We start from the raw sequence: 217,841 nt of genomic DNA on the forward strand, positions 1-217,841 counted from the left end.
ACAGGGATCCGTACTGGGACCCCTGCTGTTTGTGATATATATAAATGACTTGGATGAAAATGTAGATGAGTGGGTTAGTAAGTTTGCAGATAATACAAAGATCAGTGGAGTTGTGCATAGAGCAGAAGGTTGTCAAAGGATACAGCGGGATATAGATCAGTTACAGATATGGGCAGAGAAATGGCAGAGGGAGTTTAATCTGGGTAAGTGTGAGGTGCTACATTTTGGGAGATCAAATGTAAAGGAAAAGTATACAGTCGATGGCAGGACCCTGAAGTGCATTGATGTACTGAAGGATCTTGGGGTTCAAGTCTAAAACTTCCTGAAAGTGACCTCACAAGTGGATAGGGTGGTTAGTAAAGACGTATGACATGCTTGACTTTATTGACTGGAGAATTAAGTACAGGAGTTAAGATGCCATACTGCAATTTTACAAGAGTTTAGTTAGGCCACACTTAGAGTATTGCATTCAATTCTGATCACCTTCATTACAGGAATGATGTGGAGGTGCTGGAGAGAGGCAGAAGAGGTTTACCAGAATGCTGCCTGGATTAGAGGGTATAAGCAATAATGAGAGGCTACAGAAATTTTGGATTTTTTTTCCTCTGGAGCTGCAAAGGCTGAGGGGAGAGTTGATAGAAGTCTATAAAATTATGAAACGCATAGATAGAGTTGACGGTCAGCATATTTTTCCCAGAGTTGAAATATCTAAAACTAGGGGGCATACATTTAAGGTGAAAGGGGGGGACGTCCAAAGGAGATATGAGGGACCTGTTTTTTGTACAGAGATTATTAAGAATATGCTACCGGAGTGGTGATGGAGGCAGATACGATAAGGATATTTAAGGAACTTTTAGATAAGCACACAAATATGCAAGAAATGGAGGGATATGGGCCAAGGACAGGCTGAAAGTATTAGTTTAATTTGACATCATGTTCAGTACAACTTCAGGCTACATTGTTCTATGTTCTACATTCTCAAAGGCAACCAGGGACAAACAATACATGCTGCCTGGCCAGCAATGCCTATGTTCCACAAGTGAATAAAACAAAACAGATTGGATGTAAAAGAGCCTGGATCATGAAAACACCATCCTAAGTTTATTTATGATTAATCTGCTGTTTCTCTTTCCGTACTTGTTCTAACGAACACAGTATGTCTTGAGATTACACCATGGGATACTAACCTCCCAGGGCTCATTTCCTGATACATGCTCTGCTCTGCAAGCACCAACTCATAGAATCACAGACTCATATAGCACAGAAACAGACCTTTCAGACCAACTCATCTGTGAGTATTCAATGAATGCATTGGTCAGAACACTGAGTGTGGGAATTTGGATGAATGCTCCATACATTTCTGGTCACCCTGCTATAGGAGGGATGTTGTTAAGCTTGAGAGAATGCAGAAAAGATTCACAAGGTTTGCAGATGTTGGACAGTTTGAGTCCTAGGGAGAGGCTGAATAGGTTGAGGCTGAGGGATGACCTTATGGAGGTTCATAAAATCATGAGGGGCATGGATAGGGCGAAGAGCCAAGTCTTTTTCTTAGGGTGGGGGAGTCCAAATCCAGAGGGCATAGGTTTAAGGTGAGAGAGGAAAGATTTTAAAAGGATCTGAGGGGTAACTTTTTCTTGCAGAGGGTGGAGTGTGATGACCTGCCAGAGGAAGTGGTGGAGGCTGGTACAATTACAACATTTAAATGGCATCTGGATGGGTATATGAATAGGAAAGGTTTAGAGGGATATGGGCCGAATGCTGATAGATTAGGATATCTGGTCAGTGCGAATAAGTTGCACCAAAGGATTTGTTTCTGTGCTGTAGGATTCCAAGACTACGATTTGATGAATAAGAAAAGATGAGATCACCCGCTTCAACTTGCCTGCAGTATATTTGGGAAAATTGTGAGTTGAGCCATGGGTTTTTGGTTTCCTTTAAAATTAATTTTAATGGACACAAAATCACGGTTCAATTCACACCATTTTCTGGTATATGCTCCATACAAATGTTAAAGCAGAAAATTTCTCCTTGTTTGCATAGTTCCTGAGAAGTAGCTATTTAGAGAACATTTGTCTCCATTTTCATAGCTAACATTCTTTTCCCATTTTTATAAGGTTTGTGAAATTTTAAGGAAAACAAATGCAATACATTTTACCAATGAATCATATAATGACCTGCAAGAGAGTTTAAGCATTCTACGCTCACACACAAATGCTGCCTTGGTGAGTATATATAACCTTGCAATCGAGTCAGTGCAATTACTCAGGGATATGTAGCCTCTTGGCTCATTGCTGCAGTAACCATGGTAAAAACTTACACAAGAGATCACATTTCAAATTTGATTTGTGTATTGGAATTATTCACAGCACATAAAAGACTAGGCAATATAAAAGTGAATGACTGTGAAAAAAGTGGTTTAGGATCAAGTAAGATCATACTGATTCACACTGCCCACATTTTGAACTTTTCCTCAGATCCAGATAAATATTTCACCAGTGAATTCCTTTGGGTTCATCTGATTGGGTTTCTGTGGTTTTTCTCACATGCTGGTCTTTTCAAATCCTTCCAATGCCTTCATCCCTGTCTGATCTATTCCTTCCTCACACCCTTCCAATGTATCTGTTCTTCTCTCATTCTTCCCTGCAATTTTCTGTTTCTATACCTTTCTTTCTTTCAGTAGGACACTACTTACAATCTATCCCTTTGACCAAGCTTTTCATCATCCAAACAAATATGTCCTTCCATGGCTCAATGTCAAATTTTGTTTCATAGTGTTCCTGCATTCTAACATTAAATGCCCTATATATTTTCTTACGACCAGGTGAGGAGGGGCGAATCAGCTCTCCTTTTTCATCTATCCAGGTAGGCCACAAAGAAGGTTTAAATTATTTTTAGTATTACGCGATACTTCCCTGTACAATGTAATTAACTGTCTTTTACTGTAATAGTAAGAAGGCAATCACAAAGTTTAACTGAGTGAAATAAAGAGCAATTTTGTTAAATGCCAATCCCAAGAAAATTAATAAAGGTGCAACATCAAAACATTCATCCTCTTTGAAGTCACTTGGGCTCTGACATACAGACACAGAAACACACATACAAACACAAGCACACAAATATACACACATGCATAAACACACACACACAGATATACAAACATACATATACACACAGACATACAAAGACAGGTGCAAGAAGGTTAAAAGAGGTGGTTGTTGTAAGATCAACCCTCACCACTGTTCATCATGTTGTATGAGTTATCTGGTAGATTGCTGCCGCTGTACTGTTTCTTGGTAGGGGTCAACTTGGGACTGCTTGGTTGACTTGGTGGTCGACTGAGAAGAAGCTCTTATTTCAAATAAGACACTATTTATGCCATAATAATTACAATTTCAAGTTACATTATGACAATAGAGACTGTTCCAGAGACTATGAGGAAGACCTGGATGGTGGGTCAAACTCCTTCAAGATGCTAAGCTGTTCTCCCTACAACTCCAAATTACATGATCATAGTTAAGGCACTTTTCAATGTCAACTTTTTCAGACCCATACAAAACAGTAGTGATTAATATACAGAAGGTAAAGGAATATACAACTTAAAGTTGTTAGCATGTACTTGTGGCATGAGGTTTTATCATGAGATCACACTTGTTCAGTTGGTTATTTGGACCTTGATCAGCAGTCAATACTGCAGTAATCCTTTGAGTTTTCAGTGCTGTGATGTTACTTAAGTCAGTTTGTCATTGGGTACATTTTTGTCTTGAGAAACTGAGAGAGAATGTCCTTAATCTGTGATAAATGTTCCATCTTCGCTTCATCTCCTCTCTCTGCCAAAAATGGCTACTTGAAATACAAGCATGTTTCTATATTCAAAGATGATGTTTTCAGGCTTCTTAATTGTAGCTCAGCTTCCATTTATAACACGTGAGCATTCTGATATTGGAGTAAAACAAAATAGGAGATTTGGGCCTTTACCTCTCTCTAGGGAACCTTAGTGACCTTAGAGAAGATATTAATTTTCACTCATCTGTTTCTTGCTAAATCCATGATTTATTTCACGGTCAAGATGTGTGGTCAGGTAATTGCTGTGACCATCTTAAGTCAGTGTTTTTGATTTCTTTTTAAAAACCATTTCAATCCATGAAAATCCCAAATGATGGAACTTGAAAATTCCGTGCTCCATATCTTATATAAACTTTTAAAAAATATAACTTATTGCTGTTGTTGTTCTACTGGCCAAGTGGGAGAATCCCAATGGAAATTTGACCCCTAAATTAGACTTATCCAGGACTAATTGCATGAAAATGCATTCCCAGTACAAAGTCTAATTTACCAGGAACGGAAGGCAGAATTTTGCCTCCTCTAGCAAAGATAAGACTTTATCAAAGTATCAAAGCAGTGATTCAGGTATAGATGAACTTATGTATAAAGCACATTCTTTATGTTCACAAGTTCTTCTTGGCTCCATATGTGAGTGCTTTCATCGATTAATACCACTGCTATTCCTTTACAATGTTAATTATTATTAGATGCATCCCAATCAATGCAACAGGATAGTCGTATCAAAACAGAAGTAATAGACATTATAGTTAAGAAAAATTGAAAGAACTACAGATGCTATAAACCAGAAACAAAAACAGGAATTATTAGAAAAGATCAGCAGGTTTGGCAGCATCTGTGGAGAGAAATCAGAATTAATGTTTTGGGTTGAGTGACCCTTCCTCAGAACAAATAATTCCCAAAAGAAGCAATGGTGGCATGTGTAAAGACATTTCACACAGCAAGTGGTTAGATTCTAGGCAGCCCTGCCTGAGAGTCTGCTGAAGGTCAGTTCCATCAAGACATTCGATCGAGACATAATCATTATCTATAAAGGAAGAATGTGCAAGGCTAATGGGATGAGGTAAGGAAGTGGGAAAAGGCAAACTGGCCATTGGAGAGCCAGGGTAGACATGACCATTTGAATGGCCTCCTTCTGTGCTGTAATGATTCCGTGGTTCTGTTTAACTCCTTTCGTGGTCTTTCCCATCTATATTTCATTAATCTCCTCCAGCCCTGCAACATGTCCAGAAATCTTCATTCCTCTCACCTTGAGTTCTTCCATGCCTACTCACCTGAGTCTACCCGATCTCACTTTCGTCCACTTTTACGAACCCTGCCATAAGTCACCCAGAACCTACCCTCTTCACTTTCTCGCAAAATCCTCCGCCTCTGCTTCTTCTTCTCCACTAAGATCACTCCTAAAACCCAAGCTTTTCATCCCACTATCTGATATCTTCTTCTTTGATTCAGTATAACTTTCTGCCTGATTGCAGTTCTGAGAGACACCTTAGAATGATTCTCCAACTAAAAGTGTAATATAAATACTAGCTGTTGTTTAGTGGATTTAAAATTAATTGTCTTAAAATCAAACATTGTTGAACAAGAGGGAGCTCTTTTTTAGAAACATGTTTAATTATTAAATGATAGCATTGCAAAGCACAAGTTAACTTATGAGGTGAACAGTGGTCTCAATTTAAAAATGTCAAATAAATATAGATTGCTGCCTTTATCTGAGGTGGGAACTATAACAATGTACAGGAGACCTGAGCCTGTGAGGTATTATCTTGACTGCTTTTGAATGATATATAATACTCTGTAGGTCATATGGAACACATGAAAAATAGCAATTAGAATTCGAAGGCAATAGAGGCAATAAAGGCTCAGAGATGATGATGCCAGGGGAAAAACACTGCAACATGAAACTTGGCTAATAATTCAGAATCCCATGCTAATGTTCTGAGGGCTGGGTTCAAACCCTTATGGCACTTAATAAAACTTGAATTCAATAAAAGCCTGGAATTAAACCTAACGGTGACCATGTAACTGTTGTTGATTGCTCTAAAATCCTATCCAGCTCATTCATGTCCCTTAAGGAAAGAAATCTGCCTTCCTTGCTTGGTCTGGTCTATATGTGACCTCAAACCAACCACAATGTAGCTAACTCTTAACTGCCCAATAGTCAATTAAGGATGGACAATGTTTCCTAGCCTAGCCATCAATGCCAAAATCTCATGAATGAATAATTTTAAAAGGAGCAGTTTAACAAGAAAATACTTTCTAGGAAGTTCTACACAAAGATTCCAGAAGAAAAGTCAGAGCGGTCTCGAGGCCATTTGGAGTTGTGGTACTGCTCTAAACAGCAGAGAATTCAGCTGACAGGAATTAGCAATAGGCAGCAGAGGTCTGTGGCTTTTACAATCTTGCTTCAGTGATCACACAGGGAGATTAGTCTGTCAAAATACACCATGAAACATAAAAAAAACTCTGTAGCAGGTGGCTTACTTTGCAGTTTTTTTTAGGTACACCTGTTGTGATGAACAGGATATGTGTCACAAATCAAATGCTAAGAAAGACTTATTTTTAATAGCTTCCTGAGATGTGACTGGTCACCAAGTGTTTTGGTTGCTGCCAGCAACCTAGCCTGAAGCTGAACAAGACACATGTTGCTGCTTGTAAAAAGCTCACTTCAAAGAATCTATTCCTATATAAACACAGTTTGATAGCAAAGTAAGCAGAAATAATTTTGTGTAGACTGCTCTTTTTATCCTGAATGCTGTCAGAAGTAAAACATTTGGTAACTGCCCGTTGGTCTTGCACTGTGAGGGGCTTCAGTTTGTCAAGTCGACAAACTTGGTTGAGCTATGAGAGACACCACGGGGACAGGATTTGTCAGAACACATCCCTGTCACTGTCAGCAGCTCCGCAGCCATTTAAAGCTTCCTGGACCATTAATCAGATTGTGATGACCACCGCTGGGCATCCCCAGATTCAAAGTCATGAGTCAATGGCCAGTTAAGTGTCAATGTCACATGGTGGGGACAAGAAAAAAGGCCCTGTTTTATTTTTTGGAATGCTGGGGGAGGGTGCTTGGAGACTGGATCAAAAAGGTAAGGAAAGGAAAGAAGCTATTAAGACCCCTCCTGGACTAAGGTGGGAGGGGGGATGGCATGAGAAATAAGTCCATGATCAGGAAAGGGGTCCCTGAGGCATTGACCCTCAGATTTTCCCCATCTGAAACCTGAGCAGAGCAACCTTCCAGGCTTCCCTCCACTCTGTCCCTAACCTTTTCCACCATCCTCAAAAATGCCAGGCAGTAAGCAGTTTTTAAATAACCATTGTCCCTCAACTAGGGGGACAGCAGGTGGGCCACCCTAATCTTTACCTGCACACCCTCACCTCCCCTCACAGTGTAAAATTTCAGACAGGATGGGGACAGGTGCACAGGCCTGTAGGGAGGTGAGGAACTGTAAACCTCTGTCCTTACAGTACTCAGAGATAGAACTTTTGCCTCTAAGTCAGGAGGTTACAGATCCAAATCTGACTCAGCCTCCACATGTACCAGGACAGCACCTCAATGCATTAACAGAAACATAGAAAACTGAAGCAACAGTAGGCTATTTGGCTCTTCAAGTCTGCTGTACTATTCTTTCCGATCATGGCTGATCATCCAATTGCTTACCTAATTCCCGCTTTCTCCCTGTGCTGTTTGATTCCATCAGCCCTATATCTAACATCTTTTCAAAAGCATTCCATATTTTGTCTTCAATCACTTTCTGTGACAGAGAATTCTACAGGTTCACCACTCTCTGGCTGAAGAAATTTTGAACTGAAACGAGGAGATTCAGTCACCTGCTATCCTTAGACTGTGACCTCTGGTTATCGGGAACATCCTTCCTGCGTTTACTCAGTCTAGTCATGTTTGAATTTTATAGGTTTCAGTGAGATCCCCTCTCATTTTCCTAAAGTCCAGTGAATATTGTCCTATCCGAACCAGATTCTCATCCTATATCTGTTACGCCATACATTAAGGGTGACCCAAATGTGGGGCTATTCTTTATAAGGGTTGATGAACTAAAATCTTCATCAGTGCACATTAACAACATTCTCCCTGCATTCAGGCCAACATTTATCATACAGTCAACATCAGTAAAACTGATCACAATCTCATTGATATTGTATACAAAGCAGATGTCACATTTCACCACACTACAACATTTCCAAAGTATTTAATTGGCCCTGATATGCTTTGGAAAATACTTGAGGTTGTGAATAATGTAACTTAAATGCAATCTGTCTTTTGTTTCTTCATTAAAATCTGCCTTAAAATCTATCATTTACTCTATATTTAAAGACGGACCTAAGAAAATCATTCCTATGGAGTAAATTTAAGTCAGAATTTCTTTAGCATGTTGAAGCTTCATTGACCTTACTGACCTGGAACCCAGGGAAGGTTCTATTTGATTCAAAGATTGTGGATGTCACTCTTTTATTCAGAAAGGGAGGGAGAACAGAAATCAGGAATCTACAGACCAGTCAGTTGAACATCTGTCACATCATTTAAAAATGTAATAAACTATTATTACAGGAGGGCACTTGAAAACAGTCAAAGTAAGACAGGGTCGACATGGTTTTGTGAAAGGAAAATTATGTATAAAGAATTTATTGGAGGCCTTTCAAAAGTAACATGCAGCTATAGATAAAGGAGAACAGGTGAATATACTGTACTTTGATTTCCAGAATGCATTTGTAAGGTGCCTCATCAAAGTTTACCACAAAAAATAAAAGTTCATGCTTTGGTAACATATTACCATGAATAGAAGATTGGCTAGCTGGAAGAAACAGAGCAGACATCATTTTTTCTTTGGTTGGCATGATACAATGAATGATCTGCCACAGCAAACAGCCTCAATTTTTTATTATTTATATAAATGATTTGGATGAAGATATGAAAGCTTTGATTGCTAAATTTGCAGATGACAAAATGATAAGTAGGAAATGAATTGTGAACAAGTCATAAGGAGACTACAAAAAACACAGATTGATTAAGTAAGAGGGAAAATGTCTGGCAAAATATGGGAAAATGGGAAATTATCTATTTCAGCGGGAAGGAAAAAGGAAGCATGTTATCTAAATAATGAAAGTTGCAGATCTCTCAGAAGATCTGGATGCCCTGGTGCATGGATTGCAGAGGGTTAGTATGCAGTTACAGCAACTAATTAACGGAAAGCTAATTGAATGTTCTCACGCTGCAAAGAGTACAATATTTGTGAGGTTATAGGGCATTAGTGAGAGTGTATCTGGAGTACAGTATTGGTCATATAATTTAAGGAGATTGTAACTGAATTGGAAGCAGTAAAAAGAAGATATACTGGATTAATGGGCGGCACAGTGGTTCAGTGGTTAGCACTGCTGCCTCACAGCGCCAGAGACCCGGGTTCAATTCCTGCCTTGAGCAACTGTCTGTGTGGAGTTTGCACATTCTCCCCATGTCTGCGTTGGTTTCCTCCGGGTGCTCCGGTTTCCTCCCACAGTCCAAAGATGTGCAGGTTAGGTGAATTGGCCACGCTAAATTGCCCGTAGTGTTAGGTGAAGGGGTAAATGTAGGGGAGTGGGTCTGGGTGGGTTGTTCTTCGGAGGGTTGGTGTGGACTTATTGGGCCAAAAGGCCTGTTTCCACACTGTAAGTAATCTAATCTAATATTTGGAATGGAGAGTGGGTTGCTGGAAAAACGCAGCAGGTCAGGCAGTTTTCAAGGAGCAGGAGCATTGATGTTTCGGGCATAAGCCCTTCATCAGGGTTATGCCTGAAAAATTGATTGTCTACTCCTCAGATGCTGCCTGACCTGCTGTGCTTTTCCAGCAACACACTCTCGATTCTGGTCGCCAGCATCTGCAGTTCTCACTTTCTCCTAATATTTGGAATGGATGGATTATCTTATAAGGAAAGGAAAACAGGCTATATTTGTATCCATCGGTACTTAATTGAACACACCATTCTGAGGAGTTTGACAGAGTGGTTGTGGAAAGGCTATTTCCTTTTATGGGAGAATCTAGAACTAGCAGCCAAATATGGGGTTGCCCATTCAAGATAAAGATGAAGTAAAATTATTTCTTTCAGAGATCATGTCTTTAAAACTCTCTTCCTCAAAATGCAGAAGTAGATTAATTCTTGGTATTTAACATTATTGAGGTTATCAGGTGGCTAGGTTGGCTGGATAGCTCATTTGTGATACAGAGTAATGCCAACAGGACAGGTTCAATTCCCATAGCAGCAGAGGTCACCATGAAAGTCTTCCCTTCTCATCCTCACTCCTTGCTTGAAGCATGGTGACCCTTAAGTTAAATTCACCACCAGTTATTTCTCTCTAATGATATTTTAGCATTACCTTTTACTATATTTCCAATATTAAAGGTAAGTTCTCAGATTCACAGACTGTAGCTCTCTTTGTTAAGGAACTGTTTAACTCCTACCAGTACTGAGAGATATGTTTGCATTAAACAGAATTTTTTTTCCCAAGTAACTTCAAATGTATTTACTTTAGTTATCTACAGAAATTTAGAGAGCCCAGCTGTCCCAATATCTCTAGACCAACCCATTAGCAGAGATACAGAACAAACTAAGCTAGTATCTGAAATTTATGGTCTGTCATAGATGACAAGCTCTCCACATTTTCAAGAGTTCATCAAAGCAATGAAGATTAGATTAGATTAGATTCTCTACAGTGTGAAAACAGGCCCTTTGGCCCAACCTATCCACACCGACCCTCTGAGGAGTTACCCACTCACTCGTTTCCCTCTGACTAATGCACCTAACACTATGAGCAATTTAGCATGGCCAATCCATCTGACCTGCACATCTTTGGACTGTGGGAGGAAACCAGAGCACCCGGAGGAAATCCACGCAGACACAGGGAGAATGTATAAACTCCACACAGGCAGTCACCCGAGGCTGGAATTAAAGCTGGGACCCTGGTGCAGTGAGGCAGCAGTGCTAACCACTGAGCCACTATGGATCAAAGCATTGATGAGTAACACAACACAGTTCAATCCAAATCAGATCAATCTCTGTGCTAATATGAATATGCGGTGGACTTTTATCCATGGAATTCCATTTTCCAAACAGAAATCTCAAAAGGTTTCTTGCTAAATCTCATTGTTATGTGATTTAGCTCTTGGTTTCTATTTTATGCTCCATAGATATGGTGGCAACACTTATTGAGCAGTGTAGTTTTCAAAATTGATGTCTTCAAAAATGTTCATCAGTCATTGAGTTGAATTGTTATATTACATCAATTAGGAATAATTTGTAATCATACTGTACAAGGTTTAGGTTCCCTCAAAAGCAACAGTACATCTAACCTAAAGTAGCCATATTAATAACTAATTAACTTATTAAAAATTAACATCCATTAACTTTCCCTAACTTCCTCAATCACTATGCTTGTCTTTGTCCATAACACTAATCATGACCCATTTATAACCACATATCTTTTGTAAAGTCCACTCACGGGTATTCTAAATTTAATTGCCAACATTTTACCCAATATGTTTAAGGATTTCTTCAAACTGTGAACATGCAAAATATGATATTTTCAAATTCTTTGTTTACAGCGAAGATGCTGCAAGTTGAAAACACAGAACCACAGAAGGCCTTCACTCAAGAAACTGAAAGAATTGCTGTATCATTTAAAATTACTCTGGCAACAACTAACAAGGAGTGCAGAAGAGTAGACATCTCTTTAATAATATTACAGTCCAGTGTTGGAAAAATGTTTAAGAAGTGAATTCCCACTCCCCAGTCAAGACAGATTTCTCTGAACTTGTGAAAATAATCATTCCCCTGACCATAAACTCTTACGGAAGTTAAAATGGAGACAATTAGCCGGCAAAGAGCTGCATCAGATGCAAAGTTCAGGATTGAAACAAAGACAATAAACAATGGAAGACAGGATGGATAAAATCATTGACATGACTTGCCAGCTGGCAGGTTTCACTGTATTAAAGCAGGAAACTAATCAGCCTCAACTTTATTGGCTGAGAATGTACAGCCCTGTGAAAAGTGTAACATAAACCTCTTTTTTTTCTACCTTTTTCATCACATTGTTTCATTAATCACATTTTTGAGTCTCTTATTCCACAATGAAACCTAGTCATTTTACAGTTCACGATTACACATAAAGGTGAGTCTTTTCAAACTAGATAAACTTTATAAATGCTTAATAGGAGAACGTCTTATCAAGGCTGATTTCCTTCTGTCTTACGCCCAAGAATGCTTTCTTTCTGGATGTAGAGCAAAGATGAATGAGGAAGAGACTAAATTCAGTTATCTTTGCCCTTATGTGTTCCTGAATACTTCTGGGGTTTTGCAGGGATACAGCCTGTATACAGAGTCATAGAGTCATAGAGGTGTACAGCACAGAAACAGACCCGTTGGTCCAATTAGTCCATCCCAACCAGCTATCCCAACCAATCTAGATCCACTTGCCAGCATCTGGTCCATATCCCTCCAAACCCTTCCTATTCATATACCCATCCACATGCCATTTAAATGTTGTAATTGTACCAGCCTCCACCACTTCCACTGGCACTTATTCCATACACGTACCACCGTCTGCGTGAAAAAGTTGCCCTTTAGGTCTCTTTTATATCTTTCCTCTCTCACCCTATACCTATGCCTTCCAGTTCTAGATGCCAACCCAGGGGAAAGACTTTGTCTATTGGATCCATGCCCCTCATGATTTTATAAACATCTATAAGGTCACCCCTCAGCCTCCGACAGTCCAAGGAAAACAGCCTAAGCCTATTTAAACTTTCCCTATAGCTTAAATCCTCCAGCCCTGGCAACATCCTTCTGCAGAAAGCATGCACATTGAAATTATAGGCAAATCTAGAGGAAGCAGTATCCAGAAAACTTGCATTCTCATTTGCTCAGGACTCTGTTGCCACACCTTAGACAGAAGTTCCACAGCAACAAGTGAGCTGTACTGCCAAACTGACCTCACATTGGAGGAAATGACTGAGGCAGGTTATAAGAAGGTGTAAAGTACAAAAAAGCTGAGTAGATTATTCAGAGTCAACAGGATGTCAAGTACCATTGCTGGATGAAATGTGGTTGAGAAGCTTGGCAGCTAGTGAACGTCCTGTACTCTCCATAGTTAACACACACACCTTGGTGATGCAATTAGATTCCCTACAGTATGGAAACGGGCCCTTCGGCCAAACAAGTCCACACTGTCCCTCCGAAGAGTAACCCACCCAGACCCATACCCCTACCCTATATTTACCTCTGACTAATGCACCTAACACTATTAGCAATTTAGCATGGCCAATTCACCTGATCTGCACATCTTTGGATTGTGAGTGGAAACCAGAGCATCCGAAGGAAACCCACACAGATACGGGGAGAATGTGCAATCTCCACACAGACAATCGCCTAAGGTGGGACTCAAACCCTGGTCCCTGGCACCGTGAGGCAGCAGTGCTAACCACTGAGCCACCGTGCCATCCTATAGTGATATTACTCAGGAAATTTGCTGAATGAAAGAATGAGCACCAGGCTGATTCAGTGGATTTTGTTCTGTGGCAGGTTCGAAGACTAACATGGCATAGAAAGCTTCATGCCTTGTGATCTTAGTAACAGTGAAAACTGTTCCAGACTTTGACTTTGGAGTCACATGGCAGCAGCTGGCATAGCTGAGTCATGGCGCTGAATGTTTAATGACAGGGCTATCCAGAGGAAACTGCCAGAAAGTGACTTCCCAAAAGGAGATCAGGGTGGTCAAGACTTCAAAGAGACTTGGAACCCTACCCTCCCTGGCCGCCTTTAGCTGCAGCTGCACACAGCCTTGTGGCCCCTGGTTGCTTGATGTATTTTGTATTTTGTAGTTTGAACAAGTTGGAGAGTGAGTGCTTCTCTCTCTCTCTCTCTCTCTCTCTCCCCGCCATGGCATCCTGCTGATCCTATTTCTGAACTGGAAGGCCTCCAAAATAACATCAGCTTGGAGCCCAAGTGATATCCTTAATTGAACAGTGAGTCCGCTCTCTGATCACTGGTAAGTCATTTGGGGGAAAATTGCTTGTGCATAATAATTTCCCACATTGTGCAGATTTCTGATCTCCATTTGAATTTGATAATGGGATCCTGAATCCCCCAGTGAAATTCCTGCCCAGCTTGTCTTTCGACGAATTTGGATCCAAAGACTGACGTTATTGGACATACCCAGGTAGTACTTTATGCTGCTTACACAACTGAAGATTCATTAAATTTGTCATGGAACTTTTTCTGATCATTTCTTAATAAAATAGCAGGCCTGTTTTTGCCAGTTGCATGGTTTCAGTAAAATATCCCAACTCAGTCCTCTCAAAATTGGGACCACAGTGAATCAATAGTACAGCTAATATTAGAGAGTGTGTCGAATATGGTTAAATCTAATGCAATCACTGCAGTCTCCCAAGATCAAAGTTGAGTCCACACTTCATTGCAGAACAGCACAAAGACGTGCAGATGAATAAATACTTCCCCATGGAGAGAAATTATTGACAAGGTCCGTAGCATTCAGCTTTGCAGCTCAGAACAGAAAACACACGATTGATGTCATTGCATCTAACAGCATGAGTAGTCGCATCATAAACAAAAGCACTGCCAATTTCAGACAGAAAACCAATGTACAGTATAATCTGTACATCTAATACACGAAGGATCCTGGCTGGCTCTCATGTGTTACATGACAGAAATCTAAATAAGAGGCTAGGTGACAGCCACGACAGAAGATACAACTCAATTGGTTTGTTAGTTAAAATCCACCAAATTAGATTGCTCCCTGTTATTAAGTGACAGTTATCAAGTGTTATTGATTAAAGAAAGGTCAATGTATTTCTATGAAACAACAGTAGTTTTTATCAACTGAAGGCTAATGTTGCGCAGGTAGGATTGGTCTTGGCAAATGTTAACATACGGGTGATGGCAGCAATTGCAGCCCTGCTGTCACTCATTCCACAAAATCACATTTGCCAATTCAATTGTCTAATTCCTTCAGTGTATTAAACTGGCCTCCAGTCATGCTCAGGGTCAAATGATAAGGATCGTCATTCTTCCATTCAGCTTATGTCTATTTTCCAAACTTGATATTTGTTTGAACTATTTACAATGCGCATGTGGTACATTACAACCACATAAGGTGGAATGAATTGGTTCCCTTTCTCTCAGCCTCCTCATTTGGCTGCAATGGAGATTTATATTATTTAGCATGAGGTTATATATCTCTCTAATCAAAATGGAATTACCAATATTTATTGTATCACTAAGGAGCCAATTAAAGGATCTTCTTGAGTTAAATGCAATTTTATCATGTTATAGAGTCATTCAGTCATAGAAATGTACAACACTGAAACACCCTTCAGTCCAACTCACCCATGCTGACCAGATATCCTAAATTAATCTAGTCCAATTTGCCAGCGCTTGGTGCATATCCCTCTAACCCTTCCTATTCATATACCCATCCAGTTGCCTTTTTAATGTTGTAGTTGAGCCAGCCTCCACGATTTCCACTGACAGTTCATTCCAGACACACGCTACCCTTTACATAAAAAAGTTGCCCTTTAGACCCTTTTAACTTATTTCCCTCTCATCCTAAACCTATGCCCTCTAGTTCTGGGTTCCCCCACCCCAGGGAAAAGACCTTCACTATTCACCCTCTCCATGCCTCATGATTTTATAAACCTCTATAAAGTTAGCCCTCTGCCCCAGCCTGTTCAGCCTCTCCCTATAGCTCGAACCCCCCACCCTGGCAACATCCTTGTAAATCTTTTCTGAACTCTTTCAAGTTTCACAACATCCTTCCTACAGCAGGGAGACCAGAATTGCACAAAATATTCTAAAACTGGCCGAACCAATGTCCTGCACAGCCGCAACATCCATTTTATTTTTTATTCACTTACATCATTGTCCTGTTATTGAACACTCCAAAGAACAAAATCTTTTGCAAACAGATTTATTTACTATTTTTTGCTGTGGCAATGCTTTACATACACTGCCTTTAGCCCAAACCCACTTTTTCTCTGAATTTAACATACATTTCCAAAAGCATTCCAATAAGCCTTGTTTTCTTTTGTTCCTCACAGGCTCAGGGGTTTTATATTCCTTTGTTTCACAGATATTTGTAAAGGGCTAACTCTTTGACAAGTGTACAGATTTTCTCCGACTGGAGTCAGCAAATCTTTTAGCATCCCGCCACCAGATGGCAGTCTCAATTCTTCCTCTGACTGTGGCTCATCTAAAGGAATTTTAAAATTTGAGCACCTTCTTCCTTCCTTTCAGCCTTCAACTTCATGGCTTAAAAATTCAAACTTGACATCTTCTGATGACTGGCTCCTCAAATACTACTCATAGTCACTGAAACATCTCCTGATTCCCCAATGCTTGTCCACCATTTACAAGGCTCATGAGTGTGATGGAAAACGTGCACTTGCCTGGATGGGTACAACTCCAACAACGTGCAAAGGCTTAACATCATCCAGGCCAAAGCTGCCTGATTGACTGGCACCCCATCTACCATCTTAAATATTACTTCTTTCCATGTTAATGCACAGTAGCAGCAGTGTGTACAATCTACAAGATGCTCTGCACAAATTCACCAAGATTCCCTTGACACCACCTTCCAAACCCACTTCAAACTGTTATGAAGGTGTAGGTGTGTATTGTATCTTTAAGAGAGAGAGGAAGCTAACAAGGACTGACTGAAAGCACAGAGTGTGCTAAACAATTTAAAAATGTAACACTTGGTTAAAACAAATAGCTGGAGTTGCATTGCCATGGAACAAAAACGATTTCAAATTCGGCCAATCAGTTTAAATTATGCCCCAGATACTAAAATGCAATTGAATTTGAATTTTACAGTTTGGGATGACCTCAAACTAATGAAATGATCCAATGTTTTGGATATTAAACTGGTCATTTTGAACAGTTAGGAGGAGAACTGCAAAGAGCACCAACAAAACAGTTGCTAGTCGAACAGCTCTCTGAAACATACCTGTCCATAAGAAAAGTTGTGCAGCAGAAGACCGAAGAAAAGATGACCCAGGAAACTACAAAGGAAAATGTACAAAGAGAATCAACAAAGCTGACTGGATTTGAAACATGATTATTTTTGTCTAAATCGTAATTGGGTTTTTTTTTATCAGATCGGTATTGTAGAGTGGGAGGTAAAAGATAGGTTTAAGAGAAAGGAGTTGTACATACCTGGTGTTTTAATGTTCTCTGTTGGATTTAAAGGATAAAATTATGAATTATTATTTTAAATAGCGATGTCTGGGATAGTTCTTTGCCTCTTGAAATTTAACAGGTTATGGCATGAGGTGAGCTTTTCTGTGTGTTGGGTTTAAATTAGTAGACAGGTTTATACCTTGTCAAAACATAACACAGGTAAAAATAAGAGGCAAAGTCAAACATACAAAGTTAAAAAAGGAATAGTCTTCTGTGCAAAAGGAAATGAGAGTAATATAATAGTCTTTAGGGTGTCCTTGAAAGGTGAGACATAGGTTGTTTTATTAGTATCTTGAGTCATCAGCAGTGGTGTACATTTGACTCCAAAGGGATGTTTTACTTGATAGAGCAATGCTCATGGTGTCTTCTGGAACATAAGAAACCAGGCATGGATATTGTGGTAGCAAAGAATTGACAGACATTTAAAAATATTAATACAACAAATTACTATGTTGGCCTTTATTACAAGGAAATGGAGTATCAAACTAAAATGTCTTGCTAAAACTATGCAAAACACTAGTTAGACCACAGCTACAATGTTGTGAACAGTTTTGGTCCCCTTATCAAAGGAAAGATATCTAAGGAAAAGAAAGCTTTGAAGGCAGTCCAGAGAAGATTCAGCAGGTTGATCTGAGGTATGGAGGGAGCTTCGTAAGAAGAGAGGTTGGGTAAGTTGGGCCTGTACTCATTGAAATTTATAAAAATTAAAGGCATCTTTATTTAAACATACAAAATGCTTCAAAAGCTTGACACGATAGTTGTGGAGTGGTTGTTTGGGAGAGTCTAGGGCCAGAGAGCATAATTTTACCATAAGAGGTTACCCACTGAAAACAGATGAGGAGGAATTTCTCCTCTTAGTTGGTAGTGCATCTGTGAGATTCTTTAAAGCAAAGGGCTATTGAAGTTGGATTGTTAAGGCCATTCAAGGCAGAAATAGACAGATTTTTAAACAGTAAAGCAATCAAGGGAGATAGGAAAAATGGAGTTGTAGACTTTTAGACCAGCCATGACTTTTTCTTTAAATGACACAACAGTCTTGACGGGCTGAATGGCATACTCCTGCTCTTATATTCTATGTTTCTATCATTTATTGTCATTGGAAAAAGGAGGATGTTGTGTTCAGTGTTCCTCTAATTTTCTTTCTAGTTGTATGGGTTCTGAGGTTTGTGCATAGTAGTCATTTCTGGAATGGGAAGTCAATACTATGATCAGCGTGCCATCACTAATTGCCATGCACAGAACCTTGGATGCACAGCTTAGTAGCATAATGTTCTCATAGTCACAGAATCATAGACTCATACAGTGCAGAAAGGCACTTCAGCTCATCAGATCTGGACTGACATAACTACCACTAAAGGCGTACGAATCCCAATTTCCTGCACCTGTGCCATATCAATGAATGGTATGTTATTAGTGAGTTTTGAGAAGATTTGTAGCTCAGATTGAGGTTCTGGATGTAGGTTTGTTCACTGAGCTGGAAGGTTCATTTTCAGATGTTTCGTCACCCTACTAGATGAAGCTTCATCCAGAGGCTCACTGATGATGTTACCTAGTATGGTGACGAAACAACTGAAAACAAAACTTCCAGCTCAGCAAGCAAACCTACATCCAGAACGTTATTTTAAGTGCTCAGCTAAATAGGTTTTTAAAGGTTGCAAGGTTTCCAGCCTCCACTATCTTCCTTCTAGATGAGTGAAAAAGTTTTTTTCTCAAATGACTTCTGAATTTCCTGCCCCTTATCCCAAAACTATGCCCCCTCATGATTAACTTCTCAACCAAGGGGAACAGGTGCTCTCTATTCACCCTCCCCATACGCTTCATAATCTTATTCACCTTAATCATGCCCCCCCCTCAGTCTTTGCTGTTCTAAAGAAAACAATCCAAGTCTCTCCTTATAGCTCAGATTCTCCATCGCAGGCAACATCCTGGTGAACCTCCTCTGTACCCACTCAAATGCTATCACACACTTCATGTCGTGAAGTGACCAGAACTCCAGTACTCCAGCTGTGGCTCAACCAACACTCTATATGCCTTCCTTACTATCCTATGCAAGTGATCTGCTGACTTCAGGATCTGTGAATAACTACCCCAGGATCCCTCTGCTATGTTATCCAATTTCTTGCCATTCATTAAACACTCGCTCATCTTGTTGTTTCTTATAACCTGAGTAATATGGTAGTATACTCTTAAGAGACATGTTCATGATAACATCACTATATCACAGCATGAGACCCTGTGAGTATAATCTCGAACTCCATCTTACTTCAGATCATGATATTCTGTTGGAAGTGTAAGACCATAAGGGATAGGAGCTGAGAGTGTGTGACTGGAAAAGCAAAGCAAGTCAGGAAGCATCCGAGGAGCGGGAAAATCGACGTTTCAAGAAGGGCTCCGGCCCAAAACTTCAATTTTCCTGCTCCTCGGATGCTGCCTGACCTGCTGTGCTTTTCCAGCAGTGCACTTTCAGCTCTGATCTCCAGCATCTGCAGACCTCACTGTCTTCCATAAGAGATAGGAGCCTGCTCTGCCATTCAATATGATCATGGCTGATCGTCCAGAGAATATTTGAGTGAATATAGACCTCGAGTGAGTGCAGCTCTCTGCATTCATCTGTCCTGCTATCCCAAGAATCAGATTAGCCCATCAAATAAAATATGCACATATGCACAGGTTGTTAACTCGATAATTTCTACAAACAGGTAAAACAGAGTTTAGAAGAGTAACATTTCAAAACTTCAGTTCAATAATTTGGAGGTTTAATAACTCATCCTGATCTGTTGACTGTATACCCATTTGGAGAGGAGAGAGTGAGGTCTGCAGATCTGGAGATCAGAGCTGAAAATGTGTTGCTGAAAAAGCGCAGCAGGTCAGGCAGCATCCAAAGAGCAGGAGAATCGACGTTTCGGGAAGGGCTTATGCCCGAAACGTTGAATTTCCTGTTCCTTGGATGCTGCCTGACCTGCTGCGCTTTTCCAGCAACACATTTTTAGCTACCCATTTGGAGAGCTAATGTACTGCTCTCATTTGTGTATATTTGACAATTTGGTTATCTGCTGCCAGCTGCTGTCATTCAATGATCATCATGATCAGGGTGTTCGTCTTCATGACAGCTGTTATGCTGTATCTTGGCCGAAACTGGCCTTTCTGTGCCTTCACAATATAACATTATGATTGGCAATGACTTCATATAATCTGGATTGGTTGCATATTTTAGACACCTTTGCTGGTATACAAGTGTTTTTATATAGAAATAGAACAGAGAAAGGTGGATGCTGGAAATCCAAAATAAAACAGAAATTGCTAGACTCAGACAGTCTGGCAGCATCTGTGGCGAATGATCCTCCTCAACTCTCGTGATTTCTCATCTTAGGCAGTTGCCAATTACAACTAGTCACATTGATTCTGGCTAAAGTGTAACAGATCAACCTTAAAAATGTTTTGAATTTTGCAGTCAAGAACATCAATGCATAGATGAAGTGAAATTTCTTGGTCCTTATGTAAGTTGGACAATCTTATCAATATATCAGACATAATCATCTTGTTGACTGGCATTTTTTCACTGCAGTGTCACACCTTACAGATCACTGACTGATTCAGTTGTGTCACATATGGTCTATTCTGTCACAGTGAGTGTGGTTTGAACCTAATGAATATGTGACTATACTGCGATATATGCATAATAGATGTTTTGTCACTGCTGGACCACAGATATCAACCAGGTAGAAGATTTTGAGAAACCATTTAAGCCTGAGTACTGGTCTTGCAGTGGGATTCTGCCATTGCAAGGAATTGGTGATCTATTTAAAGTTACGAGAGGAACTCTCCTAGGATGTACCATGGAGTACCATTTGGTGAGGTACATGTCTTTCAGGATGCACAGTGCTTATTTGTTGACTCAAGCTGCCATGTAAATTTTAGCTTTTAGAGTGTGTCATCTTGACTTTTCAGAACATATTATATTAATGCTTGTGACAGCTTTTGATTCCCTTATACCAGTGGCACAATGTATGAGGATAATAATATAGCAAGCTTGGTCAACTTCTGAAATTTGCCTTTCAGTTGGTTGGCTCTGAGCTATATTGATGAGCTTGCATTTGTGCACCTTCTTAAAACTTTCCTTTGATTGCCAATGTTGTGGTGTTGGACCATCTTTTTGGTTACCTGTGTTCAGTCCTGGATCTGGCATATCCTTTGGAACCAGATATCCAGCACAAGCAATAGTGATGTCCCTTGGTGCCACTAGGTTTACTGATATCCATAAGCTATCATGGATAGGTGTGGCACTCTGCATTTGTTACAGATTTTAGTGATCTGGTATGCTTAGCAACGGACTATAGGATTGCAGCAATAATGGTGGATGCACCTCTAACATATAATTGTTGTTGGTCTGTCAGTATTGTTTAATACTTGTGTCAATCCTTGTTAAATGCATCAATGGTATGGCATTTTTCTTGCTCATAAGATTCTTCCCAGTTTTTAATTGGTGTGAAGATAATGATTAACACAATGAGCATCTCTGATACTTTCTAAACGCCACTCATGCACTTTTCTATGGTATCTTTCAACAAACTAGTCAATTTTGGGGTTTCTGTCTGCATGATTTGAATCAGAGTTTGTTAATCCTTAAGTGAATTATTTCCTGGAGCTGGTCTTCAAGAATGTTCCAGATCTTTTCTGCATCTTTGTGATCATCCACGGAAAGATTGAATGTGTTAATTCTGTGAAGTCAATCTTTGCCAATGGCAGGGAAGATGTTTTCAACTCTTTCATGGGATCAAATATTACTTGGTCTGTAAAATAAAGTTACATATGTTATTTGAACAGTTGTAAATCAGTACAGATATCATTGGAAACCCACCTCAAAATGAGGTTTCTGTTATCCATGATTCCATTTTAAAAACACTGAATAGTACCACTTTTCCTGACTTTGTGTCTGGGTAAATTTAAAACTAATCCTTCCTTCATAACAGAAGCTTTGCAACTGCAGTTATCAGAGACTGATAATTATGCATCAACTGCCAGGAAGCAGTGCATTCTAAATTTTCAGCTTCCTGCACTGCCCTGGATTTATTTTCAAATCTAAAGCAGCCTGTTTTTTTTTTAAATAATGCAATCTTAAACTACAATTTATCTTGAAAGAATTTACATTCTCATCAAAAAGAAATTAGTTCTAAATTCTTAAAAGTTAATATTCTATCTATAGATCTGTACAGCTGTCTGAAATCAATGCTTCTTAAAGGTGAGAAACTCTCTCTTTTTCAAATTCTCTTTTGTCCAAAGTTATTATCCATTTGGTCTTCAATTAGTTTTCTAAATATATGCCTTGAAGACATTGCAGAGTTATATAGATAAATACTGTTGTTATCATGGTGTGATTCTATCTCTGACACAGCAATTTACCTGATGCTATAATGCTTACATTTTCTGCCATGACATAAGAAATTGGGTGTGGATATTGTGGTATTGAATAATCTAAAATATGTTTATTATATCTAACAGTAATGTACGAATATTATATATTACATTTCTCAGGTGCACAGAGGGATGAGCTAATATCAATCCAGTCATTGCAAAAGGGGAGTATGCTTCCACTAGAGTTGTGCTTTAAATGATGGAGTACAAGATCTTCACACCCTGAGGTCACACACCATGACGCAGTGATGATATAACGAGCATCTTCCTCAACATTAGACTGATTTGAGACATAACACTAGCAGCAGCGAATATTTCAGATGTCTTTTGTGTACTCAGAGCGCACAGTATTCTATTTAATCAATTTTGTCACTGGGTATGATTTCTTCTTGAGAAGTCAGGAGACCATTCTCTCCAGGTGGTTCCAGTTCAGTAAAAATTCATCAGCCTGGCTCTGCCAAAAACAGTTCCATCAAATACAAACTTGTTTTGCATATTCCATCTGTGAAGTTATGTTTTGTTAGGTTTGCTAACTGGCAGCAAGGTTCCATTTCCTGTTGTGAAACTCCCATAACAGTGTAAACCAAAACAGGAATTCACTGGATTGACTAGTTTCAGGGCCTTTGCTAAAATGTTAAATTTAGTTCAGACTGTCTTTATTTATCTCATGTGGATTTCATGGCTCAGTCAATTTGTCAATCAAATGATTGCTGTGGCCATTTTAAATCAATGTTTTCCTTTCTAAAACTATGTCAGTCCATGAAAATCTCAGGTATTTTAATCAGATGAAGGACTTCTAAAATCAGTAGTGCACATTTAATCAGGTCTCACAGCGCTTGCTATTTTTACTTCACTTTGGATAATGTTTGGAGCTGTTTTTCTTCTGGACTTCACACTGTTCAAGCATTAATAAGAAAATGTTGCTCTTTGTCACTTCTATCCTTCGGAATCACAGTTGTAATGTTTGTATGTCAAGATCTAACTATCATTAACTTTGCTTGCCCCTTCGAAATAATTGTCTGAGTACTCATGTTGAGGCAGTTTTTTTAATGTAAATTATTCTAAACTTCTGGCTCTAGAACAGAAAGAGATAGTTATCTTACATTTTAAAAGTTATTGAGTACAGCAAAAACTTTACAGACACCAGATAACAGCACCATCTTAGGTACAAAGGTACATGCAGATACTTAAGATCATATCCTTAGGGGGAAAAGATTAGAAATGCAAAGAAAAAAATAGTCTGGCATTATAGGTCATGGGAATAAATGATAAAAAGAAAGTAGTAAGAAGTTCAGAATATCAGTCTTTCTGATCCAGTCCATGCCGGCATCTAGCCTCAAGGGAGACCTACACTGCCTGCACTGGACCCATCAATGTAGGAGTCACCCCACTTTAGGCACCATCTTTTCATTGCTGGGTGCACTTTGCTGGCATTGTTGAACACTCACTCACCCTGCAGCAAAGAGTTCCTGGCTCCGCGGCCAGGCCAGGCTACCGCTGGACCATGAGTCCCATTTTGGCTGCAGATGTCATCTTGCCAGTGCTGCTATCTTGACGAGTCAGCTACCACCAGTGTCACCATCCCCAATTGCCAGAGGAGCTTTGCTGCCATTGCCACCAGTTCCAAACACCAGGAGAATGACCTCACTCCTGCTGCCACCAGCCCTGTAAGGCAGGAGTCCGCACTTGCTCTGCTGCCACGGACCCCAACTTATATTGTCCTTCACTCGATGCCCTTGCGAAGGTGGTAGGCCCCTTTCTTGTACCACTGCAGTACCATCTGGTGCAGGTATACCCTCAGTGCAGTTAGGAAGAGAGTTTATATTTGTCAGTTTAAATTTGTCTTGCATCCTTAAGAAATTGTGGCACAAAATGTGGCAGCAAATGTGCACACAATGCAAAGCATTTAAATAAAATATCAGTCTGTTTTACTTTCCTTTTGCTAATGTTCCTAAATCAGACGGCAAGGTCCCAGAATTCCCACTGCTAATAGGGAAAGAAATTATCTATATGCAGTTCAAAGTTTAGTCAGCAAATCCAAATTCCCAGAAAGTGGTCTTGGGTCAGAAAATGGATGCCACATCATTGTAACCCTAACTGTGCCCTGCGTATCACTGAGTGAGGCTCATTGCTGGGATATGTAAATTAAATTTACCCTTCAGTCTTAAGCAGAGGCCTGAGTGCAGCCTACAAAGGCCATAAAAATGTAAGTCGCTAGTGCTTACATTATCCTGGAAATCAGGTCATTTGTAATAGAGGGTTATTAATTACTCATATATTGCACATAAGTTGTCATTATTACTCCTTCATTCTGAAGGCTAGGCTTGGGGCTGTTGCAATAGTACAGTCGATGCAATGGTACCTATAATTGCAGATGAATGTGCAAAAAAAAATTCCATTGCATGCATGCCAATTAATATTCCTTTATTGTACAAGCACAGACTCAAGTAGTAGAGAAATTGCTCTTAAAATGGGCAATAAAATTAGATAATTTACAGTAAGATGTGTTTTTCCTGTAATCAGCATTGTCATATTATCCTCAACTAGTAATGAATCAGACTAATAACTTTCATATATTCGGAATCCAGTCAGACCCTTATTTAACAATATGGTTGTGGGAGAGGAAGTATTTCCTCAGTACCCTACATTTTCCAAAATCAGAAACTCATTTGACGTAAAGCATGTTCCATCTTTAATACACAGAATGAACAGAAGAAATTTTACATCATGGAAATTCTCATGCTGGTGCCAAAGGCAAAACACATGATTCTGAATGGCCAGATCTTTAATGATTGTTTAAAAAACAGTGCTAAGAAACAGAACCCTAGCTATCAACATCACACCCTTGTCCAAAAAGATCATTTCAACCACTTTTAATAAAATAATTCAGGAAGTAATTGTTTTGCAAAATCTATCAATCGTATTTGAAAAATCAATGTATTATAACAATAGAAATTCTTTTTAACCATTTATATCTAAAATGCCTTGAGGGTGGTTTTGTTTAAGACCATAAGAAATAGGAATGGAAGTAAGGCCATTTGGCCCGTCGAGTCCACTCCGCCATTCAATCATGGCTGATGGGCATTTCAATGACACTTGCCCTCACTTGCTCCATATCGCATAATTCCTTGCGAGATTAAGAATTTATCAATCGCTGCCTTGAAGACATTTAAGGTCCCAACCTCCACTGAGCTCTGTGGCAATGAATTCCATAGGCCCACCACTCTCCGGCAGAAGAAATGTCTCCTCATTTCCGTTCTAAATTGACCCCCTCTAATTCTAAGGCTGTGCCTACGAGTCTTACTATCCCCACCTGATGGAAACAATTTTCCAGTGTCCACCCTTTCTAAGCCATGCATTATCTTGTAAGTTTCTATTAGATCTCTCCTCAGCCATCTAAACTCTAATGAATACAATCCCAGGATCCTCAGCTGTTTAAATTGCAGTTAGGTAAGCTGGCATTCCTTTTGCAATTCTTTTATTTAGATCAAGGAACTGCACTACAGAATTTAACTAATGTACATCTTACTACCTCTATGTATTAAGTATTGGCTTTTGAAGACTCAGACATGCAGTGGTCATAGACAGATTATCGTTTGCAACGTTTCCTTCATGACACCTAGGAAAAAATGTAGGTGGGTTGGGAATACAGAGCTGCACGCATTGATGCCTGGCAAGAGTGGGACTGGCAAAAATCCAAATCTACTTTTTTTTAATAAGTACAGCTCTTTTATATTGAACCTTTTTTTAATGCTGTTGAATTGCACTTCTTACAAGTGTCACTCCCTGTGGAGAGTGCTGAACACAACATCATCCTTTCTATCAGTCAGGCTGTTGACAGAACCCCCAATGTGACAAAGCTTTAAAATGTAAGGTTAACTCTTCCAATTGGCAATGTCTTGCCCTGTAATAAGGAAAGGGATGGTTTTATACTTCCAGAACGTTCTCAAAGGATGAATTCATTTCTTTGAGACAACATTATAATGTCAGACAACAAACATCTCTATCATTCTTTAGATTTTACAATCCAATCCACTTCTGATACAAAAAGGCATACCACATTCTATAGTTTCTTTATAGCCATTAATACCTACACAAAATAAAATCATGTCATAAGCAAAAGAAGCAGGGAGTAGATGATGAGAATTTTTCAGCAATCAGTTGCCATAGGATGTACTGCCTGAAAGTAAAGGATTCAATGGTGACTTTCAGGAGGGACCTGATTATACCTGAAAGGGAAATGTTATGGGAATCTGGAGAAACAGTATGGAGTGGGATGAATTAACTAGCTGTTTCTCGGAGGCAGGAGGAGCCAAATGGCCTCTTTCTGTGTAGTACGAGAGGTGGATTTCTCTGCGCTTGTTTGAACTCTGCTACACTGGTTTTACATTCATTACGAGGACAGACAGGATCTCAAATCTCCTGAAGGACTTTCTTCCAATTTAATTATCATTTGTCATTCAGTCCTCATTGTTTCAGCTACCAGAAGTACCTATCCAGAAGTAGACTTCTATCGTCATAAGGAAAATTGCTAAATTATGCACATTGAAATTAAATGGTGACTTGCATCTGAAGAAACCCCAATGCTCCACATGGTTTTAAAAATTAGAAAGCTTGTGATTTTAAATAAATCTGTTGGACCATAACCTGGTGTTGTGTGACTTTTGGCTTTGTCCACCCCAGTCCAACACCAGCATCTCCACATTATCTCTGTCCACAGTTGCTTCCCGACTCTCCACACATTCTATCAACCTCTGTGTGACAGCATACGTAAGCAGAACTAGTGATTAAATGTGACACTTAAAAGCTTTTGCATGTTGCTACCAGGAGTTATTATTAGTAAAAATGCTATTATCCTATGTGGTGAAATTATATAAATCTTTTAATGATAAATAAACTATGTAGTATTTAAACTATGTACCAGTCATATCTCCCTCAGTAAAGGCAGTGATTTGAGTTCATCACAATTTCCATTAAAATAAATAGATTAAGTCTCCTGAAGGTTTTTTTTTCCAATTGATTAAATAGTGAAAAGTACTAAAAATTGTAAATCAGAGACATAGGATCTCCTGTGGTGGCTTGCATGGTGAGGTAGAGACTTTGTTCAACTGTATGCTTTGAAAGATACCTGATCAAATAAGAATGCAAATAAACCTAACATGTAACTGATTTGATTTTGATTTTATTTCATGTGTATTTTGTAAGAATACAATAAAATACAGTGAAAAGCTTTCATTTGTCACCATATGGTGCTGTGTTGAATAATTTAAGAACAAGGAGAAAAAGAAGGATATAGCTTGAAGCGAGCTCATCAGTCCTGAGCTAGCTCATCACCATCGGCGACGTCTGCACTGAAATCTCTCCACCACCACTTTGTCATCATCTACACCACACCCAACCAACATCAAAGTCGCCAATCCTCAGGTACCATTTTTGCTGCTGGACTAATACTCCTCCACCACTACCAGCTGCCAGTGCTGACCCACCAATAGCAGGGTCACATTTCTCTCTGCAGGGCCAACCTCATCAATTTTGCCATGGTGCCCTTCTGCCACCACTTCACCGATCCTCAGGCGCCATCTTTTGCTGCCCGGCCTACTTCACCAATATTGTCTCTGCTGATGTGACAGCTGCCAATTTCAGGTCCCGTGCTATGGGAAAAGTAAGTAAAGGGTCACTCGAGGTCCATGCTGTGCCCACTATCCTCTGCACTGGGCCCACTTGAGACCTACAGTAGGCCTGCCCAAGGTCTGGGTCCCAGGCCTGCTCGAGGGCCACAATATGCCCGCCCGAGATCCAGGAACAGGGTCCAGTCAAGGTCCAGAGTAGACCTGCCTCACATCTGGGCACTAGGGCTACTTGAGGTCCACAGTAGGCCTGCCCAAGGTCTGTGCCCTGATCTCTCGCTGCTCATTCCCTCCAAGCTCAGGACATGGGAAGAGAAGGGAGGAATAAAAAGAAAATGAGAAAAGCGGTCAAAGTGGATGACCATGTTGGACTGGAAGTTCCAAGAAAGTTCCAAGAAAGACTGGAGGTTACAGAAAATATTTTTGACATAGGTACCAGTGGACTCCCATGACTGCCTCCCATAACTTCAGTGGAAACCATAGAGAAATTATCTGACTTTCTTAATGTAGCATCTACTGCTGTTCAACCATCCTAATCTTTTCACTTCCAGTAGCTCATAACAAATCCTTTGTGTAAATGATTATTTCTTCTGTTGATTTTTTAAAAAATTATATATCACTAAACCATGCCATCTAATTTGACTTTTCTTGAATTAATATTCTAAATCTACAGGGTCAGAATCATAAAATATACCTCAGTGCACTACTAGACCATACTTAGAATGCAATGAACAGTTTGGCTCCTTTATCTAAGGAATGGTAGACTGTCTTTAGAGACAGTGAAGATTCGCTGGATTAATCATGGATATGGAGGGTTTTCTTTAGAGGAGAGGTTGAGTAGATTGGGCTTGTACTCATTACCATTTAAAAGAATGGTAACATTGAAATATTGATTCCTAGGGGACGTGACAGGGCAAATGCAGACAGGTTGTTTATGCTTGTGGGAGAGTATAAGACCCAAGCGCATAATCTCAAAGAAATGGGTCACCAAGTTAAGACAGGAATGTGGGGAAATATTTTCTCTCAGAGGGTTTTGAATCTGTGGATTTCTTTACCCACAGAGAACTGTAGAGCTGAGCCGTTATATTCAAGACTGGAATAGACAAATATTTAATCATTAAGAGAATCAGGTGTTACGGGGAAAAGGGCAAGGAAGTGGAGTTGAGGAGTCGAGGTTTATCAGTTCAGCCATGATCTCATTGAACAGCAGAACAGGTTGATAGGCAGAATGGTCCACTTCTATTCCTACACCTTATGGTGTTAAGATCTGTAGGTCAAGTAAGTGACTTTGGTTCAGAAAATTGAAATTATTCCCTTTCAATATGAAATGCAAATACATAACTTTATTTCAAGTTTAGTTTGTATTTACTATACAAGAGGTTTGCAACATGTGAATGTTGAATAATAAGAGCATGCCATTTTTGTCAAGATGACATCAAATTACACAGCAACTTGGGCAACAACTTTCAGATCTTTGCAGTTACCTACTTACTTCTGCCATTTCTGTACAAGTAATGCTGAGTTCCATTAGACTTGCTGTTACTTTGACAGCAAAATCTGGCTGACCATTTGGAAACTTTGATTCTTAGATCTAAACATAAACTGCCAACTATAGAAGAAAATATAGACTGCCCTCTTCTGGATAAAGGAGGAACCATTGACAGAAAGGCAGACCTTGATGATGGTATATTCATTGAAAATACCACAAGAAGCAATCAATAAGAAAAGCCTGTTCAGCCCATTTACCTTTCTGACCTTGGGGTTGAAATAGAGCAAAAGGAAGCATCCAGCCATGCAATAACAGACATGGGAAGACTTGATGCTTCTACTGGGTGTCTGAAGTTAAGTGTCTTCCTTTCTCTAGCATTCACAACTTTTTCCTCAATGAGTGCAGTTATAAAAGAATAAGAAAACATATATATCAGTGCATCAAGTCTTTGCCAGTCTTCATCCTCCATTCAAGTTCACCCAAACCCCTTTTCATGCAAATCTATCATAGATTCATAGCGAAAACTTGAATGGTGTGAAGTCTACCTTGAAGGAATATAAAAGATATCGCAACAGCCCCTGAAATTGATTTAACTGACAAAATGGGATATGCTTGTGTTTTCTTGTGCTTCAATTCCTATGAGGATCTCAGTGTCTATCCTTCTCCATCCCCGGATCTGACTGGTCCTTTCATCTCAATTATTTATCCTCTGACCAGCAGAGGGCAGTCAATGTTTTCCCTCTGCAATCCACCAATGTCAGTCTCAACCTGACTTCATTCCCCAGCTGTATCTTGCATTCAATCACTCCTTAACTGGGTTGATTCATTTCAATTCACCAAATTGACAAGTAAGTTTGCTTGTTTCAAATTTATGAATTCCAATACCAATCCAATCACATTCGCGTCCCAATCAGGCGCATAGATGAATTGAAGCTTGCTAAATTGCTACAGCCATCAGTTTGTAATCAGAGGTGTCTAACTCAAGATGAGGGGTTGGAGATTGGTTTAACTACTTCACCCAGAAACTGGTGACTGCATTCTACAGATAGCCTGAGGAGATAGTGCAGGTAATTAAGTAATTAATGGGCATAATAAATAAAGTACAGAGTCAACCTGATGGACGACAATGGTCTTTCCTGACCCTATATATTGCATATAAATATTATTAATCAACCTGTCCAGACATGTTCAATACACCTCTGTAGCAGACGGAACTTGAACTCAGGCTTCCTAGCCCAATGTAATGCATATCCCTTTTATGGAATTCCCTACACATCAAACAACAATTTTAATTAAGAACTCGAGAAGCAGGAAGTTAAATCTTTAAGGTTTCTTTCCATATCTAGGTCAGTGCCAATATCAGTGAAGAACTTGTGCCACAACACTAAAAGCTGATTCTAGTCTGCAGCATAGAGTGGACTAATTGCATTATATTAAATTAGATATTAACTTATTGAACTCAGCACATTTTGACATAGACATGCTGGAAATGGCTAATTGCACTATCAAGAGTTAAATCCATGCTTTATCCATATTTTTAAAAGCCATTTATTATGTATTAGTTCAGAAACCTAACCAATAGACTAAGGTTGGAAAAGATACAGGACATGATAAAATAAATCAATAAGCAGCAATTAAATGGCAATCCTTATTCAGCGGATCCCATTCTTGCCTTTCAGTCAGAAGGTTGTAGGTTTAAGCCTTACTCTTGAGTCAAACATCTGAGCAGACACACCAGTGGGGGGAAGATGCCATCTCCCAGTTGGGAAAAAAAAACTCTTGACATTATTTTGAAGATGGGTGGGTTAAATTACTGCCTGATTTGAGAGGTCCTGTGTTTGCAAAAGGTACCTTTTAAATGCAGTAGTTTATTCCTCATTCCTAGGTATCAAAGGCTTTTAGATCACACGAACAAGATTTATAAAAAAATAACATAATGTGCCATCTGAATCCCTGGTCTTGACAGGAACGTAGTCCAATAAAAAGCAAAGAATTGCAGATGTTGGAAATTTGAAGCAAAATCAGAAATTGCTGGAGAAACTCAGTAGGTCGGGCAGCATATGTAGAAAAGAAGCAGAGTTGATGTTTCAAACTTGAAGAAGGGTCACCGAACATGAAATGTTGATTCTGTTTCTCGCTTCACAGATGCTGCCAGACCTGTTAAGTTTCTCCAACAATTTCTGTTTTAGTCCATGTATGTTTTGTATTAATATATATAAATACATTGGGAATGTAAGTATAATTTATACAAGACCAAACATTTATGCTGCATCCTCAAGGCTTGATGTTTTCATGAAGAAAGCAGAATATTCCTGTGAGTGGCACTTACTTCACTGAATTAATGTGAAATTCATTGCTTTTAACAACCCACTCACTTCCCCCTCAAGCTAACCCAGCCTGCCTCCCTCACACCAAGCCCTGTCTACTGGTTGGTGTCACTGTGTGAATTCCTGTGCCACTGCTAACAGGGGATGAAAATCAGTTGCTTTATTCCACAACGATGCAAAACACTAATTAGGCGTTGTGAGCTTTTGATGAAACATTTCCTGATAGGTTACAGTGTAATAATGTCAGCTATGTACCAGGCTGCCAGATGCAGAAGTGGATTGAATCTGTACCAGCAGTGGGTGTTTGCTACACACCCCCTCACATTGGCATAAGCCAGAAACTGTCAGTGAGTGGGCTTTAAGTGAAATTTGAATGAGCTGTGAAGATGATGAAATACAGAATCTGTACTGGCTTCAAAATGGACATTGTGGAAGGACATTCAAAAAGTTTAATCTATTGAGTTTCTTATGAGTTTCATTCTTTGAGGCTGTTTTCATAATCTCAAAGAAACCGTCCTAGATTTTTCACATTGACATGTTATGCCCTACTTTAGCTCTTAAATATAGAGCCTTGCTCTGAAATTCTATTTTTTAATCATTCACAGGATGAGGGCATCACTGCTTAGCATTCATTGTCCATCCCTAATTGCCCAGGGGGTAGTTAAGTGTCAGCCATTGTGGGTCTGGAGTCACATATCATCTTTTCTCCCACTTGGGCAGCCTACAGCCAGGAGGACTCAACATTGAGTTCTCCAATTTCAAGTAACCTCCTTCCCCATCCCCCGACTGCCTTCCCAGCCCCACCCCCTCCCTTCCACTGTTCCCTGCCACCAACCAGATTCATTCCTCCCATTGACTTTCCCCACTTCATCACCCTGCCCTGCTTCTCCCTTTATTTGCAGCTCTCCACATACCCCACCCCAATCCTGAAGAAGGGTTACATCCAAAACGTCAACATCTGCACCTCCCAATGGTGCCTGGCTTGCTGTGTTTTTACAGCCTCCTGCCAAACTATTTTGGATTCCAGCATCCGGAACTTCTTTATCTCAGACCAAGTAAGGATGACAGTTTCCTTCGCTAAAGGACATTAGTGAACCAGATGAGGTTTTCTGACAATCAACAATGTATTCATGCTTAATTCCAGATGTTTATTGAATTCAAATTCCACCATCTGCCATTGCAAAATTCAAATCCAGATGTCCAGAACATTACCTGGGTCTCTGTATTAACAGCCCAGCAATTAATACCACTAGGCCATCACCTCCCCATTGACAACGTGACTCTAAACATGCAGCTTGTAAAAAGCACACATATGAATTGATACATTACTTTGATACAGCAGTGTGAATGATGTTGAGATGATGGATGTGCTAGATCATACTCCCCAATAATTTCAAAAAGTCTAAGGATGGGATTGAGTGATGGAGTGGAATGGTAGGATGGAAAAAAAGTATGTTCGTTCTTGGCATCCAATAATGCAGCACTGAGAAAATTCACTCACTTAAAGTGATTGAGCAACAATGTTTGATTCTGCATGTAAGAACAGAAAACATAAAGCAAAGCTATAAAACTCTACTAGAAAACTGGCCTGGATAAGGTTATGGTCAAGCTGAAAGACAGAAAACCCAAGAACTTGTAAGTATAGTTATTAACCCCGTCCCTCATGTTTTGTTCATTCTTTCTTTGCCCAACTGCAGTTTCTGTTCATTCAAGTTCCTCCCAGCCACACTGATCGCCCTACACCACAGAAGTATTTGTTATTTTTCATCCCTCACTTTATCTGTTTAGTCACTCATAGTCAGAGTTCTGTGTGCACATTACCTGGTATCCAAGGCTAGAACATGAACAGAATACAACAGATATGAGTGAACGACTTTCAACTGATAAGTTTCCAATCAGTCCACAGATTTGTGACTGGGGAAGAAATATTTCACCCTGGAGATATTTGACAAGTAAATCAAGTCCCAGAGAGAGTAGTGTATTCAGAGATTAAGAATCAGTTAGTATGTTTGAAAGGAGATGATTGCTTATTGTTGGGAAGGGTGCTTTGCAGGTTAGACTACAGCTTTAAGAACAGAATGGTTTTCCTTAGGGATTGCAGTGAAGTTGCATTATCTAATGTAGGGAATCCAGTGGTGATGGCCATTAATGGGGTTGGGTTTGGAAAGGCTGTGCAGAAGCAGAAAAGAAGAAATCCATGACAGAATATTCAAAAGTAAATTTCAAATGAACAGACTTGACAGAACAAATTACGTTTTCTTTCTTTGGAACTCATATTGTGAGAGTACAAATTGATTTCCCACTTTTGGTTTGCACCAGGATTGACCAGATGAATTTTATTTACACAAATATTCTACAGGGATTTCAGTAAGGCTTTTGACAAAATCTCACATTGGAAACTGTTCAAGACCCTCCACCATTCTCGAGGCAAAGCATTGTTTCCTTAAATGTCCTCCAAATCTCCTTTCCCATACAGTAAATTGATGGTTTCTGGAAAATGACTCCTCTATCAAGGGGAAACGTTTATTCCTATTCATCCTATCTATGCCCCTCAAAATTTTGTAAACCTCAATTTGGTTCTCCCTCAATTTTCTCTACTCCAAGGAAAGTAACCCTCATCTATGTATTCTCTCTACAAAGCTAAAAATGCTGCAACCCAGGCAACATCCTGGTGAAGTGGAAGTAAGAACCCTTGTGATCCAGGTCAAATTGACAAACTGGATCCAAAATTAGCTTACTGGTCAGAGGCAGAGTGTGCTAGTTGAAGGCTGATTTTGTAACTGGAAGCTGATGGCGCACCGCAGAGTTCAGTGCTGGGGTGCCTTGCTGTTTCAGCGTTCATTAATGATTTGAACAGAAATATATCAGGTTTTATCCATAAGTTCGAAGAGGACACTAAAATTGGTAGTGTGGCAAATAGCAAAGAGGAAAGGTTTAGTCTACAGAAAGATATGAACAGGCTTGTCAGATGGGCTGAACAATGGCAGGATTTGAATTCTGGTTAGTATGAAGTGATACATTTTGGGGAACTAACAATGTAAGGGAGTACATGATGAATGATAGGACTCTGGGTAGTGCTGAGAATCAGTAAAACTTTGGCATAGATCCTTGAAGCCAACAGGACATGTGGATAGGGAGGTTGCCTTTATTCATCAAGGTATATAATACAAGAACTGGGAGGTTATGGTGGAGCTATATAGGACATTCATTAGGCCACAGCTGGAATACTGTGTGCAGTTCTGGTCACTGCACAATAGGAAGGATGTGATTGTTCTGCAGGAGGTGCAGAGTATATTCACCAAGATGTTACAAAAACAGAAATTGCTGCTAGACATCAGTAGAACTGACTGCATCTGTGAAGAGAAAGCAGAATTAATGTTGGACTCCAGTGAAGCTTCCTCAGAAGTGATTGTAGCTATGAAGAGATTGGCATATATGTTAAAGATGGGGTGGGGAGAGGAAGGAGAGGGGAGGAGTCAACAATAGGTGGCAATGGAGCCCAGAGAGAGAGAGAGAAAAAGTAGACCAAGGGAGAGAGAACAATGATTGGGTAGATAAAGGAATGGGTTAGCCTCAGAGAATCAAGAACTGCTAATGAGGATCATTATTAGCTGACAATGGGTTAGTTGTTGAAGCAGCCAATGTGCTGACAAGGCCTAGTGTATGAGATTAAGGTAAGGAGATGAGAGAAGGTGCTCCAGCCTTAAAATTAATGAACTTCATATTGATGCTTGAAGTTTGCAGGATCCCCAAGTGGAAAATGAGATATTGTTCTTCCAGCTTGCACTGAGCTTCACTGGAGCACTACAGCAAATGCAAGACAGAGATGCTAACCAGGGAACATAATGGTGCATTGAAGTGGCCAACAAATGGAAACTCAGGGTCATTTTTGCAAACAGAACAGAGGTGATCTGCGAAGCAGTGCAACAGCTATGTTTCGTCTCTCCAGTGTGGATCAGACCACGTTGTCAGAATCAAATACTATAGACTAGATTGAGTGAAGTGTAGATAAATTGCTGCTTCACCTGGAAGCTGTTTGGGACATTAGATAATGAGGATAGTGAGTAAATGGACAGATGGTACACCTTTTATGATTGCAAGGAGAGGTGTTGTGGGGGTTTGGGAAGGTGTAAGGAGTGAAGGAGGAGTGGACCAGGGTATCCGAGAAATAGCAGGTCCTACGGAAGGCTGACAAGGGAGAGAAGGAGAATATGCGTCTGGTAGTGGCGTCCTACTGGAGGGAGCGGAAACTGCAGTCAATGATCTGTTCAATGTGGATGCTGGTAGGGTAGTAAGTGAGGACCAGAGGGACTCTATTGCTGTTGTGAGAGGAAGAAGAATGGGTGAGGTCTGAAGTGTGGGAGGTGGCTTAGACCCTGTCAACTACAGCAGTGGGGAATCCTTGGTTGAGGAAGACATTGAACATTTCGGATGCCCACTTGTAAAAATTGGCATCATCAGAACAGATGCAATGGAGATGGAGAAACTCAGAGAATTTAGTCTTTACAGAAGCAAGGTGTTACGAGGTAAAGTCAAGTTAACTGTAGGTATCGGTGGATTTATAGCGAATATCAGTGGCCAGCCTAGCGCCCGAAATAGAAACAGATGTCGAGAAAGGAAAGTGAGGAGTTAGAGATGGACCAGGTGAACATTGAGAGCAGGGTGTGAATTAGAAGTGAAAGTGATTTTCAAATTCCAGAAAAGAAAGGGGAGTAGCACCAATTATGCCATCCACGTACCATAGAAAGAACCGTGGATGGGGGCCTCGGTTGGACTGGAACAAGGAATGTTTCACATACATTCCCAGAAGGGTTTACAGCTGCCCATTTACTTCCTCCTTCCTCACCATCCAGAGCCTCAGGTACATCTTTCAGGTGAAGCAGCATTTACTTGCACTTCATTCAATCTAGCCTAATGTATTCACTGCTCACAATGTGGTCTGTTCAACACTGGGAAGACGAAACAGAGACTGGGTGACTACTTTGCAGTTCTCCAAAATAATCCTGAGTTTCCTGTTGCCTGCCACTTCAGCTCACCAGTGTGCTCCCTGGCCAGGATCTCATCTTCCATTTGGAAATTCTGCAGCCTTCAGAACTCAATCTCAAGTTCAATAATTTTAAGGCCTGAATACCTTATCCAATATCCTTATCCCAAAACCCACATAAACCAGACTTTGCCCTCACATAAGCTACTGTCATAACCAATCCATTGTCAGTTGCTAATGGTCCCCACTTGTAACTCTTGATCTCCCAGGCTGACCATTGCCATTACCTTCCCAACTGTTGTTTTCTCTCTCTCTCTGGACTCCAACTTCATCTATCGCTTACTCCTATCCCCTCTCCCCACACCATCTTCAACATATATACCAATCTTTTCTGAACTAGAATGACTTATGAGGCCAGGACTCGAAACATTGACTCTGCTTTCTTTCCGCAGATGCTGCAAAACCTATTGTGATTTTCCTGCAATTGCTGTTTTTGTTTCTGATGTCTAGCATCTGAAGTTCTTTAGGATTTTTTCACCAGGATATTGCCTGGGCTGTTTTGTTTCAGCTATGATGAGAGACTCGAGAGTATGTTGCTGGAAAAGCACAGCAGGTCAGACAGCAACTGAGGAGCAGCAGTATTAATGTTTCAGGCCAGAGCCCTTCATCTAGAATGATGAGAGACTAGATAGGCTAGGGTTAATTTCCTTGGAACAGAAAAGGCTAATGGTATCCTGATTGAAATCTACAAAATTGAGAGGTATAGATAAAATCCATAGCAGTAAACTTTACCCTGTGGTAGAGGGCTTTATGACGAGGGGGAATAGATTTAAGGTAAGAGGCAGGAAGTTTAGAGGTGACTTAAGTAAAAATATTTTCACCCAGAAGGTGGTGGATACTTCACTTCCTGAATGGTTGGTATAGGCAAAGATCATCACAACATTTTAATAGTATTTCGATAAACATTTGAAATGCCATTGTATAAAAGGTTATGGATGACATGCTGGGAAATAGGATTATATTAGATAGGTGTTTGATGAGAGATTTGGATGAGAGATAGGCCAAAGGGTCTTTTTCCATGCGCTTGGACTCTAGTTAATTGGAAAATGGAAATCCCATTCAGTGGATAATCTTGATTCCTTATTTGATGTTACTCAGTGTGTTAAGGGCTTCTATGGGGGAGAATTTGTTAAGTGCATTTAAGAAAACTTTCTCAATCTATATGTACATAAGAAGGTAAGAGCTAGGAGAGGAGGAGGCCATCTGGTCCATCATGGCTGAGATGTTAGTGGGAGAGCACTTTGGGATCAGTGACTGTAATTCTATTAGTTTTAAAATATTTATAGCCTGGCCCATAGGATAATGTTCTAAACTGGGGTGACATTATAGAGGTTCATGAAATCAAGAGGGACATAGATAAGGTGAATAGCCAAGTTCTTTTCCCCAGGTAGGGGAGTCCAAAACTACAGGGCATAGATTTAAGGTGAGAGGGTCAAGGTTTAAAAGAGACCCGAGGGGCAACTTTTTCACACAGAGGTTGGTGTGAATATACAGCAAGCTGACAGAGAGAAAAAGAGAGAAGGAGGGAGAGAAGTGTTCAGTTCTTCCCAGCTTAGAAAAAGTCTGCCTGTTCTGCAATGAAATCTCATGTTCAACCTGAAGAAAACCAGTTTATCTATCTGCAACAGTTGTTGTAAGCTGTGACATTTAACTGATAAGTTAGAGACCTTTTCTTAAGTGAACCATCCACTTTGTATCTCTTGCCAACCAATGGAAGCTCCTGAAGAAAATGGCTACAAAGCAATGTGCTAGCCAGTAGAAGACTCAAAAGAGCCATCTCAGCCACAGAACTTGGAACAAAAGCTATTGAACTGTTTTTGTTCCAGTTCTTTTTCTCTGCCATAACCAATTTTCTTTGTCTGTCTGCATGTGTGTATGTAAGGGGGAGTTTACAAAATGATTAGAATTTTAATTAGAAATGGTACATGCCAACAGTTTATAACTGTTTATCTGCAGCTAAAATCTAATTATTTGTAATACAGTGGTTAGCGCTGCTGCCTCCCAGCGCCAGGGATAAGGGTTGGATTCCAGCCTTGGGTGATTGTCTGTGTGGAGTTTGCACTTTCTCCCTTAGTCTGCATAGTGCTCTGGTTTCCTCCCACGTCTGTTTCCGTGCTGTACATCTCTATGACTCTATGTGCAGGTTAGGTGAATTGGTCATGCTAAATTGCTCGTAGTGTTCAGGGATGTGTAGGTTATGTAGATTAGTAAGGGGTAAATATAGGGTGGGGGAATGGATCTGGGTGGGTTACTCTTCGGAGGATTGGTGTGGCCTTGTTGGGCTGAAGGGCCTGTTTCCACATTGTAGGGATGGTAATTCTAACTCAAAGTAAGTTTTGTTCAGTATAGAAACCTGGCATGTGCTTTCTATCAACCTGGGTCTGACAGTCAGATAAATCGGGGAACCCGGCATACTTTATAAAATCTTTAACTTTTGCGATGATAGTGGAAGTCATGGCAATCAATTTCCAGCTTAAAACTCCAGTGAGTCATAACAACAGCAATTTATCCCTTATTAGTTTGGTTTATCATTTATGGTGTATATTTACTATACCGAAATTGTGAGACATTTATTTGATTGTTATTATTCTTGATATGAATTTTAGTTAGGGGTTTTGTACTGATAGTAGCAAATGACTTATTATTAAGATGTTTTTTTACAAAGTAATGATAGAATCGTTGCCTTTTTTCACAGTGTGGAAATATCTCATCTATGCTCGATGTCCGTTCCATCACAGTACAGCTAAAAAAACAAACTTAAGCCAGCAGGACAATATCAAGCAATACTCTGAAAGGACACTGTTAATAAATAATAGTACAATTTGAATTACAATTTGAAAATTTCTGCCAAAAGAATAATTGATGTGTAGCACCGCCTACCACTAGGTCAACACCTTAACAAGATTAGAGTGGTGCTGGAAATGCACAGCAAGTCAGGCAGCATCCGAGGAGCAGGAAAATCGACGGTTCAGGCAGGAGTGTCCATTCCTGCCCGAAACATCGATTTTCCTGCTCCTCAGATGCTGCCTGACCTGCTGTGCATTTTCAGCACCACTCTAATCTTGACTCTAATCTCCAGCATCTACAGTCCTCACTTTTGCCAACACCTTAACAAACCCTTTATTCCAGGCTACCCTCTCCCTCCAAAGGTAGGAACCGTTAGACAGAAACATCAGTCTATTCAAATGAAAACATGTACACTAGTCGCCTTGTACCTGGGCAGGTGATGCCTGGTGGTATTATCGCTACACTATTAATCTGGAGACCTATATTATGTTCTGGGGACCCAGATTTAAATCCCTCCATAGCAATGATGGAATTTGAATTCATTAAAAAAAAATCTGAAGTCTAATGATGACTATGAAACTATTGTTGATCATCAGAAATAGCCCACCTAGCACTCCAGTGTTCTTTGGGGAAAGAAACTGCCATCCTTACCTGGTCTGACTTACATGTGACTCGAGACCCACAGCAATGGCTGATTCTTAACTGCCTCTGGACAAATAGGGATGGGCAATAAATGCTGGCCTGGATAGTGACACCCCAACATCATATGTCATGTGACTTTTTTTAAAAAATAAAACTGATCATTTAGAAATGTAGATCTAAAAGACACATCTGCAGGATTTACTAGTCATAAAAGGAACTTCAGTAAGTGATGGTTTTTCACATCAGTCCGAGTCAGTAATTTGGAGATGTTCCCTTAACAGTGCTTGGCAATATTTCAATTAGACAACTGGTTTGAAGCAGTTTGCTCCATGCAGAGCACTGCACTATAGTTTATAGGGGGAAAAGGAAAAAGGATAATATTGCTGTGTTTAAAGCCCAATAAAGTAATTTTTATTATTGGGTTACAAAAAAAAGCTATCTGAAATTCAAGCCAAGAATAATATGCACTGCAGGAATTGTTACGTTGTGTAATTATCACGCCAAATGCACAGTGATTTCTGCCTCCGGACTCTCAGCAATTCTCACTGTTACTTAGCTAGTACGCCCACAGGCTGATTACACCACACTTTATTTGAACAGCAGTGCAGACACGGTGATACCAAAGCATATGTACAACAACAATTACATTTTAGAAACCTCTGTTTTATTATATTTTTGAACTTGGGCTGTAAAAAAACACTCTGGGTGTAAAGATGATTAACCAGGCTTTCCTCCTTCCATGCAAAGGCTGATTGACGCCCTAAAAAGGTTCTTTAAAATTATTAAAGCTTTTGATAAACAGAGAGGATGGGTTAGATTTTCTTACACAGAGTCTGGGACCTCAACATCCGGAGAAAATGGGGATCCTAAATCCATGCTTGGTGACAGTGAGCTTGGCTCATCTTTGGGAAAACAGCCTCCTAATTGGCTGCCTCTGTGCCTACTAGCTTCCATAAGACCAACATCAACTCCATTGGGAGGGATCTGCACTGCCCAGGGAGATTGGAAATCACGGGAGGGATCACCTCACCATGGAAGTGTTATCCTACACAGAAGGTCTACACTAAGGACTTGAGGTTGATGGGGACATTAGGAGGGAGAGAAAATCTCTTGATGAGAATATGGGTGTGATTTTGGCCTTTCCTCCCAATGGCTACTACTAGAGATTAGAGTCTCCAGCTCTAAAGAACCCACAGCCTGGAAAGTGGTGGTCTCCATACACAGGAAAAAATTACTCCACTGGTGGGAAGGCCCAGCAGTATCATTAAATCATCCTCAAGTGGGACGCTAACCATTCTGCTTGGTTTTACTGTCTCTGAAGAAGAGACAGTGGACCCTGTCACCAACCTGATGTTGCTCAGTCGCAGCAATGTGTTGGGGAGCTCTGTTTATTCAGCTACTCCCATCCAGCCCAATTATGGAAACCTCTCGCTTCCAATCCCATCTCCACAGTGGCAGGAAAATCCAGCCCAGCATCTCCAGTTGATGGAGGAGAGCACAACCTGGTGGCCATCAGTATCCCGCCCAAGAAATCAACCAGAAAATTCAGAAGAACCTTCTTTACCAAGAGAGTGGTGAGAATACAGAACCTGCGAGCGTAGGAAGTAGTCGAGGCGCTGTATTTAAGTGAAAGTTAGATAAGCATGTGAGAGGAAAGGAAATAGAAATATAATGGTGAAAGGATTTAATGAAGGAAGAGATGAGGTTTCAGTGGAACATACACAAGGACATGGGCTGATTAGACTAAGTGACCTATTTCTGGGACCTATATTCTATGTAATTTCTTCAACAACCGTGACCCCAAGATATAAATTTCCTTAAAATATACCGTTTTGCAAAACTACATCACTTCTCATAAGTGAGTAAGAACAGTGAACAAAGTCCTGCAATCACATTTTTGCCAAGAATCAGACAATCAGAGGAAATGAATACCATAAGCAGGTATTTTCCGTTCCGTGAAATGGAAACATAGGATTGAAAACAGAAAACCAGTAATTGCACTTTTGTAACTCCTCAGCTTTAAGGACACTGGGTGGGCTCTAAGTGTCAATCATCTCCCGGGCCTTGGTTGTCACAGCAGCCGAAGGGATTGACATTTGGTTTGACCAAACAAAGGCTGACTCCAGCTTAGACCCCACGTACAATGGGCGTCATTGCACCAGTCAGCAGCGAGTGGGCGGGGAGCCTCGGCAGTGTCAAAAAAAAGACGGCAGGTGTATCTTTTTGAAGCTTCTTTTGAAAACAGAATGATTTTTTGGAACGGGCAAGTAGTTGTTCAGTCCAGTCGGTCTTTGCATTAAAGAATATTGCATGTGGCACTTGCCTTTGACTTATTAACAGTGCTGCAGATATAAAATCGAATTGGGGAGGACCAGTTTTCTTTTAATATTGCCAAAAAGGGAACATCAAATAAGATTGGAAGAAAATATTACAAGAATATATATGATATCCATGATCATCATGCCAGCCTCCAGGTCTGGAACGAGCTGCGATTACTGGATAGATGGATCCCACAGAGAGATAGCCTTTGAAGATTACTACACAGTGGCACAGGAATTAGGAAGGTACTGTATATTCCAGGCTATATTTTGTTATGGGTGGGGGTGTACCTGCAGGCAGTGGCATGTGATGACTGATTGCAGTCTGACCTGCTCTCGTCTTGCAGTCACAAAATGCGTAACAATTCATCGCTCTGCTTCTGTGTTAATTACAGTCATTAAAAACACTCTGTGAGATGTTATTTAAAATGCATCGTTTTATCGGGAGTTTAAAAAAACACAAAACTAATAGTCTTTTTACCCCTTAGTCTCCCATCTGCAGCGTTGCGAAAGAAACTTTATTCACACAAAAATAGATTGTAGGGTTTTACAAAAGATGAATTCAGTGTGAAAAGCAAATGTGCACTAGCAATGTTTTCTCGACTAAATAAGGTGATGGAAATCATTAATATAGCCAAGTTTACTTTTTTTAAAAAATTGTGCGCTCAGCTAAACCCATCAAGAGTTACTCGTTAGAAACAAGGTTCAAATGTCAGATATTTTTGACACATGGCCCTCAATCAAATCAATAGAGTTCCATACACAATGTGCAAACTGTAACAGTCTTTGCTAATTTTGATTCTAATTTCTAATATTCCTCCGTATGTTAGTTTCTTTGTATCTGGTACCTGTAGGTCCAGGGGACTGTGGGGGAAAGACCACTGGATCATCAGATTCTAGTCCATCTCTGTATGATATCTCTGCAGCTTGATGTTTCACTGCTTTCTGCTGAATGCTTTGAGTTGCTAATGTGTTTCTGTTTGCCAGTGCAGTTAAAGAAAAGGCTTTTTACAATGATTGCACTGTTATTCTTTTGGTGGCTCACAGTTGTTCAGAGGTTGGGGCTTTGGGAACCCCCTGGAGACTGTGTCAGGACTTAAACAGGAGGCTAGAAATTTTGCTTTTTTAAAAAATATGCTCATGAAATGGGACACCCCTGGCAAACCCCACATATTCACAGTGTAGGGGCATGGTGTTGGTCTTCCAAAATTTGTAGGGGATCCGTAGAAGTGTTTGATGTAATTGTAGGAGCTCTGGAGATACTGGTGTTCATGGGGAGCCACTGGAAATTTGGACCTATTTATAGGTATCAAAAATTCTTAGGATTTGAATGATGTTAGCAGAGGCAAGTTGGTCTTGGCAAGATGTCCCTGGAATATTTGAAGGGAATCTTAATGAGTGTGCCAATATTCGCAGGAACCCTGAGAATATATCAATATTTTTGGGGAACCCTGCAAGTGCAATGGTGTTTTCTGGGACCATGTTCTTTATTTGAAAGGAGGACTCAATGGTTGATCAGTATGACAGTAGTTTTAAGAGGTACCACCAAGAGAAAAGTTTAAAACCATTGCTTCATGTTGGCCAGTCTGTTTCAATGAGGAGAAAGTGAGGTCTGCAGATGCTGGAGATCAGAGCCGAAAATGTGTTGCTGGAAAAGCGCAGCAGGTCAGGCAGCATCCAAGGAACAGGAAATTCGACGTTTCGGGCATAAGCCCTTCATCAGGAAGGGCTTCATCCTGATGAAGGGCTTATGCCCGAAACGTCGAATTTCATGTTCGTTGGATGCTGCCTGACCTGCTGCGCTTTTCCAGCAACACATTTTCAGTCTATTTCAATGGTGTCTATATTCAAACCTTGTTGCTCCTGTTTTCTAGGCAAAAATTAGTCAAAGCTTTTTTCTCAGACCGTGATGGTCTCTGAAATTAGTGCAGTGCTTATTTTAATATTGAAAAGTTCCTGCATCTATTTAAGACCTGAACTCATTATTTGCAAGCTACAACTGTTTCTCTTGAGTTGCCCGGAAATTAGCTTCTGGAGGGACCACTCAGCAATAACTGAAAGTTATTAGCCCTAAAAAGGAAGTTGTGTATGGCAGTTCACCTGAATTTTGAAGTTGAAGCCTGAGCTTTGGGAGTGATAATGAATGTAGATTGCAGTGTTCTAACTTTCTAATTGAAATATATCAGTAAGCTACATCAAATTCCAGTTTTACTGCTTATAATGTTAACTAGATTCTTTTTCTCTAATGGAAAAGGAGGGCAAGAGTTCTGTCTGATCTCACTTGATGTACTTAACAGAATTTCCCACAGCTCAGAGATATGAGTAAGACCTTCACAGTAATCCAGTGATCCCTGGGTGGCTGTGTGTCTACATATCTGTTTACAATTTCAATGCTTAAGTTTTTTACAGACTTTTTTCTCACCCGGTGTTTAGAGACTTTTCTACTGCACTAAGATCAGATGATGCATTCATTGCCATTTTAAACCAAATGTCTCCTTTTACTGGAATCTGTGTGGTTCAAATAGATTTGATTTTATTTGAAGTTTCAAGAGACTGAATACAAAACATAATCAAATGTGAACTCTGTTGAGGGACTGTCCAACGCGAACAGATCAAGTGTGATGTCAATTGCTGCTCTATTTTCAAGACTCTTTAATAAAAATAGAGACTGTAATTATTGTATTTCTTTCTCTACACTGAAGAATGTTTGAAATGCGCTTTCTGTTAAAATAGTGAAAATAACATAATCTTCAATCATTTAAGTAATGGTCAGGTGCTGTGGTAATGTTGGAGTGAGACTGAGAGCAATGGGCCACAGTCATCTCTTTATTCATTGAGCTGATTTGTATGACCTTTCTCCAATTAATATGTTACCAATCAGGCAACATATATTGGGGGTAATTTTAATCAACCTGACCAAGTTCCAAAATGTTAGGTGGAACTTCAATAATGAGTAAAACTGAGTGCAATGTAAAATCAGAATTGGACCCAATTTCATCAATTTGTTGATGGGTGTGTTACCCAAAAGTGTTGCGATTATACTATTGGTGCGATGTCAATCTGACAGCAATTTAGGAATGGTTATCAGCAGAATGAGACTGAGTAGATGGAGAGTGGCTTACTGGTCATTGTACAGATTTTTAAAAAAAAGTTAGAGTGTTCATGATTAAATAATGCTTACCTGTAAAATGCAGCTGACTGGAGAAAAATAAACAGTAATGTAAAGCGAAAATAAAATTTTTGAAAAACCTACTTTCTCCTGAAGAAAGATCACTGGATGTGAAACATTATCTCTGATTTCTCTCCACAGATGCAACCAGACCTGCTGAGTTTCTCTAGCGATTCCTGTTTTTCATTGGTTCAGTATCACAAAGCTACTATATAGCCTGGTGGGGAGTGTAAATTTATCAGATCAATGCAGGCAGCATTGGGTTGAGATGTTTAGCTAGTTAATGATATTTAGTTCATGCTTTATTTCTGAGACAAAATGAGGACTGAAGATGCTGGAGAGTCAGAGTTGAAAATCGTGGCACTAGAGCAAGTACAGCAGGTCAGGCAGCATCCGAGGAGCAGGAGAGTTGACAGTTCAGGCATGTGCCCTTCATCAGGAATGTGGAGAAAGAAGGGAGCTGACAGATAAATAGAGGGGGGTGGGGGTGGCCCATTTCGCCAAGGGAAAAAGCGTCCTATTTCAAGGACTACAATTTCACCTTCCACATGATCAACAATGGCCTCCATCGCATCTCCTCCACATCCAGCACCTCTGTCCTTGAATCCTAACCCCCCTAAATGCAACAATGATAGAACTCTCCCAGTCCTCATATTCCACCCCACAAATTTCCAGGTACAACACATTATCCTCTGCCATTTTCGCCACCTACAGTCAGACCCCAGCACCAAAGATTTGTTTCCCTCCCTACCCCTATCTGCATTCCGCACAGATCATTCCCTCCACGACTCCCTTGTTAGGTCATCACTAACCTTCCCCTGCCACCACACGAGATGCAAAACCTGCACGCACACCTCCCCCCTCACATCCATCCAAGGCCCTAAAAGATCATTTCAAATCCAGCAGAGATTTTCCAGCACACCCTCCAACCTCATTTCCTGCATCCGCTTCTCTTAATGTGGTCTCTTCTACATTGGTGAGAATGAATGCCAACTCGTGGAGAGGTTCAGAGAACATTTCTGATCTGCATGTACCAACCCGCTCCACCAACCTGTGACAACCACTTCAACTCCTCCTCCCATTCCTCCAAGGACATGCAAATCCTGGGCCTCCTCCACAGCCAAATCAAAGCCACTCACCAAATGGAGGAAGAGCCTCATCATCTTCCTTGGGACCCTATAAACACATAGCATCAACATTGACTTTTCCAGTTTCCAAATCCCCCCACCCCCCACCTCATCCCAGATCCAACCCTCCAACTTGGTTCCGCCCTCTTGACCTGACTTACCCGTCCATCTTCCTTCTCACCTATCTGCTCCACCCTCCCCACAACCTATCACAATCACTTTCTACTTTTATCCCTCTATTGCCATCCCGCCCACCTTTCCCCAGCTCCATCTCTATCTCCACACCCCTATTTATTCCTCTGTCTCCTTCCCCCCCTCCACAATCCTGATGAAGGGCTTATGTCTGAAACATTGACCCTCCTGCTCCTTGGATGCTGCCTGACCTACTTTGCTTGTTCCAGCGCCATGCTTTCCAACAATGTTTTATTTCTTCACCTCTCATGAATTAGTTTTACTAGCAGTGATTTTTCTCATATTATGATCCTAGGTTCACTTCACAACCTATGCTGAGTCAATGAGTCTGAGTCAGGATGACAGAGAAAGGCACTTTCCTTAGAAGAATGGGATACATTAAAATAGGAAACCAACCATGATTCCAATTTTAGACATCCATTCAGTGACTCCCAGAATGAATGCATGTTTAAGAATATTGGGTGAGAACAAAGTTGGATGCACTTTTCAGTTGCAATAGTAAATTATGCTACAGCCACTCAATCTGTAAATCCCTTGGTGGAAAATTAGCAAGGCTTACAAATGCCCATTCCAGAGACAACTGCACCCCATTCTGAGAACCTGCAGAAAGGCAGCGAGAAAATCTGTTCAAACGAAGAAATCTGGCAACAATAGGGTATTTTTTTTAATGAAAAAGATTGAGAACAAGTAAATTACAATAGATTTATAGCAGGATTGTCCACCATAAGGCTTTCCATCTGGCCAACCTAACAGTGTTCAAAATACACCTAATTGGAAGTGACAGTCTCTGTAAGGAGCTGCTCCTGCACTCACAGCCTGGTTTTCCTGCATTTGCTGCTGATAATCTCACTCCTCTGCTAAGGTGATGGAAGAGGCTGTGAGGGGAGGTTTGGCTGCAAGAGTGGGATTGTCTGCCAGGAATGGACTGAAACTGATCAGTCATTGTTCTAACATATTCAGGATTATTCTGTCAATTTCCAAGTAGTAACATAGCATTGGATTGAAATGTCAAGTTTCAGGATAGCAGGATGTTGGTATATTAGTTTCTAAATTACTGCCATTTTGTTTTTGCAGTTATACCTTTAGTTATACCTTTCTTTGTAGTCAGAAAGTCCATGGGCTCTGATCCTGGAGTTGCTAGGTTGGAGTGCCATCTTTTGGAAGGTGCTTTGGAGTTGTCCTTCAATTTCCTGGTAGAAAATGCTCTGGCAGAAACACGGATGGTGCAGTCTTTCACTCTGCTTCATTCCTATTTGATGGCACTGACCATCAGTTTGGCCTGTCAGATAGAGATAAATGGTCCAAATCAGTTTTAAAGACTCACTGTGAGCAGCTCTTTTAATTGTTGGACTCAACAGGTGTGAATGGGGCAGAAATAAAAAGTATGGCCTTGCTGCTATGAGTGTTTCAAATCACTTTAAAAGTCCTTGAAGGATTAATGTATGTACGAAGTTAGGTTCAATTCTACAGTTAGATTAGTTCAACCTTTAGAAGACAGCAGGACAGAAAGTGAAAAACCATGAAAAATAAAGAATAGCATAAGAGACCATAAATATAGAAGCCAAATTATGCCACTTGGTCCATCGGGTCTGCTCCATTAGTCAATCCTGTTTCTCAACCACATTTTCCCGCCTTCTCCCTGTAACCCTTCATCCTCTTACTAATCAAGAATCTATCGATCTCTGACTTATATATACTCAATGACCTCTAATTTTAAAGAGTCCCCATGTTTTGGTCTCAGCCACAAAGGAAAATATTCTCTCATGTCCATCTTGTCAAGACTATTCAGGAATTTATAAACTTCAATCAAATCGTTCCTTACTGTTCTGAACTCTGGGGAAAACAAGCAAGTTTGTCCAATCCTTCCTCATAAATCAACTGGCTTGTTCCAGGGCCTATCTTGGAAGAGTTCCACATGGTGGCTCAGTGGTTAGCACTGGTGCCTCACAGTGCCAGGGACCTGCGTTCGAATCCAGTCTCTGGTGACTGTCTGTGTGGAGTTTGCACATTCTCCCCGTGTCTGTGGGGGTTTTGGCTGGGTGCTCTGGTTTCCCCCCCACAGTCCAAAGATGTGCAGGTCAGGTGAATTGGCCGTGCTAAATTGCCCGTAGTAATAGATGCACGAGTAGAGGAATGGGTCTGGGTGGGTTACTGTTCGGAGGGTCGTTGTGGACTTTTTGGGCTGAAGGGCCTGGTTCCACACTGTAGAGAATCTAATCACTCCCTGAGCTTACTGACCAACTGTGGCTTCCTGTTAAGGCACTCCAAAATTTCAAATTTCTCATCAACTAAACTAATAACTTTGTCTTCCCATTTGAGGCTTGTTCATGAAAGTTTTTTTTTAGTTGTATTGATGAAACAAACCAATTCTACTATTTATATTTCCAAAATTTGCTCACCAGCCCATAAGTGAGAAGAAGCATTAAGTGTGGATCTCTAACAAAAATGTGGACATCTCAAATTGATATGGTGTTCTTTGTATCCTTGGTACATGCTAAACAACCTTACAGCCAATGCATTACTTGTGAACTTTTGTCTTTTTTAAAAATTCTTTCAGGGGTTTTGATCATCATTGGCAAGGCCAGCATTTACTGTAACATCCCAAGTTGGACAAATGCAGTTGCCAACTTGTACACAGGAAGGTCTTATGAATAACATTAATGATGAGTTATTCCTTGTTTTTGACTCAGTTGGATTGGATTACAAAAAGGTAGATAGTGCAGCTTAGACTTGAATAGCCCCTGTAATGCAATAAAATATTCTAAGCTTCTCCACAGGAAGAGAGAAGAGAAGAAGTTGATGAAATGATTAAAAGCATTCACAAAGAAATAGGTTTTGAATCAGAATGTGAAAATGAAGAGACTGGTCAAGTTTTTTAAAAATTTATTTGTGGAATGTGGGCATCACTGGCTGGCCAGAATTTATTGCTTGTCCCTAGTTGCCCTTGAGAGGGTGGTGGTTAGCTATCTTGTTGAACCACTGCAACCCATCTGCTGTGGGTTGACCCACAATACCATTAGGGATGGAATTCCAGGATTTTGACCCAGCAACAGTAAAGGAATGGCAATATATTTCCAAGTCAGGATGGTGAGTGGCTTAGAGGGGAGCTTGCAGATGGTGGTGTTCCCATATGTCTGCTGACTTTGTCCTTCTAGATGGAAGTAATTGTGGGTTTGGAAGGTGCTGTCTGAGGATCTTTAGTGAATCTCTGCAGGACACCTTGGAGATTTTACACACTTTTGCTACGGAGTGTCGGTGGTGGAGGGAGTTGATGCTTGTGCATGACACCAATCAGGTGTCCTGGATGGCACCAAGCTTCATCCAGACAAGTGGGGAGTATTCTGTCATGCACCTAACTTGTGCCTTGTAGATGGCGGACAGGATTTGCTGAGTCAGGAGGTGTATTCCTTGCCACAGTATTCCCAGCCTCTGACCTGCTCTTGTAGCCACTGTGTTATGTGGTGAGTCCAGCTGAGTTCCTGATCAATGGTAACTCCCAGAATTCAGGGATGGTAACACTAGCAAAGTAGAAGAAGAATAGTTGAAAAGTAGATGGGAAAGAAAGGAAGATGGTTCAGGGGAGGGCAGTGTTTTAAAATTTATTTATTTATCTATGTTTCAAACAGTTATTGACTTTAGCTTAAAAATGTGTTGCTGGAAAAGCGCAGCAGGTCAGGCAGCATCAAAGGAACAGAAAAATCGACATTTTGGGCAAAGCCCTTCTTCAGGCTTATGCCCGAAACGTCGATTCTCCTGTTCCTTTGATGCTGCCTGACCTGCTGCGCTTTTCCAGCAACACATTTTTAAGCTCTGAGCTCCAGCATCTGCAGTCCTCACTTTCTCCATTTATTGACTTTAGTCAATTTACAAGTAATGTTATTTTGATTTAACTAATCTTATCATTTTCATAAATATTGAATATGATTATCAATAATGTGTCAGATAAAAATAACCTTTTGAAAAATGGTTGAATGAGGAAGCCTATATTCTGGCAACAGTCTATATGTAAATACTAATTTTAGCCTTGGGATTGGTCTCCTAGATCATTGGCACATGCTAATTCAGTATGTGGGTAAACCTGTTTAAAATGAATGAGTTCATGTCCATATTAACTCAACAGACAAAGAAATTTGATATTCAAGAAACAGTAAACTGCAAGACTGGACAGGGCAAAAAATCAAATGGGTGGGGTATCATGATGTTGGATTGTCCTTGCCTTTTGTATCCAATGTTGGATGGTCAGAAAAACCCATTCAGTTCATTCGGGAAGGAAACTGCCCTCCTGACCTGGTCTGGACTGTGTGTGACTTTGGACCCATATTAACATGGTTGATGCTTAATTGCCCTCTGGGAAATCTTGGAGAGATAATAAATGCTTGGCAATGAATACCAGTGAAGCCCGCACCCCGGAATGAATAAATAAAAAATAAGCATCTGACTTAGAAAACAGCATGAAATTTACTTGCTTCCAACGTCTGAAGCAGTAGGCAAGGGGTAATCTGGCATCCCAATCCTTGAATATGATTTCATGACCTGTCTAATCTTGCAGTATATGTTTCTTGAATATCAAATTCCTTTGTTCTGGTGCGTTAACATGGCCATGAACTCATTCATTTTAAACAGGTTTGCCCCTACACTGAATTAGCATGTGCTAACGATCCAGGAGTCTAATCCCAAGGCTAAAATTAGTATTCACATATACTCTGCTGTCAGAATGTAGGCTTCCTCATTCAACTTATTGTGTGAAAGCAATGTGAATAATAATATGGAGTGGCTGCCAACGCAAGCATGTGGTATAAAATCAGGAGAAGTAGGCATGAGCTGAAGACATTTTGTGTCCCTTTAAAGTGAAAATGCATTGTGCTGCTAGGAGTGGTTTGAACTTGACTTTTATTGCAGGAAAACATTCAAAAATGATAACAAATGACAGAGAATAGGTACAAAAGAATTTCTGAAGGACTTGACAGAGAGAAAGTAAGATGTGACTGATCCACAGGAGACCAGAAAGCCATCAGACAAACTGCTGAAGGAGCTGAGACCAAATAGTCTAGCTCAATGAACTTAGATGCAGAGCCATAAATTAGTTCAATGGGTTCATGAGTGGCCAAGATCAGTGACTGTATAGCCAATTGCCATATCTCACTATTAGCTTCAAACACTGTCCAAAGAACCCGCACTATCACTGACTTATTAACAAACTCTATAACTTGCGATTCATTCTGAAAATTCATAGCTCCACCTCACCCTCATGGACTTAAGTGTTGCAATCCTCACACCCATCTTTCAGGGCTTTTGCACATTGTCAGGTATTCATCCATGACTGGCACATTCCCTGAACCCCTCCTGAAGCACGTATGTCTCTCTTGCAGGACAAAGCAGCACATGTTTGGAGGCAGGAAGACTTAACTGGCAGGAAATGGGCATTTCCTTAATCCATGAAGGGAATGATGGTTACTATATTCCATCAGTCATTTCTGATTTACAAGATGCAGGTGGTGTGAAGATGCGCCTCCACTTCCCCACTAACTCCTTCCCCCAGTTCCATTATTCCAATCCTATCCTTCTATTTTTCTCCTTTCAGATACCCAAGAATATAATAAAAGCAGAAAGCATTGGAAAAACCCAGCAGATCTGGTAGTATCTGGGGAGAGAAATTTAGTTGACATTTCAAGGCCGATCTGACTCTCCTTTGGATTCCAAGAACTGCAGGTTGACCAGATAGTGATGGCAAAGACTAAAAATGAAAGAGCAGAAAAAGAGTGTGGAAGAAGAAATATTGAGATTCATTCTCACGCTCAAAGCCACCAGCTCAGATACTGACACGTTCTGTAAATTAGACGACACCCATTAGAAATAGGAACAAGAGTTGGTCATTTGACATACCAAGGCTGCTCTGACATTCAGTTTGATCATGGCTCATCCAACGCTTCTCATGTCCACTTTCCTGATCTTTCCCAAAAGCCTTGAATCCCCTACGATCAAGAATCTATTTATCTCAGCTTTGAATATACACAAGGACTCTGCCCCCACTGCTCTCTATGCAAAAGAATTCCGATGACTTGCCACCCTCCGAAAGAGGTAATTCCTTCCATTTCAGTTTAAATTGCCTGCTTTCTATTTTGTGATGATGCCCTCTGGTCCTAGACTGACCCATTAGGGAAAACACCCTCTTAGAATTTACTCTGTCAAGCGTCGAAAGAAACTTGTCTGTTTGTATAAGTTTCAACCTTTTTAATCAAGGGGCAGGATCTGAATGTGCTGAGACACCAGACATGTGTAGCCTAGAACCAGTGTGAGGAACAAGGATAACGTCAGTGACAGCTCACTGTACTGAGATTCTGAATACATTCTACAGCAAAGGCCTCAACTGAACATGGAAGGCGACAGAAAAAGGCTGATGAATATGTATGATGCACCACACTGTGAGGGAGCATGGAGGATTCCAGCTTCAGTTTGGGACAGGGCTAGGGGTCAATTCAGAACAGAAATGCGGAGACATTTCTTCAGCCAGAGAGTGGTGGGCCTATGGAATTCATTGCCGCAGAGTGCAGTGGAGACCGGGACGCTAAATGTCTTCAAGGCAGATATTGATAAATTTTTGATGTCACAAGGAATTAAGGACTACGGGGAGAATGCTGGTAAGTGGAGTTGAAATGCCCATCAGCCATGATTGAATGGCAGAGTGGACTCAGTGGGCCGAATAGCCTTACTTCCACTCCTATGTCTTATGGTCTTATAAGGCTCTACTCAGAGCTTGCACCTCATCTCTTTCAGGTTGGAAATGGTGACGTACAGCATGGAAACCCACCTTTCAGTCCAATTTGTCCATGCCAACCAGATATCCTAAATTAATCTAATCCCATTTGCCAGCATTTGGTACATATCCCTCTGAACCCTTCCTATTCATATACCCGTACAGGTGCCTTTTAAATGTTGTAACTGTACCAGCTGCCACCAGTTCCTCGGGCAGCTCATTTCATACATGAAGCACCCTCTGCGAGAAAACATTGCCCCTCAGGTCTGTTTTAAATCTTTCCTTTCTCACCTTAAACCTATGCCCTCTAGTTTTGGACTCCCCCACCCCAGGGAAAAGATCTTGACTCTTTACCCTATCCATGCCCCTCATAAAGTGGCCCCTCAAATCCAGGAAACAGCCCCAGCTTATTCAGCCTCTTCCTGGAGGACAAACCCCCCAAACCTGGCAACATCCACGTAAATCTTTTCTAACCCTTTCAAGTTTCTATTCTTCCTATAGCAGCAAAACCAGAATTGCACACAGTACTCCAAGCGTAGTAATATCCTGTACAGCCGCAATATGACCTACCAATTCCTATACACAATACACTGACCAATAAAGGCAAGCATACCATGTGCCTTCTTCACTATCCTATCTACCTGAGACTCTACTTTCAAGGAACTTTGAACCTGCATTCCAAGGTTTCTTTGTTCAGCAGCACTCTCCAGGATTTTGCCATTAAGTGTATAAGTCCTGCCCTGATTTGCCTTTCCAAAATGCAGTACCACATGATTGTCTAAATTGAATTCCATCTGCGGTTCCTCAGCCCATTGGCCCATCTGATCAAGATCTCATTGTACCCTGAGGTAACCTTCTTGACTGTCCACTGTACTGCCAATTTTGATATCATCTGCAAACTTACTAACCATACCTCCCATCCAAATCATTTGTATAAGTGTAGCACTGTGGCTCAGTGGCTAGCACTGCTGCCTCACAGCGCCAGGGACCCGGGTTCAATTCCAGCCTTGGGTGACTCTGTGGAGTTTGCACATTCTCCCCGTATCTACGTGGGCTTCCTCCAGATGTTCCAGTTTCCTTCCACGACCCAAAGCTGTGCAAGTTAGGTGACTGGGCAACATTAAATTGCCTGTAGTGTTCAGGGATGTGTAGGTTAGGTGCATTGTTCAGGAGTAAATATAGGATAATAGGGTAGAGGAATGGGTCTGGGTGGGTCACTCTTTGGAAGGTCACTGTGGACTTGTTGGGTCAAAGGGCCTATTTCCACACTGTAGGGATTCTATGAAAAACCGTGGACCCAACACCAATTCTTGTGGCACAGGCCTCCAGTCTAAAAAGAAACCCTTCCTCCACCACCATCCTCTGTCTTCTATCTTTGAGTCAGTTCTGTATCCAAATGGTTCAATTCCATGTTATCCAACCTTGCGAACCAGTCTGCCATGAGGAACCCTGTCAAACACCTTACTGATATCCATATAGATCTCGTCCACTACTCTGCCCTCGTCAATGCTCTTCGTTACTTCTTCAACAAACTCAATCAAGTTAGTGAGACACAATTTCCCACGCACAAGGTCATATTGGCTCTCGCCAATCAGTCCTTGTCTTTCCAAACACATGTAAACCCTGTCCCTCAGGATTCTGTCCAACATCTTGTCCATCACCAATGTCAGGCTCACAAGTCAATAGTTCCCTGGCTTTCCATTAGTATACTTACAAACCGATCCAAGACTGACCACACCCCAACCCATTCATCGTCGGTGTTATGGTTTCCATTGCAACACAGTGGGTCTTGCAGGGTGTCACAACAGTGCAGCACTGTGTTCACCAACACCTTTCTAGGACAGGGGAGTGGCAGTGGCTATATGGGCTCAAGCCTCTTGTCTTTTGCCAAGATGACGGTTTGCATCCTCTCACCACTGCCAGTGACTGTTACATGCCATCTGCCCTGATTGCTGTCCCCTTAACTAGATTGTACAGTCTGAAGCTTGACCTTTTATGGAGTTTGCTTTACTTGACATGCGTTCTACCCATCACTGCAGACTCCTGAAAAGCAGTTCAGGCTGAGGAAGTATTGCATAAACATCTAAAAGGTGTTGCCCATTACAATTCATATGGCAGCATGGCTTGTGTTATATGCACACTATACATAAACCTGACGTAAGCACCAGAGTCATGAGCCATGGTGTCAAAGGACAGCCTTTGCCCGACTTGGTTGAGGTATACTCTGAGTTGACATGCAGCACCTATCATTATATGCTGCAGTCCTTACAAAGCCATGTCTTTGTGCTAACTGCTTCTCTCTGTCAGGAATTTAATGGATTTGGCTGCCTTGAAATAAGAGCCTTGATAACCTCCCTTCTGCAACATCAAATGACAAACTGGGAGATGTTGTAAGCATTGTTTGCTCCAGCTGGAATAAACCAGATTTATGAAAGTTCATGGTGATGGAGCAGTGCAGTCTTCACCCAGCTCTGTGGTTGCTGTTGTAACTGCAGTGGCTCACCTATTTCAGTGCAGATATTATCAGTGAAGAAACAGATAATATGCCATGTTGAAGATCAGCAGTCCAGTTAAAACTCCCCTCTCATAACGTCTTGCAGCTGACTGTGTACTCAGCAGCAGGGAAGACTCCCTGTCAGTGCTGTTTAAAGGAAGCATCTACTATTTTCAAATTAGTTACTGGTTGATTGATACCTGCTGCAGCTGCAATTGTACAAGTAATTTTGCCAAATCTGGATTTGTTTAAAGTTGCTAAAATCTACAGACATGGTGTGGGAAGTGCTGAAAGATTTAGTGCTAACTTCAAGAGTTCTGCATAAGTACTCCTGGACATGGACACAGTAGTGTGCCTCCTTGGTGGCAGACACTGTTCTTTGCTGCAATGCTTCCTCAATATTCTGAACAGATATGTCCCATGTTGACACATGGTGTCCTTCTGCCCCTCTTAGCTCTTCCCCTTCCAGCAGCTTTCTCTATTCCATATTGCTTGTGCTTATTTTCCTTGTCATGCTGTTTCTGCAGTTCTTCCCTGTTTTAATTAATACCCTTTTTCTCATTCTTCCTGTCAGAGTAAACAATTTCACATGCTCCCACACTATATTCCATCTGCCAGATTTTTGCCCACTCACTCAATCTATCAATATCCATCTGCAACTCCTTATGCCTTCTTCACAATATACTTTCCACCTACCTTTGCGTTGGCTGTAAAATTTAATTACCATACAGTTGCTCCTCTCATTTAAGCCAGAAATGTAAATTGCAAAGAGTTGAGACCCAGCACAGAAACCTGCAGGACTCCACTCCTCACATCCTACCAATCAGACTAGGACCGGTTTGTGCCTTCTGCCTGTTTTCTGATAGTAGCCAATCCTCTATGGGTCCCCTTTATGGGGTGGCACAGTGGCTCAGTTGTTAGTACTGCTGCCTCACTGCGCCAGGGACCCTGGGTTCGATTCCACCCTTGGGTGACTGTGTGGAGTTTGCACATTTTCCATGTGTCTGTGTGGGTTTCCGCCAAGTGCTCTGGTTTCCTCTCTTGGTCCAAAGATGTCCAGGTTAGGTGGATTAGCAATGCTAAATTGTCCATAGTGCCCAGGGACATATAGGTTAGGTGGATTAACTGTGGGAAATGCAGGATTACAGGAAATAATATTAGGGGAGATGGATAGGGTGGGATGCTTTTGGGAGGGTCAATGCATATTCAATGGGCTGAATGGCCTGCTTCTACAGTGTAGGGCATTTATGATTCTATCAATACTCATATATACACCCCTCTACCATTAGCTTTTAGGTTCCAAAAAAAAACCCACAGGTTTAAGTGTAAAGAATTCTGACATAGTTGGATAGATTGTATGCATATATGATAATGTGAGATTAGCGAAACACTGTGGGGTCCAGAGCAAGGGAACATGGTTTCAAGATACAAGGTAGACCATTTAGGACTGAGTCAAGAGTGTGATGCTGTAAAAGTACAGCAGGTCAGGCAGCATCCGAGGAGCAGGAGAGTTGATATTTCGGGCAAAAGCCCTTCATCAGGATTGAGCTGAAGAGAAATTTCTTCATTCAGAAGATGGTGACACTGTGAAATTCTCTACTACACAAGGTGATGGTGAACAAGTAACTGAATATGGGAAAGAAAGTCGAAAAAATAGATACGTTTTTAGATGCTATTGGGCCTTTGCTAGAGAGCAGGTGTGTAGCTTTAAGATAGAGAATCAGCCTTGATTATAATGAATGCTTAGCTTGGGCCAAATGTCATAGCCTACTCCTATTTTCTGTGTTTGTATTAGGTTTGATTACAGATCACACATACTGTCTTGGAAGAAGAACAGCACTTGTAACAGCAAAGTAACAGGTGCTAAGGAACTGAATTTTGCAGCCATAAACTCAAGGCATCTGTCACTAAATGTGCCATTTTGACACAATTTTGAAAGTCAACATCAACTTTTTCTTGTTAACTAACTATTGGAAGGAAATTGCGCTTTGGAATAAAGGAATTGTTGGACATTACAAGGCAAAGGGCCATCTAGTCAGGACATCTAGCGTTGGCATGATACAAATATAATGGAGAGGTTGACTAATCTTAGCAGGCAATTTCTGTTATTGTCTGCAATGAACAAGAAAAAGCACAAAGTGGACAGGTTCTTTGCACCAGAGGTCCAAAATTATTTCATTCCCTTCCAAACACACTATTTGTAGTTTTAGTCTCATGTCCCAAGTTATTCATATATTACATCCCTAAAATGTAATTTGCTCAAATCCTTCCACCTTCAACCTGGGCAGACTGTTAATAAGTCTATTATTTCCAAGGATTAATTTGGAATTTACCCCTTTTTAAACAGAAGGTATGTCCTCTGGATCTAATGTTTTGGAATAGGTGAATTGACTTATCATTGTCCACATTATCTTGTCCCGTAGAATTCTATGTTTCATTATTTCCAATGGAGTCATTCCAGTTTATATTATTGTGCAAGTTCAAATAGTTGTACAAATAAGTCTTTTTTTTTGCAAATTAATGCAAACAATTACAAATTGACCTAACCAACCATTACTAAAGCTACAAAATGACAATCTTTCACTTACTGGGTTCAATTATTCCATTGCCTTGACTATATTCACTTACCTACACCTGAGAATACTGTTGATTGAATTTTTAGTGTGAATGATGTGATACACTGGCAGCAGTTAGCACCTCAGTTGTGGTTGCTGTGATGGTGGATGAGATCATTTTGTTTTACTTAGTAGTGAATCCGCTAATATGAAACTGCTTGCTCAGAGAGAACTCAGAGAAACTGCAATGGGATGATGGTGGTCAGGCAATGGACCTTTTTTTTGTAATAAGTAAAAAATTCAATGTTTGTGAATGAAACAATGCTTTCTTTTTTTTAAATGACATTAGAACTTCAAACGTACATTAACAAATATGTGGAGTGAGCAGATAGGTGAAGTTCAATGCAGAAAATTGTGAAATGATGCACGAAAAAGCATAAATATACAACATTTAAAAAGTGTGAATCTAAAGGGTGTGCAAAAACAGAGAATTCTGGGTGTATATATACACAAGTCATTAAGTGTGACAGGGAAGGTGTTAGTAAAGTGTACAGTTTTTTGTAGGTTTTGTTAATACAGTATAGGAGCAAACAGGGATTCCAGAAGATACTAGCTGAACCTCAGTTGCGCACAGTTCTGGGCACCTTCATTCAAAAGGACAGTACAGAAGAGATCTACAGGTATGAAGACAGATTGAGAGAATTAGGGATTGTTTCCTTGGAAGGGCAAAGGCAAAGAGGAAATTTGATTGAAGTTCACAAAATCATGTGAGATTGGGTTGGAGTAGATAGGGAGAAATTGTTCCCAGTTGTAAAAGGATGACGAATGAGAGAGCCCAGATTTAAAGTGACTTGCAAAAGAAATAAATGGGATGTAAGAGAAACCTTTCTCACACATGGAATGATTTTTGTCTGGAATGCACTGCTTAGAGTGTGGTGGCACATCAAGGTCAGTTGAGGCATTTAGAGAGCATTGCATGATGATTTCAATGGAAATAATGACCAAAGTTACAGGGAAACGACAGGAGAATGGCACTTAGTCTTAATGCTCATTGGGCAGCCACTGCAGATATGATGGGCTAAATAGTCTCCGTCTGTACCATAATGATTCTGTGATTCAACCAACTGTCAATCCAGAATTAACTCTAATACCAAAGTAAATTTGTACAATAAATTATCTCTCTCAGTAAGCTCCTGACAATTTTCTTTTCAAAGTTTTTTTTTAACCAAACCATTAGTCTTTCAGAAACAGTGGACTGTTTTCCGACATGTTTTGGAAATGACTGCAGCCCAGTTCCAACTAATCCTGACCTTGACTCTTCTACTAACAGAACACAAGTTAGACATTGTGACAGACACCGTTGTGACCTCACTAATTTTGTCCTTGGACTAGAACACACATTGCGCTTGGAAAATGGGTCACTTCATTAAATGACTATGAATGTCATTCTGTTGAGTTTGGATGTAGTATTTGGAGCAGAGGCTGAAAATTATCTTATTATAGTAAAACCAGATACAGTCATTAGTACAGAGCATAGGATCACTATCTCTGAGATATGTTTCAGTCAAAGTTATGGCATCAAGCCAATCATTTACAATGAGATTTAAAATCGAACGTCTGGATGAAAATACAGAAATGAGTGGTTGCTACTGATCCAAGGCAGGTTCCAGAGAGTAGTGATTGGTGGAATGTGTGGGATGAGGAAGTAAGTTTGTAAGATTAGCCCCCAGCAGAAGTGCTGTTGGAAAGGGTCAGTAATGACATCCAGAGGATGGGGTTATTGCTTTTAAGAAAGCAGTTCTGGGTTCCTCAATGGTGAGTTCCTTCAGTGAATGTCTCAGAAGTTGGTAGCCCTGGATTCAATCCAAAGGAACTATAAATTTAAGATACTGCTATGAAATTAGAGATTAGATTACTTACTTACAGTGTGGAAACAGGCCTTTCCGCCCAACAAGTCCACACTGACCCGCCGAAGCACAACCCACCCAGACCCATTCCCCTACATTTACTCCGTCACCTAATACTACAGGCAATTTAGATTAGATTCCCTACAGTGTGGAAACAGGCCCTTTGGCCCAACCAGTCCACACCGACCCTCCGAAGAGTAATCCACTCAGACCTGTTTCCCTCTGACTAATGCACCTAGCACTATGGGCAATTTAGAATGGCCAATTCAAGTGACCTGCACAACTTTGTGACTGTGGGAGGAAACCGAAACAGACACGAGGAGAATGTGCAAACTCCGCACAGACAGTTACACAAGGCTGGAATTGAACCTGGGGCCCTGGTGCTGTGAGGCGGCAGTGCTAACCACTATGCCATCGTGCCGCCCCAGCACTATGCCATCATGTCGCCCCATTTAGCACGGCCAATTCACCTAACCTGCACATTTTTGGACTGTAGGAGGAAACCGGAGCACCCAGAGGGTGTGGATGGTGGTGGACAATTACACAACAAATAGGAAGTGGAAGCTCCAAAAATGTAACCCTTGATAATGGGGGAGCCCAGTGCATCAGTGCAAAAGGCAAGACTGAAGTATTTTCATTCACCTTTGGCTAAAAGTGCCGAATGGATGATCTATCTTGGCCTCCTTCTGAGGTCCCAAGCATCACAGATGCTAGGCTTTAACCAATTTGATTCACTCCATGTCATGTCAAGAAAGAGTTGAAGGCACTAGATTCTACCAAGGGTAAGGGATCAGAAAAAAATAGGACAATTTTATTGAATCCATGTGTTCCAGAACTAGCCATGCCCTAGTCAAGCTGTTCCAGTACATTTATGTGATGATGTGAAGAATTGCCCTGGATGTCCTGTGTATGAAACATATGACAAATCCAACCCAGTCAATTGCTACCCTATCAGACTATTCTCCATAATCAGTAATGTAAATGAAGTGGTTATCAATAGTGCTATCAAATGGCATTTGCTCAACAGTAACCTGTTCATTGTTCTTCAGTTTGGTTCCATCAGGGCTACCCTGCTCCTGACGTCATTACAATCTTGGTTCAAACATGGACAACAAACCTGACCTTCAAGTTTCTGCCTTTACTATTAAGTCAACATTTGATACAGGAGAAAGTGAGGACTGCAGAATGGTAAGGGGTCCTGAAGAAGGGCTCATGCCCGAAACGCCGACTCTCCTGCTCCTTGGATGCTGCCTGACCTGCTCTTTTCCAGCAACACATTTTCAGCTCAACATTTGAGACAGTATAGCATCACGGAGCAAAAGCAAAACTAGAGTTGGGAAAGACTCTCCACTGGTTGGACTCATGCCTAGCACAAAGAAAGTCTATTGGGGTTGCCGGAGGTCAATCACCTTCATCCCAAAATATCACTGTGTAAGTTCTTCAGGGTACCAGGTGCATCTATCTTCAGCTGTTTCATCAATGACGCCCTCCACTCCTCATCATGAAGTCAGTGATGGGGAGAGGCTGAATAGGCTCAGGCTATTTTCCCATACCATCGGAGGCTGAGCAGTGACCTTACAGAGGTTTATAAAATCATGAGGAGCATTGATAGGATAAATAGACAAAGTATTTTCCCTGAGATGGGGGGAGTCCAGCAGAGGAGGGCATAGGTTTAGGGTTTAAGAGGAGAATGATTTAAAAGGGACCTAAGGGGCAATGTTTTCACCACAAAGGGTGATGCATGTATGGAAGTGGTGGAGGCTGGTACAACGACAACATTTAAAAGACATCTGGATGGGTACAGAGAGTTATGGGCCAAATGCTGGCAAATGGGACTAGATTGATGTAAGATATCCGCTCAGCAGGGAGTTGGACTGAAGGGTCTGTTTCCTTGCTGTATATCTCTATAACTCAGTGCAATCATCAGCAATAAGAGTCACAGTGTTCAGCATCAATTAAAATAGCACAGATAATGAAGCATTCCATGTCCATATTCAATAAAATCAAGGCAACATTGAATCTTGGCAAGTAACATTCATGCCACACAAATGCCACACAGTGCGATGGTCCAATGGCCATCGAAAACAGAAGCAAACCTCACCATCACCTCTTGAGGGTCTCTGGTATTACCATCACTGAATCCCTCGCTATCAATGCCCCAGAGCTTTCTATTGACCATAAACTGAACTGGACATAGAAATATTGTGGATGGCTAGGACTTCTGCAGTGAGTAACTCACCACTTGTCTCACAAAGCATGACCATCATCTATAAAGGACAAGAAAAATGATGGAGCACTCCCCACTTGCCGGTATAAGTGTAGCTCCAACAGCACTCAAGAAGCTTGATACCATCCAGAGAAAAGTAACCTTATATCACCCACAATATTCACTCCTTTGACCACCTACGCACAGTGGCAGCACTGTGTACCATCTACAAGATGCGCTTTAGTAACTCACCATCTTCTCCAAGGTAATTAGGGTTGGGAAATATATGCTGGCCTAGCCAGTGATGCACAAAGCCAATTATATTTTTCTTTCCAGGTGGGAAACTTAAAACAAAATTGTATTTAAGATGGTTATTTGGCGTGAGTCTTGTTATTTTACTTAAGGTCCATGGCACAATGTTTGAGTGCAGTTGGTCTGAGTCTGAATTGCAACCCAGGCTCCATGACACTTGTACAGCTCTGATGTCCAGAATCACAAGACTGACATGGAATGTTAACAGAATTACAAATCTGAAATCAAGCCAATTCCTGTGGGGAGTATTGTGCTTGTGAACAGTTCTGGCTTCTGATTTAAGATTCAACTCCCTAAACTCTCAGTGAATTGCACAGGCAGGACTTGACCATATCATTGGAATAAGTGACCGACTGATCTGGTTTGGGTTTCTAAGGAACCATCCAGCCATGTTGTAGGAATAGCTGCTAGTAAGTGTATATCTGGCTAGCAGCTGTTTGATTTTCTTTTATTTATTTTTTCCGGTGAGTTAAGTGGCTGGCCTTTAGTCAATACTTTACAATTGAGATTAGGAAGTCATTATGAAGCTGTGAACCACAACTATCAACCCTCTTTCTGTGGTGCAGTAAACTTTAAGAGTGTCTTTTTTTCTTAGTTTGTTCAGAATGATGCAGTGTGAGAATGTGATAGCTTTCTTCTGTAAGTTTTGCTCGAGTCGCTGTTTTCATTGCTGCCTGTCAGTTGCATCAAGATGTGTTATTAGTACACTGAGAAGGTCATTATGTTACCAAGCCTTCTGAGTACTAATCCCTGTGGCGAAATATGCTTTCCTTGACAGTTCTGTCTTCAGCGTTGGTGTTCAAATTGCATTTAGTGCATTGTGAAGATAAATTTAACCACTTCCCATTTCATTTCAGAATAAACCTGGTAAAAATATAATATAAATGCTTGTAAAAAATTCTCTTTTGAACTGATCATGTATTTGTTTGAAATACATACTGCTTCAAACAGCTGAGGTCGGCAGACCTGCTTGCACTGTAGGATTGCATCCCTTGGTGTTTATAATGTTTCTGATGATCTGGCAACGCCAGAAAACAGCTGAATTGTACAAGTAGAAGTTTTGTAGGCAGGAGTTGCTTACTGACTTAGGTCAGTTGTCAGAAATGGATTTGCAAAGTCATTGTGAAAACATCTACAAAACTGATTAAGTAGGAGATCAGATTCACTTAAGGTAACATTGCAGTTTCTAATCACCTTAAAGGGCTATTATGTTCTGCTGCTCCAGCTAACAGGACAAAGCCAATACCAAATAATAAGTAGACAATGACATGCATTTTTAAAAAAATCTTTGTTGGGATGTTTGTGTTGCTGACAGTTTGTTGCCTATGCCTAGTTGGGGTTGTAGCTGTTACCATCCTTTGTGATGAAGGAGATGATGAAAAATTAAATGAGGATGCACAAGTATAGAAGTTTAAGGAGTAAAAAGCATATTTGAAGGAAAGGAGTTTCAGTACCAGAGCACTGAACCTAAGACAAAATGAAATAGAGTTTCAAGGGTTTTTGCCTCCAGAATGAGGCATCACTAAAGTGTGGTTAGGTTGATTTTGTCCTGCACAGACATAATGGGCCAAAGGGCCTTTTTCTGTGCTGTGGATCTCTCTGACTCTTAAGTAGCAGAAAACTTTAGGGTCCCAAGTGTTTCAGATGCTTACTGTGTGTCTGTAAAGATCATAATCATATCTGACCCTTTTCACCACTAAAACTTTCCAATTGCCAGAATGAAAATTCAGCAGGTTAAATTAATAATTTCTACTTGCATTTGGGACATGACAAACACAATTTTTCCGAAATGTTATGATTCAATCCTTTCATTTCCATGGGTGTTTTAAGCAATAATTTTAGACAAGTGTTTATGCCTTTTGTTGCTATTGCCAAGATCTTGAGATCATTGCTAACAATCATAAAGAGGCCTACAGGCATTATTTTGTTTTATAAACCATAGCCTCTAACTCAGTCATAGAGATGTACAGCATGGAAACAGATGCCAATCAGATATCCTAACCTAATCTAGTTCCATTTTCCAGCACTTGGCCCATATCCCTCCAAACCCTTTCTATTCATATACCCATGCAGATGCCTTTTAAATGTTGCAATTGTACTAGCCTCCACCACTTCCTCTGGCAATTCATTCCAAACACATACCACCCTCTGCGTGAAAAAGTTGCCACTTAGGTCCTTTTTATATCTTTCCCCTCTCATCCTAACCCTATGCCCTCTCGATTTGGACTCCCCACCTCAGGGAAAAGACTTTGTTTATTTATCCTATCTATGCCCCTCATGATTTTATAAACCTCTATTAAGGTAACCCCTCAGCCTCTGATGCTCCAGGGAAAACAGTCTATCAGCAGGTGGCCTGTGACATCCAGCGAAGACTTTGCGTGTGAATGTGCAATATCTTGAATCAATCCACAGTTCCTTCCTTACAACCCATCTATGTTTATGATATTTGATTATGGATGGCTGATGTAAAACCTCGGTATTGCAAAGTTGGGCCACATCATAGAAATATGACGCAGGTTGCCCCTTCAAAATTCACAGCTGGTGTCAAAGCAAGACGAGAAGAGACATAGTGTGTTTTATGGTCCATCATTTAATGGAAGACTTTCCATTACAACTAGTGATTGTCTATGAATAATTTTCACCTGCTACATGACCATGACTCAACCACCTTTCAATTAGGATGATGAGCATCATCATTTCACTTTTCGAGGAAATGAAGCATTTCAGTTGTCTTCACTTACAAAACACAGGGAAGTAAAAATCAACTAGGAGAAAGTGAGGACTGCAGATGCTGGAGCTCAGAGTTGAAGAGTGTGATGCTGGAAAAGCACAGCAGATCAGGCAGCATCAGAGAAGCAGGAGAATCAATGTTTTGAGCATAAGCTCTTCATCAGGAAGATGAAAAGTGTATGCTCAAAACATCAACTCTTCTGTTCCTCAGATGCTTCCTGACTGGTTGTGCTTTTCCAACACACTCTTCGACAGATAGGTAACAGCCTAGTGATATTATTGCTGGAGTGCTCATCCAGAGACCCAGGTAGGTTCTGGGGTCTGGGTTCAAATCCTGCCATTGATAGATGGAACTTTAATTCAATAAAAATCTGGAATTATGAGTTGAATGATGACCACGAATTGATTGTTGGAAGGATTCACCTGGTTAATTAATCACAAGACACCAGATTATAGTCCAATGGGTTTACTTGAAACGGCAAACGTTCGGAGCCCCGCTCCTTCCTCAGGCAGCTAGTGAGAGACAATACATCAGACACAGGATTTATATATAAAAGATCAGAGGGTCATACAACTTATGCAAATGTATTAAACAAACCTAGATGGCCATTAAGTCTTTAATCAGTTAGAATGGAGGTGCAGGTTTCAATTGGTAAATCCCAGAATTCCTTTCAAGTCATTGCCCCAAGATAACTTACCAGTATAAAGGTGTTATCTCAGGTCAGACAATGCATTTTAGGTGTGAGGCTTTGTTTTGAGTCTGTTTGTGTCTGACATCAGATTAATTGTATTTCCAAAGTTGGAATTTGTAAAATGCCACATTGACTGTCTACAATGACCCTTGCAGTTTCAAATAAACCTGCTGGGACTATAAAGCGGTGTTGTGTGATTTTTGACTTTGTCCACCCCAGTCCAACACCAGCACCTCCACATCATGGTTCATTAGGGAAGGAAACTGCCATCCTTACTTGGTCTGGACTACATGTGACTCCAGACACACAGCAATGTGGGATGGGCAATTAATTCTGGCCTATTTAGTGATGCCCTCATCCTGTGAAAGAAGAAAAAATGATATGGCTTTAGCACAAGAAGTAATCCGATTGCTGGCCATTTTAGTTATTGAATTTCCAATACCAATAGTAGGAAGCTTCATAAACCAGTCTGTTTGATACCAGACATAGAAATTTTTTTAATCACACCAGCTCTGCATTCGTGAATTTAAAAAATCATGTTGATAATGATTCCTTAGTACAATAAGTTAAAATCATAGTAAAGCTATTTTTTTTCTTTTTGCTGACATACTAGCCATATTTATCTTTCCATGACCTCCAGCAGCCAGACAGTACCAATCTTGACATGAACCGAGGCATAAGCAAGATCATTCAGTACAGAAGACTCACAGGTGATTTTGATCCTATCCTCACCCAAAGTTCACACAAATGCAATTCAAGTAAAGAGTGGTGTCATTGGATAATCATGGGCAGCATACTGTCCTTCTTTCTCTACCTACCCAGAAAAGGTGAGGCTAAATGTGACATCTCTAGTATAATTTAGATCTACAGGATTTGGGAAGTTCCTATATAGTACATTAGATTAGATTAGACTTACAGTGTGGAAACAGGCCCTTCGGCCCAACAAGTCCACACCGATCCGCCGAAGCGCAACCCACCCATACCCCTACATTTACCCCTTACCTAACACTACGGGCAATTTAGCATGGCCAATTCACCTGACCCGCACATCTTTGGACTGTGGGAGGAAACCGGAGCACCCGGAGGAAACCCACGCAGACACGGGGAGAACGTGCAAACTCCACACAGTCAGTCGCCTGAGTCGGGAATTGAACCCGGGTCTCAGGCGCTGTGAGGCAGCAGTGCTAACCACTGTGCCACCGTGCCGCCCATTGTCAAGTTACATTGCAAAGATACACACTGAACTGTCAGGAAATCCTACCCAGGAAAATACCACACTTTAAAATCAAAGTGTGCCAGAACAGATTTTTAATCGCATTCAACCTGGATTGTTGGTCCCAAAGCCAACTTTGGAACAGTTCTCATTCAAACTAGCCAACGACTCCTCATCCCATAAATGATTTTTCTTTAAATTAAGGCATTTGGTATGGTTTCCTTTATTGGTCAGAGTATTGAGTACAGGAGTTGGGAGGTCATGTTGCAGCTGTACAGGACATTGGTTAGGCCACTGTTGGAATATTGCATGCAATTCTGATCTCCTTCCTTTCGGAAAGATGTTGTGAAACTTGAAAAGGTTCAGAAAAGATTTACAAGGATGTTGCCAAGGTTGGAGAATTTGAGCTATAGGGAGAGGCTGAACAGACTGGGGCTGTTTTCCCTGGAGCGTTAGAGGCCGAGGGGTGACCTTTTAGAGGTTTATAAAATTATGAGGGGCATGGATAGGGTAAATAGGCAAAGTCTTTTCCCTGGGGTTGGGGAGTCCCAAACTAGAGAGCATAGGTTTAGGGTGAGAGGGGAAAGATATAAAAGAGACCTACAGGGCAACTTTTTCACACAGAGAGTAGTACGTGCATGGAATGAGCAGCCAGAGGAAGTGGTGGAGGCTGGTACAATTGCAACATTTAAGAGGCATTTGGATGGGTATATGAATAGGAAGGGTTTGGAGGGATATGGGCCGGGTGCTGGCAGGTGGGACAAGATTGGGTTGGGATATATCTGGGGGTTGGCATGGACAGGTTGGACCGAAGGGTCTGTTTCCATGCTGAACATCTCTATGACTCTATACTGCAATTTTCTACAGTTTCTTTTGAGTGATCCTCTTAAACTTTTACAGTCCGGCTCTTTGTTCCCTTATTGTAATAATCACTATATGCATCAATGGAAATAAACATGACAAGGACCAAATGAACCTGGGTTTTTATAAGTGAACATTCATCAAGCTTCTGGTCTCTTATCAGTTGTTTAGTAGATGATTTGAATAGTGATAATTTCTAACCAGGCTTACTGTATTTATACAATAGAGGACTAATGATACATCACACAAACTAACATGGTGTTATAGAGCCAAACAACAGAGAAACAGACCCTTTGGTCCAACTTGTCCTTGCCAACCAAGTTCCTCAAGCTATACTTGTCCCACTTACCTACATTTGGCCCATATCCCTCTAAGCCTTTCCTATTCATATACCTGTCCAAATATAACTGTACCTGCATCTACCACTTCCTGTGGCAGTTCATTCCACACACAAACCATCCTCTGTGTGAAAAGGCCACCCCTCAGGTCCCTTTCAATCTTTCTCCTCTCACCTTAAAAATATGCCCCCTAGTTTTAAACTTCCCCACTCTGGGGAAAGACCTTTGCTATTCACCTTAGCTACCCCCTCATTATTTTATAAACCCCTGTAAGGTCACCCCTCAGCCTCCTACACTCCTCCAGTGAAAAATGTCCCAGTCTATCCAGTTTAACCTTAGAACTCAAATCCTCCAGCCCAGCAACATCCTGGGAAATCTTTTCTGAACCCCCTCAATTTAATAATATTGTTCCTGTGGGAGGGCGAACAGAACTGTACACAGTGCTCCAAAAATGGCCTCACCAACATCTTATACAACATGATGTCTCAGCTGCTATACTCAGTGGTCTGAGCAATGAAGGCAAGCAAGCTAAATGCCTTCTTAACCACTGTGTCTACTGAAGAGTCATAGAGATGTACAGTATGGAAACAGACCCTTCAATTCAACTCATCCATGTCAACCAGATATCCTAAATTAATCTAGTTTCATTTGCCAGCACTTAGCCCATATCCATCTAAACCCTTCCTATTCATGTACCTATCCAGATGTCTTTTAAATGTTGTAATTGTGATGCAAATTACAAAAAATTATGTACTGATCCCCTAAGTCTCTTTGTTCAATAACTCTACCAAAGGCCCTGCCATTATCTGTATATGTCCTGCCTTGTTTGTTTTACCAAAATGCAATACCTCACATTTATTCAAATTACACTCCATCTGCCAGTCCTCAGCCTATTGGCTCAATTGATCAAGATCCCTTTGTAATCTTAGAGTCAACAATGAAAAAGGTTATCTATCACCAATTTTGGCATCATCTGCAAACTTACAAAGCAAGCCTTATGTATTCACATCCAAATTGTTTAAATAAATTACAAACTAAAATAGACTAATCCCTGTGGAACACTACTGGTTGCAGGCCTTCAGGTCTGAAAAACAACCCTCCACCACCACTTTGTCTCCTACTGTTAAGCTAATTTTGTATCTAATTGACAAGTCTTCCCTGAATCCCATGTGATCTAACTTTGCTAATTAATCTACCATGTGGCACCTTGTCAAAGGCTTTACTAATGTCCATGTTGACTGCGCCCACTGCTCTGCTTTCATCAATCTTTTTGGTTATGTCTTCGAAAAACTCAATCACATTTGGGAGACACAATTTCCCAGACACAAGCCCATGCTGACAATCCCTAATCGGTCCTTGCTTCTCCAAATGCATGGAAATCCTTTCTCTCAGAATCCCCTCCAACAATTTACCTATCACTGATGTCAAACTCACAGGTCTATAATTCCCAGCCTTCTCCTTACAGCCTTCCTTATAATAAAGGCACAACATTAGCCACCCTTCAGTTGTCCGCATCTCATTCTTAGTTGTAGATGTGATTTGGAGATGCCGGTGTTGGACTGGGGTGTACACAGTTAAAAATCACACAACACCAGGTTATAGTCCAACAGGTTTAATTGGAAGCACACTAGCCTTCGGAGTGACGCTCCTTCATCAGGTGATTCATCAGACAATCACCTGATGAAGGAGCATCGTTCCGAAAGCTAGTGTGCTTTCAATTAAACCTGTTGGACTATAACCTGGTGTTGTGTGATTTTTAACTTGGTTGTAGATGATAACGATATCTCTGCTAGGGAACCCTCAATTTCTTCCCTAACTTCCTATAATGTCCTGGGATATACTTGATCAGGGTCCCAGAAATTTATCCACCTTATTATTTTTTTAAGACCTCCAGCACTTCCTCCTCTGAAATGTGGAATGCTTTCAAGAACTCAATATTTATTTTCCTGAGTTCCCTAGCCTCCATTTCTTTCTCCACAATAAAAATTGATGCAAAATATTTATTAAGTATCTCTTCCCAACTCCTGTGGTTCCACATAGCAACCTTTTTTGATACTTAAGGTGCCCTAATCTCTCTCTAGTTTTAGAAGAATGAGGGAAGATCAAATTGAGGCATTCAACTTGATAAAGGTTGTGGATAAAATAGACATAGAGTGGATCCTTCCTCTTGAGGGGCATTCTAGGACAAGAGGTCCTCTTATGGGGCATTCTAGGACAATTTTAAATAGAGTTGAGAAGAAATTACTTCTCCCAAAAAGGTTGTGAATTTGTGGAATTTGCTACCCCAGAGTGTGGTGGATGCCTGGGACAGTGCGTAAATTTAGAGGAGTTAGAAGTTTTTTAATTGGTGATGGGTTGAAGGGTTATGGGAAGAAGGCAGGAAAATGGGGATGAGGAGCATATCTGCCATGATCGAATGGCAGAGCAGACTCGATGGGCTGAATGGCCTAATTCTGCTCCAATGTCATATGAACTTATGAACTGGTTGCTCTTTTGATCTTAATGTACTTGTAGAATCTCTGAATTGTCCTTAACCTTATCTGCCAGAGCTATCTCATATCCCCTTTTTGCCCTTCTGATTTCCCTTTTAAGAATGCCTCTTATAGTCTTTAATAGATTCACTTGAGCCAGTGTGTAATTGAGTGTCACTGCCACAATATATTTGGTCAAAGTCCAACAACGAAACTCATTCACATGATTCGCCTGTAAATTTCAATGTTAACAGGGACTTGACTTTTGGTGTTTTTGGAAAAAGAGCAATGTATAATAGGTCACTATCTTTCTAGCCACGCCCAAGATGACTCCCAGATATGCTAAGTGGACAAGTGCTGAAATTGACACCCTGCAACATGTAAATCAATAATTAAGGTCAATTAGCCTTGATAGACTGGATAATACATTGTCAGTGCCGTCGTATCATTTATCGGTAGGTGGGTAGTAATGGGCAGGATGTTTTATGAGGCAGGCAGTCAAGGGGATCCTTATTTGGGAAGGGAACCTTCATCAGGAGCACCACTGCCTTGCTGACCAGTATCCCTGTCTCGTCTGTACACCTGCCCTCCAAAACCTGACCCCACACTTCACACCTCTCTTAAGGTGAGTGTTCAGGACTTCTGGCCATTATGCTACCTTCCAGGTTGAGTGGGAGATGGTGTGCCGAACAGTCTGAATAAAATCCACATGGCATTGAGGATTTTGGCACATGTTGAGTTTCTTGTACTGATTGACACCTATAGCTATTTCTTGCATTTTGTACAATCTTTTACCTCTACTCCCTCATAACTTCCCAAGCTGTATTAATCTGTTCTTTAATCATCCTAAACCCCTCACTTTCTCTACTAGCCTCCCACTTCTGCTCAAATCAAAACTCAGGCTGCTGCCACTGCACTCCTGTTCTTTCCTCTTCGCCCCCATCCCTCAAATTTTTTTGTCCAATCCTGACTCATATCTATTCTCTTCAGAGTTTCCTGTTGTCTTACAGTTCCTATTGTTTTTCACCAACTTCAACAAACATGTCAATGCAACCATCTCTTGTCTGTCGAATGGGAGGCACTTTTGCCACCGTGGATGCTTATTCTTTGCTTGTTCTTTGTTATTAAAATTTCATTAATGGGTTGCACTGCAAAATGGGACAGTTTTATTTTTAGACTATTAGAAAATGGGGCATTAGGACAATAAATAAATTACAAGTCTGCCACTTTTTCCAGGCTTACTATCGGAATTTGCTGCATGTTTCAATCACACATCCTGTCTTGGAGAAAGTTGCAAACATCCATATTTGGCACAACACGAAGGTATATGAAACACATACCTGGACAAACTAGGGATAAGTTACATCAGGTTAAAAAAAATGTTATAAAGCAGAGTGGTTCTGTAATTGAGTAGGGGGCAAATGAGAAATGAGCTGTACTTTCATTATCGCTGAAAATGTGTTGCTGGTCAAAGCACAGCAGGCCAGGCAGCATCTCAGGAATAGAGAATTCGACGTTTGGAGCATAAGCCCTTGATGAAGGGCTTATGCTCGAAACGTCGAATTCTCTATTCCTGAGACGCTGCCTGGCCTGCTGTGCTTTGACCAGCAACACATTTTCAGCTGTGATCTCCAGCATCTGCAGACCTCATTTTTTACTGTACTTTCATTATTGCTAGCTCTTCTGACTTTTGTGGACAAATACATATTTCCCATTTCCTTGTGTGATTTCTTTAATTAAGAAATCATGGTGAAGGGCAAGTCAGGATAGCATCAAGGTTGAAAGGGTAAATGACAATGAATTTAAATACCCACGAAGTGATGTTACTAACTGAGCAGAAAGACTGCAGAGCTCGATGGAAAATGCAATATACAAATTGTTTCTCTATAACGCAACATTTGTGTTCCTCTGCAACCCTGCGTTATAGAAAATTGCGCTTCGGAAAAACGCCATAGAAAATTCCTACACCTGTTCAGTACAAAGTTCACATTGTCTAAACAGCATCCACAGTTTATCAATCACGTTATTGCCAAATCTTGTTAACAAAACGTACGTTATACCAGAACAACCTGTACATGAATCTGGCACCATCTCATTAGATTTATTGTTGTTTTCAGTCCTTACTCTTCATTGAGATAATGACAAAAACACTGGTCTGTCCCATCTTCAATAATTGATATATAATTTGTATAATAGTGAAGTTTTGCTTTTACATTGCAGGACGAATGTGGTGTTACAACAGAAATACATGGATTCCAAGAGGGATTTGGAATTTGTTTTTCTGATTTAATGCTTCAAATTTTTCTGCACTGTTAAAACATTACTAACACGGTCATTTCATTATTTTCATCTTTTTTTTGAAGGGTGGGTGAGCTGCTACTTGTAAATAGAACATAGAACATAGAACAATACAGCACAGAACAGGCCCTTCGGCCCACGATGTTGTGCCGAACATCTATCCTAGATTAAGCACCCATCCATGTACCTATCCAATTGCCGCTTAAAGGTAGCCAATGATTCTGACTCTACCACTCCCACGGGCAGCGCATTCCATGCCCCCACCACTCTCTGGGTAAAGAACCCACCCCTGACATCTCCCCTATACCTTCCACCCTTCACCTTAAATTTATGTCCCCTTGTAACACTCTGTTGTACCCGGGGGAAAAGTTTCTGACTGTCTACTCTATCTATTCCTCTGATCATCTTATAAACCTCTATCAAGTCACCCCTCATCCTTCGCCGTTCCAACGAGAAAAGGCCGAGAACTCTCAGCCTATCCTCGTACGACCTATTCTCCATTCCAGGCAACATCCTGGTAAATCTTCTCTGCACCCTCTCCAAAGCTTCCACATCTTTCCTAAAGTGAGGCGACCAGAACTGCACACAGTACTCCAAATGTGGCCTAACCAAAGTCCTGTACAGCTACAACATCACTTCACGACTCTTGAATTCAATCCCTCTGCTAATGAACGCTAATACACCATAGGCCTTCTTACAAGCTCTATCCACCTGAATGGCAACTTTCAAAGATCTATGTACATAGACCCCAAGATCCCTCTGTTCCTCCACCTGACTAAGAACCCTACCGTTAACCCTGTATTCCGCATACTTATTTGTTCTTCCAAAATGGACAACCTCACACTTGGCAGGGTTGAACTCCATCTGCCACTCCTCAGCCCAGCTCTGCATCATATCTAAGTCCCTTTGCAGCTGGCAACAGCCCTCCTCAACTCCACAACTCCACCAATCTTCATATCATCTGCAAATTTACTGACCCACCCTTCGACTCCCTCATCCAAGTCATTAATAAAAATTACAAACAGCAGAGGACCCAGAACTGATCCCTGCGGAACTCCACTTGTAACTGGGCTCCAGGCTGAATATTTACCATCTACCACCACTCTCTGACTTCGACCGGTTAGCCAGTTTTCTATCCAATTGGCCAAATTTCCCTCTATCCCATGCCTCCTGACTTTCCGCATAAGCCTACCATGGGGAACCTTATCAAATGCCTTACTAAAATCCATGTACACTACATCCACTGCCCTACCCTCATCCACATGCTTGGTCACCTCCTCAAAGAATTCAATAAGACTTGTAAGGCAAGACCTACCCTTCACAAATCTGTGCTGGCTGTCCCTAATCAAGCAGTGTCTTTCCAGATACTCATAAATCCTATCCCTCAGTACCCTTTCCATTACTTTGCCTACCACAGAAGTAAGACTAACTGGCCTGTAATTCCCGGGGTTATCCCTATTCCCTTTTTTGAACAGGGGCACAACATTCGCTACTCTCCAGTCCCCTGGTACCACCCCCATTGACAGTGAAGACGAAAAGATCATTGCTAACGGTACTGCAATTTCCTCTCTTGCTTCCCACATAATCCTAGGATATATCCCGTCAGGCCCGGGGGACTTGTCTATCCTCAAGTTGTTCAAAATGTCCAACACATCTTCCTTCCTAACAAGTATCTCTTCTAGCTTACCAGTCCGTTTCACACTCTCCTCTTCAACAATACGGTCCCTCTCATTCGTAAATACTGAAGAAAAGTACTCATTCAAGACCTCTCCTATCTCTTCCGACTCAATACACAATCTCCCACTACTGTCCTTGATCGGACCTACCCTCGTTCTCGTCATTAAAGTATTGGCCCTCTCTGGGTGAACCCACATTATCAAAGACTCTGGTAGATATACAAAGGAAAATAGTGTTAAACTGCAGAAATGTTTTCATTAATATTCAGCAACACAAATTAACATGCTCCAAAGTTTAAAAAATAGGGGAAAAGCATCAAACCTTCTCAATATCTCATCCCTGCATTGAATGGGTATGCTTTGTCCTTTGTGGACATAAATTCAATTATCCTAATGATGCCTGAGATCCACTTGTAGATTCCAGAATAGAAATCTGTTGTTGACTGACTCTTAATGGGTTAGCCATTGTGCTAAAAGTTTCCATTAAGATCTTACAGGACACCGTCTAATTCAGTTAAACACGTCTAATCTTGCAAGATGATATAGATTGATTCCTGGTTTAGAAGTGAACATGGGGGTCCAGAGTGGAAACCTTGGACAAAACACGACCCGTTAGTCCCTTTTAATCTGCTATTGAGAGCCTTTGTTGGGATCTGAATAACAACGAAAAACACTGGAAATATTCTACAGGTTTGGCAGGATCTAAAGGAGAGGGAAACAGAGTTAACCTATTAGATCAATGACATGTTATCATTGACCTGAAATGTTAACTCTTCCCTTGCAGTATTTATTACTAATTGAGCTGTATTTGATTGTGTTGGCTGATTCATGAGCCTTTGCAATTGTACTTGATTGCTTAAGCCTGTGAGGAAGGAAAAGAGGCAAATGAGACAAGAAGACAATTTATTTACCTTTGACTCTTCTGAATTCCAAAGAATACGGCCTGTCTAGCCTTTCCAGGTAAGTAACACAGTGGACATTTCAATATGGAGGCATTCTTTCCCAGAGTAAAAGATGGTTCTTAATTCTAGCACACCAGTGTGAGAAGGGTGCCCCTTGGCAAGATGATCAGAGATAGTGCTTACAACCAAGCAGACGGGCTGGATCTTGGACGGCTGATGCTCTAGACTGGGTTATATTGATAATGGTTCTGTAGTTAATGCTCTTAAAACATTGAATTGCAGCCGTTGTGTTGATGGCACACATAGTCTGTGGCTGAAGATGAGAGTTCTATACGAGCCTTCATTGGGAATAAATATATTCTGTGCAGGTCCTGAGACTCCTGTAATTATGCCAGCTAAAATATGTAATTATATACACAATCATCATAAGGATATGGGGTAGGCCATTTAGGATGGAGATGAGGAGAAATTTCTTCACTTAGACAGTGATAAGCCTATGGAATTCTCTGCTACAGAAAGCTGTTGAGGCCAAAGCATTGAATGTTTTAAAGAAGGTGATAGATCTAATTCTTAGGGCTAAAGGGATCAAAGGGTATAGGGAGAGAGTGGGAACAGGATACTCAGTGGGATAATCAGCCATGATCATACTAAATGGCAAAGCAAGCTCAAAGGGCCGAATGGCCTATTCCTGTTTCAATTTTCTATGTTGCCATTTTTAAATTGCTGCCTCCACATAGAGAAAATATTTTACAAAGACCTAGGCTTCCTCCAGAGACATCAGACATACAGAACTTTCAATAAAGAATAGATATGTAAGTTCTAAGGTGTTTAAAGTTCTGTAAATAAAGTGTTTGAATTTAGATCTAGTGTGATCTCTGCATGAGCCCGTAATAACTAAAATACGCGACGACTGAATCTAAATATAACATTTCTCTTTCCGTGGCTGCTTCCAGAGCTACTGAGTATTTCTAACATTTCCTGTTTTTATTTTAGATTTCCAGCGTTCAGTGTTTACATTTCTGTTGGATCCTCCTTTCTTTGTTACACCAAGTTCTCTTTGCCTTTACAACTTTTCCATTCTTTTAGGTGTGAGTATTTTAAAGCTGCTCCCTTGTTGGCGGATTTTGTGCTAACCTGAGAAAGCTGCCCTTTGTCAGTCCTCTGGGATAGTTTAAATTACCAAATGTCCAAACTTAAATGCAAGGGGTTGGGGGGTAAGAGCAAGGTAACGGGGGTGGAGGATTTTTTTTTTTGTGCATGAGACTTTTAAGTGGATTACTTGTACACTTGTAACATGAGGTTAGCAAATCATGTATAAATGTAATCTCAGCTTGCTTTCTTATCCTGATTCCTAGCTATAAAATGTCTGAGATTGTCCAAACAATATGTACTTTTGACACGTTGAAAAGTCATAGTAATTAAAAAGGAGCCTCACTTATCCGCCATTCGATTATCCGAATATCGGATTACCTGGCAAGATCGCAATGTCCCAATGCTTGGCTAAATATGCTATCTGGATTCGATTATCCAGAATTCAATTAACCGAACAAAATACTCCCCACCGTGTCCTTCAGATAACCGAGGTTCCTCTGTACGCTAACACTTTTTCTGTTGATCATTGTATTATTATTTTAACAGTTCATTATTTGTTACAGCTAAGATGATCATTTTGGACTAAACGTATCAACAGTGTAGTTTGCATTTTTTTATATTTGTGCAAGATACATTGCAATCCTTTGACAATGTCTTATTTATAACATCTTTTAAACTCTGTAAAGTAATGCAATGATTTTTTTATTCCTCTTTTGTATCCGAGTTTTTTACCGAGGTACTTGTACCAGAGATGGTGCCATAAGAAGCAGACACTGTAAAAGCTTTTCACTGTATTTCTACAATGGAGTGCCTGTCACAATAAAGGATATTCTATTCTACAATGGAGTACCCATGACAATAAAGGATATTCTATTCTACAGGGTGGTGTATGAAACTGAATCACAATATGCGACATGCAAGCCAATTCAATTAATGTTATAATTTTTTAAAAAGTGTACTGGAAAAGCTCGGCACATTAATTCTCACTCTACAGATGCTGCCTAGAGTTAACGTTGAGTCCAACATTACTTTGTTCAGCTGCCTGTTTCAGAACTCTGGGCACTTGTTCATTTTACTTTTATTTTCCAAAAGTACTTGTATTTTTCCATGTATTTTTAAAATGCAATTAATGACATAGGAGAAGGTTAAATTTTAGTGAAAGATTGAGCTTTAGCTGTTGAGATTGTGCAGTATCCTGTCATTCATATAAGGCCCTCACTGTGGTGTTGGATTTGTTTAGTGTGTGATATATTCCATTTTGAATTCAAAGTTATTTAATTCCAATTATGCTAATTAATTTTTATTAAAATGTATTTTATACTTTTTACTTTCTTATGTGAGACATCATTTAAATGATTGGATAATTCAATATTTTTTAATGCAGAATTATTTTGAATTATCAGAAGTAGACAGTAATTTGGAAATGTTCTCTGTGTTTCTGCTAAAATTGACAAAGTGCAATTCTCTGCATCATGAGACAATCAATAGATTTTAATTCAGAAGCACAAGTTAGCAATTAGGTATACGATTGATGTACTGAATCAAGTATTAGATAGGATGCTGTCTCATAAAGGAACCAGATATAAAGTGGAATATTTCCTCCCCAGATACAAGATTGGAATGATAGAAATCTCAGTTGCTGTACAAATTTAACAGGCATTTTAAATACAGACACTGCATGAGGATTATAAAACAGGGATTCTTTATTCTATTGGCAATGAGCATTTATAAACATTAATGGAAAAGCATAACTTGGAGAAACAAACTAATAACTATAGATATTTATCCACATTCCAGCTCTACCAGATACTGTTGTAGACCTTAATTTGTAATCTCTAATCTGTCAAGTAGCAGCATTCAATTGGTGGAGCTCGTATTGCTAACTTTTGCAATTACTATGCCTCCTACACACAGGGGACATCTTTCTCTTTTCATAGACTCTGAAATGGGGAGTTTTGTCAAGATGGTTCATTTAAGTTTCCTGCAATTGCACCACTACTATTTGCCCAGCTCTCTCGCCACCATCAGCAGCTTCAATCTATTTATTCTTGGCTTTGTTTCCTTGATACAGTGACTCCCCAGTCTCAAACGGCAACTCCAGTTTATTGCTGCTTCCCTGCTTTTCACTCTCTTTGAGGCTACTCAAGCGCAGGAACGCTGCCATTCAGTCTCATGAGATATCCAATAGCTGCATGCCTACTCCAATTCCTTATTTTGGTTCTCTTACTACGATCACTGGTTCCTGGCTGGCCCTAATCTGAGATTGCAGAATTCTGCCCCTTCCTGTTGGCATCTGATTCTGCCTCTTCAGCTTGCCAAAAGACAGTTTCCTGCAGGGAGGAGCCAATCAGTTTGCCTGCTTTGTGCTCTTTCCCAACAATGCCACCTGCTTTCAACTCAGATTTGTTTTAAATTAGAGGTTATCTCAGCTCCTGATACACTGTTCAGTAGGACATTGGGATTAGCAATGGAGAATTGACATTGGTGTAGTCTTTTTAATTATGTGAATTTCTGCTCTCTTTCAGAAGGTTGTGGTATGATTACTGATGTATTATTCCACTGATGCCATTAAATCTCCTGGTGTATCCAACAAGTAAAATCAAGAATTTCCTAAATTCAGTACCGAGTTCCGTTGAGTCAAAGTTGTATCAAAGGCACAATAAATATCCATGTCTCTGGATTAAGGAAGGCATAAAGAGCCAGTTTCCACTCTGTTTTTAAATGACCATTAATAGAACTTAAATAAGAATAGAATAAAACTTAGCAATGATGTTTCATGCAGTTGAATAGTTCAGCAACTTGCAGCGTCCAGGCTCAGACATGAATAATGGTTATTGGTTGAGGTCTTGGAAGGTGCCAGCTGTGTTTGAAAGTATGTGTTAATTTGAGAAGAACATCTTCAATAAAAGAAATAAAATGATGAGAAATTTTTTTGAAAAAAAAACTGAATTACCTCTTACCATTCTTCCTCATGGCATTGAAGCCAACTATAGCACACTACCTACTGCCTCAACCTGTTAAAAAATGTTTCACTCAGTCTAATTTAGGAAATTAGATTAGATTCTCTTCAGAATGGAAACAGGCCCTTCGGCCCAACCAGTCCACATTGACCCTCCGAGGAGTAACCCACCCAGATCCATTTCCCTGTGACTAATGCACCTAGCACTATGGGCAATTTAGCATGGCCAATTCAAGTGACCTGCACATCTTTGGAATGTGGGAGGAAACTCAAACAGACACAGGGAGAATGTGCAAACTCCACACAGACAGTCGCCCAAGGCTGGAATCGAATCTGGGACCCTGGTGCTGTGAGACAGCAGTGCTAACCACTGAGCCACCCATCTGTACTGGTTTAAAAAATGTACTCTCATTGGGTGGCTTTTTATATCCACCCAATTGAGCCTTCGAACTGGAGGGAGAGTCTCAGAAAATTAACCACTACATTTCTCCATGCTGCAACACAAGAATAATATTTGTTCTTCACTGCCAGTATTGTAGCGCAGGACACAAACTTGGTACTGTCATAAAAATAGTGTGATCGTATATGAGCTAAGTTGCATTGTTGCCATTGACTGTGACGCTGATGTGATTTAGCAACGCTGCAAATAAAATATAAATGCTACAGGTTGTCAGTAATTTATATTCTGTGAGAATAACAGAAATGGAACAATTAAACAGAATGGTGATAGTTCTGCCGTCTGTATACCCTTGATTAGAAACTCTCGGTTACAATAGAGACCACTGGTAGAATTCAGCTTCCTAATGGTATCCATGAAGTTTAATTACCTTCACAAAGTGTTTTGTTAAATTAATTTAGGTATTTCAGTCAACTGTTTTTCACCATGTATGTTAACATAATATTAGGCATTGCTACAGAAATATTATCAATAATTATAATTTGAATTGAATATAATTATAATAAAGCAATGCTTGTAGACATTTCATTTTTCACTTCAGGCTAATGAATCCATCTGGACAGTTTGCTGTTTTCATGATGTAGCCTTGTTTTCTTGCAAATTTTATGGATTTGTTTATTCTTTTGATCGTAAATGGAGCTGAAAATATTCAATTGAATTCCACCATTTTGAAACCTGTTGTGGCCATATGGCTGGGAACCAACAATAAACTATTAAAGCTACCGTGCCTTTTAATTGGGAGGAAAAAACATATTTCCTGTCACATCAGAAATAATTACATTTTCCTGCCTTTTATAAAAGGCTGACAACATAAAGCAGCTGTCAACATCTCAAAATAAAAGACCAGTTAGTAAGTCAAATGGATATATTGTACAATTTTTCCATTGATATATGTGGTATGATCTTACATTCTCATGCTTTAATTTAATTGTAAACCTACTTATTTAAATCCTGACTGATCTACTGTATATTTTAGGGACTGTCAGTCATTTATTTCAAATTTTCAGTATTTATTCTTATTTTATATTTAATTGTTTTTTATTTCAAAAACCCTCATTTCTTTTATCTATTCATTTTGTGGGATGTGGGCAGCATTTACTGGATGCCCAGCATTTACTGCCCATCCCTAGTGGCCCTTGAGTGGTGGTGAGCTGCCTTCTTGAACCACTACAGTCCATCTGCTGAAGGTTGACCCACAATGCTGTTAGGGAAGGATTTCCAGGATGTGACTCAGCGACAGTGAAGGAATGACGATATATTTCCAAGTCACGCTGGTGAGTGACTTGGAGGGGAACTTGAAGGTGGTCATGTTCCCATATATCTGCTGTCCTTGTCATTCTAGATGGAAGTGGTCATAGGTTTGGAAGGTGCTGTCTGAGGATCTTTGGTAAATTTCTGCAGTGCACCTTGTAGATAATACACACTGTTATGTCTATTGAGTAAATATTTCTATTGAACTGAACTTGCTATAGCATTTTGTTGTTTTGCCAATGCGATGCCTTCAGAAAACAACAATGTTTCCTATTGTTCATACTTGTAATATCAGTGTAATTGAGAAAGAATCAGCCTAACCAACGCAAAAAAATTATGAGTTTTATCAAAAACCTTTCTATTCTCCATAATTTTTTTACACTGATCTGAAAAATTGAAAGGCTTAAAACAGTCCACTCCTGCAAGATTGGCCACAATATCAGGTTGCAATTCCATTGATTATGCTGGCTTAGATAGTGCTTGACAGTAATTGTTGCTTAGTAACCAGTTATCCTAAAACCAACAAGGCTGCAATGTATAAGTACTGTTTTGGTATCCTAACAACACTTGTCCAGTCATATGCAGAGCTTCTACTACACAGAAAGGGGTATAAAATCATAAGGGTCATAGAGTCATAGAGATTACAGCCTGGAAACAGACCCTTCAGTCCAACCCGTCCATGCCAACCAGATATCCCAACCCAATCTAGTCCCACCTGCCAGCACCCGGCCTATATCCCTCCAAACCCTTCCTATTCATATACCCATCCAAATGCCTCTTAAGTGTTGCAATTGTACCAGCCTCCACCACATCCTCTGGCAGCTCATTCCATACACGTACCACCCTCTGCATGAAAAGGTTGCCCCTTAGGTCTCTTCTATATCTTTCCCCTCTCACCCTAAGCCTATGCCCTCTAGTTCTGTACTCCCCGACCCCAGGGAAAAGACTTTGTCTATTTATCTTAACTATGCCCCTCATAATTTTGTAAACCTCTGTAAGGTCACGCCTCAGCCTCCGACGCTCCAGGGAAAACAGCCCCAGCCTGTTCAGCCTCTCCCGTAGCTCAGATCCTCCAACCATGGCAACATCCTTGTAAATCGTTTCTAACCCTTTCAAGTTGCACAACATCTTTCCGATAGGAAGGAGACCAGAATTGCACGCAATATTCCAACAGTGGCCTAACCAATGTCCTGTACAGCCACAACATGACCTCCCAACTCCTGTACTCAATACTCTGACCAATAAAGGAAAGCATACCAAACACCTTCTTCACATCCTATCTACCTGCGACTCCACTTTCAAGGAGCTATGAACCTGCACTCCAAGGTTTCTTTGTTCAGCAACACTCCCTAGGACCTTACCATTAAGTGTATTAAGCATTGCTAAGATTTGCTTTCCCAAAATGCAGCACCTCACATTTATCTGAATTAAACTCCATCTGCCACTTCTCAATCCATTGACCCATCTGGTCCAGATCCTGTTGTAATCTGAGGTAACCCTCTTCGCTGTCCACTACACCTCCAATTTTGGTGTCATCTGCAAACTTACTAACTGTACCTATAGACAAAGTCTTTTCCCTGGGATGGGGGAATCCAGAACTAGAGGGCATAGGTTTAAGGGAAAGATATATGGAGAAGGTTTAGGGGAAAGAGACCTATGGGGCAACCTTTTTTCACGCAGAGGGTGGTATGTGTATGGAATGAGCTACCAGAGGAAGTGGTGGGGGCTGGTACAATTGCAACATTTAAAAAGGCATCTGGACAGGTTTATGAATAGGAAGGGTTTGGAGGGAAATGGGCCAAGTGCTGACAACTAGGTCAAAATTAGGTTGGGATATCTGGTCGGCATGGACAGGTTGGACCAAAGGGTCTGTTTCCAGGCTGTACGCCTCGATGACTCTATTCAGGAAGAGTCTTCAAACAAGCTAAGTTTCTAAGTATCATAGACAGGAGAACACTGAACAGGAGCAGGATTTGATTGTATGTGCTGCTGAGCCTGCTTTGTTATTTAATATGATTGTGGCTGATCTTGGGCCTCAACTCCGCCTTCCAACCTGCTCCCCATATCCCCTGATTACCTCAGAGACCAAAAATCTACCTTTAACAACCTGAAATGTGTTGCTTTTTATTATATTGTCTAACGGTTCATAAAAGAATTAATTTTGTAATTATGCAAATGTTATTTTGGATTACCTTGAACTGCAATCAAACCAGCACGACTTCCTGATTTGTTCCCAGAACAAAATCTCTTCTCTAGTCATTTATTGCAGGTTTTCAGCACTGCCACCGATTTGGAAGAAGATACCAGAAACTGTATTTTTGTCACTTACCCAAAATCTCTGCCAATGTTAGACCATTTGATAGTGAAAACCCCGAAGGATAATTCTCAGCTAGGTATTTTGAAAATCTCTAGCTTTACAACTGGAGGGACCACTTTGTTCAACCTATTCTAGGAAGGCAATCTTCATGCAGCAATCTCTTGTTTTTAAGATCCTGAATACTGTGGATGTTGCAAATCCGAAATAAAAACACAAAGTGCTTGAAATACTCAGCAGGTCTCGCAACCTCTGGACAGAGCTAATCTTTCTGGTCTCTGGCTCAATGGAGAATTGTTTAAGGAAAGTCACAATTCCGTTCTTAAGAGTGTATTAATTATGCAACTTCACTCTCTAGCTCCTACTCTGATTTGACAGGTTTGATAGTACCACCCTTTTGATTCATATGATTCAATTTGTTTCATAGTCATTTGCTTTAATTAAACAGAAATGCCTGTAATCTAATAGTGATAATGAACTCAAAGTTGCGACTTTATCTAGGTTTACTCATGTATGTTTTCTTATTTTGTTAATGGTGTCCCTAGTGTTTATAACAATATTGTGATTACAGAACTAGATGACAATCCAAGTAAAATTTGAGATTAGGATGCATTCTATTTTCCACAGTTGTGGTTGCATAGAATAGACTGTCAGAAGAAGCAAATGATTGTGTATCAAGTATAATATTTTGAGAAAAACTGGGAATCCACATGAAACAAAGTTGGTCATATATATGGTTAGATCTGATGGAATTTTTTTTGGAATATGATTATGCTGCTGGATCCAAGGAAATGGCATGGCTTGCAAGTAAAACAACAGGTCTCAAAAGGTTAATGCCAGAGGGTTGTTATCATAATAAGGAGTTTGAGAATCCCAATTCTTCAAGGTAACCCTTGAAATCTCTGTCAAAAGACTTCAGCTGCAAGCTCAGTCACCGTGTGACATTCAAATCATGAAGGTTAGCAGACATCGTACACATTTTGACGTACTGATGACAGCAATGAACTAAAATTACAATGAACTAAAATTTTATCATCATCTGTACTCAAAGGGTTGCAGGAGTACAATGAAAAGTATACAAATTTGGTATTCACGGGCACATTCTTGGTTACAAAACCATAATTAAACAAAACACCAAAACAATAGTTAAAAACACATCAGTTTAAAAACAACAACTGAAATTAAAGAAAAAGAGCCAAAAAAAAAGAAAAATGTCCAGATCTTAAAACCTTTGCTTGCAATCTTGGACAGTCTGCTATTTTCAAATCAGTTGCCAAAAAGAGCCATATTCCTGTTGCCATTGCCTCAGATCGCCAGGAGAAGCTTTGCCATCGTTGATGCTGCCACCGCCTCAGACTAACAACCAAAAGGTTCTGAAACCACAATCCCAGTGAGGTAAATTGTGAAAAGCTAACTCTAAATCCAGGCTTAAAATCCAAAGGATCATCCCACGCACACATCCATACCCCGTTCACAGCAGATTAGTATTTACCCACAAAAAGCCATGTAAACACTAAATTCAAATGGGAGTTTCCTCTATATTTGTCTGATTTACCATTTCTTATGTGAGACATTTTTATCACTTCTGTATATGAGATTGAGCTCAATGCAAGGTTTTGGTGTGTTTTCATCTCTGTGAATCATTTTGGAGCTAGAGTAAGAAACCCGCAGGTTGATTTCATATTGTGCCCAGGATAATCTTACATTTTTTAAAAAAGGCTAAATGGCACTCTTGCATGTTCTGCTATTGGCTGCATTAGGAAATATCAAAGCATTGTTCTACTATGTTGTTCTCTTGTTGTTGAACTCGTTGTTTTCTTATTCTACTAACAGCTGAAGCTAAGTCTTTCTTTTTAGATTTTGTGAGTTGGCTGATTACAACCTGAAGTTAAAAATCACACAACACCAGGTTATAGTCCAACAGGTTTAATTGGAAGCACACTAGCTTTCTGAGCGCTGCTCCTTCATCAGGTGGTTACAACCTGGTGTTTAATAGAGAATGTACCAGGTGAAAATGGGAAGAGTGGCAAAGGGAAACTGGTGCATTATCACTGCTCCGGAAGATTAATGAGAAAGTCAAAACACTTCACTTTACAACCAGAAGAAAGAAGACCTTCCTCACATTGGGGTTGCAAGGAAGTAAACTCAAATGTCATTGATTAAAATTCAATGCAACAAAGGCACAATGCTCCAGTTTGAGAACAGGGAGACTAACTAGCTTTGCCTTGTGTCGGCCAATAAAATTATAATGTGAAAAAATACATCCTCAGATCTTTTGCACTGTAAATAATTGAACCGTCTTTCAGTTTCTCATCACATCCAAGCAGATAGTAGTAATCAAAGATGTGGATTACTAATTGCCACCTCTGTTTTGAGCCTACATTGTGGATAATTTGATTGATTTACCTCTCAGTTATTTTGATGATTTTGTAGTTCCAATTGGAGGTTAACAATTCATGTGCAAAGTTATTTACTCCATGTGGTCAGTCTGCATGATAGCTAATGGCACAAAGAATTTAACAAAAGAAATTTGTAAAATGGTTAACCTTGTGTGATGAAAGAAGCCACCTTCTCGAACTCCTGCCGTCCACGATCAATATGCAAGTTGCCTTCAAGATACATGCTCATGGTGTTCCTATTATTATTATAACAACATGTGACCTACAGGTATAAAGATTTTGTACTTCATCTTAACTAACAAGCATGCTCCCTTGTTAGCATCAAATGGCCTACTATTAGCCAAGACACTTGTGTGCCTGATGAATGTAATAGTTTTATATCATAGTTGTGCTTTGGATTATCTAGTACCGTGATTTCTATGCCAAAATTCTTATGTCATAAATTATGTGTTGGATTATTTAATACCATGATTTCTATGTCAAGTTTCTAATGTCATAGGAGTGTTGCCACATCAGGAAGCAAACTGACACTAACCAATGTTTTCCTTTACATCAATGCATAACAATTTGATTACTTTTCTCCCAGATCACTTTCACACCAGCCAATTAAGTACTTTTAAAATGTGTTGGTTGTTCTTTTGTAGACAAATAAGTCAACCAATTTGTACACAGCAATGTGATGAATAACCAATGCCACATTGGAAAACAGTTTGGCAACATACTAGAAGTGGACAGACTGAAAGATCAATGGGAAAGGATTGAAATAAAAGGAAGCAGCGTGCAATGTGCCACAATAGAGAGAGGTACCTGAGTTTTTCAGGGGATAAAGGCTTAGAGAGCATGTCCTACTGGGGAAGCTGTTGATGATCTCTGCCATCTGATACAGCAAGAACTACATGCAGGGCCTATCATCAGTACTGCATTGACTGTGAACATGAAAACTGCAAGTGGCTTTTAAACACCTGTGCTATACTGCCCTTCCAGTCATCCAGAGAAAACATTTCTGAGATTAGCAAATTTGCTCTTGTCCAGAGGCCACTCTTACCCTCATTATGTGAAACATGATTTTGATTTCAAGACTGTTCGTTTCCTCTAATAAATCCACTATTCTGTTTGCACTCACTTAATTGCAACAAAATTGATTACACTCTCGAACATATTTTTCCCACAATTTCAACCAGATGCACCTCCACATTTGCTCTCCCTTACCAGAATCCAAAATCATTTCAAAACCATATTTTACCAATTTGGCTGTGAAAAGGAACAATGAAGCCTCAAGGCCCACTCAAAAGAATTGATAAGTTTGATTAACTCTAATGCAGGTATAACCTATTCGCTACTTTGTCTAATCTGCTCTGCTATATTTAATTTTAGGTAAAATTTAATTTTAGTAGTGTCTTGCATGTTTGGATTTAGTTATTCACTTAAGCTTTTTACTTATAAAATCACTGTATAAATTGTTGTGATCCTTTAAAATTTCATCTTGCACTTATCGGGACTAAAAGCCTTTTCATCATGTCTCCCTTGACAGAAGTATTCAAATTATAAAATTATACAAGCCAATTATCACTTGAAAATGCAGATAGTAGTATAATTTGCAGATCAGCTGTAAACATCTCTATTTTACATTTGTTTATCACCCAAAGTGCATTTCCCTCCCTTTTACAGTCCAGCTCTCATAATTATCCATAAACAAATAGCACAATTGCAGAGTATGGATTGATGGTATGTAATTTAAATTGAATCATTTAGTCATTAGTATTTTATTGGATGCTCCCCTTATCAGCACATGTTCCATTGCAGAATACCTTAGGGCGAGTAATGACCTTCAAACAATATCAATAATTGGGCAGATTTGCTTTACCAAAACTCAAGGCAAGGGATATTTGTTACCTATACTGATATAGATGAGAGATACAATAGCAAGTCAGGTAATGAACAGCCAATGGCAGCATCATCTGTTTTCAACAGAGAAATTGTATTAAAGTTAGCAATTATCATTGGAGTTCCAAAAAGGAAGAAATAATGTCATTATGATGTAGCACTCTATATATTTCATTCCACTTTCACAGTCATTTCAGCACCTGTGAATATTACATATTATGTACTGAGGTTCCTCCATTTAGCTGCTGCAAACTAAATACAACTGGGATTTGCAATGTTTACGAAAAGTTACCTTGGGGGTGATTTAAAACAAAAGTCTACAAATCATTGAGTTCAAGTAGCAATTTTTTAAAATTTAAGAGCACATTAAAAAAGGAATTAAACAAGATGTAATATTGTAGAAGGTCATGAAGAGAATTTAATAGCGTCACTGGCCTGATTATATGTATCTTATGCAGTCATTTAGCTGGAGGTAATCACAGTACTTGAGATCATGTTGAGCATAAATTATATTATTTTAAAATCAACTTATCCAGTTATCAGGTAAATTTCAATCCACCCTCTTGCTCCCATGCTAACATTTCTGCCCTTGGCCTACTGCAGTGTTTCAGTAAAGTGAAACTGAAGCTGGAGGAACAGCACCTTATTTTCTACCGATGCTTCTTACAGCCTCAGGACACAATATTGAGTTCAACAGCATAAAGAACATAAACCCTATTCTCTAGTCTGATTACACACCTCTCCTCTCTCTCCCCCACTGGCAGTGTCATTTGCATTGGGTTTGCTCTCAGCAAAGCCAATCTATTGTTGACTATCCACAAATTTCACTTACCACCTGATGAAGGAGCAGAACTTTAAAAATTAGGCTTCCACATAAACCTTTTGGACTATAACCTGGTGTGGTGTGATTTTTATCTTTGTCCTTTACTACTAATAGCATTCCTTTTATCTTTTGCTCTGGGTGCCCTCATCATCTGTTCCATTTACTCCTCCTACCCTTTTGTCAAAAACATAAATATTGTCATTTTCCAGCCCTGCTCAGTTCCGCAGAAGAACCATGGGGCATGCAACATTAACTGTTTGTTTGTTTCTTAATCATTGTTGCCAGACCTGCTGAGTTTCTCCAGCACTTTGGTTATACAAAACAAAATCTGCACTTCCATATTGCATGATGGCAATTGAAATCCATATTTTGTACCCAAACTTCCCAACAAGATTATTTATTACATTATTTTACATTGAATGCAAAGTTGTGATTTTTTTTATTTGTTAAGGGCAAATAGATATTACTTATAAGCAACAAAATTAGGCAGATTATCTGAATTAACACCAAGATAATTGATTTCTAGTTTTTGTGAATAAAATGTGGAAAGCACTCGTAAACATCCAGGAATCTTGAAAAGTAAAAATAGAATTTGACCTGCACTATTTTTCAATTGCGCTGATGTCACTTGATTTACTATTTGATCCAGAGTCTAGTATTTTCTTCTGGTGAACTTTAGAGATGTTTTGGGTATTAATTTTGCTGATTTTCAATTAATACACTCATGTCTTTTTACACTATGTATACTGCAGTCTGATTTAGCAGCTAAAAAGTTAATGAACCATTTGCACCTTCCAAATTAGTCACTTGATGCTGATATTGATTATAAACCCAAGAAGCCAAAACTAAGTACACTCCAGAGAACCTGAACCGGTCTTGTCATAGACTAAAAACACAATGTGGTGCAAACAGATAATTGATGTGGAAAGAATTTAATGCTCTCCCCCAAAGCTGACATTGGAAGCAGTTAATTGGGTGGTCTGCACACTTAAGGGTCTCATTCCTAGTTATGGTAGAAGCCTAAAAAGCAAAAATGAGTTGAGGAGGTCCCTTGTTCAAAGGCATTCCTGATTGAGAGACCCTGCATTAGAAGGCATGGAAGGTGAATGGGTTGCAGAAGTGGCAACAGTGGCTATTAAGAGCCAAGGCCCACCCCTTGTTGACAGCAACCCTTCCCTCCCTCCTCTCCTGTGATCTCCATCCTCCTTTCACTGATCTGTGACATGGATGCCTGTTAATTTAAGGCTTCTCTCTCTGTATACTACTGACAGTAGCCATTGCCTCCTCAGTGGCACTACCTGTAGTGCACACCTGCTAGCCTCTGGTAGGCTCACAACTCCCGGGTAAGGGGCAAGGTTTCAGCCTCTGATGTCCTTAATCTTGGGGAAAGCCCAATGCTTACCACCAAGGTTCATAAGAGATGCTTAATTCCAGCAGGTCTTTCCCAAAGGAGATGATGTAGCGTCCACAACTGGATGTCAACCAGCACCTCATTCCCCCCTCATCAACATTAAATACTACTCAGCAAGTCACATGAAGCTGCAAATGATTTGCTAATGCTATCCTAAAATAAAAATGAAAGTGAATAAATTTAGGACATTTTCTCGTAACTTCAAAAGATTGGCAGGAAGAGATACCCTACGGTGAAAATCAATACTTTCTGCCAATAAGATTTTTCTCAGATTACAACCTTACTAATCCTAAAAACCTTAATATTTCAGAAGAGAATTACACCCCTATAAAAAAAATGGCTATAAAAATTACCCAAATAAGTTGTAATTAAGTAGAATGGGTGAAGCATAAACATTAGCGCAGATCATTTGGGATAAATGGCCTATTTTTGTGCTGTTGGTGCTATGAAATGTACCTTTTTATGGGGATGATTCATGGCTCAAACTTAACTCTGCTTGCCAGATTGCCAATGTCCAAATCGATGCCTTGAGCATATGTGGAGAATAATAGTGCATAGGAACAGAGATAGATAGATAGATAGAAAGAAAGCGAATCAAGGGTTATGTGGGAAAGGCAGGAGAGGGGACATGACCAATGCTGGATCAGCCATGATCCTGCTGAATGGTGTACCAGGCTCAAAAGGCCAAACAGCTTACTCCTGTTCCTAATTCTATGTTCTAAAGTTTGGGTGCTTGCACCAAGGGAGTGTGAATTTCCAAACTTGGTTCATGGAATCCTCTCCATAAACTCAGACTCATCAACTAAAAGCAAAATACTGTGGATGCTGGATATTTGAATCAAAAACAGAGAATGCTGGAGAAACTCAAACCAAGATAACATTTCGAATGCAGTATCACTCTTCTTCGGAACCTCCAACTCATCAAGATCGGCCTATTCTAACCTGAGCCAAATTCTTTTTACTTATCACTCTCTCTGCCAACTAACTTTGATTAAGCAGCATATCAAATTCAAAATTCTGATTTTTATATTCAAATCCCTGTATGACTTCAACATTCACCATCTCTTTAATGAGGATTTTGTACTTAAAATCCCCATGAACAACCACAACAGGATGTTGGTTCTTACTCTGTCCTTTGGAAAATATCAACATCCAACAATATCAGCTCAAGCTGTAATTGGGCTTAGGCATTGAGCTGGAATCCACTGTTTCTCACTGACAGGCAAAATTGCTTTGAATTAAGCCTAGTTGACATTAATAAGTTCTGAAAATTTAGTTAGAGAGAGCGAGAGCAAAATGAGATGATATTATTAAATAACAATTCCCAGAAGTATAAGAATTAACTATCTTGTTTTTCTTTTATTAATTTTATTTTCCAGATGGCTTTTTAGTTGATAATAGAACAGAAATACCAAACCAAGCTTTCAGTAAAAATCTCTGAATGTCCAGAAGGCACAATTTAAGCATTATTCTCAAAATGCCCTTATTTAACCTTCCTCACAATTTTCCATCATGATATTATCCAGCCTAAGACATTGCTTGCAGTTGATTTGTTTTTACAAAATCATGTTCAAATCTGCTTATGGATAATACCATGGCTAAATCCAAACTTTGATTGCTAAACATTCACAATGACCAAAGCTTTATAATGAAGTGTTATTTGTAACCATTTATTAAAGAAACCACACTAAAATTGCCCTGGAAATTCAACCTCAAAATTGCAGTTTGTCCCATGCTATACAGACCTCCCTCACATTCAATGTATGGTATCCAAGGAACACGCACTAATCTCAAAGTGTGCTGTCTGACCAGAGTTGAAGCCCAAAAAACTGGTATGCATTTCCCATGGCTGAGACTGATGCAAATGAGGCACGAGTGCTGCTATTTCTCAGCAGGCTGATTTTCAAGCCCATTTCACCGCCAACCTACCTGCTCTAGTCTGCAGCACACTAGCCCAATAAAGGATACATGTCATGAATCAGATATAGGAAAATATAGATTAGATTAGATTACTTACAGTGTGGAAACAGGCCCTTCGGCCCAACAAGTCCACACCGATCCGCCGAAGCACAACCCACCCATACCCCTACATTATCCCTTACCCCTTACCACTATGGGCAATTTAGAATGGCCAATTCACCTGACCCGCACATCTTTGGACTGTGGGAGGAAACCGGAGCACCCGGAGGAAACCCACGCAGACACGGGGAGAACGTGCAAACTCCACACAGTCAGTCGCCTGAGTCGGGAATTGAACCCGGGTCTCCAGGCGCTGTGAGGCAGCAGTGCTAACCACTGTGCCACCGTGCCGCCCATATACTCCTCCCTAAAGTCCTAAACATGAGCAGATCCAAATTCCTACACTATTAACAAGACCCAAATCATTCTTTAACGCTAATGCAGGGTGAACAAACTGTCAGTGTCAGGACACATGTGGGCTCATCTCTCACAGCCTGCCCCTTCAAGCCCAGGCAATTCTGTCCTCTTGTCCTATAATAGTCAATTTTCTTCTACGTACACCTGATAAGAGGATGTAGCGTACCTACAGATCTACGAATTGTTTGTAAACATCTGGTGAGGTTAAAATAAAGATTAACACTGACAAAAATATTTTCAACCAGTGCCCCACACTGGTATGATTGTTAAGTGACTGGTGGCTGCTGTGAAATTTGCATGAGCTGAAGGCTCATCCTAACAGCTATTACAAATGCAAGTCAGTAGTGTTTTATGACAAAGCTCCAGGGAATTACTGTCAGATAAAATGTGGGCAGAGACTTAGGTTTTAATTCATTGGCTCTGCCGAAGGTCAGGAACAGAGCCAGATGGGACCTGAAAATTGAGGCCAGCGGCATTCCAGTTTCCTAATCTCCTTCCCAAGAGCAGACATTTGGTCTAAAGGATCATGGATTCAGCAAAACCTCTCCCCACCTTGCACTGAAAATGGAATTCTAGTTCAGACCAGTGCAGTGATTGTAAAAAAGGTCAGCCAGGTGGATTTCATTGGATATGAGCTCCTTGATTGGAGTTGTTGACCTGGTCCATTCAGGGACCCCTGGCTGGCAAAGGTAAACAGGAATGGCAGAGATTCTGCTCACTACAGGAGTTCTGTTCTGAGCTTTCTGAGTCAGTGTCATGTATTTTGCGTGTGTGGCTCAGTGACAGGATACCAGTCTTTGTGGAGTTTTTCCAACCAGTACCAGTCCTTTCCAACTTTAACTGTGTGTTAACTTCCTGCCAAAAGGTGGGCAAGTAATTAAGCTTCTTAAGAGCCATGTCAACAATAATATTAAGGCCTGGCTGAGACCTTCCAGTCATCCTCCGATATTTACCCTAGTCTGTGCTATTTGAGTGTTGTGAGCTTGCACATTTGGCAAAGGCTATAACTAGCATTGTTGCCTCATTAAAGGATAAACCCTAAACAAAGAGTTGTCAGTATGAAAAATGCTAATTAGTACCTGGATTCCACTTTGCATATTCCACTATTATTTCGTGATATATTCTAATGGGACCTGAGAAGATACATTCTTGGGCATCCCTCCATGAACAGGCATTCTCTTTCACCTTCTCATTCCAAATCTTTCATTTTCAAACTATCTTTTTATTATCCCATTAGTTTCTCTTTGTCTACCTCTGATTTTCTCTCTTTTTCTTCCTCTGATTTTTGTGTATTTATTGAATTAAATTGTTCAAGGAGTGACCTGGTGTAATTTGTTTAAGCTATCCCACCAGAGACAAAGAATAACCTGAATACAGAGATAAAACCTATCTATGATATTTGGAGAAGTGGCTAATCTTACTCATGGGACGCATGGTTATTTATAATCCTTGATGAGCCTTGTGGAACAGAGGATTGCACATGAGCTACTTTCTTAACACAAGGCAGAAAAGCTTAATATTGCTGGGCAGCAACCATCATCTTCAGCTGTGCATTATGTAACTTAATTTGTAGGGGTTCAGTCTGTTAATGAATCACTGAAAATCTGCTCATCCTGATTCTGGTGTAACTGTCAGATCATGCCCACTGCAACAATTATTTCCACCCTGAGCCATGACTTTGCAATATTGTCAGGAGAACACTTTATTTGCACATCAGCGGATGCTGGAGATCTGAAATAAAACGGAAAGTATAGAGAATCTCAGCTGGAGAAACTCAATAGGTCTGACAGGATTTGTGCAGAAATTCGACCACTTGTAATGACAGAAATATCTCCAGCGCTCATGTACCCCACGCAGTTGAATAATTTGATATCCTCACCTACTGTTGAGAAATGCAGGTGCAGTTCCAATGTAGCTAAAATCCCATTCAATTTCTTTGCAGACCACAATAAGAAGTCGATGCAAGTATAGTTTCAAGGCTTACTCCCTTTTAATTGGGTTTGAAATCTGCCACGCTCATGTTGATTGTAAGTCTCAAACTTCAGTTCTGAAAATGTGTTGCTGGAAAAACACAGCAGGTCAGGCAGCATCCAAGAAGCAGGCAAATCGACATTCAGGATTCCTGAAGAAGGGCTCATGCCCAAAACGTCAATTCTCCTGCACCTTGGATGCTGCCTGACCTGCTGCGCTTTTCCAGCAACACATTTTCAGCTCTGATCTCCAGCATCTGCAGTCCTCACTTTCTCCTCAAACTTCAGTTACCCAAGTTTAAACTTGCTTTAACTTAGATTGGGTTTATACCCAAGTACTGAATTAGCTTTAATTACACATAAAGCAATAAGTTCAGTTGTAGGTGGCTGTACTTGGTGAACTGTTTGATCAATATAAATTCAGTTAAATTAACCTTTATTCAGTCACCAGCCTTGTACAGGTCATCTGTTCTTCTAAATTACATAGATTGTCTCAACAAGATAGCTAAAGCATCTAAATCTTTACTGCCTGTCCCATGGCTTGATAATGCTAATCTGTACTCAAAACACATTATTCAGATCAAATACAGCCTCTGAAGTGCCAAGGACTTTTTAATGCTAGCAGTATAATTTTCAGCTATTATAATTCTGCTTTAATTTTTTTTGTGTTCTATCTCTCTTACTAGTAGGGATAAAAGTCTGACTGTGTGCTTTTTCTGTCAAAGCAGGAGCTGATATATAGCTTTGTAATGACAGGAGCATTTAATAACCAGTCACTGAAGCACTTTTTTTAAGCCCACAAAGTCCAATTTAAGGTTGATTTAAAGCCAATGGAAACTTCTAAAACAAAATGTTTGTCTCACATTTAAATATAATGGCAGAGTACTTTGTGAAATACGTTCAAAAAGTATAAGTAATATATATACGTATGTGAGTATTCACATGGTGTCTAGTTTTCTAATTGAAACTAATAAAAAAATGGATTATACTATGTTAAGTCCTATTTTTTGAGCTTAACCCAATTTGAACTTTGTTTGCTATTTTAAAGTGTATAACCTCATTTTCCATCATCTTCCCACAGTTCTCAGATACATAAATTTCAAAGCATGCATTATTACTGTATAATATTAGCACTGAACCTGTTAGCTCATTTATGTTAAATTATTTTTACAACAATTAGGATCTCCATTAAAATAGTTGACAAAAGAATTGCGCGCAGATGCATCAGTCATTACTTGCAGCGTGTTACAAATGCAATTTGAACTGTTGGAAGGATTACATAAAAATATTTTTTAATATGGAAACATTGGAAATTGGTTTTCAAATAATAATTGATGAATAATTGATAAATATGTATTTCTGGGGGGAAAGATAACAGAATGGAAAATAACTCTGCAATAAATGACAATGGGATTCCCTTTTCAGGGAACTACATGAAAATGTTTACTTTGTCTCTGGAGCTCAAAAGTGAAGAATATTGGTTCCTGTCCTGTCAATGGAAAATTGGATGTGCATTTCATCCTCCAGGATTGCTCATAAACTTTGATTAAATGATGAAAACAATGCTGTACTGTAATGAAGCTGCACAATGATTCTTATTGGTTTGGGATTATTTTCTTCTGGCTTTTCTTTCTCTCATAGGGGTGCAACATCTGTTGTGTACAGATGTCAAGAAAAGCGAACCCAGAAACAATATGCTGCAAAGGTCCTGCAGAAAACAGTAAGTGAAAGTTTGAGTAGATTGAAGCTGATAGTGTGCTTGTACTGTATTGGCGTGTCAATGATTGCAGGTCTTGGATTACTACTGACATTCACAAGGATTAGTGACCAAAATTTTGGACAGTCAATGCAGCAAGGTCTTGCAATCACCTCCAGGAGAGTGACTGCCTCCTGTGGCCAAGTAATTATACTGAGTTGCTGCAGTATATAACTAACCCTGTATCACAAAGCAGAGTAATATTATGATCTGAGATTGCAGAAGCAAACACTATCTCACTGTCAGATTTCAGAACTGTGTGTGGCATGCACACATGGAGAATAACAGTCTTTCAATTTTGGAGTCAGCCTGTATGGATCTGAAACTAGGTGGCAAAATGTAAGTGAGAAATACATTGTTTACTATTTCTCTGAGATAGAGTTGAACAAAATGATACATGCTTGACTTTACACTGATTCAGAACATTTCACAGTAATTGCTGTAAGTTTTGTTAGCTTATCAGTCTGGAGAATTGTGAGGTAACAAATTCAGGAAAACTGATAAGGTGAGGAAATGCACAATAAATGACTGGATATTTAAAAGTGTATTGTAATAGAGGGATCGAGGAGTGCAGATCCTGAAGGTGGCTGGACAGTTGGATTATGTACTCAAGAATGCATTCAGAATACTTGCCTCTATTAACCAAGTTTGAAGGAAGATGAGAGGTTATGGTACAACTTTGTAAAACCTTATACACATTTAGCAACAGAAAGAGACATGTGCAGTTCCAGTCATTGCACTGAAGAAAAGATGTGATTGCTCAAGAGATGGTGTTGGGGAGATTTACAGGGTTGTTCCCGAGACTAGAGAACTTTAGTTAGAAAGAAAGATTGGATAAGATTAGGGTAGTTTTCTTTGGAACAGAGGAAGCGGAGAGAAGACCTAATTGAAGTGTCCTAATTGAGGGTCCAGATAGAAAGGCCTTATTCCCAGTTTTTTATAACCAAGGGAAAAGATTTAGGATAACATAGAACAATACAGCACAATACAGTCCCTTCAGCCCACAATGCTGTGCCGAGCACTTATATTAATCTAAGATCAATCTAACCTATACACCCCTCAGTTTACTGCTGTCCATCTGCTTGTCTGGGCGGCATCCGGACTCATGAGTCCTGAAGAAGGGTTACACCTGAAACATTCACTTCTCCACCTCCTGATGCTGCCTGGCTTGCTGTGTTCTTCCAGCTTCCTGCCTGTCTACTTTGGATTCCAAAATCTGCAGTTTTTTTTTGTCTCTGTCCTTGTACCTGTCCAGCAGTCGCGTAAAGCAGTTTAGGGCGGCACGGTGGCACAGTGGTTAGCACTGCTGCCTCACAGCGCCTGTAGACCTGGGTTCAATTCCCGACTCAGGCGACTGACTGTGTGGAGTTTGCACGTTCTCCCCGTGTCTGCGTGGGTTTCCTCCGGGTGCTCCGGTTTCCTCCCACAGTCACAAAGATGTGCGGGTCAGGTGAATTGGCCAAGCTAAATTGCCCATAGTGTTAGGTAAGGGGTAAATGTAGGGGTATGGGTGGGTTGCGCTTCGGCGGGTCGGTGTGGACTTGTTGGGCCGAAGGGCCTGTTTCCACACTGTAAGTCTAATCTAATCTAAATGTCCCTAATGTCTCTGACTACTACCACCGCTGACAGTACAATCCACACACCCACAACTCTCTGCATAAAGAATCTACCTCTGACATCTTCCCTATGCCTTCCTTCAATCACCTTAAAATTACGACCCCTCGTGACAGCCATTTCTGGCTATCCAATCTATCTATGCCTCACGTTACCGTGTACACCTCTGTCAAGTCACCACTCTTCCTTCTTCTCTCCAGTGTGAAAAGCCTTAGCTCAAATCAACCTCTCTTCATTAGACAAGACCTCCAATCCAGGCATCATCCTGGCAAATCTCCTCTGCACCCTCTCTAAAGCATCTACATCCTTCTAAATTAACCTGACCAGAATGGGACACAATATTCCAAGTGTGGTCTAACCAGGGTTTTTATAAAGCTGCAGCAAAAGTTTATAACTGTCAAACTCAATCCCCCTGTTAATGAAAGCCAAAATACCATATGCCTTCAATCACTTCACACTTACCCAGGTTGAACTCCATCTGCCACTTCTAAGCCCAGCTCTGCATCCTGTTGTAGCCTGTAACAGCCCTCAACACTATCTACAACAATGCTGACCTTTGTGTCATCAGCAAACTTACTCACCCACCCTTCCACTTCTTCATCCAAGTAATTTATAAAAACTACAAAGAGTATAGACCAAAGGACAGATCCCTGCGGGACACCACTGCTCACTAAGCTCCAGGCAGAATACTTTCCATCCACTATTACTCGCTATCCTACTTTGGCCAGCGAATTCTGTATCCAGAGAGTCAAATTTCCCTGTATCCCATACCTCCTAACTTTCCGAATGAGCCTACCGTGGGGAACCTTATCAAAAGCCATACTGAAATCCAAGTACACCACATCAAACTGCTCGACCTTTGTCAACTTGTCACGTCCTCAAAGAAATCAATAAGGCTAGTGAGGCATGACCTGCCCCTCACAAAGCCATGCTGATTACCTTTCATCAAACTGTTTTTCCAAATACTGCAATCATAAATCCTATCACTCAGAATCCTTTCCAGTACCTTGCTTACTACAGATGTAAGACTTACTGACCTTAATTCCCAGGGATTTCCCTATTCCCTTTCTTGAACAGAGGAACAGCATTCACATCCATCCAATCAGCCAGTACTTCTCCCGTGGAGAGTGAGGATGCATAGAGTATCACCAGAGGCACAGAAATCTCATTCCTCATAACCTTGGATATAGGCGGTCTGGCCCTGATCCACATCTATCTTGATGCTTCCCAGAATTTCCAGCACATCCACTTCCTTAATATCAATCTGTTCAAGCCTATTAATCTGGACCGTTTTCACTATCAAAACGGTCCCTCTCTCTGGTGAATATTGAAACAAAAAACTCATTTAGGGCCTTCCCTATTTCTTCAAATTCCAGGCATACGTTCCCTCCACTATTCCTGATCGGCCCTCCCCCCTCTCTAATCATTCTCTTATACCTCACATGCGTGTAGAACGCCTTTGGGTTTTCCCTAACCCTTCCCACCAAGGTTTTCTCGTGCCCCCTCCTAATTCTCCTCAGTCCATTTCTGAGTTGTTTCCTTGCTACCCTGTAATCCTATAAAGCTGTGCCAGATCCTTGCTACCTCAACCTTGTTGTGAATGAGAACTTTGAGGAGCCAGGAAACAGGCTTGAACAGATTGAAATTGAAGAAGTTCATGTGCTGGAAATTTTGACAAACATTAAGATTGATAAGTCCCCAGGGCCAGACCAGATTTATCCTAGGTTCCTCTGGGAAATGAGAAAGGACATTGCTAAGCCGCTGGAAGATCTTTGCTTCCTCACTCTCCGCAGGAGTCATACCAGAGGACTGGAAGCAGGTGAATGTTGTCCCTCATTTCAAGAAGGGTAATAGGGAAATCCCTGGCAATTATAGACCAGTCAGTCTTACGTCCGTGGTCAGCAAGATTCTGGAAAGAATTCTAAGGGATAGGATTTATGACTCCAGTATTTGGGATCCAGTTCTGGCCTCTCTGTGATAGGAAAGATGGAGACGGTGCAAAGAAAACCAGGATGCTGCCTGGACTGGATGGCTTGTCTTACAAAGAGAGGTTGACTAAGCTCAGACTTTTCTCTCTGGAGAGAAGGAGGAGGAAAGGTGACCTGATTGAGATGTACAAGGTAATGAGAAGCATGGATAGAGTCAATAGCCAGTGACTTTTCCCCAGGGCAGGATTGACTGCCACAAGGGGTCATAGTTTTGAGGTGTTAGGAGGAAGGTATAGAGGAGATGTCAGAGGTAGGCTTTTTACACAGAGAGTTGTGAACACAGTGGTGGTGATGGAAGCAGAGTCATTTGGGACATTTAAGCGATTGCTGGATATGCATATGGACAGCAGTGAATTGAGGGATACGTAGGTTAAGCCAAAGGGCCTGTTCTGTACTGTACTTTTCTACATTCTGTTCTAACCTTAAGTAAGCTTCCTTCTTCCTTTTGATGAGAAGCTCCACTTCTCTTGTCATCCTTCTCCTTCACCTTACCATTCCTTGCCTGTCTCAGTGGGACAAAGTTATCCAACACTCGCAGCAAGTGCTCCTTAAACAGCCTCCACATTTCTGTGTGCATTTCCCATAGAACAATTGATCCCAATTTATACTCCATAGCTCCTGTTTAATAGCAGTATAATTTCCCCTCTCCCATTTAAATACCTTCCCATACTGTCTGTTCCTATCCCTCTCCATGGCAGTTGTGATCACTGTCACCGAAATGCTCTCGCATTGTGAGATCTGGCGCCTGGCCTGGCTCATTGCCTAGCACCAAATCTAATATGGCCTCCCCCTTTGTCAGCCCTTTCTACATATGGCAGGAGTTTTAGAGTGCATTAGAGGGATATTTTTTCACCCAGAGTCATCAGCATCTGAAAGTCCTTCCTTATAACTCTTACGACATTTAAAAAGTAGTTGAATATGTATTTGAAGTTTGTAATCGACAAGACGATGGACCGAAATCTAGAAAGTGGGATTAGGCTAGATAGCTCCTTGTCAGTTAGTGTAGAGCTGATGAACCAACAGCTATATTTTACACTGTAGATTTCTAGAGTTTAATACCATAGTCTCGGAGATTTATAAATTATTTTTCTTTCTCCCTGACTTCCACTGTCCAAGCATCTGAGTCAGCATAAGGCTGTCCAATTGAAAACGTTGAGTTTTACCTTCCTGCAATCTTGCTAGGTCAATCCTCTTTCCATATCAGGCCCTTGAGTTTTGAATATATTGATGGAACATTAAATATCCAAAGCCAAGCCAGGCACAAAAACCACAAGATACATTATGCTATTTTAGTACTCCGGATGCTATGGCTGCAAAATAGAACTGAGCTGAACTGACACTGACTAGACGATAGCAAAAGAGAATGGAGGTGAAAAAGAAATAATCTCGTTTGATTTTTCCTTGCTGTAACAAATATAGTTTTGAAGTACTATTATTATTTAGACAAAGACAATAACTATTTGTGTACAGCTATATGCCACAAGTGAGAAGAACAGACCCGTTTTTGGGTAGTGTTTGTTCAGCATAACATTTCTGGACAACGGAAGAACTCCCTGGTCTTTGAATACGACAGGATCTTTAAAATCCCCTTGAACCATTAGAACTGGTGAACAGGATGTTGATTTCAGCTCTATAATAGAGCACACCCTGTGTGCAGTACTGAACATATTAATCAGGATTATGGGCTAAAATGATGGAGTGGGACTTAACTCCAAAAATTGGGAGAAAGTGAGGACTGCAGGCTAAAGGTGTAGCCATGGGCACCTGTATGGGCCCCGGTATACATGCCTCTTCATCGGGTACTGGAACAGTACATCTTCCGCAGCTACACCAGCACCATTCCCCACCTTCTCTTCTGCATAATAGATGACTGTATCAGTGCCACATCGTACCCCTGGGGAGGAGGTTGAACAGTTCATGAACTTCATGAACCCCTTCCACCCTACCTCAAGTTCACCTGGACCATCTCGGACACCTCCCTCCCCTTCATTGACCTCTCCATTCTCCATTTCCAGTGACCGACTCAACATTGACATCTACTTCAAACCCACCAACTCCCAGCTACTTGGACCACACTCGTCTCACCCTATCTCTTACTCCCAATTCCTCCGCCTCCACTGCATCAGCTCCCAAGAAGACCAATTCCACCATAGTTGAAAATGTGTTGCTGGTTAAAGCACAGCAGGTCAGGCAGCATCCAAGGAATAGGAAATTCGACGTTTCAGGCATAAGCCCTTCATCAGGAAGGGCTTATGCCCGAAAAGTCGAATTTCCTATTCCTTGGATGCTGCCTGACCTGCTGTGCTTTAACCAGCAACACGTTTTCAACTGTGATCTCCAGCATCTGCAGACCTCACTTTTTACCCCAATTCCACCATAGAACAACCCAGGCGGTCTACTTCTTTAAGGATGACAATTTCATCTCCCACGTGGTCAGCGATGTCCTCTAGTGCACCTCCTCCCTCGAACCCCACTCCTCCAATCTCAACAAGGACAGAACTCCCCCGGTTCTCACCTTCCAACCCACCAACCTTCGGATACAATGCATCATCCTCTGCCATTTCAGCCACATGCAGACATATATTTCCCTTCCCACCTCTATCAGCATTCCGCAGAAATCATTCACTCCTTCTCTCCCTTGTCAGGTCCATGCCTCCCACCACCCCACTGTCCACTTCCCTTTCCACCACAGGAAGTGTAAAACCTGTTCCCACACCTCTTCCGTCCCTCCATACAAGGCCCTAAAGAATCCTTCCACATCCAGCAGAGATTTTCCTGCACCTCCACACACGTCACCTTCTGTGTCCGTTGCTCTCAAAGTGAGCTCCTCTACATCGGGGAGACATGACACAAATTTGCTGAACGTTTCAGAGATCATCTCTCGAACACACAGATTAAACAACCCACCGCCATGTGGCCAAACATTTCAACTCCCCCTCCCACTCTGTCAAGGACATGCAATTCCTGGGCCTCGTCCACTGTCAGATTCTAGCCACCCAACGCTTGGAGGAAGAACGCCTCATCTTCCACCTTGGGAAACTCCAACTACACGGGATCAATGTTGATTTCACCAGGTTCCTCATCTCCCCTCCTCCCACCTTATCCCAGATCCACTCATCCAATGTGGCACCACTCTCTTGATCTGCCCTACCTGTCCATCTTTTTCCCCACCTATCCACTCCACCCTCTCCTCTGACCTATCACCATCACCCCCCACCTTCATCTACCTATTGCATTCCTAGCTACCTTCCCCCCAGCCCAACCCCTTCCCATTTATCTCTCAACCCCTTTGGGCCACCCACACGTTCCTGATGAAGAGCTCATGTTCAAAACGTTGACTCTCCTGATTCTGGGATGCTGCCTGACTGGCTGTGCTTCTCCAGCACCACACGTTTTGACTTAAATCCAAAAGTTGTCAACTTGGAGTATTGGCTGTGCTGAAATAATATTTGAATGCTAAAATTTGTTTTCCATGGCATATTATCATGAGCTGAAAAGGAAATCTTGTTCATTATCTAGATTTTCTAAGCATCCAGCCCCAGTAGTTAGTGACAGAGTCAGCCAAAATGTTGGCATCACAATTATCACATGTATTCCTCACCTCCACACGACCGGTTTCAAAAGTTTGGGATTTCATGTTAATCCATTATTACGTACTAAATAAATTGTGCAGAACATGAAAATTTGGGGAAAGATTTTCTTTAAAAATCCAATGGCTTTATGCTGATACGTTCTCTAATTATTGCCAAATTATTATTTGTATGATGTAAGTAAGTGGGAATTAGCCCTGTCAGATTGTGTTTTGAGTGAGTTCATACAAATTTTATGTACCTGTAAAAACAAAACATTTAAACGTAGGTTACCAATCAAACATCACAGTTTGATTAAATACTTGTTACTCCTCCTCTTATGCCACAATGTCAAGTGTGAAGGCACCATTCCATAGATATGATAACAGCTTGTCTGTGCAATATTCCTCCATTCCTGATGAAGGGCTTATGCCCGAAACGTCGAATTTCCTATTCCTTGGATGCTGCCTGACCTGCTGTGCTTTAACCAGCAACACATTTTCAACTGTCTGTGCAGTATATCAGCCTTGGCAAAATTCTGCAGACAACAGTTACCAAAAGTAAAGCTGATTGACAAGTCATTTGCATTCTGTGCCATGGATTTTTAAAGGTGATGTATAAAAAGCTGAAGTACAGTTTCAAACCTAAAACCTCCATTGATAAATTCAAGTGAGTGACATGAACTACAACTGCTGCTTGGAGCTATTACTGCCAGGAGGCATACAGTCATGGTATGCCACTCTGATCTATCCTGACCACCTACTCTCTGATAACTGCTGTAGCAACAACTGTGTGACATCTGTCATCCAACCAGGCCTAAATCCACCTACCTTTCTGCTGCTGTCCACTTTGCTTCATTGAAGAGGTCTCCATAGTTTTTAGCTGATTAAATTGCCAAAATACTGATATTTTCTGTTATCATTCTTTTTGCTTTTGCAATTTCAAGTGTTAGTCTATTACACATCTATATGATCATTTAATATGGTTACATGTTTTGACAGTGCTGTCTATTTTTTGTTACTGCTAAAAATATTCTTAAATTGCATCTCTCACATAATTATTTTACATAAAATAACATGCGTGGAGGGAAAAGCTGATCTGGATACCTGGTTTTCCCAAAGATTTTTCAGGCCTGCATTTCCAAAGAAATAAGGTAATGCTCATCGCCACCAGAAAAATTCTGAACCCAGTAACATGAAATTTAAAACATTAACGTTGAAAGCATCTTGTCCAAATCCTTGTAGACAAAGGTGGTAATTCTACTGACCCTAGAACCATAAACTGGGAGAAAGATTAACCAGTAAATTGTCAGGAAAGTTCCCTGACACAGTGGTGCTGAGGTTGTTTCCCAGCAACAGTTTGACTGCCGGCACAGACGAGTGTCAGACTGGTGGTGGGCAGGTATAGTGATTGGTACTAGGTTGACCTCATTAACTACAGTGTCCTTGATTGGTCCAAGTTAATAATTCCAATCAGGAAAGCCTTGGCTGACCAAAATAACCAGGAGATTAGAACCTCCTCAGTCGCCTTGACATGCCCATTTGCCACCAAGTGGTGGGGATCCCCAGTGGAGAGGTCGCTACACAGAAGTCCTCCCCCTTTGTCTCAGGGATCTGAGGTGGAGGGTGCTGCACGCAATAGTCCCCTTCAACCGCAGGTTGCAGTTGTTCACAGACTCCCAGCCCAACTGTTTGTTCTGTGGTGTTGTGGAGTCAGTGGACCATGTATATATTGGGTGTGGGTGCTTGCACTCCCTTTTTGATTTTCTAAAATACTTCTCCTCTGTTTTTGGTTGCACTTCAGTCTCACACTCCTGATCTTTGGGCACCTGGTGCAGCTGGGGGAGGGTAGGTCAGAGGATCTCCTCGTCAGTCTGCTCCTGGGCCTGGCCAAACTGGCCATAAACAGGCCCAGACAGTGGGCCATGTGGGGGTCGTTAGCCCATTTGCCTGCCCCTGTTCCGTGGTTATGTCAGAGCCCGAGTGTCCCTGGAGAAGAAGTACACTGTGTATACCAAACCCCTCGAGATTTTCAGGAAAAGGTGGGCACCACAAGGAGTGGAGTGTATTATTTCCCCCTCCAACTCTATTTTGATTTAATCCCTGCGCTCCTTTTCCCTGTTTGATCATGCACTATTGCCCTTTGATGTGAAGGGCACTGCTTGTCACTGGCCACCCGGGTGTTTTCTCTCTTCCTGGTGTTGGAATATAAATAAAGGTTCACACACTTGTTGCTTTTCACTGTGTTCGACACCTGCACACACACAACACGGGTGCTGGGGAAAAGCAAGCAGTTAGGCGGTAGTGTGGGAATAAACGGGGGAAGACAAAATATAGAATCTCCTCAGTTGAGGATTGATTCTGAGCTGGTTGGCCACAGCTGGTGTACTGCGCGCGAGTAAATAAAGGATGACTTGGTGATGGGATTACCTCTATGCGATTATTTCAACAGGCAATTTGAATAACTAATCAAATAATTCACGAAAGAACTGCAGATGCTGTAAATCAGAAACAAGAAAAGAAATTGCTGACAAAGCTCAGCAGGTCTGGCAGCATTTGTGCAGAGAAATCAGATTAGATTAGATTCCCTACAGTATGGAAACAGGCCCTTCGGCCAAACAAGTCCTCACTGACCCTCCGAAGAGTAACCCACACGGACCCATTCCCCTACCCTATATTTACCTCTGACTAACGCACCTAACACTGTGGGCAATTTGGCGTGGCCAATTCACCTAACCTGCACAACTTTGGACTGTGGGAGGAAACCAGAGCACCTGGAGGAAACTAACGCAGACACAGGGAGAATGTGCAAACTCCACACAGACAGTCACCCAAACTGGGAATTGAACGTGAGTCCCTGGCGCTATGAGGTAGCAGTGCTAACCACTGAGCCACCATGCCAGAATTAACCTTTTGGCCCAGTGTACCTTCCTCTGAACCTGCTGAACTTTACCAGCAATTTCTGTTCTTGAATCACTAACTGTCGAATTAACCACCATTTTCCAGTAGCCAGAGTGTCTGCCAGCTGCATTGAGATAGCTTCTCAGGGGTTAGGGAGGGAAATGGCATCAGAGTGTAAAGCTTAGGGAGGAGCTGGCTGGCAGCAAATTCTGCCTCACAGCCCTAAAACAACCTTTGTCGGTATTTTTCCTTTCATCAGCCAAGTCAACAGTATTTTTTAAAATATAAATTCCCACTGCATTTGAATTAGGTATGTATACAGTTTCAGTGTTTAAAAGACATTTAAATAAGTTCTTTTAATTTACTCATATGATGTGGACATGTCTGGCTGGATCAGTCTATATTGCCCATTCCTAATTGCCCAGAGGGTGGTTAAGATTTAACCACATTGCTAGGGATCTGGACTCTCATGTAGACCAGACCAGGTAAAGATGGCAGATTTCCTTCTCTAAAGGACATTAATGAGCCATATGGGTTTTTCCTGATGATCATCAATGGCTTCATGATCACCATTAGACCCTTAATTCCAGATTCTTCAATGAATTCAATTCCCACCATCTGCTGTGGCAGGATTTGAACCTGGATCCCCAGAATATTAGCTTAGTTTAGCAATATTATCAAGATAATGGATGAGAAATGTTTGGAGGGATATGGCCCATAGGCAGGTGAAACTAGTTTGGGATTATATGAACTAGCTGGACCGAAGGATCTGTTTCCACGTTGTATGACTCTCTAAATGACCTCATGTCTTCCAGCCTGTCTCAGCAACAACCACCTTTCGCAATGGTACTGCTCAAGTTCCAGAGCTGCTGGTCTTCTCATCAGGCTTACAGCAGGGAGAGCCTGTACACAGTCCAAATTGGATGGCAGGCCAAAAGTTGGCCAACTGGGAGGCGGACATGGTTCTGCTATGCACCTCTGTGGAAATGGATCATGTCTGGCTCCAGGGGTGCAAATTCTCATCATCACTGTACCCCACCCTCTGCCAATTTCACCACCATAAACCCCTCCTTAATGTTTTTATGTAAGAGTTTAAAATGTTGTTTCAATTGTCCTTTTTCTACCAAGTTCCATCCTTTCCTGAAAGTATTGGTCTCTTGTTGGGGCATGGACCAAGAGGACTCAGACACTTGTAACTCCCTCATCCAAGCTGTATTCATTAATTGCTTGCAAACAGCCAACACTTCAATTTCTAAAAGAGCCACTTTTGTACTAATAGATGTAAGGCATTATCTAATTTTTCATTTTCTAATCAATGGATACTGAACTAAATATCATTATGACCAACAATTTTAGCATAGAAATTGAGACCTTCAAACTCTGTGACTCATCTACTAAAGTAATAAATTCATTGAGGCAACATAAGATATCTTATTGAAACCTTAGAACCATTATAATGTAATTAAAAATCCTCAATTTTATTACAGATTGATAAGAAGATTGCAAGGACTGAAATTGGAGTTTTGTTACGACTTTCTCATCCAAACATTGTAAGTGTGTCATTTATTGAACAGAGAATTCAAATGTATGTTTCCTTCACTTTCTGTAATGTTGACTATTTAAAGTCAGTTCCTGATGTTTAAACTGATGTTAATCCAATTTTGACCTTTTAAAGCATCAGCATTCAGTATTTTCAGTGAGAGGGTCTTAAATGGATTCTGTATACTCATAGACTGATTCAGTCAAATGGCCTGTTTCTGCATTGGAGATTCTGCAAGAGTTTAGTCAAAAAATCTCAGATACCTCTCACGTCAATGGAACCATCTCAAACTCCGGATTTGTTGTTTACTTGAAAGTGATTCTAGCCTGTGATTAATCCTTTTCTCAATTTATCTATCAGTGCAAGACAGTTGGAAAGTTTCAGCAAAGATGGTAATCAGCAACAGCTTCTATAATTAGTCTCAATATTTCTGGTATGGAGTATACTGTTGATTGAAACCAGTTTTGCTTCAAGCACATATGTAGATGTTTAATGTTAGAATCCCCATTGACTCTGATAATTTTTAAAAGGAAGAAATCCCACGATGCAAATGGAAAGAAACCCTATCATCAAAATTTCAATTCCTTAAACATTTGCTGTAACAAAGCAACTAAAATAATATCATTTAAACAATCAAAGATTATTTTGAATATCAAGGTAAATATCACTTTATATAATTGATACAACAAATATGTAGGTAACATAGTTACAAACACACACAACACTCCTCAGAGAGATGTGTCGCCATGTGCAATCTCAGTCTTTCCAACTCAGTCTCCAATAAACAGAACCTTCTGTAGATTTGGCCCTTGGTAGCAGTACTTTATCTGTGGTTCCAGATATGCTTAACACTGACGAGGTGCATGTGTCTGAATTCTGTAATGAGAAAACTGCTTATGTTTTGCGCAAATATTACTTAGCACTTATTAGTCTAAGACTGGATGTTACCTGGTCTTGCTGCAAATGGACACAGGCTGCATTCATATCCAAGGAGTCACAAATGGAGCTGAATGTTATGTGAAGCCCTATGTCTGATCTTAAGATGGAGGGATGATAATCAATAAAGCAGCTGAGGATGGTTGGGCCTAAAATACTAAGTTGAAGAACTCCTGCAGTGATGCTTCATTTACTCCAGTTCTGTTAGTGTTCCTTGGTGTCATACTCGGTCAAATATTGCCTGAAGGCCAAGGGCTAAAGGTCAGCTCTTTTGTCCGTGCTTGGACCAAGGATGTAACGTGGTCAACAGCTGAGTGGCCTGCAAGGAATCCAAAGTCACACTACTCAGCAAATTATCACTGAGCAATTGTCACTTGACAACATAGTCAATGATCCCTTTCATCACATTACTAATGGTTCAGATGATGATTGGAATTATCAAAGTTGTCAAGAAACTGCCACAGCTGTAGATATTAGACGAACAGGTGTTTCCAATGTTCTTGTTTACAGAAGCCACTTTCACTAATTGTGTCCTATCTCTGGACCAAGAGGCTCAAGTTCAAAGTCACTTAAAGAAGGGTATCTTGTGATGCAGTGGTAGTATCCCTATTTCTGAGCCAGGAGGTCAGGGTTCAAGTTACACCTGCTCCAGAATTGTGTAACAACAATAATAAGATAAATATACTCAAAACATCACTGTAATATCCTGGCGCAAGAATGATTTCCAAAACTACTATTTTTACACTGAATTGACTATGAATGAGCAATTTGATTAATTGTTTGATTATATAAATGCTCTGTCGAAGGAATTTTAATGTATTAGTGTTTTGGTATCAATTAATTTTCTTTCTCAGTTGTGAAGTTGTCAGTAGACAAGCATATAAGCAAACAATAAAGCACAACGTTTTCTGTCAACATGTCTCCTGAAATATGTTCATGGTTGATGCTGGGTGAATCGACATGGAAAAAGAAAGGCAAAAGATGGGGTTGATGAGTTGACTTTGGGAGATGCTAAGAGCCTATGGAGATGACAGAGAGGATAGAGAGTGTGAGGCACCACAGAAGGTAGATATACCTGACATGGGCATGCAAAGGACAATGAAGGATGGGTAGATGGGCATAGAGGATATGAAAGATCATGGAATATGGGAAAATGGGTAGAGGTTGGCATGGCGATTATGGTGGTGGCTACACAGGCATAGGTTGGCATGAAGGAGATACAGTTATGGGGTGGGTTCAGTGGTGTATGAATTGGTATGGATAAGGCATCGAGTGTGAGAGTAGTGTGAGTCATGCAGTCAGACAGCTTGAAAATGGGCCCGTTTTTTAGTCCAGCCAGTTGATGCAGAACATAATCCCAAACTAACCTAGACCCATCTGCCTCCTCCTGGCCCATATCCCTCCAAATCTTTCACATTCATTTACTTATCCAAGTGTGTTTTAAACTTTGTAATTGTGCCCACATCCACCATTACCTGAGGAAGTTCATTCCACACGTGAAATGTAGAAAATTTGCCCCTCTCTTTTTTAAATCTCTCTCCTCTCATTTGAAATCTCCCAGCCTGGGAAAAATATTCCTATTAGGGAAAATATTCATATTAATCCTACCTATACCTCATGACTTTATAAACCTCTATAAGGTCACCGGAGGAAACATGTTTAGTTTTGATCTTTAATTTTAAAAATCAAACAATATCCAGTAGCATCAGGAACTGGCACCTTTCTCCATTTTCCTTGGGTTGCTGGACTGGCTCCCAAATGAGACCACTGCCCCTAGAATGGCTACCTAAGTAAGGCGTGTGAAACAGAATAAATAGAAGTAGGAGTGATCAAGCCTACTCCATCATTCAGTGCAATCATGGCTGATCTTGGGCTTCAACTCCATCTTCCTGACTGTTCTCGGTATCCCTTGTTCAGCCAAGAGAGCCAAAATCCATCTATCTCAGCTTAAATGTATTCAACAATGGACATCCATAATCATCTTCTGCAAAGAATTCCAAAGGCTTCAACCCTTGAGAAAAGAATTGTTTCCTAATCGCATTCCAGTATGATCGGCCTGTTATCCTGAGACTGGGACCCTGTGTTTTATATTGCCAAACCAGCAGAAACCATCTACCCTATAAAACCCCTTCAGAAACATGTGTGTCTCAATGAGGTTACTTCTCAGTCTTCCAGACTCCAGAAGTCTGGAGTTTTTTTATTCGCTCATGATGTTTGGGCATCACTGACAGGCCAGGATGTATTGTCCATCTCTAGTTGCCCTTCAATAGGTGTAGTGAGCTGCCTTCTTGAACCGCTACAGTTCATATGCTATAGGTAGGGAGCTAACTACTGTGAGATAGCTATCTACTATTGACAATTCAAAGTACACAAGGGAGGTAGAGGACTTGGTGATCTGATGCAAAGATAACAATCTCTTTCTCAGTGTTGGCAAAACTAAAGAACTGATCATTAACTTCAGAAAGAAAGGTGGAGAATACACCCCCATCTACATCTGAGGTGGAGAGGGTGGATAGTATCAAGTTCCGCAGGGTGACGATAACAGGCAATCTGTCCTGGACTTCCCATGTAAATGCGAAGATAAAGAAGGCATAACAACACCTCTTCTTCCTCAGGCGGCTCAGGAAATTCAGCATGTCCATAAGGATCCTCACCAACTTATACAGATGCACCATTGAGAGTATGCAGTCCGGGTGCGTGATGGCCTGGTATGGCAACTGCTCTGCCCAGGGCTGTAAGAAACTGCAGAAGGTGGTTTGCACAGCCCTGACCATCACAGCAGCCAATCTTCCATCCGTGGTCACCAGTTACACAGCTCGCTGCCACAGAAAGGCTGTCAATATTATCAAAGACCCAACACAGCCTGGTAATGATCTCCTATAACCTCTTCTGTCAGGCAGAAGGTATAGAAGCCTGAACACATGCACCAGCTTCTTCCCAGCCATTATTAGACTGATGAATGGACTCTATAGCCTCAAATAATGCTAACCTTGCTAATGCTGTTTGTGCGCTAGTCTAAATCTGTGCAATGTAACCTGTATGCCTCTGTCTAAGTCTTGTTGATTGGTACATCTTTGCTTACTATGATTTGCTTGTACCGCTCATAAACAAAGCTTTTCACTGTACTTCGGAACACTGTCAATAAATCAATCAATCAATCAATCACTTATTAGAGATGGTCATTGCCTGGCATTTGTGCAGTGCAGATGTTACTTGCTACTTGTCAGCCCAAGCCTTGATATTGTCCAAATCTTATTGCAGTTCAACACGGACTGCTTCAGTATCTGAGGTGTCACCAATGATGCTGAATGCTGTGCAATCATCGACGAACATCCCCACTTCTGACCTTATGATGGAGAGGTCATTGATGAAGCTGCTGAAGATGGCTGGGCCTAGGTCATTACCCTCAGGAACTCCTGCAGAGGTGGCCTGGAGCTGAGGTGGTGACCTCCAACAAACACAACCATTGACCTCCGTGCTAAGCATTACTCCAGCCTGTGGAGCATTTGCCCCATTACTTTCAGTTTTGCTAGGGCTCCTTAATGCCACACTCAGTCAAATGTGGCCTTGATGTCAAGAGCTGTCACTTTCACCTGACTTCTGGAATTCAGCCTTTTGTCATGCTGGTTGGCTTACAAGTAGTCCTGTTTGGTAGCTGGGTTACTTCTTTACCAAACTGGAAACAAGATATGACCTTAGCATGTTCCTTAACATACAGAAAGAAGAAAGTATTTTTGGAATGGCAACTCTATGGTTTCAACACAATATTTGAACATGTTATTAGTTTTCATGTATAAAATTTATCATAAAGATGATTTATTGACTGCTTACGAGACCTGGTTTGATTTTGATAAAGTTAAAAGATTGAAGAAATCACGTGAAGATACATAATGGAATTCAGTTGATTATATGTAAAACTGCTGAAATTACACCTGTAAATTCCCCAAATTCTGCTAGCATTTAAGTTAGTGTGTCAAGTATCAAGGTCTGCACAGATTTCTACTTTTGACGTAAGTTAAATTTGCAGATAAACATGCACTTGTGGAACAAATGTCAGAAACACAAAAAAACTAGAAGAGCATTGTTCATCGTGTAAAGGGGGATCCTTGATGAGACAAGAGAAAATGGAGGACACCATGCTAACACATTGGCACGTCAATGCCAATTGCCATGTGTAGAACCTTGGAACAGCTTTGTGCATATAGTCAACATCAATTAGTTTTTGGAAGGAAACTTAAGGTTCCCTCAGGAATGTAATCAGTTCCCAGCTTGGGAAAAACTAGAATTGAGTGTACTTCGCAACACTTGAATGCACTGCATGCAGAAAGAAAGGCTTTCACTCGAAGCCAAACTCTCAGAATTTGGTGAACCTGAAATTTAAGATAATCGGAAATCTCACTTGGAGAGATGTGGTTTAGTATAAGAGGGAGAAAGAGGCTTGAAAAATGGAGAAACTCTAGCAGGGTTATTGGTAAAGATGGAAAAGTAATAATGGGACAACATGGGGTGCAGGTACACACTTGAAGGTTGCTTGGTATGGTAGCTGAAAATGTGTTGCTGGTTAAAGCACAGCAGGTTAGGCAGCGTCCAAGGAATAGGAAATTCGATGTTTCGGGCATAAGCCCTTCATCAGGATGAAGGGCTTATGCCCGAAGGGCTGATGAAGGGCTTATGCCCGAAACGTCGAATTTCCTATACCTTGGATGCTGCCTAACCTGCTGTGCTTTAACCAGCAACACATTTTCAGCTGTGATCTCCAGCATCTGCAGACCTCATTTTTTACCTACTGCTTGGTATGGTAACAAATTTACAGATTCTGAAGGAATGATGGACAATAACAAGGAGCCAGGTACACTTCGTACCCAAATGCTACATAGCTATGAGGATCAAACTGCTTCATTGACCGTTGTCTGATGATAGACGGATTAGTTCTAATGGACAATATGAGGCCGTTGGTCTCAAAAGTGTGTACTAAAGTCAAATGCTTTCCAGGATGGGCTGGTCACTCCAGAAATTTGATTATTATTAGAGCTTGGAAGACCAATGGACAAAGTAAAAGTAAGATAGGTATGTAGGGTTAGGAACAAGAAGTTAGGTTCCTAGATTGGAAATATAACACACAAAAATGGAAGGTAAGAAAGTGCAATGCAAGCTTAGTGGGTCTGGGAAAGAACATGATCCCAGAAAGAGATCAGGAGCCATTTTTTTTTAAAGCCTATTAATAGCTGGGATAAAGTCAAATTGTTGCTGTCCAGATAGAGGAAGAGATAGAGGCAGGTTAGATGGCATAGTTCATCAAGGACTAGAAATACAACACAAACTAGGAATATTGCCACAGAAGCCTGTGTGATGGAGATTTTTAGTGTAACTAAAAGATGAGCTGAGTAGGGCAGCACAGTGGCTCAGTGGTTAGCACTATGCCTTACAGTGCAAGGGACCCAGGTTCGATTATAGCCTTGTCTCGGGTGACTGTGTGGCATTTGCACATTCTCTCCCTATTTGTGTGGGTTTTTACCAGGTGCTCTGGTTTCTCCCACAGTCCAAAGATCTGCAGGTTAGGTGGATTGGCTACGGGAAATGCGTGGTTACGGGGAGTTAAAGGACACTGGATTGGAAATTAGGTAGAATGGATCGAGGGTTCCTTCATATTGGCAATCTTAATTGGTAAATGTTAGCCTCGTTTCTATTAATCAAAATTGAACCTCACAAAAGATGCAGTAATGTCCAAACTATGCACATAAATAGCATCTTTTTTCTTAGTGAAAATATTGGAAGAACATCGACAACCACAGGTGAGTGCTGGAAGACAGGAGGTTGGCTAACATAGTGCCACTATTTAAGAAAGGTGGTAACGAAAAACCAAGAAACTACAGACTGCTGAGCCTGACATAAGTGGTGAGCAAGTTGTTGGAGGGAATCCCAAGGGACAAGATTTATATGTATTTGGAAAGGCAAGGACTGATTACGGATAGTCGTGTCTCACAAATATGATTGAGGTTTTTGAAGTAACAAAGAGGATAGACGAGGGCACTGCAGTGGACGTGATCTATATGCTCATCAGCAAAGCTTTCAACAAAGTTCCACATAATAGACTGGTTAACAAGGTGAGATCACATGGAATACTGGAAGAACTTGGCTTGGCAAATGCGTGGTTACAGGGATCAGTACTTGGAACTATGATGTTGTGGCCATCATGGAGACATGGATTTCACAGAGACAGGAATGGTTTCTGGATGTTCCAGGGATTATATATTTTAAAAAGAACAGGGAGGAGGTTAAATGATAATGGGGGAGTAACATTGTTAATTAGAGAATGCATCACAGCTGAGAAAGGGAGGTTGTTGAAGAGGATTTGTCTACTGAGTCAGTGTGGATGGGAGTCAGTAACAGGAAAGGAGCAGTTACTGTATTGGGTATTTTCTATACATCCCCAGGTAGCACCAGAGAGATGGAAGAACAGATTGGACAGCATATCTTGGAAAGGTACAGATGTAATAGAGTTGGTGTTATGGGTGACTTCAACTTCCCCAATATTGATTGGAACCCCTCTTTAGTGCAGATGGTCTGAATGGAGCTGATTTTGTCAGGTGTGTCCAGGAAGGATTCCTGACTCAATATGTAGATAGGCCAACTGGGGGGAGGCCATATTGCATTTGGCGCTAGGCAACAAGCCAGGCCAGGTGTCAGATCTCTCGAAGGAAGGGCATTTAGAACATAGAACTTAGAACAATACAACACAGTACCGGCCCTTTGACCCATGATGTTGTACTGACATTAACAATTTACTGCCATTCATGTGCTTGTCCAGCAGTTGCTTAAATGTCCTTAATGTCTCTGACTCTACTACCACCACAGGCACTGCATTCCACACACCCACCATTCGCTATATAAACGACCTTCCTCTGACAACTCCCCTATACCTTCTTCCATTCATCTTAAAATTATGACCCCTCGTGACAGCCATTTCTGCCCTGAGGAAAAGTCTCTGGCTACCTACTCTATCGATGCCACTCATTACTTTGTACTCCTCTATCAAGTTGCCTCTCTTCCTTCTTCTCTCCTGTGTGAAAAGCCCTAGCTCACTCGGCCTCTCTTCATAAGGCAAGACCTCCAATCCAGGCAGTAGCCTGATAAATCTCTGCTACACCCTCTCTGAAACATCTACATTCTTCCTGCAATGAGGCACGCCATTGTGTTCTGCACAAGCGTGCAGAGATCGCTGTTTCCGGGAACGGCGTACCACAATGTTGTGTTCAGCAAGTATTTCTCCTTTAGTTAGTTTCTGTTTTCAGTTCCCCCTTGTGGTCCGAGACATGCAGCAGCATGACGAACAGACCACCTACATCCTGTATTCTTCAGTGGAGTCAAAAAGGGGGTAACTCCCAGGCAACGCAATGTGGAGGCTAGTATTGGGCATAATTCTCGCTGTCAAAACATTACAACATGGGTTAAGGACAGCCATAACAACGCAACAAGTGATGACAATAACAATGAACATGATGAAGGCATACAAAAGGTACGAACCCCAAGATTCACCTGTACCCACCCCGGGGGATTATAATCATGAAACTGTTTCCCTTCCTGCTGGATCTTATCAGCCTCCAAGCGGATGTGACCTACTCGGTTAGTTATATTGTCTGAGGCGTCTGGAATGTATGTGCAGCACTCGGGGCCAATAACAGCACAGGTGCCACATTGTGCTGCTAGCAAATAGTCAAGGGCCAAATGGTTCTGCAACAGAACAGTACATTAACAGGTGGCAATAACCTCAGCCGATACCTCAGAGCTGGCTGTGCTGACAGCTGCAAAGCCATCGGCAGTCTCATTAGCCAGCCTTTCCAAGGTCAAGATCATATTGAACAGTTCCCTAGCAGCCTTAGCAGTTCCATAGGTGGGGAAGGTGATCATAAAAAATCACTCAGTGATGGACCGTTTGGATAGAAGTATGTTGGGATGAAGGTGGAGGGAACTGTAATGGCGAACAAAAGGGATCACGTAAGCAAGGTAGCAAGATCCGAACCAATCTGGAGGGAGCCAAAGGTAGGCCTTGAGACCACAACAAAATAAGTACCATTGTGAGTCCTCAGGTAATCAGTCTGAATTGCGGTTCAAATGGTTTTGAACTTTTCACCTGTAGACATGTTAACAGCCTCAAGGTTCAGAATACTTCCAGAAAGGAACGATCAGCAGCCGGACAGGGTAAGGAGCAAGGAATAGGAACATTCGCTGGTTCTGGCATTCCACCCTGATGTGCGATTACATTCAAAACAAACAGACCCTGTGTGCATTCCTTCACCTGTGATGCTTGTGAGGGACAGAGCCGGGGGTGCGGGCCTCCGTCTGTTCTCCCTGTTCAGACAGCTCGGAGTTCTGCGTTCACTGCTGCCTGTCCTATTCATGGCAAACCGTCTACATATTCCCATGAACCATCCATAAACAGGGTCTGGTCTGGTTCCTCCATGGGTGCATCCTTTATCCCACTTCCCTCTACTTCATCATCCACATTCCCACACACGTGGTTTACCATCTCCTAACATCTCTTCTACTGAGTTTTCCCAGGTATCTCAGACAATGGTAATGGATTTGTTTGGTGGCAAAAGAACAGCCTCCCATTTTGCCGTTCTCATGTTAGAAACCGTGCATAATTTTCCCGTTTTTAAAATTTCTACGAGGGTGTGTTTGGTGTGCAAGACAATATTCCCTGTCATCACAATAGGCTCACCGACCCTCACAGTCCACGCAGCATAGTCTAAAGTGGCTATACATCTGGGCAAGCGGTTTACTATGAAACCCTCAGCAGTAGAGTAGTACCCTATAGGTCGCTGTTTATCGCCATGGAGCTGGGTTACTACAGCTGAGTAAAAACCTCCGTCTTCCTTGCAGTTAACATGAAAGCCTTTACTAGCATGTGGTAATCCCAGTCCCTGTGCTGAGATTAACTCAGCTTTCAGTTTTGTATAGGAGTTGTCTTGCTCCGGTCCCCAGTCAACATGGTCCGTTGCAGGTTCCCCCCCTTTTACCAATGATTGTATGGGCTTGACAACTTTGGCAAACTCAGGGATAAAATTCCTACAGTAATTAAACAAGCCCAAGACTTTCCCACAGCACGGACTGTCACAGGCCGTGGCACCTGTTGTATAGCTGTCTGCCTGTCTGCAGGCATTTCTTTCATGACTTGGGAAATTAAATGTCCCAAGTAAAGGACTCTAGTTTTCTCAAGTTGAGGTTTCTTTGGGCTGGCTTTTAACCCTCTGTCCTGCAAGTGCTTCAGGACTAAGTTTAGCACCTCCTGGTTTGGATTCAGAAGCCAGGAGGATGTCATTGACATATTAGAGTATCATACTGCTGTGGGGCAGGTCGATCTCCCTGAGTACCTCACTCATTAGATGGTGAAAGATGGCTGGACTGTTTTAGAATCCCAGGGGAAGACTGGTTCAGGTAAACTGTTTATTCCTGACGGTAAATGCAAACTTATCTTGGGAGTCATGGTGGAGGGGGATAGACCAGAATCCATTCACAATATCCAATACAGTAAAGATTTTGTGAGTGGGGGAGAGACCATTTATGATTATGGATGGACTGATGATTATAGGGTGTAATTTAGGAGTGACGTTGTTTAGGGCTGTATAATCAATTGTGTGACAGTAACTTCCATGAGGTTTAATGACCAGCCATGTTGGGGAATTAGTAGTGCCTCGGAGAATTCACATCTCCACTAATTCTTCCACAATTTCCACAACCACCCTTCTGGCTTCAGGTTTTATGGGGTTTTGGCAGTGCAGCTTGTGTTTCCAGACCCTCCACAATTATGGGGGCAATTTTAATCAAGCCTATCTCTAATTTAGTCTCCACCCACACCCCTGGGATGAAGGCACAAATGGCCCCAAAGCCATTATCCTCTAGCTGCAAGTCACGACCTTCATAGTCGTGAGACAGCCCATCCTTGAGAGCCTGAATGAATGCTCGGTCAGAGCGGTGTGTCTGGGCAATCCCTGAGCATTCTTGATAGACCCTAAAAAGTTGTCCTCCATAATTGAAAGTGCCCTCCCCCTTCTGTAGTTTGGCGTTTGTTATTTTTGCCCAATGGGTGGGCGGTTTCCTCAGAACATGCTGGTTTTCGGCCTTAAATCTGCCAAAAAGCTCCTGCTGATCCTCGATATCTGCTTTAATAGGGGTACCCTGGGTCAACCTGCCTCTCCCATAATCTTGACTTCGTTGCTGTGTGGCATTGGCTATGTCAGGCCTGTCAGATACGAGATGCCACTTGTCCTGAGTGCATACAGCCCGGACCAGTTGGTGGATATCCCTTAAATGTAAGTGGTGGCCCAGCCAGTTGGTATCTAATTCAATCCAAAACTTTGCATTATTATTGCAGGGGCTGTTAGCGACCCAGGGAAGCTCAGATCTGCTGCAATTCACCTGGGGTAAACAGCTTATATTTTAGTTACCGGGGCTGAGTTAGTTCCCTCAGGAGGGTCGTCCCATTGTTCAAGCGGTGTGACCAGGCCCCTCCCAGGTATTATAAGGTGGCCATGATCCCCACTGACTATCCTCCAGGAACTGAGTTTTCTTTTCCAGTTCCATTAGTCAGGATTGAAGCATTTGTCTTTCCGTGGTTCATTTCTTTATGGACTTCAAAGTTTGACCTATGAGGCCAGCCAATTGATGGATCAAAAGGACACCCTATTTTCTTGGTCTTATCTTTCTCAATGTGCTGTTGATCTAGGGTCTGGAATGGATCCCATCCGCTCTTTCTCATCTGTCTGATGGTGAATGTCTATCTATCATATACATGTACTGGTTACTGAGAGACCCCCGGCAGTCTCCTTTGATCTCCCTGGCCTGCCATAACACTGATAGGGTTATACTCACAGATCCTCTGTCGGTCGATCATGTTTACCCATCAGCCATGCATGTTTTCCCACCAGCCGCGTCTCACCTGAATCGTTCCTATCAGAGTCCGATGATACCTGTTTTAGGGAGTGATCATCTCCCTGTATCCCTCTTATTTAAATTAGACCTTTATCTCAGGCAGGAACAATCATACTAGTGTCTGAGTATGACTCAACTCAGAGGCCCACAACAGACAATCTCTCCTTCACTCTTACCAGATCTACAGATTCTGTAGTTTGACCTGCTTTTGTCCGAAATCCTGCCCTGACTTCTGGGATGTGGTCACCCTATCTAGGACCGGGAACTGTCCCTTGCTCGCTGTGCCAATTTGTTGTAGTAAAATTAATAAAACTCAAATTTAGAAGCAAGTCAATTACATTTATTAAATCAAAAGCTTTTGAGAGGGGCAGCGTGATTCTGACTCTAACCACGGTACTTGACCACACCATCTCTCCCCGAACAAGAGGTGCATCAGTTTTTATAGTCTGGATGACGTGTACAACAAAAAGCCCGCAAAAGACGGTTTCCTGTGTTCTACGCATGCGGGAACAGCGTACCACGCCATTGTGTTCTGCAAGTATTTCTTCTTTAGTTAATTTCTGTTTTCAATCTTGGGGTGCAGATGCATAGTTCCTTGAAAGTGAAATCGCAGGTAGACAGAATAACGAAGAAGGTATTTGGTATGCTTATCTTTATTCATCAGTGCATTGAATATAGGAGTTGGGAAGTCATGTTGAGGCTGTCCACGACAATGGTTAGGCCACTTTTGGAATGCTACATTCAGTTCCACTCTCTCTGCTATCAGAAGGGTGTTGTGAAACTGGAAAATGTTCAGAAAAGATTTGCAAGGATGTTGTCAGAGTTGGAGGGTTTGAGCTCTAGAGAGAGGCTGAATAGGTTGGGGCTATTTTCCCTGGACCATTGGAGGTTGAGAGGTGATCTTGTAGCAGTTTATAAAATCATGAGGGACATGGATAGAGTGAATAACCAAGGTCTCCCCAGGGTAGGGGAGTCCAAAACTAGTTTAAGGTGAGAGGGGAAAGATTCCTTGATAAGTATGTACCAGTCAGGCAGGGAGGAAAGGATCTTGTGAGGGAGCCGTGGTTTAATAAGGAATTGGAATCCCTTGTGAAAAGGAAGAAGGCGGCCTATGTAAAGATGAGGCGTGAAGGTTCAGTTGGGGCGATTGAGAGTTATAAGATAGCCAGGAAGGATCTAAAGAGAGAGCTAAGAGCAGCGAGAAGGGGACATGAAAAGTCCTTAGTTGGTAGGATTAGGGAAAACCCAAAGGCTTTCTATAGGTATGTCAGGAATAAAAGGATGACTAGGGTAGGTATCGGTCCAGTCAAGGATAGTAGAGGGAAGTTGTGCGTGGAGGCGGAGGAGATTGGAGAGACACTAAATCAATACTTTTCGTCAGTATTCACTCAGGAACAGGACATTATTGCTAATGTGAATATTGAGTCACAAGTGATTAGAATGGATGGCTTTGAGGTATGTAGGGAAGAGGTCTGGGGAATACTAGAAAGGGTGAAAGTAGATAAGTCCCCTGGGCCTGATGGCATTTATCCTATGATCCTCTGGGAAGCTAGGGAAGAGATAGCGGAGCCATTGGCCTTGATTTTTATGTCGCCGTTGTCTACAGGAATAGTGCCAGAAGACTGGAGGATGGCGAATGTGGTCCCCTTTTTCAAGATGGGGAGTAGGGATAGCCCTAGTAACTATAGGCCAGTGAGTCTCACTTCTGTTGTGGGCAAAGTCTTAGAGAGAATCGTAAGGGATAGGATTTATGAACATCTGGATAGGAATAATGTGATCAAGGATAGTCAGCATGGTTTTGTGAAGGGCAGGTCGTGCCTCACAAACCTTATTGAGTTCTTTGAGAAGGTGACCAAGGAAGTGGACGAGGGTAAAGCAGTAGGTGTGGTGTATATGGATTTTAGCAAGACGTTCGATAAGGTACCCCATGGTAGGCTACTGCAAAAATTACGGAGGTATGGCATTGAGGGTGCATTAGAGGTTTGGATTAGGAATTGGCTGGCTGGAAGGAGACAGAGGGTAGTAGTTGATGGCATAAGTTCATCTTGGAGTGCAGTTACTAGCGGTGTTCCACTAGGATCTGTTTTGAGACCATTGCTGTTTGTCATTTTTATAAATGACCTGGAGGAGGGGCTTGAAGGCTGAGTGAGCAAGTTTGCGGATGATACGAAAGTCGGTGGAGTTGTGGACAGCGAAGAAGGATGTGGCAGGTTACAGCGGGATATATATATAAGTTGCAGAGCTGGACAGAAAGGTGGCAAATGGAGTTCAATGTAGCTAAGTGTGAAGTCATTCACTTTGGTAGGAGTAACAAGAAGATGGATTACTGGGCTAATGGTAGGCTACTTGGAAGTGTGGATGAGCAGAGGGATCTTGGTGTCCATGTACACAGATCACTGAAAGTTGCCACCCAGGTAAATAGTGCTGTGAAGAAGGCATATGGCGTACTGGGTTTTATTGGTAGAGGAATTGAGTTCCGGAGTCCTGAGGTCATGTTGCAGTTGTATAAGACTCTGGTGCGGCCTCATCTGGAGTATTGTGTGCAGTTTTGGTCGCCATACTATAGGAAGGATGTGGAGGCATTGGAACGGGTGCAGAGGAGGTTTACCAGGATGTTGCCTGGCATGGTAGGAAGATCATGAAAGGCTGAGGCACTTGGGGCTGTTCTCATTGGAGAAAAGAAGGTTTAGGGGAGATTTGATAGAGGTGTATAAGATGATTAGGGATTTAGATAGGGTTGACAGTGAGAACCTTTTTCCGCTAATGGAGTCAGCTGTTACTAGGGGACACAGCTTTAAATTAAGGGGAGGTTGGTATAGGACAGATGTTAGGGGTAGATTCTTTACTCAGCGGGTTGTGAGTTCATGGAATGCCCTGCCAGTAGCAGTGGTGGACTCTCCCTCTTTATGGTCATTTAAGCGGGCATTGGATAAGCATATGGAGGTTATTGGGCTAGTGTAGGTTAGGTAGGCTTCGGTCAGCGCAACATCGAGGGCCGAAGGGCCTGTACTGCGCTGTATTTTTTTCTATGTTTCTATTCCAAAGGGATGAAAGGAACAGCAGAGGGTGATGTGTGTAGGGAATGAGCTGCCAGAGGTAGTGGTGGAGGTTGGTACAATTATAACATTTAAAAGGCATCTGGATGGGTATATGAATAGGAAGGGCTTAGAGATATGAGCCTAATGGAACTAGATTAATTGAAGATATGTAGTCGGCATGGACGAATTGGACTGAAGGGTCTGTTTCCATGCTATACAGCTCTGTGACCCTAAGTTCAAAAGGATTCAGCAGTAACATCTGTACAGTACTACAACAATATCAGTCACCAGGAAAACATACACAAATCAAAATATGTGAATGAAAAAAAGACCAGATCGATAGTACAGCTTTAAAAACAGATACTGGAGAACAGATCTCCAAATTGAAACAGCTGGCTAGCAGTTGGAAGCTAACTGATTTTTTTGTTCTTTGTTATTTATTCATGGGATGTGGGTGTCACTGGCCAGGCTAGCATTTATTGCCCATCCCTAATTGCCTAGAAGGCAGCAGAGTCAACCACATTGTTGTGGATCTGGAGTCATGTGTAAGCTAGACCAGTAAGGAGAGCAGATACCTTCCCTGAAGGAAACTTATGAACAAGATGGGTTTTTTTCCAACAGTTGACAATGGTTTCATCGTCATCATTAGACTCCTAATTCAAGATATTATTGATTTCAAATTCTAGCATTTGCCATAGAAGGATTTGAGTCCAGGTCCCCAGAACATTTCCATGATCTCTGGATTAATAATCTGGCAATAACGCCACTAGGCCATCACCTTCCTTTTGAAGGTAAAGTCTGTAATGTATGTAAGTAAAAAGTATGATGTGTTGTGGTTTTGTTCATTTTGTTTAGTTTGTTTTTATTATTAATTTATTTATAAATATTGTTACAACATGGGGTAAACCCTCCTGCTTAATTTAAACCAGCAACATAGAAAAGATTTATCCTGTTCAGTAATCTGTGAAAATTGGAGAGGCTAAGAACTATTTAAAGTAAAAATTAACAATTCTATTTCTTGAAGTATAACAGAGAATAATTAACAACGATTTACAACTCCTTCCTCTAACCTATCTTTTACCTTCCCTTCTATAATACTAGTTCGATAAAACTCCTGATTATGATTTACAAAACAAAACTTCTTATCGCAAAACCAGGCAGCTTTTGGTTCTTCTCTGTATTCCTGTCTTCTTTTCTTCTTCTTGGGGATTCTGATTCACAGGTTACTGTTTGATAAAGGTATCTTTAACAGAGATATTTTTCAGGTAGTCTTTACATGCTGGTGGCTTAGCAGTTCTCCTCTCAACTATCCAATCCTCCCCAGTCTTATACCCCCAAAGCATCAGATTGTGTCATTGGCTTTTAAAATTGTCAATATACTAAATTCAAACTTAATTGGAGTTTGGTATTTTTCGGGGTGTAATTTAAACTGATTGGCCTAATTCGAACCTGTTTTGTCATTTCCAGGCAACCCAGATAATCTAGTTTATAACCAAGTATTACATTATTACCTTATTGAGGATTGGTACTGTGTCAGGTAGTTTTGCTAGCTTCTAACTCTGTTAAAGATACAGTACATCCACATCTTCATAACAATATAAAGTGGAATCTGTTATCATTTATTAGGGCCTGATGGGATACTTGAGACCTAATTAAATCAGGGACGAGGGAATGAATATATATGAATTGTTAATTAGTGTGAATTAGTTGTATAAATACGTGGAGCTAATAATCAGTGAGGTGTGAGTTTTATAACATTTGGTTAATTGAAATAATGCTCTCATGAAAAGTGCGGACTTAGATTCTGTTCTAAAGCATTTATCATCGAGTGCAGAACAACACTCACACAAACATATCCTATCCACAGTGCTCTATGGCTGCAGAGCAGGCTATCTTTTCATTTGTTGAGTTACTGCCTCCCTCTTAAACCTCTGCCTCATCTGAATTAGATCTGAATCACTTACCTCTATTTTTGTCACGAGTTCACTTATATCTCATGCCTTCAAATAAGAAAATTTGATTTATTGTTTAACCTCAATTTCCTGTTGTGGCTTTATACACTTGTATCACAACTTTTATTCCTGTCCAACTCTGCTTGTCTTTGCCCAGATTGCTACACCATTCCAATGCTTCAGCCTCTCAGTTTGGATTACTGAATGTAGCTTCACCTAAACCTTCCATCATCTCTTGTTCATTTAAAGTCCGATCCACAGCCCAGTTTACACAATTGCCCAGGAAATTGGTCCCAGCATTGTTCAGATGTAGTCTATTCCAGTGCATAAAAAACTTGCTATTCCCTGACTACTGATGCCACTGCCCCATGCATCCAATCCTTTTCTTCCCACTGCACTCTGAGTTACATTCATTAGCTTTATATTCTGCTTAACTCTATGCCAGTTGGTATGTAGCTCAGGTAACAATCCAGTGATGATTTGATTCTAATTTTTTGAAGTTCTGCGCTTTAACTTGCATCCTAACTCCCTTGGTTTTATCTATGTTGCTGGCTCTCACATGGGCCATGACCACCTGATCTCTTCCCTCCTTCCCCAACAAGACTACCATCTTTGTTTTAACTGGTTGGAAATTTGGTGTCAGTTGCAGCTGTAGAAAACATCAGTATCTACTCCATAAGAACATAACCACCCACAGAGTTTACATGTGAGCATGAATCACGACTTAAGGTGAATAAATTCAGAGTGGTGATAGTTGCATTTATATTGCTTATAATGCTTCATGCAGCTTTTTTTTTGAAGCGCAAGTTTGCCATATATAAAATGCCAGCAAAATCTTTCAGCAATACAGACAAGTTATGAAACTTTTTCATACATAACTGACATAAAGTCATTAGGAAAAACTGAAATCATTTTCATCCTCCTTGAAAAGTGCTACAGAATCTGTAACATTCACCAAAGTGAAACATCTTATCAGCAGTGTGACACCCTAACAGTTAGTGCACTTTCTCAGCGCTCCACTGACTGCTAGCCTACCACAGCAAAATTAATATCTTATCGGAAGGAAGTATTTTGGAAGAATTTGTCGCATCTTTCAATCTGAAAACTTGGAAATGGATGTACCCAGAAAGTTATTCCAGTAGAATTCAGTGTCAGTATATTTCATTAAACATCAGCAGTTTTACAATAACTCGATTATGGTTGCATTTTTTAAGGTTTTAAAAACAGAAAGATATTTACCTAGAAAGAGGGTTGTTTCTGATGTATGTTAATTGTGTAGAGCAGCCCAAACTGCAATGCCTTAATGGTAATCTTATGATACTGCCCCAGTGAACATAATTTAGCTCTATGTGCTCTCAATGAGGCTGACCTGGGGATGGTGCAATGTTACTATGTTTTTTGACCTTTTGAAAATTATTGTGTGAATGATTTTCCCTGGCTTGTGAATATAAATGGAAAAAATATTAAATGATAGTCTACTAATAGAAACATGGAAATGTGCATGAACTGTAAAAGTATAAAAGTAAATGAAACAATGCAGATCCCAATTTATAATTTTGTCTCATTTATGATGTCTCACTTATGATGCTTCAGTAAAAGTACTCAACCAGTTACACCATCTATGTTTAGAGTGGGGGAAGCAATTATAATATATAATTGAAATAATAAGAATGATACAACATTCTTGACTGGACAACAACTCCGCTGTTGAACTCAGCGGACCCCCTCTGACGCCATCCCTATCCTCATCAACACTTTGAACCAAAGTGTTCAATTGTAATCTTTTCACCTTGGGTTCCTTCTTGACACAAAACATAACCTTACTTAAACACAGTGAAGTGATCCACTTCTCCCTGAATCCAGAGAGCAATCATAAGAGTCAATACAAAATGTCTCATCTTTTGGCACTCAGCAGACTCAAAATTCGATGAAGTAATATTTGTAGGGTTTCCATGATCAAGCAATAACCTGAAAAAGCCCTAAGAATGTAATGGGGAGATGTTGCATGAAGCATTTAGATCACGTTTAATTCCTATGAAAGCAACTTATGTTGCAGCTGTTCCAAATGTATTCCAATTTAATATTTAAATTGACAGTTTCAGTCAGAATCTATAGGGCACCAGTGAAAGTATTTATGTTGTAAGTGTTTATGAGTGAAGTCCTATTCTGCAATGGATAACAATGATGTATGGTCAAAATTGTTGTAGATTCCAAAATTAATAACTGCATGTATATAGGACAACTGAATGTTTGGCCATTAGTGCTAAGAGTTTAATTTCTTCTGTAAATTGTGCAATGAAATTTTAGTTACTTTCTTGTCTGTACTGTTTAAATGCAGTCATCAATTATTTAATTGTTAAAATGGGAATTGGAAGTGAACATTTTTAGCCAGTGGAGTTGGGAGGGGAGATTAAACTACAGTCAGCACATATTTTAAACAAAACAGACACCATATGTGTCTGTAATATTTGATTTCAGGTATCCAGAGGACACTAAGTTCAAGCATCTGAGAAATGAGAATAACTCACTAACTAAAGACATTTAAGGCCTTTTTTTTCCTGGGATTGAGATTAACATGCATGTCAGGCCATTAATCTGTTGCTTACTTTAGTTTCAGAGGGGCATATCTTCCATAAACCTGTGCTGTGACAGATTGCTGGCTAAGGTTGCAATTACATTACCATCTCATTGACAGGATAAAGCTGCTTCTTGCTAAGTAGTCATAATGTAAACTTAGGGTGGAATGGGGGAGGGGGGGGAAGGCGTCAAAGCATTGTTGTCAAATCATGGCAGGAAAGGAACGGGGTTGGTCACTGGTGGATGCAAACATTCAAAGGTGAAGTCAGAAACAACAAAGCATCAAACAAAATTTGACAAAAATTTGAGTGAGCATGCACGTGTCCCAATCTCAACTTTATTGCATGGATTATCAATTCTTCGTACCCCCTCTTACTCCTAACTTTCACAGGCTCCACCAGTGTACAAGGAGGTATTCACTCTATCCATGCCCCTCATGATTTTATAAACTTCAGTAAGGTCACCCCTGAGCCTCCAATAGTCCAGGGAAAATAGCCCCAACCTATTCAGCCTCTCCCTTTACCTCAAACCCTCCAATCCTGACAACATCCTTGTAAATCTTTTCTGAACTCTTTCAAGTTTCACAACATCCTACCTATAGCAAGGAGACCAGCAATGAATGCAGAATTCCAAAAATGGGCTAACCAATGTCCTGCACAGCCACACCCAACTCCTATATTCAATGCACTGACCAATAAAGGCAAGTATACCAATACCTTCTTCGCTATCCTGTCTACCTGTGACTCCAATTTCATGGAACCATGAACCTGCATTCCAAGATCTTTTTGTTAAGGAATGCTTCCAAGGACCTTACCTTTAAATGTTTTAGACCTGCCCTGATTTGCCTTATCAAAATGCAGCACCTCACATTTGTTTAAATCCATCTGCCATTCCTCAAACCATTGGCCCATCTGATCAAGCTCCAGTTGTACTCTGAGGTAACCATCTTCGTAGTCCACTTCAACACCAATTTCGGTGTTATCTCCAAACTTACGAACCATACCTTCTATGTTTTAACTGGAAGGATATGAGGGTTGGTTAGCTTAGTTGACTGGACAGCTGCTTAGTGACTCACCATGATGCCTACAATGTGGTTTCAATTATCACATCAGCTGAGATTACCATGGAGGATGCTCCTTCTCAACCTCTCCCTCACTTGAGGTGTGGTAACCCTCAGATTAAACCACAACTAGTTATGTCTCTCAAGACAGAGCAGCCATATTGTCTGGTAGGACTATGTTGGCTTTACCTTACATACTGATCGAACATATATCTAATTGCATCACCAAACATGTCTGCTTTTAATTTGTTCATGTGATGCAAATGTCATGGGCAAGGCTGTATTTGTAGCCCACCCTTAATTGCCTGTCAGAGGTTGGTGATGGGCTGTATCCTTGAACCACTGCAATTTGTGATATGAATATGGCTACAGTGCTTTTAACAAGGGAATTCAAAGTTTCTGACTGAGCAACTTGCTTGAGGCCATTCACCTCTCCCTCAGGACATCCCTACAGAATCCTCGGATTTGTCCTAGCCCAAAAAGCCTTAGGCTGATTTATCAACAACATTCTGTCGATCTTCAGTCAGAAATGGGAATCGCTCAGTAATCAATCCCATTTGTAACTCTCCAAATAATCTTGCCTCCATGCCATAAACATGAACCATTTTAGGGATTAAACAAAAAACTTGGACGAAAAACTGAATGCAAGAGCTTTGGGACAGGGAACTGGACAAATGTTGTTTTGCATTGACGATTATCAGGCTGTGGGATGCCCTATTAGTGACTGAAAGAGACTTTACTGTTTAAAAATATATCAGATGGCTGGTTCAAAGGAAATAAGAATAAAGAGATCTAAGAATAGGATGAGTATATTGTTAATACAACAATTCCTACAGAACACAAACCTCAAAGCAGACTAGACAGGCCTGCTTCCATTTCATGGAATCTTCCATTTCTTTCAGGAGGAAAAACATTTTCAAATGCACCTTAGCAGCAAGTGTGTTATTTATAATTTGGAGAAAATTTGCTAAACCACCTGTAATTTCCGGCTAAATTTATGGATTGTTCCCCTACCCTTCTCACTTGCCCTAAAAATGGGGTTGGGGGGCTTCTGTGGGAAGAACGGCTGATTGAGTCTCAATAAACTGGTCACAGGACTTCCACTCTTCAGGGACAGGAAGCGTCCCCTTGGAGGCTGGGAGATGTCCAGTAAAACAGCACCGCCACAAGCCGTGGCCATTTCTAGTACTGCACGTGAGGAGGTGAGCTGGCTGAGCAGATGAATAAGGGATCTTTTCACATATTAGGCTAGTCAACAGCCAGACTGCCCTATGCCAGCCATGCCACTATTAAAACTGCATCAGAGTAAGTGCTGGGCACTGTACTTTATATGCTCTTGCCTTTAAACTTGCTAGCAGGAGAATCTATAATCCACTCCTTTGATCCTCAGAAGCTGTTAACCCACTTAAGAAAAATGTCAACATTCTGTTTATGTGGAAGTATCAACAAAAGGAAGAAAGAAATACCTGATAGATTGGCTCTGACACTGTTCCAATAGCATCTTCTGATAAATCTGGCTTTGACAGACTTTGGTCCTACCATCTAATCTATGCCTGAATGTTTCTGACAGCTTCCAGTCCCACCTTTCAACTGATCTAATTGTTTAATACTGATGAGTCCAAATCCAGTATAAAAAGTTGGATTTTCTAGTGAATTGCCAAACTGACACATCAGTTGAAACACTGCCAGTTTAAAGTGCTGACAATTGGTGTAACTAATGGCATTCTGACTGAGTACTCAAGGGAATTAGTTTGAGAAATGCATTAACTTTGCAACAAGAAGGAAGACTGCTATGCCTTGCAAAATCCTGCAAAAGTATAATATTCACAAGGTTGCTTTCTGTTACCTTGCCCACCTCAAGGCAGGCAAAGAAGCACTCTTGTGGGCTTTAAAAAGATTGAGATTGCTTCAGCATTTAAGAAAAATAACCTCTGGTATACTATAGTGTAGAAGGCAAAAACAATGTTCTAGGATTACTACTATATTGTGTGCCTTTGAGGGCGAGCATATAAACAAAAGGGCAAAATTGGTTTAAGACATTTTCTCAGCAGAGTGCTGTGTACAGGATGCACACTCAATCTAATAAGGCCTCAAATTGGTCCATCTGACTAATTTAAATACATCATGTGAGCTGTCAGCATTGCTTGTGCTGTTCATTGTCAAGTCACCAAATTGGAGGAGAGATCAATATCATGCTGCTGGCACTGTTTAAGAGCCGGCTGTAATATTTAAAGAGAACGGGCTGATAATTGTAACTAGCTGAAAACTGCTGATAATAATGGGCAAAGGAAAAACTACAGCCTACTCCCAGCTAAAGAAGTGTTTTAAGACTGCAATGGTTTGCTATTGGATGTGATTACATTGGTTCTCCATACCTGTTCCGAGATTGGTAAGGGCATATCCATTATCCCACCCACTTGATAGTCTGAGTGAGAGCATTGAGGACTGACATTTTGAAAGCATCATGACAGCTACCAGGAAATGTGCACCACTGTGGTTACATGTTTGGATTGCTTTTATTCAGGAAAAATAGCTTCCAGTTGCTCATATGTTACTGTTTCCTAATGGGAAGCACTACAACTGAGTGTTTGATGGAATCCTGAAATCATGGATGGTTACAGCACACAAGGAGGCCATATAGCCCATCATGTCTGTGCCCGTCAACAAAGTTCTGACACACTATTCCCATTTTCTAGCTCTGGAAGCTGAGGCAACACAGGTAAATGCTGCTCAAAGGTTACAAGAGTTTCTGATTTAACCACTCTTAAAGGCAGTGAGTCTAGTCTCCCATTTTTAATCCCATTGGGTTTTTTTACCTGCTTGTCAGCCTGTATGGGAAAGCTAGTGAACAGTGCAGGAAGAACATTCTGAAATGCCATTTTCACAGTAATTGACAGGTGATACTGACTTTACAAAAAGCAGCTTGCAAATGTTGGAGTTATAAAGGCTTACAGCCACAGTCAATTCCCCTGCCACTAGTGGTGCAATGCTTACCTAGCATTGGGCTCTACTCCTTGCTCTAATAGGTGGCATTGGGAAGTAATTTGCCCATGTTGAATATAGTTGCCTTACACACACTTCCTCAATGAAATTCCAATTCACATTCCATTTCTGAAGACCCACTGCCTTATAATCCCTCTGAAACCTTCCCTCCGTCAACTTCTGCAGATTAATGTTCACCTTGGCTGGTGCTTTTTCTCCTCATTTGGGGGCCTCAAAGGTAACCAGCATCATTCCAATTTCAGCAAATAAAAAACAGGAAACTCCTGTAAAACAGTTCAGCATCTCCACAAACCTTTCTTCCTATTTCAGCCAAACTGTGGCCAAAGCAGCCAAGAGCATTGCCTCAAACATCATAGCAATCAAAAATAACCTGAAATCTACATAGAATTGAAGATCTTTTAACTAGCATGATTTTTCTTGCCATGATTTACAAGGCAGCTTTAGTAACATTTCAAGCACATACAGCCATCAATTTATCAAAGGATTTCTCTTTGGGCATTTTAATATTTTAACAATGGCTACACTTGTTTAAGACAATCACAATAGTCACTTAGATTACTGCTAGTGCCACGTGCCAGTGAGGCGAGGAACAGGGAGTGAGTGCAGCTAAACACATGACTACAGGGCTAGTGCAGGAGGGAAGGCTTCAGATATGTAGACAATTAGGGTACCATCTGGGAAAGGTGGGACCTATACATGAAGGACGTTGCACTTAAACTGGAGGGGCGCCAATATCCTGGGCGGGAGATTTGCTAGAGCACTTTGGGAGATTTAAACTAGTTTGGCAGGGAGATGGGAATCAGAGCTACAGATCAAAGGAGAGGATAGTTGCTGAATGCGTAGAAATAGAATGCAAAGAGTCTGTCAGGAAGGATACACAGTTGTTAGGGCAAAGGGATGGGTTAATGTGTGTCTGTTTCAATGTAAAGGGCGTCAGGAATAAGAGTAATGACCTTAGAGCATGGATCAGTACTTGGAACTACAATGTTCTGGCCATAACGGAGACATGGAGGTCACGGGGGCAGGGATGGTTGCTGGATGTTCTAGGGTTTAGATCTTTTAAAAAGAACAGGGTAAAAGAGGAGGGGAGTAGCATTATTAATTAGAGAGTGCATCCCAGCTGCAGAGAACAAGGTTGTTGAGGAGGGTTTGCCTATTGAGTCAGTATGGGTGGAAGTCAGTAACAGGAAAGGAGCAGTCACTTTATTGGGTATCATCTATAGATTCCCCCAATAGCAGCAGAGAGATTGAAGAGCAGATTGGACAGCATATCTTGGAAAGGTACAGATGCAACAGAGTTGTTGTTATGGGTGACTTCAACTTCCCCAATATAGATTGGAACCTCTTTAGTGCAGATGGTCTGGATGGAGCCAATTTTTGTCAGGTGTGTCAGGAAGGATTCCTGACTCAATATGTAGATAGACCACTGGGGGGAGGCCATATTGGATTTGGCACTAAGCAACGGGCCAGGCCAGGTGTCCGATCTTTTGATGGGAGAGCATTTCGATGGCAGTGACAACTGTCTCACTGGGGTAGGAACAGACAGTATGGGAAGGGATTTAAATGGGGGAGGGGAAATTATACTGCTATTAGACAGGAGCTGTGGACTATAAATTTAGAACAATTGTTCTATGGAAAATGCACAACAGAAATGTAGAGGCTGTTTAAGGAGCACTTGTTGCAAGTATTGGATAACTTTGTCCCACTGAGACAGGCAAGGAATGGTAAGGTGAAGGAGTCTTAGATGACAAGAGCAGAGGAGCTTTACCAGGATGCTGCCTGGATTGGAGGTCTTGTCTTATGAAGAGAGGTTGAGTGAGCTAGAGCTTTTCATACTGGAGAGAAGAAGGAAGAGAGACGACTTGATAGAAGTGTACTCGGTAATGAGTGGCATAGATAGAGTAGGTAGCCAGAGACCTTTCCCCAGGTCAGAAATGGCTGTCATGAGAGGTCATAATTTTAAGGTGATTGGAGGAAGATAAAGTGGAGATGTCAGAGGTAGATTCTTTTCGCAGAGAGTGATAGGTGCATGGAATGCACTGCCAACAGTGGTAGTAGAGGCAGAGACATTAGGGACACTTAGGTGACTGCTGGACAAGCACATGGATGGTAATAAATTGAGGGGTGTGTAGGTTAGGTTGACCTTAGATTAAGATAAGGGCTCGGCGCAACATCATGGGCTGAAGGGCATATAGCGTGCTGTACTGTTCTAAGTTCTATGTTCTAAATTGCTGGAAGTGCTCTAAGGTCTGGCAGCATCTGTGAAGAGAAATCAGAATTAACATTTCATATCCAGTGACCCTTCCTCAGAACTGGTGGCAGCTAGGAAAATGTTGGTGTTTATGCAGAAAATAGGGTGGGGAGAGGGGGTAAGAAGTAAATAATAGATGGGAATAGTACCCAAAAAGAGAGAAGAATAGTTGGACAAAGGAGTGGATAATAGTGTGGCTAGGTGGGTAAATAGCTATTAATGGAGACTGTTATTGGCTAACGATGGGTTGTGTGTGATAGCAGCTATATGATAATTGCCTGTTTTGTATGATTGGGAGCTAGGACATAGGAGGGTTCAAGTCCTAAAGTTATTGAACTCAATATTGAGACCAGAAGGCTACAGGGTATTATTCTTCCAACTTACACTGTGTTTTACTGGAGCACTGCAGCAAGCTTGAGACAGAGATGTTGGCCATGGAACAGGGTGATGTGTTGAAGTGGCAGACAACTGGAACTTCAGGATCATTTTTGCCAGCAGAATGTGGATTTTCAGTCTACGCTTTGTTTTCCCAATGTAGAGGAAACCACATTGTGAGCAGTGGACTCGATTGTGTGACACACAGGTAAAGCACTGCTTCATCTTGAAGGTATGTTTGGGCCCTTGGATACTGAGGAGGGCGATTGCAGGGAAAGATGCTGTGAAGCTGTGGGGCGGGAAGGGGGGAGTGGGGGGGGGAGGGAGGTGTATTGAGAGTGAAGGAAGAATGGACCAGGGTGTCCTGGAGGGAATAGTCCCTGTGGAAGGCGGATAAGGGAGCGAATGTGTCTGGTGGTGGCATCTCGCTGGAGGTGGTGGAAATGACAGCAAATGACTTTCTGGTTGTGGATGCTCATGAGATGGTAGGTAAGGACAAAGGGAACCCTATCAATGTTGCGGAAAATGGGTCGAACCCAGTTGAGACCCCTGTTAACAATGGTGCTAGGGAATCCTCAGTTACCGAAGAAGCTGGACATTTCAGAGGCTACCTTGTCAAAGTTGGCATTATGAAAACAAATGCAACAGAGATGGAGGAGCTGGAAGAATGGAATAGAGTATTTACAGGAAGAAAGGTGCAAGACTGTATAGTCTAGGTAACTGTGGGAGACAGTGTGTTTATAGTGGATATTAATGGCCGGTCTATCGCCAGAAATGGAAACTGAGATGTCGAGGAAGGGAAGGGAGGAGTCTGAGTTAGACAAGGTGACAGTGAGGGTGGGGTGGAAATTGGAAGTGAAATCGATAAAGCTTTTGAATTCTCGACAAGGGAGGGAAGCAGCACCGATTATGTCATCAATAAATTGGAGAAAGAGTTGTGGGTGGGGGCCGGAATAAGACTGGAACAAAGAATGTTCCATATATATATATAAAGAGACAGGCATAACAAGAGCCCATGTGGGTACCCATGGCCTTCCCTCTGACCTGAAGAAAATGCGAGGAGTTAAAAGAGAAGTTGTTTTGAGTCAGGACAAGCTCAAGCAGAACCTTCTTCAGAAATGCTGGTGGCAAGGAAAAGGTGATAGATATGCTGAAGACAAGTGGTGGGAAGGTAAAGGGGTAAGCAATAGGTGGACAGAAGCCCTGAGGGAGAGAAAAACAGTTTCAAAGACAAGAGGATGGATTTTGGTAAGCCAGGGAGAAAGAAGAGCTGATAGTGGGGACCATAAGTAGGTGGAAGTGGGTAAGCTGTTCTGAAAGCAGCCCATGTGATGACAAGGCCTGCAGTAGGTAAAGGTCATGAGAGAAGGTGTTCAGGCTGTAAAATTATTAAACACTACTGAGTCCTGAAGGCTGCAGGGTCCCCAAGCAGAAAATGAATTGTTGTTCTTCCAGTTGGTGCTGTGCCTTGCTGGAACACTGCGGCAGGCCTGAGGCACAAATGTTGGCCAGAGAACACAACTGGAAGCTTGGGGTCATTCTCTGTAAACAGAAGAAATACATCCAGCCTTGTATCTTTTTTGAATTACTTAAAGTGTGGAGAATCAATAGCTCCCTATTGCTTTCTCCACGTCAATGCCTCAATCAGCTAACTTGCAAATTAATCAGCATGATTTACTCTGATAGGATAAACGGTGATCATTTAAATTTTAACATGCTTCCATTTGTTCTGATGAGTGAGAGACAAAAATCTTCTCCAATCTGCCCCTCTTTTCAGCAGTATTCAAGTTCTGTACTACCAAACAATACATTATAGTTTGACAGTAAAACAGAATTCAACCTGTTATAACGAGGCAAGCACTTCAGGAACTGATTGAAAAACAAATTAAAATATTAGATCAAGTGAGCAGATTCGGCAGACTCCTCATGTTTAACCTTTTAATTTTCAGATGCTCATTTAAAGCTTCTAGCACTCTCCAAACCTCCTGATTCAAATGTTAAAATGTCTTTAAGTATATCAATTAATTATTTCAGGGAAAGAGGAGGATTCAGTCAACAATGAAGAAGATGGTATTCAAGAAGCAAAAGTGGGACTCATTTATTATTTTGTGTTATAGATTAAACTAAAGGAAATCTTTGAGACGCCTGCAGAGATCATCCTGATTCTGGAATTGGTGACTGGTGGGGAGCTTTTTGACAGGTATGTACAGACATTAAACAGAAAATGATTGATTATGTAATGTGTGTTTGTGTTTGTATGTATGTGTCATTTCCTTGAAACTCTAGGGAAAATTGACTTTAGATATCAAAATAAATAAAAAGCAGTGGAAAATAAAATTCTTCCAAAAAGTTTTATCTTGAAAAGATAATAATGGCACAGAGTTTGTCAGTTCGCTGGCCTTGAAACATTGACTCCACTTTCTCTCTCTCTCCTGATGCAGCTTCTCCAGCAATTCTTTTTTGCCTCCTAAATATATGAAGTCAAGAGCTAGCAGAAAATTCTACTGCAGAAAGAGTGAACTCCATTCTTTTGTTACTTCAAGAAGTGACAATGTCCAGAAGAAATTAAATTACCACAGGCAGATGACATTGTACGTTTAAAAAAAAAGCAAAGTTGCCAAGGTTCCACCAGACATAGGCTCATCTTTCAATAGAGAGAGAGAGCGGTGGTTTAACCCAACTGTCATCATGCCTCAGGTGAGGGGAGACATTGAGAAGGAGAGTACTGGAGTTGAACTCACGATGCTGGCATCACTCTGCCTTACAAACCAGCTGGCCAGCTAACTGGTCTCATGATGTTATTATGTGGACATGATGTGCAATTGTTAAATTGATATGCCAAAGATAGTGTACACTGCTGGCAATATGAAGTATGTAGCATAAAAGTGCAAATAGCAAAGACATAAAATTACCATTCTACTGTCTTTCTGAGAAAAGTAAGATGCAACACAATAGACAATAGACAATAGATGCAGGAGTAGGCCATTCTGCCCTTCGAGCCTGAACCACCATTCAATATGATCATGGCTGATCATCCTTAATCAGTATCCTGTTCCTGTCTTATCTCCATAACCCTTGATTCCACAATCCTTGAGAACTCTATCAACTCTTTCTTAAATGAATCCAGAGACTGGGCCTCCACTGCCCTCTGGGGCAGAGCATTCCACACAGCCACCACTCTCTGGGTGAAGAAGTTTCTCCTCATCTCTGTCCTAAATGGTCTACCCCGTATTTTTAAGCTGTGTCCTCTGGTTTGGCACTCACCCATCAGCAGAAACATGTTTCGTGCCTCCAGAGTGTCCAATCCTTTAATAATCTTATATGTCTCAATCAGATCCCCTCTCAGTCTTCAAAACTCAAGGATATACAAGCCCAGTCGCTCCAGTCTTTCAGTGTAAGGTAATCCCGCCATTCCAGGAATTGACCTCGTGAACCTACAGTGCACTCCCTCAATAGCCAGAATGTCTTTCCTCAAATTTGGAGACCAGAACTGCACACAGTACTCCAGGTGTGGTCTCACCAGAGCCCTGTACAGCTGCAGAAGAACCTCTTTGCTTCTATACTCAATCCCTCTTGTTATGAAGGCCAGCATGCTATTAGCCTTCTTCACTAACTGCTGTACCTGCATGCTTACCTTCATTGACTGGTGTACATGAACACCCAGATCTCTCTGTACTGCCCCTTTACCTAAATTGATTCCATTTATGTAATAATCTGCCTTCCTGTTCTTGCCACCAAAGTGGATAACCATACATTTACCCACATTAAACTGCATCTGCCATGCATCTGACCATTCACCTAACTTGTCCAGGTCACCCTGTAATCTCCTAACATCCTCATCACATTTCACCCTGCCACCCAGCTTAGTATCATCAGCAAATTTGCTAATGTTATTGTTGATACCATCTTCTATATCATTAACATATATTGTAAAAAGCTGCGGTCCCAGCATTGATCCCTGCAGTACCCCACTGGTCACTGCCTGCCATTCCGAAATGGAGCCGTTTATCACTACTCTTTGTTTCCTATCAGCCAACCAACTTTCAATCCAAGTTAGAACTTTGCCCCCAATACCATGCGCCCTAATTTTGCTCACTAACCTCCTATGTGGGACTTTATCAAAAGCTTTCTGAAAGTCCAGGTACACTACATCTACTGGATCTTTCTCGTCCATCTTCACAGTTAGATCCTCAAAAAATTCCAGAAGATTAGTCAAGCATGATATCCCCTTCATAAATCCATGTTCACCCTGACCTATCCTGTTACCACTATCCAGATGTGTCGTAATTTCATCCTTTATAATAGACTCCAGCATCTTTCCAACCACTGAGGTCAGACTAACCGGTCTATAATTTCCTGCTTTCTCTCTCCCACCTTTCTTAACAAGTGGTACAGCATTAGCCACCCTCCAAACCACAGGAATTGATCCCGAATCTATCGAACTCTGGAAAATAATCACCAACGCATCCACGATTTCTCGAGCCACCTCCTTCAGTCTTCTGGGATGTCGACTATCAGGCCCCGGAGACTTATCAACCTTCAGAGCTAACAGTCTCTCCAACACCAATTCCTGGCAAATATAAATTCCCTTAAGTTCAGGTCCTTCAGCCACTGTTACCTCAGGGAGATTGCTTGTGTCTTCCCCAGTGAACACTGATCTGAAGTACCAATGCAATTCTTCTGCCATTTCTTTGTTCCCCATAATATATTCCCCTGTTTCTGTCTTCAAGGGCCCAATTTTAGTCTTAACCAATTTTTTTGCCTTTCACGTACCTAAAAGAACTTTTACTATCCTCCTTTATATTATTGGCCAGTTTACCTTCGTACCTCATTTTTTCTCTGCGTATTTCCTTCTTAGTAATCCTCTGTTGTTCTTTAAAAGCTTCCCAGTCCTCCGTTTTCCCGCTTATCTTTGTAATGTTATATTTTTTCTCTTTTAACTTTATATGTTTCTTAACTTCCCTCGTCAGCCACGGCCACCCATGTCTCCTCCTAGGATCTTTCTTCCTTTTTGGAATGAACTGATCCTGCAACTTCTGCATTATACACAGAAATATCTGCCATTGTTCCTCCACTGTCATCCCTGCTAAGGTATTGCACCATTGAACTTTGGCCAGCTCCTCCCTCATAGCTCCATAGTTCCCTTTATTCAACAGAAATATTGTGACTTCCAATTGTACCTTCTCCTTCTCAAATTGCAGATTGAAGCTTATTGTATTATGGTCACTACTTCCCAATGGCTCCTTCACTTCGAGGTCCCTGACCAATTCTGATTCGTTGCACAAAACCAAATCCAGAATTGCCTTCTCCCTGGTCGGCTCCAGCACCAGCTGTTCTAAGAATCCATCTCTGAGGCACTCCACAAAGTCTCTTTCTTGAGGTCCAATACCATCCTGATTCTCCCAGTCTACCAGCATGTTGAAATCCCCCATAACAACTGTAGTAACATCTTTGCAACAGGCCAATTTCAGCTTCTGATTTAACTGACATCCGACATCCAGACTACTATTTGGGGGCCTGTAAATAACTCCCAAGAGGGTATTTTTACCCTTAGTATTTCTCAGCTCTATCCACACTGACTCTACATCCCCTGATTCTAGGTCCACCCATGCAAGGGACTGAACTTCATTCCTTACCAACATGGCCACCCCACCCCCTCTGCCCGTCAGTCTGTCCTTACGATAGCACATGTAGTCTTGAATATTCATTTCCCAGGCCCTGTCCACTTGAAGCCACGTCTCAGTTATCCCCACAATATCATATCTGTCAAATTCCAAAAGAGCATCAGGCTCATCCATCTTATTTCTAATGCTTTGTGCATTCATGTATAGTATTTTTAATTTGTTACTGCCCTCACCCTTCCCATCAACTCCTATTTCACTCAACCTTACAGCAAGATCCCTTTCTGAGTTTTCTGCCTCATTGATATAGTTATCTGCTTGACTTCCCTTGTTCTAACTTTCCCTCCAATTTCCTTCTTAAACATCCAGTTTGTCCCCTCCCCCCCGCTACTTAGTTTAAACGTAGCTGTGTTTGCAGTAGCAAACCTGCCTGCCAGAATGCTGGTCCCTAACCTATTAAGATGAAAACCGTCTCTCTTGTAGAATTTATGTTTACCACAAAACATACCCCAGTGATCCAAGAGTTTAAATCCTTGCTTCCTGCACCAGTTCCCCAGCCACACGTTCAAGTCCATTATCTCCCTGTTTCTGGCCTCACCAGCCTGAACTGGAAGCAAACCGGAGATAACCACCTTGGACATCCTGCTTTTCAGCCTTCTTCCTAGTTCTCCTAAGTCCCACTGTAGTACGTTCCTCCTCTTCTTCCCGACATCATTTGTGCTGACATGTACCACCACCTCTGGCTCTTCACCTTCGTCCTTGAGGATTGCCTGCACTCTGTCACAAAGACTAAATAATCCTTCTCAACACTTCTCAAAGTTGTTATTGTCTCATAGCAAGTTTGTCATCAAATGAGTGGATTGTATAACAGGAAACAACACATTTGAGCACCCATTATTTGATTAATTAAGGAGAATTTGCAAATCAGTTGGAGGGAACTATAAGACCAAAAGATCTGGTCTGATTTGGAGACCTAAAGCCTGCATTTTCACAATGACAGAAAGGGCTTCCAACTTAATCAAAATAGCCCACAGCACTGACTCTGGAAGCCTCTACTAAGCTTTTTTCACTTAGGTTGAGGTGTAGAAAGGGGTGGATTGTCGAATGCACATCTGTGGATCACATAAGCAACTGCACATGTAAAAGTGCAGCTTCCTTCAGTCAAATCCAATTTCGATTAATGGGGTATCCAAAACCCAATTGTAGGCTTTATACTTTTCAAGAGAACTGTACCCTTTTCTGGAGAGGTAAGATACCTTTTCTGGATAGACTCAGTGACCGATTTGGGAAAGGTTGTGCCGTTTTTGGTTGTTAGAGTTAGACATGAATATGTATAAAAAGTGGGTAAATCTATTGGAACGCTCAGGCTATTGAGGCATTTAAATTTCATGCCTTTTGAATTATGTCTTTTTTAAATAGGATGTGACATGGATGCAGCATGAAGAGTGTGTTGGGGGATGTATGTGAGATTCTGGAGAGCCTTTTACTTTGGTTTATTGTTTTTTTTCCCTACTGCTCGGACAAAGCCCCAGATCATTAAGGTGGGCATTTCAGAGATCCCACCTCTGCAGTCTGTAACACTCTTGAAACTCTTTCCAAGGGCAATGAACTGGACTGCTCCTGCCACGCCCCACCCCAGAGTCCAGGGCATTCTCTCCCCAGTTGGGTTTGCAGAGTTAAGAATTTTCCAAGATTTCAAGCCAAATTTGTATGTTGTCAGCAATCTCCCACCCAAAAGCAGTGAGCTGCTTTCCCCACCTTCCCCAGGATTGCCTAAAGCTGACAAGGTCCAAAGTGTCTCTGTAAACAGGAGGGTTAAGTGAGCTGATCCTTTTTCAAGCCACACTCATTTCAGGGGAAAAGGCAAATAAAACTGACTTCAGGAAGTTTGCTGGATTCTAGAGCTTGAGATTACATTATATGAATATCTATGTGTGCAACATATTGAATTGTCTTGAACAAAAAAGGCTGTTGGCTTTATTAAAATAACTTTACCATTCAAACCTGTATCATAGTCCAATCTCAAGGTCTAAGTCTTTATAGTTAACTATATTCAGTGGTCTTCTTTAAATATCTGTACTGAAGCATGATATGCCATCATCATGGTTACTGTGCAATGCTCATAAAAATGTAAGGACTAAGCAAGGAAACTCCAAAATAAATTAAAACTTTACAAAAAAAGCACAATTTTAGCTCTGTCTATTTGTATACAAAGTTGATGTTAGTACTGAAAAATGGATTTTTACTCATGTCAGCCACCCTGTTATATCAAGCTCTCCTAGTTCAATTATATAACTGTGTTTGAATGATAAATCTTTTGACTTTACTACAATAACATGCCCCAGTCCCATCCTTGCCTTTTGAAGAACACTCTTCCCCACCACATTCTTGCCATCTTCTCACAGAAATCAAGCTGTGATTGTTCTGATCTGAAATTGCCAAATTAATGATTGCTTTGTGCTGGTCAATTGTGCAAACTCAGTTGGAAACCTTACAGACAGGAAACCAAGAGCTTCAGCTCAACAATGGAGGTCTGAACCTCAATTCCAGAAGTGGAAAGGTCTAAGCTTGTGCAGCCTTTTTCAGAAAGAATATCTTATTGGCTGAGTTGTTAAAACAAATCAAATACTTTGCTAAGTTGGTAATATTTTGTAACGTTACCTCTTTAATATACAGGATTGTAGAGAAAGGATATTACAGTGAGAGGGATGCAGCTCATGCTGTTAAACAGATTCTGGAAGCTGTTGCGGTGAGTCATGTTGATCATCTTTCACTCCCATTTAAGTTCTTCCTCCTACATCTTCCCCCTCCCTCTTATTAACTTTTCTGTGCATGAAATAATTTGATCAATAACATTTTGACCTGGAAAGTGAAAATTAACCACTTTGTTCTGAATTAGCATTCAACTCCGGCCGTTAGATTCTCCGATTTTTGTTGGACTTCAGTTTATCTTAGCACTACAAATGACACACACATAAGCTGCTGAGAATGCACTCAGGATTAAATTTTATTTTTATGTATCTGAATTAGCTTCTATTTACTCTTAAATAAATAAGGCTAAAAATAGGAAAGCAATCCCAAAACTGAATTAAATCGCAATGATTCCTGAAGAAGGGCTTATGCCCGAAATGTCGATTCTCCTGCTCCTTTGATGCTGCCTGACCTGCTGTGCTTTTCCAGCAACACATTTTAAGCTCTGATCTCCAGCATCTGCAGTCCTCACTTTCTCCTAAATCACAATGAAGCCTTATGAAATGCTCAGCAGTAATGTAATGCAGAAGCATAAAGGACAAAGAAACTTCCTCCTATGCAGTACAATTCAGTTATTCCATGAAAGCAATCAGAAATGTCATAAAGTCATAGAAATTTCCAGCACGGAAACAGACCCTTCAGTCCAACTCGCCCATGTCGATATTTCAACCCAATCTAGAGCTACCTGCCAGCATCTGGCCCATATCCCTCCAAACCCTTCCTATTCATATACCCATCCAGATGCCTTTTAAATGTTGCAATTGTACCAGCCTCCACCACTTCCTCTGGCAGCTCATTCCATACATATACTACCCTCTGCATGAAAATGGGTTGCCCCTTAGATCTCTTATATCTTTTCCCACTCAACCTCAAATGCCCTTTAATTCCGGACTCCCCCATCTCAGGGAAAAGATTTTGTCAATTTGTCCTATCCATGTCCCTCATGATTTTATAAACCTCTATAAGGTCATCCCTCAGCCTCTGACACACCAGGGAAAACAGCCCCAGCCAATTCAACCTCTCCCTGTAGCTCAAATCCTCCAACCCTGGCAACATCCTTGTAAATCTTTTCTGAATCCTTTCAAGCATCACAACATCCTTCCAATAGGAAGGAGATCAGAATTGTTCACAATATTCCAACAGTGGCCTAACCAATGTCCTATACAGCACAACATGACCTCCCAACTCCTGTACTCAATATTCTGACCAATAAAGGAAAGCATACCAAACGCTTTCTTCACTATCCTATCTACCTGCGACTCTACATTTAAGGAGCTACGAACCTGCATTCCAAGGTCTCTTTGTTCAGCAACACCCCCGAGGACCTTACCATTAAGTATATAAGTTCTGCTAAGATCTGCTTTCCCAAAATGCAACACCTCACATTTATTTAAATTAAATTCCATCTGCCACTTCTCAGCCCATTGGCCCATCTGATCAAGATCCTGTTGTTATCTGAGGTAACCCTCTTCACTGTCCACTACACCTCCAATTTTGATATTATCTGCAAACTTACTAACTATACCTCTTAAACTCACATTCAGATCATTTATATAAATGATGAAAAGTAGTGGACACAGCACCGATCCTTGTGGCATTCCACTGGTCACAGGCCTCCAGTCTGAAAAACAACCCTCCACCACCACCTTTGAGCCAGTTCTGTATCCAAATGGCTAGTTCTCCCTGTATTCCATGAGATCTAACCTTGCTAACCAGTCTCCCACTGGGAACCTTGTCGAACACCTTACTGAAGTCCATATAGATCACATCCACCACTCTGTCCTCATCAATCCTCTTTGTCACTACTTCAAAAAACTTAATCAAATTTGTGAGACATGATTTCCATGCACAAAGCCATGTTGACTATTCCTAATCAGTCCTTGCATTTCCAAATACATGTACATCCTGTCCCTCAGGATTCCCTCCAACAACTTGCCCACCACCAACGTCAGGTTCACCAGTCTAATGTTCCCTGGCTTGTCCTTACCACCTTTCTTAAATAGTGGCACCACGTTAGCTAACCTCCAGTCTTCCAGAACCTCATCTGTGACTATCGATGATACAAATATTTCAGCAAGAGCCCAGCAATTACTTCCCCAGCTTCCCACAGAGTTCTCAGGTACACCTGATCACTTCCTAGGGATTTATCCACTTTTACGTTTCAAGAATCCAGCACTTTCTCCTCTGTAATATGGACATTTTTCAAAATGTCACCATCTATTTCCCTACATTCTATATCTTCCGTGTCCTTTTCCACAGTAAACACTGATGCAAAATACTCCTTTAGTATTTCCCCCATCTCTTGCAGCTCCACACAAAGGCTGCTTTGCTGATATTTGAGGGGCCCTATTCTCTCCCTAGTTACCCTTTTGTCCTTAATGTATATGTAAAAACCCTTTGGATTCTCCTTAACTCTATTTGCCAAAGCTATCTCATGTCCTCTTTTTGCTCTCCTGATTTCCTTCATAAGTATACTTCTATTGCCTTATACGTTTCTAAGGATTCATTCAATCTATCCTGTCTATACCCCCTTACATATGCTTCCTTCTTTTTCTTAACCAAACCCTCAATTTCTTTAGTCATCCAGCATTCCCTACACCTATTAGCCTTTTCTGTCACCCTAACAGGAACATACTCTGGACTCTCGTTATCTCATTTCTGAAGGCTTCCCATTTTCCAGCCAAACCTTTACCTGAGAATATCTGCTCCCAATCAGTTTTTGAAAGTTCTTGCCTGACAGTTCTTGCCTAATTAAAGCCTTCCTCCAATTTAGAACTTCAACTTTTAGATCTGGTCTATGTTGTTACATCACAACATATAATCCCAATTTCCAACAGTCAAAATGTGAAAACACCATTCAGAATTATGTTTCCAGGTTCAGAATTGTCCTTGATTTCTTGTCAGTAAAAATAAAACTCTTATCTGGTCAAAATAGTTTGAGGGATGCGATGCAACTCAATTAGCTGCTCCCTTTTGTTTTAGACACTGATTGAATGTAACAGGTGTAAGGATTGTTGAATCCTCTCAAGAATCAGGGCAATGGGAGAGAAGCCATTGAGTCCAACTTGTCAGAATCTATTAAAACACAGAAATACTTCCAATTTTAAAATACATTAGAGAAGTTATGAACTTAACCGGAGTTTTATGGATTCTGAGAAATGCACCATCCATTCTGGAGGGACATGAACAAGTATGCGGTGTTTTCTGTTGCAACCACTAGGCCCCTGAGATTTTTCTGATGACCTTGCTTTGGTAGTGGTGTTTACAAGTTGTATCTAATAATTCCTTTTTTTAATTTTACTCGAACCAGATCAGATATTGCAATTGGCTGTGAGATATCTAAGAGAGAACTTGGGTGACAAGATCCAATCATTCACTCTGCAGAGCTGGACAGAATTAGTATGAGGGCAGACTGTCATGGCTTTGCACCACACTTATTGCTTTAGCTGAACACAGTGAATACCAAAAAATGTTCAGCACACTGAAGTAGGGTTTGAACCCAATGGATCTTTCTTCCATTAAGTTAAAGACTTCTTTTACAGGTGTGTGCACTACCTACCCAACATTTCTGTGTGCTGTACAATGCGTGGACAAGATGACTTAAAAAGGACAGTGTTTTAGGGCATAGAGAACATAAATAGTAATTATGGGAATTCAGAGGAGGAAGTGCTGGATGTCTTGAAATGCATAAAAGTGATAAATCCCCAGGACCTGATCAGGTGTACCTTAGAACTCTGTGGGAAGCTAGAGAAGTGATTGCTGGGCCTCTTGCTGAGATATTTGTATCATCGATAGTCACAAGTGAGGTGCCGGAAGACTGGAGGTTGGCTAACGTGGTGCCACTGTTTAAGAAGGGTGGGAAGGACAAGCCAGGGAACTATTGACCAGTGAGCCTGACGTCGGTGGTGGGGAGGTTGTTGGAAGGAATCCTGAGGGACAGGGTGTACATGTATTTGGAAATGCAAGGACTGCTTAGGGATAGTCAACATGGCTTTGTGCGTGGGAAATCATGTCTCACAAACCTGATTGGGTTTTTTGAGGCAGTAACAAAGAGGATTGATGAGGGCAGATTGGAAGATGTGATCTATATGGACTTCAGTAAGGCATTCGACAAGGTTCCCCATGGAAGACTGATTAGCAAAGCTAGATCTCACGGAATACAGGGAGAACTAGCCATTTGGATACAGAAAGGTAGAAGAGAGAGGGTGGTGGTGGAGGGTTGTTTTTCAGACTGGAGGCCTGTGACCAGTGGAGTGCCACAAGGATCGGTGCTGGGTCCTCTACTTTTTGTCATTTACATAAATGATTTGGATGCGAACATAAGAGGTACAGTTAGTAAGTTTGCAGATAACACCAAAATTGGAGGTGTAGTGGACAGCGAAGAGGATTACCTCAGATTGCAACAGGATCTGGACCAGATGGGCCAATGGGCTGAGAAGTAACAGATGGAGTTTAATTCAGATGAATGCAAGATGCTGCATTTTGGGAAAGCAAATCTTAGCAGGACTTATACACTTAATGGTAAGGTCCTAGGGAGTGTTGCTGAACAAAGACACCTTGGAGTGCAGGTTCATAGCTCCTTGAAAGTGAAGTCACAGGTAGATAGGATAGTGAAGAAGGCGTTTGGTATGCTTTCATTTATTGGTCAGAGTATTGAGTACAGGAGTTGGGAGGTCATGTTGCAGGACATTGGTTAGGCCACTGTTGGAATATTGCGTGCAATTCTGGTCTCCTTCCTATCGGAAATATGTTGTGAAACTTGAAAGGGTTCAGAAAAGATTTAGATTAAATTACTTACAGTGTGGGAACAGGCCCTACGGCCCAACAAGTCCACACCGACCCGCCGAAGCGCAACCCACCCATACCCCTACATTTACCCCTTACGTAACACTACGGGCAATTTAGCATGGCCAATTCACCTGACCCGCACATCTTTGGACTGTGGGAGGAAACCGGAGCACCCGGAGGAAACCCACGCAGACACGGGGAGAACGTGCAAACTCCACACAGTCAGTCGCCTGAGTCTGTTGCCAGGGTTGGAGGATTTGAGCTATAGGGAGAGGCTTAACAGGCTGGACCTGTTTTCCCTAGAGCGTTGGAGGCTGAGGGGTGACCTTATAGATGTTTACAAAATTATGAGGGGCATGGATAGGGTAAATAGGCAAAGTCTTTTCCCTGGGGTTGGGGAGTCCAGAACTAGAGGGCATAGGTTTAAGGTGAGAGGGGAAAGATATAAAAGTTGCCTATGGAGCAACATTTTCACACAGAAGGTGGTACATGTATGGAATGAGCTAACAGAAGAAGTGGTGGAGACTGGTACAATTGCAACACTTAAGAAGCACTTGGATGGGTTTATGAATAGGAAGGCTTTGGAGGGATATGGGCTGGGTGCTGGCAGGTGGGACTAGATTGGGTTGGGATATCTGTTTGGCATGGACAGGTTGGACCGAAGGGTCTGTTTCCATGCTGTACATCTCTATGACTCTAAATTGTACACAATTTTTCTTGGTTTGGTTACAGCTTATTCCCCCTAAAATAAACAGGACCCATCTGGCATTTGCTTCATTGGTTGTTTTATCATTTGTATGATTTTTAGCCTTGTGAATCTCTGCACAATACCAGATTATTTTTAAAATGTCACTACTTTTTAATCGAAAACAAAGTCCTAACGATTCTTTGAAAATGAATGCCGCATTATCAGAAAGACAACTTTAATATCTTATGTAACACACTACATATCCCTTATGTTGGAGCCTGATTAGTTTGAAATTAAATAGAATTTGCCTAGATTAAGGCTCCGTACAGCCACCCACCCACTGTGTATCTTTTTTTCTGTAATTATGCAATGAACTTGCAGTGACATTGCACTGTTCTTCCAGATATCCTAGTCTCCCTGCTGAATTTTAATAGCCTATAATTTGAGGATGTCTGCTACTTACAAAATATAACCTGCAATGAAGAGGCATAACAAAAGATCAACCTGTGTCTAACCTGTTTCTTTTTAGAGAGAGAAAAAACTAATTATCATTAGAGAGCCATGGACCAACTCAGTGTGAATGTCAGAAACTAGTTGGTGAATTCATTAGAACAGATTCACCAGTAGTCACGAACAGAATCTGGCATCATGGAGTCACATCAAAATTATAGTGCAATACACAAAACCTTGACTACACATTGCTCTCTGGACTAACTAAATAAAATGATACACGTTGATTTTACTTAAAATCCCCACCACTCACACCATTCCCTTTTCCGATGGCTGTCTATAGTATATTAGGAAGATGCACAGACCATGTGTCATTGTGATAGGCAACAGCTACAAAAGAAAGAAAAACAACAAATTGCGGATGCTAAAAATCTGAATCAAAAACAGGAATTGCTATAGAAACCCAGCAGGTCTGAGAGCAACTGTGGAGAGAAAGCAGAGTTAACATTTTCAGATCCAATGATCCTTCTTCAGCTACAAGAGCATTCCTTGAATTGTACTAACCATGCTGACTCTTTAAGGCCATCCAACCAGCTGTGTGTACCTTGTTAGAAAGCAATGATCTGTTATTTATTTCCAAGTTCCACTGCCCCATAGCCTCTAGGATTCTTGCTCCTTCTGTGAGCCATTCTTGCTAACCTAGGTCAGCATGGATAGGTTGGTCCGAAGGGTCTGTTTCCATGCTGTACATCTCTATGACTCTATTGAGCAAGGCAACATGTTACTCTGTTATCAATTAACATGACAGTCTCACCACCTCTTAAATGTATCCAGATTTTTCATCTAAAACACAAGTTGATGACGAAGTGCTGATTGAGTTTCAAAGCCCTCAAATTGCTCAAAGCCTTTATTACCTTAAAATCCCCCCATGATCCATTTTTCTCGATTATTTGTATCATCTTTTTATCTGTTGTTATTTAACTATTAAGTATTGGAAGAGTAAACGAACATAATGTGGGAAGTGAAGGAACAGAGGAAGAAGATTTCCTCTGTGCTATTAAAAATTAACAACATTAATTTTAAAATTCTTAAATAAAACCTAATTTTGACACTCTTGTAACTCTACATCCCGCTGTATCATTTGATTTCCTCTTCACTATCTCCAACTCTGCCAATTTTGATGTATTCCATAAATTTATGAATCAGACCACCTACATTTTCCTCCAGATCATATAAATAACAAATAACAAAGGTTCCAACACTGATCCCTGCAGAACACCACTAGTTGCTGATTTCCATTCTGAAAAGCAACTTTTCACCACGACTGTCTGTCTTCTATGATAAAACCTGTATTGTGTTCATCTGGCCAGCTCACTTTGGATCCCATCAGACTCTGTAGCAGACTGCCATGAGATACTAAAGTCCCTGTAGACAACATCCACTGCCTTTCCCTCATTAATCATCCTTGTCACCTCTTCAGACATGACCTTCCCAATACAAAGCCATGCTGCCTATCACTAACAAGTCCATTTGCTTTCAAATATGAATACATTTGTCTCTCAGTATCTTACCAACAGCTTTCCCAATGTTGACATCAGGCTCAACAGTCTATAAGTACTTGGATTATCTCTGTTTCCCTCCTTAAACAAAGGAACAACATTGGCCATTCTCCAGTCCTCTGGAACCTTGGCCTGAGGCCAAAGAGCATGCAAAGATATCTGTTAAGGCCCTAGCTATTTCCTCCCTTACCTCCCACATATCCTGGAATTGATCCCATCTGGCCCTGGGATATTTGTCTGCTTTAAAGTATTTCAAGACTCCCAACATTTCCTCTTTCATTATGTTGACTTGCCCAAGAGTATTCAGACACCTTTCCCTTACCTCAACCCCCCGCCCGGAACCCCCCTCCCCCCACCCCATCTTTCTCTTCAGAGAATACTGATGTAAAGTACTTATTAAGAATCTCATCCATTTCTTCTGGCTCCACATATAATCTTCCTCCTTTGTCCTTGAGAGGGCCTACTCTTTCCCTAGCTATCCTCTTGCTCCTAATATATGTATAAAATGCCTTGGGATTCTCTTTATCCCTGCTGACTAAGGACATTTCGTAGCCTCTTTCAGCACTCTTAATTCCCTGTTTGAGCTCCTTCCTACTTTCTCCATATTCTTAAAATAGAATAGAATCCCTACAGTATGGCAGCAGACATTTGGCCCATCGAGTCCACACCAATCCTCCAAAGAGCATTTCACCCAGACCTATCCCCCTACCTATCTCCTGTAGCCCTGCATTTCCCATGGCTAAACCACCTAGCCTTCACATCCCTATAAAATTCACACACCAGGTTGTAATCCAACAGGCTTATTTGGAAGTACTAGTTTTCAGTGCCAGTACTTCCAAATAAACCTATCGGTCTGTAACCTGGTGTTGTGTGATTTTTCATTTGTCCACCCCAGTACAACACCTCTACATTCATGATTTAGATCCTGGGCAAATTAGCATGACTGATCCACTTAACCTGCACATCTTTGGACTGTGGAAGGAAACTGGAGAACTGGAGGAAACCCAAGCACACACATGGACAAAGTGCAAACTTCACATAGTCTCCCGAGGGTGCAATTGAACACAGGTCCCTAGTACTGTGAGGCAACAGTGCTAACCACTGATCCACTGTGCCACCTATAAATCTAATTCTCTGATCGGGAATTGAAGATAGGCCACGCCAGTGAAAACATCAAATCCCAACCACTAGACCTCCAGGGATGATTCTTCTTCAAGGTCTTTGTCTGGTTTTAGTTGGCAAGACATTAGGTATACTCCTTTTTTTTGACTAAGTTAATAATTTCCCCTGTCATCCAAGATTCCCAAGTCCTGCCATTCCTGCCCTTCATTTTCTCAGGAGCACTCTAATCAATTGGTCCTTAAAAGACTCCTACGTGTCAGATGCAGATTTACCCTCCAACAGTCGCTCCCAATCCACATCTCTAATTCTTGCCTAGCTCAGTTATAGTTGGCCTTCACCCCAATTTAACAACTTCATCTGAGCTCCACTCTTGGCCTTATCCATAAGTATCCAAATTTGTACAAAATTATGGTCACTATTCTGAAAATGCTCCCCCCATTGAAATTTATATCACCTAGCTAGGTTTATTTTCCAGTACCAAGTCCAGTAAGGCTCCTGCCCTTGTTGGACTATCCACATACTGTTTCAAAAAACTTGTCTGGACCCACCTAACAAATTGGTCCCCATCCAAACCCCCAGCAGTAAGGCAGTCCCAGTCAATATGGGCATGTTAAAATCAACTACCACAACCACAGTTATTTTCACATCTTTCCAGGATCTGATGACATGTCTCTTTCTCTATTTTCCACTGGCAGCTGTGAGGTCTGTAGTATAATCACAGCATTGTGATTGTACCCATCCCATTCCTGAGCTCTCTTCATAATGTCTTGCTGCAATATCTTCGAGGAGAAAGTGAGCACTGCAGATGCTGGAGATCAGAGCTGAAAATGTGTTGCTGGAAAAGCGCAGCAGGTCAGGCAGCATCCAAAGAGCAGGAGAATCGACGTTTCGGGCATGAGCCCTTCTTCAGGAATGAATGCAATTTTGCTGCAATATCTCTCTAGCACAGCTGTAATATGATCCCTAACCAGTAATGCAACTCCCCCACCTCTTTCACTTCCCGTAAGACATTGATATCCCAGAATGTTAAGCTGCTATTTCATATTTACAAAATAGCTTAACACTTTTTGTACATCCATTGTCCTTAAAGTTGTCATCTGCAAAAACTTTGAGAGCCCAGGAGGACAGTGGGTGATTGACTTGGTTTTCACTAAACAATTAAGATGTAATTAATTCTGGAGTTTGGGTTTAAAGAGCTTGGTAATTGTTATTTGGGTGTCTTGTACCTGGTTGGAATTTGTATCCAATCTTGGTTAAGAAAACTAACAGGAAGCAGAGTTTTGGGTCATTCTGGAAGGATCTAACAAGGTTAACCTTTAAATGAATGCAAAAGCAATATCTGTTGTCATGACCACTTGATGGGAAAATACAATTAGGTTTTGTGGGAGAGAGATCTGAGGCCAGGTCCTCCCAATAGTCTTTGTAGTAATGTAGAGTACGTTCTTATAACCTGTAACTAGTTGCAGAGCTACAACAAGCTACATTTGTTTATTCAAACAAGATTCCTATTGTCCAACTAAAACATAGATATCCTCATCTGCACTAGACTATGCATACACTGGAGAAACATATACGTATAAGGTTATTAATGTAAGCATACAAAACTCAGTGAGCAGTGATGTTGTTCAGAAAACATAGTTTTACTTCACCATACAATGTGGTGATCTGATGACTGATCTGCCTGCTCATATAGTCTGATGAAGATAATAGATTGAGATATGATGACTAATGAATCCTGGAGAAGAAAACCTCAGGGCAAGAACACTTCAAAGAAAGACATAAAGCATTAATGCTGTGTAAGAACTGGAAAAGAAGAAATCAGTGGTAAAGCAGTGGTACAGGCTGCAGCTTGTGGCAATGATACGTGGTGGGAGCACACCCAAGTCCAACAACACTGAAGAAGCGTGACACCGTTCAGGACAAAGTAGCCCACTTGATTGGCTCCACATCCTCCACCAACACTCAGTAACAGAAGTTTTTGTATCTTCTACAATATGCACTGCAGAACTTCACTAAGACTCTCACAGAGAGGAACAAGGGTAGTAGACACATTTGAACACAGCACCTGCAAGTTTCCATCCAAGCCACTCACCATCTTGATTTGGAAATACTGCCATTCCTTCAGTCCTACTGGATCAAAAATCTGAAATTCCCTCCCTAACAGTATTATAGGTCTACCTACAGCACATGAACTGCAGACAAATCTGTGTGATTAGCAATGCCACTCCACCACCTATTTTACTTCCCCTCCATTCCTCTTGAAACATCTCAATTTTTATGTTGCTTTATCTGCAATATTATTGAGGCATCATGTTTGATGCAGATGTCTGCATGCAAAATCTTACAATTGCCTTCCAAAGTTTCTTTCAGTCCATAATGTTATTTAGAGTACCAATGTTGGTGAGATGGGAATACTTCTGGGAGTTCCAACTGTGCTTCTAGATTTTTAGAGCAGGTCCTAGAAGGTACAACTCATATGTTGTATGTATATTTGCCTTTATCCCAGGATTTACATTTACCTCAGGATTTACATTTGCTGGCCCTTCCATGATAACAGAAGATCTCTGTTTCTTTTTTAAGCTACACAAAGGAGGGCATTTATGGCTATGCCAACTCTTGGAAAGGCCAGCTCTTCCTTTTATCTCTGAAGGTCGCGACTGCATTACATTTTCTGCCAAGCTGAAATAATTGATCAAGTACAAAATGTAATAGCCATCATCACTTTCCCTCTAGAAAGGCAGCACAAACTTTCTTAGCTGACATTGGAGACGGCACCCAGGAATTGTAAACATTGTTGAGCTTGGTTAATATCTTCTAGCAATCATGACCACCCTCCACCTGGCCACCCATACTCAAAATGGGTCAGGCCAATATGCTGTCAACATCACTCACTTGAAGACTCTGTATCTCCACTGGTTTTCCTTTATTAAAACTTAATTGTTCTCTGCTTTAAGCAGATTTACAATGGCATTTATTCCCCATCTCATTTTTTCCAAAGAGTGTGATAGTGGACCTTCTGTTTACATTGCAAAACTCTGTGTGAGGAAATTTGAGTATATTCACTCAGCAATTGTAATTCATGGGCAGCTTGTGTTCAAAGCAGGTTGTTGTAGACTGAAACGTGATGGTGCTCCTGTAACATTGGGACTCTAATCCGTTTGTGTATCTGAGACACTATTGAAGTAAAGTTGGTGAGATTTGCAGTGCATCTTGTGGATCATTTCATTTTTATTTGGCAATTCTTTTCCTGTCTATCATTCATCCCTAGATTCCTTTTATTTTAAGTTTAATGACTAAGACTTCAGAGACCCAGTCTTTAAAAATAATCTCTGAACTCAAGTATATACTATATAAGTATACCCTCCTGTGGTGCTAGTGGAAAACCTGAAGGAATCCACACCCATATCTGCAACATAGTATAGGGATGATATGGAATTATGTTAATAACACCCAAATCTATGCACCCTCAAGACAACAGTAAAGCAAGTTAAAATTCACACAACACCAGGCTATAGTCCACCAGGTTTGATTGGAAGCACTAGCTTTCGGAGCGCTACTCCTTCATCAGGTGATTGTGGAGTTTAAGATTGTAAGACTCAGAATTTATAGCAAAATTTTACAGTGTGATGTAACTGAATTTATACATTGAAAAATACCTTGATTGTTTGTGAAGTCTGTCATCTGTTAGAATGATCATGCTAGTTTTGCTTCTTTCATATGTAAATCGCATAACTTTTTTTAAAAGTTACATTCTCAAGTGAACTTTAACAATTGGTGTAAGTCCAGACAATGTATTGAGTATTAGCACCCCTCTGTGCTGCTATCTGTGTCATAATGTTTAGACTGATCCTAACCTAAAAAATGAATTAACAGAATCTTACATGGATTCATGCAGTTTTTGAGCAAAGTATAATGTAATTATGCAAGTACAAATTCAATCTTATATTCCACAATCATCTGATGAAGGAGCAGCGCTCCGAAAGTTAGTGCTTCCAATTAAACCTGTTGGACTATAACCTGATGTTGTGTGATTTTTAACTTTGTACACCCCAGTCCAACGCCAGCATCTCCATGTCATCAATAAAGGAACTAAGAGAATTTGTTGCTATTGATGCATCAGTAACTGCTGTTCCTATTAATGGGCTGAAAAACATCAGGGCTTACCTTGAACTGATGAATGGGCTCTCAACCCAGTCACTAGCCAAATTCCATCATCAGCCTTAGTCAGCTGCAACATCCCAATCATAGTAAACTAAAATCACTTCAACCCCTCAATTTTCAGCACAGGTTGGAGCTTCTGGTCTGGGCCTGGGTTAGGTTGAGTATCTAAGTAAAATGACACTAGACTGAGGTCCTTTAAGGACATTAACTTAACTGAGAAGAGGACAGTGTTTCTCTTTTGAGATCTCTGTCGATGTAATCTTGATTAAAAACCTCTCGACCTCCTGACAACATTATAGTATTGTGTCGGACTAATAAATGAGGTCAAGAGTTTTAGTCTCAAAGGGATAAGAGGCAACAGAGCAAAATGAATGGGTAACATGGTCGCAAATTAGTAATTTTCAAGAGAGGCTTCTCTTTTTTAAAAAAATTGCAATTAATGTTTGTAACTGTTCAGTCACAAATTAGTTGAATAGTTGATTGCGAGCAAGCCAAGAAAGCAAGCCAAAGGATTGACTTCAAAGGAAATAAAACTTGCTAGCATCATTTTACACCATTGTACAGTGTCAATATCTGCCTCAATGAGTGAAGTGGAGAATGCAAACGAATGTGGCATAAACAAGACAACTTTTCCTGCAACATTCTAAACAGGGACAGGTAAAGGTTTGCAACAGAACACAGCAAAGTGTTGAAATGGTATACTGATTAAAGGTGGAATATTCATAACCAGAAATCTGTTGTTTGATGACAGGGCAATGTAAGCTTGCATTTATTTTCAATTTATTAAATATCAGTAACTTCAAAGCTGCTTATAACTCCACAATTAAGAGTCTAACGCTGACCATAAATCCATTGCTGATTGTTCAAAAAACCCATCTGGGTCACTAATGTCCTATAATGAAGGAACCTGCAATCCTTACTTGGTCTGGCCTACATGTGACTCCAGACCCACATCAATGTGGTCGATTCTTAACAAAACTGTCCCCTGTGGAGAGGCAATAAATGACAGCCTAGCCAGCGACACCCTCATCCCATTAATGAATTTTAAAATGATTATGTAAAAAATTACATATCCCAGTGTTGGTATCTGCCGGACAATACAGGACTTTGCTAAGCAACTATGAGTTGCAGAGGTGAAGGAGGATCTGCAAATACAGAATTGAGCAGATAAAGACATTTTAAATGTTATTTCAATAAAGGTTTTGTTTTTATTTTGAACAATTAAATGATTTTACTAATTCTGACAAAACTCTTACAAATATCTGGACATGGACAACTTGAAAGAAACCATCCATTACAAAGAAATGGGCTCAACCTCAAGTCTTAAATATAAACCTGTAACTTGACAGATGCTGCTGTGATTAAGTGTCATATTGACAAATACTCAGTGTCCCTGGCATGCTTGAAAGCATGACTTTCACAGCTAAACAATAAGATTTGTGTGGGTTCCTCGGCACAATAAAAATTGAAGCAATTATTGAAGTTTTAGAGTTCTTAGAAACTTTTTCAGATAGACTCTTGTGGTATTGCACACGGGCAGTTTAAATCCATTCCAAGTCGATGTAGAAGATGGGAAGATAATAAGATTTTGGCAAAAGGGAATCAATTGGAAATGGAGAAGAAAAAATAAGAAACAACGATAAGGAAAGGAGAAAGCAAGAAAACGAGGACACTAATGGAAGGCAAGTGAGAAATTTAGGAAGTGAGTTATATTGCTTTTTTTGTTGTGTGAAGGCAGGGTATAATGAACTAAGGTTGATTTTCTTCACAATAAATAAGTTAATAGAGGGGATAAGTGGATGGTTTAGTGGTCAAATTAACTATATCAGATAATTTAACTACCAGATCATTTAACTGTGCCTTCTTTATGAACGTCACTTGCTTCTTCAGTCAAAAAAATGGTTTTAGGGATATTAGTTAGACACAGGGCTGAAGCTTACCACATTTAAAGTATGTGTCAGTTTTGGCAAGTTTCATGGAAGGTTTCTGTCCATGGACCTTAGCACATTTTCTGATGGCTATCTTCCCAAACTCACCTTACCTTTGTATATCGCATTCTCCCATTCACCGCAGGTGGAAGTGTTGGCCACTGGCAGACCCTCCAGGTATTCCTGGCAATGGTACCATTTTCAAAGCCCAGCCATGCACCCTGTCAAGCACTGGTAGTCCACAGCTGTCCTGCACAGTTCCTGTCAATTGCCCAGACATATCAGACAGAGGAAAATTGGCATCCCACTTTGTGGATGGACATCTGGAGACCCTTATGGATAGAGCATATATATTTTCACTGCCCTTGCAGCATGTCCTAAGATTTTATTCACTTATGGAGCGCCAGAGGAAAATGTGGTGAGCTGGAATCACCAGGTTATAGTTCTGACTTTCAAGTAGGGTATTGTTGTCATCTAATTTTCTATCCAGCAATTGGGAGAATAGGAAACTACGTATCATTGAGGTGAGATAATAAAATAGAGTCACAGAGATGTACAGCATGGAAACAAACCCTTCGGTCCAACTCGTCCATGCCGACCAGATATCCCAACCCAATCTAGTCCCACCTGCCAGCACCCGGCCCATATCCCTTCAAACCCATCTAAATGCCTTTTAAATGTTGCAATTGTACCAGCCTCCACCACTTCCTCTGGTAGCTCATTCCACACATGTGCCACTCTCTGTGTGAAAATGTTGCCCTGTAGATCTCTTTAATATCTTTCCCCTCTCACCCTAAACCTATGCCCTCTAGTTCTGGATTCCCCAACCCCAGGGAAAAGACTTTGCCTATTTACCCTATCCATGCCCCTCATAATTTTGTAAACCTCTATAAGGTCACCCCTCAGCCTCCAACCCTCCAGGGAAAACAGGCCCAGCCTGTTCAGCATCTCCCTATAGCTCAAATCCTCCAACCCTGGCAACATCCTTGTAAATCTTTTCTGAACCCTTTCAACTTTCACAACATCTTTCCAATAGGAAGGAGACCATAACTGCACGCAATATTTCAACAGTGGCCTAACCAGTGTCCTATACAGCTGCAACCTGTACTCAGTACTCTGACAATAAAGGAAAGCATACCAAACGCCTTCTTCACTATCCTATCTATCTGCGACTCCACTTTCAAGGAGCCATGAACCTGCATTCCAAGGTTTCTTTGTTCAGCTACACTCCCTAGGACCTTACCATTAAGTGTATAAGTCCTGCTAAGATTTGCTTTCCCAAAATGCAGCACCTTGCATTTATCTGAATTAAACTCCATCTGCCACTTCTCAGCCCATTGGCCCATCTGATCAAGATCCTGTTGTAATCTGAAGTAACCCTCTTCGCTGTCCACTACACCTCCAATTTTGGTGTCATCTGCAAACTTACAAACTGTAACTCTTATGCTCACATCCAAATCATTTATATAAATGACAAAAAGTAGAGGACCCATCACCGATCCTTGTGGCACTCCACTGGTCATAGGCCTCCAGCCTGAAAAACAACTCTCCACCACCACCCTTTGAGCCAATTCTGTATCCAAATGGCTAGTTCTCCCTGTATTCCGTGAGATCTAATCTTGCTAATCAGTTTCCCATGGGGAACCTTGTCGAACACCTTATTGAAGTCCATATAGATCACATCTACCTCTCTGCCCTCATAAATCCTCTTTGTTACTTCCTCAAAAAACTCAATCAAGTTTGTGAGACATGATTTCCCATGCACAAAACCACGTTGACAATCCCTAATCAGTCCTTGTCTTTCCAAATACATGTATATCCTGTCCCTCAGGATTCCCTCCAACAACCTCCCCACTACCAAAGTCAGGCTCACTGGTCTATAGTTCCCTGGCTTGACCTTATCACCCTTCTTAAACAGTGGCACCACATTAGCCAACCTGCAGTCTTCCAGCATCTCATCTGTGACTATCCATGATACAAATATCTCGGGAAGAGGCCCAGCAATCACTTCTCTACCTTCCCACAGAGTTCGAGGGTGCACCTGATCAGGTCCTGGGGATTTATCCACCTTTACCCGTTTCAAGACATCCAGCACTTCCTCCTCTGTAATATGGACATTTTGCAAGATGTCACCATCTATTTCCCTACAGTCTATATCATTCATATCCTTTTCCACAGTAAATACTGATGCAAAATACTCATTTAGTATCTCCCCCATTTTCTGCAGCTCCACACAAAGGCCGCCTTGCTGATCTTTGAGGACCCCTCTTCTGTCAATAATTACCCTTTTGTCCTTAACGTATTTGTAAAAACTCTTTGGATTCTCCTTAATTCTATTTGCCAAAGCGATCTCATGTCCCCTTTGTGCCCTCCTGATTTCCCTCTTAAGTGTACTCCTACTTCCTTTATACCCTTCTAAGGATTCACTCGATCGATCCTGTCTATACCTTACGTATGCTTCCTTCTTTTTCTTAACCAAACCCTCAGTTTCTTTAGTCATCCAGCATTCCCTATACCTACCAGCCTTTCCTTTCACCCTGACAGGAATAAACTTTTTCTGGATTCTTGTTATCTTATTTCTGAAGGCTTTTCATTTTCCAGCCGTCCCTTTACATGCGAACATCTGCCCCCAATCAACTTTTGAAAGTTCCTGCCTAATACCATCAAAATTGGCCTTTCTCCAATTTAGAACTTCAACTTTTAGATCTAGTCTATCCTTTTCCATCATTATTTTAAATCTAATAGAATTATGGTCGCTGGCCCCAAAGTGCTCCCCCACTGACACCTCAGTCACCTGCCCTGCCTTATTTCCCAAGAGTTGGTCAAGTTTTACACCTTCTCTCGTATGTATGTACATCCACATACTGAATCAGAAAATTGTCTTGTACACACTTAACAAATTCCTCTCCATCTAAACTCTTAACACATTGGCAGTCCCAGTCTATGTTTGGAAAGTTAAAATTCTCTACCATTATTCTTAAAGGTAGCTGAGCTCTCCTTACAAGTTTGTTTCTCAATTTCCCTCTGACTATTAGGAGATCTATAATACAATCCCAATAAGGTGATCATCCCTTTCTTATTTCTCAGTTCCACCCAAATAACTTCCCTGGATGTATTTCCGGGAATATCCTCCCTCAATACAGCTGTAATGCTATCCCTTATCAAAAATGCCACTCCCCCTCTCTCTTGCCTCCCTTTCTATCCTTCCTGTAGCATTTGTATCCTGGAACATTAAGCTGCCAGTCCTGCCCATCCCTGAGCCATGTTTCTGTAATTGCTATGATATCCCAGTCCCCTGTTCCTAACCATGCCCTGAGTTCATTTGCCTTCCCTGTTAGACCCCTTGCATTAAAATAAATGCAGTTTAATTTATTAGTCCTACCTTGTCCCTGCCTGCCCTGATTGTGTGACTTGCTTCTGTTCTCAACTGTACCAGTCTCAGATTTATCTCTCTTTCCTCACTGTCTCCCTGGGTCCCACACCCACCCTACCAGTTTAAATCCTCACAAGCAGCTCTAGCAAATTTCCCTGCCAGTATATTAGTCCCCTTCCAATTTAGGTGCAATCCGTCCTTCTTGTACAGGTCACTTCTACCCCAAAAGAGATTCCAATGATCCAAAAATGTGAATCCTTCTCCAATACACCAGGTCCTCAGCCATGCATTCATCTGCTCTATCCTCCTACTCCTGCCCTCACTAGCTCATAGCACTGGGGGTAGTCTAGATATTACTACTCTCAAGGACCTCCTTTTTAAATTTTTGCCTAACTCTCTGTAATCTCCTTTCAGACTCTCAACCTTTTCCCTTCCTATGTCGTTGGTTCCAATGTGGACAATAACCTCTTGCTGGCCCCTCTCCCCCGTGAGAACATTCTGCACCCTCTCTGAGACATCCTTGATCCTGGCACCAGGGAAACAACACACCATTCTGCTTTTTCTCTGCTGGCCACAGAAATGTCTGTCTGTACCTCAGACTAGAGAATCCCCTAACACAATTGATCTCTTTGAACCTGACATACCCCTCGTTGCATTACAGCCAGTCTCAATACCAAAAACTTGGCTGCACATGCTACATTCCCCTGATAATCCATCACCCCTACATTTTCCAAAACAGCATACCTGTTTGAAATGGGTATATCCACAAAAGACTCCTCCCATAGGTGCCTACCTCTCTTATCTTTCCTGGAGTTAACCCATCTCTGTGACTGTATCTGAGACTTTCGCCAAGGGCTTATGCTCGAAACGTCGAATTCTCTATTCCTGAGATGCTGCCTGGCCTGCTGTGCTTTGACCAGCAACACATTTGCAGCTGTGATCTCCAGCATCTGCAGACCTCATTTTTTACTCCATTCCTATAACTGCCATCCATCACATACTGTTGCTGTTGCAAATTCCTCATCGCTTCTAACTGTTTCTCTAACCGATCCATTCGATCTGATAAGATTCGCACCCAACAGCATTTATGGCAGATATAATCCGCAGTAACCCTTAAGCTCTCTTTAAACTCCCACATCTGACAAGAAGGACATATCACTCTATTAACGGCCATTTTTGCTCCTTCACAATCTATAGAACCAGAAAATAACACCGTTTTATTCTTCTACAAACACTGCCCCAGGTTAAATTAATAGCTATGGCTTATATTTTAAGTTTAATCAAGAGACATATCTCCAAAAACATATAATCAAGAAAGAACCCACTCTACTCACTACTGCCGATTCTATGTAGACCACACTTAAAAGCAATGATTAACTTATCTGATTCTGTGCTGCAAACTTCGCCCAACAGTTCCTCCACTCCAATGTCCAACAATACATTAATTCAAACAGCAAAGGCAATTCACCTCCAGCACCTAGCATACCTCAAAAAAGGAGCAGCTGTTACAACCAGAACTTTTTCCCATCCTCCATCTTGGATTACCCAGAATCCTCCTCATGCTAACTACCAAGAATCTAATATTGAAGTTGACTACTTGGTTGGAAAATGGGACATTTTGCTCTTGATGGCAGGAAGCACCTCACTGCCAAACTAATGCAATTCTCCCAACTTTTTTCCAATCCCCATGTTGTTCCATGCCTGAGAAGATTTCAGTTACAGTTTACGCTGAGGGAAAAGCTGCAGTGTTGGAAAAAAGCAAGATCAGTGTAATGTCAAGCAGAAACTTCAGAGGGTACACCAACCTTTCACATATTATTAGAAGTAGTTCTGTCAGCCTCTCAATAGCATTCACAGGAACAGGTTATTAGAATGTCAATGTCACAGCCACTCAAAGGTTTTTAATATTTCACAGATTTTTATTTTTTTCCATTCATTAGTGGAATATTAGCTAGCTAGACCAGTTTTTATTGACTATCTCAAATTGCTCAGGGTAAGGTGATGAGCTGCCTTCTTGAACTGCTGCAGTCCTTGAGTTGTCGACATTTCGACAGTGCTGTCAGGAATTCTGTAGCATTTCAGCAATGCTTGATGCAGCATGTTACTCTCAATGCAAGAGCATGCATGCATGTATGTAAGGACAGAATCCAAATTGCCTGTGGTACTCTCCATTTTTATATTTGGAATGAGACTCGAACATAAAGTGTGATCACTGGGATGCAAAACCCATGCCTTGCCAGCATTCTCCATAACCTATAAACAAGCAAAAGGAAACCAATAACCAAGAGTAATAGTCAGTAAATATAATGGTTTCAATCTTTATTTGAACAGTTATAACTTACAACAGTATCAGAATGAATGTGCTTGTGAAACGGAGCAAATTTTGCACCTGGAGGATGATGGTTGAATGCAAACTATGGAATCAGATTAATTTTTCATTCAAATGAAATTAAGCAGCCTTGAATCTGATGAAAGTCATTATACAATTGGCTGACATTGAAAGATTTGACAGACACCAAACTCAGAGCTTGTCACCACACAAATTATGAAAAAAATCCTTGTTGTGCACACTGTGCTGCAAATGATGGTAAATTGATTCCATTAGGGCCAATTTTTAAATTATTCAAAAGACATTCACTTACACAGAATTAAAAATAGTCCCAACAGCAGGATTGTTTTGAGGAGAATAATATGGGAGTAATGATTATTTCTGTCAATACAACATGACTGTAACTTTCCCACAACCACAATTTTGAGCAAAATTGGAATGATGTTCTTTTTCCAAAAGTGGAGCAGAATCTTGTTGAAGCAGCAGGCATCTCATCTGATGGCTGGAGTCTGGTGAAAAACCCACTCTGCCTATCTCCAGAAAAGGCCTGGCAAAACCATGGGGGTAGTGGGGAAAGAAGAGAACAGACGTCCTGTCGAGCAAGAGCTTTCTTCAGTCAGAGGGTAATGATCTGGGGATTTGGTAAAACATGATTCAAAACCCATCATGGCAGATGGTGAAATTAATGAAAGAAACTGGAATTGAAAGCTAACCTAATGGTGATTACAAAACCTCTGTCGCTTGTAAAAACCCATCTGGTTCATTGATGTTCTTTGAGGGAGGAAATCTGCCTGTCATAATCTGATCTGGTCTACACGTGACTCCAGAACCACAAAAACGTGGTACACTCTTAACTGCCTTGTCAACACCATTTAAAGACAAGAAAGGATGATCAGTTGGACCAAACTGATGCAAAGTCTAAGAAAGGAGATGAAACTGGATAGACCACTCAGCATTGATCTATCAGCACCAGAAACAACAGCAGTGACCTAGTCCTGTCAATCTTGCAAAGTTCTTCTTGCTATCATCTGGGGTTTTGTTTAAAAAAAAATTGTACAGCTGCTCCATCCTCTGATCAAACAACAGCCTTGAATCATCTTCATGGAATCATACCTTACATAAAATGTCTAAAGACATCACCATCGCTATCCCTGGGTATGTCCATTAGACCATATATCATTTCCCATCATCAGAACAAATTCAGCAGAGGTGGCAACACGGTAGTATACAGTCAGCAGGGAATTGCAAGGCAGTCCTCCTCATTCACTCCAAACCCACAGTGTCATGTCACCAAGTCAAACATAGGCAAGGAAACCTCCTGCTTATTCCCACCCATCGCAATAACCCCTTCTAGGGCTGGTGAATCCAAAATCCTCCATGTTCCATACCAATTTGGAGAAGCACTATGGGAAAAAAATGACACAGAATGTACTCTGTCACAGTTGCTCCATTATTAATTGAACCAGTGGGGTCCTGACAGTGGGGACAGGACTGCCAGACTGAGTCTGCAGCAGGAAGGAAGGTAACTATTTGTAGTAAGTCAAGCCTGGTCCAGCAGAGGGGTATAATTTTCAAAAATCTTACTTCTTTAATAATAGCACTTCATAATTTGTTTAAGGACTGAAGATTGAAGTACATGTAGACCTTGTTATCCTGAGTCAGCCCGCTAATGACCAATAGTTTCACAAATAGCAGATGACAAAAAAGGTAACAGCTCCATAAACGGTATCAGTACGAATACCAAAGGTGTGAGAATCCTGATGAGAGAACCTCAAAGCCCAGCCTCTAAGCTTCCCAGGTTTCTGGCCATTTCAGTGAGATTTCAAAATGTGAGCACAAGAATCTGCTAAAACAGCCGGATCCACAATGTTGTGGGGCAAAAATTTTACTCTGGTTGGGAAATTCCCAACTCCACAAACCCAGCTTGAGAAAAGGTGCCTCCATTGTTCTAATCTTTAATACTGGGGAATGGAGTCGAAGAGTGTGGTGCTGGAAAAGCACAGCTAGTCAGGCAGCATCCAAGGAGCAGGAGAATCGATGTTTCGACCATAAGCTGTTTATCAGGAATGAACTGGGGAATAGGTGCAAACTGAAGTTGGACATTCTGCTCCTAGACACAGTATAGAGGCAGCCAGAGGGTGGATGGAGAACCAGAGTGTTAACTGATAAATCTCCGGATGCACCATCCTCCAACACACCCAATTGCATCTCATTACCTACATGATAACCCCAACCCTTTACCCACTTCAACCATTTCCACATCTCTATTGCAATGTAAGGCCCATAAACTAACCTCAATTGCTTCTCATACCTTCCTTGCCAATCTATGAACTCCAACCACTGTTCACGGTCCTTTATTTCCTCCATGCTGACTCACCTAATCTTCACCATGGGAAGACCTCAGTCCCCATGGTGAGATTAAACAATAATTTTCTAAATGTCTATTATAGACTTCACTGTTTTAAAATAAAAATGTCATTGACAAAAGACCATCCAAGAAATTTAAATTCCTTCAATTACTTAATCCCTGAAGAGAATAAAGATTTCTTTGAAGTATTTAGTCCCCTATAAAAACCAACACATGTACTCATGCTCCCCCAACCCATTTAAAAACAGCTATAACTTCTCTGAGTTGTGAAAGTTCAAATTTACAGATCTAACACTATGATAATGAAAAGTTGTAGAAATAGAAAAGGTGCATTAATCATATGATGATAAGTCTCATGCTCATATCAACAAATATTTATTGAAATATTAAGCATAGATGCTTTTCCAAATGCAAGCTGAGTGACTTTTCTTTCTCAAAATTTAAACAAAGAATTTAACTAACACCATCTTCAAAGACCTTATCCAATTTTACACACATTCTGACCTCTGTAAAAGAAGTATGTGACCTCATCCAAGAGATTAATTTATCTCTCTAAATAATTCTGGCAGATTCAGACCTTTCCCTCAAATGTCTTAAGCGCAGAAGTCATGTTTCAGAAATCTGTGTAACCAAAACTGTTTCTGTTTGAAGGCACCTGAACTTCTTAACAATGCAGCTGTCTCAGTAAAATACCATTGTGTAAAATGCCTCCGGACCCCATTCCCAACCCCAAACCCCACCCCCACCCCCATGAAAACGGTTGTTACCAGTTCCAAAGATAGGAACCTCTGAGTTCTGGGCTGTCCTGCTTTTCGAGTTAAGATACAAAACTACTCCAGCTTTACAAAGGTTTATGCAATAACATCATCTTTCCTCCTGAATGCCACATATAAAATTAATTAAAATTGGCTTGAACAGTTACTGAAACTAACAATTGTTAAAGCCACAGACTTTACACTTTCTGGAAAAAAAAATCGGTGAAATACTTTTAACCCAATATAATAAAAACAAAACAACTAAAGGGAGGGAGAGCATTTCCTAGTTCTGTATTTGTATGCAATTCCCAAGCACAGCAGGAATGCAAGAAAGTCAGGCATGCTTTCCAATACACCTTATTTTGGTACAGTCAGTTCTGCTATAATGAGTATTTCTTCAACACAAATTGGCTATAACGCGATTGAAGAACTGAGACTATTATTTGTAGAACGTGAACTTTCCTTACATATATTGGCTATAACACAATTTCAGACCCATTTGTTTAAATGAAGCTGCTATTACACAATCTTTTTATAACACCTGATCACATGGGAACGGAACTACCACGTTATATCAGGACAGATTGTATTCAGATCTGAGTAAATCTCCCCATGAACCAAAGAGTTTATATATAAATACAAGAAATGTCATCCCAAAAACACAGGAAACAAAGAATAAATCACATTATAGCACATGTGCAATCTTAGCACAGATATCATTACTAATCTTTGCCAACATACTTCAATAATGACCTTTAAATTTTTAAGTCCCTTTCGTAATTTTCAACAGCAGTGAAATTCTCTGCTGTTGCCAATGCTGGAAAACCTATCTGTTATGAAAACAGATTGATTCCATCACTGTACAACTGCTTCAAGCAGGAGAGGCTGCAATTTACTGCAATAATCACAAACAAATATCAGTAGTACATTAGTTGGCCAAAAGCCTTTCAAGTACAAAATTATGGTACTGTTATTTTGTTTATGTGAAATGCTAATTTCTTTTTCAATATCTTTTCAGTATTTACATGAGAATGGAGTGGTACATCGAGACCTGAAACCAGAAAACCTCCTATATGCAGATCTGTCATCAGAAGCACCACTGAAAATAGGTAAGCCCCATTGTACAATAATCACAAGTAACTGAAGGTTTGCCATACCTAGAAGCTGGGAGAAACTACGGAATTCCTTAGCAATACAGCAGATTTCCTATTCACTCTGTGAATAGCAAAATTGTCAACAAATTCACAGTCTTGCTAACCATGACAATAGGAAAGTTCTCATACATGTTTCATAAATCCTGTATCTCAGAGTAAAAGCCATTTTCCATATAAGAACTGACTCTGTGATCAAGTGACAGTATGTTGTTCACTCTGAAGCAACAGAGCTAAGGTCAATTCTGGCTCCACATAACATGCACATACTTACACCTTCTTATAGGTATTATTGGAAAATATTCAGGAAAGATCTCCTAGTCCAGGGATACAGGTCTCCAATTTACATCAGCCCATTTTAGACACACTTTTTTCATATCTCTGTAATTTATGTTGTGAACATTGGTTTTGAGACCCCAGTTGCTTTCTCTCTTAAACTGAATTTGAAGGTTTCTGAAAAACTCTCCAAATTTTATTTAAATAAAAATACAAAACATCGTAGGTTGGATTTGAAAAGAGAAGACTAGTTAATGTTTTAAGTACAGACTCCTTTTACATGTATATGACATTCTGACAAGGAAGATCTAATTTTCTGGGGTACTGTCAATGATTGAGAACATTTTCTCTTGATCTCTACCCAGAGTTTTAGATTTTTTAATACACTTGATTAAGGTCATGGACACCACGCTGTTTCTGTTTTTATTTTCAGTTTATGTGTAGTTTATTTCTTACTGAAGCCTTATTGAGATAGCCACTATCCTGCAAAAATGCCCAACAAGATTAAAATGCTGATTCCTCTCTATTTTTCTTGATTTTCTTAATTATATGGAACCTTTCCGATTATAACTAAATAATTTTTTAAAAATATACTGTTGTCCTTAGCAACAAGAGCCATCTGTATTGTTGAGTTACCTGAACCTTTCGTCTGTTTCAAAAGGCAGTTATTAAAGTAGATGCACAGATCACTAGGCCATCGGGTATGAAAATGTTGGCTTTACAGCATTGATGCTACCATTATATTTGATAACTATTCTAGGCAATAACACAGACCGTTGTTCTGACAATAACAACAAACACAAACATGTTGTACAAATAGAATATTCACCATTGATCCTGTTTTTTTTTGTTGACTTAGCTGACTTTGGTCTATCCAAAATTCTGAATGAGCAGGTTACCATGAAGACAGTTTGTGGGACCCCTGGATATTGCGGTAAGTAAGTAGGATTTCATTGAATGTCTAACAAACATTGTGACATTTTGATGCAAGAATACTTGACCACTCTAAAACTCTAAAAATCATATGCCAAGCATTTCCACTGAATTGAGTTTATTTGGATAAAGGGGAGCAAGCAAATCATGCTGAGGGTAAAATGCTCACTTGACAATCTCACATTATTCTACAGGAGCAAATTATCATTTATAATGATAGTGAAATATTCCCATGAGACAGAGAATCAAGGTGATTCAACTACTTAAATTACTGAATGGCTAACAAATGCATTGTTCTTGTAAAATTGATTAAGTAAAGCACTAATCACCATTCTTTTCCACAGCAGATCCTTTGGTGTCTGGACAATAAAATAGAGGAATAGGAGAAAGCCATTCAGCCCTTTGAATCTGCTTTGTCATTCTGCATTATGATTGATAGTTACCTCAATGTTAAGATCCTATGCTATCCCCTTATCCCACTCGAGATTTATCAATCTCTGTCTGGATCTTGCATAATGACTGAGCTTCCACAGCTCTCTGAGATAGAAAATTCAAAAGAATCACCACCCTCAGACTGAAGATGTATCTCTTCATCTCAGTCCTAAACAGCTTACCTTTCATTCTGTGACTGTGTTCTCTGAGACTAAACCCCACAAGCAGGGAAACCATCTTTTCAGCATCTACTCTGACCATCCCTTTATGAATCTTATATATTTCTCATTCTTTTACACTCCAGAGGACACAGTTCCAATCTCTCCTCATGAGGCAGTCCCATCATCCCAGGGAAAAGTCTGGTGAATTTCTGCTGCAGTACTTTTACGGCAAGTATGTCCTTCTTTAGACAAGGGGACAAAACTACCCAGAATACTCGAGGTGGAATTTCACTAGTGTTCTATATCAGTGAAGCAAGACATTTTTGCTCCTGTACTTACAGCCTCTTGCAATAAAGGTTAACTTAACATTTACCTTTCAAATTGCTTGCTGCATCTGCATTCCAGGTTCAGTGACTTATAATCAAAAACATCGAGGTCCCTTTGGACATCAACACTTTCCAATCTCTCATTATTTAAGAAATACTGCATACCTACATTCCTTCTATCAAAGTGGATAACCTCATTTATCCACACTCCACATATTTCACCTGCCATACACTTGCTGACTCAGTAAGACTTTCTAAATCATTGTATCATAGAATCCCCACAGTGGTGGAACAGGCCATTTGGCCCATCGAGTTCACCTGACGCTCCAAAGACCATCCCATCCAGATCCACCCCCTACCCTAATCCTGTAACTCGGCATTTCTCATGGCCAATCCACCTAGCCTACACATCTTTGGATGGTGGGAGGAAACTGGAGCACCTGGAGGAAACCCATGCCACACTTGGCCCAAGTGTTTCAGCTGAAACCAATCTGATTGACTGTGCAAGCCAAGTGCCAGCACAGGATGCTGTTAACACAGGACGGCCAGCATTACCATTTCTGTTTTGATAGCAGCTTCAATGTAAAGAAATATCATGTAAAGGTTCCTCACAGGAGCATTAAAAAAGAGAAAAACATAATGTTGGGATTCAGCAGGCATTAGGTCAGATGGCCAAGTGCTTGGTCAAATATGTAGATTTTAAAGAAGTGTCATAAAAAGGAGGAAAGTGACACAGGGAGAGATTCTGCTTTAGTCAGAAAATTAACAACCATATTCTACCAACATTTAGATAGGTAGGGCTGGCCACAACAGGCATGGCCCGCTGAAAATGACAATCCTGATGATGACAATTTTCAAATTATTTCTAGTGATGTGGCACTGACTACTTTCCTTTGGCAGCTTGTTGTACTGTGGAATATATCCCTCCTCACAATTCAAATCTCTATCAAGTTTTATATCATCTGCAAACTTGAAAATATTACAATTAGTCCTACCATCTATATGTTTTCTAGTCAACCTGTTCAGAGATGTTATCTACACACTTCTGGAGCAGGTGGGACTTGAACCTAGGTCCCTTGGTCCAGAGGTGGGAGCACTACCACTGAATCGCAAGTGCATCCACAGGTCCCACATCTAAATCCTTAATATAAATGGTAAACAGCTGGATACAAGCACTGATCCTTGCAGTACTCCATTAGTCACAGTCTGCCAACCAGAGTATGACTTACTTATTCCAACTGTCTGCTTTATGCCGATAACCAAACCTCAATCCGCGCTAGTCTATGATCCCAGTTCCACGTACTTGAATTTTGTTTGCTAACCTCCTATATGGTACTTTATTAGAAGCTTTCTGAAAATCTAAATACACCACATCCACCAGTTCTCCCTTATCAACTCTGCTAAACAAACATGCTTAAAAGAGTCTGTCAGGTTTATCAAATATAAGTGTCTCTTCACAAATCGATCAGCTCTACCCCACCTCCTTTTCCTGTTTGCCCATCTCTCCGAAATGGCAAATACACTTTGTTCCCAGTTGGTGATCTTACTGTCACGACAATTAAATCATACCCTTTTACTTCTACTGGTGCCTTCAATTCATCTATCTTGTTGCAAATGCTGTGTGCATTCAAAGTGTTTTTTAATTCTGCCTTTTCAACACTGTTCCTTAATTTGACCTTGATTGATTCTTGGATTGATTTCTGCTATGTTTCACTTTCCTTTATAACTTCCTCTTAGCTATGCTTAAATCTTCCCCAACAGCACTAGCAAATCTCCACAAAAGGATATTGATCCTAGTCCAGTTAAAGTGTAACCCATCCTCTTTGCACGGTCTCATCTGCCCCGGAACATTCCTAATAGCCCAATCCTCCCTCCTGAACCAGGCACTGGTTTTAACTTTTGCAAGAGTGTGCTGAAATTTGCATGTACTTTGCAAATGTAAGACTGTGACAACTCACTCTTGCTACTATGGTACCTTTCGTGATATATATTGCAAAATAAATTATCTTTGACCAAAGCACACCTTTTAACTGAGGAGATAGAGAAGCTAATGTGGAACTGGTGATCAGAACATTAAGCTAACCTCGCCTTGCCTTTCCAGTGTGAGGCCTGAGTCATTCATTTCTGAGCTTTATTTGAATAGACGACAGTCAACTCCTCTCCAAACCCAGTGCCAATACATGACATCAGGCTTGTTAGCATTAGAAGTTGGCTAAGCCTCAGAGGAGACTCTGGCAGCAGTGCCCGGCAGTCAGTTCAGTGGCGGAAGGGTGGTAGTACTGGAATGGAGAACAATTGCTGTAAGGAGCAAAGGCCTTCTGTTTCCATGTGGACAGAAGACAGTTGTACTGCCCTTAGAACCATTTTTAGAAACTGCTTACCTTTTTACTGTTCACCTGAGATGCCTTTATGGCAAAAGTGAGGACTGCAGATGCTGGAGATCAGAGTCTAGATTAGAGTGATGCTGGAAAAGCACAGCGGGTCAGGCAGGTAGATGATTTTCCTGCTCCTTGGATGCTGTGCTTTTCCAGCACCACTCTAATCTAGACTGAGACTCCTTTATACCCGTTGTCCTCCGTTCAAGGCTGACCATAGAAAATATAGTCAAGATCAAAATGATATTATGGCTCAACATCTGAATTTCAATGAGGTCTTATTCTACCTGGTGCAAGGGTTTCACTGCCTGACCATAACGTCTATCAAAATAGTATATAGTTCTGTAAGGGTCTGCATGCTATCTTTTCGTCAGCCATGGTGGTTAAATTCAGGGACTATCATTGCAATGGCAGCTTTAATAATATCCACAATCACATGACTCACTAACTTAAAGCTTTTAATGATCTTAAAGGACAGAGATTCAAGATGGTGCTATCAAACACTGGATTAATATCACAAAGATTTGTTCATACAAATAATGACAATACTTCAAGCAGACTTCGAAATGAGGTAATCAGAGTTATGTAAGAAACAATTAGGTGATGTGATATGGAAGCCAAGAGTTTGTGTTTTGTCTTTTGCTTGAATGAGCCTAAATAGGCAACATCACATTTACCTTTAGATTAGTTTAATATTGCCATGCGTGATGACTGACTGTTAACTACATGTTTAACTTTGTTAAATTTTAAATAAGGCAGGTAGATAAGCTGGTATTGTCAAGGGATTTCCCCAAGAAATGAACCAGCAAATGGCTCTCATCTATTTTGTTGAGTTGAAGCAGGCATAATATGTGAACATGTTTTTTCTATCTACAAAGAACAAGGCCCTGTGTATTGATAAATGCAGTATATGTAAGAGTATCATATTGCAAGTGTGACTGGCAATTCTAAATTGGAATTCTCTCTGGATTAGAACACTATATTAGTCTCAGTTGGAACAAATTGCAATCAGTAAACTTTGCTAAAGAGATTATTTTTTACTGCGCATTATTTCTCAGACTGCAGACATGCACACTGTATAATTTTATGCATTAGGCCTTTGCATAAAGCTGATTGTAATGTGAAAGAAATAGAAATTGACATGCATGTAGTGAGAGGCAGTATTATTTTGGCACCTTGAAATTACTGATTATCACCTTTGCTAGAAAGACCACAGCTCACAATTTTGGAGCATCAAAGGTTGGGGACAGCAGGATCAAGTAGGTGATTCGCAGGCAGGGCCTGCCAGAGAGAGTTGCTGAGTGAATGATGTCACCACTCTTGCAGGTGCAAACCATGACTGGCAGTAGCTGATGGCTGCACATCAACGACATTAACAGTAAGACAAGTAATTCATGCACTGCCAGATGCAGTCAAATGTGTACGTGCGACTGTTCCCAGTATCCGGCCAATCAGGGTCAGTAATTAAAGTGTAACAAAAAATCTCAAGGTTTGACAGGAGTGTAATCAAACAAAATTTGACATCAAGCCACATATGGAGACATTAAGCCTCAAGGAGTACGTTAAAGGACAAGCAAGTGCTAATGAGGCAAAGAGGTATAAGGAAAGAATTCTAGAGTTTAAAACTGAGCCAACTGATTAGACACTTGCCAATGATGGTTAAAATAGATACGTGCAAGACGCCAGAAAATGAGAATTGCAGATTTCTAACGGTTAGTCCATGAATGGATTTGAAAAGAACAATCAGAATTTTAAAATCAAAGCATTGATAGACTGGAACCTAATGCAAATCAACAAATGTAGAGGTGATGGATGAAAAAGACTTGCTGCGAGTGAGAGTATAACTGCAGAGTTTTGGTGAGCTGAAGTTTATGGAGAGAGGAAGATGGGAGGTTGACCAGGAGAGTATTGGAATAGCCAATCTAAAAGTAACAAAGGCATAAATGAGGCTTTCATTAGAACATACAAAATATATGAAGTAGGAATAGCTGTAGGTTTTTGAAACAAGTATCATCATTCATTACTATAATGGCTGATCTTCCATCACAATTCTGCCTTCTTGCATTATCACTAAATCCTTTAAGTGCATTGGTAATAATTTGCAGTGCACATGAGCTAAGACAGGGGCTGAAATAGGTGATGTTATACATGTGGAAGTAGACAAAGCTGATGATAGAATGGATGTGGGATCAGGAGTTCACCTTGGGTTTATACAGAATTAAATGATTCTGAAGCTCAACAATGGTCTGGAAGACTGATGGTATAGGTGGCTAAGGAACAGAGCATCTGGCAGAGAATAAAGACAATGGCTGCACTCTTCAGAACATTTATTTTGAAGAAATTTTCTGTTCAACTAGTACTGGACATCAGACAAGCAACCTGACAAATCAAAGGCAATAGAGGAGTCAAGAGAAATGCTGGTGAGGTGATCTGGAAGTCATCAGTGTTTATATGAAGTCATCAGTGTTAATGTGAAAGCTGGTATCTCTTTATTTGGGGCAGCATTTAAGTTGACAAATTGGAGCATCCAAGGATAGATCTTTGAGAGGTAGTGGTCAGAACATGAGGAGAAATGATTCTTTGGCTTTGATTGGAACAGTAATCATGAAGCCTGGGATGGCAATCCTAGCCTGTTTGGCAATGTGGTGGAGGTAATGGAAGAGGATAGTATGATCTACTGTGTCAATTTTATGCACAGGCTGAGAAGCATGAGGAAGAATCATTTTCCATCTGTCATAACCACAGTGGACTTTAATTAAGAAAGATTCAGTGCTATGAGAAGGGTGAAGACCTGTTTTAAACTGTAGAAACATCGACTCTTGAGAAAAAAAACATGGATTGAGAGTGATATGTTTGAGAATTTTTAGCAGAAAAGGGCATTTAAAGCTGGGGAAAGTTTGTAACAACAATGGAATCAAGGATTTGTTTTTTGAAAAGGTGTATGATAATGGCAGATTTGAAGAGACAGGAGACAGAACCAGAGGAGATGGAATGTTTTAAATTAAAATTTTCTCATGTTTTTTACTTCAGCATTTCAACTTTCCCCTGCTATTCAAAAATGTAGTGAGGCTTCCACACATCGCCTGCTTTGGCTCCATCCCTAAACTTCAGCCCTTATTGGCATTTCTCTTCCTCGAGTCTGCAATCCACTCTCACTGATTTTCTCAGCTCTGGGCCCCTACTTGCTAACTACCTTTTTGGTTTTTGCTGGCTTGTCTCCCCTACCAACTAGCTAATGAAATGGACCATACTGTGCAGCTCTCCATGACAGCATTCCATTGTCACTGCCTGGTTCAAGTGGGTTTTCAAAATCACTACTCTAACCACTGCAATCAGCAGCCCACTCAAGAGTTTATTCTCATTATGGTGGCTGTTTCCCACTGATAATGAGATAAATATTGCGTGCAGGTATCTCCTTCGAAAAATAAACATAAGTGGTTTAGTTCAACATTCATTAACTGGTATTGAGCATTTCCTGCAAATTAATCTCACTTAGGGTTGACACCTTGACACTTTACCATACTACACTCAAACCTAACCTCAATACTCCTCACTACAACCATATGCCATTTCTCTGTTCTCATTTGCTGAAGTTTAAATGATATATGTGCTAGCAAAAAAGAAGATGCCCAAGTAAATGCATACATATGATTCATGTACATTTTGGAACTTTCAAAAGTTGAGTAGTCCTAGTATATCACATTTTCAGAATTTGGAGATGCCAGTGTTGAATTGGGGTGTACAAAGTTATAAATCACACAACACCAGGTTATAGTTTGTTGGGACGGACCCGTAGGGTCTCGTCTCCACGTGTTCTTTGGAAGGAGAGATCACACCGGCTAGAGTTTGGAGCAAAAACACTGTTTATTACAGAATCAAGACTGGCAAACTATACAACGAATTCAAAGGCATGCAATTCGTTGGAGAAGGCGTTCCGTCTTCCTCTACGGACCTGGAGCAGTTATACTTCGCGCTTCCTCGAGTTCCCGGTCAGGTTCCCCTCGTTCGGTTCTCTCATTGGTCGGTTCACCTGCCTGTGAAGGGATTAATGTCTCTATTGGCTGCCCCGAGATACCTGTCCAGCTCCTGCTGTGCTGAACATTGGGTAGACATCCTGGGTTCAACAGTTTCCGATCTTGTAATTTAAAAGTTTATTGTTTGGAAGGGTTTCCTCATTGCTATGCGCCTGGCTGTCTGGGTGTTCACAATAGTTCTCCATAGTTGAATATACAGGTATTATCATTTAACACAGGACCCGAATGAGTTTGACGTCAGCGGAGGCATTAGCAAGTACTTTATCAATCAAGTGTAGTATCGGTGCGATTTACACTATCCGATAGTTACCGGTTTCCTTTATTAACAATGAGAGTGTAACAGGATGATCTGAAACTGACGGACATGTTCTAATCCCCCAGGAATGTGGCCCCAGGCAGACAGTCCTGCAGTGGCTGGGTTTACTTTACATGGCTGTGTTTTAGCTGGTATCTGACAGTGTCTGCTTTAATAATGGTGCTCCCCTCCCTAGCCCCAATGTAGGTACCCTGATAGCAGATTATCCCCAACAAGTTCAACAGGTTTAATTGGAAGCACTAACTTTTGGAGCATCGCTCCTTCATCAGGTGGTTGTGGAGTACACAGTTGTAAGACACAGAATTTATAGCAAAAGTTTACATTGTGATGTAACTGAAATTATGCATCGAAAAATACTTTGATTGTCTGGCGAGTCTTTCATCTGTTCAAATACCATGATAGTTTCATTTCTTTAATGTGTAAATCACAAAACGTTTTTTTTAAAGTTGCATTCTCAGGTTAACTGTAACAATTGGCATTAGCTAGACAATATGTTGAAGGTGTTAGCCCCCTGTATTCTCTGTCTGTGCCATGATGTTTAGACTGATTCTCATCCAAAATGTGAGATAACAGAGTCTTACATGAATTCATGCAGTTTTTGAGCAATGTACAATGTAACTCTGCAAGTACAAAGTCACCCCGCAAACATAAATGAGTATGTGTGTGTGTCTGGGTTGGGAGGTTGTGAGTGTCTGTGAGAGAGAGTGTATATATATGTGTGTATGTGAGTGTAGAGTGTCTTAAGTCTGTGAGGGGGTGCATGTGTGAGTGTGGGAGTGTGCGTGTCTATAAAGGTATGTGTGCATGTCTGTGTGCCTGTCTATGTATACGTGTGTCCGTATGTATGTGTGTGCAAAGGAGTGCCTGTGCGTGTGTGTAGGGGTGTCTTTGTGTGTATATAGTGCAATGGTGATCACCTGTAGTGTGACATGAACCCCAAGTCCTGATTGAGACCCTCCCTATGAGTACAGAACTTAGCTGTCAGCCTCTGCTCGGTCACTTTTCGCTGCTGCCTATCCCAAAGTCCGCCTTGGAGGATGGTCACCTGAAGGTCCAAGGTCGAATGTCCTGGATCGCTGAAGTGTTCCCCAACTGGGAGGAGTTTCTACGAGATGTGAGATAATCACAGATTGAGTGTCAAGTGTCCTGTTTTTGTGGACAGATGTTGCTGTAATCTCTTTCCTGTCATGGTTAACAACTATTGTAACAGAAAACAAGATTATAATTAACACTGTAAAGATGAATCAAATACTCTCTGTCAGCTTATGCTTACATCAAGATTCTGAAATTTTAAAAAATTGGGATGAATATATTCCTGTTACCCTTCTTATTCATTTCAAATATATATAACAGAGGGAATATATAAAACCGTTTGTTAATATTTGCAAACCTATTACAGAGAAAACAAATTTCTACAGCACATCTTTTAAAATTATCTTCTAATTAAAGTTTACCAGAGTCATAGATTTCCCACTGTTCACTTCCCTATTTAATGCGACCAATACGATATTTTTAAAAATCTGTGAGAACAGTAAGCTTGTACTTCAAATCATTAGACTTATTAGAATTCCAGATTTTCTTACATTTATCAGATAAGCCTTAAACACAATGACATCTCAAGTTCAGGTCCACAATATACATGGAGGCTTGCATTTTCAAAGCTGGATAATAACATACTACAAGAACTAGTCAACACAGTAGGTGTAATTTTCCTTCATGTTCCTCTACCCTGATTCCAGACATTAATGAGGCATAGCATGCAATATCTGATGACCTGAACCTGTCTGATTTAGAAGCTAGAAATTCTGCAGACCTGCAAGTGGTGAATAGTACCTGAAAAAAAAGAGATGCAAGGCTCTGAATCATTTCCATTTCATTGTTGTGTAGATCATCTCAAGTCCTCTAATTAAAAGGATGATTAGCCTAAGGTCACCCTCCAAATGGAAGTCCACCAAATGATCCAGCAAGAAAGTAGAATGAGAAGGCTAAATGTACTGCATCTAGACTAAATTTGCAGTGCGATGCCTGATGTGGGTAGAGTCACTATGCCTGCAAGTAATGGAAATATCTGGACAATGCAAAGGAATTAATGTAACTGTTCCTTTTTCTTTTGATTTCAGCTTAGAAACAAGGTACAATTTAATATCTCCTACCCATACCAGTAGCAGATTTGGAGGCAGACAGGACATTCAATTGAAAATGAGAAGGCAGAGGGAGAACCTTCTCCCAATTAATGTCCATTTAAGGGCCTCATCCTCATCCTAATCATATTCAGCCAGTAGCAAGTACGGTGTTCCCACATGAGAAACCCCAAAAGCAAACTTTATCTGGTTCCCTGCCATACTTAACAATGGTTACATGCAGTATACAGACATTCTCTCAGTTTTGAGGAAGAGTCACTGACCTTTATATTAACTCAAGGGACAAAGGTTCACTGGCAGGTTGGCATTTATTGCCTGTCCTTAGTTGCCCTTGAAAAGGTGGGGTGTTGAGCTGCGTTCTTGTACTGCTGCAGTCCACATGTTGTAGGTTGACCACAATGCACTGAGTGAAGAAATTCCAGGATTTGAGCCTGCAACAGTCAAGGAATGGATGTAGTTCCAAGTCAGGATGCTAAGTGGCTTAGAGGGGAATTTGCAGGTGGTGGAGTTCCCTTGTATCTGATGGCCTTGCCCTTCTAGATGGAAGTGATCATGGGTTTTGAAAATGCTGTCTGATTTGGTGAATTTCTGCTGTGCATCTTGTACATAGTACATATTGCTGCTACTGAGTGATAATGTGGGAGAGAGTAAATGTTTGTGGATGTGGTGCCAGTCATGCAGGCTGCTTTGTCCTGGATGGTGTCAAGCTGCTTGAGTGTTGTTGGAGCTGCACCCATCCAGGCAAGTAAGGAGTATTCCATCACACTTATGCCTTGTAGATGGCGGACAAGAGTTATCAGACCATAAGACATAGGAGTGGAAGTAAGGCCATTCGAGTCCACTCCGCCATTAAATTAAGGCTGATGGGCATTTCAGTGCCACTTACCCGCACTCTTCCCATATCCCTTAATTCCTTGTGAGATTAAGAATTTATCAATCTCTGCCTTGAATTCTGCAATGAATTCCACAGGTCCACCACTCTCTCATTTCCATTTTCAATTGACCCCTTCTAATTCTACGACTGTGCCCACAGGTCCTAGTATCCCCGCCTGACAGAAACAAATTCCCAGCGTCCACCCTTTCTAAGCTATGCATTATCTTACAAGTTTCTATTAGATCTCCCCTCAGCCTTCTAAACTCTAATGAACACAATCCCAGAATCCTCACCGTTCATTGAATGTTAGGCCTACCATTCCAGGGATCATCCGTGTGAATCTCCGCTGGACACGCTCCAGTGCCAGTATGTCCTTCCTGAGGTGTGGGGCCCAAAACTGGACACAGTATTCTTAATGGGGCCTTACCAGAGTTTTATAAAGTCACAGTAGCACATCTCTGCTTTTACATTCCAACCCTCTTGAGATAAATGAAAACATCACATTTGCTTTCTTAACCACAGACTCAACCTGCAAGTCAACCTTTAGAGAATCCTGGAATAGCACTCCCCACTCCCAGATCCTTTTGTATTTTGGCTTTATGAATTTTCTCACCACTTAGAAAATAGTCCATGCCTGTATTCTTTTTTTCCAAAGTGCAAGATCTCACATTTGCTCACATTGGATTTCATCAACCACTTCTTGGACCACTCTTCTAAAATGTTTAAATCTTTCTACAGCCTCCTCACTTGCTCAGAACTACCTGTCTGTCTGCCTAACTTCGTATCATTGACGGACTTCGCCAGAATGCCCCCAGTCCCTTCATCCAGATCATTAATATATAATGCGAACAGCTGCGGCCCCAACACTGAACCCTGCGGGACCCCAGCTGCCATTCCGAAAAAGAACCTTTTAGCCCAACGCTCTGCCTTCTGTCAGACAGCCGATCCTCAATCCATGCCAGTAGCTCACTGCGAACACCATGGGCCCTCACCTTACTCAGTAGCCTCCCATGAGACACCTTATCAAAGGCCTTTTGAAGTCTAGGTAGATAACATTCACTGGTTTTCTCTCGTCTAACCTACTTGTTACCTCTTCAAAGAACTCTAACAGGTTTGTCAGGCACAACCTCCCCTTACTAAATCCATGCTGACTTGTTCTATTCCGATCCTGCACTTCCAAGAATTTAGAAATCTCATCCTTAACGATGGATTCTAGAATTTTACTTACAACCGAGGTTAGGCTAATCGGCCTATAGTTTTCCATCCTTTGTCTTGGTTCTTTCTTGGACAAGGGTCTTACAACAACAATTTGCCAATCATCTGGGATTTTCCTTGACCCCAGTGATTTTTGAAAGATTACAACCAACGCTTCTGCTATTTATTTCTTCAGCCACCTGTCTCAGAACTCTAGGATGTAGCCCATCTGGGCCAGGAGATTTATCAGTTTTTAGACCTTTTAGCTTTTCTAGTGCTTTTTCTTTTGTAATGGCTACCATACTCAACTCTGCCCCTTGACTCTCCTTAATTGTTGGGATATTACTCACTTATTCCAGTATGAAGACTGACACAAAATATTTATTACATTCTTCAGCTATTTCCTTATCTCCCATCACTAGCCTTCCTGCATCAATTTCTTCTTTTGCCTCTTGTTTGTTTCTTATGCATTGAAAGAAACTTTTACTATCATTTCTCATATTACTGGCTAGCTTACCTTCATATTTGATCCTCTTTTTCCTTATTTCGCTCCTTGTTATCCTCTGTTTGTTTTTATAGTCTTCCCAATCTTCTGATTTTCCAGTGCTCTTGGCCACTTTATAGGCTCTCTGTTTGTATGATACATTTCCTGACTTCCTTTATCAGCCATGGCTGTCCAACCACAACCCGCCCCCTCCCCCCCCCCCCCCCCCACTCCCCTACAAATAATCTTTCTTTTCTTTGGGATGAACCTCTGTACTGTGTCCTCAATTACACCCAGAAACTTCTGCCGTTGTTGCTCTAATGTCTTCCCCACTAGGCCCTGCTTCCAGTCAATGTTCATCAGTTCCTCTCTAATGCCCCTGTAATTATCTTTATTTAACTGTAACGCCATTACATCGATTTTGCCTTCTCTCTTACAAACTGCAGACTGAATTCTACCATATTATGATCGCTGCCTCCTAAGTGTTTCCTTACTTTAAGATCTTTTATGAAGTCTGACCATTACATAGCCTACTCTTTTGTGGGCTCCATCACAAGCTGTTACAAAAGGCCATCCTGCAAGCATTCCATGAATTCCCTTTCTTTGGATCTATGAGATTGTTGGAGGTGAGTTACTCACTGCAGTATTCCTAGCCTTTGACCTGCTCTCGTAGCCACTGTGTTTATGTGGTGAGTCCAGTTGAGTTTCTGGTCAATGTTAATCCTAGGGATGTTAGTAGTGGGGGATTCAGTGATGGTAACACCATTAAATGTCAAGCGGTGATGTTTAGATTGTCTCTTCTTATTGTCATTGCTTGGCTTTTGACTGTTACTTGGCACTTGTCAGCCCAAACCTGGATATTGTCCGGACTCTTTTGCATTTGAACATGGATTGCTTCAGTATCTGAGGAGTCAAAAATGGTGCTGAGTACTGTGCAATCATTGACAAACTTCTGACCTCATGATGGAAGGAAGGTCATTGATGAAGCAGCTGAAGGTGATTGGGCCTAAGATGCTACCCTGAGGAACTCCAGCAGAGATGTTCTGGAGCTGAGATAACTGACCTCCAATAACTGCAACCATCTTTCTATGTGCCAGGCATGACTCCAACCAGTGGAGAGTTTGCCCCCTAACGTTCATCGATTCCAGTTTTGCTCAGGCTCCTTGATGCCACATTAAGTTGAATGCAACCTTGATGTCAAGAGGTATCACTCTCACCTCACTGTTTCTCTCTCTGCAGATGCTGCCAGACCTGAATATTTTCCGCACTTTTTATTTTTATTCCAAAAGTTTAACAATATGTATTTAATGCTTAAATATTGATGCTATTGGATTGTTTTCCATTTTTTTCAGCACCTGAAATCCTGCGAGGCTGCAGCTATGGGCCTGAGGTGGATATGTGGTCTGTTGGAGTCATAACTTACATCTTGTAAGTGTGCTTCAAACATGGTTATACTGTCATGAGTACAGCACCATATTATAATGTTGCAAGGAACTCAGACTCTAGCCATTAATACACAATATGTTTTGTCAAAATTATGGATGCCAAAACATAGGTAACACAAAGCAAACCAACCTTGGAGCTCGATTTCATGCTGGCACTAATTTGATTTGCTAACTTTATTAATTGTAGGCAGTTTCTCAGCTGAATTATTCTAAAGCTGTTGAATTTCATGCATAAATTGTGGTAGCCTGCTGATTAAACCTGTCTAAGCAAATGTGAAAATGAAATGACAGTTTTTAAAAGCCATATGTTTTCTGCAAATTTTAGACATTTTAAGTCTCTTTTTTAACCTTGCTGAAGTTTTTTTCCAGAGTAAATAAGCCACAGTTAGGAAGGTGCTCCTTGCCTTTACCCCCTTCTATACTGAATTCATGCGAAAAGTTTTCAGAAGTTATTTTCTCCTCTGCTTAAACCTTATGTGCACCTACATGAAGTACTCACAACTTCTTCCTCATCATGTTTAATGCTGTTCTACTGAATTAGATGTGGTACAGCATGAGGTGCCTATTGATGACACTGTTCCATTCTGCCACTACATTTAACATTCCCATAGCAGCTTGCCTGCACAGAGGTAATATCAGGTTTCAGGCCAACCTATTGCTGTCCAACCTACATATTTGGCCTGGTAGCAATTGGTCCAGTTCAGCATGAGGATCGCTGCTGACTCAACCCTGTAACCATTACCAGGTTGGCCTAAACCTATAATAAGGTTTGCCTAGTCAAGATACTCTGACACTTGGTCACCATACAGTGAAAGTTCAAGTGTTGTGCTGTGTGATTTGGATGCCTCCTAGGAAGCTGTTGCAATGGATTGGTGGAAAATAGTGAACAGTTTATACCAAAATCTGCTTTCACTGTGTCAAGTTCAAAATCCCAGGCAGAGAAGAGGAAGATGTGACCTACAGGCTATAGCCTGATTTGTTGTTAGAGTTATGAAATTTTGAAGTGTTACCTGGTGAGCAACACCTTCCACATCAAACCACTTCTCCTAATTTTTATATTTCGGTTTTTAATTTAACATTGTTTTAAAATACTCTCTGTAAGTTAACTTTTGTTATTTTTCCTAGGCTTTGTGGGTTTGAACCATTTTTTGATGCAAGGGGTGACCAGTATATGTACAGCAGGATCTTGAACTGTGACTATGAATTTGTCTCCCCCTGGTGGGATGATGTGTCTCTAAATGCAAAAGATCTGGTAAGTATTGCAGAAATCTGAGCAAGCATTTATATCTCAAATAATAAGGTCTGAAGTGATGAGCTGATAGTTTGTGTGTTATAAGACACAAGCAGAAAGAGCTGTTTCAGAGCTGCTGAGCACCATGAATGAACTTGAAGTTATTCTGAACATGAGACACTTTAAGCTTTTGATTAGGGATTGGAATACTGTACGTGGGACTTTGGAGGAAGCTCAAGGAATCGGGTCAAAATCCTGAAACTTATTCCTCACAGCACTGTAAGTATACCTATGTCCCAATGACTGCAATGGTTTTAGATGGCAGCTCACCACCAGCCAGACAACAACTGCTGGCTAACGACACCCACATCCCATGAATGAATAAAAAAAACTTACTGATCGAGGGAAGTACCTTCATTCAACTACTTTCAATTTGTTTACCTCAAGATATGACCTCATGGATAGTGACTCAGAATGGGAATAATATAAGATTTCCCCCTCTTTATCAAGGGCATTTTAAGTTAATTTCAGTGGCCAAAAGCAGAGTCAGGACACACTCCATTGGCACCAACGACATGCACCCAATGTGTACGGAAATTAGCATTCAATATTTGCCAGCCTCTAACAGCCCTTGTGCCAGTTACAGGAAGTTTTTCTATTTCAGCTTTGTAACTTGGGCTTCATTGGCTGTCATTGTAATGTTTCAGGCAAGGCCACTGCACTCAGGGATGTGCACCGTCTTAAATACTGCATCAGACTGCATCTCTGGGCTTTTTTACATTCATATTTTAATTTAACAAAGTCTTAAAATGCTCACTGTAAGTTATATTTCATTATCTTTCCCAGACTCTGTGGTATCTATCATAGTGCTCACTTGCTCCAAACCCACCTGGATGTTGACAGCATGCCTGCCCTGCATTTTACTTGCCTTTGAACATTTGCCCCTCAGCCAGAGAAACCAGGTTCATTTTACTTCTGTATTGCCTTGCCAATTAACACAAACACAAGGGAAGGAAGAAAACCAGGGTTGTCATCAGGCCTCAGTCACGTCACTTGGGGATAGCCTTCAGTCAGGTGATCACGGCACAGGAAGTAAAGGGCAGCCTGTGGTATCAGTTCAGGGGCTTGGAAGCAGTCCGCTGCTCAAAGTGGTCAGAGTTGGGCTGCTCCCTACGTAAGGGTGAGGAGCCAAATGTCGATCATTCCATTATCCATCTTGAGTCATTCTGCATATTTGGGACTTTCAATCTGTTCTGCTGGCATGGTCACTTTTGGTAGAATTGCACTGAGAGTTGGGTAGCAGCTATTTTTGTTTTATAAGATCTTATCAGTGTATATACAAGCAAGTTGTCATGTTTTACTTACTTATAATGATTCTATTATTATAATGGGGAGATGATGGCCTAGTGTTATTATTACTGGATTCAGATTGTAAGTTTGCTCGTTGAACTGGAAGGTAGTTTTCAGATGTTTCATCACCATACTAGGTAACACTATCAGTGAGCCTCCGGTGAAGCACTGGTATTCTGACCCACTTTCTATTTGCTTGTCTTGGTCTGTTAAGGTGAGTGATATCATTTCCAGTTCTTTTTCTCAGAGGTTGGTAAAATGGGTCCAAATCAATGCGTTTATTGATGGAGTTCCAGTTTGAATACCAGTCCTCTAGGAATTCCCATGTGTGTTGCTGTTTAGCCTGTCCTAGGGTGGATGTGTTGTCCCAGTCGAATTGGCGTCCTTCTTCGTCCATATGTAAGGATACTAATGATAGTGGGTCATATCTTTTGGTGGCTAATTTTCTACCCTGCAATATCCTGCAAGGACTGTAACAAACGCTACATCAGACAGACAGGCAGAAAACTATCCACCAGGATACACAAACATACGCAGAAACCCTAGCAACACCCTAACCATACATCAAACACATCTCGGAGATGACAACCAGACTATTCCGACCCCTTGGCATCATGGTAGCCCACAAATCTACCATCACACTGAAACAGCTACTGATGAACCTTAAAGGTCCTATACCATGAATCAGCAAAACAAATGTCATTTACAAAATATCTTGCAAGGATTGTAATAAAACTACATCGGATAGACAGGCAGAAAACTAGCCACCAGGATACACCAACACCAACTAGCCACCAAAAGACATGACCCACTATCACTAGTGTCCTTACATACGGATGAAGAAGGACACCACTTAAACTGGGATAACAAATCCATTCTAGGACAGGCTAAACAGAGACATTCACGGGAATTCTTAGAGGCCTGGCATTCAGACCAGAACTCCATCAATAAACACACTGACTGGGACCCCCTTTACTAACCTCTGAGGAAAAGAACCGAAATGATATCACCCACTTTAACAAACCAAGACACATAAATAGAAAGCGGAACAGAACATCAGAGCTTCACCAGAGGCTCACTGATGATGTTACCTAGCATGGTGATAAAACGTCTGAAAACAAACCTTCCAGCTCAGTGAGCAAACTTACAACCTGAGCTACAAGTCTTCTCAAAATCGCTATCACTGAACTGTTAATCCAGAGACCCAAGTTCAAATCCCACGACGGCAAATGGTGGAATTTGAATTCAATAAAAATCTGGAATTAAGAGTCTAATGATGACCATGAATTCACTGTTGATTGTCTGGGAAAAAAGCCCATCTGGTTCACTAATGTCCTTTAGAAAAGGAAACTGCCATCCTTACCTCGTCTAGTCTACATGAGACTCCAGACCCACAGCAATGTGGTTGACTCTTAACTGCTCTCTGGGGATTGCAATAATGCTGGTCTAGCCAGCGATGACCTCATGCCATGAATGATTTTAAAAATAAGAAATTGAAGCTAATCACTCCAATACTCTAAATATGCTATTGAACTGCATTTGTGCCTCTGAACCTTCCATCTGCACAGTGGTGAGCACTGCTGCCTCACAGCACCAGAGACCCAGGTTCAATTCCCGCCTCAGGCAACTGACAGTGTGGAGTTTGCACATTCTCCCCGTGTCTGCGTGGGTTTCCTCCAGGTGCTCCGGTTTCCTCCCACAGTCCAAAACTGTGCAGGTTAGGTGAATTGGCCACATTAAATTGCCATAGTGTTAGATGAAGGGGTAAATGTAGGGGAATGGGTCTGGGTGGGTTGCGCTTCAGCGGGTTGGTGTGGACGTGTTGGGCCGAAGGGCCTGTTTCCACACTGTAAGTAATCTAATTTGATCTGACAGATTTTGTTTGCTTTAAAAAACATCAGGATGCAACAAAATGTGAAAAAAAGAAATGGGACAACTTTGCAACCAAAGAAAAAAACTCACTAAAAAAACTCAGGTTTTGATAAAGTAAATTTGAATGTTGAAATGATCTTTGATAAGATCATGTTAAATAATGGTGATTCACAACCAGTGAGGTTTCTTCCTAGTGCTATTTCTAAGGCATTGTTTCTTCACATACAGGTTAGAAAACTGATCGTGCAAGATCCACAGAAACGGTTAACAGTTCATCAGGCCTTGCAACACCCTTGGGTGACTGGGAAAGCAGCTAATATTGCTCATATGGACAACGCTCAGAAGAAAATGCAAGAATTTAACGCAAGGCGCAAACTTAAAGTGAGTGAATGAACATTAAGCAGGGAATTATGCAATAAGTTAATTTTAAATGTTGAAATGGCATATACCCTTCCTAGACCACACTTCTGCCTTAAAGTCTTCCTTCCCTTGATCCCATGCATGTTCATAAAGGCACAGGTGGAATCAGTTCTTATTGAAAACTATAATCACTCTTATTTGAATTTGTAAATAAAATAGTGGTATCAATAGATATCAATGTTCAGGAACTTTGCTGATTCAAGGAGCATTCACATATCATTCTTAGTAGTAACAATGAAGCAGATGCCACTTTACTACAACAATAAGGTATGTAATTAGGATTAAATCAGATTTAATTATTCTACAGAAGTACAGATTGAATCTATTGAAAACAAAAAATGACAGCAGGACAGACAGCATCCGTGGAGAGATAGCAGCCAATGTTTTGAGTCTAGATGACTCTTCTCCAGAGTCTAGAGACCTTTCCCCTCCCCATACCCCATCCCCCACACACCTCCACTCAGACTATCTGCTTTTTTCCAGTTTGGCAGCTGACACACCATTGTTCTGCGATTCTCTCATTCCAGTCACTTAATCTGCACTATAACATCCTTTTTCTGCCAGATTATTAATCAGTGGCAACATTGTTTTTGGTGGTTAAAGCCCCAAAGGACAACATTGAGCAAGACAGGGGAGAAATAAATGGTAATTGAGTCTTAAATTATTCCAAAATTGATTGTTCCTTCTGGAGATAATGTTTGTAATACCTTCATGGCATTTAATATCATGATATTAGGATATCAGTGCACAAATTTGAAAGGGTTCAGAAAAGCTTTACAAAGATGTTGCCAGGGTTGGAGGGTTTGAGCAGTAGGGAGAGGCTGAACAGGCTGGGGCTGTTTTCCCTGGAACGCCAGAGGGTGAGATGATGACTTTATCGAGGTTCATAAAATCATGAAGGGCATGGATAAGGTAAATAGACAAAGTATTTTCCCCAGGGTGGGGGAGTCTAAAACCAGACAGCATAGGTTTAAGGTGAGAGGGGAAAGATTTAGAAGGGATCTAAGGGGCAACTTTTTCACAAGAAGGTGGTACATGTATGGAATGAGTTGCCAGAGGAGGTGGTGGAGGCTGGTAACATTACAATATTTTAAAGGCATCTGAATAGGTAAATGAATAGGAAGGGTTTAGAGGGATATGGGCCAAATGCTGGCAAATGGGACTAGACTTATTTATCTGGTTGGCGTGGATGAGTTGCACCAAAGGGTCTCTTTTCATGCCGTATATCTTTATGACTCTAATGAGAACAAAAACAGTTGGCTTTGAAAGTTCCTTTCGAAATTAGTCCTTCAAACCCAAGTAAACTGAGGAACAGAAGTAAGCGATTTAGCCCCTCAGGCTTTTGATTAAATTAAGGCTGATCTATATCCTAATTCTACTTTCCTGTCTTAACATCCTTTAATATCCTTGGCTAGCAGCAAATGTTTATCAATCTCAGATTTTAAATTATGAATTGAATTATCATGTACTGCTTTTTAAGGAGAAATAATGACACTTATACCACCTATATTCTGAATAGGTTGAGCACCCTCTTCCAAATGGCCTCATTCTGATTTTGTGGTCATGTCTCCTTATCCTAATCCTTCTCATCAACATAAAAACTTTCTATCATATCACTTGACATTAAAGTGTCAAGCACTACATTCAAATACAAGTCTGTTTTATGTGATTTCCAAATTCATGCCAATTTCAAATGTTGGCAAGTAAATATATTATTGATCAATGACATCAGTTGGATATGTTACTAAAAAGTGCTTCCTTTGGAAAAGCAACTTTGTTATTTCAAGTTCATGGCAAATAGGAACATGCTATGAGAGAAGGCCCAAACATTAACCTACTTTAGAAATTTATGAACTGTAGCTAAATGAATTTTAAAAATCTAAATTGGTAAACAATGAGAATGCTGAGATAGGATTTCTTTGTTGATAATCTATGACTGACATCTATACCTGATGAATTTGCTGTTGATCTCTTGTTTTCCATATATTGTGATGCACAAGTAATATGCAAATTTTCAAAATGTTAATTCTCAGAAGAGATATACTGACACATGTTTCACAAGCAATCTGTGCATTTCTTAGAATAATGCTTCATGTAAATTACCATTTTCTGCTTACAGCTGGAAAGAAAGATTAAATAAACTATGGTGTACACTTAACTGAGCCTTCCAGTGTAGTACATGATGAAAAAAATACTGAGATGTTGTGCTGTTTTGATTTTGCTTTGATAGGCAGCTGTTAAGGCTGTAGTAGCCTCAAGCCGACTGGGAAATGCCAGCAATCATACCCACAGCAATCATGACAGCGTCAAAGGAAGACTCAATTCTTGCTCCATTCAAGAGCAGAGCACAGAAAAGGAAAATGGACAAGAATCATAGCTAAGCTCTTGCAAGGGGTTCCCAAAGACTGTCTTCCTCATGGAAGATATGCAAAGAATGCTGGCAATGTTCAATGGCTCAGAACTTTCTTTCCAAAATGAATGGTGATAGCATATTTTGCAAAAAAAAACAATTCTGTAACGTATTTTCCACATCTTGTAGTGGAATGATATGGCAGATCTTCAAATCATATGTGAAGATTTTATATATATATATATATTTATAGTATTTTATGTTGTAGTACTCAATGTAGACTGATAATGGTATAAACATAATTCTAGGGTCACTGCAGTTTTACAACATTCAACACAACATTTGTATCCAACTGCTCTTTAGTCCATTTGTTGGATATAATGTCCACTCTAACTAATTTCATGGCAGATGCTTTGACTCTGAGGCAATGGCATACATTGATTTAAATAACTTAAAGAAAAACGAAACATGGCCTTAATCACAAAACAATGAAGATGCTTACTGGGTCATGTGTGAAGATTCTCAGTGAATCCACAGATTTTGAATGAACGTATATAATGAAATAATAAAAGTAGACCAGAACAAGGCATGCAAATCAATATGATTTTTTAAATTATAAATATACAATAATCTGAAAAATAGGGTACAGCAACAATGAAAAAAATATTAGCTATCCAAAATAATAACAGATATTGTTGGAAATCTCTAGTGGGTCAATGCACACTTGAAAAAGAAAGGCAGGTTGTTATCAGTTTTTAGATTTTCCTTGTTCTTTCTAGTTCAGCATTACTAATCACTTTAAAAGTGAATCCTGTGCCCTCAAGAATAAAGAAAAATTGCTGTTGTTCAATACGTATACAAAATTAATGGCCAAGGGACCATAATGGTAGGTCACTTAATTGCATGAATGTATCTTGCCGTATTGCTCCTTGCCATTTTTCTCATCTTCTGAAGGACTAAATGATAAGCATGCCAAGGAGATAAGATCAGTTGTATAATTAACTTCATGACTACACAGAGTACCAAGGTAATGTTAACCCTTACCTATTTCTTATCCCTCATTGAAACTTCAAAACAATCCATAAAAGCAATCTGACATTACACATGCAAGTATTTGAAGAAAGTCTATCTGCCACACTACATCTGCCAACCTACTTTCTACCCAAGAAGATAATATATTCAGTGTGTTCAGTGTATTCAGTGAAGTGGCAACTTCTGAACACCAAGTGGAGGGAGAGTTTTCATTGCTGTCAGTGCTCCCATTACCTCCCAAACCAAGTCCAAATTCAGCCCAAATGTGCTGCCTCTCTCTCTTGCCCTTCATAAGGAGCCACGTGGCCCTGTTCAATGGCCAGCACTACTTTAGCTATCAAAAGAGAAAATGCTGGAAAATCTCAACAGGTCTGGCAGCATCTGTAAGGAGAGAAAAGAGCTGACGTTTCGAGTCAAGGGTCAGTTAGACTCGAAACGTCAGTTCTTTTCTCTCCTTACAGATGCTGCCAGACCTGCTGAGATTTTCCAGCATTTTCTCTTTTGGTTTCAGATTCCAGCATCTGCAGTAATTTGCTTTCATCCACTAGTTTAGCTACTCCTGTCCCGCTCCTGGACTCTCTAATCCAGGCCCCCTCAGATATATGGAAATTCAGCCTTTTTCGGGCCATCTGGACATGTGGTGTCATTCTGCACAGAATGGAGTGAAATCGACCACTTGTGCAGACGCATCCTGACTTATGGTCGTCTGTTGCCAATACATAATGTCACCAGTCTGTTCACACATGTGCAGGCAGTCATTTTGATGGCCATCTTTGTGTTCAGGTCAATTATTCTGAAATATTTAATGGAATGTTTGGGATACACTAATGAGGCAGCCATCAGATACAATGGGTGGAATCTTAAAGGAACCTAAATGATGTGGGCAATAACGAGAAATGGGGCAGAATTGTACAGGAAATTCAGCTCTTTCAATGTTGGGAACAATTCACTGCATCTTTTAACTAATTTCCAGGCATCAAGGTGAGATTTTTGCTTGGCAGCTGTGAGTTGCCAATTAAGGACGATTGTGGCTTGTTAACACCTTATTAACTGCACATCTTGCCTTATTAATACTCAGCATCTATCATATCATCTCTGGATAGCAAACTAGACACCAAGAATTCTTGATATGGAAGTCAGATTAAGTATTTTGGTGACTTCAGCTCACCACTTGCTCTAGAGGGCCTCCACCTTTGACACCATACACCAACATCTCAGGCCACTCTCCATGGGCACCAGCTTCATATGGCCCACGTTCACGGATATTGGCATCTGACATGTAGCAACCTCTAAGAACCTTCATGCACATCTCCAATCCACTTACAGTACACTTCTGCAGTCCAATACTGCACTTCCAGGTGTAACAAAGTGCAATCATTCTAATGCAGCAAGGTCACTTCATGACCAGGGTCATGAAGTCAGTTCATGGACAGGGTCAGGCTGCATCTCTAAATGATTCATTTAGCACTCACTCCATCATGCTCACAACATCCTTTCCTTACCTTGCCTTTTTGTACCTTGCCTCTCAGCTAGAGATACCTGTGACAATAAAGCTAATTCTAATTCAGGTTCACAATTCTGCTGCAATGTCAGCATTCCTCAGTAAACACAATGAACCTTTGGTCGGGGTATCCTGGTCCAGTAAGTCCCGGAAAAGCACAGCTGGTCAGGCAGCATCCAAGGAGCAGAAAAATTGACATTTCGAACATTGGGAATGAGGCTTGTGGCCCAAGGAGGCTGAGAGATAGATTGGAAGGGATAGGGGCTGGAGGGAAGGTAGCTGGGAATGCAATAGGTAGATGAACGTGGGGATGAAGGTGATAGGTCGGTGAGGAGCGTGGAGTAGGTAGGTGGGAAGAAAGATGACAGGTAGAACAGTTCAAGAGGGCAGTGCCGAGTTGGAGGGATAGATCTGGGTTAAGGTGGGGAGAGTTGAAATGAGGAAACTGGTGAAATCCACATTGATCCTGTATGGTTGAAGGGTTCCAAAGCAGAAGATGAGGCCTTCTTCCTCCAGGTATCAGGTGGTTAGGGTTTGGCAGTGGAGAGGCCAAGAACTTGCATGTCCTTGGCAGAGTAGGAGGTAAGTGTTCGACCACCCTGCAGTGGGGTTGTTTAATGCATGTGCCCAGAGATGTTCTCTGAAACGTTCCACAAGTTGGCGTCTTGTCTCTCCAATGTAGAAGAAACCACATTGGGAGCAACAGACACAGTAGATGACGTGTGGTAGTACAGGTAAATCTCTTGAATGTGGAAGGATCTGGGATCAATGTGGATTTCACCAGTTTTCTCATTTCCACTCTCCCCACTTTATCCCAGATCCAATCTTTCAACTCAGCACCTCTCTCTTGAACTGTCCTACCTGTCCATCTTCCTTCCCACTTATCCACTCCAGCCTCCTCGCTGACCTATCACCTTCACACCTCCTTCATCTACCTATTGCATTCCCAGCAACCATCCCGCCAGCCCCAAACCCCTCCCATTTATTTTTCAGCCCCCTTGGGCCACAAGCCTCATTCCTGTTGAAGGGTTTATGCTTGAAACGTTGATTCTCCTGCTCCTCGGAGGCTGCCTGACCGGCTGTGCTTTTCCAGCACCCCAGTCTTTGATTCTGATTTCCAGCATCTGCAGTCCTCACTTTCCCCCAGTAAGTATTGGGCAGCTTCCATACATAGTCATACAGTTGCTCAAGATGGTTAGAGTCAGGATCCTCTCCTCATAAGGGGTGAGGAACTAAAGAACAGGCAGTTCACCACCTGTGTTGTGTCTTTCTGTCTAATTATGGTCTGTTTTATCTTTTGGAATGAAAGAGAGAGGAAAGTCTTAAGGAAAATGCAAATGAGTGCACAGTTGCACTTTTTGGTATAGGTGGGTGATGTCCCAAGCAAGTTAGTAAGCAGCACAGAAGATTAACGCTTTAGAGGTTGGTATCGGTGACAAGTAAGGGAATATTTTACAGGCAATAGATAGTGTGTTAGAGCATGACCCTTGATGGGATGTGGGTATAGCAGCAGAGATAGAGTGAGTGAAAGATGTCGCAGATAAGTTGGTGACACTTACGCTCGCAGAGTAGAGAAGGTCATTTACCTTCTTGCTACATTGCTTTGCATTACACCAGGTGGCTGAGACTACACTGACCTAGGTGGCAACCTTGGACCTTTCAGATGTTGTCAGGTGTTGTGTCCTCCACTACTGGTCCTGTGGAAGAGGATATCCCACCTCTGCACCACCCAAACTGCAGGCTCTCCAAGTCTGTGCCCACAAAGTGGGACACCGATTTTGCTTTGTTTCTCATGTCCAGGAACCATGCAGGACAGCTCCAGACTAACAACGTTGTCAAAAGGCACAATGACCTTTAAAGCACCAGGGATGCCGATCCATTCTAGGATGTTCTGATATTGGCAAGTTGTTCTTGGCATTGCAAGTGATAGAGTGGGGCTAGAACTGAACGAGAGAGGCACCAAAGAGGAGGTCATTTATGAGATGCATTTGGTGAGATGCAGTGAGAAAACCCATAAGGCCTCACAGAGATAAACTCTCCACAGAACTCAACAAAAATAGCAGCCAAAAAAAGATTTAGCCTGATAAAGTAGTTAATGTGACTAATCTATTTCCCTGAAGGGAAGTTGATCAAGCTGATCAAACTTCCTTAATTTGATCAGTGACTTCGCGGTGTTTTGTTAACATGGGAATTAATTGACTCTATCCTGAATATGATTTTCTAGCAGAAATATGTTATATCAAAAATTAATTCCAGGCCAACCAGATGAGAATCTTTAAATAAGTTGACATTTTATCAGAAATCTTTGACAGTAGATCAATCACTCTTTCAGGTATGGGCTGACCTGAAGTATGTTTTCCTGCTGAACACTGGATTCCAGCATCTGCAGTTTTTTTGTCTCGACATATTGTCAAACTTATTTCTGCCATCAGCACTCAATTAAATTAAAAATAGTGAGAAAGCCGTTTTCATGTGCACTGTACCAACTAACTCCTGATAAGATGTAACAATTAAATTTCAATTTTAAGAAATTAAATTGAGATTGTTTTGGTCTTAATAAACAATTAAATATAGCATCAGTAAATTCAACTGACATGTAAATCTTTAGGAACATAACAACGTGATGATCTAGAAATATACATACAGCTAGTGGTTGCATACAAGGTCACATCTTCATTTGAGTTAGAGTTAAAAATACGTTTTTGTGATTTATCAATAATTCCAAATACTTGCTTAACTAAGACTCTGTCCTATCTTAGGCATGTTTGAAACTGAACTTTTAAAATACTATGTTTTTTATAAACTAATTTCTGATAGTACTCGGTCAGAAGTTCAATGAAACCCATCTCTAATACCTGTACAATACGTTAAAACTTATTTATGAAAGCTCATGGGGTATAATTTATGTTCCAGTTATATTGGTCATGTGTATTGAGTTAGTCTAATGACATAAATCAAATAGAGCTTCATAATCTAATATTTATATATGCTGTGTGTATGTATGTGGGAAGGAGCAGGGGATGGGAGAGAAATGGTGAGAAACTAATCTCCCTTTGCATGTGCTGACTTATATACACATTAACCATCTGTAGGTTTAGAAATAAATATGGGCTAATGTGTTAATGGGCTAAAATGTAGGTGATGCTTATGCAGTCAAGAATAAATGTGTCCTTGCATACAAATTGCACTCGTAAAAATTCACCCAAAATCTTTGCCTTAAAATATAGTCAAATTCATGAATTACAATTTGATAACATCAGACATGCAGCTTATGTCCAAAAAAGCCAACATTCTCAAGAATATATTTTTCACAGGTTACAGAAATTTGGCAGCATACAATAAGCTACAGATCCATTAATTATCACAAAGCACATCAAAGCCATTAAAACCTCAATGGGCTGAAAAATCCTACATATATAACTGAAGCATTCAGAAGTTCAGAAGAAACTTTCACGCTAGGGGAAAAGGCATTCTACTTTTGAGGAAAGTAGTCCTAAGTGTTCATGTATACTCTCGGGTTTTCTTCTGATTTTCCAAGTCTCATCCCCTTGACGTTATGGTGGATGGTTTGGGGAATTACTGCAAAACTTCATATCATGAGGAATACATCAAAATTCAGTATGATATGCTTCCCCCTAACAATAATGTATGCCTTATGCAAAAACAGATAGATAATGTAAATAATTAGCAGAATGCCAAACTGTCTGGTATTATTAGAGAATATTAATAGGTGAAAACATTTACTTACATGTAAAATGCTTTATAAATTCCACAACAATTGCCTTTGGTTATTATACAAATTACAATGTACTTCTTCCCAACTAGATAAACTGCTCACATTTCGGATGTTGATTTTCTAAATGTAGTAACTGTTGTATTTCAAGTTTTAGGGTAAAAAGGAAATAGTGTGATAAGAATTTATTATAATTTTACCAAATCAGCTATTCTCTATTGTCATGCCACATAAAGCAAAAAGAAAATGTAATATGAATTTCAAATTATTTATAGGACTTCAAAGGATGATATCAAGTTCATTTTTGACATATTATGCATATTTATAATTGATTAAATGGCTTTTTAACTGAGAATGATCTATATGGCATTAGGCATTATTTATGTGTGGAGAATTCTTTTGCCAGTCTATTGCGCAAGACTTCCAGTATATTGTGTAGAAGATAAATATATCTTGTGGACAGCAATCTTTGTATCTTACAGTAATTCTGTCTAATTTAGTAAGGAGCAGTATTTTTGACTATAAACAGTACTGTTACATGTCACAAAATACACAAAATGCAGCTAAAAATTGTTGAATGTTTTACAACAAATAGTGCAAATTGCAAGACTATAGTTGTGCTTCAAATATTCCTTTGTTTCATAAGCTTTCTATTAAAGCTGATGTTCTTTACATTATTTTGATTTCACCCTTATTTCTGAAATATCTGTTATTCCATAAACATGCGAAGTACCTGTTGTTTGAAAGAATTCCAGATAGTAGGGCTATGTTTCTTGTATGGCTCATGGATCAGGAGCCAACAGCAACAGCTGCAACTGTTATTATGTCATCTATGCTCATTAATAAAAATTACAAAATAAGTTTTGTCTTGACTCCATTACTCTTTACAACTGTTTGTACTGTAATATATAAACCATTTTTAGTTAAGAGATTGTAATATTTCATTAAATCAGTATTCAAAATGGTTATGTATTTGATATACAGCGACTGTTGTTGGAACTATAAGTACAATATATTTTGAAGTTACCAACAGCTTGTATATTCCCAATAACTCTTCATATTTAACAGAGATTAATTGTATGTGTTAAAATGCAAAACGGGCCATATATCTTTGACTCCTTGTCAGGAGGAGTCACTACCAGAATTAAAACTTGTTATATGTCATTGCACATGGGGAATCAAAATCAATGATGGTTCTCAAGTGAAGCAACAAAAGGTACACAACATTGTGATTTTGCTTTATTCCAAGTAGATTACCTGTGAACTTTGTACAGAAAATGACAAAAAAATCAAAATTCTTGTGATATAAGTTGTGGAGATCTGCAAATTATGAAACTTAATTTCTTCAAAGTGTACAGTTGCAGGTTTGATAGTGTAATGATTTTATAAGAGAAACAGTATCTAGAGATATAAAAGTAGCACTGCCCAAACATGTAATCCTTAACATACATTGAAAATTTATATTGTCCTTTGTCTATCTGTATTTAACATTGTTTGAGAACATTGTATTAATTTTGCAAGGACAATACTTTGAAGAAAAATTAAATGTTGAATTTTCCCAGCCCTTGAACACCATTTGCAGTGGTAAGTCAGATGTGAAGATATGGTGAGCTTATAAAAATTAGATTCTTGACTTTGAGAAAAAAAGTGTCCAACTTGGCTTCCAAGGCTTGAATAGCGAGATAAGAATTGATTAACTGGATGAGTGGCAAGCGACCTATTTCAATTAATTTACAGCTCATTAGTACCTAATCTCACCTCCTTTATATGCAGTTTCCTATTCCCCCATCTACCAGAGAGAAACTAGATGGCACCAATTCTTGCCACGTATCTGATGGCTCCAGTTCAGCACTTGCTCGTCTAGGCCTTATTCTTGGACAGCTATCCTGAACATCTCAGGAAATGTTCCGGGGCAGCAACCATCTCCACCTCCCCCTCACACCTGATAGACAGAGGATGGCATCAAACACAGCAGCTTCACCACAGAATAATGGCAGATCTCCAACTCACTTTGAATAAAGTTATCCAATTCAATAAAGCACTTTGGAGTACACTGGCACTTTTCATTGTAATTCTGTCCTCGGCCCTGCTAATGTGTGGGCACAGGCATCCATTCAATGGTTTGGACCAGCATGAATCTCAGGATTTGTGACTTGCTGTCTTAGTTCTCTCTCACTTTGAGCCTATTCGGATGTTCATAGCTTCTCTGCTATTCCTTCCCTTGCCATTTTGCACTTTGTCACCGATTTAGAATTTAGAGGCTTGCAGTCCTTTTGCCTTAGCTTGCCTGTTAGCACAAAGCCAGATAGCTTGTCAGAACTATCAGCAGTGCACAGCCAAGGGGATGGACATGTTCTTCTATAGCACTGTGCAATGTTCAATGTCAAACTTACACCATGTGTCAGCAGCTTACATGGCAAACACACTCAATTGTTCCAACTAAACAGCCACATCTCAAAGTCCAAGGGAAGTAGTCCTTAGTCAAGTCGGCTGGATGAATTCACCTTAGTTTCCAATATTGTAATCTCCTTCCAATGTTCCTTAGCCTACACAGGGTGCAGAATCTGCTTACTTCATATCCTGAACAATAAAACATCCACACCATTATCCTATTGTAATGCTGCCTTTCGTGGATACTGTGCAGGATTGGGGGGAGAAGTATTCATTATTGCTGCCACAATACAATTTCTTACTGAATGTGTGCCAAAAGGCTTACGTCAGTATCAAGACAAAGATGTGCATCATTCATGTAGAGGGATCCAACTGGCTTTCTTATTTGGGGTCTCCATTTCACGATATTTAGAAGATGCTGTTCAAATGCTTTTTTGTGTGTTCTATGACAGCTGAATATCACATTTCTGAGGAGCTCCTTTGTGTCAGATATTGACCACACAGGTTCATTGGAACCACCCAATTGGATCTAGGCACAGAACCCTGTGGTCACTGCTGTGAGGGCTACTACATAAATGGATGAAGAAAATATGAAGACCAGGACCAGCATCAAATTCCAGTGAATGTGGAGCTGCCCCCTACTGTGAAGCTTCCAGCCATAGGTGCCATAATGATGCAGCAAGGACACAGGTGAACCACAGGGGCTCATCCTCTAATGAATGTCATGCAGATGATCATTGAATAGATAGATCATAGAATTCCCAATGTGGGGAAACGGGCCATTTGGCCCAACAAGTTCAAACTGACCCTCTGAAAACGAACCCACCCAGACCCACTCCCCTACTCTATTGCTCTATACTTACCCCTGACTAATGCACATAACCTACACATCTCTGAATACTATGGACAACTGAGTTAGAGGCAGTGTCACCATATGCTGTCCAGGGATAGCAATGAGAACATGATACCCAGCATATCTGTAATGCAATGCTTTCTTCCAATGGGGCCACCGACATAAATAGGATGGCCTCCACATCAGATTTTCATGCAAGTCATATCTGGGACTTTGTGCCAATGCCACGCAGATAGAAGATGCCAATTGATTCTAACGATCTTTGCTCCAGATAACTGGCTAAGCTACAAGATAGACAACATGGATTCATGAAAGCCACAGCATCATATCAAGTAAGAACAGGAGGGTGTTTTTCAGACAGAACAGCATCTTCAGTACCATACAGTGCAACAGTTCAACAAAAGTAATGCAGACAGGACCTCTTTGTGAACCTCACTGAATGGAACATAATTGCGTGTAATTGTTTTGATGCTACTGAGACCAGCATCCCATATATCATCCCAAATGCAACTGAAGCTTAATGGTTTGGTTTGTCTCTGTGGTTCAGTTTGTTTCATAAAAGCTCATTTCATTATATCCACTGATTTAATCTTGCCAAAGTTGGCACTATGGAATGTGTAAATAAAGATGAGGTTACAACATTGTGTGGCACTAAAGATGGATAGTCTCTCTACCTTTATTCCTGTAGCTGCAGTTAAATTGACATTCACTCACACAGCTGATGATGCAAAATGTTCACAGAATTACAAATGTCATCATGTATTTACAGTACAATGAACTGCCACCACTGTGCCCTCATACCTTTCTCTCTAATCGCATATACGTGCAGCCCTGGTATCTGCAGCTGGGGTAGAGCAAGTCTGTCCTATCCTGGAACCTTTTGGTCTTGAGATTTTGGTAGGGCAACCCCAGAGAAGTTTATGGTTAGAAGGACCACCATCCTGAGAATGTCCTGCCAGATACAAGTTTACCCTCCTCAGCCTTAACTTGCAGAGGGTCAGCGATTGCAGGCAGCATGGACGTAGAGGGTGCAGTCACTTCTGGAATGTCCTGAATGGACATGTGGGGGCCCATGAGTGGAGATGCAAATCAGGGTGCCAGATATTGACTGTGCCAAACCTGGGTTTCCATGGCAGCTACTAAATTGTCAGTAGCTCACAGCCAGACACTCACATGCCAGACACATCATGTTACAGATAGTTTTGGCTGACTCCCCAATCTTCAAGTGCTTCTGGCAAACGTGCCTGCTGTTCGTATGTCTGCTATTGCCTTTGAATAAAGTTGCCAATGGTGAACAGCGTTTGTAGTCTCCTGCCAGAGGCTGAGCAGGTGCCTTGTCTCTGGCAGACCTCTGAATGCCAGGGTTCTGTGATGTTTCTTCCTGTCAGCTGCAGAGACATACCAGTAGTATGCTCACCAAAATCAGCTCCTGGCTGCATCCAGCTATTGAGGATTCAACTGAGGAATCAGGGTGAACTGTGGAAGATGCAAGAGTCAGCCTTGCTTGTGCTTCCTCTGAGGGGTCTGTAGCTATTGCTCAGCAATGGAGAACAAGATGATGACGTGGGAGGCTGATCTCTTCATGGAGATGACTACTGTATATAGATACCATTGGTGACTGCAGGAAACAAGAAAAAAATCAGTTGTGACATAGGGGTATAGGTTTGGGCATGTTAAGACTATGTTCACTGTAGCAGTAGTGAGAACGCAGCATAGCACTTGACAATGAATCTTAATTGGTTGCCAGGACATGGAGGCATCACCACATGGCAGTCACAGTTCTCTCTTGCTAAGGCAAGGATTCTCACATGAAAGGGGTGAGGAAATAAATGCTGAGCACACCACGACCTATCTTGGCTGTCTCTGCCCTACTCAGAGATATTTTCACCTTGAATAAGGGAAAGGGATGGACTCAATGAGATAGAAGTGGCTGGCACAGTTAGTGTTAATACAGATAGAGAAAAAAATGGTGAAAAGTCCAGATGTGAGTGAGTATGTAGCACAGAGAACATGCAGGGTGATAGTCTGGGGTGGATTTGGTGTGAGTAAGAGCAAGTAAAGGAAGAAGCTGTGTGAGAGTGGTAGACTGCAAGCTTTGGTGCGAGAAGGGCTGCAATAGCAGGTATTGAGTCAATGTGAAATAGCAAGGAGAATATGGTGGCACCTACACTTCAGGTTCACAGAAGGTCATTAACTTTCTTCCTGCACTGCTGGGTGATCCTTCAGATGGTGGACACTGCATTGGCCTGGATGGCAACGTGGGATCAAGCTGGTGGGGCATAGTGCCATGGGCTCCTCTAGTGATCCTGGGAAAAGAGAATGACCCTGTTCTCCAGCATCCTGTCCACTAAGATATCCAGGTCCCTGTCAGCAAACCAGGGTGTCAACCTGCCTCGGTCAGCCACCTGTCGGGCAATTATTTCCACACAACTGTGAAGAGCAGCTCCTAGCTGACAACACTTGCCCTGGTGTATAGTTGAGGTTTAAACATGGCACTGGCTGCAGGAATCCCAGCAAAAGTAAATACTTCTACCAATGACATGCACACTAAAGTTCAAGTGTGGCACAGAGGTGTGGTGCATACATAACGAAATGAGCAGCAGAAAATTATGTGAGAAGACTTGCTAGGCTCATAGAGAGAAATCATTCATGAAACTTTCTGAAATTGACATTTACCTGATTTTTGCTAAAATTTCAGCCCCATATAACTTGTTCAATGGATAATGAGTCATTGAGTCATAGAGATGTACAGCAAGGAAACAGACCCGTCGGTCCAACCTGTCCATGCTGAACAGATATCCCAACACAATCTAGTCCAACCTGCCAGCAGCCAGCCCATATCCCTCCAAACCCTACCTATTCATATACCCATCCAAATGCCTTTTAAATGTTGCAATTGTACCAGCCTCCACCACTTCCTCTGGCAGCTCATTACAACAATATACCATCTTCTGAGTAAAAAGGTTGCCTCTTTAGGTCTCTTTTATATCTTTCCCCTCTCAACCTGAACCTATGCCCTCTAGTTCTGAACTCCCCCACCCCAGGGAAAAGACTTTGTCTATTTATCCTATCCATTCGCCTCATGATTTTGTAAACCTCTATAAGGTCACCCCTCAGCCTCCGACGCTCCAGGGAAAACAGCCCCAGCCTGTTCAGCCTCTCCCTTTGGCTCAAATCCTCCAACCCCGGCAACATCCTTGTAAATCTTTTCTGAACCCTTTCAAGTTTCACAACATCTTTCCGATAGGAAGGAGACCAGGACTGCACGCAATATTCCAACAGTGGTCTAACCAACGTCCTATACAGCCGCAACATGACCACCCAACTCCTGTACTCAATACTCTGACCGATAAAAGAAAGCATACCAAACGCCTTCTTCACTATCCTATCTACCTGCGACTCCACTTTCAAGGAGCTATGAACCTGCACTCCAAAGTCTCTTTGCTCAGCAACACTCCCTAGGACCTTACCATTAAGTGTATAAGTCTTGCTAAGGTTTGCTTTCCCAAAATGCAGTACTTCGCATTTAGCTGAATTAAACTCCATCTGCCACTTCTCAGCCCATTGGCCCATCTGATCAAGATCCTGTTATAATCTGAGGTAACCTTCTTCGCTGTCCACTACATCTCCAATTTTGGTGTCATCGGCAAACTTACTAACTATACCTCTTATGCTCACACCCAAATCATTTATATAAATGACAAAAAATAGTGGACGCAGCACCAATCATTCTGTAGTCCGAAAGCAATTTTTAAAAAAATTATGCAAAACATCAATGCTCCCAAAACAGTTCAGTACGAAAGCAAACTGATCTGAAATTCTAGCCAAGTACTGCAAATGCTGAAGATTTGAAATAAGAGCAGAAGCAGTGAGAGAAACCCATCAGGTTGGGTAGCATCTGTGGAAACTGAAACAGCATTAGCATTTCAAGTCCACTAAAGGTTATTCATTAGAACTGGGTTAAAACTCTCTGCTTCCCAAATTTTAAAATAAGACAGGAGAATGAGACAAAGACACTTAAGATGTTTACTTTTGTCCTATGATCTTACTTCCAGTTTTCAAAAACACCTCCAAGGATTTTAGCAAATCCCACCATTGACACCTTCAAGCAATGAGAGGATAAGACTTGAATGCTAAAAAAGGACAGAAAATACTTCCAGAATTCAATCAAAAACAGGATTTTGAGCCAACTGGGGATGGGAATGAAGACAAAACAGCCAGCAAACTGGTTTTCCTATTCTGTTACCAGTACTGTTCATCTAAATTTAGAAAAGAGAGAGAGAGACAGACAGAGGACTCTTGGAGTGATAGTGAAAATTTATTTGCATTGTGAAAGTTGTACAATAACAGAGTAAACACTGAAAGCATTAGCTTGTTTTCCATTTAAAAGTATCATGAATGGATTTATTTTGCGATGGAAAGAACGCATAGATTAGAAAGCTGTTGGTTTCAGTTCTCAGATGCCCTGGTTCAAGTTAAATGCAAGATGAGTTTTTTTCTGGAGAACAGAGTTAGCTCAGAACAGTTAGGAAATGGTTTGTGTTAGTGTGACAGTTTTAGTTTGAGAGTCTCCATAAGTGGTTGGTTAGAACCCTGAAGGGTTATTTAAAGCTGAGAATGTCTATGCACAATTGTTTGAATCATCAAGGAAAAGGCTATCAAACTCTCAAGATTAGAAAGAAGCAGGTAACTCAAACCTATGGATGGTAGAGAAGAAGATGCCCTGCTATTTGAGCATTGTAAAGTGATGGTGTTAAGAAACATGGGATTGTATTTTTCCCCCAGGTATTTTGGAATATTTCAATTGTATTATTTGTAAATTGATTGGATTGTTCTATTTTTATCTTAATTCATTTTCCAAATTAAACTTCTTTATTATTAAAACCAAACCTGTGGCTTTGCATGTTTGTGTTTCAGTGAAAGATCACTTCAAATTAATAAAAAGACCTCTCAATCTACATTTCAGTCTGGGATCTAACTTGTCCAGTAATGATGTGGAAGTGCCAGTGTTGGACTGGAGTGGACAAAATTAAAAATCACGCAACACTAGGTTATAGTCCACAAGGTTATTTGGAAGTACAAACTTTTGGAGCACTGCTACCTGAAGAAGGAGCAATGCTCTAAAAGCTAGTACTTCCAAATAAATCTGTTGGACAAACACCTGGTGTTGTGTGATTTGTAACTTTGCTGAAAATGTGTTGCTGGAAAAGCGCAGCAGGTCAGGCAGCATCCAAAGAGCAGGAGAATCGACGTTTCGGGCATGAGCTCTTCTTCAGGAGGGCTCATGAATTTCAGGATTTGTAACTTTGTCCAGTAATAACATCAGTTGGAATTTTAATAGAGTCATTAATATGAAGCATCTTCACAGAAAAGCTTATCACTGGGGCTGTGGACTTTTCACTTGATAAATGACAGGAAGCCCCAAGGACTTTCCTGCCTGCTGCCAGGAGAATTTAGTAACAGAAGGAGTTGGCCACAAATTCTTTCGGTTTGCTCTACCATTTTATTATGGCTGTTTTGATCTTAGCTTAATTGTACTTTCTTGCCTGTTCCACGTCGGCCATGAACAGCAACCACAAACTTCCCTCCCCCCAACCCCACTTCATCCCTGAACCTCCATTGCACATATGGTGTAACCAAGTTATTATCTCAGAGGAGAGGCTAGTCCAATAGCAGGAACCTTGAGCACTGTCTGTAACTTGCCCCAAATCTTTTAACTGGACTGACAAAATGCCACTGTCAGGTTGACTCCCACCGCCAGTGAGACTGCCAGAAGGCAGGAAAATTTTGGGAAACCAATCAAATGCACAAGTTTCTAATTTTGTTCCTTGGCTGGCTCCAAACCTTCACAGGTGCAGGGACTCAATCATATTCTTAGTTATTCATTTATGGAATGTGGGTGCTTCTGGCTGGGTCAGTATTTATTGCCCAATCCTCATTATCCTTGAGAAGGTGGTCATGAGCAGCTTTCTTGAACACTGCAATCCATTAAATGTAGGTTGATTTGCAATGCCTTGAGGGAGAGTATCCCAGGATTTTGGCCCAGCCCATATAAACTGTAAAGATCAAATAAATAATATTTGTAATAATTTGTAAAGTCAATGGTTTGCTTTTTCTTATTTGCATAAAAATAATTAGTGTCTTGGTAAAAATAATGTGATATTGTTACAATCATTTTGTCAGGGCAATGGATAGACTTTATGGGCACTGGTCCTTATCCCGATTCTGGGTCTCTTGTTCCTTTATAACTTATTTACTCATTTTAATCCTCAACATTTCTATCAAGCATCTTTGCAATGTACTTGAGTCCTATAGAATAGAATTGTGCAACATCGAGAAAAGTCATTCAGCATATCATGTTTGCACCAGTTCTTTCTGAGAAACATCCAGTCAGTTCTACCACTTCTTGCCTAAATATTTATCCAATTTCTTTCTGAACACTAATTTGAATCTTGATTTACCACAATAACAGAAAAAAAACATTCCAAATTCTAACCACTCTCTGCACATAATGTTTTCCTTATGTTACCTCCAGTTATTTTGCCAATCAATATGTGAAGTTCAATCTGGGTCACCTTATTATGTTTGTGGTGCACCAGAAGCATAAATAGAACATGAGGTAGATGCAGGGTAAACTTAAACAGGGAATACATTACTGAAGGTCTCTCAGCTCCACAATAGTATTAGACAGCAACAGTCCAGCTGCCACTTCAGGTCACCTAATCTGTTCTCTTTAAGAGACAACACAGACCCAACTATATACCTAACATCCCTACCCCTTTATTTCAATACTTGCCTTAACTGCTATTTAACAGGCATTGTAGCTAATATATGTACATCCGAAATATTAACAGAAAAATGGAAAAAGTAAATAACACTTCCATCGTCTACATTGCCATGATCAGTCTCTCAGAGGGTTGGTGATTCATAGAAGATCATTTCCTTGTGTCAGGAACCTTTAAGTTTAGTCTCCTAAGCTTTCAGAAGCTCCTGTTGCTCCACAGATACATCCCTCTCTGATTGGCTGTAGTTGCTCTGTGATGCTGCTATGGTCTCCTCCCTGGTTGGTGTGGCCGACCCTGGCCCGAAGACACATGACTCAATCGATACCACTGGCTCCATATGGACCAGCTCAGTATTCTGAAGTACTCCCCTCTGTTGATAAGGTGAAGTAACCAGCTGGTCCATGCTCTTCTCCAGACTGGTGCATTCCTAGTCTGCACTGCATATGAAAACCGTCTTGTTTGAGTCGTCATCACCACCACCACTGGGATCCACTTTATCTGCAGACATATAATTCCAGACCAGCACAGTTTCTCCTCTTTGGAACATTCTCAATCTTGTGTTTCCCACATTTCTAACCATCTGCCCTTCTTGGTTTCGCTCTACCACTTCTCTGGTCTCTTCTGACCCCTGTAAGTCAAAACATGTTCTCAGTTGGCAGTTGAACATTAAGGATGCTAGCAAGCATTGTACTGGAACATGCCATATGTGATGACACAGTCATAGAGTCATAGAGACGCATAGCATGGAAACAGACCCTTCGGTCCAACCTGTCTATGCCGACCAGATACCCTAACTAATCCAGTCGCATTTGCCAACACCTGGCCCATATCCCTTCAAACCTTTCCTATTCATATACCCATCCAGATGCCTTTTAAATGTTGCAATTGTACCAGCTTCCACCACTTCTTCTGGCAGCTCATTTCATAAACACACCACCCTCTGCGTGAAAATGTTGCCGTTCGATCCTTTTAAAATTTTTCCCATCTCACCCGAAACCTATACCCTCTATTCTGAACTCCAGCACCCCAGGAAAAGACTTTGTCTATTTACCATATCCAAGGTCCTTATAATTTTATATACCTCTATAAGGTCACTCCTCAGCCTCCTACACTCCAGGGAAAACAACCCCAGCCCATTCAGCCTCTCCTTATAAGTCAAATCCTCCAACCTTGGCAACATCCTTGTAATTTTTTTCTGAACCCTTTCACGTTTCAGAACATCCTCCCAATAGGAGGGAGACCAGAATTGCACACAATATTCCAAAAGTGGCCTAACCAATGTCCTGTACAGCTGCAAAATGACCTCATAGCTCCTATACTCAATGCTCTATCCAATAAGGAAAGCATACCAAATGCCTCCTTCACTATCCTATCTACTGGAGACTCCATTTTCAAGAAACTATAAACCCGCACTTCAAGGTGTCCTTGTTCAGAAACACTCCCCAGGACCTCACCATTAAGCGTATAAGTCCTGCTCTGATTTAGGTTAGATTACATTCCCTACAGTACGGAAACAGGCCCTTTGGCCTAACATGTCCACACCAACCCAAAGACTAACACACCCAGACTCATTCCCCAACCCTATATTTACCTGACTAATGCACCTAACACTATGGACAATTTAGCATGCCCAATTCCTCTGACTGGCACATCTTTGGATTCTGGGAGGAAACCAAACCACCCGGAGGAAACCCTCACGGACAAAGCGAGTATGTGCAAACTCCACACAGAGAGTCGCCTGAGGCTGGAATTGAACCCGGGTCCCTGGCACTGTGAGGCAGCAGTGCTAACCACTGAGACATTTGCCTTTCCAAAATGCAGCACTTCACATTTATCTGAATTAAATTCCATCTTCCTCTCCTCAGCCCATTGGCCCATCTGATCAAAATCCTTTTGTACTTTGAGGTAACCTTCTTCGCTGTCCACTTCACCTCCAATTTTAGTGTGATCTGCAAACTTACTAACTATATCTCCAATGTTCACCTCCAAATCATTGGAATAAATGATGAAAAGCAGTGGACCCAGCACCGATTCTTGTGACATACGACTGGTAACAGGCCTCCAGTCTGAAAAGCAACCCTCCACCACCACCTTCTTCCTTCGAGCCAATTCTGTATCCAAATGGCCAGTTCTCTCTGTATTCCATGAGATCTAACCTTGCTATCCAGTCTACCACGAGGAACACATTGTCAAACGCCTTACTGAACTCCATATAAATCACGTCCATTGCTCTGCCCTCATCAACCCTTTGTTACACCTTCAAAAGACTCAACCAAGTTTGTGAGATATGATTTCCCACGCAAAATGTCATGTTAACTATCCTTAATCAGTCCTCGTCTTTCTAAATGCATGAAATCCTGTCTTTCAGGATTCCCTCCAACAACTTGGCCACCACCAATGTCAGGCTCAATGGTCTATAGTTCCCTGGCTTTTTCTTACCACTTGTTTTGAAATAATGGCACCAAGTTAGCCAACCTTCAATCTTCCAGCACCTCACCTGTGACTATCGATGATGCAAACATCTCAGGAAGGGGCCCAGCAATCATTTCCCTCCCTTCCCACAGAGTTGTAGGGTACACCTGATCAGGTCATGAGGATTTATGCACGCTGAGTAACTTGTGGAGTTGCCATCGTAGCGAATCTTCCCCTTGTGAATCCCTGAAGGGCCTGCTTCCAGATTTATGAAAATTTCTCTGCCTAGTTGTTTGTCGCAGGGTGAAGTGAAGCCAATTTCACATGCTTGACTCTGATTTTCCAGGTACTCCTCGAACTCTGCCCCACAAACTGTAATTCATTGTCACTCATTACTTGTTCAAGGTTCCAAACCTGGCAAATATTTAATCCAGTCGGTCTCTTGTTGCTTCCACTAAGACTGACTTCATGACTGTCACCTTGGGCTACATGATGTGGGCATCCTAGACCACTAATGACATCTGTCCCTTTGCTGGTCCCACAAAATCAATAGGAATCCACTGTTCTGTATAATTGAGACCATTCCCATGGGTGAAAGAGCAATAACAGCAGTGCCTACCTTACAAGTGCACAGGACTTGCAAAGTCCTGCTTCCTCCTCAATTTGGGAGTCCAACTTTGGCTACCAAATGTAGTTCTTGGCTATTTCGTTCATTCTCACCATGCCAGAGTGCTCCTGGTGCACCTCTTCCAGCACCATCCTTTTTATATGAAAAAGGGATAATAACTCTCATTCCCTGCATTAAACATCTGACTGATACAGACAACTCTTACCTGGATCGTTAAGGGCACATTACTGGGTGTCCATCACTTGGCTCCAGACTAGGTCATTCCAGGGAGTGTTCTGCAACTGACTCCCTGACATGGGTAGCTGGTCTTCCTGGGAAAAGTACATAATTTCAGGTTCCAGTCAGAAATATCTTTATTTCCCGGTTGTGGTAACTTTGACAAAGTATCTGCATTGTTGTGCTTCTCTGACTGTCAGTATCTGATTTCTTATAAGTAGACTGATAGAGCCAGTGCCCATCTCTGCAGCTGTCCTGGCACCATCAACAGTATACCTGCAAACGGGCAAAAATATAAGTTTGTGGCCTGTGATCTGTCAGCAGCACAAAGTGCCTGCCATAAAGGAAATGGATGAACTTCTTAACGTGAAACACTATGCTCAATCCTTCTTTTATCATTTGGGCACCTTAGACACTACTTTCCTATGCTTAAACTCTTGAAATTCTTCTTGTGTAGCCCCTCACCATAGATTGCATGACCCAGGTACTCTATGGAGTCTTTTAAAAATTCAGATTTCTCCCTTTTCACTTTAAAAACATTGCAGGATCATGTTTTACAAGATTTTTCAAATGCTCCTCCTGGTCTACGGCCCAGGCAGTTGCTATTCCCATGAGCTGCATCTCAGATCTCAACTTCAGAATTAAATCAAACAATTAACACATTCACTAAAACAGTATCCATGGCATTTCCCCGATATCGACGTTATTGAACTTTTGCAGCCTTAAGCTACAGACTGCACATTCAGTTCTGAGGAATTCATTACTTCAATGATCCCAACTATTCTCGACTTCCAGTTAATTCAGTTATTCTTTCGCACTGGTTTAAAACTGCTCTCTCTCCCTTGCAGGTTTTCTCTCCTGCCCACATTGCAGCCTCATTCTGCTCGCCTTGCAGCTCAAGTTATTGTATTATAAACAGATAGAAATAATAATGTTGGCTTCATTAAAATGAAGCTACTGGCTTCCACTTTCAGCTTTTTTCTTACCATCTGCCATTCATCCTTCTCACCCCAATTTGCAGTCTCTCCATTCCTGCCCACAACTTGCCACTACCTTCCTAACCTTGCTTGCTCAATGCAACACACTCATTGACAGACAAACATTGCAGTCTACACTTCATTACAATAAAGTCAACATTATTTTTTTTCCTCTATCTGTTTATAATACAGTAACTTTCTGAAGAAGGAAGTCTGACCAAGAACCCTTGCCTCTTCGGTACCACGTACACCAACAGCAACCACACATTGGTTCACCCAAGAACAGGACCTCATGGTGTGTTGCAATATTCTGTACCACTTCCCATCAAAAAGAAAGCATAATGGGGAACACTCACCATGGAGATAGCTCCCCAGGTCTGTGACATCCTAGCTAATGTTGTGTCACACTCTTCCCTCTGTTGTGGGTAAATCACCACAAGCTACCTTTAATTCAGCTACTTATTAACATCTCACTATCAAGTACTGAAACAATACTTTCAATAAAATTTAAATCAATAACCAAAATAAGACCCCCCACCCCCCACCAAATAAGCAAGTTATGCCTCACAACTCAACTTGGCTATTACCTGATTAATGGTAGAGTTTAGCAACAATTCCAATTAACAGTGTCTGTCCTCGATTTTGTTTTATTATTCATTCATGGGATGTGACATTTATTGTCCATCCTTAAGGTAAGAGTCAACCAAATTGATGTAGGCCTGGAGTCACATATATGCTAGACCAGATAAGGATGGCAGTTTCCTTTTCTGAGGATGGTTTTTCCAACAGTGGATTAATCATTATCATTAGACTCTTAATTCAAATGTATTAAACTTACTGAATTCAAATTCCACATTTTGCCATGGTAGGTTTTGAACCCAGTTTCCCAGAACATAACCTGGGTTACTGGATTAATAGTCTTGTAGTAATACCACCAGGCCATCATCCCCCTAATGTCCAGGGTCTGATCCTCATGCAGTATTGCTCTTTGAAATTCTGCTAAAAAAGGAGTTCTAGTGTTTAATTCTTTTATAGTTTTTTTTTGTTCTTCAAGGGTTCTACAGGGTTACTTTTTTGATGATCTTTGAGATTCTTTCAGCCAAAATGTTGAAATCTACAGCTTGCCTTTTCAAGAAAATTAGTTTTATTTGTTCTTTATAAGATTTGGCATTGGCTTGTCTATTTGACAACACTACTTTCCTATGCTTAAACTCTTGAAATTCTTCTGCAGTGCAATCAGTTGGCCTTGTGGCATAAACAGCCAGTTATCAAGCAGATGTCAAAACAGTTTTGTTTATGCAGTCTCCACTCTTTTATCCAGGCATAGCTGATTGTTTTCAATTTCTGTATGGGTTTGTCCTTGTCCTTTAACAGTTTATGCCAGACTGTGGTATTGTTGCTTCCTTCGATTTATGAACAGTTATTAAAGTTTTGAAGTTTAAACTATCTTTTCAGGCAGCACAGTGGCTCAGTAATTAGCACTGCCTCACAATGCCAGAGATCTAGGTTTGATTCCAGCCTCAGGCGAATGTCAGTGTGGAGCTTGCACATTCTCCCTTTGTCTGCATGGGTTTCCTCTGGGTGCTCCTCCCATAATCCTAACAAAGAACAAAGAACAAAGAAAATTACAACACAGGAACAGAATCCAGATCCTCTATCTGAACCTGTTACCTATTTTCTCATGATCTGTATCCCTCTGCTCTGTGCCCATTCATGTATCTGTTGTTTCGATACATCTTAAATGATGTTAACATGACTGCCTCTATCACCTCTGCTGGCAACGTGTTCCAGGCACCCACCACCCTCTACGTAATGAACTTTCCACACGTTTCCATTAAACTTTTCCCCTCTTACCTTGAACTCGTGACCCCCTAGTAATTGAAGCTGGGAAAAGACTTCTTGCTATCCACTTTGTCTATACCTCTCAAGATTTTGTAAACCTCAGTTTCTTCCCTCAACCTCCATCTTTCTAATAAAAATAATTCTAATCTATTCAACCTCTCTTCATAGCCAGCAGCCTCCATACCAGGCAACATCCTGGTGAACCTCCTCTGAACCCTCTCCAAAGCATTCACATCTTTTTGGTAATGTGACAACCAGAACTGTATGCAGCATTGCAAAGTCAAACCAAAGTCCTATACAACTATAACATGACCGGCCAACTCTTGTACTCAGTATCTCATCCAATGAAGGAAAGCATGCCATATGCCTTCTTGACAACTCTCAACCTGCATTGCCACCTTCAAGATACAATGGACCTGAACACCCAGATCTCTTGGTACATCAATGTTTGCCAGGATTTTTACATTTACCGTATAGTTCGCTCTTGAATTGGATCTTTCAAAAGGCATCACTTTGCACTTACTTCGATTGAACTCTATTTGCCATTTCTGTGCCCAACTCTCCAATCTATCTATCTATATTCTACTGCATTCTCTGACAGCTCCCTCCACTATCTGCTACTCCACCAATCTTAGTCTCATTTGCAAACTTGCTAATCATACCACCAATACCTTCCTCCAGATCATTTATATATAATCACAAACAACAGTGCTCCCAACACGGGATCCTTGTGGAACAACCCTGCTCACAGTTCTCCATTTTGAGAAACTTCCTTCCACTACTACTCTGGCTGCTGCCCAGCCAGTTCAAGAACAACAGGACACCTGATAAGCACAGTTTGCTGATTCTTACAGAAGACATAACATCCAGAGACTCTAGCCACAATATCATATACCAAAGACATCTCGGAGATGACGACCCAGACTACTCCAACCCCTTGGCATTATGGTAGCCCACAATCCTACCAATACACTGAAACAGCTCTTGATGAATCTAAAGAACCCTTTACAAACAACCAGCAGAGCAAACTTGATACCCAAAATACCTGCAAGGACTGCAACAAACATTACATCAGACAGACTGGCAGGAAACTCACCACCAGGATACACGAGCACAACCCCATTTACCAACTTCTCAGAAAAAGAACTGGAAGTGATATTACCCACCATAACAGACCAAGGCATATCAACAGAAAGCGGGACAGAACACTAGCACTTCAACGAAGGCTCACTGATGATGTTACTTAGATTTATTCTCAGACATTTTGTCACCATGCTTCCAACTCAGCAAACAAACTTACAACCTGAGTTCTCCACCCATCTAGCTAGTACATCTCACTTTCTCCATCAGCCTACCATGGAGAAACTTATCAAACGCCTTACTGAAGTCCATGTATATGACATCCATAATCCTTCCGTCATCAATCAACTTTGTCACTTTTCCTCCAGGTGTGCCAGTTTCCTCCCACAGTCCAAAGATGTGTAGGTCAGGTGAACTGGCCATGCTAAATTGCCCATAGTGTTAGATGTTGAGTGCATTAGTCAGAGGGAAATGGGCCTGGGTGGGTTACTCTTCGGAGGGTTGGTGTGGACTGGTTAGGCCAAAGGGACTGTTTTCACACTGTAGGGAATCTAATCTCTAATCTCAAAGAATTCTATTAAGTTGGTAAAACATGATCTTCCTTGCACAAAACCACATTGCCTATCACTGATAAGCCCATTTTCTTCCAAATGTAAATAGACCCTATCCCTCAGTATTTTCTCCAGCAGCTTAGCTACCACTGACTTTTTTTTTAAACCAATCATATGATAAAAAAAAAGAAAAGCCTTACCTTATCAACACACTACAGTCTTTTTTTGCTTAGAGCAGGAGGGCAGGTGGGAAACACTACACGTGTAGTTTCTCAGATTTAGCCACTGCCCAAATATATCAGGTCACTCATCTTCCCATAGCGCAATTCGACCGCTCCCACTCAGCTTGTTGCTCTCATTGCTGCTGACTCTCAAGGTAAGTCCTTTTAGAGGGAAATTTACCTTCCCAGCAGCCCCCAGTCCTCACTCTCACTGCTGCAGAATGGAGGCTGGTTAGGTGAATTGGCTATGCTAAATTGTCTATAGTGCTCAAGGATGTGAAGGTTAGGTGCATTAGTCAAGGGAAATGTAAAGTAATAGGGTGGAGGAATGAGTCTGGGAATGAGATAGTTTTCAGAGTGTCAATGTGGTCTTGTTGGCTCAACTGGCCTGTTTCTACATTGTAGGGATTCTATGATACCTCCTTAAACCTACAGTCCTACATTAGACTTAATTAAAACATTAATGTCCTATAATGTACCGTTGGAATAGGTACATATGCTCAATGTATGAGCTTTCAGTACAATGAATTGTACAAATGCTAAATGATTCCCACTATTCCCCCTTTAAAAATTCTGCAAATTGCCTCGCAGGTAAGCATTTCCTACTTCATGCACCGAGAATATCTAGGCTGGCTATGGAAACCCCAGTCAAAGAAAAGACCCCTCCCATCACAATTATATTCTCTTCCACCCTCTGCCATCACGCAGAAGACACAAAAGTTTGAAAACAAAAACCAACAGATTTAAGAACCACTTCTTCCCCCCACCCCTGTAATCAGACTTATGAACAGACCTCTCACATATTAGAGTTGATTTTTCTCTGCAGCCTCTCTGTGACTGTAACATTACATTCTGCAACTTGTTCTTATACCTTTCATAAATATATCAGGGTAGGATCTGTTTGGTTTGCACACAACACAATACTTTTAATTGTAACTCAGTACACGTGACAATAATTAATCAAATTAAATTGAAGCAACTTGAGCACTATTGGAGCTGCACCAATCCAAGCAAGTTGGGAATATTCCAATCACCCGCCTGACTTGTGCCTTATATATTATAGACAGGCTTTGGGGAGTCAGAAGTTGAGTTACTCACTAACTTGCTCTTATAGCCACAGTGTTTAGCTCAGTTTCTGATCAATGATGTCCCCCCCAAGATGTTAGTTGTGGTAGATTCAGTGATGGTAACACCATTGAATGTCAAGAGGTGGTGGTTAGATTGTCTCTTATTGGTGATGGTCATTGCCTGACATTTGTGTGGCGCAAACATGACATGCCACTATCAGCATGAGCTTGGATGTTGTCCAGGCCTTGTTTGATTTGAACATGCAAATGATGTTGAACATTGTGCAATAATCAGCAAACATCCCCACTTATGACTTATGATGAAGGGGAGATCATTGATAAAGCAGCTGAAGATTATTGGGCCTAGGACACCATACTGAAGAACTCCTGCAGAGATGACCTGGAGTCTAACTCTAACCAGGAGAAAGTGAGGACTGCAGATGCTGGAGATCAGAGCTGAAAATATGTTGCTGGAAAAGCAGGTCAGGCAGCATCCAAGGAGCAGGAGAATCGACTTTTGGGGCATGAGCCCTTCAAGAAGCAGGAGAATCGACATTCAGGATTCCTGAAGAAGGGCTCATGCCCGAAGCGTCGATTCTCCTGCTCTTTGGATGCTACCTGACCTGCGCTTTTCCAGCAACACACTTTCAGCCTAACTCTAACCTCCAATATCCACATCTTCCTATCTACCAGGTATGAACCTGATACCCACTGAATCCAGTTTTACTGGGGGTCCTTGAAGCCACACTCAGTCAAACGCAGCCTTGACATCAAGGGCTGTCACACTCACCTTACTTCTGGATTTCAATTCCATGTTTGAACAAGTCAATAATGAGGTCAGGAGCTGAGTGGCCCTGGCAGAACCCAAACTGGGTGTTACTGAGCAGGTTATTATCAGGTGCACCTTGATAACATTATTGATGACACCTTCCATCACTTTACTAATGATTGACAGTAGACTGGTGGGTCAGTAATGGTTGGGTTGAATTTGTCCTGCTCATTACGTACAGGACATATTTGGGTAATTTTCCACATTGTTGGGTTCATGCCAGTATTCTAACTGTACTCAAATTTTTGGTTAAGGGCACAAGTTCTGGAGTACAAGTCTTCTGCAGTATTTCCTGAATGTTGTCAGAAAACATGGCCTGAGTGGTATCCATTATCTCTAACCATTTCTTGATACTACATTGGTTGAAGACTGGTCTCCATAATACTGGGGACCACTAGAGGATGCCAAGATGAATCATCCCCTCAGCACTTCTGACTAACAATTGCTGAGAATGCTTCAACCTTACTTTTTGCACTGATGTGCTGGGCTCTTCCATCATTGAGAATGGAGATATTTGCAGATCTTGCTCCTCCTGTGAGCTATTTAATTGTCCACCACAATGCACAACTGGATGTGGCAGGATTACCGAGCTTAAATTGTAAGACACAGAATTTATAGCAATTGCTGTGATTGCACATAAATTGATACAAATTCTGTGTCTTATAATTGTGTCCTCCACAACCACCTGACGAAGGAACAGCGCTCTGAAAGCTAGTGCTTCTAATTAAACCTGTTGGACTATAACCTGGTGTTGTGTGATTTTTAACTTTGTACACCCCAGTCCAACACCAGCACCCCCAAATCATGCCTACTATCTTCTCTATGAAGGGCTCATGCTCGAAACGTCGAATTCTCTATTCCTGAGATGCTGCCTGGCCTGCTGTGCTTTGACCAGCAACACATTTGCAGCTGTGATCTCCAGCATCTGCAGACCTCATTTTTTACTACTATCTTCTCATGTTGTTCAAGATGGAGGAGTTATTGCAATTATGTTGCACTTTTCAGTGGAAATAGGCTAAAATTCTCATCTTTATCATAAAACTACCTTGTGTCACATTTCTAAAAAAACATTGATTCTCCTGCTCCTTGCATTTATTTTAAATCATGGTTCTCTACCATGATTTGGGGCGGCACGGTGGCACAGTGGTTAGCACTGCTGCCTCACAGCGCCTGAGACCCGGGTTCAATTCCCGACTCAGGCGACTGACTGTGTGGAGTTTGCATGTTCTCCCCGTGTCTGCGTGGGTTTCCTCCGGGTGCTCCGGTTTCCTCCCACAGTCCAAAGATGTGCGGGTCAGGTGAATTGGCCACGTTAAATTGCCCGTAGTGTTAGGGGTAAATGTAAGGGTATGGGTGGGTTGCGCTTCGGTGGGTCGGTGTGGACTTGTTGGGCCGAAGGGCCTGTTTCCACAC

General features: G+C 40.9%; 1 protein-coding gene across 1 annotated transcript; it reads left to right on the top strand.

Moving 5' to 3' along the window:
• Positions 1-42,819: 42,819 nt before the first annotated feature.
• LOC132828977 (calcium/calmodulin-dependent protein kinase type IV-like) lies at positions 42,820-190,612 on the top strand. Its single transcript, XM_060846219.1, has 11 exons — positions 42,820-42,974; positions 97,203-97,281; positions 108,876-108,938; positions 137,170-137,252; positions 143,350-143,422; positions 167,964-168,054; positions 169,232-169,306; positions 182,995-183,070; positions 184,213-184,339; positions 187,769-187,921; positions 190,191-190,612. Exons 1-11 carry the CDS (start codon positions 42,853-42,855, stop codon positions 190,335-190,337), a joined length of 1,089 nt encoding a protein of 362 aa, XP_060702202.1. The 5' UTR covers positions 42,820-42,852; the 3' UTR covers positions 190,338-190,612.
• Positions 190,613-217,841: the final 27,229 nt, after the last annotated feature.

The sequence above is a fragment of the Hemiscyllium ocellatum genome, chromosome 28 (genome assembly GCF_020745735.1).
Source record: "Hemiscyllium ocellatum isolate sHemOce1 chromosome 28, sHemOce1.pat.X.cur, whole genome shotgun sequence".
Lineage (NCBI taxonomy): Eukaryota > Metazoa > Chordata > Chondrichthyes > Orectolobiformes > Hemiscylliidae > Hemiscyllium > Hemiscyllium ocellatum.

Bases quoted from the DNA above. Each gene is read 5' to 3' on its own strand.
- LOC132828977 (XM_060846219.1), top strand. From the start codon at position 42,853: ATGATATCCATGATCATCATGCCAGCCTCCAGGTCTGGAACGAGCTGC. The intron at 183,071-184,212 runs GTAAGTGTGCTT...TATTTTTCCTAG, and splicing joins GGAGTCATAACTTACATCTT to GCTTTGTGGGTTTGAACCAT. The intron at 187,922-190,190 runs GTGAGTGAATGA...TTGCTTTGATAG, and splicing joins ACGCAAGGCGCAAACTTAAA to GCAGCTGTTAAGGCTGTAGT.